The sequence below is a fragment of the Cyprinodon tularosa genome, unplaced genomic scaffold (genome assembly GCF_016077235.1).
Source record: "Cyprinodon tularosa strain WSP-4 unplaced genomic scaffold, ASM1607723v1 ctg21, whole genome shotgun sequence".
NCBI classification, from domain to species: domain Eukaryota; kingdom Metazoa; phylum Chordata; class Actinopteri; order Cyprinodontiformes; family Cyprinodontidae; genus Cyprinodon; species Cyprinodon tularosa.
The window spans coordinates 1-235,000 of NW_024038778.1; the positions used below are offsets into that span (position 1 = coordinate 1).

A 235,000-nucleotide genomic window follows, 5' to 3' on the forward strand; every position below is an offset into this window, starting at 1 on the left:
TCAGACCTTCAAAATGAAGCCAGAAACACAGAAAGAGGAGCTGATCAGGTTTATCTCCGTCTACATGATGGATCCAGTCACTGAGTACAATGGACAGGTACTAAATAAAACATACCCAGCCAGGTGCAGCACTGTGTGAAACTTCTACTGTAAAGGAACCACACTTTATGCTACATTTTAAAGAGACCTTCAACATTTCTCCAGGCTTTTTAATGGTGTGTCACTTCTTTTTTAGACTTTGGCTGAATTTTTTTCAGGTTCTGATCATAGGAGAACACTGTGCAGGGTGGGAGCTTTGAATGAAGAAAGTAAACAAATGTAAGACCTAGAACATATCATTCAGCTGATGAACAGTGCCTGGAAGTCAGGTCAGGAATAATAGAAAAAAATTTAAAATATCTACCAGATTATCAACTCCAGTGTCTCTTTGTAATAACAATCCATTGTCTCTGAAAAGCTGCCTGCAGGTCTAGTTTACCATTGTCCTCTGCTCAGCTCTCTTTAAGCAGGAGACATTTTCTCCATGGCTAAGGAATAAGTTCAAACAGCAAACCAGAAAACAGGCATAACTTTAAAAGCCAGCATGTTCTCTAATATTCAGTTGCTATATCCTAATAAAACAGAGGTGATTGGTTTTTAACCTAAACATCTTAAGAAAGAATTTGCCAATTAATTTCTCTGGATGGCATTAATGTGCCATTATTTACACAGTTACCTAAAGCCACTCTCCACCATCTGACGAAACATCTCTAAGGTATCATTCTCAGGATCAATTAGAACGACCTCTTCATGCATTTGTTACACAGGATAATCAAAATGCTGCTGTTGGTGACCCCACGTTTCCACACTTTTTTCTGCATTTAAAGTTATTACTCTGGATTTAAAAAAATTTAAAGGTTTCTCACTAACCCTAATCCTCCTTATTTTTTTAAATCATAATCAAATATAGTTAAGTCATGGCTTATAATTCAGAGCCCTTTGCTCGAAGACAACTTAAATGTGGAAGACGAGCACAGACTTTAGCTATCAGAAACCATTTGTATGGAATCAGCTTTCAGCCTAGTTTTAAAAATGTTGATGAGACCCTCTCTAAAGATACAGCTGATGCCCTATTAATGCTTATTTTTTTATTTTGAATCTATTCCATCTATTTATTTGATTTATTTATTTTGAATCTGGTTTTAGAATAGTTTATATTAATAGTAAACTATTAATAACTCATGTTTGCTTTTATTTGTTTACTTTGTTTAATTAATTCCGATTCAGTTTATTTACATAGCTCCAATTCACAACACATGACATCTCAAGGCATTTTACAGTTCACCAGATCATACAGTCAAATTGATTCAAAGTTTTCTATCTAAGGAAAACCTGTTGATTGCATCGACTCATTGACTTAAAGGCAATCCCTCACACTAAGCATGCTTGTAGCGACAGTGGAGAGGAAAAACTCCCTTTTAACAGGAAGAAACCTCCAGCAGAACCAGGCTCAGTGTGAGCGGCCATCTGCCGAGGCCGACTGGGGTTCAAGCAGACAGAAGCAGAGATACAAAAGGCAACTGTAAAAGGCAGCCCTTTCCAGGAAACACACAGCCAGGCAGACAAGCTCCAAGCCAGCTCCCATGTCAGAGGATGAAGAGAGCACATCCAGCCAGTCACAGTCGGAGAAACAGGTGTAGACTGAAAAACAGGCCAATATTGGATCAAAAAACAAAGGTGTGAAATGGCAGCAGTACAGCTGATATTTCTCTGCACGATGGTGTCACAGCCAAATAGGAAAATTAATGCATTAATGTATTAATATATTTTATAGTTTCTTTACAGAATTGCTTGTTGGTAATCCTGAAGTTAACTTATAGTTTATATTAAGCCCCAGATTTTCCACTTCTATTGTTAAAAGGTGGTAAATTGGATTTGATTTAAATAGGTTCTGTTATGGAGAGAAGACATTTTAAAAACCTGAGTACTGGCAGCACAAAAGCAGGGTAATTAAGTCTTTTTTTCATATTAACACAAGCTGTTAAATTTGGCTGAATGCTTTCATTTTTGGCCTCCATCTGAACACCAAATACATTTTTTAACACAATATTTTTTCATTGTCCCATCAAAGTTGTTTGATTAATATTACAGGACATTATTTTCCCAATGTTTTCTGAGTTGTTTCTGACTTGGACTTGCTAGGAATCATGTATGTTTTTCATCTTTCTCTCTTTCTGCAGACAGCCTCCCTGATCCTTGGTTCCCCTGTGTTGAACCACGCTCTCCTCTTTGTCAACAAAAGTTCTGAGGACTTTGTAGAGATTTTCTCTGCTTTCCACAGTGCTGCAGAGGAGTTCAGAATGAAGGTATAAACAAACAAACTCATTCATTTTTTCACTAATGGGGATATTCCTCCTCATTCATATCATCCAAATTTACCTTCAACATCACATTCATCCTCAACCATCACATCCAGCACCCTAATTATCAGCACTCTACCCACTTTCCTTTTTCCTCTACACAATAACTACTGTACGTCTAAGGAGACTAATCGGTCAAACTCTCAAAATTCACTGACAGCACAGACCTGACAAGGTTTCTGGGTACCACTATCCAGGACCTGAAGTGTGATATAGTCTCTCCTCTGCTTGTCTGTCACTAAAAAGGAGAGCAAATGAGGACAGGGACAGGCTGGAGACTTAAAGCTGTCGGAAACAAGGGAAAGAGCAGGTAGTTCTCCTTAAGGAGGTTAAAGGAGTTAAAGGCTTCTGCCGATATACTGTAGGACAAAGCGCAACAGGAGATCCCTCATGCCAACAGCAAATAGAAATAAGGTTACAAGAGCATTTCATTTCCATTCAGGATTAAAAAAATGTGCCAATTTTAGTTCATAGTAAAAGAAGATGGATGAAAACAAAAAACAAACATGCATTATTTTCCTCCCACAGTGTAATCACACACTACATTGGAGTGGTTTATTTGTTAAAGTTATCATAAAACTGTTTCAAGTTTCTGTTTTTAAAGTAACAAAATGTGGTTTACAGCTATAGATAGATATGTAAAAACGGTGGATCTTAAGCCAAAAAAAAACATTTTTGTTAGGGTTAATTCCTTGACATTTTGATGAAGTTGACAGTATTGACTTTTGTTTGCTGCTCTTTTAAAACATTGAATAATAATGTGCTGATCAGAATTTTGATGCAGATCCAGGTTAATGGTTTTTCTAAGGCCTAAAAATTGTCCTGCATGAAAATGAACAATGACAGGAAGGAACATTTTTTTTAGCACTGACAGAAATCCATTCTGATGATAATCCATAAGATTTTAAGAAAGAGTGTCTCTCAGAATTTTAATGATTAGGGATTAGTTTAAACCCTTTTTTAATTTTCAAAGACTGTTTATGTTTATTATAAGAATGGATTTTTAACAGACGTACACACTTAGAGTGACTGTTTTACGATTCATATCAGACCAATCAGTGGCAAATTTTCACAGTAAATTTCCAGATCTTAAGCTCCTGTTTTTGACTTTTCTAAAAGCAAACCTTTGATCTCAGACATGGAAAAACATCTGCTCCTGCTCTTTTCAGAAACTCTATATCTTCAACTATTCATCACCAAGTACCCATTTGATCTCCAAAGCCTTGAAGATATACCTTTATGTGTCTCTGCCCAGATTCTGTTTGTCCTGGTGAACGTGGATGAACATCGTAACGGCAGACTGATGGAGTACTTCCGTGTCCGGCATTTTGAAGCTCCTCATATCCGACTAGTGAACCTGACGGATCATGTGACCTACAATTTGCCGTCTGAGACCTTGGATGTGAAGGTCATAAAACAGTTCTGTCAGTCCTACCTTGAAGGCAAAGCCAAGGTAAACCATACACAGAAATGTTGGTCGATATACAGTTATTTCAGTCGGCTAAGTGCTTGTGTGGTTTAACAGCCCAAGTTGCAGAGTGAGCCTGTTCCTGAAGGATGGGATAAGGAGCCTGTTAAGGAGCTGGTGGGAATCAATCTGGAGAAAGTAGCATTCAACCCCAACAAGACTGTTTTTGTCCTATTCTGTAAGTTTACAATTTCCCAACCCTTATGTGAGAGTGTAAGCTCTATTCATTTTATTTCTATCTGAGGCCCCGTCCACACGAAGTCAAAACAAACACGAAACGCTGATATTTTCCAAAACGTTTGCCGTAAAGACGGAGACGTAAAATAAATGTGAGCGTCCACACGAATGCATGAAAACGCTGCAAAATGTATGCCAGGCCTGTAAGTGGCGCTTTCGTGCCAAAGCAAAAATAAGCGACGAAATGTTGGGCATGCGCACTAATATTTATACATGGTTGCCCTGCGGGTCCATTTTCGTGGTTAAGTCAAATTCAGGTGCTGAACTATGTCGTCGATATTGCTCTGTTCTTCCTGGAGATATTCCAGAAGAAGAAGATTCTGTTGTAAGCCCGACAGCAGGGTGAGTAGCATTAGCAGCAACGGCGCCATTGTTGTTGTGATACTGGTCGCGCATGCGTGTTTAGAGGCGACGCTATGACGCATGCGTGTAAAAAAAAATATGCGGTTAGAGCGTAAAGATGGAAAAGCGAAAACGGCGTTTCGAAATCTTCCCACTCTGAAGGCTGAATAAAAAAAAGATCGTTTACAGACCCCCGAAACGCCGGCTTCGTGTGGATGAGAGGCTGGTTTGGTGAAAAATTTGTGCGTTTAGGCCAGGGTTCGTCTTCGTGTGGACGGGGCCTGAGAGATTTGCTGCTTAAGCTCAGTTTAAATTAGTCCTACACAGGGCGGAAATTGGGGCCTAATGAAAGAGGCCCCAATTTCCCCGCCCCCCCAAAAAAACAAAAAGTATGCAAGCTTTAAAACTGCTATAAAGATGCACAGAAGGGTATCATAAACATTATTTAAACACAGCTGTACAGGTGCTGGTCATAAAATTAGAATATCATGAAAAAGTAGATTGATTTCAGTAATTCCATTTAAAAAGTGAAACTTGTATATTATATTCATACATTACATACAAACTCATATATTTCAGATGTTTATTTTGTTTAATTTTGATGATTACAAATGACAACAAATGAAAATCTCAAATTCATCATATCAGAAAATTAGAATATTACTGAAGACCAATAAAAACAAAGGATTTATAGAAATGTTGGCCAACTGAAAAGTATGAACATGAAAAGTATGAGCATGTACAGCACTCAGTATTTAGTTGGGCCTCCTTTGGCCTGTATTACTGCAGCAATGCGGCGTGGCATGGAGTCGATCAGTCTGTGGCACTGCTCAGGTGTTATGATAGCCCAGGTTGCTCTAATAGTGGCTTTTAGCTCTTCTGAATTGTTGGGTCTGGTGTATTGCATCTTCTTCTTCACAATACCCCATATATTTTCTATGGGGTTAAGGTCAGGAGAGTTTGCTGGCCAATTAAGAACAGGGATACCATGGTCCTTCAACCAGGTACTGGTAGCTTTGGCACTGTGTGCAGGTGCCAAGTCCTGTTGGAAAATGAAATCTGCATCTCCAAAAAGTTGGTCAGCTGCAGGAAGCATGAAGTGCTCTAAAACTTCCTGGTATGTGGCTGCGTTGACCCTGGACCTCAGAAAACACAATGGACCAACACCAGCAGATGACATGGCACCCCAAACCATCACTGACTGTGGAAACTTTACACTGGACTTCAAGCAACGTGGATGAAGTGCCTCTCTTCTTTTCCTCCAGACTCTGGGACCTTGATTTCCAAAGGAAATGCAAAATTTACTTTCATCAGAGAACATGACTTTGGACCACTCACCAGCAGTCCAGTCCTGTTTCTCTTTAGCCCAGGCAAGACGCTTCTGATGCTGTCTGTGGTTCAAGAGTGGCTTGACACAAGGAATGCGACAGCAGAAACCCATGTCTTTCATACGTCTGTGTGTGGTGGTTCTTGAAGCACTCACTCCAGCTGCAGTCCACTCTTTGTGAATCTCCCCCACATTTTTGAATGGGTTTTGTTTCACAATCCTCTCCAGGGTGCGGTTATCTCTCTTGCTTGTACACTTTTTTCGACCACATCTTTTCCTTCCCTTCGCCTCTCTATTAATGTGCTTGGACACTGAGCTCTGTGAACAGCCAGCCTCTTTAGCGATGACCTTTTGTGTCTTGCCCTCCTTGTGCAAGGTGTCGATGGTCGTCTTTTGGACAACTGTCAAGTCAGCAGTCTTCCCCATGATTGTGTAGCCTATAGAACTAGACTGAAAGACCATTTAAAGGCTTTTGCAGGTGGTTTGAGTTAATTAGCTGATTAGAGTGTGGTACCAGGGGCCATCAATTTTGAACCTTTTCACAATATTCTAATTTTCTGATATGATGAATTTGAGATTTTCATTTGTTGTCATTTGTAATCATCAAAATTAAACAAAATAAACATCTGAAATATATGAGTTTGTATGTAATGTATGAATATAATATACAAGTTTCACTTTTTAAATGGAATTACTGAAATCAATCTACTTTTTCATGATATTCTAATTTTATGACCAGCACCTGTATCTATGTACAAATGAAAAGAAAATAGGTTTTGGATTGTGAATATATAGTCCTATTAGGTTCCACTTTAACTTTATTAAAGGACAGATTATTTTTATACTGGCCCCGAAAATTTATATTTCATTCATGTATACCTGTAATTACAAAACATGTATTTTTGGTGTGGCTGCTTCAGGCTGCTCATGAGAATGATCAAGATTTATAGATGTCTTTTAATGGCTGTAATTGAATCTGAACATAAAAATCTAACTATACATTAACTATACGTTAACTTTACGTTTTATATTGACACAAATTTTAATAAAATATATTCATAAATTTTTTCACTGTTTACTGCTTAAAAATGAGGGAGAACACAAAGATAAGTTATTTTTCTGCTGGATTTTTTAAAATATTTTTATATGTTTGAAATATATATCTGTTCTTCTTCTTTTAGGGCTCCCCTCAGTCAAGGGCCCTTGGGAGCTTCCTAACTCCCCCCCGCTCACTGTTTTCACCAACTCTGAATGTTTATCTTAAATCCTAGATGTTCCATACAGTGAGAAGTCCCGCACTGTGTTTCCGCTGTGGGAGGAGCTAGCTCAGGTTCTCAAGAATCGCAAGGATGTAGTTGTTGCTCGCATCGATGCCTCGGCCAATGACATCAACGTGTCTCTGCAGGGGTCCTACCCATCACTTTGCCTGTTTCCTGCTCTTTACGCTGAGAGGGTATGAAGCATGCATGAATTTATGCTTTCTCAAATGCAAAAACGTTCATGTTTTTTTTAGCTGTTTAAATAATTTATAAAAGATAAATGTATACATTTGTTATTTCGAAGATGGTGATTTACCGTGGGAAAAGGGAGATAAAAGACTTGGTTAGGTTTCTTGATAAAGAGATGGAAAAGGCAAAGAAAGATAGAGTTAAGGTAAATCTACATCTTTTTTTTTTTAATATGAGAACTGTGAAGTTTCTGTGATAAAAATATATATTTTTTGTATTTTGCTTTTCCAGGAGGATGAGGACAGGAGGAAGTACATTGAGGCCATGAAAGAGGAGGAAGCAAAAAAACAAAAAAACCCCAAAGAGGAGCTTTGATAGAAAAGCCAAGACAACATTTGTATCCGAATGTGTCAGGTGGTTTAAGTATTTTTTTTCAATGGTATGGTTTATTTGACTGAAATAAAGTGCTGCCAAAGACTATTTTCTCTGTTTTAACATTTCCTTAGTTTTATCACCAAGAAACGTTCTTGTATACATTTTATTTATTTCACAGCTACCTATGAAAACATTTAGTCTTAGATAAGCTGTATTTAATCACATTTTTCATTCATCTCCACACCCAGGCATAATTACTGCTGGACCAGTAGAGTCCAGAAACCACTTATTTTGAACCTGTCCAACATGATGAAGTAACTATAAGACCTCAAAAACAACCCACCATGGCCCAATAGAAGGTAATGCAAGAGGGCCCGGCTGGTTTGGACCCCAGAAATTAGATTAGAAAACAATGATTAAAGGGAGCTAATGAACTCCTACCATGGTGTGGAAATAGTCATCTGATCCTGAAATTAAACAAGGGAGGTGACTGTAGATTTAAGTAAAAATTTTAATAAGTCTAAAGCTGTTAACATCACGGGAGCAGAATTGGAGGTGCTGGAGGAGTATAAATACCTTGTCGTTCACCTGGACAACTAACTAGACTGCAGACCCAACTGTGAAGCCTTCTACAAGAAAGGACAGAGTAGATTGTATTTCCTAAGGAAGCTTAGGTCCTTCAGCGTTTACAGCAAGATGCTGCATATCTGTGGTGGGAGATTGATCTGTTCTTCCATCATCTGCTGGGGTAACATCATCAGACCAAACACTAAAAAAAGAGTTACTAAAAACTGAATGAGAGGAATTTTAAATTAGATAAAAAGTTATGTGATTAAACCAAAGGGAAACCAAATCTTTCTGTAACTTTATGATAGCTTAGTTTCTTTAAAGAGTGTAGCTGTTGATTGGGGAGATGTTGGGCTGTAATGGATCTCCTGTAGTGGTCTGTATTGGAGCGGTTCAGGGGAAGAAACACTTCACTGAACACACAATCTGTCAGGATTTGGTAAGGTTTGAGGACCCCAATGCAGAGGCTGAGAGGCAGAGGTGAGTTATTGCCATGGGCGTAGGTTTGCATAGGGACCATAGGGACATGTCTCTACCAAAATTTTGGACCGACCTATTTTTCCCTAATAATAATTTGATGTGAACAACATGTTTATAATTTACTATATAGCGTTGTTGCAGCTGTGGCTTCTTTTCCTCTCGCAGCTCCTCTGCCTGGTAGCTGCAGCTGCCTGGTCTTTGTTGCAGCAGCACTTTTAACTGTGCATACCTTTTCAAAGCAGAAAAAATTCCTAATTCCACATTGGTCAGAGCCAGTGATGCTTTAAACATTAACAAACATCATCTAGTGTGTGCAGTGCCTATAAGATTTGTATTGATGTAGCAAGAAAAGCTGCTGTTCTCTTTAAACAAAACGTGCCCTGATGCTTACATTAAGCATAAAAAAAGAGAATATTTTTTCATAAGACCAATAACATCAGACCAATGAAACTGAAGACCAATGGTGTCCCTACCAAAGTTGAAATCAAACCTACGCCCTTGGTTATTGCAGTCTTTAATGAATCAAGACAGGTAACAGAGGCAGGAATCCAAAATCCAACTTAAAACGTAAAACTTAACCAGAACCATGGAGACATCAGGGGAAAAGAGCACATGGAGTCATGGAAAGGCGAGGAGAGACGAAGTAAGGCGATGAATCAGCACTGAGGAACTGCACAATGAGAGTATTAATGGGAGACTGAAACAAAGAAGGGACTAACGAGCTGATTGGGAGCAGGTGTGAAGAGAAGAGTCTAGAAAGGAGCTAGGGAAAAGGAGACCAACACAAGAGAGAAACAAATAAAAACCTAAAAATACAAAAATAAAATCAATATACCTAGAAAACATGGAGCAAAGTAAAACTGAATACTCAAAAGAAAACATAACAGAACCAAATTTTCTTAATTTTTAAAGCAATGTGTTTTTGGACAATCAGAGGCTCCAGAGCATTCCTCAGAACAGAGCCGGTTTTCTTCATTGGCTCCTTGTTCTGCTGGTGATGTACTCTCCACAGCAAACTCGTTCAAAATCAGTAGCGTCTGGCTGAAAAGTAACCACGATTATCGATAAACCAGTAAAACAAAAACACGGATTGGTTCAGATGTAGGAGCTGAAGTTGGTCCTGATGCTGCAGCTTCAGATGCTTCGGTGACGCGCTGTGACTTCATCCGGAGGCTGGAGGAGGGACCCCACCGCTCCGAGCTGCTCTCACCGACTCCTCTAGCTCTCTCAGCCGCTCTCAGGCAGCTGAACATCGGAGGGATGGAGGCAGCGGGCGCGTACGGCGCCAGGAAGGCCGGAAGCGTCCCTTTTGATCCGGTCGCCTTTTTCACACACCCTCGCACCATCCTCAGACTGCTGTCGTGGGTAAGCCTCTTCCTCTGCCATATGTCAAATGCGGCTCTGCGTGAATGGACGGGCCTGCCTGCAGCCCCCCTTTCTCTTTCTGCCTCACATTGTCTTGTTTTCCATTGAAGCGATGCAGCTGTGTTTGCACACAAAGCATAATAAGAAACCGAAATGATCTGTTTCTAATAGAAGCAAATAAGCTTTATGTGTTTAAAGCTTCGATCAGGATGAAAGCCCAGCTTCCTTTGTGATGCTGTGCAGCTGTGAGTCATCATGTGTCTGTTTTCCCTCATTATTAACATTTACACGGTTTATCGGAATAAGGTAAACTGAACTGCAATAAGGTAAATATGAAAAGGATAAAACAGCTGTAAAAACTAAACAGACATACTGAGGGGTTCTTTAACATGAATAATTAACCAATTTGCTTTAAATGCAATGCATAAATCCCCATTCTAAAGCTTCCGTCTATCAAAGTCAAGTCATTTTTATTGTTAAAATATCAGAATAAGCATTTCAGGCTGTTTATTTATGTATTTTTTTAAATAGATATTAGCAATATTTCCAACTGACAAACATAAGAATACAGCAAATCCACAAACTGGAGGAACCAGAGTGAATTGATGGTTTTATTAGACAAACACACAGACCAGTTACATTTTTAGTCATTATATAAACTAGTAAGTAACATTCTCTAATAATGACATATCTGCCCAAAAGTATTATTCTTTTACTGTGATGGCTTGTGGATTTCCAGCGGTGGCCCCATTAGCATGGCTCCTGATCAGTGGCGGTTCCAGAAAATTATAATAAGGGTGGTGAGGGGACAATGAGCACTGAGGGGTGGCCGAAAACTGATAAGTGGCAAAAACATCTTATGGTCAATCTATAGGCCTATAATCTATAGGCAATTGGAAAATGAACGCAACAACATCTATATTTTCCAAAAAAAATCACTGAAGACAGACTAGATTTTCATTAGGGTCCATGCTGATAAAACTATGCACATATTTGTACATTAGTGTGGTTTAAATAAATGTATGGTTCTACATAATATATGCATTAAATGAGTTGAACAATATTCTTTATTTTTAATTAAATATAAGACTCCTAAGTGACTATGGAGAAAGTATCTTTAGGGTTAAGGTCAATGGTAGGTCACCCTTCTCTTCTATCCATCTGAGCTATGGTGTGGGGCTGTGTGTACATAAATGAGTGCTACTCACTAGTTACTCACTATTAGTAGTGGGTATGCCTAAAAGAGGTGCCAAATAAATTCAGTGCATTTGGCAAATGTTATCATTACGGTGAAAAAATTTTAAGTTATTTATTTTGGTTTGCTTTCAGGCCATCAGTCTGCCTTTTAGTTGTGGTTAGCAACATTTGCTGACTTTATTTGCTATTTTGCTCATATTAAGTCCAACAATAAGCCATTTTGAGTCACTGAGAAAAATAAAGCTTCTATATTTATTTTAAATTATTTATTATTATTTATTAAAATTATTTCTGTGCTCACCTCTTTTTTACATTCCTCATTTTATCCACACTCCCAATCTTTGATCTTGATGATATTGACTTTGCGCCTCATTGTTAAATAGATACAAACAAAAATTTCTGTGCAAATCTTTCCTAAATTAGGTGACTTAATACTGCTTTGAAACTTTTGCACTGTCTAGTTAATAAATTAATAGAACAGATCACATTTTAGAGAAATGTAATAATAGGTTGAGGATACTCTACCTTTTTATATTATTGTTTGTGATAAATGGAAGGCCTTCGTCCATCAGTGTGAATTTAATCCCTGATGTTTTGTCTGTCTTCAGGTTTTCTCCATTGTGGTGTTTAGCTGCATTGTGAACGAGGGCTACATCAACATCGGTAGCGAGCGTTTGCTATGTGTCTTCAACAAAAACGCTGATGCCTGTAATTATGGCATGACAGTGGGCGTGGCCTGTTTCCTTGGCAGCATCTGTTTCCTGATTCTCGATGTTTACTTCCCTTCCATGAGTAACCTCAATGACCGAAAACGAGCCGTGCTGCTAGACCTCATCTTTTCTGGTAATAAAAAAAATCCAACTTTTGCACATGTTTTTTCCTCATTTGTACAAAGCGATAAAAAAGGGGGGAAGATAAAAACAATTAAAGATAGGCATGAAACACAATCTTATTTCTCTCCTCTAGGGGTGGCCAGCTTTCTGTGGTTTGTTGGATTCTGTTTTCTGGCCAATCAGTGGCAGGCCACATCTCCAGATGAGCTGCCATTGGCCCAGGGCTCAGATGCTGCCAGAGCCATCATCGCTTTCTGCTTCTTTTCGATCCTCAGCTGGGTTTGTACCTTTTTTTCACACACTACCATTAATCATCATCCTCATATGTATTTAAGAAGTCATGGATTATTTGGAATATTGGAATCTGCTGGACACGATCCCAATCCATTTCATTTTATGGGTTAAAACAGGCTTCTGTTTCAGACTCCTCTTCATCCTTTATGCTGCCTAATATTTGACACATTTTTACACAGTGCAGTTATAATTAGAGCTGAAGGCGCTACAGTTTCACTATAACTAAATAATTGAAGGAATGCTTAAAACTGCAAATTAAAATAAAAAATCCAGACATAAATTATTTATTATAAAAGTGTAGTGTATTTTACCATTTACTATATCACTATGATTGTTTATTCTAACATGTCATTGCTCTAAATTCTCTTACAGTATCAATGATAAATTTTTCTTTTTTTTTACAAAAAAAAAGTAGAGATTATGCAATTTAAACTGTAAAGCATCTGGTTTTAAAATCTAGAGATTTTCTCTTCATATCTATCTTTTCATGGTTTTTCTCTGTTTTAAATTTGGTTTAGCCACACATCCTTCAAAAAACAAAAACAAAAAACAAATACAGCTAAGTGTAAGTTGATTGTGAACTAAGTGGTCTCATTATTTCCTGTTCTTTTTTTTTTTACCACAGTGGGTGAAGCTTTTCTGATATTGCATTTAACAGCCCTGCTATCCCTGTAGGGTCGAGTCACATAAATCTTTCATATTCACACTTTTCACCAACAACTGTAATAGCTCCCAGCTAAATCAATATGCTGTGAGACGTTTTAACTTGTACAGTATCTCCCTCCACAAGGTGTACAGTGGGTTAGTGCACACCAACTCATTATTACTTGATAAGACAGTGCAGATGCTGGTGTATCCCACATCAGCTGGAGATCACCTCCTAGTGGTCCTACATAGTCAAAATCTAGCAAGTGCATTTTAAATATCCGGGAGTTAACATTGATAATAATTTCAGTAGCCAGTCACAAGTAAACAGTGATTATTTTATATTCTGTCACTCTGTCACTTATTCTGTGATTTTTATACATTTTTTAAGGTCCATATTTGTATTACCACTTTTGCAATAATCCTTTGCTGCTGTAACACCACAATTTCCCTAATTGGGGATGATAAAGGGATTTTCTATTCTATTCTATTTTATTACCATCAGATCCATCAGCCTCCTCATTTAGGTTGTTTGTACATATTAATATAAAGATAATTGAATTAATTTTAAACTATGGCATTGCATGCTGTTTTTGTACCTGTTAGACTAAAAGCTGACATTTGAACTTAGATTAAGACAGCACAAAAAGTTATGAGTTAGACGGCTCCTCTTAGTCCTCAAAGTGTTTAAACTCAGCTTCCTCAGATACTTAGATTAGGCTTAAATAGATTCGTTTTGCTGCTGAATATGTCAACTGAACTCATCAAAAAGGTACAGTGTTTCTCTGTGAGCTATATCCTAACCTTTATTGGTAAACTTCTTAATAAACACAGAGGATGAGATAAACTTGTACTTCTAATCATGACAAGAATTGGTGTTTTGACTTTGCTTTATGTATATGCTTACTTTGTGATGTCACAGAGTAGTGCATTGTGTTTGTTATTTTGAAGTTGTCCCTAAGGTTTCACAAGTTTTTTTTTTTTTTTTCACATTTCAGCTCCATCATAGCTGCATGGTGGAGCCTGTGGTGATCCATTTTCAAAATGTAGGTTAGAGTTAAATGAAGGAAAGATGAGTAACTAATTCAACAACCCAAATAAAAAAGGCTGTATTATTTCATGTTACTTTATTATTTTGACGATTTCTGCTTCCTAATTAAATGGGTTAGATTGAGATTTTCATGTTTTGACAAGACATCCATTTCCATCACAATTAGAATGGACTCCTTATTGTTGTGCCTCTTTTCTTAAGATTCATCTTTAGAAGTTTGAAATACACATTTTAGTTTCAGTTCAGTTTATTTATTCATATAGCACCAATTCACATAAAATGTCATCTCAAGGCACTTTACAGAGACAATTTAACCAGAACATAGCATCAAACTGAAAGGAAAACTAGTTTCTCTCCAGGATGGTGTCACAGCCAAATAGGAACAGACCAGATGAAGCTACTATGAGAAAAAGTAGAGAGAGCATAACGTTAAAGATTGAACTAACAAATTCTGTACAGTGGGAGAATAGAGATAGAATAAAGCAGAATGATGAAAAAGGGGTCCTTATGTCCTCCAGCTGTCTAAGCCTATAGCAGCATTACCATAGAGATAGCACTGGATAACCACTCTAACTATAAGCTTTATCAAAAAAAAAACATTTTTAAGGCTACCCTTAAAAGTGGGAGTAGGATAGTATATTCTTATTTGCTTGTGTTTATTAACAGTAGTTTGCACAAAAACAAATAGCAAATTCCACTTTTTAAGGACTTGCAAACATAACTTCACCATTGAAGTCTGCTGTCATCCCTCCGTGAGCACCAAACTCACATATTGAAAAAACTCTATAATGAAGAGAGATTTGGGGATTTATGAAAACTTTTTTCTTATTGACATCCATCCATCCATTTTCTTCCGCTTTATCTGGGGCTGGGTTGCGGATGAAGCAGCAGAAAGCAGAGATTTCCAGACATCCTGATCCACACACACCTCCTCCAGCTGCTCTGGAGGGACCCCGAGGTGACACCAGGCCAGTTCAGAGACATAGTCCCTCCAGCGTGTCCTGGGTCTTCCTCGAGGCCTTCTCCCAATAGGAAATGCCTGGAACACCTCCCAAGAGAGGCAACCAGGAGGCATTCTGTAAAAAATCCCCAAGCCACTTAGCTGGCTCCTTTCGACGTGGAGGAGCAATGACTGTACTCCGAGCTCCTCCCGGGTAGCTGAGCTCCTCACCCAATCTCGAAGGGTACACCCAGCCACTCTGCGAAGGAACATTTTGGCTGCTTGTATTCACGATCTTATCCTTTTGGTCATTACCCAGATCTCATGACCATAGGTGAGGGTGGGAACGTAGAACGAGTGATAAATCAAAGGCTTTGTCCCCCGACAATTGACAAGTTATTGACAAAGTAAGGAAGGAGAAAAGTGGAAAAGATAAATTAAGTGTTTTGGTTTTTGGCTTTAGAACCACCTTAAAAAGTAGTACACTTTTCTAGACTAAAGGTTGTCATCATTCTTAGGAGCATTTGATGGAACAATTGGAGGTTGAGTGATTGAATAGTACAATCAGGGCCTGTTATCTGCAGCTTCCACAATAATGAAACACTGTTTTGCTAAAATTGTGAGAGATGCAGAGCCATTTTCACCTCTACAATTATGTCTTCTATTGTTAAACCACCTTAAGCTAGTTTAGTTTAAGAAAAAAAATTGAAGGATACCTGTGAACGTGTAAATAAAGACTGATTGTCAATTCTTCTTCATGTGTGGGTTTCTAACAGGCTGTGTTGACACTAAGTGCGCTCCGACGCTACATGACCGGCAGCAAAACAAACTTATTCACCTGGCAGCACCTTGACCCTCCTCCAAGAAACGTCCGAGCCACTCCGTACCCCATCCCCAACGGCGGCACCATCGTAACCACCAACCCCTACCAAGCTCCACCCTTCACCGAAACCCTGGACCCCCAGAAACTCACACAGCAGAGACCTGTGGCTCCTGCTTTTTAGATACGGAAAGTGGGGAGGTGATCTGAATGAAACAACACATTAAGCTGGAAATGAGGACCACCAGCCCTACTGGTTTTAGCGCGTTTCCATCCCCTCCAGGGAGAGGTGGGATTCTGGGTCAAGTGATGTAACATCTATTCTCACCATGGCAACAGCTGGCTAAGCTTAATTAGTTCTAAACACTTGTTCTGTACACACACAAATATTGATGCTTGCGAGCGCAGATGTAGTCACTCACCACCTGAAACCACATGTACAGATTCACACAGAGAAACATCCTGGCTGCATGTTCGTAGGATGAAGTGCAGAAAAAGAGAATTAGATCAGTGATGATGCTTTACTTGCCTCACGAATGAACTTAGCGGGTGGGACGTAAAATCTTTGTCGCTCTTTAATAAACACAAGCCAATGGCTGAAATTATGACCAGGATATTGTGAAATTAACGAGGAAAGCAACAGAAAATGCAGGAAATGCTACCATTTCTTGGCAGAACTGCTTATTATAGTTTCAGTGTTAGAAATGAATGTGTTTGAATATTTTATTGTGATCTGTTGAACTGGTTAGAAAAGGAAATAAACTGTAGTCATCCACACCATGATCCAAACTGTGATTCTGCCTCTGTTCACATGGTTTTAAAATGTTCTCTCTCTCTTATTTTTGCTATATTTGATCTTAGGAACAGTTTTGAAAGTAATTTAATATTGTGAACGACATCTGAGGATGTGTCTGGCATATTAATCAACATCTGCTGGAAGCCCATAATTAGATAGAGATGAGCTGAATTCATTAGCAGTATTGAAGGCAGCTGCTGAATGTTGGTCGTATTTTTAGATTGTAGGGCACAAACGGGATAGAAATCAGCTTTTTCTGTCAGTTTTTGGGATGAAAAAGAATCAGAATGAAGAGTCATATGAAAGTTAGACAGGAAGTGGTTTTATTCCAGCTCTGTCCAATCATGTACATCTTGCTGAGTATCCTTTACTGCTATTATCCAGACATTCAGAAATGTAGAAATGCAGCTTTCTAATATCACTCCTGTATTTTTAATAAAATATAACCTCTAAAAACTGTAAGCATTGTTTCATCACTTGCATAAGCCCGTCTGTAGCTCCATCCAAGTCAGCTCCTGTGAAGCTCCGTCTCTTTCAACAAGGAAGAAAAAGGGGGTCAGGCTCAAAGTTCAGACAACAGGGGACCTGCTAACTCTGCAAAGCTGCAGGCACATATATTACACTTAACTGTGTCTGCACTACTTCTACCCTGAGAATACAAAGACATACAGAAGGAGAGTGAAACAAAAGGAGAGAATACAAATGGATGGGAGCTGGGAAGAAAAAAGGAGAGGTAGACACAACTAAAGCCCAGGTCACACTACATGGTTTTATCTGAACTGTTCCAAAAGTGAAATCCATTCTACAGGCTTTCATGAACTTGATCCATTTATGGCATTAAATTTACATAAAATCAAAAAGATATTAATGTTGTACAGATCTGCAGTCAGTGAAAAGCACTGTAGCTCAAAATGGAAGAGATAAATTAAGGGAAAAGACTATACTGAAAACCATAAGTTTATCTAAAACAATTTTCCTCTTAACACTTAAACATCAACAAATGTTCAGAGTTTAATCCTCAGATCTATGATTCAAACTTTCCTTTCACTAAAATTCTTGAACTATTTAATTCCTTTGAGTTTACATTTCAGTTGTGACAGATGTTTTTCTTAATTATAACATAATTATAAAATCTGTACGTTGAGTAGTTTGATGTTGATTAAAACTATTAAGTGCTTTGCAAAGGTATTTATATCGCTTAAACCCCTACACATGTTTCTGAATCTTCAAAACCAAAAACTTTAATATAATTTAATTTTGAATTTATTGTGACAGAGAGTCAGAGATAACAGTGACATAAAAATTACCTGACACATAAATCTATTAATCCAAACCTGAAAAGTGTGCCATATATTTTTTATTCTTTTATTTTACTTTGATACCCCTAAATAAATTCAAGTGCAAGAACAATTGAATAACATTAAAGGACAAACATTTTCCTTAAAGGTATTGTGGAAGATTTTCACTTTTTTTTTTTAAAAGACCCACCCACTCCACTTTTAATAAAATGCACATGCAAAACCCTGTACCCGCGCTCAAGAGGGAACACCTATTAAATGTGTGCAAGAGCATGCACAAGCCCTTTTCTCCTCGTGCAGGCTCTGTTTAAAAGTTGCTGTTCTTATCATTTATACGAACTTACTGTGTCCGAACGTCTGCCCTAACCCCTAAATCCCTCAATCACTATATAGAGCGGGGACTATATAGTGGACTTTAAAGTGAACTCCGTTAACTTACCGTTCAGACAGATGATCACTGCTTTTTGCTCCCCGTTAGTCACGTAACTCCTCAAATGGTGTTAAACAAAACCAAAGGAAGTCCTATGTTTGCAGTTAGCAATCAGTCAAAAAACCGATCGAGGGTGCTCTAGTCATGAAAAGCTTATTTTTTCATTTTCTGTAATAAATCAATTACATGGTGCAGAGTAAATATCACTGTGGACAAACTATTCCAACTGCAGAACATGGTGGTAAGAGAGTCATGCTGAGGGAGTGCTTCTCTTCAGCAGGGACTGGGAAACTGGTCAGAGCAGAAACTGAATAAAAGTAAATATTGGAAAACTCTGGAAAACTTGTGGCTAAGAGTTAAACCTGAGGTGGGTCGGTGCTGGGGGTTCATCATCTATGAGGACATGCAGCTATAGGGGCTTCTAAAATATATAGACTCAGGAGAGGTTTAATATGCCTCGCTTTTTAAATTTTAATCTAGTAGAACGGGTTAAAAAATGGATGTCTATTTAATTTTCCTCTGCAATTATGCAATAATTTATTTTTAACTATCACACAAAATCCCACTGAAATTCAAAGCAGCTTGATATTGTAAAATGAAAAAATGCAGAAACGTTCAGATCATTTAAATACTTTTGCAAGGCACTGTAAATAAGAACTTCAATCGCTGTGTTGTATTCTGACCTAGGCTTGTGGGGAAAAAGATGACTGATGGCAACAGGTGAAGAGCAAGCAAGAGGAGGGAATTTACCAGTCGAATAAATAGAGCCGGGACTTGGCGGCTGCTGTGTGTGAACTAAAGCTAAGACTATGATAGAAGAAAGGGAAACTTCTCTTTCATGTGTGCAAGACGCACAAAAGAGTCTTTAGGCATTCTCACTCATACACACATCATAAATTATTTTCACACCCAGTGGAAATCTGATAAGAGAACAGGGCCTCTGGTGGGACAGGAGACCCTTCTGTTTTAGATTGCAGCTCACATCCTTCTCATGCCTACTTCAGTACAATATTTGTCCCAGTTTGTTAGTCATCCACAGAGCTCCACTCCTGCTGGTTTGGAGAGACACTGGTTGCGTCAAACGACAGAGTCCGCCTCCTCAGGTCAACACTGCTGTCTATAAACTGAGTTGCTGTTGTGACTGGCTCCTCCCCCGGAGGCGGACTCATCCGCTGCTTCCTGTTCCTTCCCGACACAGGCGACGCTGAATGACTGATGCGATTCCGGTGCTCTACAGTACCTGGGGAGAGGTGTCCGCTTTTCTGTAAGGAGCCAGGAGGAGGCTGTGGGACTGAACTGTTTATAAGATTGACTTCATTATCAGCATCGTCCAGCTTGGGGGTGGGGTCTGAACCAGCGCCAGCGCCAGTGCCAGGGCAGGCCACTCTTGAGAAAAGAAGTGGAGATGAAAGGGTGGATTCAGTGCTGGTGATCTTCAAATTACATTGGTCCTGGGGGCTGACGGGTCTTTTTTCTGCATCTGTGTCTGGCTGAGAGCCGCAGATGGCCTGCTCAGGTACATGTTCATGGGTAGTAGCCTCGCTGTGGCTCCGGCTGTGGCTCCTACATGAGATGACCCTCTGGGGGTGAGCATATTTCAAAGTGTGTACGCTGGATGATCGCTGACGTGGTGGAGAGGATAAGGTCGTGGGCACAGTGAGACAGGTTTCTGCCAGGTTGTCAGCTGAACCGCTCTGATCCAGAGAGTCACAGCGCACGGCCTCCTGGATACAGAGAACATGCAAAAAACACGCATGCTAAGATATAATGAAATTACCTCACACTAGATTACCATACATGAAATATGACTCTTAGTAGATGCAAACCACCAGCAAGTTAACACTTGTAAAAGAAAAAAACTTTTAGAGCTATTTTATGTTTTCTTTTCACTAATAACACGAATACATTATCAGTTTAATGAACAAAATCTACATTTGCAAAAAAAGCAATGATGCAACAGATAACATCCACCCATTCAGCCTTCCACCCATCGATCCAACCCAACCAACAACCAACCAACCAACCAACAACCAACCAAGCCATCCATCCATCCAACCCATCGATCCAACCCAACCCAACCAACCAACCAACCAACCAACCAACCAACCAACCAACCAACCAACCAACCAAGCCATCCATCCATCCATCCATCCATCCATCCATCCATCCATCCATCCATCCATCCATCCATCCATCCATCCATCCATCCATCCATCCATCCATCAAACCATCCACACCAACCAAACCAACCAACTAAGCCATCCATCCATCCATCCATCCATCCATCCATCCATCCATCCATCCATCCATCCATCCATCCATCCATCCCACCCACCCACCCAACCAAGCCATCCATCCATCCATCCATCCATCCATCCATCCATCCATCCATCCATCCATCCATCCATCCAGTACTACTTTGTGCATCAGATATGGACTACATGTTATTCCGACTGTAAAAAGCCCAGGATGGGAACCAACAGACATTGGGGCTTGCCAATTATCATACTCATAATACCACGTTGTCCTTATCAGATGGAAATGGATACCTATAAATTAAAAACTGACATCTTTAAATGAAAATAAACTTGCCTCAATAATCCAACAGAATTACAAAAACACCAGCTTTGCCATAAATCTTTATAGGGACATACTGTATGCCCACATATATTGCATCGATTTTCTCCCCATACCTGACTACATGAATGCATAATGTATTTAAGGTAATTTGGAAACTAGTGTTTTCAACCTTCTGTCCTTAGGGTGCACCACCCTGCATGCTCAAGCTGTTTTTCTGCTTCAGTACTGAATTTTTAAATGTATGAATTGTTAACAAGCTTTTCAGTGTTGTCTTGACAAGCTGTTAAGGTAAATGATTCCTTCAAACCTAGTGTGTTTGAGAAGGGGAAGATTTTTTCCACTTCTCTCATATCTGCTATTCTCTGGTAGATTAAGGCCAAACTTGAAGCAGGGGACGAGAGACAGGCAGTTTCTGCAGTCTGACTGCAATCTCTTCAGAAACTGGACAGGGCTGTTACTAAGAGCATTTTATTTTAATCAAAGCTTAAAGCTGAGGTTGTTTTTAGAGGATTTATTTTCTTTTCCTACTAACATTTGTAACAAGACTCAGAAACTCATAATCAGTTCAAACATACAGCATAACCTGCTTTAACAGAGGCTTTAACTGAAATAAGCTTATAATATTGTCAGTGTAATTTAAATGCAAATGAAATTTAAAAGTCTCTGCGCATCGGTGAACAAATAAAATATGGGTTTAATAATAGATAACAGCATAAAATGACGCACCTGTCTTCTTAGCTGTCTGCCTGCAGAGCGGAAGGATGCTGGTCGCTTTAGGACCGAACTCTCTGGAACGTAGGTGGGACTGAGCTTGTTTCTGTCCAAACTCTCCTCAGGACTGAGCCAGCATGAACGTCTTCTCTCAGCATCTGTAGGACTCAGCCTGACAGATGGATATCTGTCTATACTGTGGCTGGACAGGAGCTTTGGCCGGTCTGTGTTGGGATCTGGGTTCAGCCTATATCCATCCATACTGCGAGTGGAGCTGAGTCTGTGTCTTTTTATTCTATGGGTAGGGCTGAATCTGTAGCCATCTATACTGTGAGCTGAGCTCAGTCTGTGCCTGTTTGTCCGGTAAGCTGAACTGAGCCTGTATCCCTCCATGCTGTCAGCTGGACTGAGTCTGTGTAGTGATTGCTTGTCAGTGGTCTGAGAGGTGCTGAGCCAGATTATGGGCTTGGAGCTACGTCCGGATCCTAGAGAGGCATGGCTGATTGCAGGAAGAGCTCCTGGAACCTGCAGCAGAGAGCTGCCTCCACTGGTACCCAGAGAAGACATGGAGCCTGTACAAAACCATACAATAATCAGACATAAAAATAGAGGTATGCAAAGACACAAGCTGTAGTAAAATCTGTTTTTTTATCTGAAAACTTTAACATACAGTAGAATGTTAATACTTCCTTGGGTTCATTTTTATATAACAGTCTCTCACAGTTTTATTCACCCCATTTAATTTTTTCATATTTTGTCAAAATACAATTACATAAATACTAAGATAATTAGTAAGAAACCAAAACACAAAATAGCATGTGAAGGAAAATTATGAGATTTACAGAAGTGTCAGTAGTCTGGAGAGATTTGAATTGTTCTCAGAGCCCCCGATGCTCTACAAAGCCAAAACAGTTAAACACAACTTTAGAAATTATGTTCTAAAAGTAATTCCTTTCCCCCTAACAGCTACTTTGTTTGGAGAAATTAATTGAACACCCATGTCTAGCTCTTATTTCAATGGGATCAGCAGTTTCAAATCAGGAACCAAGTTGGAAATGGACCAAAGATCCTCTTATTGATAGCACACTTAACCTTGTGGGCCACCGAGCCTACTAATCATATCTGGGAACATCAAATGCAAAGTGGACTCTGTGCCTCTGGAGTAGTCAAGGTTGAACATTCCCAGTAGTTCTGTGCTCACATTTTTACACTCAGTCATCCCCCATGTTTTATATCTACAGATACAAACCACCCTGCTAAAATGTCCTTGAAGGTTTGTCAGCAGCAAAGAGCACAATGATTTTTGCATGAAACCTCAAGCTTTAGATGAAGGCGCTAACTGGTCTTTAAAAGATATGGCAGCAATCATAAGACTTAATACATTATGAGCATGAAATTAATATTGATTAGTGATTATGGCTTTCATGGATTGGAATGATTTTACAAATGATTAGAATTATTACAGAAAAAATGTGGTGCACAGCTTTGAATTTATTGTTGCCTTTCTCTAATCTACACATTGTCAGTACACATGCAAGACAGAATATAGAGTAGAGAAAGACATGGAGCGGTTAAGAGGTTTGAGCTGACTGTGCAGTCCACTCCCAGGGATTCACTGCCTCCTTTTAAAATTCCTAATACTTTTAAATTACAAATTATATGCAGCACTTTGTGTCAGGTGTTGAGTGTTTTAAAGAAGTTCATAAATAAAGTTAGGATTGTGTAGTATTCCATACTTTTAGGCCCTTATTACTAAAAGGCATGTAGAATAATGACATAATCTACACAGAACATCAGCTAGGCCCAAAAAGCAACAAATCTTCTCTGGATATAAATACAGTTAAAAACAAATGAGAAACAAAGTCAATGTAATTGATATCTAATGGTGTGGAAATGCTTACAGATTTCAAAGGCTTTGAGACTCCAAACAACCACAGTAAGAGCTATTAATCAAAAATCAAGAAAGCATAGACCAGTGGGAAACCTTCCAGCAGTGCACATCCTACCAAAATTACTTCAAAAGTGCATAAAAGAAATAATTAAAAAAAAAGGCTAACAATTCCAATGATTATTTTACTTGAAAAATATTGATATAGAGGGATTATAATTTAGCGTAAGACCTCCTCAACACACCCAACGGTCTATTTTTCAGATGTGATCAACCAATAAATAGGTCTTATTAGCAGTTATCAATCCCATAGAAAACAATTTTTGTTTTTGGTTTGTTTAATGTGAGCAACAGGTGGATATTTTATATATATATATATATATATATATATCTATATATATATATATATATAGATATATCTATATATATATATATATATATATATATATATATATATATATATATATATATATATATATATATATATATAGATATAGATATATATATAGATATATATATCTATATATATATATATATATATATATCTATATATATATATATATATATCTATATATATATATATATCTATATATATATCTATATATATATACATATATATATATAGATATATATATATATATATATATATATATATATATATATATATATATATATATATATATATATATATATATATATATATATATATAGATGAAGAACTACTTAATTCATATTACAGATAAATATATTCATTAATTCTGCAAGCTAAAAGGGAATAACCATTTGGATTAGGATTTTAGGATTGGGATTCATTCGGTGCTAACAACCAGCTGAGACACAATGTAAAGTCATTCTACGGGACTGATCACCGCTAATAACTGTCATTTAATGGGATTATATATTTAGGATTTTTAAAATATTTTCTAAATCATAGTTTTTTTGTATGCGTGTTAATCGCTGGTAAATTCGCTCTATGATTAATCTCTACTATGGCACCAAACACATTTCTTTTTAGCACTGATACGCACCTGACGTGTGTTTTAAATTTTTAAATCTCAGAGTCAGTTTAGTACTATGTTTTACATTTGGTGCAGTTTTACTACAAGCATACCGGTAGCTTATTTGTTCATAAATGTCGTACACCTGGAAATATTTTTCATTTTTCCTTTTTAGTACATTTCTGGCCAGAACAGTATTTCGTACTGCTTTCTGTTTGGTGATCAACAGACAGAAACTTCAAAAGAACCACTCGAAGAATATTACTTCTGGAATAAGTAATAAAATATCAATTTAGTTGGAACAAAGAAGAATAATGTACTTCAAACCTACTTCAACTTATTTGTCATTAATCTTAAAAACCTCTTCGGGGCTTTAATAACAGTACCTCTAGTTGCACAGCATCACATCTCAGCTGTCAGCTCTTTATTGAAGCAATGATTTTTACAGAAGTCCAATTAGTGGCTTCAGGCCTCTGAAAGCTGTTCAATTCAAGCTGATGTAAAAACGTCAAATTACCTGAGTAGCTGTAGCCACAAACGGCCTCGAGGCCAATGGGGGTGTAAGAGGAGTATCTGAGAGGTGGGACATAGTTGTCGCTGGGGAGAGACAGCATGCGTCCCATCCTCCGCAGGTTTCCATGGGAACAGTCCTCGTTTTCCAGTTGCACCTGCCCAATCAGATCCAATCCTCTGTTACTGTTACTGTCACCCCTTCTCCCTTCACCAACTACTTTAAAGGAATGTGGGGGTTACCTGAACAGGTGGCTCCACGTTCATCTCTAGGTCTCCACCTACCGACATGCAGCTGAGACGGCGGGTCGCCTCCTCCCTCTCCCGTCTCTCTTCCATCTCCTTCTTCTCCTCCATCTCCTTCCTCTCCTCCATCTCCTCCAGCTGCGCCTCCTTGTTGCTTTCCTCCAGGTGCTTCATCAGAACGGCGACGACCACGTTGACCAGCACGAACTGTGCCGTGAGGACGAAAGTGACAAAGTAGACAGGGGAGATCAAGGGCAGGTAGCTGAGGCAGTGACGGTCATTCGGGCGGCAATCTCTCAGCGTGTCCTGAAAAAAGACAGAGAAAAGAGAAGATAATGAAGTAAATGGTTGTTCATTTTAATAAGTGAAGTTATATATTCAAAATGGGAACCATAGTTTCAAGAAACACAATGACATAGTTCAGAATTTATTTCTTTTAAGTGATGATTATGACTTACAGCTAATGAATAAAACAAAATAACATCCTAACATTGAAATATTAGATAATATCAAATTAAAGACTTTTGATACATGAATACCATCCTACCGAAAACGATGTCGTCCTCCTATACAGAACATATACTCAGTACTTGTTCAGGGTTTCTTTTGCAATAATTACTTCACCAGTGCAGAATGGCATGGAGGGGATAAGACTGTGGTGTTAATGAAGCCAACATTACTATGATGATCAGCTTGTCTGCATAGTTGGCTCAGATGACTCTTGTATTCTTCATGACAATACTCCATAGATTCTCTATTAAATCAGGTGGTTCTTTAAGCCAATCAAGCACAGTAATACCATGTTATTAAAGCAGTTTATTGCATTTGTCAAAGTGTGACTGTACCTAAAGTTGCTAAAAAAATCAAATTGGCATCTCCTAAAACCTTGTCAGCAGAGAGAAGTATTACATTGCAGATATAAATCAATTATTTAAGGCATCCTATTTCACTTGAGAGGCATCTGTATAAAAGATAAATGGATAAAGAGAAGCGTGTTGAAGGATAGTAATGTGCTTCTAGCTGGATCCAACAGGGGGAGATGTTTAACTGAATGTGATCTCCTGTGTGTGAGTCTGTCACAGAAGTCATCCAGGCTCTAATGTAAGCAGCTCCTATTCTGTCATAAAAACAGTGATGTGCTCTCTGCTTAATGCACTCTCTGCCTCACTTCCAGAATGCACACGATCACAAATATGCACTCTACATTTTATCCTAAGTCTTTAGAGAGGTAAAAACAGATCTAACCTTCATAATCCCATTCCAGTTGTCTCCGGTGGACACCCGGAAGAGCGTGAGGAAAGCCATGCCAAAGTTGTCGAAGGTGGCGTGCCGACTAAGACCCTCACAAGGGTTCTCGTCTGAACACTCTATAAGAGGATGAAAAAAAGCATTGGAGGCGATAAATGTTGGAAAGCAGAGAAAGGAAGGAAGAAGAAAATGAGTTGTTTGTAGACTGGAGCTCTGATTGTCATAATTAACGTTTGCAAGTCAACAGAAATTTGTTCTTGTTATGCAATCCACAGAAATCACACCAGTGTCAGCTGAAGCACACACTCATTAGCGATTCAACACTGGTTCTATGCACACACACACACAAACACACACGCACACACTAACCCAGTTTTCCAAAGAGCTCAACTCCCAGAGCTGCATAGATGAAGAACAGCAACATGAAGAGCAGACCCAGATTCCCCACCTATAGACGGACACATGACACGCACACACAGATATATAAGGTATATGATACACAGAAAGAGAGACATGAACAGCAAACATCAAGAGAAAGAGAGAGAGATGCGAACATGCAAACGGATATAAAAATAAAGCGCAAACGCAGAGACCGCTGAGCAGTTACTCAACTGATGTTTAGTACGTCTTTAAAAAGTAACAGGAGCAATCAAAGACACCTGAAGTAGAATCAGATTTCACCATAAGAAAACACAAGTGCAGAATCAGAGGCTGGATCCAGCTCTGATGAATTTCGAAGCTGCTTGTTTATTCTAACTCAAACCCGTCTTAACCCCTGATTTGCTGTGCAGTGGCAGTCGGACACCACAGCAAAGGACCGGGACTGATCAATCCCTCGCAGCAATAAGTTACTTCATAAGAAACTTTTGAGTGTGGGCAGGATGGAAGAGATCATCCATAAAGTGACACAAACTACAGAGTTTCACAGATGACTTGGAATACCTGCATAGAGGACTCCTGTATCTTAGGAGAGTGCTCCGTGGCTTCTCATTTGATTTCAGAGATTTTTGTTCTAAAAACAGCTTTCTGTTTGTCATTGTGTTCAAGGCAGTTCAACAGCTACAACTAAAAGATATTTTATGTCTACATGTATCTAATATTTTCCTTTTTCAAACTGCAGTTTATATTTTTCCTATATGATGGAGTCACCAACCATGGTTGGATCTATAAGTTGAAACCAAATAGAACAAATCCAGTCGTGGCAAAAACGTCTAACTCATGATTAAAATAAAAAAAAAGTTAAATACAATCCACTGGAAATTGTTTCCAAGTTTGAATACTTTTCGCTTTCCATCCAGGAAGTTTTTTCAATTTAAAATATCAGGAATAGCGTTGCGGTGTAGGTTTTATACAATAGCCCATCAAAACCTTGTTTTTGTTTTGAAAACATCATGATTAAAGTTTAGTGGAACCAACTTATGTAGGATAAGGATCTCAGTAATTCATTCTGTGTTGCTACATCACATGCCACGAAAATTGTCTGGAGGAGTTTTGGTTCTTATACATAGAGATTAAGGAGCTACTTCACTTCGTTGAGGTTCAGAGACAATTTTTTCTGCACAATTAGCTGTTTCATCCAGAGGTCGGGACTTTAACTCAGCGATAGCAGGAACTTGATTCCTTAATTTGTTGCTACAGAATGATTAGGTATACACGAAAGCCCATTATCATGGTGTTGACTGCAAGATATATCCATAAACAAAGCCCTAAGATAATCCTTTCACCTCCTTGCTTGCCAGTTGGCGAGAGGCGTTTCTGTGAGATCTAGTCAGGCATCTTTTCTTTTGTCCCCAGTGTTTAAAGCAAAGTCTTTTTAGGCTTTTCTACCACTTCTCTTTTTAGGGAAGCATATTGCCTATGGCGATCCTTTCGAGCACTGAACATATTTATCCAAGGTTCTTTTTATAAACCTAGACATTTAACGTCTGAAACAACTACTGATTCCTCTAGAGTCTGAGATTAATTTCTAGATTTTTGTTCTGTTTTTCTGATTAATGTAAAGCTTGACCTTGAGGAGATAGCAGTGAACCTTAAAATCTTTTTTGTTTGTTAATATGCTGGACCATATATTTCAAAGAGTTTGGAAGTAGCTTTATAACCTTTGCAGAAACAATTCCAGCTCTAAGGTTGTCCTTGAGCCTTGGCATTATGTTCATCTACATCTTTATACACCAGAGAAGCACACTAACAAAGATCCTCCTGTAATAGAAGAGTTCTGGCTTTTTGATGAACAGTAAATCAAATATATTTCATCACTAACCTCTAATAATACTTCTGATCTTGTATGCTGTGGATGCAGTAATGGCAAAACATTTTCTGTTGGCACTGTCTAGCTGGTACGTCATCTAGAACTAAAACTTTAGTCTAGTGACAGCCACAGTCAGGCACTGTTTAAGATGGCTTGTGCTGGTCTTTAAGGTGAGAAAAAGCTAAACATAAAACTGCACCTAAAATTACAGTTTGTCAACCAGGAAACATAATGATATAAATGAATGAAGGCTTGGCACTCCTGAAGAATTGTATTCACCTCATTCATCATCATACATAAAGTATTCTAAGCTGGTAACATATAGCAAGATAATTTGATAATCAGATTTTATTTCTTCACTTTATAAGTAATTTCATTGATTTGTGAAACAATTCAGTGCCAAATTTCTGTGCATTTTTAGGATCAGGAGCTGGATTAAAGGTTAAAAGATGTTTAATCAATTTAATCATCAAAGGGTGTAGGTTTTCTATTTAAGGAATACCATGCATCTTTTTGAATTGGTACATATAATGGTCTTACACTTGGCAAAAAAGAAAGATACAGTTAGGAGTCCAATAACTGTAGTTTTGCACAGGAACATCCTTACCCTTCACTGAGGAGCCCAGCCTATATAGATTACTACAGAAGAAAACCTAAATCAAACAGAAATTTTCTTTAAAAAACCAAACGGTAACTTTCAGTAACCAAGTGTTTTTCTATATATATATATATATATATATATATATGAAGTCGAGTAATGAAGCTTCATTATCTGTAAGGCATTTAGGGCCTTTAAAGTATTGGTGCCATAAATCTATACAACACATGAGTGACAACAATGTTGAACTGTTTCATCCTATTTTTTGGCGCCATTAAATTTCCTTAAAGGGGAACGACGTTTTTTTTTTAAATTGTGCCCTTGATTTTACGTTATTACATCATGTTCTACCCACCCATCTAAGTTTTGTATCATTTGGAACTGTTCTGAAGATATTCCTTTAGGTTATATCTAAGTAACGTCTTCCTATGGGCAAACAATATGAAGGCACAAACTAAACTGTTCATAATTTATTCTTTATAGTACGCCAGCATTCATGACATGTAGGCGATTCCCTGTCCCCCAGACATTTTTGGTTATATTTTTTATATTTATATGTTTTAAAAACAGTGTGTTGGACGAAATCTACGTGCGCCGGCTACCATTCCTTCATCCTGTCCGCTGAACTGCAGCTATTTTTACTCACATGCCTGAAAGATGTCTAATGCTACTACCACAGATGATCTCGCTCTCGAAATGGAATTGAACGATTCAGATTAGCTAGCCGAATGAATAGAAGGGGTAGAGCGTAGCCGCCTGTGGTCCGGGCTTCCTGTTACGACTCCACTCCGCTTTGTTTTATGAACAGTTTAGTTTGTGCCTTCAAGTCGCTGCCCATAGGAAGACGTTACTTGGATATAACCTAACGGAATATCTTCACAACAGCTCCAAATGATACAAAACTCATATGGGTGAGTAGAACATGATGTAATAATGTAAAATCAAGGGGCCTAAGTAAAAAAAACAGTGTTCCCCTTTAAGGTTTACATTTTTAAGACAAAATGGTTTTCGAAATTTCAGGAGAGTTATTTGGTCATTTGGGACTTTTTTCTGATCTTGAATATACGTGTATTATTCAGAATGTAGTAAGTCCCTCAGTATGGTCTAGGGGTTCAAGTTTGAAACCTAGTTGTGTCAGGAAGGGTATCCAGTAAAGTCTTAGACTGCCAAGTCTAAGTGTAAGTTAGAATGACTTGCTGTAATGTGCTGCGACCTCTGAATGAGGGAGCAGCAGAAAGGACCCATCATTTACGAGTGCTACCATCAGACTGAACAGCAAATAAGTAAATGCAATGGATTTTTTTTAAAGATAGTATAAACTAAAACATAATTATTATTGAATAAAAAAATCTAACTAAAATATATTATAAAGCAAAATAAACTTTACCGGGAATTAAGGAATTTATTAATTAATAAATGTGAAAATATAAAAAATAAACTTCATTATAGTGATATAAAAATGTTCCTGTTATATATATTTTTTATACATATATGCTTTTTAAACTCATGAAAGTTTTTTTTATCTTTTAGCATTTCTATAACTTGTTTGTGTTTTGACATCCTGCTTTTATGAAGAGAAAACGGTTGTCTTTTTTAATGAGAGGCTTTCAGACTGGCTCATATTTTTATCTCTTCGCAGCTACCTAGCAGTAAAACAAAGCTGTAGTAAATCTGCGTGCTGTGTAAACATAATCAACCTGGAGATTTAAATGCAACACGGATCAAGAATCAGCAATCAGCCTGTAGCCAATTTGCCTCAGGCTAATTGCTGCTTTTGCATAGTGGTTTGGTGGTTTTGCAGGTTTAATGCCAGTCGGTTGGAGAAATCTGCTGTTTGCAAACCATGCAGACAGGGGTCACTGACAAGTTGCTGCATATACCGGTATAATAATAAACAAGCAGCCTGCCTTTCATCAGCTCTGACCACCAGACAAATAGTTGAAAAGACTGCTTTAACTCCACAGCATCAGGCCGGCTTCTTACCTGAGGCAGAGCTTGCATCACGGTGTCCAACAGAGCTCTCATCCCTGTGGCCATCTTCAACAGCTTCAGCACTAAAACGTCACAACATGTCATCTCCTGTCAGCTACAATACATGTTACTCTGTGTGTATTTCTGCTCCAGTGTGTTACCTCTTGTTATTCTGAGGACCCTCATGATCCGTATAATTGTGGGATTGATGGGGAGGGAAGCACTCAGGTCTATTTCCTCCAGCGTGATTCCCATTATGGACAGCAACACGATAGCTAGGTCCAACTGGTTCCATCTAATAAAGAAAAAAGAAAAAAAGCTTTTTCTTTACATCTAAAACATTTAAAATATGGTTCAGTTTGAAAGTAAAAAGTAGTTGGTATGTTTCCCGCAGTAGATAATTATTTTGTATTAATCCAGAGTAGTTTTTTTCAGAAGCAAAACTGCTAGCTAGAGATATGATAATTGATGATTATCCTCGAAACTCAAATATTAGAAGATGAGGGACACTTTAAAAATAGATGTGTTCCAGTTTTCTGCTTTTTAACTGTTATCATCTCCTATTAATTCCCATATATATATATATATATATATATATAATTATGAGTGCTGAGTTTTATTCATTCGGCCTCAGAGCTCCAAGGCCATCAACATGTCTGAGAGAGAGGGGGTGTTATTAGGGAGTGTTTGGGATTTTCTTAACATTTCTTTAAACTGTCTGTCTATGTTTAGGGCAGAGATTTGTTTTCAGTCTGACACACCTTTGGTATTTCTATCACTGTAAGAAAGGAAGACAAACTCTGTCTAAATGAGAACAGGGATAAATATCATGCAATAAGGACTGTATGGTTTCTTGTTCTCCCATTGCAAAGATAAAATAAAATTCTGGCTGAACGAAATCCATCCATCTATTTAACTGGAATAAATAGTTCAAAATCTTTTTCCCACGACAGGTAGAAAATTGTTTGGCATTAATCCAGAGTAGTTCCTTTAAGAAACTAAAGCTAACTGCTAGACAGAGATATGATAATTTATGATTATCCTCGAAATTCAAATATCAGAAGATGGAGTGACACTTCCAAGGTAAATGCATTCCAGTTTTCCGCTTGTTGACCACTGCTTTTAGTGAGCTATAGCTACTGTTACAACCTCAACAAAAAACAGAAACACTGTTCTACGCTGTAATCAGTGAAAATACAAAGCAGTCGAACATATTGTGTAAGAAACAACGAAAGTCGAACGATTTGTTTAATGCTATGAGGCAAAATCAAATGTGTTAAAATTCCAGTGTTGGTGTTGAATGTTTAAAGTTAATTCACCACATTTTTAGTCTAATTTTGTCAGGGCTCCAGTCTGTGTGTATGTTTTTTGTGTTTGTCTCCCTTCCTCCAACAGGAGGCGCCTGGTTCTGGTCCGCCTCCTCAAACACCTGCTGATGGTTACCTTGTTAACGGAGTGCTCTTAAGCTGCTGACTGCCACTACCTCAACGCCAGAGTGTTTGCCATTTTTGGGTACTCTAGCCAAGCTGAGTTTTTGCTGAGTAAGACTGAGTTCTTGTCAACCTGAGTTTAAACTTTGTTTTTTGTCTTTGCCTCTCAGCAGTAAGTCATTCCGCAAACTGGATCTTTCGGACCTTCACTCCCTGGAGGGATCAACTGAGCCTCAAACTGAGCTGAGGATACAAACTGGAGGTTTGGACCCAGTTTCCCAGAGAGGACGATGAGTTTACACACTGAGCAAGGGAATCCTCTCCACTTCGACCCGTTCAAGTACCGCAGGCAATCTGAGTGGCAGTCAGTTTCTCCGTTCACCTACAACCGACCGTGTTCTGGATAAACTCTGTTCCGCCCTCCACCGAATCAGACTAACACTGGAAACCAGCACACAGATTGGAGTCAAAGATTCTACAACTTCTCTGGAAATGTGAGTCTACAACCAGATCCTCCTCTCCAAATCCAACGAATGAAATTTCCCACTGAGCCTGAACTAATTGCTGTGTCTTCCCCTCACCTTCCAGTTCCGGCTGAGCAGAGTTCAGAGCAACACTGTATGGTGCTTTATCTCTTCAATAAAACCTGTTAAACCTTTTCCCCTGGTCTCTCTGAATTGGTTTCTCTGCATGTGGGTCCGAGCTTTAGATAAAACCATGACAATTTAAAGGTATAGTGGAGGATTTTCGCCAATGTTTGAAAAGACCCGCCCTGTCCAAATGCACATGCACAACCCTGTACCTGCTACCGAGAGAAGATGCCTATTAAACACGTTTGAGAGCATGCACGTTCCCATCTCTCATCGTGCACGCTCTATTTAGAAGTTGCTGTTTGCATCACTCATACAAGCTTGCTTTCCAAAAGAAGATTTGAAATTTTTTCACTATGTCAGACTCAAGTAAAAATGGGACTAGCACGTAGGATGGCCTTATGTAAACATATCACCAGAATGATTGACAATTAGGAAGACCAATTATTTTGATGATCCACCCAGAAAAAGAACATCTTCCACTATACCTTCAAGAATGAGAGAGAGAGTTCCGCTATGAATGTACAATTTATATTTTAGTTTTAACAAATGACATTTTTGATCCATAAATGCAAGTTTCAATATACACATGTATTTTCAATATCTGGTCTCAAGGACCATAAATCGGCAGGTCAGATGTTTTAAATAAGTACAGCCCAGACAGAGACAACAAGCAGATTATCTACTGCTGGAACTACTATTTATAGCCTTTCACTCGAAGCTCACATCAGTAAGTCTGATCTATCCCTTTAAGGCCTTATGTTGATTAATATGAATACCTCTCTTTGAAAAATCGTCGCAGGCCAAAGGCGATGAGTTTCAGAATCGCCTCAATCACGAAAACCAGAGTGAAGACATAATTGCAATACTTCAGTATCTCTTCCAGGTACTGCAGGACACAAAGAGAAGACAAGACTTACAAAAAAAAGGAGGAAAGAAAAATCCCACTGTTCCTCACTGTACCTCCCTTCATTACTATGGTTCTGGGACAGGTAGCAGTAGGAGTTGCCATGGTTACCTTAGGCTGGTTGTAGTGCTCCATGCTCATGGTGAGAAGGTTTGTGAAGATGATGATGGTGATGAAGAGATCCAGGTAGTGGCTGGTGCACACTGTGTGTATAGATCGGCGCAGCGGGGAGTAGTCGGCGTAATATGGCTTCTCTAGGGCCCCTGTGAGACACACACACACACACACACACGCACACACATACACAGACAGTCATTAAAATGTTTCTAAAAGAAAAATATTATATGGGCTATGAAGTCACCGATGAAGCGGGTGCCAGGTGGCACTCCGCTGCGTGTGTGCTGACTAAAAGTGCCACCTCAGGAATTTAATCCTATCCATCATGGACACACACTCTCCGAGGCACCTCAAGGTGTCTTTGGGCAGAAAATCTTTGCTTATCTGCTGCTACTGAGTAAGAGGAAAGCACTACTAGAGATTACACTGCAGAGAAAGAGTGGACGGAGTGAGTCACCAATGTGGTAGTGTAAAAAACAGATAAATAAAAATGAATGTACGTGCATGTCCTGAGTGTAATAAATATAGAAATTAGTTTTTGCAGCAAATAAAGAAGTTTTGCAGCAGTGTGCGTGTTATTAGACATACACCATGTGGAAAAGACCATGCTGATATACATGTCTATTGCATATTTGATCTAGTTTCCTGTTTTTAATTAAATGAAGTCTTAAAGGTCAAATGTGTAGAAAATGATAAAGGTGAAAACAGGACCATCACAGGCTCCAATATCCTTTATGAAATGCCTAAAATGTAGAAGAGGCTTAGTGTTTCATGAATAAAAATTGCTTATGGACTTTTGTGCTCCATTCAGAGGCGAGAAATCGTATATTTTTCCCAGTATTATACAAAAGTGGATGGCTTGTCATCTGGTGATTAGAGAAGTTTTGTGAGCCTTGGAAAAATACACTGTCTAAACATGGGAAATGCCAAAGCACCTAGATTAAGGTTTAAGAAGCTTTTTGCTATTGGTTAGCAAAATAATCACAAGTTGAATTCCAAAAGTAAATTATTCTTGAAATAAGTATATTTGAAGAGGCAAGTAATATAGTTGGATAAAATTAGATGAAATGGTTTACGTTTAAATTAAGCAAAACAAAAACAAATAATAATAAATTTTCTTACTTCAAGTACATAATATCTTATTTTATTTAAAGGTCAAAAATGGTCATACCATTGACAGTTCATCTTATTTATCTGGTCAAATTAGGGGGAATCTCTTTTGTTCTAGCTGTAGGTTTGAAGACATTAAAGGAATAGTACACCCAAAACATGATTAGCCTTCATTTTCTACTCACCCCCATGCTGAACAACACTCTGGAGTACTTTTTTGATATCTCAAATGCATCTGGAGATCTGGGAGGCTTCTTGCTGTCTGCTGACATTCAAATAATGGAGGTCTATGGTGACCGAGACAGAAAGGTCCATAAAAGTCCATAAAAAACGTGTCAATATTCCTCCATACTGCTCGTCCAATGTATTCCAAGTGTCCTGAGTGGGTAGCATCCAGAATTTACTCGAAACGAAGTCATTTAGAATGTTTTTAGAGCATAAACAGTAGTGTATAGGATTTCCTGAAAGCGCGTTCACGACGCTACGGAAGCCGGCAGATCAAACCAGATGAAAGTGCGCATTCAGCGTCTGCTCTGCCGATAATGCAAGCGTAGAAGAAGAAATGTGCTGTTTACCTGTGCAAAGAAAGAAACAACGAAAGAAAAATATCTGAGGACTTCAGTGTTGAGGAAGAGCATGAGTTCTTTGCCGAGCTGAATGCGCTGGTTTGGTCTGCCGGCTTCCGTAGCGTCGTGAACGCGCGTGTGCGCGCTTTCAGAAAATCCTATACACTACTGTTTATGCTCTAAAAACATTCTAAATGACTTTGTTTCGAGTAAATTCTGGATGCTACCCACTCAGGACACTTGGAATACATTGGACGAGCAGTATGGAGGAATATTGACACGTTTTTTGTGGACTTTTATGGACCTTTCTGTCTCGGTCACCATCGACCTCCATTATTTGAATGTCAGCAGACAGCAAGAAGCCTCCCAGATCTCCAGATGCATTTGAGATATCAAAAAAGTACTCCAGAGTGTTGTTCAGCATGGGGGTGAGTAGAAAATGAAGGCTAATCATGTTTTGGGTGTACTATTCCTTTAAAGAAGAAAAATTAAAGATCTGGTTCTACAGGAGGACTGAATACAAACACTCACCCGTACCTTTCAGATTTTGAACATCATGTGCCACCTAAATATGTCTCACTTTTTAATTATAAATCTCTCTGAATCTTAACATAATATAATGTTCATTATTTCAACTTCGATTATTTTAATCTAAAATGTAAAAAAAAAAAAGTGAAAATAAGCTGAGCATCAACATACTTTAACCAATATTTATGGAAGAGCTTTTAAATGCAGGATGCTCTGGTGTCAGATGACCCTGATATTAAAGTTGACTCCTGCCAGTTATCGTTTCTGTGTCCATCCCCACCCACCACCATAATGCTCTCTCACTTCTCCTCCTTTTCTCCAGCCGCTTCTGTCTCTTCTCCTCCCTCAGCCTAGCTTCTTCCTCCTCCTGCTGCTGGCGACACTTGTGAAAGTTTTCCACCACCACGCCCACGAACATGTTGAGCACGAAAAAGCTGACAATGAGGAGGAAAGAGATGAAGAACAGCAGCATCCAAGGGTTGTTGTTTCTTTTGGGCTGCAAAAAAGGACATGGATAGTAAGAGAAGAAGGAAGAGAAGTTAGATAGGTGGGCAAAAGAACAAGCACAGTAAGAAGGAGAGGAGAAGGGGAGCGTAAGCAATGAGACAATGTAAGTTCTGACTCAGCAGTAAAACTGCCAGCACTGTCACAAATATTCATCCATCTCCTTCTTCCCCTTATAATAATTCTCATCTGAAATATTTCTCCTGTTCCTCAGTCAAACAGTCAGATTAAGCAGAACAAAAGACTAAAAACATTCACTGTCTAAAAGATCTGAATGCCTTTGCGACATTCACTGTTATGCTCACCTGCTGGTCCACCCCAACAGCGTCCAGGCCGTCATACATGATGCTCACCCAGCCGTCCTTACAGGACAGCACAAAGAGTGACATCAGAGCCTGCATGGGCGAGGCGAATTTAAATCAGTGCCATGCACGCTGACAATCAGTTTCTCACAAATAGGCGTCACAGCAAAAAGATGTGTGGGTGTGTGACAAACCTGTCCGAGGTTGTCAAAGTTGTATTTCCGCCGAATCCAGCGATAACCTGCCTGCAGACACTCGGTTTTCTTTGTGATGTTGCTGACATTTAGCCCGTCGCAGTAGAAAAATTTGCCTTTAAAAAGCTAGAGAGGTGAGAATGTAGAAAAATACATGAAACTCTGACCTCTACGTGTGAAAAAAGCAACAGAGCATGATGATGAGTTTCATTGGTCTGCAGTGAAAAACAGTGTCACATATTACAATGCTTCTCTCTGCACACTAGCTGCAGAGTTTGCTCTTTTTAGAAAATAATTAGCTGATGCTGTGTTCCTAGAAATAAAAGACTCCAAAATGTCAGCTTCAGCGCTTCAAGGCTTCATCTCTTCTGCAAAAGTTAAATGAGAATATTAGCGGGTATATTTGCAGTAGGCACAGAGCCTAATTCACAGCTCTTCGAAGCTTTTTACATTTTATCAAGTTACAACAACACATTTCAATGTATTTTAATGAGATTTTATGTGATAGAAAAAACAAAGTGGGGTTAATAATTTACTGAAAGAAAAAAAGGTGTGTGTAATTAAAAAAAATAAATCAAGAGAAAAAATATTGCACACACTTGTGTTCAGATCCATTTAATGTAATCCTTACTAAATTTATAGATTTGTCATGTAATCCCTGTATAATCCAGCAGCATGAAACCAGCAAACACCAGTAAAGTGAGGAATAAACCTGAAATGGTATTGTAAAGTTTTAAGATAAACCAGCGCTTCCGATGGACCACTTTTCACAAAGAGTCTTAAGACAAAAGTAGCTTTTAGTGATGTCATTTTAGGTCAAATATTTCTTTGTATTCTGTATTTTTCAGATAAAAGGTGTTCACAAAGTGGCCTTGTTTATAAGAGAGCGGAGGAATGTGAGAAGGCTTTTCAGCAAGCCTCACAGTTTCTCAGAGAAGATGGCAGAAACAGAGGGAGCTGTTTGGCTAATCATCAGTTTAAATGTGGAACTTATGAGCACATAAATTTCTCTAACAATCATACAATTAGTAATAGGGAGATAAGCGGAATCTTAGCATCCCTATCAGGGGCGGATTAAGAAATTTTGGCCCCCTGGGCCTGACATGGTCTTGGCCCCTCAACCCCCCGCGCGTGCGGGCGCACACACACGCACGCACTATGCAAGAAATACTGTACACTGTGAACAGACATGCACACTGTCCTGTACAGAAGAGTGCACATACTGCACACACACACTATTAGGTATACCACACAGACACTGACAAGCACAGGTTTCACACAGACACAGGGGGAGGGGATAAATGGCCTAAAAATAAACATTTTGGAAAATGATTATGCCCACTTCAGTGATGGTGCATTGGGTCATTTGAGAGATATTATGTATTGGAAGTTGGTAGCTATCATGAAATAAACCCCCCACCCCACCCAAAAAACTAAATCGGACATGATTTTTGCCCCCTTTTCCTCCCTTCTATCATTAAAAATAAAATAATATCTTAGGAAACACTTTGGCATAACGGCAGCTGTGCAGCAAATTGAGGCTCAAAGTCTGTATCTATTTGTGGTTAAGCTTGAGGAGAAGGAGAAAGGTAAAATGATAACATGCATCGGAGAGCACCACAAAGGCCAGTTCATGGTACAAGGGCTGCATACAGGTCAAGATAGCCCATTTCCAAGAATGCTATAGTGGCTGGACAGGCACTGGACATGTCCTGAACTCATGCTGCCCCATCTGAAGACTGTCCTGGCCAGGCAGAGGATGGATGAGGAGACCTTCCCAATGGACCCTGTCAGTGAACAGGCTAGTAACATTGATGGCACCCCTGTGCACAACATTGGGATGGAGAGACAATGTGGCAAGGTGGACTACAAACTGAAGAAGTTGGGCACACTGAACGCAGTCAATAGGTCAATAATTTTACAGAAGTGCCAGGAGCTTCAGAGGTTTCAAGGCAGCAGCACAAGCAAAAAGGGAGGTTGAACTCAACTGGAGTAAATTCATGAAGGCAAAATTCGAGAGTAGGGCAGATGAGAAACAAGAGATGGCTCAAAGAAAGGAGAGTAAGAGACTAGACATGCTGGACACACTCAAATCTTTTGATGGCCCCTTCACGATAGTGGGGAAGTTGAAAAGTTCCTTGTGGATGAAAGTCTGCACAAGAATGCAAAGCTGCAGAGAATGAAGCTTGAGGTTCAGTTTGCCAGAGAAAGCACCAAGCTTCTGCCTAAAGTCAATCCTATCTTCACAATCCAGGTGACACTTCCCAGAAATGGCGAAAGTGCAATTCTCCAAGTATTTTATGGTGGTGGTAAGTATTCATGAAAACAGGTAGCCTAACATTAGTGAATGGGTGAATTCTGGAAATAACCTAAAAATCTTACACAGTGCACCTTTAAGCAAGGGGTTTCTTTCGTGCTTTCAATTTTGCAAAATCATCCACCACATCATTGAAGTCCAACTCTCTTGTCAGCTCACTCTCAATTGCCATTAGAGATAACGCATTTAATCTTTTCTGAGTCATTCTTGTGCGCAGCTCATTTTTTACTCTTGACAAAAGAGAGAATGAGCGTTCTCCCTCACAGTTACTGACCGGTAGAGTGAGAAAAATCTGTAGCGCAATGTATGTATTAGGAAACGTAGGCTGTAGTCCAAAATGTATTATTGTTTTGAGCAGTCCTGAAGGGGTCCTCTCCTCATCAGTGTTGTTGAGCTGTATAAAAGATTTCAACTGTATAAGCTCCTGTCCAAGACTTTCATTGAGGTCAGATGGGTATGATTCAGTGAGAATCTTGGCCTTGTGAAGGACTGAAGCATTGGACTCTGTATCCAAAGAGAAAAGGACACTGAACAAATTGTTCAGATGTTTGTAGGCCTCCAGACGGTGATTAAGGCTTGAACTCAGTTGATCAATAGAGGCAATAAATGTCTCTATTTGAAACAGTTGCCTTCCCTCAAGCACAACATCTGGGGATGCTGATTCATCAGCAAACTTTTTACGTTTCCTCGTCCATTCAGCCCTGTAAGATGGGGTGCCACCCAACATGTTTAAGGCTTTCTGCTCAAAATGATCAAATAGATCTCTTTGGGAGAGAACAAAGGTGCGCAGAGATTCCAGCAATCTAACTGCTGTACCAAGGTCCATGTCTGCTTTTTGAAGTTGCAGACTTGTGGCCTGAAATCTGGACAGAACAGTGTCCCAAAAGCCTGCCATGAAGGCCATCTCAAGTGAATCCAGCTTCCGCACTAGACTGTCAGCTTCAGTTTGTGTGTCTCGTTTCTCTGTGTCATTAGTGGAAATAACCTGTAGTGCTGCTTTTATTTTACTGTAGTTCTGCCACAGTGCTTTGGTAGATTCTGCACGGCAACTCTAACGCGTGTTGGATAAAGCTTTAAGTGTGAGATCTATGTTGGAATTGCCAAATACCCTGTCCCATCGGTGTGTGGATGCAGTTGAGAAGTTGTAAATAGACTGAATCAAGTCAAAATACTTAGAGACTTCATTTCCACATCTGTCAATGCTGTTGACTCCCACCAAATTCAAAGAGTGAGCTGCACATGGAATATAGTGTATTAATGGGTTGCTTTTCTTTAAGTGAGCCTGCAACCCATTATACCTCCCTGACATGTTGCTGGCATTATCATAAGCCTGCCCCCTGCAATTTGACAGCTCTAACCCTAGATTTTCCAACACAGACATGACACAGTTAGCCAAACTTTCACCTGTATGGCTAGTAATGGGCTCAAAACCCACAAAGCGTTCAACAACACTGCCCTCTTTGCTAACAAAACGGAATATGAATGTCAATTGGTCCACATGAGATAAATCTGGGGTTGAATCCACAATGATAGAGTAGTATTTGCTTGCTTGCAGTTCATCTGCTATAGCCTGTTTGGTTTTTGCACCCATCAATTCAATGAATTCCTCACAAATGGTGGAGGACAGATATGAGGTATTACCTCGACCCATCTGCCCAAACTTTCTGATGTGATCCTTTAGAAAGGGATCAAATTCAGCCAGGACCTCCAGAATACCAAGGTAGTTCCCATTGAGAGGAGACCCTAACGAATCATTTTTACCCCTAAATGCAAGGCCCCTTTCTGCAAGGAATTTATGACTGCAACAACTCTTTGTAACACCTGCCTCCAATAGCTGCTCTCTGCCTGAAACTGTTTGAACAGGTCTGCATCAACTGTGGCACCTTTGGCGCGGTTCAAGACTGCTTGCATGCAGGTTATGTGCTCAGCACTTCGCTCATGTTCACCAAATCTTTCTGAGTGTTTCCAATCACAATAGCCTGTCACAAAAGAATGCGTTTTTGGGGAAAACAGTTTGCATGCAAAGCAGTAAACATTACCAGTAGAGGGAGAGTACATCAGCCACTCTCTTTGTACTCGTTGTCCATTGGGCAAGTGTGAAGTAAAATGTTCATTGTTTAGGCATCGGGTTTTGCCTCCTAGCCCACTGTTCCTCACAGAAGCTGGATAATGGCTGTGACGGTTGTGAAATGATTTTGCACCTCTTTGAATAAGAACTTCCTTCATTGACTCAGTGAGGGTCTCAGCCCATTTAGCGGGATCACTAGGTAGAGTTGTCACTGTAGATGGTGTTGAAGAAAGATTCAGCTCATTTTCTATGCTGTCCAGAGGTGCAGTGACCTCACATTCATCCGAGCAACTGGCTACTGCTGAATTGGTTGAATCATAAGCATCAGAAGCATTTGGTTCAGTGTCTACACTTGTAGTGGTCTCAGGATCTTGGGAGCTACATGCTAGCTCAGGTGCAGTGCTAATCTTAGCTGAATTTGCAGTAGCATTTATAGAATTGCTTTCAGCAGATGTCTTTGTACTGAAGAAGCTGGAGATATTTGGAACACTCTCAAGTAAAACTGATTCCTTTTTTTTCTTTTCTTGCTGAATTTTTTTTCTAGCTCCTCCACTTAAACGTTTATGATCCATATTTCCCTTCTTTCTTTGCACATTGGCTCTTTGCCTATCACAACAGATAAACCAACTATGTGTGTGTGTGTGTGTGTGTGTGTGAGTTTGTTTGTGTGTTTATGATCGGTGCTGCTTCCTTCAAGTGTGTGAGGTGATTTAGAAAACTAACAACCCAGCATCAACACTCCAAAGCAGAGAATAACAGCTTACTAGCATAGACAATTGAGAGCAGAGAATCAACTGATTCGTCTGATAGACAGCAGGAGAGCAGAGTGGTCAGTGATGATCGAATCAAGAAAATGTCTAAATGGCAAGGGAACAGACTGATTTGTACTGTGGAGAAAGAGAGAGAGAGCCAATTACAGTGGAATATATTCCAAAAGAGCCAAGTGACTAGCTGAAGGCAGGGACAAATGCCTTGGAGTGACCAACAAGAGTGCAAAGTACCAAATGGCAAAATGTGGGAAGACCAACAGGCAGATCTGCTTTTACCACTTATCTTCACAACCAAAAAGTCGCTAAATGATGTTTTTAGTCGCTAGCCAGGTATGGCCAAAAGACACGAAATCTAGCGGCAAAGTCGGTCAATCACACTGACAGTGAAACAAATATTTTGAAAAGATAATAATTGTACAACTTTGTGCACTTTTGTCTTCTATCTAAAAGGACACCAAAATGTTGCTATCTGCAGGCAGCTTGCTAGCTATGATGGCAGCAACGATGTCTGCCAGACAGGAGAGAGTGGTCAGTGACGATCGAATCGAGAAAATGACAAAATGGGTCAAAGACCAAAAAGTTATTAACTGACAGCAGTGACAAATGTCAGACTGTAAACTTTTTCGAAAGAAAAGGACAAAATGGGAAGATGCTGATAGTAACAGCAAAATGGAAAATATAAGAATTTCCAAGTAATGCTCAACTCAAGTGTGTGTGTGTGTGTGTGCTTGTGTGTGTGTGCGCGCGCGTTAAACTTCTTGTTGAATGATTTCAAATTATCTCTGAGTCTGAACTGAGGGAAAGGAAACCAAATTTTGAGCAGTCTCTCACGAGTTCAAAATACCAAATGAGGAGATTCTAAAAGAACAGACCTGGGAACAGACCTGTGATCCAAATTCGAGATAGAGTTTTTTGATAATGATAATTTGTCAGAGTAAAGTTGTGTAATCAAAATTTGAGAATGAGCTTTGTCAATCAATCAAGAATATTTGCATTAAGTTCTGTGATCAAAATTCAGAAACAACCTTTAATAATTGATAAAGAATATGTGAGTGAGGTTGTGTGATCCATCCAATTTGAGAATTAGCTTTGATAATAATGATTGAGAGCCTCTGGCCCTCTGTGGATCATGGCCACGGGGCCAATTTTGCCTGGCCCCTTGGGGCCTCTGTGGGTCGTGGCCGTGGGGCCAAGTTGGCCTGGCCCCTTGGGGCCTCTGACCCTCTATGGATCGGGGCCAAGTTGGCCTGACCCCTCGGGGCCTCTGGCCCTCTATGGATCATGGCCGCGGGGCCAAGTTGGCCTGACCCCTTAGGACCTCAGGCCCTCTGTGGGTCGCGGCCGCGGGGCCAAGTTGACCTTGCCCCTTGGGGCCTCTTACCCTCTATGGATCGTGGCCGCGGGGCCAAGTTGGCCTGACCCCTTAGGACCTCAGGCCCTCTGTGGGTCGTGGCCGCGGGGCCAAGTTGACCTGGCCCCTTGGGGCCTCTTACCCTCTATGGATCATGGCCCCTTGGGGCCTCTTACCCTCTATGGATCGTGGCCGTGGGGCCAAGTTGGCCTGGCCCCTTGGGGACTAAGATTATTATTTTTGCAAAAGTAGTTGTGCCTGGGTCGCGGCCGCGGGGCCAAGTTGGCCTGGCCCCTTGGGGCCTCTGGCCCCCTGGGCCTGGGCCCGGTAGGCCCGGTCATTAATCCACCTATGATCCCTATAGGGGGAAATCAATTAGATGTAGCAGTTGCACAAGGTGCTATTAAGGTAATGTTTTTTTTAAGACAAATCAATCATAGGATTAATAAAAATTTCAAAAGAAATGAAAAAAGATACTAAAAAATGTAATTAGTCAAATGTTCTTTATAAGATAAAGCACAATAATATATAGAAGGACCACCAGAGGTGAGAAGTATATTTGTGTTGTGTATAATGACTTCATTTCTCTGAATCAAATGTGTAGGAGCAGGAACACATTTAAAAGTCTCAGAAACAAGAACTATTGCAATCAAATGTTTACCGGTGGATTGTAAGCATTAAAAAAGGGAGTAACATGTAATAAGAGCAGATTTACCCATCAATTTGTACTTTTTTAAAACAATGTTCAAGAGTTGAATAAGTGAAGCTATCTATTAAATTTTAAATGTTTTGACAAATAAGACACAACAAAGGCTTTTTATGTCAGAATGCAGATCTGTAAAAAATATATAGACTAATTCCTCTAATATATTTTTCTTTCATGAGCTAGCCTTTCTTACACTATTCTTTTGCTCCCAAATTAGGGCATTAATGAAAAGAACGACATTAACCAACTGCTTTTGATAGAATCCATTTCAATCTGAAAAACTCACATGGAGATAAAAGACAATTGGTAGAAATTTATTGATAGAATTACTTTAGTCCTTGGCGCTCAGACCTCGGCAGGAAACATAGCGCTTAATTTTGATAGATATGCATGAACAGGAGTAAAGAATAGGGCTGTCCCCCTCGCCCAGGCCTGAAACTGGTGGTGGAGTGGAGATAGATGAATTTGGTCAGTCTGTAGACTGCTGGTTAGCGAGACGGTATGCTGAGCTTTATAGGGAGATCCAGTGGATTGCGTGAGCTGATGCTAGAGCTTCACTCAAGGACCTGGAAGATGGGAGTCCAGTTTGGACAACACAGGTTGAGAGAACCTGTCCATGATGAGCAAGCATGGACAGGCATAGACGTGGGTTGAAACAGTGTCATCTGAATAAAGCCACACAGTGCATCCGCCGCCTACGCACAGGAGCAGAAAATTGCGAATCGGAGGCCTTTAAATATGAACTTTTGAAGCCGATTGGCTTTCATGGAGATGTGTTTCAAAGCTTATTGGCTGTGCAGCAGGTGGATGTAGGAAAGTAATGAGTTTCATCAGTTGAACTTTCACCTAGGCTCCATTACCTGCGGCTGCTTTTCCATTTTTCCAAGTCAAATAATGTTAAACTCAGTTGTTCTTTTCACATAGAGTAACAAAGCAAATAATCTTTAATTACTTGTTTCTGATTAAATCTTTGAAAATAGTTTTATTCATATTACAACATATATGACAGAATAAATCTTGTAGGTGATCAGGTAAAGAATGAGGCCTATATTTGTACTTTTGTGTGTTTGGATGGATTTTTGGGTCAAATCTACAGCAGACTGGAAGACAAAGGAACGATTCAGTGTTATAGTGGCCGAATTACCTGATTGACGCACTGTGACGCACTAAGTCGACTGTCATAAATAAATGCTTGCAAATGTCTAAAAACTATGATTCTTTTTTTTTTTTAAAGAAAATCCTGTAATTGATAGCTAGACAGAAAATAATCATTGGGAGTTATGACTGCTATAGGAGTTTCTAAGAGCTAATAAAGGGGTCATAGAATGACTTTATAGGGTATTTGCAGCTGGTCCTTAAAGTCTCTAAATAGAGTGTGTCACATTGCTTTGGCTAAAAATGGCATTTTGTTGTTCTATGAGCCCTAATGCAAGCCTGGTTAAGAGGCCTAGAATGAAACGACAGGTTTCTTTCCTTTTATGGAATGCTCATGAATATTTAGATGAGCTGTGCGCTGATTGGTTGGTTTGCGACGAGCGAAGCTGCTGAGCAAAGACGCATCATAGCAATAAGCTCTTATTCAATGAAACATTGAAATTGTTGATATTGTAGGGTGACCAGATGTCGTTCTTTTCCGGGCATGTCCTACTTTTCATACCTAAAAAAAAATTTTCGGCAGGAATTTCAAAATCGTCCAGGATTTTTGTTGATTACCCACCCCAAAACATGCCTGAGGTCCGGTCCACTCAGCGGCCCAGCAGTCGACACTTCATTGGCCCCCACAACCCCACCTTCCCCCCTTGAGCCAGTGAACCAGTGGGGTGGTCTGTATGTCAATTTCGGGTGCGTGACAAAACTACAGGCCGAACCAAATAAGGCAACATCCCTGAGTTTATGTCAATTCGGTGCTTCGTTTGGATTCGCCCATTTCATGGTGGAAGTTTAGAATCGTGAGATTTGCAGAGAAAGGAGGTGTCGAAGGGATTTGAACTTCTCTGTACGTCCATTTCACCTACTGAACTATCGTTATTCATGGATGACAATGTCAGAATCATAATTCAATATACTTTAATAATCCCAGAGGAAAATTACAGAATGTAAACATGTAAACTCAGTTTTGCATTCTATGACCCCTTTAATGATCCAGTGTACTTTGGACTAGCTGTTCTCTAGGGGTAGCTCTTCACTTGTCATTTATTGGGGAACTTTCAATCATTTAAACTCAGACTTAATTGAGTTTAAGTGATTAGCAGATAGACGGGACAGAAAATGAATGATGAGCTAAAGCCCAAGAAAGCCAGAACACTCTTCTATGGTCAATATAAAAGTCTATGTGAAAGGAAGCTAAGAAAAGGATAAAACTTTAACATTATCCTATAAACATTTTCTGGTAAAAGAACTCAACATTAATAATACAAACAAAAAAGAACAAGTAGTATTCACTGAATTATTGATTTAAAAATCTTTAAGTTGGTTAAAATCTGCTTTAAAGAATCCATTCTCAGCACAATCCCTCAGTAGAGTCATTGTTTTTTTTTAATTACTTCAAGGGACTCTTTTGCATAATCTGCAACTCATTTGCATTTCCTCACAATTTTCTGCCTCACTTTTTATTACCTGAAACCTTTCTGGGCTTTGCCTCATTTGTTTTAAAACCCTTAAAGTAGTATCTTTCTTTCAGCAGAAAACACAGGCAAGTTTTGGGTAAAAAAAAAAGGTTACATTTGTGACTCTTAGAGATGATTTATGCATAACAGAGGATAGCTTACCTGCACTCCTAAAATCCCAAACACGATGAAAAATGCGCAGCAGATGAGAACAATATTTCCGATTGGTCTGAGAGATGTGATCAGGGTCTCTACAACCAGTTTTAGACCTGGAGCCCGACTTATCACCCTGAAAGAGACAAAGATGTGTACAGTGCTATGGGTAAGTATTGACCTACAATAGATTTTTTTTCTGCTTTCTTTTTGTGCATCACCCTGCAATTTTTTTTAGAAAATTAATAATGTCCAAATGAGTAACTGCAGTAGGCAAATTTGCCAATGATGTTTCAATTTAGTAGGGAAAAAACAAACAATGTATTGCAGTATATTGTATTGTGTGGCCCCCATTTGTTAAATCATGAGTTAAAGCAGTGTGATCAACCACATTTATTCAGTCTGATTTCTTTAGAAACACCCATACTGGCTGACTTGTCAAAATAAGGGATGACTTGCGTAAAAACCTATCAGACAACATGAAGTTTCGAAAAGCAACACACAACGCTCCAGACCAAAAGAAGAAAAGAAAAAAATTTGAATTTGAGATAATTAGGAAGTAATATCATTAGGACACCAACAAAGCATAGTAAGTAACTATCCACAATAGAAAATAAATAGAAAAGCATTTTCAGTGAGTGGCTACCCTACCAAGGGACAACTTGGAAGGTCAGAAAAAATATCCATAACAATATTTAATGTTCTAGTGTCCTTACTGGCATTATTTAAGGCCTGTGGTCATAAATCAACAACCCAAAAACAAAAGACTGAGGAACTAAAGGCATCCTGCCATGATCTTTAGGTGTTCTGCTTTAATCCTCACTTCTTTAGCTGTATGGTCTTTCTGCCATCCTTTGTGTGTTTGTTCTTTCCTTTATGTATTTGGTTTGGATTCCTTTGTTGGAACTCTTAATCTTTTGTTTTTGGTTGCTAACATTCCTTTGTCACTGTCCAAGTCCCATTTGTGTTTTTATTCTATTTACCAATAGTCTTCCCTCAGTAAGGTGCTTAGATGTTCTCACAACTCAATGTTTTACTGCAATTCGTACCATATTTATTTGTTTTGCACTGCTCTGAACCTTTCCACACCAATGCCTTTTGCACCATTTGGAACAAACTGGTTTTCTTTTTCTCTTACACTGTTTACATTCTGCTGCACTTTATAATGGATTGATTTCACTGTTGTACGGTGCTCATGTCACTGTTGTAAAGCTGTATGCATAGTTTTGTATGGTTTTGTTTTGTTTACAAGATGTGTATGCAAGATGACAATAAAGTTTGTCTTAGTCTATTTTGATTATTGAACCATATAATTGACATGAATTTCCCACAGTCATCTTTGCACCGAGATACACTCACCGGCCACTTTATTAGGTACACATGTCTAACTGCTTGTCAACACTTAATTTCTAAGCAGCCAATCACATGGCGGCAACTAAGTGCATTTAGGCCTGTAGACATGGTCAAGACAATCTCCTGCAGTTCTAACCGAGCATCAGCATGGGGAAGAAAGGTGATTTGAGTGACTTTGAATGTGGCATGATTGTTGGTGCCAGAAGGGCTGTTCTGAGTAATTCAGAAACTACTGATCTACTGGGATTTTCACGCACAACCATCTCTAGGGTTTACAGAGAATGGTCCGAAAAACAAAATACATCCGGTGGGCGGCAGTTCTGTGGGCGGAAATGCCTTGTTGATGCCAGAGGTCAGAGGAGAATGGCCAGACTGGTTCGAGCTGATAGAAGGGCAACAGTGACTCAAATAACCACCCGTTACAACCATGGTGGGCAGAAGAGCATCTCTGAAATCACAGTACGTCGAACTTTGAGGCAGATGGGCTACAGCAGCAGAAGACCACACCGGGTACCACTCCTTTCAACTAAGAACAGGAAACTGAGGCTACAATTTGCACAAGCTCATCGAAATTGGACAATAGAAGATTGGAAAAACATTGCCTGGTCTGATGAGTCTCGATTTCTGCTGCGACATTCGGATGGTAGGGTCAGAATTTGGCGTCTACAACATGAAAGCATGGATCCATCCTGCCTTGTGTCAACGGTTCAGGCTGGTGCTGGTGGTGTCATGGTGTGGGGAATATTTTCTTGGCACTCTTTGGGCCCCTTGGTACCAATTGAGCATCGTTGCAATGCCACAGCCTACCTGAGTATTGTTGCTGACCATGTCCATCCCTTTATGACCACAATGTACCCAACTTCTGATGGCTACTTTCAGCAGGATAATGCGCCATGTCATAAAGCTGGAATCATCTCAGACTGGTTTCTTGAACATGACAACGAGTTCACTGTACTCAAATGGCCTCCACAGTCACCAGATCTCAATCCAATAGAGCATCTTTGGGATGTGGTGGAACGGGAGATTCGCATCATGGATGTGCAGCCGACAAATCTGTGGCAACTGTGTGATGCCATCATGTCAATATGGACCAAACTCCCTGAGGAATGCTTCCTGCACCTTGTTGAATCTATGCCACGAAGAATTGAGGCAGTTCTGAAGGCAAAAGGGGGTCCAACCCGTTACTAGCACAGGGTACCTAATAATGTGGCCGGTGAGTTTAAGTACCAACACTAAATCCAGCTGACGAAAAACAAAAACATCTGCAAAAGCAAGATCTTGATGATTCCCAACACTTTTGGAAAAACATGCCTCAGACTTACGTGACATCAGTAGAACTTTTTGGAAGGTGTGTCACATTAATTGCGGGTTAAAATTAACACAGTCTATCCTCATACTGTTGGTTAAATACAGTGGTGGCATTCTAATGGGGCCACTTTGATGCTTCAGAACAACATGCTGTAAATGACAACACCATACACCCTTAAAAAGAATGCCAGGCCATCTGTTTTTCACCTTAGTGTTCAGATGTACTTGGGCTATAAAAACACAAAGAACCAGCTATCCCTGCACTTAATGGCTAAGAAAAAAACAGTGGCCTAGTCAAAGTAAGTAAATTAAATTTATATGCTTTGGTGCAATAAAAGACAATAATGGCCCTAAATTGGCATGTTTCTTTCTTAATATTTATTGAATCTTTAACAACTGTAAAATAATGCACACATTTGCAATTTTAGTAGGATGTGCTTCCATAACAGTCATTACAGCATGGCTAATTCAAAACAAACTGGCATGATGGTGTTGTTCAAAATTCCTCCTTACTCAGTTATCTCATGTTCTTGATGCCAATTTTTGCCGGAAGTCTGAGAGGCCAAAATAGATTAGTCACGAGTTAAAGAGAAGAAATACTTCAGTATACTGATACAGTGAAAACATACAAAATAGGTGGAAAAGTCCCATTCTCCTACCTTAGTGGCCGCAGGGTGCGAAGAAGGCGAAGGACTCGCAGCATGCCCAGGATTCGATTACCACCCGCTGATGCGATGGAGACCAAGATGTCCACCATGGACACAAACACTAACACGCCATCCAATATGTTCCAGCTGCTCTGCAGGTACACACCTTCTCCAAAGTACAGGCCCATTGCTACAACCTTATGACAAACACAGATCCAATTGAATTGCTTAAATAATAAAGAAATATGAGTAGAAACTGAGACAGAAGAGCTCCTCTGGTCCCCACCCAGGGGGAAAATTGCTTCTTTTTATGAGCAAGATTAGATAAAGCAGTTTGAGTGAAATGCTTGTGCAGTAAAAGGGTTCTGTTATGGTTACCTTGATCATCATCTCGCCCACAAAGATGACGGTAAAGATGTAATTGGACACGCTGAGAAACACTCGCTCCTGTCACAAACACACAAAGGCACATGTATGAGGGTGTTCACAAAGCAAGAAGCCCATTTGTTATTTCAAAGGTTATGTGTCCCAGTAGCTTTCGCTTTGATCCTGGACAGAAACGTGTTATATAATGAGCTGAAAAAAAGACCATAGCAGACGCATTGGAAACAAAAGCATACTAAAAAAAATACACATACTTTGATGGTTGGTCTCAGACTAACTTTGCATCAGCTACAAACAAGGAACCTCCTGTCTGTGCAGGCTGAAACTTCTTTTGTCTTTTCCCCCATTATCTTCAGCATGTGGTAAAGGTTTGTGTTTTTGAAAAACTGTGCAAATCTAAATTGTTCTCTTCAACAGCGAAAGTGGCTGCTTAAATTTCATTGTTGTTTCAAAAGCACAAGCTTGTTCCTGGTAGCAGTGTAATTCTGCGCCCTTTTGTTACTCAATGTGTGAAGGCTATACACAGCTTCAAAAAAACAACTGTTTCATAAACCAACCAGTCTTATCTCTTTTTTAAACCAAAAAATTTTCTTAGTTTATTGATAAAATGAATTTTATATAGAGGGATTATTGACCCTTTCTTTCATTTCAGCCTACTAAAAAAGAAGAAGAGATGTCTTTTGTATATATTCTAAATAATAATTTATAGAAAAAATTATAAAGAAGAAACATCACATTGAATATGAACACCTGACCTATCAATTATGAAGTAAGAAAAAAGCAAATAAAGTCTAATCATCTTAAAAGAAAAAGCAGATATAAAACAAGACAAACAAATTAAATAAACCCTGAGATAATTCAGGATTTAATAGTGCCCCACAGCCATGAGATAAATATATGAATAAGTGAGGATTCTGTACATGGACTCTACATGAATTTTGGATCAGTAAAACCCTGATGTTTTTTCGTAGGTTTTTTTTAGTGTACAGCAATATCCCAGGACTTTGCCAAAGTAGGAGGATCCAAGGATCCACTGGGTTCCCTTTGCAATCCTCCAAAAGACAAACCCTCCTCATCCTGCGGCCTATACAGTCCATCATAGGGGAGGCAACAATGAATGTCTGACCTTCTGACAGCAGGAAAGACTTAAACCAGAGACCAAGCTGAGACTGTGGATTAGAGAGGTGATGATCAGCATAACTTGGATTATTTAAATTCCCTTGCCTTTATCAGAATGGTGGAAAACAAAAAGGTGCCAAATCTGGCAGGAACATGAAAAGATGTTTTCAGCAGAGCAATCTAGCAATGTAAAAATTATTTCTTTTCATTATGTGTGATATGTTTTTTACTTTTTTAAAGCCTAACTGAAAGCTTAGTAAGAACTCTACAGCTAGCCAGCCTCTTTGAACCAGGTGCTAATATGTTTTAAGCATCTCTTATAAGCGTTGAGACCAGCTGTATTACAATAAGATTTTGAACACTAATATGACGTTGATGTTTACCAGTTTTCTGATCCACTAATTACACTTGTTTGCTAAAATATGACTGAATGGTCCATTAAAGTTTCTTCATTTAAGCATTAGCTACTTTCTTTATATTTCAGCTCATTTATTGACTCGTTCAGTTTGCTTCAATATTCATTAGATAGTGTTGCTAGTCTTCTTATACACATTAAAGGTACTATTAATGGTATTTTTGTAAGATTTGAAGCAAATTAAGATGCCAGCTTGTTAGTTACTGTTTAACCTGAAACCCTCTCTGACATATCCACTCATCAAACAATTAAGTGTGTCCCCCGGCCTTATCAAAGTTCCCCTCTATAATTCCCTTAGAAATAATCACATAACATTGAGAATTAATTATCTAAATGGGTATTATTCTGTTAGGCAAATCATAGTTAGATAGATGCTTAAAACATCAGCAAAATAATGTTTTATCTACCACTTTGATTTACATTGGGAAATGGTCTGAACACATTCCAGTCGTTCATTACTAGTTTTAATAAAGCAATAAGCCCAGAGAAGCCGTTTGAGGGATTTACGATGGCAGGGCACGATATAAGCCCTGTGACCCACGGATTCAAGGGTCTTATTGCTTTTACAAAACGATTACCTGCATAGTGCCCATGAAATAAAGGAAAAATAAACATACCCACAAACAACCAAAAAAAAAGGACAATATTTTTGTTTTATTGAAGCAATACAGCCGAGAACTATTTTCCCCACCACTCAGTTAACAGCATTGCTACCAAGCAACCAAGGTTTTCTGTCATCAAAGCTAAATGGGCTTGTTAATATTTCAGACTTGCACTAGTCATTGTTCAGTTTTCATGTGATCAGCCACAACCAACAACCAGCCGGTCATTATGAAGACTACCAGCTAAGCTGCTCATTTTTGGGGAATTTTCCCCTAAGTGGACATGCACCTTCTCCTGCGCTTGGTCCAAGTTTGTAAGAGAGTACCAGAGTGGGGACAAACTGGGGCCCTCCAGATTGGAGAAGCCTAAAAAGAAAACCGAGCAATAAAGGCAGGGAGAGATCCTACACTGCCTGGTTAGCCTTAGCTAGAAAGAGGATCAAAACAGGATGGCTGAAGATCGGAATAGTCTGCCGGAGCGCTGAAGGCGTAAGAGAGGCCACGGCTGACCTGAGGAAGACAGCTGTACATTGGAGAAGCCAATCAGGGACACAGAGCAGATAGATGCAGCAGCTGGCTGCGGCTAGCCTCTAGAACAGGGGTCACCAAACTTTCTAAGGCCGAGGGCTACTTATGGGTACTGAGTCATAGGAAGGCTTTGAACTGGAGGGGTCAGCGTTCATCTAAACTGCATACATATTGTTATTGTATCTTTAAATTTCTAATTTTCTTTTAGATGTTGTCATTTTAAAATCTTTATAAATGCTTAAATGCTCTATGATGAAATGCTCCATAAATGATCAACAAAGAAGAGCAACAAAATAAAACAAAATTTCAAACTGGTGAATTGTTTTGCTCTTAAATGACCCTAGGGAAACCCCATGTGGTCCTTGAGGGCCCCTTGTTGCCTGTGGGCGCCATGTTGATGACCCCTGCTCTAAAGGCTAACTGCTGCAGGCGAAAGGCCAGCTGATCAAGATTACAGCTGTGAAGGAGCAATGTTTTATTATGTCCAAAAAGGAATGTTTAAATCATTACAATTTCAACAACTAGCTGCGGTAAGAGCTATTTTTTTAAAATGAGACAAGATGTTTTAGTGTGACATCTGTAGTTACAATAACTGATTGTTTATAATTTACTGACTGTGTTAGTCCCGCCTTTGAAATTGGGCTCTACCCGCTCTTTTAAAACTATTATGCAGTATACCTGGCGTAAATTAGACTAGTTGGCCAGGGTAGGTGTCATCAGCTTCCAAATGGACAACTGTTCGGTTTGTCTCTAGCCTGATTATAAACTGACCTTAGTCCAATCCAAGAACAGAAAACATACTGTAGCATCTCCTTGGAATTACCAAGCCACCTTTGTAATAAACGTAGTTTTAAAATGATACCTGATCTATCGTCTGTTGCTTGGCAACACTACTTCCACCACGCTGTAGGTTCCCTTCAGCTTGTGGGACTCATTCTGCGATGCCATTCCAAAATTAGACATAGAGCATCTCAAAATCTGAACTGAATGAGCTGCTATTGACACTCACAATGGTTTTGCAGCTAATAACCACACAAATGCATAACAAATTGGCTGCATGAGGGAGAGCCATAGTATTTTCATTCATTTCTGGGTCCGTCCCTAATCCCGCCCTATTCATTTCTGTCCACTTCTGGCTTTGTTAGACACAGTTGACTTGCATGGAGTTTAAATTGAAAGGGAACCAAAATAACAAAAAATACGGTTTGCTTTTGGTTGAGCCCAAACAAGCAGACCACAGGAGTTTTTAGTGTGAATTATCCCTAAATGAGAGGTGTAAATAATGTTGTCCTATGTGATTTACCTAAGGTGTTATTTATGTTCCATATTAAAATATATACTAGCATCAATTAACTTAATTCTGGTAGGATTTCCTTTTAAAGTGTAACAATAGTAGTATCTTTGTAATTTTAAAATGTTTGTTTGTGTCTTTATTTTGTTAAAAAGGCATTTAGTTTACTTTGCCTTTGTAAAGGTATTAAATCATTTGGTTTTAGGATAAGTGAATTAAAAGTTTCATTTAAAAAAATATTGGAGCTAAATTTTATATTATATTATAATATTATAATTTGCTAAAAAGTCATTTAAGGTTTAAGCATTTATTTAAAAAAACAGCTCCGTGAATAAGATAAGTAGTTGAATATCTAGAAGATTCACCAACCATGTCTTTTCCTGATTTTTTTTTTTCTATCTCGATCATGCACATCCGGCTATTAACTACAATCAAATTACAAAGTTTAAACTTCAGATGATTGTTGCATCTACAAAATTAATTTTTACACTTTATTGTGTGGCTTAAATGAGTACTTTAATCTACTTACGTATGAATTCAAATGAAAATGAAAAAAACTCAACTTCCATTCGAAGGCCACTGACTTTCAAACTGTGAGGACATGATCTACTTTTCTTTTTGTAAGGGACAATGAAGTATGTCCTGCATTTAGAGGTACTGCAAATGAAGCCCTAAAGCTTTTTTCATTAGTTTTTTTTTTAGAGGATTTAACCTGCTTTGTACCCCAAGGGCTCTCGTCTTATGTGTAGTTCAGCTGAAAAGAAAAGGAGCATTGATAAGCCTTTTTTCTTAACTTCAAATATCTACTCATCCATTCATTTTCTTTAGCCACCTAATGCTGGGTCACAGAAGGACAGTTAGTGTCTATTCTAAAGGTCAGAGTAAGATATTTTGGGGATTAACCCGACTGGTCACCATTTCATAACAGAGGCAAGAAACAATGCCCTCAGTCACAGCTAAGGGCTTTTTTAGCATTTCTAACCTAATGTGCATGTAGATATGCAAATATAAATCACAGAAGCAAAAAATCCTTACAAATTAGTTTATATTTCTGATAATAATTCTCCCTAAATCTGGCCAAAGACATAATTGATATAATGATAAAATGGTTTGAAGCCCAAATAATGAAGTCAATATATAGCTGGAGATATCACAAAATTCTTATTAGATTCAAAACAAAACCAGAAGTTTCAAAATAAAACATTTTTAAAGTAGTTCATGTACTTTTATGTCTAAGCATCCTTGACATTTTCAAAACCAGCTAATGCAGAAGTTCCCAAGGGGATGGAGGGGTAGGGGGCTCTGTGTAATCACAGGCGACATGGTGGGAATGAACTAAATAAATAACCAGCTTTGAGAGGTAATTTAAAAATCAATTATTGATGGTAATATAAAATTCTGTTACAAACAAAATATTGATGATTGATGATTAAAAATAGCTTAAAAGGTTGTAAAACACATCCATATGCCCCACCAGTGCTGTCATATGCTAAAGCAAAAATGCATGTCTCCTTCCAGCTCGGCTGATTAACATGACAGCAGACAACTGTGCACAGCTGCATGGAGGAGGACAGGATGCAACGTGTGCAAAGATGTGAAACTGTTAATGCAGCACGTGAGACGTAGACGAGTACTACTGAAACTATATCAGTACCATTACATTAGTATTGATCGATGCTTGTACCAATGCTGAAATTGGTACAATCAATGTTTGAATTGATCCACATATCCCTAGAGTGCAGACATTACGTCACAAACTGGTAAAGGGAAGTATGTACAAATAGTGTGCGAGTCTAATGGAACCCTGGAGGATTCTCACTTTGATGTGTGAAGCTTTGAAGAATCATAATAATCCCAGGATAGTCCATAGTACATCATAGAACTGTGTGGGCAATGAGAGCTGATTAATATATCAAAAACCTGCCATCACACAGTCACTGCTTACGTAACTTAAAAAAGGAGCAGTGTAATTTGAGCCTATGTGTGAGGATGCATTTAACATTTGGCTTTGGTCCATAATACAAGTAGCCCTGAAAAGTCATCTGATCCTGGTATTTCCAGACATTTAAAGGTTTAACAAACAGTTTTGAGCAAGCATGCATAAAAATGCTACCAGACCCACTGTCATATTCATACCATCACCACGTTGTTTGACCAAAATATCTGCGGTTTTACTCCAGACAAAGCAAAAATAATTGATTTTTTTTTAAATGAGTCTTGGATTGATAAATTTGAAGTCTGCACAGGAAGCAAATTATATATAGGCTGAAATACATGTATACACCTCATGTAACACTTACATGAACTATCCCTTAAAAGGCTACACCACACATTTAATTAGCATGGAAAGAGTCTGGCATAATTCAGACTGGATATTAAACATAGTCCACACATTTTAGTAGTTGGTTTTGGAGCTATTCAAGAAACAGTATTATGCTGCATTAAACTGGGCTTTTCCAACTTGTGTGTCCAAAATTTATCTGGATCATCCCTAGAAGTCTCAAAGTTGGAGCAAAATGACCATCCCTGGGTTTCAGGATTGCATACGGCTGTTAACATTTAGTCAGATATGCATATAGCGATGTTGTTAAGATAAAGATGGAGATAAAAATGTTAAAATAAATTCCTTGTTTCCTCTACAATCTGCAATGTGTCATTACCAAAGCCATTTACTGTGGCCGGCTGCATAATGCCATAACAGTGTACTTAAAACTGGCTCAGTATTACTAAGTTTGAAGGTCTCTGCTTGAATTCTCCAAACAACATTCTTCCTAATTTGACTTAATATCTCACTGCTTTTCTTTTCTAACCTTTAAATAGTTTGTAAAAGCTCTTTTGCTTTCTCATGACGGCAACTATTTTGTTGAACTGTAAGCTGTTTGGAGTAGGTATTCCCTCAGACAAAATTGATGTAGAGCTAAGATAAGTCAACAGTTATTGAAATAGTCATCAAATGAGAAATCAAGAGGGCTAAAGGGGATGCAGTTTCCTTTTGTTCACTGTATATAGTTGCACCTATTTGTTTTAAATTGAATTTTTTCTAATAAAAAAAGATAATAAAAAAAAAGGGGATGCAGTTTGTAGCACTGTTGCCTTGCAGCAAGAAGGTTTCAGGTTTGATTCCCTGCCTGGGGTCTTTCTGCATGGAGTTTGCATGTTCTCCTTGTGCATGCATGAGCTCTCTCTGATTATTCTGGCTTTGTCCCACAGTCTGAAAACATAACCATTATGGATTGGCTTATCACAACATTGTTCTTAGTTGTGAATGTGTGTGCATGGATGTATGTGTCTGTGTTGCCCTGCGACAGACTTGCGACCTGTCCAGGGTGTGCCCGCCTGTCGCCCATAGACTGCCAGAGATAGCACTCAGCCTCACCTTGACTGTGATGGAATAAGTGGGAAAAGAAGGATGGATGGAAAAATCAAGGAGTTTCGAAAACCGGGCGTTTAAAGTGTGACCCTAAGGAAAAGTTCAGGAGGCCCTTCATTAGAATTTAAGAATGGCATGAATATGGTTTTGTCAGCTTGTGCTGCTAATGCAGAAACATGTTTATGAAATGTTAGATTGATATATTCACAATTATTATTTATTTGTTATAAACGGACAAATGTCTGCAAAAAATGTTTGTGTTTCCAATCTGCAATCATTTCCTACAGAAATCTGACAGCTTTGCTTGTATCATTAAAATGCTGAAAGTGTAGTTTACTGTTGAGCAAAATGGCAAACTTTTGTCTGTAAACACATTATATTCACACTCCTCAAGTGGCATAGTTTCAGCCAAAACTGGTTCTTTAAAATTTCTCCAGCTATACACTTCTAGCTATCCAATTATGAATCACTTAAGAACAAAGTTATCAATATATGTATCAATTACCAAAAAAAAAATTGTTGCAGCTCCACTTTGATGTTAAAGTTGCCTCACTGTCGACAGCAACAGAACTTTCCAGGTTATGATAAGCTTCATCTGGTTCTTGGGCTTATTCCCAAACAAGACAATGTTCCCAAAAACATCAACTCTGTTTTGCAATGTTTATATTAAGCGTGTTCTGAAAAAACTTTATAGACTATGCTTAAAAATATCTACTTGTTCTGATAAAAACTACGGTAGATTCCACCATGAAAAGGGGAAAATTCGAATGCATCTTTAAAAGCCGAAAATCAAGACTAAAATAATCTCCATGAACTACTGGTTTGAACTATAGAAGATTAGAAGTTAAGATCTATGAACAGTGTTGTTACTTTGAAATTAATCACATTTGTTTCTCTGCACATGTTTCCTACCATGCTCTTAGGATGAATATCAGGCCTTTCCAGTGCTATGGTGATGCAGTTCAGAAATATAAAAAGCAGGACGACGTGATCGAAAATCTTGTGACTGATGACCCTCTGACACCACATCCTGAACCTTAAGAGAGACACATTGAGAAAAAAAAAACAAAACTCATCAGTTACATGCTTTACATAAATCACAAGGATCACTCCTATCACAGCTTTGATCCAGACAAGGAGTATAGTCACACTTTCTTCACCTTTAATTGAAAAAATGTGAAAATTGCATTACTAATTGTTAGCTGCAAGATTCACATGCTCATTGTGAATTTTCACACATGCTGCAGCTTAAGACCACACAGTAGACTGTCAGGGGCATGTCTATTTTTGTGAGCATGGGGAGTATTTATTTTTTTATTTACTCATTATGTGGAGCAAACAGATACAGCGACCACTCTTCGTGTTCTCGGCACCACTGAGGCTCATATGGCTCCAGCATCTTTTTCAGCCTCTGACATAAACTCTGCAAAAAGCACACACATAGAACAATCAAATTAAACACAGAACAGCTGCCTGCTTTGATGCACCATTAGACTGAGAACCATTTATATGCTTTTTGCTATTTAATAGTTGACACGAAATAAATGTATTTTGTCGTGCAATGTTTATGCTCTAAATGAATGTTAATAACTAAAGTATGGTTCAATATTATTCTTTCACCTCTTCAATCTCTTCCTCTTCCTGATCTCTGGGGTAATGTGACGGGGCTTCATCGTAGCCGAGATCCGGAAGGTGAAAGGTTGTGCCATTGCAGTCCGGAGAGAAAAGCATGGGCACCTGTAGATGGTCCGACTGGTCCAAGGACTGCTCTCTGCTGCTTGGGATGGAGCATGCATGCATGTCGGACAGGAGGGACTCCATCTCCCCTGACTGGCTTCTCCGGTGCAGGCTGGGTGCACGGCTGATGCTCCAGCTGGAGCGACGGCTCTCTGGGCCGCTGTCCCACAGAGGCTGCAGGGACAGAAAAAATCTAAGTATATTTTTTTGAATGATCAGTACACTCAAAAGTAAATCTCTTTCTTAGGTTTTTCATTCTACTGAGATTTCCTGATTCTAAAGCCAAACTAGAAGATATATTAATCCCTAATGAGACATATTGGGCCTCATGCAACAATATTTTCGTAAGCTTGTTGTAAATTTCCCTTACTTATTCTCCTACCACAGGCTCCTACAAGTTCATCACATCAGATTCAACAAACATGCTTGACTTCAGTTAATGATCGTAAATAATCTTCGTAAACCTGATACAGTCAACCTGTGCATGAGTTCATGAGAAATGTAAATCTGCATTATTGCCACCCCAATGATGGCATGTAAGGGGTTGACTTCCCACCCTTGCAATTCACAAAAAGACATTGAGTAAAAGACAAGCAGTGGGGAATAAAAGCTTTAAATTATGTAGTAGAAGTATTACAGAAGAAAATCTGATCCGCGGGCGCTTAAACTGGCTCTGGGGACGTGGAATGTCACCTCACTGGCGGGGAAGGAGCCCGAGCTTGTGCGGGAGGTGGAGCGATACCAGCTAGAAATAGTTGGGCTCTCCTCTACGCACAGCCAGGGCTCTGGAACCCAGCTCCTTGAGAGAGGCTGGACTCTCTTCTACTCTGGAGTTACCCGCGAGGAGAGGCGGAGGGCGGGGGTGGGGCTGCTTGTCTCCCCCCAGCTCAGCCGTCTCGTGTTGGAGTTCACCCCGGTAGACGAGAGGTTCGCCTCCCTTCGCCTTCGGGTTGAAGGGAGGACTCTGACAGTTGTTTCGGCCTATGGGCCGAACGGCAGTACGGAGTACCAGGCCTTCTTAGCATCCCTGGGGAGGGTGTTAGAAAGCGCCCCTCCCGGGGATTCCATCATTCTGCTTGGAGACTTCAACGCCAGCTCTGAACCCGAGTGGTGACTCATTATTGGACTTCTGTGCAAGTCACGGATTGTCCATAATGAACACCATGTTCAGGCATAGGGATGTCCATCGGTGCACTTGGCACCAGGACACCCTAGGCCGAAGGTCGATGATCGACTTTGTAGTCGTATCTTCTGATCTTCGGCCGCATGTCTTGGACACTCGGGTGAAGAGAGGGGCGGAGCTGTCCACCGACCACCACCTGGTGGTGAGTTGGATACGCTGGAAGAGGAGGAAGCCTGAAAGACTCGGCAGGCCCAAACGTGTAGTGAGGGTCTGCTGGGAACGTCTGGTGGAGCCCTCGGTCAGAGACGTGTTCAACTCCCACCTCCGGGAGAGCTTCTCTCAGGTTCCGAGGGAGGTTGGAGACATGGAGTCCGAATGGGCTGTGTTCTCTGCCTCTATTGTCGATGCGGCTGCCCGTAGCTGTGGCCGTAAGGTTTGCGGTGCCTGTCGTGGTGGCAATCCCCGAACCCGGTGGTGGACACCGATAGTAAGGGATGCCGTCAAGCTGAAGAAGGAGTCCTATCAAGCCTGGCTGGCTTGTGGGACTCCTGAAGCAGCAAGCAGATACCGTGAGGCCAAGCGTGTCGCGGCCCGGGCGGTTGCAGAGGCAAAATCTCGGGCCTGGGAGGAGTTCGGAGAGGCCATGGAAAAAGACTATCGGTTGGCCTCAAAGCGATTCTGGCAAACCGTCCGGCGCCTCCGGAGGGGAAAGCAGTGCTTCACTAACACTGTTTTTAGTGAGTGTGGGGAGCTGCTGACCTTGAAGGAGGATATTGTCGGGCGGTGGAAGGAATACTTTGAGGATCTCCTCAACCCGACAGACATGCCTACCGTGGGGGAAGAAGAGACGAGGTGCTTGGGGCTGGGTTCGTCCATCACCCGGGCCGAAGTCACCGAGGTAGTCAAAAAACTCCACGGTGGCAAGGCTTCGGGGGTGGATGAGATCCGTCCTGTGTATCTCAGAGCTCTGGATGTTGTCGGGCTTTCATGGTTGACACGTCTCTTCAACATCGCGTGGAGGTCGGGGACAGTTCCCCTGGATTGGCAGACTGGGGTGGTGGTTCCCCTCCACAAGAAGGGGGACCGGAGGGTGTGTTCCAACTATCGGGGAATCACACTTCTCAGCCTCCCCGGAAAGGCCTATGCCAGGGTGCTGGAGAGGAGAGTCCGGCTGATTGTCGAACCTCGGCTGCAGGAGGAGCAGTGTGGTTTTCGTCCTGGCCGTGGAACGGTGGACCAGCTCTACACCCTCTGCAGGGTGCTTGAGGGTTCATGGGAGTTTGCCCAACCAGTCCACATGTGTTTTGTGGACTTGGAGAAGGCATTCGACCGTGTCCCTCGTGCTGCCCTGTGGGGGGTGCTCCAGGAGTATGGAGTCGGGGGCCCTTTATTAGGGGCCATCCGTTCTCTGTACAAGCGGAGCAGGAGTCTGGTTCGCATTGCCGGCATTAAGTCGGACCTGTTCCCGGTGCATGTTGGACTCCGACAGGGCTGCCCTCTGTCACCGGTCCTGTTCATAACTTTTATGGACAGGATTTCTAGGCGCAGCCAAGGACTGGAGGGGGTCTGGTTTGGGGAACAGCGGATCTCATCCCTGCTTTTTGCGGATGACGTAGTTCTGCTGGCTCCCTCCTGCCAAGACCTACAGCGTGCGCTGGGGCGGTTCGCAGCCGAGTGTGAAGCGGCTGGGATGGGAATCAGCTCCTCCAAATCCGAGGCCATGGTTCTCGACCGGAAAAAGGTGGCATGTCCCCTTCGGGTTGGAGGGGAGTCCTTGCCTCAAGTGGGGGAGTTCAAGTATCTTGGGGTCCTGTTCACGAGTGAGGGAAGAATGGAGCGGGAGATCGATAGACGGATCGGTGCGGCTGCTGCAATAATGCGGACGCTGCACCGGTCTGTCCTGGTGAAGAGAGAGCTGAGCGAAAAGGCAAAGCTCTCAATTTACCGGTCGGTCTACGTTCCTACCCTCACCTATGGTCATGAAATTTGGATCATGACCGAAAGAACGAGATCCCGGATACAAGCGGCTGAAATGAGCTTCCTCCGCAGGGTGGCTGGGCTCTCCCTTAGAGATAGGGTGAGGAGCTCGGTCATTCGGGAGAGGCTCAGTGTAGAGCCGGTTCTCCTCCACATCGAGAGGAGTCAGTTGAGGTGTCTCGGACATCTTCTTCGGATGCCCCCTGGACGCCTCCCTCGGGCGGTGTTCCAGGCATGTCCCACCGGGAGGAGGCCCAGGGGACGGCCCAGGACACGCTGGAGAGACTATGTCTCTCGGCTGGCCTGGGAGCGTCTAGGGCTTCCCCCAACAGAGCTGGAGGAGGTGTCTGCGGAGAGGGAAGTCTAGGAGTCTCTGCTTAGTCTGCTGCCCCCGCGACCCGGTTCCGGATAAAGCGGGAGACGACGACGAAGTATTACAGAAGAAAAATTAAATCAAAAATCAAGATGAGTTAGCCATCAACCAACAGGACACATCATTCTGCTAAATCTCCTTTTAATACACACGCACACCTGTACTGTAAATCTCTAGACCACGTCTCTCATCCCTTCTTCACACTCTCCATCTCTTTCATGCCCCGCATATACATAAAATTACTATTGTCTAAACTCTAATTTGACTAATTTAGACAGACCAAATCCAAAACATTACACATTTTATGTAATAAAAAATTCAACAATGGAGTGAAATGAACGTAAGTCTTATCGTGTTGCTAAACATTCGGTCAATTTTCTGTTCCAGATGTTATTTCAATTGTAGCTTGATTTCACATTGAGCTGACTGACTATTTTTTTTTCTTTTGACGACATGAACAAATTAAACCAGTGTCCCCTGGATACTGACATGCCATCTGCAGGTGTAGTGACCAGTAGTTCTGTCATCAGCAAAGGAAAATGTAATCTATAACTGCAGAGTTGCATAATATATAATGATGCAGCCTAATAAAATTGACAATTGCTTGTCAGTAACAACAAATTTGGTCATTTAGTGAAAAACTAGGTTAGAATAACAGCTGACTGATTGTGCAATACTCCTGAGTCAAGTCTGGAGCACTTGTAAAATTGGGTCATACCAGAAAGAAGAATAGAAATAGGAGAAAAACGGTTAATGCAACAGTTTCTCCTAAATCTCCTGCAAAAAATGATTTAGGAACAAATTTGTTTGTACAAACGCTTCTTGCATGAAGCCCATTTGCCCAAAATATCAGAACCATCTATAATTTCTTTTTAAAATCTTAACCTTTTGCAATAATTCAATTCTACTTTCCTCTGTTGTTGTTTGGGTTTCCCAAAGGTTGTTTTTTTCATCAACTACTATTCACCTAGAGTGAAAATTCAATGGGAAAACGCTTGATTTTTGACACCTTTATTCTCCTCCTTGTCTCTCTGGGCAGCCATCTTATATTTTGCCAAAAATCACAGGACATCAGCAAAAAATCTCTGGCGCAAAGTTATGCAGCATGGTACCTGGATGAAATGTTATGTCCTTAATCACACTATATGAAAAAAAACCAACAAGGCCTTGAATTAGAAGTACAGTTCCACACAAATGGATTATTGATGTTCTGAGGACGGATGAGCTACAAATGCTCGTTAGTTAGAATAAATGTAAAGATAGATATAGCAAGTAATCAGAACATGTAGTAGATAGGTTTTCTCTCATTAGCTGGGACGATTTGAAGATATGGTGTATGTTATGTATTTATATTATAAATACCATGGACATTGTGTATAATAGCTATGTGTTTTGTCATTTTGTCTTTCCAAAAGCTACAAGCAGCTGCAGAGGGGAATAGATTCTCACCATAACTTATGCAGAAGCTTGTTTCCCACAGTTTTTCTGTAAATATTTTCATACCTCTCCTGTCCTCAGTCTAAGCGACTAATAACTGTGGAAGCTAGAACAACTCACCAAAGGCAAAACACTCTGGCCCTTATTTTGATAAATTAATTAATAAACCAAAGTTTAATAAAATTTATAAACCAAAGTTGTTTTTTTTTTCAACAGCACAATATTTACAGAATATATCCAAATCAGATGAGGACTGGAGTTTTTGCTATTAAATTATAACATGGTTAAACCATGTTTGCCCCACATGAATATTCCAAGCCATTCCTTGCTAATCATGGCTTTACCTTCACATAAATCTCTAAAACAGCTAAATGTCTATGAAAAATGTAGAAACGTGTATGTGTATCTAAATAGACAAAAAGTTCATTTGGGTATATGTCAAACATAGATATCAGAGCTGTAAAGTACACAAATGCATGTGTGGCCTTTTTAAGCATGCACAGAGGCCCGTTTCACAAAGCAGTTTTAACAAACTAAGACTTAAATCCTCAACTCTGAATTGATCTAGCCTAAAGCTGGAAACTCTGGCTGTGCCTGAACGTCCGCCCTAACCCCTAAATCCCTCAATCACTATGTAAAGCAGCTATATAGTGGACTTTATAGTTAAAAGACAGACAGATGATCACTGCTGTCACAGTAAATCCCATGATGTTTTGTGCTCTCCCCACAAGGCATTCTGGGATATATCTGCTCGTCTAGTGACCATGGATGATCACTACTTTTCAAGGGGCATCATGGGAAATTTTGAGTCCACTACTTTTTCATCCACTAGACTTTCAGACACAGATTTAAAATGGCGTAACCACTATATAGTGCCCTATATAGTGATTAATAGGTGGATGTTCAGACACAGCTACTGAGATTTTGGTTTTAACAACAGCTGCTGTGAGTTAGTTTAATCAACTGAGTAAGTTCACTCCGAGTTGAGCACATGTGTTACAACTATGAAAAGACATTATCAGTGTTTCCAACCACTGGAAGAACTCTAAATACATTCTGTGCAGGACCTGTGCAGCATCTCATAGGTTTCCTCCTAAGTTTGACTCTGTCTTACATTACACAGTAAAAACTAAGTGGCTGTTTGCACCTGCTCCTGATGTTTCCATCCCATTAAACAGCCATTATTAGCGTTTATTAGTCCCATAGAATGGCTTGCCAGTAGGCTCAGTAGGTTAAATGAATCCTATTTCTAACCCTAAAGTAATCATTTTTTTCCCCCACAGAAAATCTATTTATGTGCAATCTGAAAATAATTTCAGTAGTTCTCCACGTATTGCATAAAAAACAAAATCAAATCTGCATGTTGCTTATATTAAACAAACCAAAAACAGAAAAGGCTTATATCCTGTAAACTTTTTTAATCCCCAAAATAAATCAGTGTGGCTGTAACATGTGGAATTAATTTGAAGTAATGCTTTAAAACGCAGTTAAAAAAAGATACATTGTAAATAAAGTAGATAAAAACTATAAAGTAGGTAAATTTTAAATAAAACTTATGCTTTTAGAACCAGCTGAAGTGGCTGTTGTCAAGGATAAACTGCATATTATCACCCATTAGAAACCTAGTAGAAGGTACAGCAGACACAGTCTGAAGCCATTCTGTGGGACTAATGTTTGACTGAGCATGTTTTCTATAATGCTTTTATCACACAGATCAATGTTGTCTCATTGTCACTGATATCAAGTGCTGTTCAATACCTGTTAAAGACGTCTGTGTAATGCTGCATCTGTTAGGACGGATAAGATTGTGGATGCATTTGATGGATTGTGAGCTGAAACAGTACCGATCATAAAGATAACTTTCTAAATATGAATAGTATGCAGTTAAGAACCATCTACCACTAAATGTTTAATTCTCTACGAATGAATGCCACTCATTCTTTAATCGGGTCCTTGTCTAAAGGATATGCTATGTGTTTGTTTTTAACACCTAAAGTGTCTAACGGACCTAGTAAAGTATTTTCTTTTTATTGCTTGCAAAGTATGAGAAAACTCTTCTGACTGAATCAGGAAATAAAATAATAGGATCAGCTTTAAGGAGGGCAGAGACAGAGAACATCGAGTTGTATGAGAAAAATCTGCTGACCAGGTTAGCTCTAGGGACAATGTCATGGTAACAAAAAAAAAAGGGGATGAGTAAATTCTCTTTGTGAAATGGAAAACTGAGAGTTTTGCTGATTTCAGGTTTAGAAAACTTAGAGTTTCTGCTGAACCTACTTTGTGAAACAGACCCCAGGTACCAAACTATATGTTGTGCAAAAGTCCACGCCACTAACGGTCAATTGTGCATCTTTAAAATATGGTATCAAAACAAATTCTGAGTTTAAACAAACAGTGTATAATTCCAGCTATCACTAAAGACATCTATTTAAGAAAAGTTCCTTATTCAGACACATTTCTATTAGAGAAAGGTGGAGGGACCAAAAAAAGAACTGTCAGCATTTTTGTACCCTTAACGCAATTATTTATCTCAAGCACCTTCAACAGGAAGGTCAAAAAGACTGTTGCTGGAGAAAACTTAGTTAAGGTCCAAATCATGCCTGTCTATAGTATGAAGCTAAATTAAAAAATTTATATTTTGTATGTCGATCCATTTTCTGACACGCTTAATCCCAAGTGGGGTCGCGAGGGGTGCTGGTGCCTATTTCCGAGATAATTCAGATTCAGAGATAAAACAGGACAAACAACCATTCTCACACACACACTCACACCTAAGGAGAATTTAGAGAAACCGTCATGTTTTTGGACTGTGGGAGGAAGCCGGAGTACCCGGAGAGAACCCACGCATCCTCAGGGACAACATGCAAACTCCATGCACCACTGAGCAGCCCCCCACATATTTTGTATGAAATTTGAAAAACACAATCGTCCATTCAAAATTAAAAATAAGTTTTCCACATTTTTTCCAGTTCAAATAAAATATGAATTTGATTCTGGAAGTATTTTTTAGAGAGTTCAGTGGCACAGTTGGTAGCACTGCCATTGCAGCAAAAAGGTTCCAGGTTCCATTCATGAAGCTTGCATGTTCTCCCTGCACATGTGAGGGTTCTCTCCGGGTACACCAGCTTCAACCCAGTCCACCAAAAACATGACTGTTTGGTTAATTGGCTTCTCTAAATTCTCTAAAAGTGTGTGAGTGAATGGTTGTTTGTCTCTGTGTTGCCCTGCGATGGATTGGCAACCTGTCCAGGGGGTACACCACCTCTCGCCCATAGACAGCTGGAGATATGCACCAATTCCTTCCTGTGGCCCATTTTCTAATGTTAGATTTTGTTTAGAATCTAAAAATAAAATTTGGAAAAAGCAACACATTTTTGTGAATTTTATTAACTTTTGATTGTCAATTGAGATTGTTAATATGATATATGTCCAGTTTTATACATATCTGAACAGACACAATGTAGGTAAAAGTTTCAGTATTTTCTTTTATTTAGTTAATTAACACTCAGTTAGCAGACAGGAAAACATGACTCAAACCAACTAAACTCTTTGTCATTTACTGTCATTACACAATCTCAGCCTTAGTGTTTGCTTGTTTGTTTTGTTTAGTTTTTTTTTACCAAAAAAGACAAAAGGTAGGAAAAAAAAACGTCACAAAACTTTTCATTTAATAGGAAATTATTTGATTTAATATGAAGGCTATGCGTTGGCAGGCTCTGTTAATTAAAACTTGTACTGAAGCTGTACATCGTGTTTTTGTCATCCTCTAAGTGTTTCATGGCTCAGTGAATCAACAGTTGGTGCTAGTTTAAGACCAACAGAAAAGCATTAGCTGTATTCAAAATATTTGCTGTGGCAAATGTTTTATGAGGGCAGATATTGCATCAAGCAGCTTCAGAACTCAATTAACAGCTGTTTTTGATAAGAAAGATTCGAATAATTTATTCAATTGAGTTCTTTTTTTCTGTTAGTGCTATCTGTTATCTATAAATGATAAAGACTTTCTGTTCTACAGCTTCAGTTAACCTGAGTTTATCTGTAGAACGTGACACATGAGACATGTCCAGCCTCACCAGTCCTCTGTGCTCCAAACTGTTCACATCCATGGAAACGCCGCTTGGCCTGCGGGACTGGTTGGAGTTTATGATAGGTGTGGCTGCCGTATGTGTGATGACTGGCAGCAGGGGAGGAGCGGGGTGAGGCATAGAAGCTTTGGGGTTCAGGACACCATTGGGGGTCAGCATCATGGCCTGGATCTTTAGCTCTGCGTTGACATAGAGGAGAAACAGAGAAAAGGATTAAAATTGCACTCAAAAATCCACTGCATATGACAAGTCTTTTAAATTAGTATTTGTTCACAGATCACACTTTCTTACTAAGAATTAAATGTATTTGCTGTGCTTATTCTAATTTTGTCATCTTTTTTTCCAGCTTTACTTTTTTATTATCATTACACTGTCAAGCACAGAGCAATGCAATCAGCTGTCTGCATCTAACCCATCCCCTTGGGGAGCAGTGGGCTGCCATTTTTGCGGCGCTAGGGAGCAGTGTGGGGTTAAGGGTCTTTGTTCAGGGATTTCAGAGTGGTAGTCTGTGGGAGTGGGGCTCCAACTCAGAAACTCAGGATTCCTGCTGTATGCCCTAACCACTAGACCACCACTCTCCTTTTCTGCAGACACATGCTTTGTACATGAGGCTCATGACATTAAATGGACATCATAATTTGGTGATTATATAAATAATCATAAAAATGTACAAAAAAATGAAATTTGGTTTTGTGTCTGCTAACTTAAAAATAACGAATGTAGTTGCTTTAGATTACAGTAGAGATGCCTGAATAAAGAATGTATCAAAGCATGTTGTAATAATCAGGGTTAAATCCATCCCTAAAAAATGATTTATTAAATGCAAAATATAATCTAATTCTTAGTAATACCATTACCAGGAAAAAGATTGTCTACAGTAAATGGTAGGTAATATAATAATGGTAAATTTAGGTTCTGACAAAACTTCAAAAGTGAATAGTAAAACCCATCTTTCACCTGCAGCGTACAGCTCTCTCAGCTTCTCCTCATCCTGACAGCTCAGTGACTGCCTCTCGTCATCAGCCTCAGATTTGTTGGCATCTCCCTGAAAAGCAGATGCACAGGGACACCCACCCTATCGTCACAATCTTAATCATCATCACCATCAATGTCATTTATTTGCACACACTGCTGAGTGTTTTAAGACATCAGAATGTTTGGAGGGAATGATTCAGAGACAAAAAGCCAGAGACAGACGGGGAGAAGAAGGGAATCTCCAGTGTTTGCTAGTTGAGTTATGTTCATTGCTCTGGCAGTGATCTCCTGTAGTCATGCCAATAAAGCTTTACTGAATTTAATTAAAATTCACGCCAGAAAGATTGAAGCAGACGGCTTTGGTAAAGGGTATCAATATGTGCGTGTGTGTGTGGGTCTGTGTGCATGATGGAGGGCAAGTGTTCTCTGATGGTAGAGATAAGAGATGGAAACTAAACAACAAAAGCTCACTAGCTGTGAACGACAAGAGATATCAAACAGTTTCCCACCCAGGAGACTATTGGGAGTGTGAGTGTGTGTCGGTGAGAAAGACGGATAGACATAGGGAGAGAGAGGAGAGAGAGATGAAAAAGCCAGAGGAGATTATTTTCCAGTAGGAAGCTTTGGTATCATCAACACAACAGAGTGCAATTAGGCTAATTTCCTCTAAGTAGCTCAAATAAAAGCTGCATGTTTGCCCTTACTTCAGCCTGAAAACCCTCAACTAAAATGGCAACAAGCAGGTTGAAGAGGACATAGTTTCCGAACGTCATGAGGGCCACGAAGTAGAGGGCAGCCAGCGGAGATGTGGAGGCCATCCCGTTGTAGAGCACAGCGTTCCAGTCTTCCTGGGTGAGGATCTGCAGATGAAAGCAGTCGTTTTAGAAGTCAAACCGTTAGGGTAATAAAAAAAAAAAAAAACACACAACACTGAATTACCTCAAACGGAGATTAATCAACAGTCAGAGGTTTTAACCTTATGTATACCCAAATGGAAAAGCAAATAACTTAAGAACTTGAAGCCCAAATTACATGTGTGATACGTTATTTAAAAGCTAACACCTTCTATTTTCTGAATATATACATGAAAATTGAGTGAGTAAAACCCCAAGCTGCATCGGTTAAAGAAGACTCAACGTTTTTTTTTTTTTTTATTCTCGCAAATAGGTCTTTTTTGAACAGCAGTTATAAAGACATGCTTGCTTGCTGTGAATGCTTTGTCATGGTACATTTTGACATGCTGCTATATCTGAGTTAATTGTGCTTTGGTGCTCCTTATGTCCATAAAATGGACTAGTTGGTTGAATTGCGGAGAATCTAAGCTTTCCAATGATGTCTAACATGTATTGGTAAACATTTTACTAGTGTAATTTTCATGAATTCTGAGTTATTATTTATAAACGCTTTAAAACGGGTCCACAGCGACCCGGTGGGTTTTGAAAGGTTAAGCATGAACATATTTCCTTTCTTTTTCTAATTTCAACAACAATGATTTCTCATAAGTGTTGGCATAATCTCCAGTGAGGAGCATCTTTTACTGCTGCTTCTCCCCTTTCTTATCGTTAAGTTTCTACCTGCCCACCAGGGGATTTTTTTTATATTTTGCTAAGGTGAAAATGAGTGTGGCTGCTTCCCAGCTGTGAGAGATGAAATTACAAAGAAGATAATTAGCAGATATAGCTTGAATGTTCTTTCAGTTAACTGTACAATTACATCTACAGTACATGCAGCACTTTAAAAAAGCATTTGCTAACTAACACGTTTCAAATTTGAGTTTTTTGTCGCATCCTTATTAATTCAGATGATCACAGAACATTTTAGTATCAGATAAACTAGAATAAACTAATTAGTAAAATATGTTTTCAAATTATGATTTACTTTTTTTATATGAAAAATATTATCCAAACTAATTTGGCCATGACTTGTCTGTGACAAACAACATGTTTTAAATTTGACTTCTTTACTACATCCAGGCCTGATTAGTGCCCAACCTGTAGAAAAATGATCAAACTTTATGTCTGACAATAGGACATATACAAGAAGATCCCAAAAAGCTATATGCAATGAATTGATTAATAAATTTCAACACCTGATGGGAAACAAAGATACACACAGCCTTTCCAAAGCTTTAGGAATCCATAGACAATATTTCCTAATAAAGTTATATCAATGTACAGTTTTTAAATGTTAGTGAACTGCTTTACAGCACTTTAAGATCAATGCTTGAAAGATGTTATATATAAAATATTGTGGATGTCCACAAACAGGCTATATAAATCTTGCCTAACAAAAGACGGAAAAAAGGATTTCTAAAGAAGGTATAAAAAATAACACAGAACACCACCTAAAGCATTACAGGCTCATATTGCATAAGTCACTACCGGTATCTGATTCAATAAAAAGTAATTGACTCAGCAAAAAAAGGCATAATTGGAATATCTCAAAGTCAAAACCTCCAGCTGATTAAAAAACAAAAACAAAAACAGACCTGTCTGACTTCTCCCAATAAAAAGAGAATGAATCACAAGACTTTCTGACATTGTCCTGAGCGATAAAGGTATATTTTTAAATGTGTATATAAATATATAGTGTAAGGCTAATATATCCCCGGCAAGAACAGATAAGGCTGTTCGCTCTCGATCTGCAGGCTTACTGGTGGTTCCCAGAATTTCTAAGAGTAGAATGGGAGGCAGATCTTTTAGGCTCCTCTCCTGTGGAACTAGGATTTATTACCAGTTTTAGTCCATGAGGTAGACACCCTGTCTACTTTTAAAGGCTGGTTTATACTTAGAAACCAGGTCGTCTGCGTGTGTGTCGCAGTTAACACAAATATGCCCCCCGCCCCTCCCGCAGACACTCTGGTGACCTCTCCAAAATTGTAGGTGAATGAAGACAGTGCTGCAGACAGGAGGCCTTTTGCGGTTTTCCACTTCCTCACCACCTCAGCCGCATCAAGACCAGCAGCTTGTTCGTGATTGTCCCTCTTGCCTTGTGACTTGGTATAACATAGGGCAGACCACGCTTTAAAATTGGGCATAAATCCAAAATATCTCCATCATACCTGTGACAAGCTCACTGTGACCTTGTGCTGTGGGATATTAACAAGCCCTTAAGGATAGGCTTACAGCTTTCCTTTTTGATAAAGCTTATAGTTAAAGTGTCTCAGGTTATCCTGAGCTATCTCTATAGAAATGCTGATATAGGCTTAGACTGTTGGAGGACATAGAGACCCCTTTTCATCATTCTACTTCACATCTCTATTCTTCCATTTGTTAGTTTAATCTCTAAAGTTATGCTCTCTCTGCTTTTTCCATAGTAGCTTCATCTGGTCTGTGCCTGTTTGGCTGTGACACCATCCTGGGGAGAAATATCAGCTGTGCTGCTGCCATCAACATTTTGTTTGTGGATGGCTTGGCCTGTTATTAAGTGTAGTCCTGTTTCTCTGACAGGCTGGATGTGCTCTCTTCATCATCTGACATAGGAGTTGGCTCGGAGCTTGTCTGCCTGGGTGTGTGTTTCCTGTATGCCTGTGGAGCTGGTTGTCGGTTGCCTTTTGTATCTCTGCTTCTTTCTGTATGTCTGCTTCAGTCTCCTTGAATCCCAGTGGGCCTCGGCAGATGGCCGCTCACTAAGCCTTGTTCTGTTGAAGGTTTCTTTCTGTTAAAAGAGAGTTTTCCTCTCTGTTGTACAAGCATGCTAGTGAGGGATTGCCTTCGAGTCAATGAAAATGGAATCAGCTGGTTTTCCTTACATAGAGAACGTTGAACCAATCTGACTGAATGAGCTGGTTGAATTGTCTCTGCAAAGTGCCTTGAGATGACATGTGTTGTGAATTGGCGCTATATAAATAAACTGAATTAAATTCTTCTACTTTAGATAGAAGGGACCAGTGGCAGATGGCTAATAGAGGGCGCTAGGGCGCTGCCCTGCCCCACACGGAATGACCCTGATTAAGACATAAACAATTTTTTTTTTTTTTTAGAATTACACTTTAAATTAAAATGTAAAATATTTCCAAATATATCTATATATATTTTTAGATATTTAAGATACATTTTTAATCTTTAATGACTAGTAAAGCATCATTCCATTTTTTGTCGGATTGGTGACGTATTTCCGCCCTATGGCGCAGAAATCTTTGCCCATTGACTCTCGTTAAAAGTTGTACATGTTTGGTAGCTCCTCCCCAATACAAAGGTATAGGAGAGATCGGGGAGCCGGAGAGCTGCACCCCGTGGTGACAGGAAGTGTATTTGCTCACCACCTCCCACCAAAGTGCAGATGTTTTGCGGGTGATTGACAGGTCGAGTCACGGGAGTTGGAGACGTATTGGAGAGAGAGAGAGAGAAAATTGGTGCAAGAAATGTCCTTTTACAGGACCTGGTTTAGCAAGAAAGCTTGGCTAGCAGCATATAGCTTTATTCTGCTTTACCTGCCGCCTTTTTCAAATGTCAGGATCTCACCCAGGATGGATAGAGACATGTAGGACTGAATTAAAGCACTTTTTAGAAAAGGCAAATAAGCTTTGTGCATACATCAACTAGTGATGCAACCTGGACACATCATCAGTGATGTTACCTGGTATCATAGAGTGTTTCGGGTCTTTCAAACATCATACACTCTCCTCCAGGCGACCCAGCCGGGGTTGATCAGACCCCAGCTTGTGTCCAGGTAGCGCTACCTCTGCTGCCTCTGTGGCCTCCTTGATGGCCCTTCGCTTGCTGGCCCCTGTGATGCCCAGCATGCTGTACACCCTGCAGAGGGACTGGCCAGCCAACGCTCTGCATCCCACCTCAATGGGCCCGCACCTTGCTCGCCACCCATTGAGCCGACGCTGCTCCATCAGATCGCTGTACTTAGCCCTCTTTCTCTTGTTGGCCTCCTCGATGCGGTCTTCTCAAGGGACTGTGAGCTCCAGAAGCACAACCTGCTTCGATGTTGCTGAGGTCAGCACCACGTCTGGCCTTAGTGATGTTGTGGCCACATTTTCTGGGAACTTCAGTTGTTTCCCCAAGTCTGCCATCAGCTCCCAGTCCTGTGCCATTGTGAGCAGGCCAGAGGAAGAGACCCTGGCAACAGCTGCTGGTCCTTCTCCAGCTCTGATGAAGGAGATAGTCTGCTTTGCTGGGCGGAGGCGCTAATTTGCATAGTTGCTCATAAATAAAGTCATTCTAAGAAAATAGATTTTATATGTTAAAAAAAAGGAAAAAGCTGACCAATAGCCTTTCCATTATTAAACTGGCACATTGTTTTGTAAAAAAGTAAATCTGTACATTAAATTCTGTTTTTATTTTATAAAGTGTTTCATAATGTTTTTTGTTGTTGGCATTCATATAAATATACTAGTGTGATAACTTAGTAGGCCTATATGTTTGGTTTTTGGTATACGTCTATTTTGAATTTATAGCTCCCCCCTGGAGAAAACTCCACCAGCCGCCACTGGAAGCTACAACAACCAAGGTGTCTTCGCCCAGGATATCTCACAAGAATTAAATAGTGAACTCCTACAAAGCTCTCATTTAGCAGCATGTGCATAAGAGAACGCCACATAAGAAAATAATTGTGCCCATAAAATTTTGTTCTTGCAGCCATGCGAGACAGAACATTTCTTGTGTAGTGTGTATTGCCCTTTCTTTTAGTTCATCTCCAAAACTACCAGTAGCACGCACAACGTGCTTGTTTAAATATGGTGGAACTGCCACAACATGCCCATTTACTACACACACAATTAATTTTTACCAACACAAATCAACACTCCAATTTGGAATCTTTAAAGATCGGCCCTATATCACTTTGTGCCTTGAGAAAGATCCAGAAACCAGAATCCCCTGGGGAGAGTCATCTGTCAGAGTGAGGTCGCACTTATTATCCAGAATCTGCACTCCAATTTTTATTTTTTTTTATTTTTTTTGTTTTATGTCCTATGACCTTTGCCAAAGGTTTGACTGTTACTACCATGGCAGAAGTCAAAGCATCAACTCCATCTTGATGCTCTTCAAAAGGCTGGTCAGATGACAGGCATCAAATAACCAACCACACCATTTGATTGTACCTTAAATCTCATTGTCAGTCGTTGCTCCTGTCCAGCTAAATGCCCAAAAGTTAGCTTAAGCCAACCACTACTGCCACTATGTTGCTGGGTAGTTCAAATGTGTCATAAAGTTAACTTCCACTCCTCTTGCTGCTTCTCCTTTCAGAAAGCATACAGAAGCAACCAAAATATATATTTTATTTAAGAGACTAGATATAAGTATGAGTAAGAAAACTCCTTTAGATTTCCAACTCTTCTCTCCGACTGATATCGACTGAAAAATTGTACTTTATCCTTAAAGATTATATAAAAAGATTTTTAAAACCAAAATTAACAAAAGTCCGTGGCATATTCTGCTTAGAAAGTGAATGCTATAAAACAATTGCAAAGATTATAAGTTATAGTCGTAACTTTTCATGTTTTTTAAAGAACGAACAGGAAAATATATCTATCAGAGCGGCTTTAATGGGAATCTTTTACCATACAGTACAGTTTATGTTATTCCAGTGAATATAAAATACTAAAACAGATCTTCATTAGATTGCAGAAATTAGTGTTTGTAGATTATACCACCCAATAGCTTGAAAACACCTGTTTTTGGAAACTCTTATGAAATAGATCACAGATAAGTGAAAATGGACACATTGATATCAGAAGTGTGAATATAGATTTTAAAATGTAATATAGGTTAATCCAGCTCTAATCTTCCTTTTTTTAATTTTCTTTTATGTCATTTTTTATTGGCAAACTTTTTTGCTTAGTTTTCAAAGAAATTAGGAGAATAAAGGCTTAAACAGGCTTTCTGGAAAAGAGATTTTCTTTTTTTCAATTTTACAAACATAAAATAAAGATTTGTAACAGGTGCAGAAGCTCAGTTATAAGTGTTGCAACAATTGATGTTTTTACTTATGTGACTGAAAAACAATTAAAAAACTTGAAAGGGGTCTGAACGCTCTCTGTGGCCAATGTGGTGGTGCTCCTTGAAATAGCATACAGTCAATGTGTTTGTTCTTTCTGGCTGCATGCAACAGATAGTGTTTGTCTTACCTGAAACACTGTAACAGTCGCCCAAAGCAGGGAATCAAAGTTTTTCCTGTCTGCCAAAGTTTCTCCACTTTCTTGACGCAGACCAAACTTGCACCCAAACAGATGCATCCCCAAAATGCTGCAAAACACAGACAAGGATAAGTTAATGTGTAAAGGTATGTTTTTGTTTTTTTAGAACATAGTCCTGATATAGGGCTACAGTTTACGTATGTTTATTTCTCAAAAGGAAAGCAGTGACAAAGCTATTGCTGGCCTTAATTCTCTGTACTCCATACATCTATTTTCCACCTAAAGCATCCATGTGTAGCTTTCTTTCTTTCCTGTTTGATGAAACTGAGAAAGCTATTGTCTCCAATAACTTTTTGCACTTTTTTATAAAAACAAATTGTTTCCCAGAAGATATGCATCTTACTGCAAACACTACATTACCTAAGATTCCCTTAGAAGTACAATCTGTTCTGTATGTTTTTGTAGGTGGCTTTACTATTGCGTCTCCAGTCGAGTTTGTTGTCTAGCTGAACATTGAGGTATTGATTCTGCTCCACCACCTCCTCTTCTTCTCCCATGGTGTTAATACAGTTCAACTTTCCATTTTTTTCTCAAATCTACAATCATCTTCCTTATTTTGTTGGACTCAACCTTTTGTCCATCTCTGATGCACCCAACAAATGGAGAGACATCTGACCATTTTCTGCAGGGGATATGACTTTATCTTGTACTGGATGTTAGAGGTGTAAAAGGAATGATGAGAGTACTGTCCCCTGTGGAGTACCTGCTTATGATTTCCTGGTTAGACATTTGACCGTTCAGTCTCTGTGGTCTGTTTGTCAGCTGGTCTTTTTATCCAGATGATTGTTAATGCCTTCCAATGAGCAGAGATGGCAAAAGTACTCACTTTCCGTACTTGAGTAAAAGTACAGGTACTTGTGTTAAAAAATACTCTGGTAAAAGTGGAAGTACTGATTAAACTTCTTTACTCAAGTACAAAGTACAGGCTTGTAAATTTACTTAAAGTATAAAAGTAAAAGTAGAAACCACTTTTTTCATGCCGTTGCCTACATTTTAAATGGATGTCTGCCAATAGGACTAGATCTCCGTTGTGTTTATTTTCAATCATCTCGTCGTCCATACTACTATGCTAATGCCACAGCCACCAAGCTGCAATGATTTGCCGCGAATGAATACCACCGATTCTGACGATTCATCTTGTAGTGGTGCGTCAACTGCAACGTAGATTCCCATCCAATTACATAGAATTTGGTATTGATGACGTGAAAAATAATAACGGTAACTCCATTGAAATGATTCAAAACTAAAGTAACGAGCCAATTTTTTAAAATGTAAGGAGTAGAAAGTACAGATATTTGTGTAAAAATGTAAGGAGTAGAAGTAAAAAGTCGCCATAAAAATAAGTAGTAAAGTAAAGTAAAAATATCAGAAAAATCTACTTGAGTACAGTAACGAAGTATTTGTACTTCGTTACTTCCCATCTCTGCCTCTGAGTATTCTGGAGTTTCTGAGAGCACACCAGGCTGAATTGTGTTAAATGCATCACAGAATTCACAGAACATGATCCTCACAGTGATGTCTGCCTGGTTTAAATAAAGAGGGTTTGTTGAAATTAGAGTATGATGGAATATTCAACTCCAACTTCACAACAATAAGCAAACAGTGTGTCCTGCTTGCTGTTTGTTCTGGTAGACCATAAGAGCTTCTGCAGCTTCCTATGACCATCTTCTTACCGTTCAACTACATGGAGGTTGCCTCGTAGAATGGGACTTTTACTCTGAGCAGAGAAAAACAAGATTGGGATCCGATTTCGCAAGAGTAGATCTTACCTTAGAGAGCTTTGAGTCCCTCACATTTGAATAAAACAAGTCAATTTTTTTCCTCTCTTGTACAGCATTTGACAGATTGGAAGCATAGCAGATATAGACGCATAATTAAAGTCACCAGTTATTGCCTCAAATGCTTTAGGCTCTTATGTCTGTAGATTAGCAGCACTGAAGCTGATGAAATAACATGTAGAGTCAGCAACAGTAAGACTCTCAGTGTAAATAATAGTACCAACTTACTACCTACAGTCAATAGCTACGCTGCAAGGAGGAAATTTAACAGTAGCAAGTTCTGGATCCAACCCTATGTTGTTCACAAGCAGTGCAAACCCACCGTCCTTGAGTTTTTCCAGCCTTTTTTTAAACCCCTGTCTCCTTGTATGACCAGGAAGCCAAGCAGGGAGACTTTGGAGTCTGGGATATGATGCATAATATTGCATTCCTGGTATGCTTGGCCCTTAATAGGGCTTGGGGTTCTTCTAACTTGCTGCTTAAAATTTCACATGGCCCATAATGATTGATGGAACAGATGGCTTGTAATTTTCTCCTCCTCTCTCTTCTCGTTGGTACTGCTCTCCTTTTCCAGTGCCTCCTTTTTAACTCAGCTGGGATTTAAGGAAGTAGTTGAAGTGTTATTTAGGCTTTAGAGATCTTAATGATTAGCTCCCTGGAGTAAAAATCAACTTGCTATGGTTGCAATGTTTATGCGTCGTAGCAAATGTCCAAAAATCAAACAACATTGGCAACAATTCTTTAAGCTGTACAGCATCTATCACCATGGAGGAAAAATCATCAGGAAAAAAAGATACTTTGATCCACAAAGAGAAGAATCTCACTAGAAAAAATCGTAATTTTTTCTTAAAATAAGTGCATTTGTTCTTGAATTGAGAAGGTAAGTGGTGGTGGGAGTGGCCGCCTAGTGGTTAGCGCATAGAGCTTGGAATCCTGAAGTTCTGAGTTCGAGCCCCACTTCCCACGGACTGGGTCCCTGACCTTTATTTCCCACACTGCTCCCCAGGCAGTGTTGTGCCTGAACGCGTTCATTGAACGAAAGTTCATGAACTCGTTCATATTTTGGGCGAACGTGAACTGAACGTACTGCATTACTGCCTGATGAACGTTATTGTGAACTCGTTCATTCTGGTGTCTGTGAACGGCACGCTCTCTCAGTTCAGCTCCGTTCAATAGGTTGCCAAATTTCTATAGAGACCTCCAGGCGAAACCCCGGCTAAATCAAACCGTAAACAGGCCTTAATATGTAGCGGGAAAAACACCCAATCTGGCAACACCAGCTACCAGTGTCGTAGCCTACAGCGGCGTGGGTCATCAAAACAAAATGCCGTGTGGAAGCCACAGCAGCGTGGAGGCGACACAGCAGCAGTATGATCACTTAAAATAGTTTTATGACCAGGTGGTCGGTGAGGATGATGGCAACAAGTTTGCCCGCCGGCTTTCAGTAAAAAAATCCGCACTTCAGTAACCTTAAATTCCTACCTCAGCCTGGTCCCTCAGTTTGTGTTAGTAAAATCTTCTTGAGCGGAGGTCTTCAACAGGGGATCCGCGACCCCTAGAGGGTCTACGGAGGTACTGCATGAGGGTCTGCATGGTTAGTTGATATTTTTATATTCCCCCCCTGCAATTTTCCCCCCCACTAATTGAAATGTCTTTAAATACTCATTAACATGAAATCAACACACTGTAGTAAACAGATAAATGGAGACAAAAGATGTCTTTCAGTCATCAATGCACACATTCAGCGACACACAGGAGCTCTTTCAAGCTGGGCACCGTTTCCTTCACAACAACCAGGAATCAGAAAAACTTTAATAATCCCAGGGAGAAATTAATTTCTTTACATTACTCCATCTGTAATAGAATGACTATAGGACACAATTTCATACAATATATATAGTTAGGGGGTCCCCGCTCCATCTCGCCATCAGTTTGGGGGTCCTTGGTCTGGAAAACATAGAAGACCCCTGTTCTTGAGGGTTTTACTATCCATGTAACTTGTTTGTTAAACCTGCCTGGTATAATTTTCCAGGATTCCAGTATTCCTTTTTAGTATGTATTGAAATGGAATTTCAAATGGAAAAAATTATAAAAAAAAAAAAAAAAACATTTGCACCTTAAAGACTACTTTCCTATTTTTCTTTTAATAATTACTCATAAAAAAGACCATTCAAGCAGCACATTTTTCCTGATGTTTTTGAGAATATACTGTAGGGGTGAAAGCTGCAGCTGCTACTAGTGTGAAGTGAATGGACAGCAACAAAGCGTTAAAGTAACAATGGGGAAATGCTGTCCCCTCAATGCTAATGTAAACCCTGGTTGGATAAGGATTCAAAACTGGATATGAAGATGAAATCTGACGCACAGTTTCAGAGTTACAACTGATAAAATAATTGCTGCCTGTGGTTCTACAGTAGGCTATGGTGTAATTGAGCAATATATGAAAAAAAAAAAAAGAACTATGAACTAGGTTTGGATTATCTGAGTGTGCAGCTGTTGCAGCTGTCCAGAGGAATTCCACCCGAAGTTAAGTTATTTTCTCTGTGATATCTCTAACTGACTACTTTAAAACATAGCACCTTCTGCTGCACTTTTCTACTGAGCACTTGTCAGTTTCACACTGTTTTATTTCTGATAGCAAGGAGTAGCTAGCCTAGGCTAGCGCTAGCTTAGCATTGCTATGGCTTCTCTCTCTCCCTCCCTTGACTCTTTTCCAACTCTTCCTTCTTCCTCTCCTCTCTCCTGCTCTCTGTTTCAGATGTTCAGTTATTCCTCTGCCTCCTTTAGTGATAATGGTATGTGTAATAAGTGTAGTATTTTTGTAGCTTTGGAGGCGAGGGTGTCAGAGTTAGAATCCAGGCTTCAGGCTGTTGAACATCCAGGAGTTAAAGTAGGCCCCCCACGTGGCTGTCCTCCAAAAGTGCCTGAGCAGCCAGGCGATTGGGTAACTGTACGCAGAAAGCGTAGTCGTGGATCTCTGCCCACTGGTCACCACCAGCCCGTTCACGTTTCTAACCGGTTTTCCCCACTCAGTGACACACCCACTGAGAAGCCCACTCTGGTGATTGGCAGCTCCATAGTCAGAAACGTGGCATTAGAGACACCAGGGACCATAGTCAAATGTTTGCCGGGGGCCAGAACGGGCGACATCAAATCCTACCTGAAACTACTGGCTAAGGATAAGGTTAAATACAGTAAGATTGTTATTCACGCTGGTGGTAATGACACCCGGTTACGCCGATCGGAGGTCACTAAAATTAGTGTTGCTTCGGTGTGTAAGTTTGCCAAAAAAATGTCGGACTCCGTAATTTTCTCTGGTCCCCTCCCTGATCTGACCAGTGATGACATGTTTAGCCGCATGTCGTCATTCAACCGCTGGTTGTCTAGGTGGTGTCCTGAAAACAACGTGGGCTACATTAATAATTGGCAATCCTTTTGGGGAAAGCCTGGTCTGATTCGGAGAGACGGCATTCATCCCACTTTGGATGGTGCAGCTCTTCTTTCTAGGAATCTGGCCACATTTATTAGTCCTCCAAAACCCTGACCACCCAGGGTGCAGACCAGGAAGCAGAGTTGTAGTTTAACACACATCTCTGCAGCTTCTCTACTGTTACCCACTCTTTACTCCATCCAGACAGTGTCTTGCCCACGACCAAAATCTAATAAATTAGCAAATATTCCTAAAGGAGTAAATCATGATAATCTAATTAAAATAAAAATAACTCCAATTGGGGAAAAAGTTAAAACAATTAAATGCGGTCTGTTTAACATAAGATCTCTTTCCTCTAAAAGTCTGCTAGTTAATGACTTGATTTGTGATAATCACATTGACTTGTGTTGCCTTACAGAAACCTGGCTGCAGCAAGAGGATTATGTGAGCATAAATGAGGCAACTCCTTCAAGCTATTTAAATTTTCACATACCCAGAAGTTCTGGGCGAGGAGGAGGAGTAGCAGCAATCTTCCAGTCTGACTTACTGATTACTCCCAAAACAGTTAATACCTACAACTCTTTTGAACATTTAACCCTTAATTTCCCTGATCCAAATTTCAAGGCAAGAAAACCTCTTCTTTTTGTAACTTTGTATCGTCCACCAGGTCCTTACTCTGAATTTTTAGATGAGTTTTCAGAGTTCCTTTCTGATTTGGTATTAAAAACTGACAGGGTCATCATAGTGGGAGATTTTAACATCCATGCTGACATTGAAGGCGATAGCTTAAGAGCAGCCTTTAATGCTATCTTAGACACTATTGGCTTTGTTCAAAATGTGAATAGTCCCACACATTCTCATCTTCATACTTTGGATCTTGTGCTGACATACGGCATAGAATGTGAAGAAATAACAGTATTTCCTCACAACCCTGTCCTCTCTGACCACTTTCTAATAACCTTCAGGATTACTTTAACAGAGTTCTCCTCCCCCAAAAGAAGGTTACATTTTAGTAGATCTTTATCAGATAGTGCAGTTATAAATTTTAACGAATCTGCTTCACTTTCTCTCTCCTCTTTGTCGCTGAGCAGTGCTGCAGAATGCAAAAGCATAGCTTATTCCCCTTCACAGGTTGATGATTTTGTTGATGGGGTTGCTAGTTCTCTGCGTGCTGCCTTAGACAATGCAGCTCCTTTGAAAATGAAAACCGTTAAAAATAGAAAGCTTGCTCCTTGGTTTAATGCAGAGCTGCGTACTTTGAAGCAAAATGCTAGGAAACTGGAGAGAAAATATCGCTCCACAGGCCTGCGGGAGTCCTTCCTAGTCTGGAAAAATGGTTTACTGCTGTATAAGAGGACCCTTTGTAAAGCAAGAGCAGCATACTTCTCCTCATTAATAGAGGAGAATAAGAATAATCCTAGATTTCTTTTTAATACAGTTGCCAAACTCACCCAGAGCCATAGCTCTGTTGAACCGTCCATTCCACCTGCTCTTAGCAGCAATGATTTTATGGGATTCTTTATAAATAAGATTGATCTTATTAAAAATAAGATCATAAGCACTCCTCTATCCGCGATTGTACCTGAGGTAGTCATGGAATCTGAACCGGGTTTAGACTGCTTTGATCCAGTTGAACTCTCTGAATTAGCAAAATTATTGTCTTCATCTAAGCCTTCAACTTGTATGTTAGATCCAGTTCCAACCAGGTTATTTAAGGAGGCATTCCCTTTGATCTCCTCCTCCATTTTAGATGTGATTAATTTATCTCTGTTTCAGGGATATGTACCTAAAGCTTTTAAGGTTGCTGTAATTAAACCTCTGCTTAAGAAACCGTCTCTTGACCCAGATGACTTGGTTAATTATAGACCTATATCCAATCTTCCTTTCTTATCCAAAATTCTTGAGAAAGTAGTTGCCAAGCAAGTTTGCGATCACTTACACCATAATGAACTTTTTGAAGAGTTTCAGTCTGGCTTTAGAGCTCATCATAGCACTGAAACAGCTCTGGTGAAAGTCACTAATGATATTCTCATGGCCTCAGATAATGGACTTGTATCTGTGCTCGTCCTGTTGGATCTTAGTGCTGCATTTGATACAGTTGACCATGATATTCTTTTAGAAAGACTTGAACATTTTGTTGGAATTAAAGGAACAGCATTAGACTGGTTTAAATCTTATCTATCTGATCGATTTCAGTTTGTTCATGTTAATGATAGATCTTCAACATGCTCAAAGGTTACCTGTGGAGTACCACAGGGATCAGTGCTAGGACCAATTCTATTTACTTTATACATGCTCCCAATTGGTAGAATTATTAGACAGCATGGGATTAATTTTCACTGTTATGCTGATGATACCCAGCTATATCTGTCTATAAATCCAGATGAAGCTAACCCATTACATAGATTACAGGCATGTCTTGAAGACATAAAAACCTGGATGACTCTTAACTTTCTGCTTCTGAATGCAGACAAAACAGAAGTTATAGTCTTTGGACCAGAGTCTTTGAAAAATAAGCTGATTAGTCAGTCACTTCATTTGGATGGGATTAAACTGATTTCAGATAATAAAGTAAAAAATCTTGGTGTTGTTTTTGATCAGGACCTGTCATTTAAATCCCATATCAAAGAGGTTTCTAGAATTTCCTTCTTTCATCTGAGGAACATTGCAAAAATTAGAAATCTCCTGTCCAGGGGTGATGCTGAGAAACTAGTCCATGCATTTGTTACTTCAAGGCTGGACTATTGTAATTCTTTACTATCAGGAAGTCCACAAACTGTAGTTAAGAGTCTTCAGCTGATCCAAAATGCTGCAGCCAGAGTTCTGATGAAAATTAAAAAGAGAGATCACATCTCTCCTATCCTGGCTTCTCTTCATTGGCTTCCTGTTAAATCAAGAATAGAATTTAAAATCCTCCTTCTCACATATAAAGCCTTAAATGGCCAAGCTCCATCTTATATCAGAGATCTGATTGTTCCTTATGTTCCTAACAGAGCACTTCGCTCTCAATCTGCAGGTTTACTAGTGGTTCCTAGAATTTCTAAAAGTAGAATGGGAGGCAGATCTTTTAGTTATCAGGCTCCTCTCCTGTGGAACCAACTACCAGTTTTAGTCCGTGAGGCAGACACCCTGTCTACTTTTAAGGCTAGGCTTAAAACTTTCCTTTTTGATAAAGCTTATAGTTAGAGTGGCTCAGGTTATCCTGAGCTATCTCTATAGTTATGCTGCTATAGGCTTAGACTGCTGGAGGACATAGGGACCCCCATTTCATCATTCTGCTTCATTCTCTTTCTATTCTCCTATTCTGCAGAATCTGTTAGTTCAATCTCTAACCTTCTGCTCTATCTGCTTTTCCTCAGAGTAGCTTTGCCTTGTCTGTTCCTGTTTGGCTGTGACGTCATCCTGGAAAGAAACATCAGCTGTGCTGTGACTGGGTGGATGTGCTTTCTTCGTCCTCTGACATGGGAGCTGGCTCGGAGCTCGTCTGCCTGGCTGTGTGTTTCCTGGACGGGGCCGCCTATTACAGCTGCTTTTGTGTCTCTGCTTCCGTCTTCTTGAACCCAGTCGGCCTCGGCAGATGGCCGCTCACACTGAGCCTGGTTCTGCTGGAGGTTTCTTCCTGTTTAAAGGGAGTTTTTCCTCTCCACTGTCGCTACAAGCATGCTTAGTGTGAGGGATTGTATTGAGTCAATGAGTCGATGCAATCAACTGGTTTTCCTTAGATGGAGAACTTTGTATCAATTTGACTTTATGATCTGGTTGAACTGTGAAGTGCCTTGAGATGACATGTGTTGTGAATTTGGCGCTATATAAATAAACTGAATTGAATTGAATTGAATAGTTCATTTTTTGGTTTTGAATTATGAACTATGAACTGAACTAGTTCATTTTAAAATGTGTGAACTGAACTTTGAACTAGTTCACGTAGAAAGAGAACTTTCCCAACACTGTCCCCAGGCCCTGCATAATGGCAGCCCACTGATCCCCAATGGGATAGGTTAAATGCAGAGAGTTAATTTCATTGCCTTGTACTTGTGACAGTATAATGAAAATATAATATGGGTGGGGGACACTTTGCCAATGGAACAAGATAATTTACATTTAAAATGAGAAAAAACAACTGCATCGCTTATTTCAAGTGCATATTATCTAATGATCTCATTTTAAGAGTAATAATAATCCTTCCATTGGGAAACTCATCTTATATACCTAATGAAATAAGGGTTAATACACATATGCTATCATCACATATGCTAAAATAAATTGAACAGAATTGTAACTGTGAATAAAATTTTGCATAGTTAAAACCAAGTGAGCTTTTCAATACCTGAATATGAAAATGAAGAGCATTAACAGCATGCAGAATGTGGCCACATTGTCCATGGTCTTCATGAGCACCACTAGCTGTCTTCTCAGAGCAGGAAGGAAGCGCACCAGCTTCAAAACTCTCAGCAAGCGAAATGTACGGAGCACTGACAGGCCTCCCTCAGCCTCACCCACAATCTCCCACACACTGCAATACATAATTTACAGAGATTAATATCTACCAGTGGCAAATTCACATTCAAAACGTCTCTTAATATAGAAGTTAATTACTTTCTATACCACATATGGTGACTGAAAAACTGAATTTATGGTCCACCAGTTACTAAAAGAAGTGAGAGAAGTGTGAAAGTAAACATGGGAAGGCTTCAAACACATATTCATAATTCAGCTTCTAGTGCTACATAACAGAGTGAACACAGGCCCTCTGGACATCATATGCAGCCATTTGGCTGAGGCACCCAAGTCAGCATCACTGTTAAAGTATCTGAGAAGCTGTGCAGTAACGATCAAAGGGATTTCCCATTAAAAAAGGAGAGGAATAAATGACAGGAATTTTTATTTAACTGAAAACATACACACCTGATAATGACAATGATGCTGTCAAAGCCGTTGTAAGGGTTCTTGATGTAGCCAAAGAGCCCAAGAGCCAGCATCTTCAGCAGCATCTCTAAACTGAAGAGGCTGGTGAACACCATGTTACTTATCTCCAAAACATCTGTAAGCTCCTGGGGCTAAAGGGAGGGAAATGAAGAGAGAGAAAGAAATAACAAAAGAAGAGAAACAGGCCATTATTTTACAGCAAAGGTGTTCATAAGGTTGCCATTGTTAGTTTGTATGGTTCAGTGTGTGCCAGTATTTAACAAATGTTTTCAGAAAAGTGCAGATATTTTATGCATTTCTATCACTTTGACTTAGAAATTAGACAGACTTTTCAGAAGTGGGTGCTGTACAAAAAAGAACAAACAAGGGAAGTAAAGTTTAATCCTTTTATCAAGTGAAGATCATTTTGTTTGGTGAGGTTTATTCTGACTGCACACAAAGTTCTTAGCATGGTACATTTAGACCATATTGTATGACTTGAACAGTGAGGCTTTCTGGGAAAATAAGTGACATAAAATAGAAGGAAACCATTAGGAATCGCTTTTTTTCTTATTTATTCGTCAATAGAGGTAAATATGTCATAACAAATCAACATAGCTTTTTAAAATAAGTGATTCCTCCTGAACTTTCCCATGTCTTGTTATATATAAACAACAACCTTCTCTTCATTTTAAATATATTCCATGTGCTAAGACCACACAAAGAATGGGAATGAAAATGTTTTTATTTTATTCTTTCTAAAATAAAATTTTTTAAAAGGTTACTTATTTTCTACTTTGGCTATTTGCCAAAGTTGATAAAAACTAATCTGAACAACATGACCGAACTGTTTCTTAAAATTTAAGATTGGATTCATATTTTACCCCCAGATTTGTGACACAGTCCCTGAGAAAAACTGACAGTTAACTAAGAGCTATGTTTGGCAAAGGACAGCAATTCAGTCCAAATAACAGAACTTTTGAGTTGCTCTTGCATAGACTAAGGAAGTTAAGTGACAGCCATGCTTTAATGTCATTGAAGCAATGCTGAAGTTACTGGATTGTGTTACTTTTTGCAAACGGGGAATATATCTGTTAGTCATCATCATAACAGTGAAATTCAATTCCATGATTCCCGAAAAACAGAGCCAAAGGGTGCAAAAAACATATTTTGCAAAGCACAATATAATTGAAAGATCCAACAAATACATTTTAGGATGGGATTCGTGACTCTAAAGTGAATTTCATTCCAGAAAAAACATGTAAATAGAAGATGTTGTTACCAGTTTAAGAAATACAAGAAACCCAACCATTTGATAAACTGGTACCCAAAGGAGTATCAAGAGTGAAGGTTGAGCACACCTCAATGTCTGCTGGAAAAATCTAAGGAAAGGACTTCCATCCTATGCAAGTTCAATCTGTTTGAAGTGCAAATGATGCAAGAGAAGATTGGAGAGCACTTTTACTCTTTTAACTTCCAGTACCAGACAAAAATTGTCAAACAATTTTTACACCCAAAGGTTTGTTAAAAGAAAAATGTTTAAATAAATTCTAAAGGATACTAATTGTTTTATTTTTATTTTATATACTCTAATAATCACAGAGGGAGATTACTTCTCTGCATTTAACCCATCCCCTTGAGGCGCAGTGGGCTGCCATTGTACGGCGCCCGGGGAGCAATGTTGGGTTAAGGGTCTTGCTCAGGGACCCAGAGTGGCAGTCTGTGGGGTGGGGGATCGACTCACAACCTCAGAATTCAAAGCCCTATGCCCTAACCACCGCCACTCCCCTGGTAACAATTAAATCATTATGCTTTAGTATTCCCTCTTGCAATTTAATCATCAACAACCCCTCTCAACTCTACCATGGATTGTAACTTACTTGTTTAGCATGCATTAAAATAAAAATAGCTTTTACTGAAGTAAAACAATTTCAAACTTGTTAAAATAACCTTTTAGTAATCCATTTTTAATTTAATATAAATTACACATTGTGTGTCAAATCTATTGGCACCACAATTTTTTTTTTTTTACCTTCACTGTAGTTTGCTTTATTCGTAACCCATTGGTCATCATTTATCTATGGCATTAATTTTACAAAACAAAATGAAAAAATCCCTAAAAAATGAATCCAAGAAACAACACTAAACGTGGGTTAAAAGATAACATGTTCAGTAAGGATTTGGCAGGTTTTTGGATGGTTACAACCCACAAACTTCTGCTGTTCAACTTAAGAAAGCTTTGTCCATACAAACGTGGCACCATTTAAGTGAAAATACTACTAGGTCATAATAGCAACAACTGTCTCCAGTGTGAATGTGGTTACTCGCACACATTTGATGTGACTGGAGTTCTAATATAGATAACCAATGCCTCTTATGGACTGCTCAAGACAAGTAAAAACATTTTTTATGTAAATATTTTCCTGTATCAATGTTCTGAAAGATAAATCAGGACAAACTAATTAATGCAAGGGGAGGAAAATCTTTATAAAAATATACACTTTTTCGTTGATCTTTTGTCCATTTATAAAATAATCCCCTTGGTTTATGAGGCCCTAAACAAAGAAGAAGAAAACATTTCCAATCACACAGAACAGGCATCTGTGTTTTTGGATATTTTATAAACAGGACCTGCTGCTGCTCTGACAGTAAAAATACATGAATAGAATGTATCACAGGCAAGGGTGTAGTGAACACAGCCTTTATGAATTATTTCTCACAGTTTATGCAAACCAACAATGCAGTGTTAACATGCAGCTGGGTTTCTGAGCATGCTCAGTTACATCCGATACACTGGCAATTGCATGATCATATAAAAATTTAGATGGGAGACTTTGAAATGATCATTTAAAAGTTTTTTTTTTAGTAATTTTGTGCACTGAGTTGTGTACACACATAGCTTTGATGGTCTGGACTTTAAGTAGCCTGTAATCATAGGAATGAGATATAACAAGCCAGTTCTTATCCGTAAATATTCGTCATGCAGGAAGTTATGGCCGTCAAGGTGTGTCATTTTACTTATGAAGCAGGTCAAATTAAATCTTTCCTCGTTTCCAAAACCTGCTGCTGTCATTCAGCCAATCATGTCTGCCCCCCTCCACCTGATTACTTCTTTCACCCCCACCCGCTCCAGCGACTTGCCTCTATTACCGCACAGCTTAGTGTCTCTTTCCTTTCCCAGGGTCACGCTTTAATTAACACTTGAGGTCTTATAAGTATCCCCATTTTCTCATATGTGCCAACACACACTCACAAACAGCCATGCCCACACACTACTGTTGTGATCCCATATGCTGGGTGCTGTAAGTGTTGATTGGAGGGGGAGTTTGTTGATTCTCTCACACACGACGATTAGCACGTCAATCACACCGGAGTCACATTCGGTCTGAAGGACATGTGCACCAAGCAGTGCTTGTCAACACAAACATGCTAGCAATCTAAACAGCTCACCTGTTCGTGGTACTCTATACCCATCGACAGAGTGTTAATGAGGATGGCAATCATGATTCCTCTGCTGAAGTATCTGCTGCCGACGATAAGTTCCAGCTTGTTTTTGAGTCTGAGCCAACAGCAGTGCCAGAGTCTTTTTTTTGGCTCAGATTGCTGTGGATCACCATGACAGACGCTGTCGCTGTGACACGGGCTGTCGCTGTTGCATGGGATTCCATGGTGCTGGTCCTCTAGCTGCTCATTTGGATGTTCGCTGAGTTGGTTGTAGTAGACACAGTAAGGACATACCAATGAATCTCCAGGGGCTTCACCTGGCAGAGGTAAAGAGGGACGCCCAGCAGACCCACCTGTGAACATATTAGGATGAAAGGGATACATGCGTTAAAAAATACAGGAAAGTGTACAAGTCATTCCCTTTTCAGATGGGGGAAACCACAGTCCCAGTATGTCCCGGTACTTTAATTTAGATGCAAAAAATATGGATTTTTAAAAAAAGGTCAGAATTTGGTTATAAAATGATATATGAGACATTGAAAACCTCAAGAAGGATTGATGAATTCGAACGAACAACCGAAAAGCCAAGCAAAGAGAGAGCATCTTCAACTTATTATGGCAGAAATAAATATACAAATATTATATAAGTATAATACAAATAGCATATAGACCATAATAGAATATTATATATATATATATATATATATATATATATATATATATATATATATATATATATATATAAATGATCACAATGTCCGGTTGGTTGGCAACAGCCATTATGTTTGTTTGTATCTGGAAGTCCCACAGGATCTTAGCTCCGTCATTCTCCACCACCTTGGGAGGTGGTTCCCATTTTGACCACGGGGTCTGCAGTTTCTATACTGTACAGATGTTTCTGTACACTATACCAGCCACTTGGTTATGGTTCCGAGTATTCCTTTCCTGACAGTATCTTACACCCTGCTGTGAGATGCTGGATTGTTTCTGGGGCCTCTTTGCATTGCCTCCACCTGGCATCTTGCCAGGTATGGTAGATGTGGACCTCTATTACTCTGGCGCTCAAGGTCTGCTCATGTGCTGCCATGATCAGAACCTCTATGCTCTCCTTTAACCCCTCAGCCTGTGTAGCCATTGGTAGGATTTGGTCATATCAATCATCCTGTCGATGCAAGCACAAAATATCCACACACACAAAGGACAAGATCCACATACGCACAGAACGATTCACGCTAGCACACCAGATCCACACATGCACAGAATGAGATCACAAAAAGTATTTCTGGTCCATAAACAATTATAATTACAAGAGTAGTCTTCAAAATTCATTGCATTTGTGTGTGGATTTTTGAGACTCCCCTGACATGCCGTGATACACAAATGCATTTTTTTAAACAGGGAACGGTCCATACTTTTGTATCCATGTCCAGATTAGTGCCTTGCCACAATTCTGTCTCTGAGCTCCTTGGGCAGTTCCTTTGACCTCATGATTCTCATTTGTTCTGACATGCACTGGAGCTGTAAGGTCTATAGACAGGTGTGTGTCTTTCCTGATCAAGTCCAATCAGTTTAATTAAACGCAGCTTGGCCCCTGCAAAGTAAAGCCATCCCAAAGAGGGTCAGAATAAATGGGCGGGAATAATTAAATATAAGGGTCACAGCAAAGGGTCTAAATACTCAGGTATTTGAGTATAGAATTACATTTTTTGTTTTGAATAAATTTTCAGTATATTCAAGATGTTTTGTTTTATCTGTCAGAAGAGGGTGCTGAGTGTATAATAACAAGAAATATAAACTTTTTTTTCTTGTATATGGCTACAATAAAACCAATAGTATTAAATCTAAAGGCATGGCAGTATCAGTATATAGAATATAACATTGCATTCTTTTTAAGTTGCTTTTGCTCACATAAACTTGTCTTTATAATGACTGGACTTCTGAAATAGCTGCTCTCCTTTTATGTTTCTATTCAAGGTTATTTTATCAATACACCTAGATGGATAATTTTCACAGTGATTTAAAACATCCAAACATTCATAAAAACAGCTCATCACAAGCAGAACCTATTTAAATTAAGGTAATAGTACTCAAACTGCTTCAGTACATTTAAATCAAATCAAAGCAGGATAGAGAAGAGGAGAAAAAGAAATAAAATTTTTAAAAAGTCAATGGGCAAAAACCATAAAACTAAAATTAACTAGATATAATCATATTAATTAAAATTAACGAAATGCATTAAGTGTACTAGTATGATTTCACCTGTACCTGTAAAAGATTGTTGGGGCACACCAGCTCACAACTTCTTTCATAAAGCCAGATACTATGGAACATTTTGACTGGGGTGTTCATTTAGGCTAAGTCTTGCAAAAACACACTAATTTCCATATTATATTTCAGATTTCACAACATATCTCTGTTTTCATGCTGTTAAAGCACATAGAAATAAAAAACTTTGTTAACTACAAAATAGACAGAAATAGAAATTTAAAGCTGCAGCTTTCCTCTGCTTTTTGCTTCTTCTTCCATCCATAAACAAAGACAAATTTAGTAGCCGAAAATAAGATACTTCAGTGTAGCTTTAAACCTTTTTGGCTTTTAGGCAATATATTTACATAGAAAGCAGGGGCGTCTCTAGGTTTAAGAGACAAGGGTGGCTCAGCCCCTAGAAGATATTTTTTCAGTGCACCTGCTAAGGCGTTGTCTAAGACAAGGGTGTAACTTTGTGTTGAAAGTTGGTGGGGACGGCTCATAAGGAAAGGGAGCTACCTGCGCGACGCCTTTTTTTTTTTGTTGGAAAGGATAAAGCCAAAAAAATGTGAATAACATTTATAAATTTAATGATTACAGTTGAAAACATAACTGTTACAATATTCACTTATATATTTTGTGCAAAAAATATCACATAAATCTAAACAGACAGTACAAATCAAAGAAATCAAATAAATATATCAATTTTGTAGAACATTTATTGACCGTCAATTTTAGGTCACTTTTTAAAATTAATTTACTTTTAAACTAAGACTCGGACAAGATCTTATGGGGCCTTAAGCAGAATATGATTAAGCACTTCCGTCTTTCTGTCAAGAACATCCACCAGCAGGGTATCAAGGGGGGGATTTACTATTAGGCAATACTAGGCAGTTGTCTAGGGCCCCAAATTTCTGGGGGCCCCATAAAACTCTGTTTACATGTATAGTTAATACAACTATTCCTTATTTGTGCACATTAATTATGTTTTTGATAAAAATCCTTTGGCTAAAATGCCATCAGAACGCTGATAAATAGAGAGGAAAAAGGGACAAGAAGAGAGGGACAAAACCTAGAACAAATAATGAATGTCTATTCTATTAACATTTCTCTATCTGGAGAATGGGTCTGTTTTATGGGTTTTCTTCTCAGGGGGCCCCCTGCCTGTCTTTGCCTAGGGCCCCAAATTTCCTAAATCAGCCCCTGAGGGTATCAATACTGATTTGATAGAATCTGGGAGAGCGGACTATGTTCAACCATCCATTTTCTTTAACCTTATCCCTCAGTGGGATCAGGAGGTGCTGGTGCATATCTCTAGCCACGTTCTGGGTGAGAGGTGGGATCACCCTGGACAGGTCACCAGTCTGTCGCAGTATGTTCAACCAGCTTAAAAGTAATCTGTAATCAGATTTATTATTTGCACTTTTACTAAGTGAACTTTCTAACTCCCTTAAATCTGAAATTCCAATGCCAAAATTGTTTAAATCTTTTATCTTTGGACCCCCTGCAGAGTGACGTCACACCTGAAAGATCCTATCCTTACCTTCCTGCTAGATTGCAAAAAGCAGCTTGCTCATGAGTTGTCATCATAACACGCTAAATCTTAAATGTACGTGTACATATAAAAGAAAAAGGGGCGCAGTGCTTGCTACTGAATGTCAACACTATCAAAGTCAGGAAAAAGTTTTAAGTGAAGCCGGGATTAAAACAGTATCTACAAGAAGCTTCAAATAAAAGGTGTTCTTTATGTTCAACCTAAACACTAACTCCGATAGACCATCAGTAGAGCAGGTGTTTAAATTAATCAATCACTGCTGCTAAAGCTTATAGCAGTGAAAGCTAATATACCACAGCCATCACTTAATAAACGCAAAATAAACAACCCTCTAAAAACGGAAAACTGTAATGGACTGAAAGTCCTGTTTTTTATGTGGGAAATTATTTGCGTGTGTTTTAGTATAATTCTGATATATTGGCGCTGTTGTCTGTTTCTATAGCAACGATACTGAATGTAGTGTAGCTTAGAGACCTGCATGGGTCGAGTTTTACCAACCCGCACCCGCCCGAACCCGTTAGGATGACGACCGAACCCGACCCGTCACCCGCGGATATCTTCAATTCAAATCCGAACCCGACCCGACGATATTTAACCCGCAACCCGACCCGTTAACCCATCATAGGCTATTCGGTGAGCAGCGGGGAGAACTTTTTTTATTTTCTTTCTGAGGAGCGGCATGAATGGGGTTTTAATCAGATATACACAGCACCATACGTGTACAAAATATTGGTGGGGACTGTCCCCCTACTGGTCAAGATTGGTGGGGACATGTCCACACCAGTCCTTAAGGAAGTTACGCCTATGATTGTTCAGATTAACTTGTCTTCTTTATGGCTTTTATTCGGTGCTTTACTGCATTTGTTTTGGGAAAATATGAGGAAAAAATAAATACAGAAAAAAAAAATATTTTTTTTTTAAATCGCAAAATAATTATAGGGTGGCTAATGCCAAAGAAAGGATGACTGAAGCCACCCTTAAATAGGTCTAACGACGCTTATGATAAAAAGGTAGGATTTTAAAGTTTAAAACAAGAAGAGACTTGTAGGCTTACTTTACATAATTTTATTTGTCCACCTCAATTATATAAAATCCCTAAATATTAAACTATTAGAGGCAATGACTTCTTTTGCAGGGTATTCTAGTACAGTTTAACAGGCATTGAATAGGATTTTGGCACCAATGAGGGGATTCCCAAAGAGCTTCTAGCAGAAAACTTGGCATAAGCATAAAATGATGAATCTCCCAAGTCCTCTGTCAGGTCTGTGATGGATTTTTTTTTTCCTGTTTGGAAAGACATACATTTCTGGCATCTCCATCTGCTTACAGTTCCTTTGGCCTGGCATTTCTGCCACAGACCTCCTCTTCTCAAGTCTTCTCAATGTATCAAGCACACACAGCACAATGAGCAATTGTGGTTGGGTGCAAGGTCTAGACAAGGGGACTCAAATGTTTTCCAGGCCAAGGACCTAACTGATGGCAAGATGGAGCGGGCACCCCCTAATTATATATATTGTATGAAATTGTGTTATATCAAACTGGTCCTATAGTCACTCTATTACAGCTGGAGTCATGTAACGAAAGTAATTTTACAATGAGATTATTAAAGTATTTCAGTTTCGGATTCCTCATTGATGTTACAGGTGTTGTGAATGAAACGGTGCCCAGCTTGAAAGAGCTCCTGTGTGTCGCTGAATGTGTGCATTGATGATTCTGCCTTCATGTACACTATATTGCCAAAAGTATTTGCTCACCCATCCAAATTATTGGAATCAGGTGTTCCAATCACTTCCATGGCCACAGGTGTATAAATTCAAGCACCTAGGCATGCAGACTGTTTTTACAAACATTTGTGAAAGAATGGGTCGCTCTCAGGAGCTCAGTGAATTCCAGCGTGGAACTGTGATAGGATGCCACCTGTGCAACAAATCCAGTCGTGAAATTTCCTCGCTCCTAAATATTCCACAGTCAACTGTCAGCTGTATTATAAGAAAATGGAAGTGTTTGGGAACGACAGCAACTCAGCCACGAAGTGGTAGGCCACGTAAACTGACGGAGCGGGGTCAGCGGATGCTGAAGCGCATAGTGCGAAGAGGTCGCCAACTTTCTGCAGAGTCAATCACTACAGACCTCCAAACTTCATGTGGCCTTCAGATTAGCTCAAGAACAGTGCGCAGAGAGCTTCATGGAATGGGTTTCCATGGTCGAGCAGCTGCATCCAAGCCATACATCACCAAGTGCAATGCAAAGCGTCGGATGCGGTGGTGTAAAGCACGCCGCCACTGGACTCTAGAGCAGTGGAGACGCGTTCTCTGGAGTGACGAATCGCGCTTCTCCATCTGGCAATCTGATGGACGGGTCTGGGTTTGGCGGTTGCCAGGAGAACGGTACTTGTCTGACTGCATTGTGCCAAGTGTAAAGTTTGGTGAAGGGGGGATTATGGTGTGGGGTTGTTTTTCAGGAGCTGGGCTTGGCCCCTTAGTTCCAAGGAAAGGAACTCTGAATGCTTCAGCATACCAAGACATTTTGGACAATTCCATGCTCCCAACTTTGTGGGAACAGTTTGGAGCTGGCCCCTTCCTCTTCCAACATGACTGTGCACCAGTGCACAAAGCAAGGTCCATAAAGACATGGATGACAGAGTCTGGTGTGGATGAACTTGACTGGCCTGCACAGAGTCCTGACCTCAACCCGATAGAACACCTTTGGGATGAATTAGAGCGGAGACTGAGAGCCAGGCCTTCTCGTCCAACATCAGTGTGCAACCTCACAAATGCGCTTCTGGAAGAATGGTCAAAAATTCCCATAAACACACTCCTAAACCTTGTGGACAGCCTTCCCAGAAGAGTTGAAGCTGTTCTAGCTGCAAAGGGTGGACCGACGTCATATTGAACCCTATGGATTAGGAACGGGATGTCACTTAAGCTCATATGTGAGTCAAGGCAGGTGAGCAAATACTTTTGGCAATATAGTGTATCTGTTTACTACAGTGTACTGAATTCATGTTATTGTGTATTTAAAAACATGTTAATTAGTGGAAAAAATGGCAGGGGGGAATATAAAAAAAAAGTCTAATCAACCAACACTTTCGTGACCCCAATGCAGTACCTCTCTGGTACCCCTGTCGAAGACCTCCGGTCTAGACCATAACACGAGGGAAAAGCAGCCAGAGGAAAACACCTAAAGAACATTAGACAGCCCAAGGAACTACTAATCAAAACAGCTTTAAAGATTAAAAAACGGCTCCTTGGGTAAAGAATATGATCGAATTAAAGGGGGTCAGAGCATGGTAAAAAGTCATATTTTCAAATGTTTCTCTCTTGGGCACATTTAGTAATTCAATGTATTTTTCCATCCAGCAAAGGCGTGAACCCTCTTTTATTTCAGGAAGACAATTACATGAAAAACCACTGTGGAGTTCAGGCATTTTGCACCAAGGGAGAGCTGTTTTATTAGAAAAGGGATATGCGTGCTCATGTGTGTTTGTGGGTCTTTGTAAACGTGTGTTTCTTGGAGGCCAAAGATTTCAAAATAATTCATTAAAAAGACTCTGGAGGAATGCTCTGATGACATAACAACCGTCTCAAATCTGGCACAAGGACTGTCAATGCAATTTCAACAAATTCATGTTTCACTTGAGGCAGACATGGGCAATCTAATAGACTCATAACATACATCTTAGGCTCCTCATTCAACAGGAGAACTACACTAAATGACCACTCTTCTCACAAAGAAAGGACTTATCTTCAATAGCACTTGTAGAGCATTAGATAATCTACTGAGTCATTTCTCCTCTCTTTCATTGATCTGGAACGTTCAAAGCAACACTTATTATTTATTGCTGAACTAGATAAAGCTTTGATGTGCATTTTCTCTATAACTTGCCTTCCATCAATGTCTGTTACAACAGTTAGCACTACTAGTGCTGTAAAACCATGTAACGTCCTATAACACATGAGGGAGGTTTGTGGGTGATTAAACAATGTCAGGCTAGGCATTTACATATTTTTAAAGAGTTTGCATAAATGTAAGATATAATAAAGTAACTCTTAATCATGATTGCAAAGGTATTATCTTTTAACTGTGCTTTATGCGGTTAGTAACTGCCCAACAAAAATTGTATAATACTAACAATGGCTGTTTCTCAATATGTGTACTTGTGTATTCTCATGTGCAAGTGAAATGTCAGCAGCCCTAGTAAAGATCACTTTCTGCTGTATTGTTCAGTGATATAAAAGAGTGAAACATTCCTTTAAGGGAGGAGAACTATGTTAAGTTAAGTTTGAAGGTTACCAGAAAGTGGTTAGAGAGGACAGGGTTGTAAAAAAAATACTGTATGTCTTCACAATCAGTGCAATAGTTTTGCACAAGGTCCAAAGTATGAATATATAAATGTGTGGGATTATGCACATTTTGAACAAAGCAAACAATGCTGCATCTAAAATAATCTCTTTCATTATTGGCATACATGTTAAAATCCCCCATTACAATTACCTTGTTAGTGTAAGGATCTGCTGAATGATACAAAGTTATAAACTGAAATGTTTTGTAGCTGTAACATTTGGTTGGGGTAAACTAAGAGTTAAATGTTAAAAAAACAAACAAATAAGATGACACAATTGTATTATCACAGATCAAGTCATTAACTAACAAAACTATTGAAGAGAGATATCTTATGTTAAATGAACCACATTTAATTTAATTGTAAAACTTTTTTCTCAATCAAAGTCATTTTGAAATTTTAATTTATTTGAGCTTGGCCGTGGGCAAGACTGTCTGAATGGGGTGATGGTTGGGTAAAAGTAGAAAAGACTTAAAGAGGTGTGTTAGACCACGATTCTGCTAACTTGTCTGCACCCGGGTCGCGAGGGGTGCTGGTGCTTATGTCCAGCTGTGTACGGGCGAGAGGCGGGGTAAACCCTGGACAGGTCGCCAGACCATCGCAGGGCAACACAGAAACAGAGGACAAAAACACACACTCACACCTAAGGAGGATTTAGAAAATCCAATAACCTAAAAGTCATGTTTTTGGACTATGGGAGGAAGCTGTTCATCCTCTTTATGTAAACATGTAATGTTGTTCATTATGATTAAAACCTAAAAACAGGAATAAATTGATGCACAAAAAATGCACAAAAAACAATTTCCTAGTATCTATTTATTTCTGTAGCATTTATTGAAAGCTGCAATAAAAAAAAAACATTATGCAACATCACATGTAAACTTTTTTTGCTTCAATATTAGTTACCTCCACCAAGGACGTTATGTTTGTTTTTCTGTCTGTTTTGAACATAACTAAAAAAGGTATGGAGGGATTTTGCTGAAATTTTCAGAGGAGGTGAATATTGTGACTGGAAACAAAGGTTTGTGTTAAAGTGATGATCCAGACTACCATATGGATCCAGGATTGTTTTAAAAGATTGTGTGAATACAGGTATTAACTTAAGGTGAAAGTTACATTACGTCAGGGGAATAACCTACTTGGTGGACTTTTTTTAGGCTGGAAATTATAATTGGCATATATTGAAAGTCAGTCCAAATCAGAACCTAAATATATTCCAGGACTATGGACTTGTACTCACAGTACCCCGCAGATTCATCGTACAGAAAAAATACATCCTTGCTGCTTTGAGAATAACTGGAAGAATATTTTTATAAACCAGGGGGTTAATGCATTCTACTTGCCCTCTCAATACATTGCAAAATTTTCTACCCCAAGGAGGCTGAGGATCTGTTTTAATATCCTTCAACATTGCTGGGTTTTCACAGAAATCAAGGGATCATGACCGTGAAAAAATTCATCTTTCAAGATCTCCAGGGACTTCACTGTGGTAAAGGCAGAGGAGATAAAGCAGTGTCCCAAACTAGCAGCTTCAGGCAGGTTTTAATTGAAAGAAAATTCAACAAGGACATTTCCTAAAGACACAAAGCTTTTATGTCAATGACATTACAGAAAGAACTTTTTTTTATTTTAAGTAAAACAAAATCTTTTTTCATCAAATAGTTTTTTTTTGTTCTTTTATCCTGATGAAATTTGGAGAGAGGTTGATTAAACATCAGTTCTGGAAGATGTTCTGATCCAATTGGCTTTAGTTAGCTCGTGATGGATGGTTACAGACAAAAAGATGGTTCAGTCTTAGTCCTCTCAGCGAAGTGCATGGCCCCTTTCCAAACACAGAGTGATTTCCCAGAAGGGTTTCTGTGACAAACCAAGCAGTACATCAGGCTTTCAGCATCACAACTCTAACAAGAGTAAAATTGAGATCACTCTGTTGAGGGTAAAATCTGATCAGCTTATTATCTCAAGTGAGCATTATGTTAGCTTTATGCATCATTGGAGAGGATGAGCTCTTTTTGGTAAGAGCGACTCTTAGATATTGTTTCTAATCAGGAGAAAAATGGGCATGCATCATTCCTTTAAGGTATATGTCTACAACAAATAGGCAAATGATAAACCCTTTTTCTCTTTTAAATTGCACAAGCCTGTCTGGTGAAACCACAACATTGTGTGCACATGCACACAGAATCTCAGAACCATAGAGGCATGAGTAGTCTCGGTTCTTTCATAAGTGTCTTAGGTGGGGTAGTGGAAGACTGAGTATTATTTAGAGAGACTGACTACTATTTCCAGCCCTAAATGGCTGCTTTTACAATACAGACTTACATAAAAGCTCTGCCAATTTGTGGAGACGAAATTGCCCCCAGTTTAGATAGATAAAGATTTTACCATGTCACTCCAGCTATTGAAAAAGAAGCCAGAACAGAATACATATAGCCTGACCCCTACTGTTACTAAAACAGTTGGCACTTCTTGATGACAGCAAACACTCACACACACTTACGAAACACTCACTGCATACTTCAGAAAAACAAAAGACAACTAGTTAAATGGTGAGCAACAGATGAGTTTCCCTCCTTTCAAATGCAGCCCTGGGTAAATTCCAATATCCAAAATCACCGCTATGCTTGCTATACAACTGTGTATAAATTGTGTTTTGCATTCTCCTGTACTATTATTTTTAAACCATTGATGACAGATGAGTGCTTTGTCACAGATCTTACCCTTGACTCTCATTCAAATATAGTATTTTCAGGTTGACAAGAAAGGCATACGTACTGAACATGTGGGCATTACAGCCTGAAAATATCTGAAAGTTATAGCTTAATGAGTCAACAATCCATCAGTTTGTTAAAACTGTTTGTTTATGTCAGCAGACACAATTGATGCCCTCTAAACCTTAAGAATGACATTAGACACACCTGATAGAGTTTGATATGGGTTGAATATTCGAAAAATATCATGTGGACCAGGGGTGAAACAATTAATTGGATTAATTATGATAAATTGTTTATTGAAATATCGTCAACTAATTTAGTGGTTTAATAATTTGTTAAATGGAGTATAGAGACTCTAAAACATACCTTTAAGATGAAAAACTTTTTTCTCCATCAATATATGCTCAATCCATAACTCCTCATGTGGAAAATTTTAAACATTTTTAAGCAAGCTTTCACTAACCGATTATTAATTGATTAATCGAAAAATTTATCCAGATTAATCGATTAGCAAAAATATCATTACTTACAGCCCTAATGTGGAAAACTCTCATGTATATTAAAAGTACCCTTTGAATGAGACAGCAGCATGTGTGTGGACTTCCTCCGTAAGGTGGTTGGACTCAGCCACAAAGATACGGAAAGAAGCTTGCTATTTGGTGGGAGCAGAAGTTAAGCCACTGTTCCTCTGCATTGAATCAATTGCTTTTTGCCCAACTCCACTACTTTTTGAACTTCAGCCAGCTTCTTTGTTCCCTGTCTTTCCTCCCTTGTTAGACTGATCAATTCAGGTGTGTTTGACCTCAGTAACCATGATGACACTGGCCAGACACACATGGATTAATCAGTCTCTCCAGTAAAGAAAGACAGTTCAGAAAACACAGCTGACGTAAGTTCAGGAAGTAGTGAGGTTGGGCATAAAGCCCATTGAGGTAGTTAAGGCATCTAATAAGGAGGTTTCCTGGGTCCCCCTTTTGGAGCATGAGTCACTAGGAGATGATGATACCTAGAATACCCAGAACACACTGTTAAAACAATATTTTTTGTCTGGCCTTTGGAGGCATTGAGATCTTACCAGTGTTAGATGATATCACAGAGGACAGGGGTGTACCTTGCTTTTTTTGGTAAATAAAAGATGAATAGACTTACACATTTTTACTTTAAGTTGTTTGGGAAAGTATTCTTATACTGTGAAAATATTGTAACGAGGGCTTATCACACAGTGATTTTCTAACCTTACACTGGGACAAGCCTACCTGGTTACCTGGAAAATGTAATCTATTTTGCAAGGAAGAAATAAAAAATCCACAAAAAAAGACTGAGACTTTAACTCGGGGCCTTCTGTCTATGGGACACCTGTGCTAACCATCTGATACCATGCAACCCGAATTCTAACAGAAACAAAACAATTGGCACAGAAAATATGAATCAGTGCCCATAAAGTAATAATAATAATGTTTGTTAAAATATATTTAAAATAAAAGAAAAATAAATGCACATAAAAGTTCAAGCACCACGAAGAACTTCGTGGTCTGGTGCCAGCAGAACCACCTTCTGGTTAATGCAGGGAAAACCAAGGAGCTAGTGGCAGACTTTGGCAGAAGCAGATCCACGTCCCTGACACCGGTGAACATCCAGGGAAAGGACATTGAGATATTGGACTCTAATAAGTAGCTAGGTGTTCATCTGAATAACAAACTGGACTGGACTCACAACACTAAGGCTCTGTATAAGAAAGGTCAGAACAGACTCTTCCTGCTGAGGAGACTGAGGTGTTTTTGAGTGTAGTGGGTGCTCCTAAAGACCTTCTATGACTCTGCTGTGGCATCAGCCATCTTCTATGGAGTTATCTTTTGGAGCAGCGGCTTATCTGTAGCTAAGAGAAAGCAACTGGATAAGCTGATCAGGAAGGCAAGCTCTGTGATTGGATGCCATCTGGACTCCAATCACAACAGAGGGAAACAAGAGGACCCTAACTAAATTAACATGTCTGTTGGATAACGTTTACCACTCCATGCTTGAAGCCTATTGCAAAAATGGAGAGCTCCTTCAGTGTCAGACTGTTGCACCCTTAATGCACCAGGAAACGTTATCACAGATCCTTCATCCCAGCAGCTGTAAGATCTATAACCATCACTGTTCCCAACAACCTCAATAAGTTGTTACCCTTGTTGTGCGATATGCCATGATCATGCTTTTTGGACATTTGGAACCAGTGTCCATATTTCACCTTGACATGATGACCAGAGGAGAGAACGCAAATTTGGTTAACAAGATGCTAGAAGACCTCTGCCCCCCCCCCCCCCCCCCCCCCCCCCTTTTCTAGTCACAGGAACTCCCAGAGAGGTGTGACCAACCACCTCCCTCTCTGTGAGGACAGGGAAAATCACAGAGAAAACCAGATTCCTTGTCTTTGCCTCCTCTCCCTTCCCCATGAAGCTGGGATCCACTTTGGCTGGTTCTCCACTACAGTGAGATGCGGGCCCAAGGTGACCCAGATCTCCAGAATCATCAAGGAAACTGACCTTTCAGAACCAAACTGCTGCAAAACAGACCCCATTTCTCCTGAGTTTCAGAACTTATAGAGCCAGACAGTATATCCAGGTATATAAAATATATCAAGATAAATCAGGATTAAGGTGCAAGTGTACATGTATTGCACACAATGAAAAAACAAAATAAAAATAAGAAATAAAAAATAAAAATATGTACAATCCGGATGGCTTATGTACAGGTGGATTTACTTTAACGCTAAAGTGTAGTAGGTGAGGAACAACGGTGAGGTAGTAGTATGACTATTCTATTCACATATATTGCACATTCAGCATATTGCACAGAATATTGCACAGACTGGACGAGAAAGCCTGCCTTGATGAGCCACTGAGACAAAGAGGACCCCTGCTGTGAGACTGAGACAAAGAAACCCCTGGCTGTTGCTGTCCTGACTGCTGAATTGCAGCTGGTTGAAACTCAAGCCTTCCAATGGACATGGACAAAAAGGTTTGCAGGTCTGGCATAATTAGGGACAGAACAAACAATATGTCTTTTGATGATCATCATCATTTCATGTGTTTACTGATGAGTAAAGACAATGCTAACAGGATTGATCGCATGCTATGCTATGCTACCCATTAATCCTGATTTTACACAGTTTCTACCTTAGTCAGTTAAATACCATGCTGCTGTCATTTTGCACATCTCTGATGTTTTTGCTATTTTCAAATTTCCATTACTGTAAGAATGTCCATAGCTGTATATTGGTTATATATTATCCAGGTATTTATATTGTTAAAACACTGTACAGGAGAGTATTTTATTTGTTTATATTTTTAACTCTTCACTAATGTTATTCTTATACACTTTTCTAAAGCCCATATTTGTGGGACCATTTTTTTAATAATATTTTTGCAGCTTTAAAACACCAGTTTCGCCATTGTGGGACAATAAAGGGATTTTCTATTCTAAGTTGTGTTAAATAAAATAGAAAAAAAAAAACACTTTCAAAAACTCACACAAATAATTAAACACTCAAGCCACTTACTGTGCTCCAGCACCAGCTGTGGCAGTCTGTTAATGGTCTCCATGGCAACCACCCTCTTCTGGTCCTGGTCCTTATCATCCAGGTGACTGAGGAGCGGTGATATGAAGGGATAATTGAACCCGTTTCCTCCATTACTGACGGCCAGCGCAGATTGAGGCTGATGCTGCTGCTGTGGATAGTGATGCTGCTGGTGGTGCAGATGATAAACTTGATGAAGGTGTAGTAAGTCATTGGGGGCGTGACCAGAGTGCCGGTTGGCAAGTCCGTTCATTTCCCCTGCTCCGCCCCCTCGAGCTGGCCCGCTTCCTTTCCGGCAGATGCATGTGCAGCGGAGATGCGAACGGGAGAGAGCAATCCAGCGGCAGAGCCGTCGCCATGCTTTACGACCCAAGTGGGCCAGATATCGGATGATCTCCTCGTAGCAGCTCCCGGGCTGACTGTCGCTTGCCAGCGTGGAAGCTGATTGGTGGAGCTGCCGGGCTCGCTCCTCTGATTTCATTAAGGCATGTTCTCTCTGCTTAGTTTCAGAAAACTGGGTGGCAATGACGACCAGGCACAGATTGATCATAAAGAAGGAACCCACCTACCAAACAGTGCAAACAACAGTTTCAGATAAGTTTAACATTTTGGGATAAATCTGTGGGTTTTTTTTTTTTGGAGTACTTACAATGATGAGAAAGATGAAGTAAATGAAGTTGTAGAATGAGTGTGCATCCATGACGTAGTACATGATATCTACCCAACCCTCCAGGGTAATAACCTGAATAAAATAATTCAAAAATAACCACAGTGGGAGGCAGTTAATGATAATAAGTATCAACTATTCAGTTCTGTAAATTAATTCTACAAATATTTTACCTGAAATATAGCAATCCATGCATATCCGATATTATCAAAGTTAATAGCTCCTTTATGCGGGTTTATTTCCCCAGCTCGGCACTCGTTGTAGTACTGGTACCAATTCACACACGACACTGGCCCATCTACAGTGAGTCCCGTCTCAGAATGGGCATCTTCCGCACTCAGAGAGCAGTAGGTCCGGCCCACACGACGACGAGGCACATCAGAGCACCGAAGCATCCCATTTTCCCTCTCCATTGAGCAGATGAACGGATGATCATCTGTGCCATCAGGTCGATAGTAACCATTCAGGAAGCTGATGTTGTACCTCCTTAAAAGATATAACATTACAGAGCAAAACTTTTAAACAAACAAAACTTGCTTCAGCTTTTGAATAATTTGAAACAGCTTTGATCATCTGTTTTCCAGGTTTAAAGAGTATCTATTGAAGTCTGTCTAGTGACTGTGGCAGCTGATATTATCCTGATATTCAAACAATTCATTCTATCTAACTTCTATATGAAAGGTCAGGAAATACAGAAAAAAGGGATAGAATATAGTCAAGTACTAAAACACATATCAGTGAAGTAATAGGGAAATATTCCATTGTTAACGACATTACTCATAAATACAATTCTGAGAAGTGAGTCATGCATTTTAACTAAGCTTGCCTAGGTCAACGCTTCATAGCCTTGTGCTGCATTTACAGCTCCCCGTTTTTTACTATACTGTAAGTCTCTTCTAGCTTTCTACACCCAGAAAAAAATGTATTGCTCGATTTTCTTTGCCCAGTTGCATTTGTGAACATCAACGTTCATGTCTTACTGTACCACAGCTCCTCAGTTTACATCACGCAGTAGCTCTAACTGTGTTTTGAGAGTTTTATCTTTCTGTGGAAGGTAAAAAACCCTGGTCTCTAGTCTATTACAGGTTTTAACATCTCTTTGGTTGTTTTTCCAGGATTGTCTTTTATTTAACTCTCTCCTCCTTTTCATCAATTCTGACCATTTTGACGGTCAGAGTAAAGAAAAAAAAGGCAACCCCACAGCATTATGGTGCCACTACTGTGTTTTATTGAGGGATGCTATGTTTACTGTTATGGCCATTGCTATTGTTATTCTACATATATTTGTTTTACATGTAGGTTAAACAGTAAGGTTTCGTTCCTATCTAAAAAAAAAGGATATTTTAATTAGTTTCTTGTTTGCTGTGACCTCTACATGGCTTGTTGCAAACTACAAGTGTGTTTCAGTATTAGCCACTTCTGTGTTTTTTTTCAATCTGTCATAAAAGCCAGATTTCCTGTATACATGACTAATAGTTTATTAGGCAGCAATCTGACAAATTATAAAAATGTAAAGCTGGTATGAATCATTTTGTCAGGCACTGTATTCTGAGATTAAATTAAACAGAAGGGGGCTGTATTTATTAATGGTGTGACTACTAAAGGAAATTGATTGCATTGGATTTTATTTGTTTGGTGGTAACAGAATAAATAAGTGTGGAAAACATGCAGACTACACTTTTTAGATTTGATTTATAAGACAATCTTTGGAAAGATGTCATTTTATTTTTACTTTACATTCATTACATATTTTCATTGTTTTATTCAGTAAACATGCGAATAGTGCAGAGTGGTTGTGACACGATAAAATGTAAATAAAATCAAGGGGTGTCAGTCACAGTGATCTTTGGATTTTTAAATCCTAGGATTCTATCAATATTTAGATGCTACTTTAATGCCTTTTTAACAAAATGATGTTCAATTTGTTTTTAGTTGTATCGGTTAAGAAATTAGATCTTTCAATTTTGGAATTGAACATTAAAAACGCTATTTGAAAAAAAATGATTTATTGATATCCGAATCATGTTTGGTTAATAAATAATTTCAACAGCTTATTGAATTCCAGGAAAGGAATTTGTTTTGACTAGAATAAACAGACGGTATGAAGCACACAGGGGTGGAGACTGAAGAAATGAGCATAAACACAGAGGGAGGGAAATATGGATGAAGGGAATGGAATTAAAAAAGGGAGGTTGCTGGGAAAAGATAGAGAAGCAATAAATCATTGGTGGAGAAAGGGGTTCACAAAGGAGTAATGCTTTGCCTCTTCTTATTAGGGAAGGTCATTTTGCGTTCATGAAAAAGCAAACACATCCAAATTGCAACACTAGCAATAAATGTAAGGAGAACAAAAAGCTTTGAGCAAAAAGGTAAAGGTCATTGTGCAAATATACAAGAAACAGTGCAACAGCACTATAGCTGCTATGTGTGAGAACAAACAGGGGAAAAGACTCTGTAGGGAAAGTTCTGATCAATTCAGCTCAAGGCTGTTGCTTCCGGGGTGAAGCATTGGAGATACACATGTAATGAGTTTCCTGTGTTTTATGTTCAATACTGTTCCTGATTTTAGAGTCAGAGTGAAATATTCAGCTAGGATGCATTAAAATATATTATTGCCTTTAAACATACATTAGGAAAATACTCGTGTGCATTTCTTTACCTTGATTTTTGATATTTTCATAAGTGATATCTCGTCACGCTGCTGTCTTGTGGTTTGTTCTTGTTAATTGCATCTATACCAGTGTCGATCATTGGGGTCCTCGCAGGTCATAAAATCAATCCTGTGCGTTTCTCCCTCTCAGCAGACAGCCAGGCAATAAACCGTTTTACTGCTTGCACATTTAATATCTTCACTGCACGCATGCAACATAAATGTTCATATCTCAGGTTTGCCAGTGTTTAACACCAGATATTTTCAGTTTCAACCACCTTAAGCACTGACGTTGGCAACAAGGCAATAGGCTCTTTCAAAAGAACAGCATATAACAGGTTTTTTTTCAAGCTGGAGGTCAACAACAATTAAACTGCAGTGGGCCTCATGTTTTATATCTCCTCAGTTACTCATCTTACTTCAGGACAGAACAATACAAGTTGGAACATGCTGAGTTATCAGTGCAATAGCACAGTTTTCATGTTGGAGGATTGCTAAAGGGCTATTTCATAGTTTTGAGTCAGTTGGCTCTGGATTTGATCAAGTTTCAAATATTTCAAAACATGAAATATTCAAATTGCTCAGACTCTTTTTACTCCTCATAAACAATTCAATTCCCGCGGTTTATTTTGGTAAAAGGAGTAATGTAGAACTAAACAAGCATGACAAATTGCAATATACAGATTATTTTAACTCTACAGTTATTGCAGAATTGTTAAAATTATGAATTCATCTTTTTGTAGACATCTCTCTTTCTGATGAACCTACTATTCCTTGTTCCGTGATCTTATGGTACTTCTACAGGTGCTGGTCATAAAATTAGAATATCATGAAAAAGTAGATTGATTTCAGTAATTCCATTTAAAAAGTGAAACTTGTATATTATATTCATACATTACATACAAACTCATATATTTCAGATGTTTATTTTGTTTAATTTTGATGATTACAAATGACAACAAATGAAAATCTCAAATTCATCATATCAGAAAATTAGAATATTGTGAAAAGGTTCAAAATTGATGGCCCCTGGTGCCACACTCTAATCAGCTAATTAACTCAAACCACCTGCAAAAGCCTTTAAATGGTCTTTCAGTCTAGTTCTATAGGCTACACAATCATGGGGAAGACTGCTGACTTGACAGTTGTCCAAAAGACGACCATCGACACCTTGCACAAGGAGGGCAAGACACAAAAGGTCATCGCTAAAGAGGCTGGCTGTTCACAGAGCTCAGTGTCCAAGCACATTAATAGAGAGGCGAAGGGAAGGAAAAGATGTGGTCGAAAAAAGTGTACAAGCAAGAGAGATAACCGCACCCTGGAGAGGATTGTGAAACAAAACCCCTTCAAAAATGTGGGGGAGATTCACAAAGAGTGGACTGCAGCTGGAGTGAGTGCTTCAAGAACCACCACACACAGACGTATGAAAGACATGGGTTTCTGCTGTCGCATTCCTTGTGTCAAGCCACTCTTGAACCACAGACAGCGTCAGAAGCGTCTAAAGAGAAACAGGACTGGACTGCTGGTGAGTGGTCCAAAGTCATGTTCTCTGATGAAAGTAAATTTTGCATTTCCTTTGGAAATCAAGGTCCCAGAGTCTGGAGGAAAAGAAGAGAGGCACTTCATCCACGTTGCTTGAAGTCCAGTGTAAAGTTTCCACAGTCAGTGATGGTTTGGGGTGCCATGTCATCTGCTGGTGTTGGTCCATTGTGTTTTCTGAGGTCCAGGGTCAACGCAGCCACATACCAGGAAGTTTTAGAGCACTTCATGCTTCCTGCAGCTGACCAACTTTTTGGAGATGCAGATTTCATTTTCCAACAGGACTTGGCACCTGCACACAGTGCCAAAGCTACCAGTACCTGGTTGAAGGACCATGGTATCCCTGTTCTTAATTGGCCAGCAAACTCTCCTGACCTTAACCCCATAGAAAATCTATGGGGTATTGTGAAGAAGAAGATGCAATACACCAGACCCAACAATTCAGAAGAGCTAAAAGCCACTATTAGAGCAACCTGGGCTATCATAACACCTGAGCAGTGCCACAGACTGATCGACTCCATGCCACGCCGCATTGCTGCAGTAATACAGGCCAAAGGAGGCCCAACTAAATACTGAGTGCTGTACATGCTCATACTTTTCATGTTCATACTTTTCAGTTGGCCAACATTTCTATAAATCCTTTGTTTTTATTGGTCTTCAGTAATATTCTAATTTTCTGATATGATGAATTTGAGATTTTCATTTGTTGTCATTTGTAATCATCAAAATTAAACAAAATAAACATCTGAAATATATGAGTTTGTATGTAATGTATGAATATAATATACAAGTTTCACTTTTTAAATGGAATTACTGAAATCAATCTACTTTTTCATGATATTCTAATTTTATGACCAGCACCTGTACTCCTAAACCCCAAAAGAGCACAAAGTGCCTGGATAGGTTTAATGCAAAGATAATTCAGGGTAAAAAGTGGTGACAATAAAAATAATACATCATAGGATTTATGTTGATAAACACTCCCCTTGCATTGTGACAATCCAATGAAATTAAGATTATGTAAGAATGGGCTTCAAAAATAAACTTGTTCTACCAAAAAAACCTCTTAACAGTTAGTTAATAGAAGCAGTTAGGAACTGCCACTGATTCCCCAAATTGAATGGCTGTTTTGTCTCCTTTTAGAGTCAAAATATGTGAAATGTACTGCATGGCCTCACTATTTGTTATATTTCTTAGAGTCAATTTGTGACATAAAGTTGTTCTTGAGGTGCAGAGACAGCAGAATTCCAGCAAAACAGCTCCGTGAGGGATTTTATAGGTCTCGTCAGATGAGGAGCAGGGAATTCAAATGCAAAAATGATGCTGAACTGATGCTATGTGAACTCAAGAGTGGTCCCACCATTGAGAGTAATGGCGTAAAGAAATCAGTCAGACAGTTATTAAACGTAGGCTGAAGGACGAACAATGAAAGCGTAATTCACATTATGAACAGCAACTGAGACTCAAACTCTGACTAAACAGAAACAGATACAGTTTTACCCCCATTAGCCTGATTTAGCCTTCCTACTGCTTTACACTGCTTTAAAAGTAGAAAACATCTATAGATTTACTGGCCAGGCAGAACTGATTAGAACACAAACAGGATCAAACTGTCAGTGGTATCAACTCTGAAATAATAGCATGGTGGAAGAGCCTTTCCTGCAATTTGCTGACAAAGAATTGAATGTAACGAGAAAGCACATTGATTGGTGTTACTTGTGCCTGGCTTTTCTACAAACTCACATTCTGAAATCGTCTCCCATGAAACAGCGGTTCCTCAGTAGCCCCGCCCACAGCTGAACACCCACGATGCCAAAGATGAAGAAAACAAAGAAGCAGAGCGCCAACACATTGCCCAACATTGGAAGCGTGTCCAGGAGGAGGGTCACCAGGATGCGCATACCTGAAAAAGACACAAAACATCAAAACCAGGACACAAGATTTAGATAACAAAACACATCAAATTGATTTCAAACTGGTTCCTGCAAAGCCTCTTCATTTAGATTGAAAATAGCGTAAGGTTACTACCCCTTCCCCACCTGTTTCCCTGTCAGTCAGCTGGGTACTATAGTCTACATAAAGGTACAGAATGCCACTCCATTTTCCTCTATTAAAGAATAAGCTTTCTTATTAGAATAAAATCCAAACCAGAATGTTATCAATTATCTCTAGAAAATGGGTAAATGTAAACAATATAAGAAATGTTATCTTTCCAATCATAATGTTAATACCTCTGCATAAAGCCAGGTTATATTGTTGAAACCTTGATAACTTCATGCAAAACACAAGCATAGATCTTTTCAAGTTCAGTAGAACCCAAAACACTAATAATTATTAATCCACTGTCCTACTTGTCGAACAAAATACTTCTTTGGCCCTTTGAGTTTACACACTCTCACATTTTACAAGATATGTGACTGAGCTGTGCGAAGGTCAATGGGTGCAGTAAAGAAAAAAATTAAGTTGGTTTGGAACGTTTATGAACTGGCCTGCAGAGAACGACACAAGCATCACAATTATTTAACTGACTTTGCTCACAGTGCTTTGATTTATTTGCCCATGCATCCATCACAACGAGGGCAGCAGTTGCTAACAGATACATCTCTTCTGTTTCCGGTTAAAGAAATTAAGTATTTTTTACAGCATAGTCACGTATTGCAAGGACGTTTGATGCATTTTTTTCCTTGGCTGACTTTCAGTAAAGGGCGATTTTACCTCAGATCAGCAGTGGAGAAGCAGCAGGTAGTTCCTTGCATGGTCTGGTAACAACACCTGAATGTTTTTATGAACTTAGGTCTGGCTACCAAGCTCTAATTCACAATTTTTTTACTCAGTGTCTTTCAAGAGTCTGCAACGTAAAGACATCAGAAGCAGACTGTTGGTATCTCTGCTACTGTTTTCCTGCCAAGCATATTCTGCCGCCATCTACTTTCCTTTCTTTTTTCTGGGCTTGTTGCCTTCAGTTGGGTCTTCAGCCAGTTAAACACGGACTGCAATCAGTTCAATAACTTGTCCAGCCAAAAACTGTTCTTGGTAGTTTGTTTTTGCTTAGTTTGTTAGTAAAAAAAAGTAGTTTGTGTATATTTAAGATACCAATAGAGGTACTATACTGAGCATGTGCACAGAGGGAAAAACAAAGAAGGGAGTGCTAACCAAAGTAGCACTTCCAAGAGAAATTTGAAAATAATGAAGACAAACAGTTCATCTTTTCTTCAATTGCAACCAGTTGTCCTGTACCTGCAGCTCAAAAACATCCCCATAGTATGATGCTGCCACCACTATGTTTGAATGTTAGAATAGAATAGGGCAGGTGATGCGCAGTGCCTGGTTTTCTCCACACATGCCACTTAGAATTAACGGCAAATTCAATCTTGGTCTCATCAGACCAGAGAATCTTCTTTCTCATAGTCTGGGAGTGCTTCAAATGTTTGTTTGTTTTTTTGGCAAACTCTATGTGGGCTGTCATATTTCTTGAACTGAGGAGAGGGTTCCGTCGGCCCACACTACCATAAAGGCCCGACTGGTCTCCACCAGTCGGGTTAGGGTTAGTTGAGAAACTTTCTCCCATCTCCATAATGCATCTCTGAAGCTCAGTCACATCGATCTTTGGATTCTTCTTTACCTCTCTCACCAAGGCTCCTCTCCCAAAATGTGTTGGTTTGGCTGGACTGCTAGGTCTAGGAAGAGTTCTGCTCGTCCCAAACTTCTTCCATTTAAGGATAATGGAGACCAATGTGCTTTTAGGAATCTTGAGAGCTTCAGAAATTCTTTTGTAACCTTGGCCAGATCTGTGCTTCAATTCTGTTTCTGAGCTCCTTGGGCAGTTCCTTCAACCTCATGATTCTCGTTTGCTCTGACATGCACTGTGAGCTGTAAGGTCTTATATAGGCAGGAGTGTGCCTTTGCTAATCAAGTCCAATCAGTTTAAATAAACACAGCTGAACTCCAATGAAGGGGCAGAACTCAAGGAGGATCTGAAGAAATTGACAGGATGTGAGTTAAATATGGCTACGTTCACACCGCAGCCTGAAGTGACCCAAATCCGATTTTTTTTTGCCCATATGCGCCCTGGATCTGATCTTTTCATGGCTGTCTGAACAACACAGATCCGATTTTTTCCAATGCGACCCAGGCCACTTGGCTATGTGGTCCTGAATCCAATACGAATCTGATCTTTTCAAATGTGTCCTGTGTCTAAATGGCCAGGTTGGATTCATCCGACCTGAACGTCATTAATACCCGACAAAGGTCACTATTCTGTGTCTTGCTACGCAGAAGCAGCAAGAAAAACAACAACCATGGCAGATGATGATGCAGAGAGCAGTATTTATGTTTATACAGGTGCTGGTCATAAAATTAGAATATCATGAAAAAGTAGATTGATTTCAGTAATTCCATTTAAAAAGTGAAACTTGTATATTATATTCATACATTACATACAAACTCATATATTTCAGATGTTTATTTGGTTTAATTTTGATGATTACAAATGACAACAAATGAAAATCTCAAATTCATCATATCAGAAAATTAGAATATTGTGAAAAGGTTCAAAATTGATGGCCCCTGGTGCCACACTCTAATCAGCTAATTAACTCAAACCACCTGCAAAAGCCTTTAAATGGTCTTTCAGTCTAGTTCTATAGGCTACACAATCATGGGGAAGACTGCTGACTTGACAGTTGTCCAAAAGACGACCATCGACACCTTGCACAAGGAGGGCAAGACACAAAAGGTCATCGCTAAAGAGGCTGGCTGTTCACAGAGCTCAGTGTCCAAGCACATTAATAGAGAGGCGAAGGGAAGGAAAAGATGCGGTCGAAAAAAGTGTACAAGCAAGAGAGATAACCGCACCCTGGAGAGGATTGTGAAACAAAACCCATTCAAAAATGTGGGGGAGATTCACAAAGAGTGGACTGCAGCTGGAGTGAGTGCTTCAAGAACCACCACACACAGACGTATGAAAGACATGGGTTTCTGCTGTCGCATTCCTTGTGTCAAGCCACTCTTGAACCACAGACAGCGTCAGAAGCGTCTTGCCTGGGCTAAAGAGAAACAGGACTGGACTGCTGGTGAGTGGTCCAAAGTCATGTTCTCTGATGAAAGTAAATTTTGCATTTCCTTTGGAAATCAAGGTCCCAGAGTCTGGAGGAAAAGAAGAGAGGCACTTCATCCACGTTGCTTGAAGTCCAGTGTAAAGTTTCCACAGTCAGTGATGGTTTGGGGTGCCATGTCATCTGCTGGTGTTGGTCCATTGTGTTTTCTGAGGTCCAGGGTCAACGCAGCCACATACCAGGAAGTTTTAGAGCACTTCATGCTTCCTGCAGCTGACCAACTTTTTGGAGATGCAGATTTCATTTTCCAACAGGACTTGGCACCTGCACACAGTGCCAAAGCTACCAGTACCTGGTTGAAGGACCATGGTATCCCTGTTCTTAATTGGCCAGCAAACTCTCCTGACCTTAACCCCATAGAAAATCTATGGGGTATTGTGAAGAAGAAGATGCAATACACCAGACCCAACAATTCAGAAGAGCTAAAAGCCACTATTAGAGCAACCTGGGCTATCATAACACCTGAGCAGTGCCACAGACTGATCGACTCCATGCCACGCCGCATTGCTGCAGTAATACAGGCCAAAGGAGGCCCAACTAAATACTGAGTGCTGTACATGCTCATACTTTTCATGTTCATACTTTTCAGTTGGCCAACATTTCTATAAATCCTTTGTTTTTATTGGTCTTCAGTAATATTCTAATTTTCTGATATGATGAATTTGAGATTTTTATTTGTTGTCATTTGTAATCATCAAAATTAAACCAAATAAACATCTGAAATATATGAGTTTGTATGTAATGTATGAATATAATATACAAGTTTCACTTTTTAAATGGAATTACTGAAATCAATCTACTTTTTCATGATATTCTAATTTTATGACCAGCACCTGTACATATTGAAAAGATTGTGTTTTTATGGTTGGAAAAGACCGCTAGATGCGCGCCGGCACTACCATCCATGTTTACTTCTGGAAAAAAGGAGCAAGCTGGCCTGTGACGTCATTGCGTCCTCTACTGCGCATGCGGGACACTTGCATTGTGTGACTGCAGTTCACGCGGGAGTTGCATATAATTGGAAATGTGAATGGCAACACAAAAAAATCAGATTTCACAAAAAAATCAGAATTGAGCTTCAAGGCCTGCAGTGTGAACGTAGCCTATGAGTGTCACAGAAAAGGGTCTGAAATTTTATTACAATTTTTCATTTTTCTGTTTTTCTTTTTTTTTTATAAATTTGCAAAAAATTCAAAATTTCATTTTTTTTCTGTCAAAATGGGGTGCTGAGTGTATATCAATGAGACATAAAAATAACTTTTTTGATTTTAGCAAATTCCTGCAATGAAACAAAGAGTGATCAATCTAAATGGGTCTCAATACTTTCCGTACCCACTGTATGTTCTGATAGGAGGCTCTGGTGAGGATTAATGGGAACTTAGATTTTCTGTAGATCAGTTTATTGGATTAAAACTGGTTGGTCTTCAACCATGCCGAGCTGAGGCACTATCAGGGTGGATGGTTGATATGTATAATTTTATTCTATGATGATCAAATAGTTTTTGGCCTTTTTCTTTTTTTTGTAGGCATATAATGGGACTATGTCTTTACAAGTAACAATTACAATTGTCTTTAAAAGTAACTCTATGACTTCTACGTCTGCTAGGCAAAAGTGATCTCCTATTAGATTCCAAGACAAAGTAGTTGACTTCAATTTTTTGACAGTGCAGTGTCACCAGTTAGTTGTTTCTAAGGCAAAAAATGGGAGTTATAGGCCTACCCCCCCTAGTGGCTAAAAGTTACAGTACTGCTTGATGAGAGGAGTAATTGCATTCTTCATTTAGGAAAGGTTCTTTGGCTTAAACTATTTCTTAATACAGATATGAAGAGCCAGAGCTACTTTTATACAACAAATCTGCCTGCGATAAGTCTAAAAACAGGTAGCTTTAGATAGTAAACGTTAATTTAGAACAATACCTGTTCCAGGCAACAATAGCTTGAACACATAACAGATTTAATGTTGAAACCAATGAAGCAAAAAGAGCCTCCTTAAATCTCCTTATCACAATTTTTCTTATCTGTGGATAAAGTGAAGACAAGCCTCAATTATATATTTTTCAATTTAGCATTTTTTTACTTTTCTTGTAAACTCTTTTTTTCAAAAAAAAAACTCCCAGGACCATTTTCTACCTTTGGTTATCACCCATGTGAAAGATGCTGTGACTGAGGGGGGTGGCTTATTGCAGCTACTTTAAAGGCCTTTCAATTCCTTTCAACTAGTGAAAATGGCCTTCAGAAAACATTTTCCTATCTCTTTTTTCTCCAGCACATCTTCTTCAAATACAAAAGAAAAACTTTGGTTACAAACAAGGTACTCTAAGTAGAGAATTGCTTTGCTTAGTTTGGACCTTGAAAGTTGAACAGAAAGTATTTATGAAGGAAAAGGAAAAGCACAGAAATCATGATTTGTAACCTTTAAAAAAAGGCCAAGGTCATGTTAATGTTGACTAGAGAGAAACTGTTTCCCTTTAACAGAAAAGGGAATAATTATACTGAACAAAGCATTGTTAATAATCCACATGCCAGAGAAACAAGGAGGAAACAAACTTACTGGGAACTCTGTTGATAGCTCGTAGAGGGCGGAGAACCCGAACAGTCCTGATAGCTGATAGGCTGACATTGTGTCCGTCCAGTGAGTACTCCAGCATTCTGCAGCGGATGGGATAAGCCACCAATGTTACTGGCATCTGGATCAGTCTGACCTTGGCAAACTCTAGGAGTCTATAGGGAATGCATTCTTTGGGATACAAGCCTTTTAAGTACAAGTCGCTGAGGTCTGTTTCCCTCTGAGGACGGAGTAATGACATTGTCATTCTATGAAGCTATCACACGCACACTCATACATCCCCAAACATGTACGTCTCAGCTCACACGAACACACGCTTGACATTTAACTGGCATTAAACAAGTGTCTAAGCTATACACAAAGCACATACGTACACACTTTTGGCTCACAGTTAATGTCAGATGAATGTGTGTGTGTGTGTCTGTGTCTGGAAGGCACTTACCCCACAATAACAATGAAGAAGTCCAATCTGTTCCATGTGTCACCTAGATAACCTTTCTGACCTATGACCCCGAGAGCAACCATCTTTACCACCATTTCCCCAGCAAAAAAAGCAAAGATACCGTCGTCCAGGGTCTAAACACACAAACAAATAAACACATGCACATAGAGGATTAGTGTAAAATGATTAGAGGAATAAAAGTCAGGGCTTTATAATATGTTTATAATATGTTTCTCATTTCAATGCATGTTAATGTGTGGGCTGCTGTTTAGGTTGGTGTATTTTACCTGCAGAAAGCTCGGGGTGTGGCCGCAAGGCTGAAACATCCCCAGAGTCACACAGTTCAGCAGGATGGCCAGAATGCTCACTCTCTCAAACCATGTGGTGCAGAGTTAAGGGTCATCACCATGGCAACATTTCAGCAGGCTAACATATTTGTTTATATTAACGCCAGACACATGAATGTGGGCAATACATTTTATCTAATAACAACTCATTTGAAACCAGTACTATCCAAAATTCAACTCTGCTTATTCTTAAACAGTCAACATAAAACCTATTGTGGGTTTTCTAAAACTTGGTATTTCTAGATAGTTGTCATGTCAAAACAGAGTTTTCCAAATTTCTCATTGGGTGTTTTCTAAGAGTTTAATTAGAAATGTAAATGTTAACTATGGATATAAAGAAAGAATGATTCATGTTAAAGGTATTTAATTCAAACAGCACTTATAGTAATTTGACCACTGACAGTTCTTAAAAAACGATACTTAAAAAGATTAAGTTCTTGCTGGGATGCATCTAAAAAGGATGGATGGATGGACGGATGGATGGACATTTGCTAAATATTTTCAATAGAATTTGTAAAGTTCATTTAACCTCTTACACCCTAAGGGGGTATAAATAAATTTCTGCCTGACAAAAACACACAAAAGTAAATAACTTATAGCCTCAAAGCTATTAGATTTAAGAAGAAACTTTTGGTACGTCTGTAAAGGTAAGATGTCATAGAATGGTTTTCTGGTGTCAGCACCATTGTAGCTTTGACCCTGCCTGAAATATTAGGGACAAAATACTAAATATTTTGCATTTTTTGAACCTCCCCAAAATTTTCTTTGAAATAAACATTGCAAAACACTACCAAAATATTATTTATAGCACAAAAAAGTAGTACAGACTTTCAAATCTAAATGTTGTGTAAAAATATACCAAATTTGGACTCAATCAGATGAATCAGATATTTTAGTGAGAAATTTCTTAGGCGGAGAGGCCAGTTTGGCACATTTATCCATAAATGTCACCAAACTGTGCCAAATATGTTTTTTACATCAATTCTGGGGGTTTGGTAAAATTACGAGGTCATGTAGCAGCTGGACCCGCCGGTGGGTCCATAGGGTTCAAGGGGTTAAACCTTTTGTTTCCCTTTAGTTTAAACCTTGCATTCTTTAGTAGGTTTGAAGTATTTGTGAGCAACTTGTTCATTCCAAAGCCAGTTTCCTGTTTGAACTGGATCACTGTTCTGTTGGAACCTAATATCCAACCATTGAGGAGGGAAACCATGTGAATCCATCCTAGTTTAGTCCTTAACTAGACAATTCACCTTTATTTCCCTGCAATATCAACAATTATGCAAATATGTAGAAAGACCTTTATTAAACTTTAAAATACTGCACTAGCATTCGGATGGTTTTAAGGTTCTACATATATAAACATCATCAGTTGGACTATAGCAAATTAAAACTACCTTACTAATTTAAAAATCAGCCACACTGTGGTTAGTTCTCAAGGGTCCTAAGGAGGTCTGCTGGGATACATCAAGACAACATTGCGTCCTACATTATATGATGGAGGATGAGAGTTACCAGACTGCTATGAGAATGCACAAGAAAAACTTTCCATGCTTTTAACACCTTTAAATGCCATACAACACACAGGGTCTTTGTACATAACTGGTAGGTGCTTCAGTCCCAGAGGAATAGGACTTTGATCTGAGGACCAGGGAGTACTACCCTAAATTGCCTATTTGCTCCATCTTGCTGGGATGCCAAGTGAAGTTGTTCAGGATACTGTCATACTAATGTGATACCTGTCAAGGGAAAGGCCCTCACATTGCATGTAGCAGGGATGAGGGAGGAGGAACAGGTGTAGAAAAGGGTGCAGCCAGGAAGTGTTTCACTGGATTTATAATGTTTTTTTAATAATTAAATTGTATTTAAAAACAAAAAAACTGCATGATGCCTACATTAAACAAAGTTACATTTAATACACACAGGAAACAATAAAATGTGTCTGAAAAGGTCAAATGAAGTTTTGGACGGTGGTTAAGGAGGACTGGCTAATCTGACCTAGTGACAAAAAGATTTCCACACATTCATTTTCTAGAGGGTAAAGCCTTTCTGTGACAAGCTCAAAATCTATGAATAATACAAAACGAAATGGATTTTTGTGTGCAAGATGCCCTGAGACTGAAGTATCTACACTGACTGCCAGCAAAGGTTAAAATCATTGACCATAATGGCATATTGCACTAAGCTGCACTTTACACACAAGATGCATTTATCTGCTTCTCTTTTGCTGCTGATGAAAATAATGATTGTGTTTGCATTAAAATTGCTCGTTGCAGTGTAGCAATTGCTTCACAGATTGTGAAAAAAGAACCTTGTGTAGGTAAGATGCCTGAGGAGGCTGTACTGTATGAGAAGGAATTTAAAATGTAATGAAAGTTTTTGAGGACCACAGAGAAATCTGAATCGGTGTTATGGTCTTTCCCCTTTTGGACTTCTTTTTTAGTTTTTTTTTTTATATATATATTCCAGCAATTTATGTAATTCCGTTTTGTTGGTCATTGGTTTATTGTCCATTCTGTGTTATATTTAAGCTGTGTTGCATTTTATTAGTTACTTTCTGTTGCCCCTTGTGCCTCTCTCCTTTCCCCTAGTTCCCTTCTAGTTACTTCTATCCACACCAGCCCCATTTCAGCTGATTAGCCCCTTCTTTGTTCTGTCCCCCATAAATACTCCTCCTCTTCAGTTACTTGGCTCCCCATGTGTGCCTTCCCCTGATGTCTCTTGGTTTTTGGTTTCCTGTATGTTGGTTCTTGGATTTTGTTTCTGTTGCCTTTTTCAATTAATCAGCAAAACAAATCTCCGCCTCCTCATCTCTTGGGTCACTCACTTGGGTCCTCAACCATTCCTCCACCCCACTTTGACAATCTGATGTAAATAATAGCAGGATTATGTTTAAAATGGACTGAGATCTATCTGCAGTTACTTATCACATAGACTGCTAGGTAATAAGAAACAGTGGAGTAAGCACTGGACGTAAAATCACCTTCTGCAATTACTATAGTACTGTTCAGAAATTAATCTAATCATGCTCAATAACAGAGAACATTTGCTTCTTTTCATTGTAGAGCTCTTCTATAGCCTGGTACATTTTCAAGGTAAAAAGCTGAGATAAAAGCTAATCGTAAAATTGGTTATATGTACTTGCCACAACAATTACTCCTCCACCAACCTCTACTACTTCCTTTCTGCATCATTTCCTTCAAACCTTGCTTACTTTCTTCCTTCTCTGACTAACTGTAACTACAGGCCAGGTCTGGAATGACCTGTTTCCCTCACATAACTTGATAAAGACGCCACAGAGGGTGGTGGGCTTAACTCCTCTCTAGGGATGGGTTTCCATTTAGGCAGTGTTGTTATAGCGAAATGTGCCCAAGGCAATGATTAAAGACCTTCTGCCCAGTTTATAGCTTTAGCCAATTGTATACTAGAGAGGCAGAGAAGGCTGAAGTTGGCAAGATGGGGCAGTTGGGTAAGAACAAGAGAGAGGGATACAATGGTCTGGTATCCAGCTGAAGCACAGAAGCAAGAGGATGCATAAAGCTAATGTTATTTGATGCTAGTTTCCTGTTGTCATTATATACACAATAATTTAAATGCATTTACATCGTCTAAAAGGTATGCTTAACTGGTAACTCAACTACCTAGTCAACCAGTGACCAGCATGCTCCTGACGTCATTTCTTTAGCACTTTGTTACAGGCAGAACTGCATCAACACAGATAGTAAAAATAGTAACGAGTCCACATTTAAGCTAGGATTGTAAATGTACAAAAGGAAAAATGTTTGTTATCAGACCACCTTGGATAATGTTGATGGATTCATCTATCTGCTGTAGTTGGAAAGTGAGGGGAAACACTGTGGAAATCTCCAGGGTTTTTTCTACTGAAAGGTCACAGTGTGCACAGTTGGGCTGTGGTCTGTCTGAGGTGTTAGTGCAAAAGGAGCAGAACAAGGAACCTATTCTGTGTTTAAATAATGTGCACAAAATGTCTGTAAGGAGGAAGACAATAGAGCAGTGATGAAAAAGACTTTGTAGACAAGGCTGCAAGGAGTCGCCTGCAATAGAAATAAAGACTGCTGCACAGCTTTTGTAAAGCCAGGAACAGGGTGTAGTAGAGGTGAAGAACTCCATGTTCCTTGCTCTATAGAGAGCAAGAGAGATATAGGACACCAAAGCTGTATATGAGATGGGGATGAGCAAACTTTAATTCCTAAGGACATTTCCTATTCTTTAACATCTGCAGCAAGTTACCATACTTACATTTTATCACTGCTGCACTTTGAGAAATTAAAATGTCTTGAGAGCTGTACTGAATGAAATTTCGTTTTGTATACACTGTCTAAGTCTAAGACATTAAACATTTTGTTGCCGCCAGAGTGCTTTTCACTACTGTTTTTTTTCCGTTGGGAATAGCCTTGGACTCAGCAAGAACAGCAGACTGAAAGCTGATAGGAAAGTCTCCATAATTGGCTAGAGGCGGGTCACTTAAAAGATGGTGCTGAGGACAAAGATGCTGAAAAAAACGGTGATCCATCACGGATAACTCTAACCACACACTCCAGAACACACTAGGAAAACAGCAGAGAATCGTTTTAAACAGTCTGCAATAAATTCACTACTGTAGTAACCAGTAAATGAAACCTCTTCACTTTCACACCCTCAAGCTTTATAGAAATCAACTCAGACGGCAATAGTAAGGCAATTTCTTCTCTGCAAAGTTCCTGCGCTTTCCATCCTGTTTATGTGAACAAACAACACAAAAGACTGTTCGTGTTTGTCACGTTTGTACAGATTTGTTCATGTTCTTTTATACTTTTGTATTACAATAAAGAACATATACAATTTTTTAAGGGGGCTTCTCATTGGAACAGTGTGTAGCACTGCTGTCTTGCAGCAAGAAGGTTGCATGGAGTTTGCATGTTCTCCCTGAGCATGCGTGGGTTCTCTCTGGGTACCCTGGCTTCCTCCCACAATCCAAAAATTGGGTTAATTGGCTTATCTAAATTCTCCTTAGGTGTGTGTGTGTGAATGGTTGTTTGTCTCTGTGATGGACTGGCGACCTGTGCAGGGTGGACCCTGCCTCTCACCCGTAGACAGCTGGAGATAAGCGTGACAGAAAATGGGTGGATGGATTTACCATTTTGGAAGTAATAATACCTATCTATTCATTTATTTTCAAACAAACATGAAGGGGAGATTTAAATTTTGAGACAGTCGAGTGTGGCTAAAATTGCACAGATGGATCTTTCTGCATGCATATCCACTGTACATCTGGCCCCAAGCCGTTGTGAGGGCAAAAGCATATAATTCACATAATTTTCCTACTCATCAAACCATTGTGTGACCCTTCGTGCCCTTTGTGGAATCATCTGCATATTTTATCTGTCTTGTTTTTTTTTCTTTTCTGTCAATTTTCAGAATTATAGAAAATGGTAATTTATGCAGTAACCCAGAGGAAGCTCCAGGAAAACTGCGTTAATAATATCAAATCCCTTATTGGCACTATAAACTGCATTACATTTCCTTTTTTTAGGACGACAGACATATATTGCTCTGAAAAAAAAAAAAAAACGTTTATAAGAATTAAAACTTTGGTTAAAATGTATTCCAATCCAATAAGAAGTTTACACACAGCTCTAAATAGCTAACATAAGGCAACTGTAATACATTTGAGGTAATAGATCATTCAGGTTTTCAGTACTGGCTTTTGTTATCACAGCCTTGTCTGATGTATGTTTAGGATCATGTATTTTTAGGACAACATCCAGATACATCATGATGATCCGGTGGTATTGTTTTCCTCCATTCAGTACTGCAAGGGATTTAAAAAACTATATTTTGAGAAATTTTGACAGCTAGCCAGCTGTTGCTAGAATTCAATTAAGTTTTACAGGAGAACTGTTGTCTTTCCTAAATGAAATCATTAAAATTGACTTTAGCAAGTGACAATGTTTTGGGTTAATTACGACCTCCTGAGTGAATTCTCAATGTACTCTTGAAGTAATATTGTTAGACTGGCTAGTAATGGAAAGGACTACTATGGTTCTGTGTTCTTAGATTATAGTTCTTACATGGGTGTTCACCAGAGTACAAAGCCTCAGAAATGAGTAGCAAACCTTTCTAGTTTTATGGATCATGGATCCTTTTTGTTATATGCTCTTGTAATTCATTTGCTCAAGAAGATATGTTGCTTTTAAGATCTGTTAGGTTACTTTGTGTTGTCAGACAGGTTCAATTATTTTAGGTTTTTTATGGATACAGCAATCACTATCATCTAACTTTTGTTTTTAAGAACACCAACTATTTTATGATTACTTATTAGTCAATACTTGGGGAAAAAAAGACATCAGAAGCTCTGAACTGATAAGCTTACTGCCCATCGTTATCTGATGTATAGTTCTTATGGTAAATGTAACGCTTTACTCAGAGAACATAGTTTCATATAAAACTTTATAAAATGTTGAATTCTTCCCAAAATCAAATGAATGAAAGAGGAAGCATTCTTTGAAGTCAGTTATTTGGTGGAGCACAGTGCGAGCCTCGCAAGTGAAAGGCAGTCAGGTTTGAGAGTGAAAAGAGTCTGAGTAGAAAGTTGAAAATGTATTGTGTTCGATTTCTATTGAACAAATACAGATGTGAGGACAGACTGAATGGATGACAGGAATGTATTCAAGAAGCAAGGACGCATGCATAACAAAGCCCGAAGCGAGCACACACGCAGACACACACCCACAGAGTCCCCTTCCCGGACACTTTGCTCCCTAAAGGGCAGAAAATATTAATGAGAGTACAATCCCCTACCACCCTTGAGACAGAGACTGACTGAGAGAGAGAAACTGGAGGAAAGATGGAAAAGAGGGAAGGAGCGAGGGTAATCCAGTGTCCTCCCTTTGCTTCGGTTGCCATGGGAACCCCCATCTCACCGTGGGAACTGACTCCGGAGTTTCACGATCTGCTCGCATCCTGTCTGGACTGGAACACAACACAATTAATGCACGCTCAAACCAAACACAGAACACAAACAGACAATAGAGAGGCCGAGGCGGCTTCCTCCATCTCTCTCTCTCTCTGATCTCCTCACAGCTGATGGGTTCCCTTTTTTAATGCCGCCTAGATCTGTACATGTCACAGCGGCTTCCATAAAGCGCACGTGGGCATGAACGCATGGTTGAGCTCAGACTCGAGAGGGGTCAAGGTGTAAGTGATGAATGAGAGGGGAGTTTTTTGACATCAACAATGAAAACACAAAGCCAACGTCCTTTCCCTGTTTTTAACTCCCTCAATTTCTTTTCCATTATCTCTTCTTACACCCAACCTTTGTCTCTATCATCTCTCATTTTCTTCTCTTTGGCCCAATTATTTTTTTCACTGTGCAGCGCTTTGCTCCTCCTGCTCCCCGTCTCTCTCTCTTCCTTTATATAGCGCTGCATAATTTCCTATCTTTATTCCGTATGACTTCCCAGCATATCTCCTTTCTCCATCCACACTCTTTTTCTCTCCAGAAAGCCTTCGCTCTGTACCCCCCTTGTCTTCTCCTAGCATCGCTGTATATTATCGCCCTTGGGTAGGGTTCTGATCACTATCAGAAACCTGAATCTCCCCCCAACAGATAAAATACAACTAGACTTAATAATTAACATGAGCAGCAAAAATGGAAAGGCGGAGAGAATGGGAGGCTGACTGACAGAGGTGTGAGCGGGATGAAGAAGAAAGAAGAAGAGGGAGGCATGGGGAATGAAGTGAACAAAAAGGGTCTAATACTTAAGGACAAAGGGATTTAAAAAAAAACTTTGGAAATAATCTTTAATTGTAAACAACTGTAAATGTTGTGTGGCCTTTGTCTTCTCTATTTTTCTCCTGGCTCTCCGCTGCCCCTGAACTCCATCTTCTTGAGTGCCAACACAGGTAATAAAGGTCAGGCAGACATTATAAATCAAATCAGATCACATCAACCTGATCTTTTTGGCATCCTCCCCTACCCTTGGCCAGGATACACATGCCAAGACCAGCATGTGGGACAGTTTTCATGTGAAACCTTCATTAATATAAAAGGACCATCCAAAGGGACAGAAAGGCCATCGAAAAGGAGAAGTTTGCAGAACGTGACGGACCAGTTAGAAGAGATGAGAGGCTTACACTGACACCACTTTAAACTCTATGGCAGGGACTTCAACGTTTTCCAGGCCAAGGTCCCCCAAACTGATGGCAAGATGGAGCGGGGAACCTCTAATTATATCTATTGTATGAAATTGAGTTATATCAAACTGGTCCTATACTCATTCTATTACATATGGAGTAATTCAACAAAAGTAATTTCGACCTGGGATTATTAAAGTATTTCTGATTCCTTGTTGATGGGACAGGTGTTGTGAAAGAAATGGTGCCCAGCTTGAAAGAGCTCCTGTGTGTGGCTAAATGTGTGCATTGATGACTGAAAGACAACTTCTGCCTCCATTTATCTGTTTACTACAGTGTGTTGAATTCAGGTTAATGTGTATTTAAAGACATTTCAATTAGTGGAAAAAAATTGCAGTAGGGAATATAAAAAAAAAGTCTAATCAACCAAAACTTTCACGACCCCCTAGGGGGCGTCGCGGACCCCCTGCTGAAGACCTCTGCTCTATGGTATCAAGGTCCTTGTGCGTACGGAGCCTCTCAAACTTCAAAACCACATTTTCACATTTTATTATATAAAAACATATCTTTTGTTTGTATTTCATTTGGAATGTATGTGATAGAACAACAAAGCAGAGCATAATTGATAGAAGACACAAGATACAAGACATGGATTCAGGTAAGGACTTTGACTAGGCCATTCTAATACATGAATGTGTTTGGTTCAAACCACAAAATTGTGTAGCTATGGCCTTTATCAATTTGACTTTATGATCTGGTTGAACTGTGAAGTGCCTTGAGATGACATGTGTTGTGAATTTGGCGCTATATAAATAAACTGAATTGAATTGAATTATCTTTATGCTGATGCAAATTAAGTGTCACAATGGGGATGCTGATGATTTGTTAAATTCACAACTAACCAGTGACCCCTAAGGGTAGGTGGTAGCCCTGGATTTATTTAGAGGTATTAGACTATATACCTCTTAGATATTGTGTAATAAATTGGAGTATTTCACTTCCATTACAAAAATATGTAGTAGTTTGTTTCTGATCTCTCACATAAAATCCAAAAAAAAATAATGAAAAAAGGGGAAAAAATGAATATAGAAAAGAAATAGAAAAGGTCTTTTTAGTTAGTTTTTTTTACTTCACAGAAACATATTACCAGCTCCTTGCCCTATTGTTGACATTGGAGTCTAGAAAACAAAGTATAATTCTATTGTGTTTTTCTTCATTGTTATTCCTAGATTATTTAAAAATCTCCCAGCAAAGCTGTAAAACACATTGAGAAACAAAAACTCTTTAACCACGGAACACTGCAGTTAATTTAGTGAGAAAAATGTTATGCTGGTGTTGCAGAAACAATTACAGCATCTCCATGCACTCTCGGTTAAATTGGGTGCATTAAATTCTACTCAACTAGACTGTTTTGGTGAGACTATGTGCATATTGTGCGTTAATCAAAGTGAAGACAGTTCTGCTGCATAGCTCACCTTATAAGGGAATCCTTTGCTGAGCTCACATAAAGTATGAGAAGCAGAGTGTTTGCATGTTTAAGCAACAGGCCTAACTTTATCTTTAATTCTGTGCCAAAGCTTAAGGTACACTCGATTCTTTATTTCTTATATTTAGTTTAATGTTCTTACAATATTTTAAAAGTGTCATTAGTTGTTAAGCAGGCTTTCTGGAAGCCTTTGAAAGTCTCCTCTCTAGAATTTGACTGTGTTTTCATTTAGTTACTGTGCAGTTCTTCACCTAATCCTGATGGCATAACAAATATCCTGTATAGCTACGCTTCTATTTTCTACCAATCCAAATAATTCAGTGTGGCTTTTTTTAAACACATTATATTTAGAGCAGTGGAAAACAAGCTCTCTTGTTTGTGCTAATACAACGCAAGTTAATCATTTTCATCATTGCTGACCGAAGTTGTTTAACAAACTAGACAAAGAACATCTTTGAAAATGTTAAGGTATTGGGCTGAAAGGAAAAAGTCCAGAAAAGGAGAAAAGATGATCAGGGCAAATCACAAATCTTTACAATGCAATAACCTTACATGGAAAGTTTGATCAATGCAGGATTAATCATGATGATGATTTTTGATTTTTCTATTAGGTTCTGTAAATGAACCTGGCTTAACCTCCTGTTAAAATGGAGTTTTCCTTTCCACTGTATCTGCATGCATGCTCTGAATAAGGGATTGCTGTATAATTATAGAATACAAGCCACTGTCCACTGTTGCTATATGCTCCTCCAGAAGTGAACAACCACAAGACCATGACTGCAGGCAATCTGCTGGGTTTCATTTGAAAGAAAACTATTTAGCTGTTCTTCTTGTATGAATTAACTTTATAAAGCAAATTGAGATGACATATATTTAGTTTTGTTGCTATTTAAATAAACTAAACTGAACTAAATTGAGCGGAACCGAACTTAATTAAATATATGCTGTAGTTATATGGGGTTCTAGTTGCTATAAACAACAAAATAAACAAATCACACCAGTCCATAACATTATTTTATTCCCTTGAAACCATTTTAACACTAGGGAGAAAATAGAATTGGTGTCAGAATTTGTTAAAGACATGATCATACATCTTGAATTTAGCTCCCAGACCATCAGCAAGAAACCTGATTAGAAAGTGACAGCTGTTGAAAGAGATAGAAAATGACGATCAATCACACTCAGTACTGGTCTCCATGCAAGATCTTGTCTCAGTCTGGTTTCATAGGGTGAATATGAGAAAGTTTAGGAATCAGAGGGACACAGGAGGAGCTTTCAAATGATCTACAGGACAGTTGGACCCCAGTTACAGAGAAAACCACCGATATTACAGGGCTGTAAAGAGCTTAATGCTAACAGGGTCCTGCTTTTTAAGCTCTAAGGGCAGGCGCCTGTTAGGCTGTCAATAAAAATCATACAGGTCACATGATATCAAACACTATCCCGATATTCAAGCACAGAGGCGAGAACATTATGCTTTGAGCTTAGATTTAATTAAAGTTACAGCGTGACAAATCCAAGTGGCAGCCTAGAGAAACATAAAGCATTCTGGGAATTTTTACCAAGCAGTTGGACAAACAGCTTCCTAAGATCTGTGTAACACTGTTGACTAGCAGCAGATAAGGTTTTCAAACTTAATGAGATGCAGAACAATCTAAAGTTGTAATGTGTGTTTTCAGATGAATTAAAACAACCCTAAACATACTGTGACGACCCCTACAGTCCACTGGTTTTCCTGTTTTCTTTTGCTTTGCTGAGAAAAAGGCACCAATCTGATTTACCTGATTGAGGTGTTAAAAGGCTCCTTTCCAGCCAGTTATGTCTTCCTTTGACATGACTGATCATTTAGTGTTCAGCCTTGTCGTTTCTTCCATGACTTTTGTGGAACTTTATTTATTTAGTCACCGGAGTAGAAGCTTGACAGTATTCAATTAATTATCAAGGCAAGCCTGACTAAATCAAGAGTTAACAAATCTTGTAAACTGCAGGCTTGGGGTCAGATTTCTGACACCATTGTTTCTGTTAGTTTAACTAGTGAACAGCAGTGGGAGTTGCTTCGACTGAAGGCTGAGATCGAACATAAGAGGCTGGATGAGAAGAAAGAGGCTGGAACGTGACGTGACACCAACTGTCTACAAGGAAATGAGAATCAGTAAAAACAAACGCATACACACTAAGAATAGTTTTAACGGCCCCACTGTGAAGCACGTTTCCTGAGGCATTACAGCATTTTGCCTGATCAGCTAACATGAAGGAAAACAGGCACATGTTTTCGCATCAAGTTCTTAAAGTGATTTCAAAGAAGGAACAGATAAATCTACATTGAGGGACATTATTGACAGGGAATAATAACAAACTGTTGTGTTAGCTGTGAGTGAAGTTGTGCCTTATGCTTTTTAGGGTTACAGGAGTTATTAAGTGAATATAATACATTTTGAAAATTGAACCTGAACCACATTCAAAGCTAAACACACACAATCAATGTTATTATGACAAAAAAAACTGATTTTTTTTTTTTTTACCTTTGTACAGACGACGACCAGTAGCTCCCGTTTATAACTGCTGTGTTTAGCTGCTTGTGCTGTTTGGCACTAGGCTTTGGTTCAACGTTTACATTTTCCAAGACTTCTTTTTAAGCCTTCAGAATTGAAATAACTGTGTTCCATTCTCCAAATAATTAGGGTAATATGTCTCTGAAATGTATGCCTCCTACTGACAACATTTAGCCTTTTACTAAATGTTTTGTAAACAAAATTCCAATTTCCGCCATGCCTCTCTGTGCAAAAGCTTGCAACTTTTTTGAAATGTGGTCCTGCAGGGGAGGACTGTTTCAATTTAGGATCGTTGATTGGTCAGCTGCTGACAAGCCTCTTGGGTTGATTGACAGGTGGGGTCACTGCAATTTGAAGGTTTGGGTGGTGGAAGCCATGCTTCTGGCTGGTGGACTTTCGTAGTGTTTTGATGTTGCCAGCAACCTGTGTTTAGTTCCTCAGTTTTGTGAGAAGGATCTGGATACATTTTCTGTATTTTTGATTGCATTGCTGAAAGTAGGGGATGGTCAGATATTGACCACTCTGCAGTCTCACACTGGGAACGATTTTTGGCCCTGGCATTTTTTCATCTATATGGGTATTTCATCTATACTGCATGCATCATTTAGGTAGTTAACTTTGTATTACTTCTGGAGCTCCTTAAAGGGGAACACTGTTTTTTGTTTTTTTTTACATTGGGCCCTTGATTTTACATTATTACATCATGTTCTAGTCATCCATATGAAATTTTTGTCATTTGGAGCCGTTCTGAAGATATTCCATTAGGTTATATCCAAGTTACATCTTCCTATGGGCAACGACTTGAAGACACAAACTAAACTGTTCATAATTTATCATTTATGGTACGCCAGCATTCATAACATGTAGGCGAATCACTGTACCCCAGACATCCGCGGTTATATTTTTTATACCTATATCTTTAAAAAATGAAGCGGCGCGTGTATGACGTCATCCGCACGCGCCGGCTACCATTCCTTCATCCTGTCAGCTGAACTGCTGCTAGTTTTACTCACATGCCTGAAAGATGTCTAGTGTTACTACCACAGATGATCTCGCTCTCGAAATGGAATTGAACGATTCAGATTAGCTAGCCGAATGAATAGAAGGGGTAGAGCGTAGCCGCCTGTGGCCCAGGCTGCCTGTCACAACTCCAGTCCAGCGCACGGATGACGTCATACACACTCCGCTTTGTTTAAAAATATATATAAATATAAAAATATAAGGGCGGATGTGTGGGGGACAGTGATTCGACTACATGTTATGAATGCTGGCGTACCATAAAGAATACATTATGAACAGATTGTGCCTTCAAGTCGTTGCCCATAGGAAGACGTTACTTGGATATGTATATAACGGAATATTTTCAGAACAGCTCCAAATGACACAAAACTCATATGGGTGAGCAGAACATACCATAAAATCAAGGGCCCAATGTAAAAAAAACGGTGTTCCCCTTTTAGTTATTCACTGTTACAGGTAGGTGCTGTGGTCGGAGAGTAAGTGTTGGGGCCGGTATGATTTAAGGAGGGTCGGCCCTCGCACACTGAAATTAGGACCGGCCCACTGGGCAAATGGCTGGTATCACAGATTACCAGCCCGAGTCTGCCATACTGTTATTACAGTGTTTGTTGGCTGGTAAAGCACAGGAGGCTTACTCTGCTCTGTCAGTGGCTGAAAGCAAGATTTGTAGCTCTATAAAGGAATCTGTTTTAACAACTTATGAGTTGGTGCCAAAATATTGCCAGCATAGGTTTGGAGCCTTGGAGAAAACTGGTAAGCAGACTGGTGTTAGGTTTGCCAGAGAGATGGATACTCATTTCAGAGGTAGCACTTTCTTTTACAGTACATCAACAACCATCTAATAACAAGGTAATAATATAGCAAAATACACTATATTACTAGGTAACGATAAAAAACTTTATGGAGAATTTTGGTAAGTGCTGTGCTTCAAATTTTAAGCAGACAAGGTAAAGTCAGACTTCTTAGATTTCAAACCACTATTACCAGGTAACTCAGTCATTTCACTGACAGCAATAAATTAATGTGTTACTATCTAGTAAAATGCAGTTTATTACTTGGCATATAACAGAAAACTAAACCTAGAACACAGCAATCCAATCTTCTTAAAGGTATAATGGAGTATGTTCTTTGTGCGGGTGGATCATCAAATAAAGTTGTCCACCTAATTGTCATTCATTCTGATGATATGCTTCTTCCTACGTACTCGTCCCCATTTTCACTTACCGGTGGTAAGTCTGACATAGTGGACAAATTGCAGATCTTCTTTTGGAAATCAAGTTTGTATGAGCGATGCAAACAGAGCATGCGTGAGGAGAAATGGGCTTGTGCATGCTCTCACAAGCATTTAATAGGCGTTCCCTCTCAAGAGCGGCTGCAGGTGGTTCATGTGCATTTTTTTCAAAAGTGGAGAGGGCAGGTCTTTTCAAAAATTTGCGTAAATCTTTCCTAAACCTTTAATTAAACTCTGATTTATATGTAAATTGAGTTCAGTTTTATAATGCTTTACTTACCTGATTACAAGTTACAATTTACTTTGTAAGCCGTTGGAAGGTGGTTGCCAAGAAATATAGTGTGACTTGCTATGTTATTACCATGTTATTACATAGCTATTGATGTACTGTAAAAGAAAGCATTACCATTTCAGTTGGTGGTTTTCTTCCTTGAAAGTTAGCAATATTAATCTCAGCAACTTGGTCGTTTAGAACAGTTTGAAGCCTTGTGTCCCTGGTGAAATTGCTGCGTTCAACCGTGAGCACAAGGTGAAGACACATTCACAAGCCACTACCACTACTGCTTACACATGGGGTATCACTTGAGTTGATTCTGGTAACTGGAGACCTCGAAATTGAAGTGGCCGGTCATGTGAGGTGAGAGGATGGAGTAAGTCGTGACCTGGGGGGCAGTGGGTCAGAACAGGTTTAGAGTGGTCAGGAACAATTTGACTCAAATGAGGCACACTACTTTTGCTAGGAGAGCAGAAATGGAAGAGTAGTTGTCCTAAATGTGGTAATGGTGGTGCCCAGTTTATATCTGCTCATTTTCTGCCTTTGGAGAAAACGTTAGCTCTATCTTTTTATCACTGGAGCAGGTGGAATGTGGAGTGAGGTGAAGTTTGGCAGGTTTTTCCCATACGTTTTGGATGCTTGTGTGTCAGTAGTATGGAGTGAGACGCTTCTGAATTGTATATTTTGAGATCTGAGTAGACTTTTTCCAAGCAAACTGGTTCTAGAGACTGTCTTGATGTCAGTAATGAGACTCATGGTGTTACCAGCAAAAATTAACTCTAATATGCAGGTTGGGCCCCCTGTATACATGTGCAAAGGAGTGGATGTTAATCTTCTCCACTAGTTGTCCTATCCTTTTTTATGCAAGGAAAAAGACGGAGGTCTCATCAGTCTAATTAATATACACCTATATAAATTGGCAGACCATTTTTCATTATCACATTTAGTAACAGCTAGTTTGAATCCTGTTAGGCCTCTTCTGTCTCCCTTTCTGTAAATGCCTCATTGTAGTGTTGTGACATTGAAAATTATCATCATGATCAAATGATTATTTCTTAAACTCTGACTCTTTGGATTTGGGGAAAATATTCTCTCTAAAGCAATTTGTCAAAGTTAAAGATAAAGGTCCTAAAACTTAAGTAGGAAACCACAAAGTGTCCCATGAAGCAAAGAAATGGCGTACTTGGACTTTCACTAGAAGCGAGATGATGTAGTTATTTTAGAAACTTTCTGTAATTTTTCCTGTCAACATGTTCATCCTACTAATAAGGATGAACTGTTGCATAAATTAAGCATGAAACATGCAGCAAATTCTAAATTAACCTCTTATGATCTATAATGAAACTATGAATTATTCATAAACAATGAGTAAAGCCACTTGATACGATTTCTAACCTCAATAACGTGGAAATCTTAGTAGAAAGGGGTGCTGATGATGTAGTGAAAATATATGAAGACGCGTGTTGAATAGAGAGGGTGTTGGTTTAATGCTCTGCCCAGCCTCACATCCTCACTTTGGCACCCATACACACAGATTTGATTAAATATAACCTAGTTAAGCTCAAAGTCCTCCGTGTACAGGGTGTGTGTGTGTGTGTTCGTGTGTGTGTGTGAATGTGACATGAAGTTGGGCAGGCAGAACAAGTCGTCAAGTCTTTTGACTCCACCCCCCTGAGACGGTGACAGCTGGTAACGATGGAAACACTGGCTGGAATCTCGTTAATTGCCTGGAATGACGGCTCACCCTACTTTGAGTAGGAACCACTAGGATTCATGGTTGTTTCCCAGTCACCCACTTACAGAGCCATTCTATCACGAGGCGCAGGATGGGTTTTTATTGGTGTTTGAAAGATGACATATCACATCATTCTGAGGGGAAAGCTACTTTGGTTTCCCTTACAGACCAGCTAAAAGCTTATCTTTTTAAATCTGCTTTTGGTTCATTTTTTTGTCCCAATCTTCTCCCTTTTTGTTGAAATACTGTGGTTTTTATCTTGAAGTGCTCTATATAAATACATTTCTAGTAACTTACACAAACTGTAGTACAAAAAACGATCTGAAAGGTCTGGTTAGCATTTATATTTCGCCTCATTATCTGTGCTACAACACAGTCCAATTATCTTCAAAAATAAAAGTAAAAAATAAAAATGTTTGCCACTGCCAGGAAGTGGGAACAGCAGACCTGTGGAAGGCAGGGCTCTGGTCAGTCTGTACCCAAAATAGGTGGGGGGAAACATTGCAAATCAACTTATTCACAGGACTCCCATCCTAAAACATGGCAGCAGCAGCATCATGATGTAGATACTGTATGCTTTCCTTCAACAGACAACTGATAAAGAACCCTTAACACGCAGGCAGTGTTTAGCAGCTGTAACTGCAGCAAAATTTATTTTTTAAAGCTGTGTCTTAGGGTTGACTGATTACAGCAGACAGTTTTTTTTCTGCTTCTCCAAAGTTGTGGAAGATCACAATTAAGAACTCTGAATATGGTGAATGCAGCATCACAAAAAATGAATGAAAAAAAAGTTGTATAGCTCTACCCAACATTGGAAGCTTTTTAGATCATACTCAAGTCAGCATGTGATCAAAACCAAGGTATATCCAAAGAAATGACTGACTCAGCTTATCTCACTCTTAAAGTTAAAAAAAGCAAATTTTTATGCCAAGCTTTAGAAGTTATGTCATGTTTGATGTAAATGTGAATCTGTGGAAACTGCTACTAACCCACCTAAATCCTTTGTGTGTGCACATGTAGAGGGTTTTTTCTTGTGTCATTTAAGGAGTGTGAGGAGTACTACATATACACATCAATACACCAAAACACAAGGAATTTACTGCAAAGTTAAAGATAGTATACCCTCTCAACAGGAAATGTTGGAAGTCAGTAAAGCACAAGTTCTTGCCAATTAATACCCCTATTGCATATATAGCAAGAAATGGTTCTACAACAAAGCCTTGGGGTATACCACTAAATCCTGTGGTATTTCACATATTTTATTTTTTACAGCCAAGACAGATTCTGGTTGGTATATATACTACTCTTCAATTGGTCAAGTGATCCCCATTAAAAAAAGGGCTGTTAACTATGACACTGAAGACCTGTAAGTGGTCTAAAATAGTTGATTCTCTAGAGTCTGTGGTCATCATGATGTCACCATAGACTTTAGATCAATTAAGTTTATTATTAGTATTTATCACAACCTTTGTGTTGAAATAATAAGAAATAATTTGGTCTGTCACAACCTTACAAATATTTTCCACGGTTGCAAGGTAAGTGGGTACCAGTGTGCTATGATGAGAAAAGAAACAGTACTTTGCAAACAGGGTACAACATGGCTGCGAGTGTGGAAAAAGAAGTGAGGAGGCAGGTGATTAATATGTAATGTCTGCCAAGAGGATGAAAAACAGCAAAAGGAGTAGGGAAGGAGAAATAGGACTTTAATCAGTGACGAACCACCCCATTCTAGGCCTTAGTTGCATTATTGCCTGTGTTGAAAAAACCCCAGCCATCATCGCACATAACTCACAGTAATATATAATCGCAGACAGAAAACGGTTTAAAGCAAAGAACTCTGTACAGCATGATAAAAGACTCCTCGCAGCAACTGGGTTGTTCAGACAAAAAGAACTGGGCAACATCTGAGGGAATTAAACCTACAAGCGGAAGTAACCGGGTCGACGGGGCAGAGCTACACTGTTTCCAGGCAACCAGGTGATTCCTCTGAAGGGGCTCTCCTGGGGAGATTCCCTTGTTTATGTGCGGACATTTACACCTCGCGTGTGTGGCTGTGTTTAACTGTATAATGGTGAAAATGTGTGCAAGTTACTGCTGACACAGTGCCAGTACAGTGATCTGGGATGCGACCATGGTAACAACTCGGCAGGATGCTGTGGAGATGTGTTCCTTGCTTTCATGACATGTTTTCTAGAGGGGTTGGCATAACTGGCATGAATATTCTATTAATTAGAGGGCTTTTTCTTATGCATTTGACATGTGGTACTTTTTTTCTCAAGAATAATAATACAGCACAGCACTATAGTTTTTTTTAACGAATTGGGTGCAAAAGTGGGCATTTTATGTGAATTTTCTTTAACTTATATAGATGTAAATATACACACAGGCTTACATATATAAATAAGCCTCCACTAATGTTTGCTTAAATCTCCCCTAACGCAGTGCATAAAAACTGCATGCTTTATGTAACCATCAAGAAGCTTCATGCATAATTCTAGTAGGATATTCCACCTCTTCTTGAAATGGCTTGTTTGTAATGGGGACCTGACCTTTTATGTATAAGTCCTACCTTTTAAAGTCATTTGAGGTTAAGGCCATTCCAGAAGTGGCATAGTTACCTTCCAAAATTATTAATGCATGTTGGAGATTTTAGTTGTGTTACAGCACTCATTTGTGATGGAACTTTCCACAATATGATCCAAATTATCATCAATGGATGAAAGGAAATTGTTAAAACCATCCACAGCTCAAAGTTAAATATCACAATGGACTGAGTTGATTCTGACCAAAATAAAAGCCCCTGCTTCAAACCGACAATTTCAAGCACTACTCTGTCAACCTCCTTAAATAATACTGTATACTAAATTATCTACATTTGTTCTCCCTCGAGGTAAACTGAAAAAAAAACCCATCATAGTTACAATGACTAGTAAAACAGCCATTTTACCAAGAATAAATCCTTTTTTCTTTGTGACAATACACCTGTATAAGTGAAAATAACTTTTCAGGTAATTCACTGAATCTGAGCTCTCAAGACATTTCTTTCAAATATGAATGGATTCCCCCATTGTCAATAAACCAAATATCCTCTGCAAACAGCCTGTAAAACTGCCACCCTGGGCTTAAATTCTGACATTTGGTTTCATGTACATGTGCATAGTGTCGATCATATTATGTCTTACACTGAGTTTTCTTGGCCTGGCACTCAGCAGAAAATTGACAGCAATGACAGTAGAGTTGCTCACCTCCACAGCCATCAAAGAAATGTTCAGTTCAGGACAAAATGGAAAGTCTCTCTGTGCAGCAGAACAAACTCAGTACAGAATGCCTCAAAGACAGAAATGTGTACAAAAAACTTTTACTGAGCATATTATTCTAGTGCTATAAAATTGGTAGAAAAGGTAATTAGAGTGTGCCTCTGTTATGCAGAAATTATAATTATTATCAGTGTTATACACACCTAATGGGAAGCTGAAACAAATTTTATTTAACTGTGTTCTTTTTCCAAAAAGCAAATAATAACGAGACCTAATCATGCAAAATCAACTTTTTTGAGCTTTTGACAATGTAATAGTCCTATTATTGCATCAAAATCATGCCCAAAGTGGTGTTTTGCTTGATTCATGCATTTCTGATTAGTCCTTATGAATTTTGTTCCCCATCCCTGTCCTGGAAGAACAAGCGGCTGAAACAGGTCTACATAGAACTGTCATTCCCACTGCCTGGGAAGCTCCTTGACTGCACTGCACCTGCCCAGTAAACAACACGCCCACTATCTCTGATCAGTAAGCGGAGATGTGGGGCAAAATGCCATGTTCTGTTCAAATTTGAAGCAAAATGTGTCTTCTAGAACCTTCTGCTCAGTGAAAGCTATTTTTCCTTCTTTAGCTGGTGTCTAAATCGTAAATATGTCTTTGTTCTTGTTTTTTTCAGCTACAAGAGGTCTCAGAGGTTGTTCAGCCCTCCTGAAAAAGAGCCTGATCACCAGAATTTGTGTGATATGGTGATGTTATGAAATGGCTGGAATCAAACTGGGAAAAGGCAGCTTTGCTCTGAAGGTAAGTGGCTTTCTTCTAGGTTCAAATTTCATAGCAAATAAATATTCTGAATAATTCCATTGTTTGTTCATCAATCAAATGGCACAAAACCTACACAAAACAAGAGACTCCAATGGCCAGTGAGAACGATGGGTGTGTCTTTGGTTTGCATCTTACTTGGAATAAGCCAAGCTACAACTACAGTGTGCTCTAGTGCTTGCCAACAGAATCCTGGCGCCTGGATGAGTGTCTAAAAACCAACAACAACAAAAACAAGGAAGAGTCTGGTTGCCTCTGGTGTAAGCCCATTTTGTGGGTGCTATGATCATTAAGCCATGGCACAGTATTATTCCAGAGTTCTCATTTGCTTGTGATGGATACGTTTTTGGAAACTGTACCACAACATCAAAGCAGAACCACCTGACTGTTTCTGACTTAAACAGTCAAAATCCTGAACTTCTGTTAAGATTATGCTACATATTTTCACATTTACATAGTTCAGGCATAACATTATGACAACAATCCAAACTCTGTGTCGGCTTCCCTTTTCTTGCCAAAATGCCTGAGTCTTTGAGGCATTGTGAAGTCCTGAAGGTGTGCTGGGGTATACGATACCCAGATGTGGGAGGTCAAAACTTAAATCGCTGTAAATTGGGAGGTGAAGCCTTTTGGAATGGACTTGTGAGTCCAGGGTAAAGGAAACTTTAACATTCTATTCGTGTAGCTGTGCACCAAACAGTTTCTAAACCAGTTTCCTTCGTGGCAGGGAAAATTATCCTGCTGCAAAAGGCCACAGCATTCAAGGAATAATGTCTCTATGAAAGTGAACATAGTGTGCAGCAGTGCTTAGGTAGTTGATACATGTCAAAGTGACATCAACAAGAGGCGCAGGACTTCTAAGCTAAACATTTCCAAAGGCATCACCACTGCTTGCCCTTAATCCCTTTTTGCACATTCTGAGCCTTTTGCTCTCTTAAGGTAAGCAGGTATCATTTATCAGTGAAACTTGGAATATGATAAGAAAACCAGGCCTCCTTCCATTGCTCTGTGATCCAGTTCTGCTGCTCACTTGCCCTCAGATGTTGCCTTCAGTTGTGGACATTTATCAGCTATGCCTCTGACAGCTTTGCAGCCCCCTCACACACACACATAACAAACTCTGGTAACTTTTGTCTTCTGAGATTGTTTGTATCATATCTAGCATTAGCTTGTTCAACAAAGATCGAAATGGTTTGTTTGCTGTTTGATTAAAACCACACAGAGAAGCCTTCATTCCCCAGGAAGCTGGATGAGCTTTGGACCTTGTCCAGAGTTGGTCCTCTTTGGACCTCATATAAAAACTAGTGACCAAAAAGTACTGCTTTTTTGTAATTAGCCCCATGTCATACTTGCTAAAAAAATTTTCTAGACGCAAAAAACCTCTAATTTGACAGAATGTTCACTTGTTGCTACATGATATCAGGACAACAAATTACATGCAAAAAATCAATCAACAATCACAATACATCCATCCATCCATTTTCACTCACGGTTATCCCAAGCAGGGTCACGAGGGGTGCTGGTGCCTATATCTAGCTGTCAATGGGGGAGAGGTGGGGCCGCAGGGCAACACTGAGACAAACATTCACACACACACCTAAGGAGAATTTAGAGAAGTCAGTTAACCTAAGAGTCATGTTTTTAGACTAGGTGAAGAAACCGGAGTACCCAGAGAGAACCAACACATGCTCAAGGAGAACATGCAAACTCCATGCAGAAAGATCCCCGGCCAGGAATTGAACCTGGAACCTACTTGCTGCAAGGCAGCAGTGCTACCCACTGACTGGTTAAAAGTGTTCTATCTAATTAAAACCAGCTTATTGCATTGACTCAAAGGCAATACCTCACACCAAGCGTGCTTTTAGCGACCCTGAGAAGGAAAGCTCCCTTTTAACAGAAAGAAACCTCCAGCAGAACCAGGTTAAGTGTAATGTTTCAGAATGGGAGAATAGAGATGGAATGAAGCAAAATGATGAAAATGGGTCCCCAGAAGTCTAAGCCTATAGCAACATAACTATAGAGATAGCCCAGGATAACCTGAGCCACCCTAACTATAAGCTTGTACTGTACAGTCAATGTCTCTCTGCTTTGGGGTTTTTTGTAAACATGTGACTCAGGTATTGCCCAGCCTATTTAGTTACAACATAGACTAACAAAAATAAATCCCAGAATATGTTATTTCAAAACTTGTAAAATGATACAAATTTTCAGAGTTTACACCTGAACAACCTCTTAAAACACGTTTTAATGTGAAAACATTGCACTACGCTAAATATAAAACTGACATGCAGATCATGACTGTGGAAACTTACTTTATGATGCTCCAAGACAGGGGACTCCCCAAACATTTTAGCCTCTGACCCCAAAAATAAGTACATATAGTTATTTCACTGTGTATCAATTTATTAATAAAGACTTAAGTAATTATATTCATCTTCAAATAAATTCCTTTTAAATATCTAAATATTTAACTCAACAATTTGAGATGGTTAATGGGCAATTAATCATTCACTTGGGCACTTTATAAATCAATTTTTTATTTAATATCAAATGATGTCTTAGGCAAATAAGTAAACATTACATTTATTTATTTCATCATGTATTTTTTTTATGGAAGAAAAACAGTCTCATTGGAATGTGCCTTTTTTTGTACACCATATTTTAAACACTGAATTTTTAACACTAAATTTTAGACACTGATTTTTTTATCTGGTGAAAATTTACTTGCAAAAAGTTTTCTTGCAAAAATTGAACCTGCACAAAATTCTACAACAATTGTGTTGACCTTTTTGTGAACTCAAGCCAAAGCATCTACGCTCGATGCAGTCTAGCAGCTTCTAGCCAATGAAATTAACTCATTTGGTCAGAAAAAAAAAAAAGGTTGCCGCGGGCCACTTCTTCCGGATCAAACCAAAAGCCTTGGCAGACAAGGGCGCCGCACTAGCTGTGATCGGCTTAGTTATTTCTCCCAGTCCGATCAGATGAAAAACTCTAATGGCTGTTTATTAGTAGCTACCTGACGTTTTGTAATCATATCTATTTATAAAGAAAAACTAATTCAGCTTCATTCAGCCGGGAACAAAGCTATGCCCAACTGTTGTGTCACGTGACCGAATGAGCTAATTTCATTGGCTAGAAGCTGCTCGACTGCATCAAGTGTAGATTGCTTTGGCTTGAGTTCACCAAAAAGTCAACACATTTGCAAGTGAATTTTTTGCAGGCCAATTTTGTGCAGGTGAATTTTTACCAGATAAAAATTTAGTGTAAGGATTTCAATGTGTAAAAAAATTCAGTGTTTAAAATTCGGTGTACAAAAAAGGCAATTCCGATGAGACTTCTGTTTTTCTTTCATATTTTTCCGTACATACACCGCAGGGATCACAGCACAATGATTGTAAAAAGTATCTTGTGACCCTATACTTTGTGTTTTATGACCCCCCTGAGTGGTCGAATCCTTCAACCCTTAAATGTGTCCATGGTTCAACACAACTGAATCAAGTAACTGGATGATGAAGTGGACTCGGGAGATATTGACTACATACGGAAGAGGTGAGTCAACCATTGGATTTAGGTGTGTTGGACCAAGGATGAATCTAAAACTTGAAGGATACCGGCACTCAGGAGCTGGAATAGCCAACCCCCTTTGCCCCTGCTGGTAAGAGAACAAAGTCCCTTAAACTTAATTTGGTTCTTCTGGAGGTATATTACATAAAGGGACTTTTCACCCTGCCATATAGGATAAGAAATATAATGGATTAATGTAAGTCAATGACGATGCAAATCGGCCACTTTTGATTGAATAATAAAACTTACTAAAATTAAATCTTACCACATAACATAGCAGACATAGCTGGATAACATTGTAATTGAACGTAATTGAATTTGAAATTGGCTAGGATTGTTTGCATTGGACTAATTGGATTACATGTCTATAAATATAAATTATATTTGTTTATTTTGTGTCTTGAGGTGACTTGAGGTGAACTTGAGGTGAACTTGTGAATTGGCACAATCAGAAAGAGCTAAATTGGGCCGAAATTGCCAAAAAAAAATGCATATTTATTTAGCAAAAGTGCAGTTTATTTACTGTATTCTTTTCTGCCTCTGTGAAGTTACGTTAATTGTTAGGAGGGCTTCTAACCCACGGAGTCTCCACGACCCACGCTAATGATGGCATTCGTTTCTTTTTCTATGTTACTCCTGGTGTACATTTTATTTATTCAGCAATTATCTATCCAAAAATTTATGGAGAACACAAACTGCTGACTGCTGCAACTACCCACAGAGATGCCATGACAAACACCTAAGATATAGACACACACACACCAACTCACATGGAGTCATAAGCTGTGGAAAATATTCAATTTGGACAGCCTCGACAAATTCCTGAGGTGGCGCTGACGTTTTATACACGCTTCAGAGTATTCCTGGCTGATCACACACAAACACACACACACCACACAGAGCTGATAACTGCGCCGAAACACTCTAACACCTTTAGGGTGGAACTGGATGGAGGAACTGAGAGACGGCGAGAAAGAAGGGGAGGGGAGACGATAAAGATGGAAGTAAGGTTTGGAAGGTGACGTGGGTCTTCTTCACTGTTTGTAACCCCTTCTGCCTTATAAATAGAGGCCAGTAACAATGCAACTGACAGGCAGCTGTAACCCTGCAGATTCATTAGGGCTTGTCACTATGGAAACCTGCAATTAGGACCAAAGTGCTAGCCATGTCTTTCTACAAGTAATGGGCCCAGGGAAATACCTGAGCTCTACCCAACAGACATCCATATGCAAACACACAAACATATGCACGGCGCTGACCTTCGTCCAACCTCTCCTGCGTTTTAAGGGAACATAAATATCGCTGTGCTTGTTACCTTGCACGTACAACAGTTCTGATACAGTACAGAGCAGAAACAGAGACGCAGGAGTTATAAAAAAAAGAATCGCAGTTGCAAACATGTAGTAAAGGATATGGGTGGCAGACAACACGAAGGCACCAGGAGCGGGGAGGGCTGGTTTGGGTCAGAGCCAACAGAACTACTGGTGCTAGGGTTGGGTACGGGAGCTCCTCCCTTTCCTTCTCCTCCCCTCCTTCTCCTTTGTTCTCCAACTCTTCTTCCTCAACTGACACTCGTACCTTCTCACCATCATCCTCCTCATCCTCTGCCTCCTGTGTGGGTCCTTCATGCTGCTCGTGCAGGTCTGGCTCCTGGGTGCCCGTCATGGCAGCGCCGTGAACAGCCGCAACCTATGAAAGGGGGCAAAGGAGCTCCATCAGACTGTTCCTCCCCCGCAGGCTTTATCCATCTGCTTTCTTGCCCCCATAACAAACTGGAACCAGTTGTCGACAGCCTCTGTGCTTCCCTTACATCCAGCAAGCTGTGATCCAGTCCAGGAAACATGAATCTACACAAATCTAAACAAAAGTGAACTAAATGATGTGGAGGAGGAGTGCAAACAGGATCAGAGATGACAACAGGAAGCACTCATGCCTCCTCATAATAATCCTGTACACTCTTGTGACAACACCAGGCCATTACTGCTAATGCTTCTAATCCAGACCAGCGCTGAACAATCCAGACGTAAAAAAGATCATCCGTCTCTGTCAACCTTCTTTTTTCTCTGTCAGTACAGTTTTTTTACAGCAAACTCCCCAGTCAAATCAACACTGTTGCATATGCCTCTAACACTTCAGTGTGAGTTTGTAAATGGGTCCACACCTGGTGCTGTTAACTTTAATTGTTTCTGAAAGTTGGTGCCTGGAGTCCACTTTAGTGTTAAATACTGTCTCGTTTTAGTTCCCAGATATTAAACCTGTCACAGGTTTATTTGTAGAAGCATAGCGTGGTCTATATAGATGCTGTAGTCATCAATGCAAAGTTCCTGCGACTGATTTGTGACCTTGAAACCTTTGCCGTATGTCTTCTCCCTCAATAGCACCAAAAACTGTAAGGTATCATTTAATTACTCTGGCTCTCCACAACTTCTAATGATAAAAGTTAATTTGGTTGCGTTTTCTTGAAAACACTTTTATTACTATTAAAAACTGAAAACTGCATGCTGTCTTTTTCAATAAAAACACTACAAACTAAAGGGTCTGAAATAGGTGAGCTGTTCTATGCCAATCCCAGCATGTTTGGTGCTTTTTCATTGAGTACAGCATTCAGTAAAGTGTTCCCAACAGTGCAAAGTGTTGAAAGAGCAGCAGCTCATGAAAGCATTTTGTTTTTGAAACATGATGTAGCAGATTCTCAGGTAGCTGAGAATCTGCTAGTTTACAGAATCATCATTTTCTACCTTATTTGCGGACATATTTGGGCACAAATTGTAATATTACATCATTTTAAGAGGAGGATTTTCACTGAAATCCTAATTGTAGTTATCACAGGTCCTTCTCCTAGCAGGTGTCCCCTTCAAACTAAATAAGTGTTTAAATCCCTTTTCTGCTTTGCATCGTTTTTTGTTCATTCTGTCATTTTTATGCATAAGCGAACAATTGTTTTTTCTATTAAACTACTCAGTTGCACATTTGTTTTGGCCTGATAATTCTATGTTTAAATATAAAGTGCACAGGCTCTCTTTTTTTCACATTCACTGCTATGTGGCCTTTCACTTTGCTGGTGGAACATATCAATTTCGAAGAAGGAATGTAAAGAAAATATTAATTCTATGGTAGCAACTTCTATATAAAGAAATCAGAGTTGAGCTATAAATCCGGAACCTTTCTCTACCCAGAGTTTAACTTTGTTCTAATTTATTTTACACCTAAACCACCAATGAGTTATTAGTGTTACAAATTTCTACAAATCACTGTTAATACATACTTAACTATACCTAAATGGGATTAATGGGAATAGATAAATACAAAGTACTTTTCAATTGAAAGTAAATAGATACATGGTTTTTAGACCTTTTGAGGATGAAATCTAAAAATTCTATGCATTTGTATACACCCTCCCTAATGCAGCTCTTCAGAACCACTTATCAACATATCGTTCTCAGTAAAACAGCTTGAGCTCATTTAAAATGGGTACAATTTTAAAATTCTGCCACAAATTACAAACTGGTTTGAAAACTAAACTTTTACTGGGCCAATCTCCCACATGAATATGTTTACCATGGTTTTCCAATTCCCTTGAAGACTTGAATTGAAGACCCCTAGGCTGTTCCTCTGTAGCTCTGGTTGGGGGGTAATGTACATTATCTAGCAGGACCTTACCCAGTCTCCAGATTGTTCCTGTCTCTAAAACATTTTTTTATATGACTAGTCTAACTCCATGAATGATGACACTTCCCCACAGTATGATGCTGCCACTATACTGTTTTATAGTGCCTACAGTGCCTACTTTTGAACGTTTACTGTGTCTACAATATGGTTAGTGGTCATAGCAAACAAGACTTTTTATGGCTTTCTTTTGACAACTACTTTTTTGCCAATCTATATAAAGTCCAGATTTTTCAGAACTCATGACTAACAAATGTCTATTTCCCACCTGAGTTAAAGAACTCTGTGGCTCCCCACAGTTACCATGGCTCTATTTCCTGCTTCTCTGATTAAATCTATCTTAAACATCCCTACTCCTGTACCATAACCCAACTTGAAACTTCTTCAAAAATCTATTCCTATGTTTGTTGGTCATTTTGATACTGTTTAAACAGTAATTTCTATTTATTCTGGAATTAAATCTACACATATTAACTATATTTGGTCACTTTTCACTGCACTAGATTTCAATGATATGGGTATTACAGTTAAAAGGCTAAAACAATTGCATGCCACCGTTTTTATTTTTTTTTTATTTTTTTGCAAATAGGTTCATTTTAGTTCTCTTTCACAGTTGCATGCGACTTTGTGTTGGTCTGACACATAAAACCCCAGTGAAAAACATTGAAGTGAAAAAGTAAAAAGCAGAAGGTTTTGCATTGCACTATATCCATTAATCTGCCTTTATGATAATGGCCATGATGATGATGAGAGTTATCATTTTTCACTGGCTGCTAATTTAAGATAAAATTAACTACAGTGACATTGATGAGCTACAGCAGCCTAAGGTTAATTTTTAGAGGAGCTACTGGAAATTCCTCAAAGCACTGATACAATCATGGAAATGTCAATTTGAATGATGTCAGTTTGAATTCCAGATTGGTATAATTTCCTTTTCATATTTCTTAAACTTCTAAATGTATTGGGTTGGAAAAGATGTAAGGTGGAGATGGGCAGCAATAATAATATTTATTTGCAACAAGAACACATTGTGCAAACAATGACTACATTTGGTCCACCAAATACTCCTTCCTTCACTTATTTAGGAGGAGGTGTTAAAGAAAAATGATTATTTTTTAGACTTTATTACAGTTAATCTTATGGCATGTGTAAACACTCTCACTTGAACATATTTCTTAATTTTGAACAAGGCTGTGTTAATGATTTAAAACTACTAATGGGTAAGTATTCAAAGCACAGGAGGCCTTAAAATGAGTATCTCCTGGGGGGTGAATAACAGTTAAGCCTGCAGGAGAGATTTCTGCTTGGTTTACAGAAGGTCAAAAGTCTTCCAGAATAAACAACCAGGGATGGTGAGGCCCCCCGCATTCCACAAGCTGTCTGTGAGAGCTTATCTTGTGTTTTATGACTTTAGGAATTCTAGATGCCAGGACAAGCTTTCCGCCTTTTCTTGTTAAAACAAAGAAGCAAATGACCCCAGATGTTTGCAGTAAATAAGGGGAAGCCCTAGCAGTGTCAGAGATGGCGTTTGGTTGGAGGACCGAGGGCCAGCCCCTTTTTGAATGGATTAGATACAAGAGGATAAAGCTTTCTAAATAGAAGAAAAAGATCAGATTTGCCCTTGCAACTCTCCAAAGATGTCTCTGTACTCTTTGCTTTCTTTCCTCCTATGTCAGGTAATGGAATGTATGTCTCTGTTGTTCTGCAGTTTCTGGTGTAGGTTTGTGCATTGTCTTATTTCTAAAGTGTATGCATTGTCTTATATTGGATTAAACTCTGTAATTCTGTGACGTCAACACGCAATGTTGGTTTTATTACCAAACGCAGCTCGCCGAGTGGACCTGGGGAAGGGAAGAATCAGAAGCCAATCTTTTTCCAAAGTTAACTATGTTAGAATATTTTCTTCCTTTACAATTGGGGGCTCGTGCCGGTTCTGGAGTCTCGGCGCGCGGCTGTTTGGTCCGTTTCGGCCCGACGCTTCGGTGTGGTAAGACAGTATTTGATTATTTTTTAGTTGTCTGAAGCGCCGTGTGGTCGGACCGGGGCTGATTTGCTGTGTGCGGCCTCACAGAATTCAGATGCTGCAGAGGTAGATAAAATCCCTTCTAAAAGAGTCAGTTGTTTAAGGATTTGAATAAATACACATTACAGGGAACTGTGGCTAGTTCAAAACAGAGCCTTTACGTTAACTCTGACTTAAGCTGGGTTTTAAAAAATGTATATTCTTTTTACCCTGAGGAGCAATGCCTGGGCCTCTAAAAAAGTATTTTGGAAATTTGTGTATTGGTTAGTTTTGGCTTGTATCAGCCGGAGATTTCGACTCATCTCCAGTGGACTTATAATTATTTGGGTTAATTGGATCGAGTTGTATCACTCATGGAAAAGGACTAATATCAGGTTAATTGGACCGAGTTGTATCACTCGTGGAAAATAAAGGACTAATAGCAGGTTGGATCACCTTTCTTTGGCACCCTTAAGCGGGTTGCTTATAGTATAAAGGACTAAAATAAATTATTTGATTTAATACGGGTTCAATCGCTCTCCCCAGCTGAAAAAGAAAAAACCTTTTGTCACTGGGCGGATTGAGTGATCGAATAAACTAAATTGAGGCTTATTTTCGCCTCGAGCTTGACCCAGCTCTGAAGTGTAGGACTGAGAAGTTGAAATGAGAATAAAAGGGATTTGTAAAATTGAAATTGGACAATTAAAAGATGCGTCATACATTCTTTTAGCCGGCTCCTGACGTTTTCTTTTCTTTTTTTTCTGTCTTTTCTTGACTGAACTACAACGTTGTCTGTGTTTCTGTGTTTTGTATGTTTCTTTGTGTTTGTGGCTGTGTGTCTGTCTTCCCCCGTTATACTGTAGCCTATGTCCCACCACGCGCTGCTGTCTATTCGTCTGTCTGTGTCTGAATTGTGCTGAGATTGTGCGGAAGTGATTTGTGTTTCAAGATTGTGTTCTGAAATATTGTTAAATATTTTTGCTGGATGTTGTATTACTAACTTTCTGTTAAAATGTGCTTCTGTGGGACAGCGGTGTCTCCGTTTTGGATGCAAGTTTTGTTTCACAGCGGGGGGACTGATTGACCCCCCTTATTTGCATTTTGGGAGTGCTTCAGTTCTGTGCTATTTCCAGCTCACGCTTTCAGGATTCTTGGATTTTGATGTGAATTGCTTTAGGACTGTGTTTTGTGTTGAAATGAAAAGTACAAAATAACAGATTTACAGATGTTTTTACTTTCTCAGCGGGTGAAATGTGTTGCATCAGTTCCAGGCTTGAGCACTGGAATGATCCAATTGTTTATTATAATACTGTAACATTGACAATCACTTAAATTTCTAGGTTTCCTGACAGGATGGAACACCCTCACTGATTGTAAGAGAACAAAAATGAGAACATATGGATGTTTTTCTGCGTAACAGTGTTTTCTACACTGTTAATGTGGGACATGTTGAAACGCTAATGAATGACTTTGTTTCTTGTAGGACGATCTTCGTGTGCAGCCCATTTCGCATATTACATGACCACATGAACGGTTTTTGGGTTTTCCTACAGGGGGTATAGGTAGCCATTTAATAACAGTGGGCTATCATGAAATACGGTTGTGTGTATAATTTGGAGTTTTTAAAAAGGTTCACTCAAAACTGAACAATATTAGAACTATTGGATAATAATGTCTTTTTATTATTTTTTTCAACCATGGTGTTATAATATTTGTGTTTAAGACTTTTACAGGATGAATTTTGGTTTGAAATCTGGGGTAACATCCTGCATCTTTCTTACAATGGGGTGTTGATGAGTCTGCTTGAGTGTGAATGAGAGTGAATGTGTAGGCTGATGGCCTTTGATGGGTTTTAGGATGCTCTATGTAAATATGACCTCAGTTTAGTGTGTAGCTGTGTGATATTTTTCTTATTTTAAACTATTTAGGTACACTGAAGGTTTTGTTTCATAAATATGTTTTTATTACTGCTTTAAGGGACAATTTTAAGGTAATGACGATTTCATATTTTGGTGTCACAATCTGGTTGAAGCTGAATCTTCTGCTTGTGCAGTGAAATTAATATGAAACGAGAATTCAGCCTTGGCTTAAAGCAGATAGATGTAGTTATTAGGAAATTGTGTTATCCACTTTGACTAACAACACTAACAAACTAACCTAAATTCTAACTAAATAAACTTGGTTTATATTTCATATGGGTGACTGATTGGACATGTTGAAATTTTAGCATAATGGGGGTAAGTTCTTCCATTTTTGTTTTTCCACCTCTAAATTGTTTTTCTTTTGGAAATAAGAAAACACAGGGGGATGTTATAAAGATAAGACATTACAGATGGAACTTTGAAATTTACATAATCTCCGTCTAGTTTGAATACTAGATGGAAGATTTGGAGAAATGGTGGAACATCTTATGATATTTTGGTTTTTCAGCAAATTATTATATAAAAGTGACATAGATTCCAAATTGTTTTCAAAATGGTAATTTTATTATATCAACAGGGGGAGAAGCAGAAGTAGACCCTAATTCCTGGTAAATTTTTGGATATGGTTAATGGTAAATTAGTTAATCAATAATTTTGATTTTTTCGATTCAACAATAGTGAATTATGGATTTCTTTAATGTAGAGTCATATGGCCTTCCTGCTTTACTACAATATGGTGTATGTGATATAGAAGCTTCTACTAAATTAGATTTGATCATCTCAAATTGAACGGTTTCAAATAACATCTATGCCATGTCTATTTACATTTAAAATTGTTGATAGATTTCTGAATCACTGCTGACTTTGATTATATACAGTTGGGTGTAAATTGTTAATTTTGAGGAAAATTTTGGTTAAAACTGCTATGAAATTCAGATAAAATGTAAAGGATTTCTGAAATTTTGAAATAGGACTTTGTCTTGAAGCGTGGGACAATGATAAGGATGTTTGGTATGTAGTAGAACAATATGCAATTCATAATTATTTGACCAAGGGCAATTCCATCACAACTTTTATAAGTATCAGTACTTGGACATTCTAGAGTTTGTTCTAATTCTTTAATGAGTTTGTGAGGTTGTGATTTTAGAATTTGTAGTTGATATTTGGCACAAGCAGAGTGAATGTCATCGAGGTATTGACGTTTATTGATTTTGAACAGTAAGTGTCATTATTTTCTTAATTCTGGCACATCCGATCGTGGACTATTTTAACAAATTTCTATCTATTCTTTTTGCAGTTCAGGATTTGGGGCAGTTGGCCGTTTGTGCTATAACAACAACAAATCTAGCGCCACACGGGAGGAGGCATCACAAGATAAATTTTATTTATAGTAGTGAAAGTAACAAAATGTGGCAAATATAAGTTTTGCTTTTTAATTACTTTGTATTATTTTTTCTCTGGCAGTTCTCCTTCCTTCTGACTTGATGGCAATCTTGGGGGAAGGGTCTTTTGAGCTCAGAGATCATGGGAAGATGTATTTGAAGGGATCTTCTTGATTACCGCATCAGGCCGCTGTTGTTGCTGAACAAAGACATGATGATGCTGAACTGTGCCCATCTTCTGCTGGACTGCTGTATGAAAGCCAAACGCTGTTGAGCGATTACGAAGGTCAGTGAAGGCGAACTGTTACCTGGCAACAGATGTCTCCTTTGACTGTTGCTTTTCATGCCTGGCTGAAAACAAAAGGGACTCAGGCGTTATCTGGGGGAGTCTTCTATGGCTGGAAATCAGCAGTGAGTCGGGACCACAAAGATCATAGACAAACCCGGACGGGGGCTTCAGTAGATGACTGGTCTGCTGGTTTCTATGTCCTGCTCTGTCGACCACGAAAGGCTGACCAAAGTTCATCAAAGCGGGACTGTATCCAGATGTTTCTGCACTGCTGGAATGACTGCTTCTCTAGACACGTTCTGATTCAGCAGATACAGAATTGGGGCATGGCAAGTCGCTCAGCGGTGGTCCTGTTGTGTGTTCTCATGTTTGATCCTGGATTCTCACCTCTGATCATGTGACCTGGGCGCCAAGGCCCACTCCTGGGGTTCCCTTCAGTCTGCAGGTTGGAGACGAAATGGGTGCCAACACAACTTGGTAGTGGTGAATAAGTTCTTTTCTTTAAATTTTTGTAGTGTGTGATGCCATTGTTCTCTTCTTATTTTAGATATAGCACTGAGGCGCCCTTTTTTCTTCACGTCCTGCAGCCCTGCAGTGTAATTCTAGGTGTTGAGGACAACCCCATCTCCTGGGGTCAGAGGTTTTACGATGCAGTTAGGGGTTGGTGTGCACCAACTGTTACGACACTGCATTCCTCCATGATTCACTCTGTTTGTCTCACAAAATGCTAGTGTGTCTTTTTCCCTTCCTGCCTGAAAAGAATGGGCAGGGACTAACTATTGCAATTACATTTTTTTTTAACTATAGCTGAATTGCATTGTGTGTTACGCTTCATCTACTAAGGAAGATGATCTAAATTTTTATTTGCATAGTACAGTGGCTACCATTCAGTAAAACTAAATTTAAATTTAAATGGAATTTGAAATTAAGGTGTTAAAGTGGATTGGGTGTCTATAGACTGACTTACTGAGCAAATGACACCAAGTTCTGTGTTGATTTCATAAATTTAATCAAACATTAAATTCTTTGCTTGAGGTGTGCAGATTGTAACAGCATCTGGGACACCGTGTTTGAATTGCATCCAACTGTGTTACATGAGGCTAAAGTTAGTGGTGATAGCGGATTTCATCTCAATGAGTTGTATAGGATTTTTATTGTATTCTATGACAGAACATTTGTTCTGTTATAGAAACAGGGGGACATGAATGGAATTGATCTGAAAGGCAAATTTTTAGTTTGGATCTCTGCATTTACTTTTCGGAAAAAGAGGTTATTGAAGTTAAATCAAAATACATTAAATGTTTTATGGTGTATTACCAGCATTAAAGATGAGCTAACTATTTGGATATGAAATAAGTAAAATGTATAAATTGAATATACTAAACAAAATATTGACTATCAAATAATTTACATAAAATAGTGTTTTTAAACTAAGGAAGGTGATCATTGGATTGTTGTATCTCTATTCATATGTTTTAAAATAAGTTGTTTAACTAAGACATCCAGGAAGGTCTAAACTAAAGATTTACATCATTTAATAAATTTAGCTGTATTGAATCTCTCTCCAAAACTGAAAAGGCATTGATAATTGATAAACAATATAAAAAGGGTAATACATTATTCAATTAAATATTTTATAAATAGGTTTTCAAATGAATAAATGGATCAAAGGTAAAAATGGTTGAAATTTTTGGGATTTAAAATATGATTGGAATAAAGTAGGTCATTTTTGATATTTAGTGACTCATGTAAAGCAGGCTGATCATTCTTTAAGGTTTTAAAAAATAGAAAATATGATGATTGAAATTAAATTGGTCTAAATTGGAAATTTACAAATTAACAGTTATGGAACTGCTTCTAAAATACAGTTAAGTTTTGGGTTTAACATGATAGGAAACTTTCATTTCTCATGTAGGCCTTATATAAAAAGAGGGTCAAAGGATTGATAAAATACAACTCCAAAGTAGCAGATTTATAATACAAAAGGAAGACAGTGAAGCTGTCATAAAGTGTAGGATCAATCATTAACCAATCAACAGGGTTCTCTCCATATGAGCTCCAGACAGGACGGATGTTTCCAGGACCTGCTACCCGCATTCCAGGATGGAAAGGTAAGCTTGCACATTTATCTCATAAAGATTTCTTCAATGAGTTACAGGTCCTGGCAGCAGAATTTACAAAATACCAGACGTCACAGGAACGTCCAGGCTCGGGATCAGTTCGGGGAATCGACTGGGTGCGCCTGATGGTCATCAAAAGAAAGTGGTCTGAACCTCGCTTCGCCAGACCATACCGAGTCGTGGAGAGTACATCTCAGGCTGTCCGTCTACAAGAGAGAAGGAGACACGTGGTTCCATTGGAGTCAGTGCACATCAGCTGAGGAGCCACGGCGCACGCTGCAGGGCATACAGGAGAATCTACAGTCTCAACCTGCGGTCGAGGAGTGTCTGAGGGCCATCACAGCGCGGAGGAGGATCTGCATTTCCGGGCAGAAGTCTGCCAAAACCACTTCATTTTCCTGAATTACAAGGCTTAAAAGGCCCAGACAGGCACAATAATCCTGTTCCGGTGTCCTTCCATTGAGAAAAGGAGATTGCACCCTCTCCTTAAACTCACTGTTAAATTGGCATAATACTCCAATTTTCAGTGAGCAACGGACACTCAGGTGGAAAACCTGAGGTTTACAACCGAGGAGGAACACGTGAAGGATCCAGCTACAAGATCATCATTAACTTATCTTCTCTTTATTGCGTGTTTTTGTTTTTTGCGAACTCTTCAAGAACATTCGTTTCTTTTTGCGCGTATTTTTTGATCGTTTCCTGACGAAGAATTCATATTCATTTTTGAAAGACTATCGAAGGAGCATAGAGACGAACTCTAACTTCTTATTATTGAATTGTGAAAAAAAAAAAAAAAAAACTATTTTGTAATTTTTATGTGTTTATGCTATTTTGTAATTTTTATGTGTTTATGATGTATTTCTTGATGTTGTTATTGTTTTTTATTGACAAATTGTAGTTTTTGTGGTGAATATTGTCTTTTAAGTCTGCTGAGCATTTTTTAGTAATTTTGAGATATCTTACTTTTATTTTTTATTTCATATTCTGGGCTGATATTCCTATTGTGTGTTTGCTTCTCTTTCAGATAACTGAGTTTTATGATTTTTCATATTTGATAAGTGAAATGTATTTTTAGTTTAGTTTTTACTGGTTAAAATTTTGTGGTTCATCAGGTGAGTATTAAATTGTTGGACAGCGCAAGATACATTTGATAAGTTTAGATTATGGAGTTCAGCTTTAGACACATGGCCTGGCAGGGGACCTAGGAGGTGCTGTTTAAAAAAGGGGACTGTTATAAAATTGGGCTAATGTTTTAGTTTTTTAGTATACTAAATAATTTTTTGGTTCCTCTATTAGAAGGCTTAATCATTTTATTTGTGAGGTCTGTATGTCTCAGACCTCAAAACGGGGACTGTTAAAGAAAAATTATTATTTTTTAGACTTTATTACAGTTAATCTTATGGCATGTGTAAACACTCTCACTTGAACATATTTCTTAATTTTGAACAAGGCTGTGTTAATGATTTAAAACTACTAATGGGTAAGTATTCAAAGCACAGGAGGCCTTAAAATGAGTATCTTCTGGGGGGTGAATAACAGTTAAGCCTGCAGGAGAGATTTCTGCTTGGTTTACAGAAGGTCAAAAGTCTTCCAGAATAAACAACCAGGGATGGTGAGGCCCCCCGCATTCCACAAGCTGTCTGTGAGAGCTTATCTTGTGTTTTATGACTTTAGGAATTCTAGATGCCAGGACAAGCTTTCCGCCTTTTCTTGTTAAAACAAAGAAGCAAATGACCCCAGATGTTTGCAGTAAATAAGGGGAAGCCCTAGCAGTGTCAGAGATGGCGTTTGGTTGGAGGACCGAGGGCCAGCCCCTTTTTGAATGGATTAGATACAAGAGGATAAAGCTTTCTAAATAGAAGAAAAAGATCAGATTTGCCCTTGCAACTCTCCAAAGATGTCTCTGTACTCTTTGCTTTCTTTCCTCCTATGTCAGGTAATGGAATGTATGTCTCTGTTGTTCTGCAGTTTCTGGTGTAGGTTTGTGCATTGTCTTATTTCTAAAGTGTATGCATTGTCTTATATTGGATTAAACTCTGTAATTCTGTGACGTCAACACGCAATGTTGGTTTTATTACCAAACGCAGCTCGCCGAGTGGACCTGGGGAAGGGAAGAATCAGAAGCCAATCTTTTTCCAAAGTTAACTAAGTTAGAATATTTTCTTCCTTTACAGAGGGCACTCAAAAAGTGCAATTTCCTTGTGAAGCTAGAACAAAAATCTGATTTTGTTTGGACAAATTGGCACAGGCAGCATTCTCTGGCATCTGTATAAAAAAGGCCTGCATAGCTGGCAAGTGAGCTGGAGGTTTAAAGAGGAGCCTTTCTGTGTGTACATGTTTGATGAAAATAATGAGATTGTATCCGCCACTACTCCTCTCTTTTTCACTCGATTCACTATGGAAACTTAGCTTGAACCATTTGGAGTCCAGAGCTGCACAGTTGAGAGCTTTTTTTGTTGTTATTTAACAGCGGCTATTGGGTAGACATCAATTAACCAGCAAATAAAACAGGGAAGTAATTTCTTCTACCTGAAAATGGGCTGACAGGCCCTGGAAATTATTTTTAAAACTCATTAAAAGCCTCCCTTGCTGACAGTCCAGCCATGATGGAATTAAATCACCCCTTGAATCTCAAAACAAGCAGTATACATAACACAGCACTGTATATCCTTGCATCAACAAAACCTATGAAACCTTATGAGCTGTTTTATGTGTAACGTGGATTCATTACGCATGCATTTATTGTCTTTATTCCTTAGCAGGAACTGAAGAGGCTCACGCTGAGAAAAAAAAGGATTATCTGCAATTAAAAAAGGAATAGAAAAGAAAAGCTTTTCATCCAAATGAATGTATTCCAGGGGACCAACATGCTAAAATGTATGATTCGACTGTGAAGACAAATGTAGCCAGCTTAGGTCAAAAATTAACTGTTATTCTAATTAAAACAAAATTTCATAAAACAATTCTTCATACTTCAATTATATTAGGCTAAATAAGATACACAATGTGATTCTCCTCATAATCAGGTACATTTGAATTTTAAAAATCTAATTTTGTGGAGAGCGCAAATGACAAAGAGCGACATCACATCTAGGAAATGTCTATTGTGCAAACCCATTCAGTGCTGATCACGGGACAGCGCAGCATTAAAAGTGCAAATAAAAGCAGCAGAAATGGTAAAAACTTTGCCAGTGCTTCCTACCGGTGGGCAGCGTCCATCCACCAGCCTCACTCACTCCGGGTTCGCCGTGCGCCCTGAGCGCCAGGAGCCCCGGTGCTCCATCAGAGAGCCGCTCAACGCTCCTCTGCTTCCTCCTCCCGCCCCTCTGCCACAATCCAAACTCAGCCCGTCAGCAGGATGACAAAAAAAGATCAACCAGAGAATGACGAATAGATTACATGGGCAGTAGACGCACACGTTTTACTTAAAGAAGTGTAATTAAACTCAGGGTTTCCCTCCCCGCGTGTGTGGACGCTCAGCGTTCAGGTGCAGGAGTTTAGGCGCACCGGGGAGGAGAGCTGCGTCAAGCCATTCAGACACAGGCAGAACAGAAACACATGGCCTTTACCTTCAAAATAAGACTATCTGGTCCAGGAAGTTTCATCCGACAATCCACGTTACTTTTAACTTTTAAAGAAGCCTTAAAGGTGCCGATGTTTCTTTTTTTGGAGTCTTTTTCGTCAGGGATACAAAACTGCGCAGCTGCTAATGGCCAGGTTTAAATTTGGCATCCAGCTTTCAGCTGTTATTTATCATGACTAAAATATTTAAATAGATCTGTCTCCCAAGATTTATAGAAATACAAAAAGTAGCCTAGACTTTTATTATGTAGACATACAGACTAAGGCAGGCTAAAACAATGAGCCCCATGTCCTACAGCATTACATTTTGCTTTACTGACTAAGGTCCCTGGTTTAAGCAGAAGTTTTTTGGTCCCTATTTTCAAAGCTTTGTGGAGAAATGTATTGTGGGATCTTGTGGGGATTTGTTGATTAATGTGTATACATTGGCGCACTTATATTAATGTTTGTTACACTGGGGGAAAAAATTTTGTAATTTTTTCTTAAAATAAGTGCATTGAGGAGGTTTGCCAATGGAACAAGACAATTTACATTTAAAATAGGGGAAAAAACTATTTCATTGTCTTATTTAAAGTGAATATTATCTAATTAACTTATTTTAAAGTAAAAATTCTCATTCCATTGGCAAATCAACTTATTTACCTACTCAAATTGAAGGTAATACAATAATTTAAGACATTTTGACTTATTTCTAGATTGTTTTTGCAGTGTAGCTAGAATTCACACCGGGAACAATTGAACTCTAGATATGTATTTTTTTCTTAAATGGTGGAGGTAAAAGAGACATTTTTCCAATGGAACAAGACAAATTAAACTTAAAATAAGAAAGCACAATTGTATTGTCTTATTTTAAGTGCATATTATGTAATTATCTTATTTTAAGAATGGAAATACTTATTCCATTGGCAAACTATGTCATTCATTTACATACTCAGATTAAGGATGAACACACTTAATTTAAGAAAATGTTACTTATTTCTAGATTGTTTTTCCAGTGTAGATATCATGTTTTCTGTGGTTACTATACAGGAACTACATGAGATCCATGTGGGCTATTTGGGAAAATTGATACATTTCAATATTGCCCTCTGGATTGTGAGAATAGGTTTGATATAAGTGGACCCCATCCATTTTCAAGTTTCAATACCTACTTATGAAAAAAATGAAAGAACACAGTAAATGTCACAAAATTGGTTGTTTAAAGGTTTCAAAGTGGCCTCCTTTTGAGTGTCCAATTTAATAATATGGTGATATTTATTATTTGGTGGTATTTGTCTATGATAATAATAACAAGGTTTTTCCCCTTTGAACTTTGTTAAGTTAATGTACATAAAAGCACAAAAAAAGACAATGGCTGTGTCTGAATGTCCTTGAAAAGTAGTGATCATCCATGATCATTAGATGAGCAGATATATCCTCGCAAAGCATTATGGGATTTGTTGTCACAGTAGCCTGCTGTCACCATAGGCTGTTGCTACCCGAGAGCACCGATTAATAACGAGGATGGTGCAGGCACCACGCGGTGGAGGCGGAGTCACGTTACCAATGAGGAGCAAAAAGTAGTGATTATCTTTGCAAACGGTAAGTTAAATGAGTTCACTATAGCGTTCACTATATAGTCCCCGCTCTATATAGTAACTAAGGGTTTTAGGGGTTAGGGTAGACGTTAGGACACAGCCAATGTCATTCCCAATTGTAATGTATCAAATGGTCACATTATGGTATGTAATGCATGAGACAAACAGGTGATCTATGAAGAAGGTTTATAAGCTTCTGCTCCTCTGTATCAAAAGGTATCAGCTTAGTTTATGGATGCCTACTGGAAAACCTCTTACTGGAGGTCTTTCATTTACTGGAGCTTCTTTAGATTACACCTGGCTTTAGACAGCCACAGAATGAGCCAGAGAGTGTTAATAACAAAATGGATGTTTTGAAATGGTTACCTAAAAAAGACAATATTGGAAAAGTGTAAGTCATTAGGTAGATGAATGAATAAAGCGTGATTGTTCAGAAGCTTTAAAACATTAGCTTATCTCGGAGAAAAAGTGAGGAATTCTGTCTGCTACAGTGTTTGAATTTCACTGTTGCTACTTTTCTGAAGTCAGTGTTTTTTTTCTTTCCCGACAGTCATGTGAATTTTACACTTTATGCCACAGGATCGGTAGTTAGTAATTCCTTGTCCTCTGAAACCTTTCAGAGCATGTAAGCAGATTTGAAGGTATTGTGCTAGTGCTTTCTGGGTTTTAGTGAGCTGACACCCCTGCTGAGTGTGAAGCCAGAGTATCATCTCACACATGACAGCCCTCTCTGCCCACACACCCACTCGCTTGTGCTGTCCAGGGTCGCTGACTGCTGAGATAACTGGCTGGGAGAGGCAGGATGAGGGATACAGGGAGAGCGGTGCACCATCAGGCGGAGCAGATCGAAGGGACAAGTCACATGCTCTGACTCGCTCTGTCAGTGTCAAGTTATGCAATATTAAGAATAAGCCTCTACAGTCTAAACTTTCAGAATAAAACATTTTTTGGCAAGGATCTGTGGACTGTGGAGACAAGGATTTTCCACTCTGAGAAGAACAATCTGACATCTGCCTCAGGGACTCCTGCGCCTCTTAATCTCCTCCTGATTGGCCCCAATGGGCTGCAGCTGTGCAGAATAACCTGGAAGAGAGCTGAGGCGCATCCCATAAAAGGCCTGTGGACGTGGCAAAAGCAATATAAAAACAATATGAAATAAATTGTTATTAAAGTAGTAATTGGTACAATTAGAGAAATAAAAAGGTTCACTTTGTTGTAAGTAAAACAGGATATACTGTTTAGCCTTTCAGACCGGATTTTTTTCTGCCATGAAAAACGAAATTATACATCAGATTTTATCCCCTTTCAATACGGAGATATTTTTATTTGCTTGCCTTTTTTGTTCTATTTTTATGTCTATCCAGTACATCCATTAGGGCTGTGCATTTCAACTACACATCTATATCACATTTATATCAAATACTTTTATACTGTTTAAATGAAGTATTTTCCAAATAACTCTCATGACTAGTACTTCAATTGTTTAAGAGAAATTTAAATAGACAGTCATGAGCATCATAAGATGTTTTAAAGCAAAACACTAAAGAGCTAAGGGTGGTTTTAAACTTTTGCAGGCACACTTTTTGTTAAAGCAGTCTGTTAATTCATGTAAAATAAAATAAACTGTAAAACCAGAGCTCAGTTATATGAAACATTTTTTGCAAAACATTCTCTCATCTTTAATATATTAATCTCTGTAAGGCATCACTGTGAGAATTAAACTTGTGTTGAAACTGAAGCCTGCGGATGAACAGGCAGAAGATCCTAAAATAGCACTTAAGTTACAGTACAGCTCTTTCTTTTTCTTCTGGCTCCAAGAGATTCCCAGATGGTCTTCTAGCTATACCTGAGTCCCACTTTGGGAGCAGAAGAGAGCCCACTTCAGGTCTCTGCAAACAGCTTAAAGGGAGCTATAGTCTTAAACACTCTTCTAATGACATAATATTCACACAAGCTTCCGAACCAACCTGAGGGATGTTTGCTTAGTGTTTAGAGTCAAACAGAGAGAAGCAGTAATGGCTCCGGTCATTTAAATGCTCATTAGAAGCAGGAAAACGAGTATGTCCTGACTTAACACTGACGAATGGGTCTGTCCCATAGATGACTGCTGGGTCAAAGACAAAAAAAAAACAATAATTCCTACAGGAAATGTTCTTGAAAATGCTGTTGTTGCACAATGAACAGATTTAACCTTAGAGTGTTGAGCAATTTAAGATTTCTCAGATCTAAACTTAAAGTTTAACAAATCTCTAAAGGGATAGGGAGTTTAGCTACAACGTTACATAAAATGAATAAAGAAACCTGGGGAGGAAACAGGGAGCAAACTGGGTAATATTAACTTAACCAAATGAATGATTATTCAACGGATGATCTCTGCCGGAGCATATTTTGCATGCCGTCACCTTTGTAGCACAGCTGATGCCTGTCTGAAGGAGTGGCATAAGGAGCTGGACAAGCAAATAACCTGCATGTCCACAGCAGAGCAGCTCACAGCGATAGATTTACAGTAATGTCATAATCTCTGTTTTGTCTTATGAAGATGCATCTAACGATTTCCTTTTACTTAATTGATTTAGGTCATCCAAAATATTTCTATCAGACAAAGGTTATCATTGTCTTCCTCATCTTTCATTCAGGACCAGGTCACAGGGTTAGCAATCGCCGCAGACACTCCCAGACTTCCCTCATCGCAGACACCTCCTCCAGCTCAGCTGAGATAAGCCTGAGGTGCTCCAGGGCCAGCCAAGATATATAGTCCCTCTAGCATGTCATGTGATAGTCCCCTGGGCTTCCTCCCGGTCAGACATCCCTGGATCCCCTCCTGAGGCACCCAAGGGGCATCTGACAAGGCTGCCACCTCAGCTTACTCCTCGCGATGTGAAGGAGAAGAGGCTCTACTCTGATAATGACAGAGTTCCTCACCCTATCTTGAAGGGAGAGCCCAGCCACCCTGCAGAGAAAGCTCATTTTAGATTCTTATATCTGGGATCTTGTTCTTTTAGTTATGATCCAGATGTCATGACCATAGATGAAATTAGGAACATGGTGTGTAAAATAGAGAACGCTGCCTTTTCGCTCATCTCTTTCTTCACCACAACAGACCAGTGCAGCGTCTGCATTATAGCAGCAGCCGCACCAATCCTTCTATCGATCTCCTGCTTCATTCTTCTCTCATCATGAACAGGACCCCTCCTTGTAACTGCCATCTTGCTGGAGGGGTTTAAGTGCATGGATTATCCCTAAGGATATGTTGTCTGGGGCTTAAATGCCCCTGGTAGGGTCTCCAAGGCAAACAGGATGTGGATGACATGACAGTTCAGTCTGAGAGCGGTTCACAAAGCACTTATGACGACTAAAGAATCAAGGTACCTGTCATTGCCCGGTATGGTAGTGCAGGTGTTTTGTTAGAACAGCTGTAAGATAGGCATACGCTTAGGTTTTTATCTAACCTAAATGAATTCTGGGTCACAACATAAACCAAAGCCAATGTTTTCTGTGATTTTAAACATGAAAGCAAAATGTAACCAAATTGAAATTCCCGCACACACGTTTTCTACTACTAAAGTAACTTATTTTAAATTAATATTGACTAATATGGTTTTAGCTATAGAGGCTCTCAACATCCCAGAAACTTCAATTACATCTGCTGGTTTCTACATCCGAGAAATAAAAGGGCTCTTATCTGATAAAGTTGACAGAACTGCAGCTTTCAAAATATTTTTTCATTCACTGTAGGAATAGAACAATCCAAAACAAACTTGTCCTGTGCTAAAAAAAAAAAAAAAAAAAGTGTCTGCCGCGTAAACCATATAACTGCAAAAAAAAAACCAAAAAAAACACATAAAAATTTTCAAATAAAAACATTATTAGACTAGTACAGCATTTCAGACAGACAGCATCACAATGACAGTAAAGCACGGTGGTGGCAGTATTATGATTTGGCTCTGCTTTGCTGCTTCAGGACGTGGAGAGCTTGGAAAAATTACAAATGATTCTCTCTTGGAAAAAAAACTTAAAGGAGAATTTCTGAATCTCGATGGCTAAAAATGAAAATAAAAGAGAAATTGAAATATTAGTGGTCTTGTTAAAAGGCTGGATATAAATGATATAGTCATTACCTGCTAGCCTGTTTACGACTTAAAAACAAACTAAAAAGTGGCTAATACTAAAATTGGTTTGATGATCTGAAACATTATAATATTGGAGCACTTTACTTGATGTTTTAGTAGTACTTCCTTTAGTACAAAATAGGATAATTTCATACAAGCATTTTCTCGTCCCAAACCTAAAGAGATTGCCTTAAGATGTTTCCAGGTGAATAGACTGAGCAGCAAACAGAACTCACTGGCTGTGGGTTGTTTCCAGTGTAATGGGTTTTCCTTTAACGTGCTCTCAGTCTGTGCTCTGCCTTGCAGTTGAGCTACTGCTGGAGCAGCAACTTTTAGAGTTTGTTCCACCACTGGATTATGCCTCACACTATCTCAAGAGACTGCAGACATACAGCACTTACAGAACAACCTCTCCCTGACTTGACTGGCCAGAGCTATAATAAATGCCTGAAATAATGATGAGCTAAATTTGAAGAAATTAGATACCAAGTAAATAGTTGTCTTAAAGCATGTTTCTTTTGAGGGCTGCTGCTGACACAGAGACTCTATAAGGGACACGGGCTTAATGAGATGATCATTATCATCCAGTTTAGCCACCAGTGGTTTTAATGGTGTCATCTCCTGGGTATCAGTATTTTATTGTGGAAGAGGAGGTAGATTTAAAATGAATCGCTGAGCCAGATCAGCTCCAGGATATGGTTCTCCCTTGCAGTGTGGAAACACCCTGCAACAGTTGACAGCAGACATGACAGAAACATCTGTTTTAACTCAATAGCACCAAATATCAAAGATAGATCTGAGTAGCACAGTTTAAAATATCTGGGACGCATTTTCCCACAAAAGGCAGCGGCTGCTAGCATCTAAGTGTTGCTGTCTGAGCGTATGGGTGCATGTGTTCACATGTGTGTGAGTTGTCATCAGTTGTTGGGTCTCCCTGGCTATTTTCCCACTCACCCTCTTGGTCGTTTCCCTTCTCCCTCTGGCCGTTTGTCTTAATCACCTTTAACTGGCTGTCTTTGTGTAACTCATGCAGGACTTTCTGGTCAGCAGAAACCTTTCATGCCTTTTTTTACTCGCCCTCTGTCGCTGTGTTGTGATCAGGTGCTCCTTTACATTAATAGCCTACTGAAATACACACACACACACCAATCACTCACGGTGTTAGCGGCTGAGGATGGGTATCTAGGCCAAACGTTATTATCAGTGTGCGGTGGGTGCCCGTTGGATGCGTTTCCATGGTGACCATTACACGACCTTATATATGGGGAAGTGTTATATCCCGTGCAATCATTGCAGCCTCCACACGGACACAGTGAGAATTGGATTACAGATCGATGACCCGGATCAATCATGGAGAATCCCATGACAACCACCTCTGGGCTCTTGCTGATTTAAAGCCCCTACTTGTAGACTTCACAGCCTCACACGTGCAGTGGTGCTGAGGCTTACTACAGCGTTCCCAGAACTCACTGGAGCATTTCATGGAGAGCTAAACAAGACAAAAAGACATATACATACACAACGCTTTGAAATGTACTAATACCTCTTCAACTCTAGTCCATATTTTGTAAACTGATAAACCTAAAGCTTTAATAATCATCAGATTTTCAATAATGTTGTGCCTTTGTTTTCAGCCCAATTGAATCAGTGCTTTGCTGAACCATCCTTTTCTGTGATTGCAGACTTAAAATAGCCCAGATTAGATGGTAAGCAACGTCTGTAAGGGTCAGTTTTCAGGTCTTGTCCAAGATTCTCTTTGTGGATCATTGTAGCACTTGAATTGGAGTCAATCTAAACTATTCAATTGTAGCTCTGATCATATGTTTAGTATCTGTGTCTTTGCATCCCACAGGCTTTCTACCAGGACTGCTTTGTATTTAGTTCCATCTGTCCTCCTATCAGCATTGACCAGCCTCCCTGTCTCTGCTGAAGAAAACCATCCCATAGCATAATGCTGCCCCCACCATGTTTTATTGCTGGGAAGGTGTGATCAGTCTAATATGCAGTCATAGTTTTTGGCTTCATAAATCTAAGCCAAAAAGTGACATTTGGTCTTGTTTGATCAGAGCTCTTTCTTCTGCATATTTAGTGTGTCTCCTGCAAGGTTTGTGGCAGAGTTTGTTTTCTTTTTCTTAAAGGCCCTGCATAGAACACAGACTTTTGTCCTTTATAACTAACTTAAGTATAACTTTTATGCCTGATGGTACGGTGGTCATCTCCTCTGATTAATGCTTTCCTTGCTAATCCTTTTGCTTTAGGTGGACAGCCATGTGGGCAAGTATTTTTATAATCTTTAGATGACAGATTGAAAAGACTTCTCTGAGGTGTTGAAATAATATTGTTTTCTAACTTTAATCCACTTCTCCACAGCTTTATCCTCCACCTATATACTTTTGTGGACTCAATATACTAATTAGATGATTTCTGAAGGTAATGCTTTAGACTGGATTTTATTTAGGGGAGAAAAGTAAAGGCGACTCAACATAAACTTTAAACACCTGATTTTGAAACTTAAAAAAAAAAGATAACTTTCCTTCTTTTTCTGTTGGGCTCACATAATGAAATATATTAAAGTTTGCAGTGGTGCAGCACTGTAAGCAATTTCAAGACGTTGCACATGCAACATTGTTTCTGTTTTAGCTGCCTGAAAATTCCCTTTACAGCACTGCGACAAAGGAAACAAAACCGAGCATCTCTTTAGCTTGCAGCCTTTGCATCCTTACTGATGAAATGTTTATTTGCATCATTGTAGATTACAGAGGACCTATTAAACATGTACTTGCAGGAAATAAAACTGAGGCTAATAATCAATTCACCGTGAAATACCAAACCAATTAAACCTCCGTCAGCCCTGAAAGCAACTCAGGTTCACTGAAGAAGCTTGCATACATCATAAGCATGAGTACTGCTTCACTTCTATTGTTTGATTCTGACCCTGCCTCATTTTCTAGGTTGGATTCATAATACAAATACGACTTTAACAAGAATAAAACATTTGAATAAGATTGAATATATTGTGGATTTTGTCATGATCTTGGTGCTGATGACTGTCTCATTTCATTAACTTGCTTCTCTCCACCTGGTTCTCATTACCGTTCATTTGATCCACCTTCTTCAGTCTCTAGGTAACCAGCCTTAAACCAGTCGTCAAGCCAGATCACTCAAGCCTTTGATAAGAGTTCTCTAGCGTATCTGAGTGTCTCTGATTGCCTGATCCTGACCAGTCCTGCCTTTGCACTCTTAGTCTGCCTGTCCCTGCTCTGAACTGTTTGCCTGACCTGTCTCCGGAGTCCTGCTGGATTCTGCCTGTTTACCGAACCTGAAACTAATTCCTGACACCGTTCTAGATTTATCTTAGGATGTCTGATCTTCTGGACCTGATTCCTGAGCACGTCTTTGACACCCGCTTTGGCTTCGCCTTCTTCTCCTGCCTTCCTTCGTCTGTTCGGTCCTGATCACCTGGCTGTCCTCTAACCCACAAGACTTCAGCGTCTGGGACTCTCTGGTTGGCAGCCGACCGGCTGAAAACAGCCTCATTCACTGGGCAGAGACTCAACTTTAAGAACAGGATAGTGACTCAAACGTTCATTAGTATCCTCTGTTAGATATACAGGTGCTGGTCATAAAATTAGAATATCATGAAAAAGTAGATTGATTTCAGTAATTCCATTTAAAAAGTGAAACTTGTATATTATATTCATACATTACATACAAACTCATATATTTCAGATGTTTATTTTGTTTAATTTTGATGATTACAAATGACAACAAATGAAAATCTCAAATTCATCATATCAGAAAATTAGAATATTGTGAAAAGGTTCAAAATTGATGGCCCCTGGTGCCACACTCTAATCAGCTAATTAACTCAAACCACCTGCAAAAGCCTTTAAATGGTCTTTCAGTCTAGTTCTATAGGCTACACAATCATGGGGAAGACTGCTGACTTGACAGTTGTCCAAAAGACGACCATCGACACCTTGCACAAGGAGGGCAAGACACAAAAGGTCATCGCTAAAGAGGCTGGCTGTTCACAGAGCTCAGTGTCCAAGCACATTAATAGAGAGGCGAAGGGAAAGAAAAGATGTGGTCGAAAAAAGTGTACAAGCAAGAGAGATAACTGCACCCTGGAGAGGATTGTGAAACAAAACCCATTCAAAAATGTGGGGGAGATTCACAAAGAGTGGACTGCAGTTGGAGTGAGTGCTTCAAGAACCACCACACACAGACGTATGAAAGACATGGGTTTCTGCTGTCGCATTCCTTGTGTCAAGCCACTCTTGAACCACAGACAGTGTCAGAAGCGTCTTGCCTGGGCTAAAGAGAAACAGGACTGGACTGCTGGTGAGTGGTCCAAAGTCATGTTCTCTGATGAAAGTAAATTTTGCATTTCCTTTGGAAATCAAGGTCCCAGAGTCTGGAGGAAAAGAAGAGAGGCACTTCATCCACGTTGCTTGAAGTCCAGTGTAAAGTTTCCACAGTCAGTGATGGTTTGGGGTGCCATGTCATCTGCTGGTGTTGGTCCATTGTGTTTTCTGAGGTCCAGGGTCAACGCAGCCACATACCAGGAAGTTTTAGAGCACTTCATGCTTCCTGCAGCTGACCAACTTTTTGGAGATGCAGATTTCATTTTCCAACAGGACTTGGCACCTGCACACAGTGCCAAAGCTACCAGTACCTGGTTGAAGGACCATGGTATCCCTGTTCTTAATTGGCCAGCAAACTCTCCTGACCTTAACCCCATAGAAAATCTATGGGGTATTGTGAAGAAGAAGATGCAATACACCAGACCCAACAATTCAGAAGAGCTAAAAGCCACTATTAGAGCAACCTGGGCTATCATAACACCTGAGCAGTGCCACAGACTGATCGACTCCATGCCACGCCGCATTGCTGCAGTAATACAGGCCAAAGGAGGCCCAACTAAATACTGAGTGCTGTACATGCTCATACTTTTCATGTTCATACTTTTCAGTTGGCCAACATTTCTATAAATCCTTTGTTTTTATTGGTCTTCAGTAATATTCTAATTTTCTGATATGATGAATTTGAGATTTTCATTTGTTGTCATTTGTAATCATCAAAATTAAACAAAATAAACATCTGAAATATATGAGTTTGTATGTAATGTATGAATATAATATACAAGTTTCACTTTTTAAATGGAATTACTGAAATCAATCTACTTTTTCATGATATTCTAATTTTATGACCAGCACCTGTACATGGTCACTAACCTGTGTTCTCCTTTGAAGAGGTTCCTACACTGTTCTCTACAGTTCCATCTTAGACATTTTATGAAACCTAACTGTCATTGCGTCGAAAAATGGGTCCTTTTATTCTGATCCTGACAGGATTTGTACTAATCTAACAGCAGGTTTACTCTAGACTTTACGTTTTCTAAACTTGAAATTTCCAACCTTTGCTAGATCAATTCTGACCTGAGGATTTTAGTTTGTTAAACATGCTGTGTAAAATGGGCCTATGATGTTTGATTTATACATACAAACCCAAATATACATACATAGCACTGCTTATATTTGGATCAAAGTCCCTTCAAAAGTTGCAGGGATACATCACATTTTTTGTCATAGCATTTAAAGGTATAATTCTGACTATATAAAATTGTTTGATGCATTTTCTCTCATAGCTTCAACATTTAGGTGTAGTTAATCAGGATTCACTGGGACCTGGGTAAGAGATTTTATGTCATACGTTATGTGCTGGAATGACATGGGAACCACTACAGTATGGCTAAAGCTTGTCTTGGAGGGGAAAGTGCTGAAACACCATTTTACCAATTATTACAATATGCAATATAGTCCCTTTTGCATCAAAAGTTAAACTTTGAAAGTACAATTAGATTGCAAATGTATTCATTATTTACTCTTTAAGAAACAATTATATGCCACCACCACCCCTTAAAAACTGTTTTTATTGTGGCAATGGTAACTAGACAACATTAAAATTGTCTTTCTTAGTTTTAGAATCAAATTAATTTGGCCATAATTGTGCACAAATAAGGAATTTGGTTACAGAGCTTACAGTGTATAGAGATCAGATACAGACATTTAGACGGTATATATGTCATTCTATTTTTTGTTTTTATTGTAATATGTAAACAAAGGGAAACAAAGGAGGCAGTAATAGAGCAAAGTTTTTCTGTTGTTTGACAGCAGTGTACCTGTCTTCTCAGATGATAATCTATGTATTGTGTTTATCAGAGAGACAGGTTTGGGAAACAAACTGGGTCTGATGGAGCTGGTTTTTGTAAATAGCTCTGTAGCATCTACCTGATCTGAGATAAAAGTCTATGCAGACATTTTATTTCGCATATTGATAGAATTCCCTTTATGAAAAAAAAATTATAAGAGAGAAAAGCGTCGTGGTCAGATCAGAAAGTGTTTGCTGTTTAATTGGTAGGTATTGTGGAGGATTTTTTTCAATTTCGATCGATGTTTCGATTGTTTCAACCCAAAAATGATCTCAAACAATGAAAATGAATAGTTTGAGGAAGAATTAAAAGGATGGTTATTGCCCTTTTGGACTGTTCTTAACTTCAGACCCTTTGAAAATGTTTGCATCAGTCTTGAGTCAGCTCCAGGCCAAGGAGCTATTAAATCAAATGAACTGTCAAGATTAGTGTTAAATTAGCCAACTTGAATAATGACAGAAGCTTCTTGATGGCTTAAAAAAAACTTGATGATTGATATGCAACTTGCAATGAGACATTTAACATATTGGTGGGATTCTCTGTGCGAAGTGGGATAGGAGGGGAAGTGCAAACTTTTAAATAAATCTAAACTTTTCATTAAAGGAAAAAATACAGAGGTTGGATATTCAATTACAAGGATGACTCCAAAGAAAATGTAAAGCCTAAAAGTGATTTAATTTATGTCTGTGATGAAAGAATATTGACCTCTGAGCAGAACTGTAAATCTCCTGATTGAAGTAAAGTGAGAGTCTTATCTTTCAGCTCAGTTTGACTTTTTACACAACAGGCTGCAGATGATGCCTTGATCCATTTTCACTCTGAACTCTTTGGATGGAGGTTTTCTCAAGATATAACTTATAATCTATTCTCGCTTTTAATGTTAGATAAATTAACATCATTGGAATTTTTTTTACAATAATAAAATAGCTTTCTGTCACATTGTCCCAGTTTCTTTTATTGATGCAGGAAAAAGAAAAAAAAGGGTTGCCAGACATTTTTAAACCTTAAAAAATGTCATAATAAAAATATCTGTTTATACAAGATCTATGATTTGGAATTGCTTTGAATCAGCCAAAGTGGATGGTTATCTAGCAGGAATAGTCTGTTTAAGATCATGCAAAGCTACATCAGGACTCAGGTTTATTATAGTGAAACCTTTAAAATCTGAATGTGATTGTTGGAGAGAACAATTCAGGGGTAGTGGTGGTTCCAGAAAACTTTCTTGGGGTGTTCAAGTTTTATTATTACATTATGGAAAATAATTAACTTGATCACAATATGCTAATACTTCGAGAAGGACCTGTAGTACCATTGAGAATAAAATCCTCTTTTTCAAGTGAGTCCTGGCCAAGAGGCAGCAACAGATTCAACACAAAAAAAATTACGTAGATCAGCAAACAATGGAAAACAGGTACATTTTACTGGATTAGGAATGATTAGTTTGGAAGTAAAACCCCTTTATGAGATCATCTCAGCTAATTTCACAGCTCTCTGAAGGAAGTTACCACAGCAGCAGCTGAGGGAACAAAAGCTTTCTTGCCCATTCAGTCAGAGCAAAAGTTAGGAATATTTCTCATTGTGCAGATACAGGTGAGTGAGTGACTTTGATTCATATGTTCTAGTTTTAGTTTTTAGGGAATGCTGTGTTGCTTTCCAAGATGTTTTAGCCCACTTCGTTTTATTAGACATGCTCAATTTAGTTTATCCTTTTCTTCTAAAGAGATTAAACATGCAAATCATTTCTCATTTAATGATATGGGCAATTATATGTTCATTATGGCATGTATAACAAACGAAAAATGTTTTTTGAAGGGAAATATTTCACGTAAAGAAGGAGAAAACGTTCTCGACTTAATATAAAAAATATTAATCGAATAGCAGTGCATCTGCTGAGTATCAGAAATATCTGAATCCCACATAGGTGCTTTGGATAAATTAAGCTGACGTGAGCTGTTACAATCTATGTTTTGAGTTTATATTTTATGGAGTATTATGGTTGAATGAATCCTATTATAAACAATTCTGACTCATCCTTTTTATTAGGCTGAGGAATCATGAAAAGCTATCAGAGAGAACCTTTTCAATCTCCTGTCTCTGCAGCTCGTCTCTCCGCACTCTGCATAAATACGTGCAAAACACAGGACAGCTCAGGTCCAACATCACAGGAGTTAGACGGTCAGCAGAGAAGCATCTTTTCAGACAATCACCAGAGAAGTGAAGTTGCTTAGCAACCTTTGGCCTTGATGATAGGAAATGATGTAAGCCTGAAAAAGACACCCAGAAGGAAAAATAAATAAATAAAATAAAACAGGCCAGCAGATAGCAGGTGCACACATGTACAAAGAGACATGCAGGATGAAAGGAATAATGAGTTTTTTTCAACGTTAAGCTAAGGGAGGGGTTAAAGTAAAATGTTAATCTTCTCTAATGGTCTCACTGATCTCTAGGTCCATTAATGGTGACCTTAAATATATAAACACACATGCTCGTACAAACTGCATATAACTGTGCATCGTACTGCTCCTGCTATTGGAGGTAAAGTGCATCTGATCCTCTAAGGTTCCCTTTTCTTTCTCCACCCAGGCCCCCCATTGAACCCGGATTCAGCCCTCCGCCTGTTTCCTGTGATCAGCAGTCACGCCATCCTTCACACAGGGTCCTCACACATAAACACACTCACACACACGCACATCACCCACACACCAACACACTAACAGACATGATGAGGCTTATTCCTGTCTGCTCTCAGAGGGAGGAGGTGACATGTGGAGCAATATTTTGGAGGTATATAGAAGATGATTTTCATAGGTAATCTCGCCTCCACCCAAAGTAATGCAATACTTATTGCGCCACCCAGTGTCCATTTGGTACCACTGCATCTTTCCCAGGCTGGAATGTTTGAATTTGTGATCTACAACATATAATATAGACTCACTAAGTTGTCTGCTCTCATGACCAGTTGATATGTGTCTATTTCCAGAACATTTCTGTTCAGAACAATACAACATCATTTCTAAAATTGGAATTGTTTTATTTATTATTATTTGTTCTTTTGATTCATTTATATTATTTGTTAATTTGATTTATTTATTTTATTTTTTTGTTACTATTATTGTCTGAAATAAATAAATATTCATTCATTCTTTCACAGTAAGAATAAGAGCAAGCCTGTAATTTACAAATATTTTTTCCAGTGTTTCAGAAATCCCTTTAAAGTAGTTCTCTAGATTTTCAGATGTTTTTTCAAAAGAAACACTTAACCATGAGCCATGTCAGACATTTAAAATCAGATATTTGAATCCATCCATTTCTTTCTCTCTTTGCTAAATAAAGGAATTTTGAGTTACTAGACTTTCTTTGAATAATTTTGTTCACAAACACAAAACTTAATTGGCCTAAATAGTTGGAGCCTAACCTATGCCTTTTAAGAACCTATTAAAGCTGAGATGGTGATGTCATGACTTTGTAGGGTTCTGATTGGTTAATTCACAGCATTTGAGTTAAATTGATGTCTTACACATAACCAACCCCATGTGACATTGTGGAAAGAGAAAAAACACATTATCCAAGATATGTGGAAGATAAAGGTGCATTACCAGTCTATTCTCTGGGACAATGTCCAATCAACCAATTAGATCCAAGTATAAACAGTCAGGGAATGTCCCGCAAACACAGTGTTAAGGAAAGGAAATGGGTGAATAGCAGGAAGGAAGGAAGGAAGGAAGGAAGGAAGGAAGGAAGGAAGGAAGGAAGGAAGGAAGGAAGGAAGGAAGGAAGGAAGGAAAAAATTTGGAAAAAGGAGGAAGTGAAAGGAAAAGGAAGAAATGAAGCTGACAGAATAATAAAAATATGTATATATATAAAAAGAAGGAATTTATTGTTTAAAAAACAGAGATGACATGAAATCTGTGGTGTTCAAAGTAAACACATTTGTCACTTACGGTAAGTAGAAGTGGTAAAAGTTGAAGTATCAACTTGACCTCTTTACTCAAGTAAAAGTGAAGTAAGTGAAAAAGTATGTGCTCCAAAAACTACTTAAAGTATAAAAGTATAAAGTAACCTTTAAAAAAAAAATCCAGATGCCACTATATGAATTAAAAGCTCAATTTTTTGACTATTTTGAAAAATTCTTTAAGATAGGGCAAAGAATGAGGGAGGTCTTGTTGGTCTCCATCTCCCGATACGCTCTCGCCTGCCTGTGACGACCTTTCAGACATTTCAACATCTTTTTCTGAATCCTACATTGTAGCATGGCATAGACAATTCACATTTGCAGTTTGAAGAACACCTGCTTGCTTCTGATTATTTCCTTTAGCTAACCAATGAGTGTTTGAGTTATAGGTCTCATCCAATTACACTAGTTTTCAATAGATGTGGATGGCGCCAAAGATCTGCATTGGATGGCGCACATGACGTGAAATAAATATTTATAAACATAAAACCAAAGCTAAGAGTAATGAGTAACGTTTGTTTTAAAAATGTAAGGGATAGAAAGTACAGATACTTGTGTGAAAATGTAATGAGTAGAAGTAGGAAGAAAAATACTTATGAATACATTACTTGACACCTCTGCATGAAATCAATCAAATGAGTAATTCATGGGGAGGAAGGTTATGGAAGGAAAGGAAGGACAGAATTTTATGAGAAAGTAGAGATACAAGGAAGGAAGGAAAACATTTCAACAATAGAAATAAAGTCTGGAAATGCAGTTTTATCACACTCTTACTTCTTTTCCCGATACTTTACACAATAGTTTTTACTGGAAAATATTTAAATCAGATACCAGACTTCTACAGGCTGTAAAGGAACACTGCACATAAGGCCTTTAATATGTGTGTAGAAACTGACATCCATGGTTGTACTTCATGTTTTCTTTTCTTATTCTCTGCCATCAGATTAAAGAGAAAGGGAAAATCTCACTGAATTCAGTTTTTACACAGAAATGAAGGGGAGAAAAACTAATAAAACGTTATAAAATATATTCATACTGAGATGGCTTTGTTGTGAAAGCCATTTCATTTTTGACCAATGCTATTAAGAACTGCAGTGGAAGGACAAAAGAAGCACCTGTGGCTCTGGGGCTGCAGGCTGGAGAGCCCTGGTCTCCTCCTTCGCTGCCGATTTACTGAAACCAAAAAAAAAATGATTATTCTGCTCTCCTCCTATTTATGTAAGACTGCAGGTGGCTCACTTGATTAAATTCACCACATAGAAACAGCAGCTTAGTGAAAACCGGAAGCTCTGACATTAAGTGGTCAGTGAAGCACATCTAGAGAAACATTTCTATAACTAACTGTTTGTTTTTTAAAGCATGATGGTTCTTAGATGAAACAAAATTTAAAGCATTTTTATATTTCTAGTTTACTTTATATATTTTTTTTTATCCTTCAAAATAGCTGAAATATTTCAGAGCACCAACAATATTTGGTCCACATGAACATACCCCTATTGACTTTACATTTACTCCCCAGTGGTGGGTGACAGTGGTGTCAGATACTGGATTTTGCCCTGCAGCTGGAGGCAAAGACATTTCACTCACCTTGCCTTCTAATGATTCCTGTGTACATCAGCCTTGTTTCTGTCAGGGCAGCCGTGGCTAAACTCTAGCTCACCATTATCACTGAATTACTGAATGTAATGCAAAAGTGCTTTTGGGTCTCCTGACTTGAGTGTAAATACAGGCCATTTCCCAATCCGAATGTTGAAACCAGTTCTCTGAAAGCCACAGATGTATAAAACCAAACACCTAGGCATGTATACTGCTTTATCGTAAACTTTTTTTAAAGATCAGTAAAATCCAGCCTGCGACTGTGATATCAATATCTTTATAATTTCTGTATTTATTCTCCCTAAATAATCCACTGTCAGCGATAAAACAAAGAGGAAACAATTGGTAACGACAGCAATGAAGCAGGAGGCCACAAACCAATGGACCTAGGCTGAATTAGACTGCTAAGGAGAGCTTTATAGAATAGATTTCCATGGTTGAGCTTCTGTATCCAGGCCATACATAAGCAGTGCATTGCTAAGCATCTATGCAGTGGTGTGAGGCCACGTCAAATCTGGACACTAGATGTTGTTGGGGTTGTTCCAGCAGGAGCTGTGTTTGACTCCTTAGCTCCAGTTAAATGGAAGTCTGAACACTTTAGTTGTCAAAGAAGTCTCATGGTGCTGCTGAGCTTCACTGGTCCGCACAGTCATGAATTCAGCGCTTTAAACACATTTAGGATGGATTAAAGTAAAGAGAGCCTGCAGGTCTCAGAAATAAGCTTCTTGGAAGAATGGTAAAAGACATTCCCATAAACAAGCTCCCCAACCCTGTACAGGAAGCTGTTACAGCTGCATAGGGAAAACCGACTGCATATTTAGCCATATGAATTAAGAACAGGATTTTTCTTAAGTTCATGTCGTTTAAGACGTTTAGAAATAAAGTGGACGTCTGTCACTATAGATTGAACAAAGCTCTTAAACTTGATCATCAAAATATCACCTTGGAGCAAACATATAAGCAGTGGTGTGGCACCAAGTTTCAGGGGAGAGGAGATAATAGGCATCTGCATCAAAAATTGTATACGAACATTATATTATTAAATTGTTACGAAGGGAACACTTTTACATTTTTACACTGCAGAGGTACAGGTTTAGATCAATGATAAGACTTTTTGCAAATTAATATACCAAAATGAAGGGGAGTTATTTCATACTTGTAGCTTTATATTTATATATATATTTATAAAATCACTAAAAATATGCAGCCTCCATGTCTAGTCTGACTGTAATGCAGGGAACCAGGGTTTAAATCCTGATTCCATCAGAAAGGGCTTCTGGTGTAAAGATGTGGAGTCTGAGAGCCAGTTGTAAGAGCCATTTATCCCATACTCCATCTAAATCAGTAATTTAGAGCCAGATATAGAACCTTTTGATAAAACACAACTTAACTAATAAATATCCTGTTCCTAGGGTTTTTATAGCATGTTATTTGTGGAAAACGCATAAATATACCCACGTTTCCAAGGAAAGGAAGTTTTAAAGACTTAACTGATTATTTTAATGTCATTCTTTTGATGATAAATTCAAGTTATATTTTTCGGAAAGTCTGCTAGATCTTCAAAGACTCCCCATTTACTATAAATATATTAGATCTGCAAATCCTCATCTCTATTTTGCTAACGGTTAAGTTTAGGATTGAGGTGTAAACAGCTTGGGTACAGGTTAAACTTGTATCTACGTATGCAAATGTCTTTTAAATGAAGATGAAACAACGATATCGAGTTCACAACTTTTTTATTAAAAAAAGAAACAGAACAATTCATAGAACAGGTATCATTTTCACACCAGCTTCATCCACATAAACATTCTCTGATGGCATCTGTACCTTAGGAACCATAAACCTTTCAAGACTGGTTCGTCATTAAATAAACACCATTGATTTACACAATCCAGTGTGGTCTAAACACACAGTTGTCTGCTTTCACTTTAAGAACACCAGAAATGTCAAACATTTTAGCTAAATAAACTTTACTTCCAAAGGACATCTTATCAGGTTATTCAGTTGTTGCAAATCCTTGTTTTTGGGGAAAGCAACTGTAGATTCAGATTGGATAAAAAAAAAAAAAAAAAATAGCACTTCCATAAACTAAAAAGCTGTTGTTTTTAGGGTTGAGAATTTGAATTTTCAAAAGTGCTAAAACATGCAAAACCCCAAGGTGACTCTTTTACAAAGAAAATAGATGTGAATAAGATAAATGATAGTTGAGCCTTGAAAAGCAGACAGAGAGGAAAAACAGAAATGTAAAGCAAATCTCTATGTACAAACTGATCAAAGCGAACGAAGCAGCGAATCTTCTACGAGATGCAACCATATCCCTGAGTACAGTGTGTGTTGTTCCTATGGATGACACTGATTGCTGTGTTTAGCAAGTCTGTTGTGGTCAGACACTGGTTGGTGAAAGCAGAGCTCCATGGCGTCTCTCCTGAGCGGCCAAAGAGGTCAGAGACTCCAGCAGCTTCCCTGGAGCTGCTTTTGGAGCTGAAGTCAGAAGCTCCTCCAGAAACACCTTCTAATTCATTCTCTTATAAAAGGAAATTAAACTTTTCCAGTTTAGGTATTGCAGGATTTTTGGCAAAGGTGTTAGCATGGAGCTTCCTCCTCTTGTTTTTCCTTTTCATCCTCCTCTTCCTCCACCTCTCTGTCTTTGCTCTTTTTGTGTTTCTTCTTCTTGTGTTTGCTCTTGTGTTGTTTGGGGTCTTTTTCTTTGTCCTGGCTGCTGTGTTTCTTTTGCTTCTTGCGCTTTTTTTGCTTCTTGTGTTTCTTCTTCTTCTTGTCAGTGGTGTTGGCTGAGCCGCTTCGGTTGCTCGGCGAGCGGCTGTGGGAGGGCTGGCTTAGAGTACGGGTCAGGCTGCCGCTGCGGCCTCGCTCCGGCTCGGAGCCCTCCCCCTCGCTGTAGTCTGGCACGAAAGCGGCCTCGTCGGTCTCGCGGGTCAGGTCGGAACACAGGCGCTGTCTCCTTGGCTCTGGGTTTCGACTCTCCTCACGTTCTCTGACTGCTTTTCCTTCTGGAGCCCTCTCCTCCTTCGCTCCACCTCTCCTCTCCTCCTCTTTAGCTGAAGGTCTTTTCTCCTCTCTTGTTACTCTGCTCTCCTCCCTCACAGATTTCGTTTTGCGTGGTTTGTCCGAGTCTTTTTGTGCCGTCCTGCCTCCCTTACTGTCCTCCTTCTGTGTCTTTATTTTCTTCTCCTCTTTGATTGATCCCTTCTTCTCCTCCTTTACAGCCTCATAGCCTTCATTTCTAACAGGTTTCGATGCATCATGATGTCCCTCACTTGCTCGGATTTTCTGGGCTGGCGGCGAAGGATCCTTGGTCGTCAGGGTGGGATTCTCCTGTCCTTCCTCTTCCTCGTCATCCTCTCTCTCCCACTTAGAGCGGGGAGGAGGCTGAATGAGCGGCTCGTCCTGAGCTGGGCTGGGCGGTGGGCTGAAACTCGGGCTCCGGTTGCGGCTTTTCAGAGGACTGGTCGGAGGCTGCTCAGCAGGTTTAGAGGACGCACTCTTCCTCTGGTCTTTGTTTGAGTCGGGCTTTTTCTCCTGCACTGACCTGTTGAAAAACATTTTAGGAAACGGCAGAACATTATTTGCTTTGAAAAACAAAACTCTTAAAAGCAATACTAAACAAATCTGATAAACATCTAACAGCTTGTTACATGTTTATATAATCCTCTAGCATCTAAATAAGCCACCAACTTTCTTGTTTTTCAGATGTATTACCATGCTTAAAAACAAAGTATATGAATGATAAAGTTAAAGAAACATTTTCTTTAACCCATTTAGGCCGGGAAAGCATTACCGCATTTCTACCATTCAAGCCGGGGGTGCTGTTGCGTCATTCTACCATTGACGCCGGGAGAGCATATAAGTCAAGCAAGAAGAAAGAAGTTTTTTTCAAGCAAACATGGAGGAGTTTGACAGAGAAGAGTTGTCGGAAGGCAGTGATTTTGAGGAGTGTGTCGGCTTTGATGACGGTATAGATGAAAATGATGACTTTGAACGCGCTGAACCAATCGAACTACCACCGCAATGCACGGAGTGTTTTCAACCGCACACCTGGAGTGAAAGTTGATTTGCCTGCAGACGCCACACCGCTGCAGGCATTTGAGCATATTTTTAATGAAGAACTTTGGATGCATCTAGTTACCGAGACGAATAGGTACAGTGACCAAACAAACCAAACTCCAACAAGAGCAAAGATGGCAAAGTGGTCACCCGTGACTGTGACGGAGATGAAGACATTTATTGGGCTGTGTATGTAAACCTCTCTTCAGGACGCAGTTCCCCCAAAATATGTCCCGGGACAGATTTGTGGCCATCTGGAGGTAGGTTGTATGCAATTTATAACACAGACATATGCATTAATATGCATAATAATACTGTTAATAAGTAATCATCAGATAGTTATTTATGTAATGTTTGTTCTTTATTTTGAAAACGTTTTATATTGCACATTCTCAATGAAGACATGATCACATATGGAAAAAATAAAAGGTTGAATTTTTTTTTTTTTGATTACTGCTTTTCCCATTTTTTTTTTGGAAGAATTTCAAAGATAAAATATATTTTGAGTTCTATCTGCTACAGAAGCTGAGATATCAATAATTTAGGCGTTGACACAGTTGCTGAATTTACAGAAAAACTTCAGGTTTTAGGGGTATTTTTTAAAATCGGCCATAGGTTTTTAAGGTGTTTTTTCCAGGCGTTTTAGGCCTAAATGGGTTACCTAACTAAACTTGCGATGCACTGATCCATTTTTAACTGATCTGATGCCAATGTGATGCAACTGTTGAATGAACCATAAATCTTGCCATGTGAGTTAAGGCTTTAGCCTTAAAATAAACATTGTAAAAGAAAGTAGTAAGAAATTAACACAAATGCAATTTCTATTGTTAATTTATAAATAAGCAGTAGAAAGAAAGAAATAGCAGTTCCATGCAAATTACACTGTATTGGATATCCAATATCAAATCAATATCCAATATCAAATCAACAACAAAACAATTGACCAATATCAGAGATGATAACTGATCCAAGTATTGGATCAGTGCATCTCTAAATGAAACTCAGCAGCCTTTACTCTGATACCCCAAAATAAAACAAAGTCCAACCAAATTACATATTTGTAACTTGATCTGTTCTGAAAACAGGTTTGTTAGAGAATAATGAAGATCAAGGTTATAAAAACAAATCATGGTGGCAGCATGTTACGGTCTATTCAACAGGGAAGTTGATCAGAGCTGATGAACATGGCTAAAATATGGGATAATGCTGGTATTAAACCTTCAATTGGCTGCAAACACGATCCTCTTGACATGGGAGGTTCAGCACAAAGTCTGAATTAGTAATTAGCCAACATTCATTCCAGTCCTCGTAGTGATGTTGCAATGATAAATTTGGGTTTTATTATGTGGACCCAGGTTTATCCTGACCATGCTCACGAATGTGGGAAATTCTCCAGAAAGGCTAGAGACATTGAAAAAAAAAAAACTTTCTTGGTAACACTGTCAAACAGACTCACCTGGAGGAGATTATGACCTGGCTTGAAACAGCCTTGCGACTGATCCTGGGTTTGCTTTTTACAGCCATCTCCTGCCCATCTTTGATTCCTGTAAGCCAGCAGGAAGGTTTTATGAACATTTTCATTTAAAAAAGATAACAAAACCAATCAGCTCTTAGAGCTGAACTTCATGGAGCTCTTAATTACCTTCTTTTTGAGTGGCAGCTGGTTTTTCTCCTGAGGGGGCACTCCTCTCCATTCTGTCTTTGGATCGACTCCTGGGAGAACAGGCAATATAATTACATTCAACAACAACTGTGTTCACAAAAGGATCCATGATATAATGTTTCTATCAAGCATGGGAATACACAACAGAATGACAATCAGCAGAGTGAGACGTTTATAATAACCTGTCAGATTGAGCAGCTCTCTCTGAGCCATCCGCTCTCTCCTTGGAGGACACACTTGGTTTCTCCTGATCTACCACCTCCCTGCTACTAGCAGATTTTTCTCCAATCGTCATTTTATCCACAGAGACAGAGCGACCTGCTGAGCTTCCGCTGCTGGGGTTTTTTCGCTCAGCCTTTACCACCTTATCCGCCTCTTCATCTCTGTCATCGGAAGTTTTTTGATTCCCTGACCCAGAGGGCCTTTCCCTCTCTCTGTTGAAGCCTGAATCCCTGTCTCTGTCCGAACCAGAGGGCCTATCCCGCTCTTTGACCTGCTCCCTATCAGAGCCACGGTGCCTATCACCAGCGCTGCTTGGCCGCTCCCTGGTAACTACTTTATCCACCGAGGTCGACGGCTCCTTCCTTCCACCTGCCTCTGATGTACTTTTGTGTCTGTCTCCCTCAGAGCCATGAGCAGCAGCTGATCGATCTGAGCCAGAGGAAGATTTCTCAGAGGTTTTGTCTGAAGGTGCCGTTTCACTGCTGCCTCTTCTGCCCAGATCTCTGTTTAGTTTGATCCTCCTCATAGGTTTCTGTTGGGAAAAAAACATTCCTTAATTTTCAGAAAAAAAGAAAAAAAAACAGCATCCATGATTGGAAACTAAAAATGACATTAAAATTGTCCCCCAAACAGTTAATGTATCATACCCAAAAATATCCAGGTTATATTCTAAAAATGACAGAAAAGATTTTACAAACAAAAGGCAACAAGTTTTTCTATTTTATTTAGCTGCTCTTTGATTTTAAGTGCACCTTCTTTTAATGTGCATCAGGCTATGCTTTGTCGAGGCGACAGAGGACAGTAAAGCTGCTGTTTTGTCCTGCAGTCCGTCTATAACAGGTTGTCCCAGATAAGGAAATGTTTGCAACCTTTTACAGAAACATTTAAATTGGCATAACACTACAGTTACAACCTTAAAATATATACCCCTTTCCCACTGCCTAAAAAACCTGTTTAAACTCTGGAACAATCAGTGGGAACAGCTCACAGCCAGCGACTAACCACGTCAAACGACCCGGGTTAAAATCTCCTTCAAACGCTATGCTCCGCTTAGCATACGGTGGGAGCATCAGAGCCTTGTCAACCCGCTAATTTATGTGATACATTTGAGCCCAACAAACATGCATCGCAACACCAGTCGCGTCTGATTTAACAAGCCAAAACAACTCTGTTTATATTCGATAAATATGGCACAGCACCGGTAAGAGGGATCTGGATGGACAGAAGAATCCAACAAAGAACACCAACTACGCACTGGCTCCCTTCAATGTTGCTCTCCATTGTTTACTTTCCTGATTCTCGTTGCACTGGTGATATCAATAATGCTAACCCAGTGTCACTGTGTCACTGGACAAGCAGCAGTAGAGGGACAGAGGACACACAGCCAGAGGAAGGGAGGGAGCCAAATGTTGACTGTTAGATGCATCCTCTTTCCAACACACCTGAGTCAAGTAAATGTCTCTCTATCAGGACTCTGCAGGACTACTGATATACTGAAAGTGAAATTCTTCAATTCAATTCAGGTGTGCTGGAGCAGGGAAGTTTCTAAAAGTTGCAAACAGCTCACCTGTCCCCCCCCCCGGTTCATCTAAAAACTGAAATATTTGTAATAAACTCACCTGAGCGTCCAGAAGAGGTCCTCGATCTGAATCTATTCGTCCCAGATCTCGAGTCCCTGGCAGGGGGAGCGGACTGGGCCTGTCAGAGGGAGGTGGCAGTCTGTGAAATGGGTTTGTATGGAGGTGTGAGTGGGAAATGCTGCCCCCTCCTTCCACTCTCCTCAGCTTCTCAGGGGGTCCGAGTAAAGGGCGACAGTCCTCTCCCATCCTCCTGCGACTGTCCCCTGGGGATGGAGGTCTTGGATGGACCAAAGTTCTGAGCAGAGAAGGGATACCAGCAGTCTTTGAGGGCTCTCTCCTGCTTTGTGAATCGTGGCTTGATCGGGGGCTTTCATGCAGAGAGTGGTGAGGTAAAGGCTGATTCTGGGAAGATGTAGGCGGAGTCTTCATGGCAGGCCTCACTGCAGAGCTTCTAGGCTTATCTTTCTTAGGTGCGGCTGAGTTGGAAGCATCATCTGGCTTGTTCTTGATAGTCTTCACCAGTTTGACAGCCGACGAGGTGGCTGAGGAGTCCTTCTTGGTGGTCGTCATTCCTTCTCCAGGCTTTTTCTTAATCTTCTCACTTTTTGTCTTTGCAATCTGTGGTTTTACCTTAGCTTTTACTTTCAGGCCCTTGTCCTTCTTGGTTTCATCGGCCTGGGTCTTGGATGTTGACTTGGCTGCCGGTTTAGCTGGTGTGGTTGCAGCTTTAGAAGATGTTGCTTTGGGCGTAGCAGCACCACTTGAAGGCGGAGGCCTCGAGGACATGGGGGGCATTTTAGTATTGGAAGATATGTCATCCATTGGCTCGTCTCTAACAGGAGTGGCATCACCTCTGTCCAGGTTCTGCTGGGACTGTTCCGGTTCTTCTCCAGACTTCTTCTTTTTGATTTTCTTCGGCTTTATGACTTTAGTGCTGGATTTGGCGATTGATGAAGATGAGGATGGAGGATTATGAGGGGGGCCACCTCGCTCCTCCTTCCCCCGCCTGCCTCTTCCCTGGGGTGAATAGTCTCTGGTGGATGCCGATACCTTCTCCCGTTCTCGGTCTCTGCTGCCATGACCTCGGTGATGCAGAGGGGGATGCTGATTGTCAAACTCTTTGTAGTACTTGTTGTACCAGTCTGTGTATTCCTTCTCCCACTGTCGATATCTTTCTCTCTCCCAACGATCATGACTCGCAGGACTATGTCCCTTTAGCTCATATGCCATCAACTCGCGAGGAGGGGGCTTTCTTCCACCAGGGCTGCGGTTCCGGTAGCCGCCAGGGGAGCGGGATCGCGATCGAGATCTGTAGGGTCTGGGAGCTTCGGCAGGATCCCAGCCTCCTCCTCGATAGGGCAGAGGAGAGCGTGGCGAGCCAGAACGGCGGTAGATGTAAGACCTGGAACGCGATCGGGACCTTGAACGTCCGTAGCTGCGCCCGTTACGTCTGGAATAAGGGGAACGGGGATAGGACCGGCCATGTGATCGAGAGCGGGATCGACTGGGAGAAAGAGAGTAAGACCTGGATCGGGTTCTAGATCTTGATCTAGAGCGAGAATACGGAGAGCGACTGAATGGTGAGCGGCTAAATGGAGAGCGGCTGAATGACCTGGACCTACAAAGAAATTAAGAGGAAAAAAAACTGTTTTAGAATGTTGATAGTTAAAAAAACAATACAAGCCGAACCAAAACCAAAAGCCTAGATTAGTAAAGACCAATTGGAGAAAAATTTCACTTTTAGGTTTCAGTTTTTTCATGACCTTGAAAGCTAACTCCTCCTCAGCCTTGCTAGTTTCAACTATTTTCCTTTGTGTGGAGACAAACCCACTCTAAGCATGTTACTTCAACTAAAGGGCTGGAGGGATTAAATGTAATGTCTTTTTAAAGTTACCTGTAATGTGACCAAAATTAAGTGCTTCTTCAATTTATAAAATTGTGTTTTTGAATAATTACAATTATACAACTATAACTGCTGTTAAAAAGCTTATATAATGAAGCTTACCTGGAATAAGATCGTCGTTGTCTCTTAGAGGCATTTCTGTATTTTATGAGTTCTAAATGGAAATCTTTAGTGAACTCATCCAATTTTGAAGTGACTCTGTAATTGATAAAAAAATAAATAAAAATTACTTGTACTGCTTTCATACAATAGGCTTAAATTTAACACCATAGCTTTCTCAATTAAAAGCATACTTGTCCTGTCGATGGTGCCTTTGTCTGTAGAAGTCTTCTTTCGAGAGTGGGGGCTGTGACAGGGATGGTGGTAATGGCATGAGAGGGGGCTGGGCACCAGGAGGGACCCAGGGGGGATTAAGCCCAGGTGGTCCAGGAGCATAGACAGGCTGAGGTTGGAAACTGATGGTAGGAGGAGGGATGAGACCAGGCCCTGAGCTGTACTGAGGAACATAGGGCTGCGGTACCGGTGGGTATAAGGCAGCTGGGTACACTTGAGGAATGGGTGCAGGGGGAGGAGCCGTTTGCATATGAGAGGAGGGATGCTCTCCTCTAGTCCTGTACCTGAGAAGAAAAATAAAATTAAGAGTTAGGTCTCCTATAGTTTAAAGAGACAGACTAACATGTGAAAAGGTCTTACCAGTGTCTGTTTCCACCTCTGTGAGACTGGTTGGATCTTGTTGGGTGGCCTAACAGAGAGGAGACTCAGTTCAGTGGCTGTTTGATATAATCTTTAGATATTAAAAAGTCTAATATTAAATAAAGAAAACAGCTACCTGATGGATGATTTTGTCTTGCAGGCGGCAGGTGGCCAATGACAGGTAAGCTATAGCTCTGTGGCAGAGGCATTAAAAACCAGTTACATTTCACAGGTTAATGTGTGCAGTTCTCAGATAGGTTTTTATCAAAATGTGATCTTAAATATACATATATTAATTGTCTTGAATTAATACTAATTGAATAAAAATCTCCTAGTAAATAATAGTTTTATAGTTCATTTTCAGTAACAATTTGATGTTTAATCATTAAGTCAGAAAACAAACCGCCATTCCAAGCTACTAAGTATTACCATTTTCTACCCAGGAATGCCTGCTGTTCATTGTGGCCTTTTGCGGCATAAAGCCAGACTTTGCTTTTCAAACGTCATTTAACTGCTCTTCTGTTATCTACTTGTAAAGCTTCAAGGTTACACAAAGGAGTTTATTTCCACCAGATTTTCTAACAACCCTTCCAGCATTTCATAAAACTGCAGCAGCCTTAAAACTATTGGTTTTTAAGGTTTTAGGTAGGGATCATGTTGGAATTAGAAGGGTTTCAGTCTTTAGAGAATCTCTGGGTAGTAGCATCAAACTTCAGAAACATCCTGACCAAGTCTTCATCATGATAGATTGAGCTAAAATCATCTCTCATTCCACCGATTGGGTGTCTTGACATTCAATATTTCTGAACCTAAAGCCTTTGAGATGAATAGTTTATTTATTTGTTTGGTAATGTAAGGAGGAAAAAAAAGTCTTGAGGAAAATGTGGCTTAATCACAACAAACGGTTGGCACTCAATTACAAGACTGCAACTTAAATGAGTTTTAATAGTAACTTCTAAAGATAAATCTATTCCATGAAAACACACCTCTGTATTGCAGTCTTTATTTAAAACTTTAAACTGTTATTGAATTTACTTCTAAAAGAGGGCAACAGCAAAACATTATGTAGTGTAACTTCAAAGCCTAACAGATTAACCCACCTGTGATTTTCTTTCAGGGGTTCCAGAAGAAGGTCGGTTCACAGTAGGTTCTGGATCAGTGTCCCTAATTGAAAAAAACAAAACAAAACAAAACAAAAAACAGAAAAATATTAAAAACTGTTGCATGTTTAAAACTCTTGTGGTTACAGACAAACGCACATCCTTGACTAAACCTACCCTGGTGGGGGTGGTTCGCCTCGCCTGTTTGAGACCACAGGTGAATGGCAGTCAGCAGCAGGGACTGGGGAGGCCTCCTTGTGTTCAGCAGCAGCAGCATGAGGAGGACTTGGAGTGGCAGGAGCTGTTGAGGCTTCAGGAGTAGATGGAGCAGTGGAGCTGGTGGAAACGTCAGGAGGTGCAGTTGTTGTGGTAGAAACGAGAGGAGGTGCAGTTGTGGCAGAAACGGGAGGAGGTGCAGTTGTTGTGGCAGAAACGGGAGGAGGTGAAGTTGTTGTGGTAGAAACGGGAGGAGGCGCAGATGTTGTGGTAGAAACGGGAGGAGGCGCAGATGTTGTGGTAGAAATGGGAGGAGTAGAAGCGGTGCTGGCAACAGGAGGAGGAGCAGAAACCAGAGGGGCAGCAGCAGACAGTTCAGCGAGTGGGACTTCTACTTTAGGAGGTACTGATGGTGCAGTTACTGAAGGGGGGTTAGCAGCATTGACCAGGAGGGGGTCCTGCTGTCTGGACTGCAAAGGCCTGACCAATTGTGGGCGAGGTGGAGGAGGAGCTGCATGTTGCAGCTGCTTCCGTCCATGTTTGGTGTATCCAGTCTCGTTCTTGAAGTTGTTCACAGCCTGAAATGATAAGTCAAGGTTTTACAGAATGTTTCAAAACAGTTTAAAGTACATCCACATAATGCCCTGAAAAGTTTTCAGCTAAATTCATTACCTGTCGGAGAAACTTGTTGGCAATGAGATTATCAGGTGAAACATCTGACTGTTTGCATGAGTAACAAATGTGCTCCTCTGAGTCCAGCAATGCAGTCCTGATACCTGAAAACAAGCAATAAACAATGAATTGTTAATGATCACCTTTCGTTAACCTGTTCAGCTGTGTTAGTAGTAGGTGAGGTAAACATCAAGACGTCATAACAGACTAATGGGAAGAATTAAGAACTATAAAATGAATTATGTGATTTTCACTGTCTCAAGTGAGATAAATAAGAGACTCTAGAATTATTAACTAATTGGTCTGTTGGACCAATTTAAGGTTCTACCTTTGGTTTGACTTTAATGACTTTCAAATCAAGCAGGGATTATCCATGCTCAGATCTCTCCAACCAATACACAAAACTAAAACTACAGACTCAAACCAACACTAGGACAAGCCTCAATGCAGCTTTTCTGGTTACTGGTACAATCCTTACTTAACAGAATAACTGATAAAGCTAATTCAAATTTGTTTATTTCAGAAATACAAGTATATAATAAAGACAGCATATATCTATTTAACATAAAACTGTCTGAAAAAGGGTGTATTGGCAGAAGCTTATAATGCCCACCCTCCAAAGCCAATTAACATTGGACTAGAAAGCAAAGAAAAAAGCTTAATAGATGGCTACTGTTTATAATACATACTAACGTATGATTTTAGGAAAAATTATTATTCTACAAAAATAGCTTTTTTTTTTTTTTTAGGAAAAAAGAAAAAAAAATGTAAGGCAGCCAATATCGTACTGCTTGTAATTGCATTCGCCTTTCATAATTTTTTATGGTATTATTCTTAAACATGTTTTTAAACCTCGTTAATGTTGTACAAACTTTTAGCTCCTGATCTAATTTGTTTCATACATCAACCCCAACAAAAGAAATACAATGTTTTTACATTTTTTCTTGTTTTTTGGTTTTCTGAAGATTTTATACCCTCTGAGATCATAAGCACTGTCCCTGATCAAAAACAGACCCTGAATATGTACTGGCAAAAAAATTTTTTTTACTTTGATATTCATAAATTGAGCGGCCTTAAAATAAACCAAATCTTTCAATTTTTATGTATTTAAATGTACAAAAAGTTGGTTTGTTTGCTCTCTATAAACTGCTTAATTTACATATAGCTCTATTTTGAATTATGAACAATGGGTTTAAATTAGATTAATAAAGCTACACATGTAGTGGGTGAAGTGCTGTTAGAACTTCATCTCTAATTCATATCGGTCCAGTTTTTATTGTAGAATAAAAAGGATTCTTTCTTTCAGAGTTAAACTAATCACATTACGGAGGCAGGGAGCAAGATCACACAAAATAATGACAGAATGCGACTATTCATAAACTACAGATCGGTGTAACACCAGTAGGACATATAGCTGATAAACGACTCACAATCATCGCAGTAACTGTTTCCACAACAGGGTATGACTACAGCATCAGTCATCAGGTCATTGCAGATCGGACAGAGGAGTTCATCTGGGATCGGGTCTGAATCATCTTCTGATGACGACTGATCATTGGGAACGAATGGAGGTCGTTCCTTTTTCCCTTGAGCGTAAGCCTCCCTATTGAGACATTTTTAAAATCCTTTTAAGGGTTTCATTTGTGGCAAAATATTGAGACAATGAGAAATAACTGATTTAGAATAAGTAAGGATGCACTTTGTGATCGGTATCTTTATTAATTTTTAAAACTAAATATGAAACATCAGCAATTCTAGGATTCCTATTCGAGATTTATGCATGCAGCTTCACTGGATCACATGCAGCCAACAAATGTACCAGACTACCAAAGGGGGGATGATGAACTAAAATTGTCATGTGTTTTAGAAAACGATAGGTGAACTGCTATTTGAAATGACTTCCTAGGATAGGAGGAAGAAAACTAACTACATCTAAAGAACACAAAATATCAGTATCAGTTATTGGCAAAAAATTCAAAATCATGCAACCCTAAAAATTTAAAAAATAAATCAATGCATGACATACGCGTCTATGGCAGGTATAGCATATTCTCCAGTGCTTGTCAACATTGCTCCTTTGGCACTTGGGTCAGCTTTCACCATGAAGCTCTGCGGTATACCCTTACTGATCCTGACTGGTTTGGGCCCCTCCACACTTTTATCCTGCATCTAACAAAAAAATGCAAAACAATAAACACTGCTGTTACAAGTTTGACAACACCTTGATTCTTGATAGAAAGTTGTGTGATAAAGAGTTGATATTACTTAATATGTTCAAAGCTTTTACTACCATTAGCAAGGGGCAATGCCGGATGTAGTGGCCAGACTTGTGACAACGATAGCAGGTATAATAAGGTGGTGGGGGTCCAACTGCTTTCTTGGAGTAGCTAAAGAAAAATTTCAACTTTAGTTAATCTCTACACACAAAAACAACTTTCAATCTAGATGAGCCTGGTTAAAAAAGAAAACCGTCCATTTACTGACTTGCTTGGATCATATTCATGGTTTGATTGAGTCATCATGGCTCTAATCTTGTCCTCCTCTGAAGCATTTGCATCAACCAGGTTTGGGGTCTAAAGTACATAATAACAACATGCAAATAATGAACCAGAAGGAAAATATAATTCTGTCCTAAAGTGACCACGCAAAAAAAAAAAAAAAAACAGTACCTTAGCCAGCTGAGCAACAGTCAAAGAAGGGGAAGAATCCGTCTGTGGGGGAATCAAAATTATACAGATTAAAAATGTTAACTCATCCACCCGACACATTCTGGAAGATGATAGCCCACAGTTCACCACATCTGTGTCCAGTCCACTCAAGTGTTCACAACAGAAGCATATTTTCAACACATCTAACAGGCATGGATCCAACTTGACAATTAGCTGCCCTAATAGATGGCTGATAAATATATTAATCTGTAAACACTTTATAATTCATTCGTAAGAGTTAATTAAGCATTAATTACAGGTAAGCAAGGAACAAAACACAGTTTCTTGTCAAACGTGATCCAAGCTGTTTAACATTTTCCTCTGGTGTTGCTTATATTCAACATTTCAGAGTAACTTTTATAACCTTGTGATCAAAATAAGCATTAGCAAACATATTTTAAGTGTCCATACTTCATAAAATACACTTATTAAAGTGTTGACAGACAAATGAACGCATCTGTACAGAATTTATTAGCCATCTATAGAGGGGAGATTAATTGTAAAGTGATACCTATACATCTAAGCAATCAAACCAGAACTTCCATAATAAAAACTCTGCAGCCAAATGCTCAATATGACCCAAAATATATATCTTTGAGTTTAAGTTTTATGAATCAAACACCCAAAAAGGTAAATGTTTACCAAAGTTTTCATAAATTATTTGCTTTAAATTTATAATAGCCAACCAGCTTTGTATGAATTATGACCGTCCTTCACCAGCAAGCAAGATTAAGATTCCTGTTTCCGCAGCATTAGCAAGTTTTAAAAATTATTCATGAAGCTGCTGATGTTTACAACCACCACAATCTACAAATTTTCTTTTTTAATTCAATTTAAAAGAAAATATGAAAAAAACTGTTTACCATGTATTTGATAAATTAAATTAAAATAAGACAAAATAGGGAAGTTTTATCTGCCAGTCTTTCCTAAAAAAAAAAAAGTCTGTCTACTACAATGAGGAAAATGTTAGTTACCTCAAATAGAATAAGTTCTAAATTTCAGAGAAAAACATAAAATCACAAAGTTCTACTATCAAAAAGGCTAAAAGCAAACAGACAAATAAAAACAGGGGTCAATAGGAGCAACAGCATTTAAAGAAAACCAATAAAATGAATAAAACTTTGCAGGATGCCTTGGAGGGAACACACAGGGATCTGGTGTAAGCGGTTCTGACACCGAACCACTAAACTTTATTGACAGGTTCTGCAGCTTACAGCACACACTACACCAGTCTGCTTCTCACTGCAGTAACCGCAGAAGACCTCCAGAAAATTCACAGGGCATTTGTCGCACTGAATACTTCTGAATAAATTGCGATTGTCTCACAACTTTACAAAATAATGGCCAGATTACAGCATCTTATCAAAAAGAGCTTCACCTTAACCCCCTTTAAACAAAAAAAAATCTCATCCTCGTCATTTATAAATATAGAAAGGGGAAAAAAAACGAAAAATGTTATAAAAATGATCTTAAAAGTAAAGAGGCTCAGCGGGGTAAAAGCTGAGGGTTTTATAGATTTTGAGGAGTATGTGCAGTCCATCCTTCATGCAGAACAGAATATATTCATGATGAAATTATACAAGACAAAACTGACAGAAGTGTTGGTGGAAAACATTTCAGCATATAACTTACACAACTTTAGTCTTTAAAGTGCATTCAAAATTAATAACAATTGATCTCAGAAACTTTAATTCCTTGGGCTTTTAAACCCAGTTAAAGTATTTTCACAGAAAACAACAATGACAAGAAATTATCAATACAAAAGTACCACATTTCTTTTTCTTCTTACAAATACCTTGAAACATTGGCCTTAAAGCAGGCTACAGAACCACTTCATTATGAAACACAGAAGAGTTCAAATATTTTAACTCTGGGAACAATTCAACAACCACTTCAATGCAGAGAAACAAAATGGTTAATTTGTTTCTTTAGCACTATTATTTTTTGCCGCTACGTACTTAAAAATGGTCATTTCCAAAAATAGAAATAAAGTGTTACTTTCAGAGAAACAAATTATTTAATCTGTGGTGACAAGCCCTGGACAAAAAGACATGGAATAAACAAGGTTGGCATCAAGAACAGCAAAATATTGTCAACACAAAGTGAACAGAATATTCATTCAACTGGATTTTGGCTGACAGAATGTTCTCAAGAGAGATGACTAAAGCCAGACAGAGTGGGACAGAGAGAGAGGTGAGGAGGAGGACAAAGTGTTGTTCTGGGTTTGTTTTACATACGGGTATAGAAGATCCAACCCCAGCTGTTTCAGAACGATCTCTGCAAAAACAAAAGGCGGAAACATCAGCTGATGACGTGTAATGCTTTGAACTGCAAATCACAAACCTTAAGAAAATAGCAAAAATAAAGAGGGTTTTTGGAAAACAAATACACTCACACAATGAACGTCCTGCCAGCAGGTTTCACTCCACCAATCGGAGTCCGGCGGACGATGACAGAAGAGTGTTTCGGGATGTGTGCCTCATCATCTGTGTACTCTTTGGAACACAAAAGCAATCAATAAAAACATAAATTCTTTAGACAGGCAGACAAATGGACATTTACCAGTATCAATAGCACGACAGAACTGGGAAACAAAAAAAATGTTCGTCCATCCGTCTGCCAAAACTGTGATGATACTGAAATGTTTTTCAATGTCCATTTTACACAATGGACCCATCTCAAATTGTATTTTTCAAAATGACACTGCATTAACAAAATCCATCTCCTGCCTATTCTATAAGTTATTTCAAGGTTGTTGATTAAAATTTTCTATTTTCTACCCATTTTTAACCAATCAAAACTGAACTGGACAAAAAATTGAGACCTGCAGGTAAAACTTCCTTGTATATATAAAGATACAAACTGATTTCTCCTCTACAAAAATAATGTAGTATGGAGGAATTGAGCAGCATTCATAAGCAGCTGTGGCCATGAACACTGGTCTGGTATCTCTACAAATACGAAGGAAATGAAGTTTGAAATATCTTAGAAAACAAATCAAATTCCTTTACCTCTATTTGTCTATATATTTGACAACTTCATCCTAAGCTCTTCAAATGATAAAATAGTGGATGTGGCAGCTTACATGGACATTATACCCATATTCCACAGGAAGTAGCGTGGAGCTATTTTGAGTTGATAAAAGGGCTGAAACAATTAATCAGATTGACCTATTTTTGAAATAATCGCCAACTAAATTAGTAATTGATCAAACATTAACTGGAATATACAGACTTTAAAACATACCGATGCTGATCTAGAAACCCACTTATAGGAAGAAATATACCAAATAGTAAAAATATGTATTAATATTGTACATTTAAGATCTTTAGTTCCTACTGTTTTAATTCTGTAAATAAAATAAAAACTTTTGTAATATCTGATTATTAATCGAAATAAGGAATGGAAATATCATGAAAGCTGTACAAAACGAAATTAATAAAATTGTCCAAGTCTACGATAATAGACAGATTAATCAATTAGCAAAATAATCATTAGTTGCAGCCCTGGAAATAAGATCAGAAAAAAATAAACACAGATAGGGTACAAAAAGTGCTTGTGGAAAAATTCTTTAAAGCAAGAGTTCAATATTTTAATGACTACTGGTTTCCTCCACTCTTGTGTTTCTCAACATGAAAGAATTTGTAAAATAGGCCACTTTCATGAAAGAAAAAAACAAAACAAAAAACATTTCAAATACAATAATATACATGTAAAACGTAGACCTGCTTTGAGACTTTTAATCAATTCTTAATCAGAAGCACAAATCACGATTTCTTTCTCCAACATGTTTTGCATGATAAATCTCTTAAGTTAACTAAGTAATGTGTTAACCACTTAAAAGTACCTTCTCGAGTCTGCGCATTGGTGATCTGCAGGTCGCAGTCTGTGGCCTTGAGCCGCTCCCGGGCCATTATCTGCTTCTTAAGCTCGCTAAGCGTAATATGCAGCCCATCGAAAGTGACTGTGTTATAGTCCAGTTTGGAAGAAAACTTATAATGAACACACGACATTTTTCACAGGTCTATTTATAACCTCAAGCACAGCTAAATGAAAAAAACAGATCTGTTATGTAATAAAAAAAAAACAGCGTCAACACTGAACACATGAGGCTAAATGTTTAATTTGTAACCCTTTCAGTTTGCTGAAACACTCTTGACAAAATAAATTGCTAAAATGAGGAAAGGCTCAGCTCGAAGAGGAAAACAGAGCCTTTTTCAAATAAGTGCCAAAGAAAAACGTATGAAGGATGAGGCCAAAGGGCCAACGAGAGGCACCGCGCGCCCCGCCAGTCCTTTAAAGTCCATTAAATCATTTCGTAATGCCAACAAATCCAAGATTGTTCATGCAGAACAGTGTATCTCTGTTATGCTGTTTTATAAATGAGACCAAGTCCTTGGTGAATTGTCCTTGAGGGAAAGCTCAAAGCGCCGTAAGCCGCTCAGGCAGCAGCAGCAGCGGCCCTTAGCTTTCCTGAGCCAAAGTCTTTTCTGGTGCAGTCCCTTTTTATTCGAAGACTAACGAATCCCGCAAAAAGTCTCGGCCGAAGAAAACAAAAGAAGAAGAAAAACTCCCGAAGAATAGTCTTTTCACGATACTATCCGATCCTGACATGTCTTTCTGAAGTCGTTGGTTGCGTATATTTGCAAACTAGCATGGTCCTCAACACATTGCAACACACCAACGGCCTAACAAAAGCAAACAGCTAGCAGCCGGGTCCGCAGCCTCGCGGTCTTCTCAATCCGTCCGTTACACGAATAAGGAGAAAATGGTTCACTTCGACGATAATTTCCTCGAGAAAAACAAAAAAATGGAATTATCAAGATTACTATTCACTTCTAATCCATAAAATCCATTTCATAGGTCAACGGTCCTCCAATCCTCGCTGTTTCATCAAAATGGCGTCAGACGGAACCGGAAGTAAGAAGCGTTCGGTTGTGGCGGAAATGAAATTGGATTTGAGAATGACGCCACACATTTCTGAAAAAATCGTTTATTTCCGTTCCTCTTTCTGAGAAAAATGTGTGCTTTAATCCAACAAATAATTACAAAAATACGGAAGCGCCTTTGGCTAAAAAAATAAGAAACTACAAGAAAGACTATTTATTTATTAATTAATTTATGTATCCACCTTACTTTTCTCTGTTTATATATATATATATATATATATATATATATATATATATATATATATATATATATATATATATATATATATATATATATATATATATATATAGATAGATAGATAGATAGATAGATAGATAGATAGATAGATAGATAGATAGATAGATAGATAGATAGATATACATATATTGAATATCTTTTTAAAATATCTTATGTGTTTCTTGTGTTTTTATTTGTGAAATGTTTTTATTTGTGAAATGTGAATGTGTGTGTGAAAGGTGTACTAGTACTGCACAAAAATTGCCCATACTGGGACAAATAAAAGCTACTGAACTGAACTGAATTTACATGTATATATTTATATTGTCATAAAAAAATCAAGCAAAAAGATCAAATATTACACTCTCATCAACAAAAAAGTTTTGATATTTTGTATGAAAAGGAGCTCAAGGAGCATTGATTGAGTCTGTAAAGCATTGGTTTGAAAAAAAGGACAACAGATATTTTTCTCATCCCAATAAATAATTTTGAAATTAGACAGTCTTCAATAAAAAAAATCAGAGGTTTTAACTAATTAACCTAATACTTTATCTTACTATGACTTCTTCTAAAAAGAAAAATATTTTTCATAAACCCATTATCCATTAAAGAAATTTACATTTAAATAAACCTTTTAAAACACAATGAACCACAGGGGTTTTATCTATGGTTTAGTAAACTGCTTTCTAACCATTGACCACCTTTTACACACCTTCTATTTGCATAAACTTATTTGCTCACATTGACTCATAAATTCTATTGGAATCAGGAATGTTTCTAGTATTAGGCACTATAGGAATAAGTAATAATAAGGATAGGAGAAACTATCTTCAGAGATAAATGGTAGAAAGTCTTTGAAAAAAATACTGTTATCCGAAAAAGACAATTATGTATGATTTTACAAATATTGACTCCCTGAAATCTGAAAGTTAAGATGCAAAACAACAACAACAAAAATTGCACATGTTTTTTCTGTTTTCTCTCTCGAGTGAAATGTCTTTAATAATGTGAGCTTCCTGATGTTTGTTGTTCCAGCGGTGTGGCCTTTGGTATAAGCCCTATGGGGTTTCTGTCACATTTCTTATTTTATTGATGTATTCTGAGTTTCTATTTTGATTTGTGAAAAATAAATAAATAAATATAAAAAATATATAGAAATAGGAATGTGAAGGGGTAGGAAAAAATAACTTTTACTTCTTCATACCCGTGTTAAGACAAAGACAGATAAAACAATTATATAGGTCATTAATCCTAATGTTTGCATTTTTTCCTGGTTTGTCTGAAATAAAGTTATTTATTGATTAATCCATTAAGTCTATGATAAGTGTATGTTGGCTGGCACCTTGCCTTACACTGATACCCACTAAAATGTACTTGATGTACATTGAATATAAAAACCTGGTCTTTGTATTTGCACAGGAAACTAAAATGGTAAAAAAAAAAAAAGTATGAATGGTAAAGAATTATCTTCAATTTTATAAACATTAACAATAACAGATTTTCTTAGATTTATTAGATTATTCATACTGGGAGTGTCAGTGGCTCTTCATCTCTCTTCCTCTTCATCTAAGGCAGGGATGTCAAACTGGTTCCAGAAAGGGCAGTGTGTCTGCAGGTTTTCTTTCCAACCAAGCAATAGAACACCAGACTCCAGTCATCCTATCAAGTGAGTCCAGTTTTAACATGATGACTTGATGAGATGACTGGAGTCTGGTGTGCTATTGCTTGGTTGGAAAGCAAACCTACAGCCACACAGCCCTTTCTGGAACCAGTTTGACACCCCTGATCTAAGAGCAGCTAGGGATACAGTGTAGATTATCACCACCAGCATGTGATTGATTGATGGAAATGTGAAGCATTTTGGATTCCTTGGAGTTCATAAAGCTCAATATAATTATAAGATATTTACTGTTTTTAATTCCATAAAATTATCTCATGCTTTTATAAAACATAATTTTCTACACCAGTCATTAAACTAATTCACTTTTTTTTAATCTTTTTTCCTTTGCCAGCTGTATACAGCCATACCAATTGCTCAGTTAAAATGATATATGAGGTAACTAATTCTTTTATCAAGGCTCTGCAGTTTCTCGTTCTTTTTCTTCTTGTAACACATTTTTATGATCTGAGACATAAAATAAAAAATCAATTTACTTGGCTTTACTCCAGCAAATACAACTGTTCTTATCAGTGAATTTGCTGATAATAATATTCTTATTTAGAAGCTGCTCTTAACTTTCTATAATCCTTCATTTTTATCATAATTTCTTAACTCCTGTGACTAAATTAACTGAAGATAAATCAATAATATGAATCCAATCACATCACCCCTAAATTCTACCCTAAGGTACAATAAATCTCTATCATATCTCACTCTAATAAAGATAGGAAAACTACACATGCCATCTTTTAGACTTACTTCAGAAAGGAAAAATATAATTCAAAAGCCAAAGATCAGCAAACAGAGATATAAACCATGGAGGTACCTATCTACTATTTAACTCATTATAAGTCAATCCTGCATTAGTTTTTTTTTTTAGAAAGGTTAGCAGTATAGTTTTTCAGAAATACATTATCTTGTAGAGATTCATAAAACAATGTAAAATGTATTGCAAACTCTACCAAGCTTGATGCTTTCTGCAAGGAATTACTTTAGGCTCAGCCAGTGTTATTTTTCTGCTGTTGAAAATAATGAAACGTGAACTCAAAGTGAGGTCAAACAGTGCAAAAGGTGCTCATTATGGTGTTGTCAGCTCTAATATTGCATTATTTTATTCTACACTGCCACTATGATTTTATCTGTGTCGGCCACTGCTGCTGCCATGGTAATCTGCCTCGTTTCATTGCCTGCCTGCTGTGAAGAAGATGTACACTTTGTCCTCTGAAGCGGCTTGTTCCGCCCCGCTGCGATCTGTAACACAGGTTATTCATTCACGCTAACACGCAAAGCTCTGATATTTCTCCGGTGCGTGACATCAATTATTTCTCAATAAATGCTTGTTTCTATGGTCATATTTGCTTGTGGTTGGGTCACATGTTTCCTTGTGACTTAAGCAAGGACAGATATTTGAATCTTTACTCTCAAACACAAAGACACACTTTCTGCAACAGAAAAACAACAACTGTTTACATTGATCCATATGGATATTTTTTGACACCCTGTGTATTTATAGGCTTTATTTTGATGTAAACAAGGACTCAGTTACAGTCAAAATGTCTGACACTTTGATTCCATGTATGCAGCGCTCACTTAGCTGAACACACTCAGACACAGTGAGAGAGGCAGAAAGTTGTGCTCTAATGCACATAAAGGGTTTTCGATTTTGAACATGTAGGACACAAAAAAAAGAGGACAGGAACAAGACCTAGTTATATAACTGTCAGGTGTGTGGATGTCTACATCCTTAGGGTACATTTAGCTTTGTTGGCGTCATCGCTGTTTTTCTATACTATTTAGAATGTAATTTTTTTGTTCAAGTAAATAACAGTGTTGATGAAATAGATGGAACAAAAAAGATAAGAGTTTGGTTTTGGAACATCTGCAAAAAACGTACAATTCACCGCGAGCAGGCCAGCTGACAGCTTTGCTAAGGCCCGGGACAACACAGTCTTTTTGCTGGCTCTGATGGGAATTATTCTTCTGCAATTCCATTCCTGGACATGTTCCTGACTCATCCTCAGTTTATTTTTAATATTTATTCATAAAATTCATCAAGCCTTTAGTGTGATCTTCACTTTTTCTCTTTTTTTCTGTGCGCCTGACTTCTGAAAACCTGACATTCTTAGTTTGCAGCGAAACAAAGTTTAAAAGTTGCAGCCCGTCGTTGTCCTGGTGAAACCATTTTTGGTTTCTGTTAACCAGAAGTAATACATTTGATTTACTTGTATTTGTTAAACAGCTCATCCTTTCCATTTCTGTACATAAAAGACACATAGCCACTGTTTTCTGCCTGTCTGTCATTAAATAAGACTAAACAATTCAATTTTATAGGTCAGTTAAACTTACCAGGGATTTTATGTTCTCTAAATGAATAAGTTTACAGCAATTTTAGTAGCGTCAGGTGAAAGAAGTTTAGAACTTTAGTTAGTCTATTTGGTAAGCTTTCCACATGCTTCCTAGAATAGTAAGATAGCAAGTAAACTTTATTTATGTAGCACCTCTCACAGTAAAAAAATGTACAAAGTGCTTTGCATAGTGCAAATAAAATCTATCTGTTTATCTACATCTTTATTTTCTCTCTCGCTCTCAATATATATATATATATATATATATATATATATATATATATATATATATATATATATATATATATATATATATAACTAGAACACAGTTTGCTGGGATAGTCCTCCTGGCAGAACTGGTTGAACCAAGTTAGGTTTGCAGGTTGCCTTATTCACTTAGACCTCTACAGTTCTTTCTATAAGACTGAGATCAGGACTCTGTGATGACAGTTTAACTGTAGTATAGCGTATGGGTCCCTTAACCCAGTCTTTATACCTAAAGTTGAAGGTTGGCTGAGGTCCTTTTAGAAGACTCTTTTGTATCCAAGCTTAAAGTTCCTGGTTGATGTCTTGAGTTGTTGTATCAGTATATCCAGATAATGTTGTTTTTTCTTCTTGATGCCATTTATGTTTTTTAAATGCACCAGTTCGTCCTGCAGCTAATTGCCCCCACATCATGATGGTTCCGACTCTGTATGTCACAGTTGGGATTGAGGTCTCAGAATTAAAAGCATCCCCAGTGTTTCATTAAATATAATGACGATCATTATGTTCACCAGAGTTAGGCTTTGTCCTTGAATGCATATGCAAACTGTTGCTTGCCTTCTCATGTTGCTTTTGGAACAACCTTTCAGGCCAAGTTGCTGGAGGGCTTCTTTCATGCTGGATAGTAAAACACCTTTCCAACATTTTTACAAGCTTTGTTTTATGTTCTGTTGGTGATGTTGTGCACATGTCACATCAAAACACTTTATCTCTGAGATACAGAACTTGTCTTTGTTTTAAAAGTTACTGTGTCAGAAATATAATTGGTTTTTAAACTTGTATATGTCCCGGAACAGTCGGTGATAGAAATGAATGGTGTACATTAGGAAACTGGAAGTTGTATCCAAGGATTAACCAGACTTTGAAGGTCTAACACTGTATTCCTGATGTCTTGACTGCTTGCTTTAATTTCTCATAACCTCATACATGTTTGAGCCATAGTAGTCTCTTAATGTAACTGAAGTGTTGTATATTAAACTAGAGGAAGCTTATAAAATACTGTCATCATCTGGGGTTTTTCAAAAAGTTTAATAGCATAACAATCTAAACGTATGTAAACCTTTAAAATCCACAAAAATAATAATTAAACCTTTGTCATTATTCTGGTATTTAGCAAAATAGGACAGAAAAATGAACATTTTGATTAAGGATGTCAGAAAGTAAGAAAATAGGGTGTTGTGTCCTTTTATGAAGTAAGTAAACATCTGTTTCTGTTGACTCTTGCTGTAATAAAGTAAAATGGTTCAGTCTGAATCTGAAATAATCAACCAACAGAAGAAAAGAAAAGTCTCCACTGTCCTTGAACCACGAGGAAGACTGTCTCCCCAGTTTGGCCCCTCTCAGACAGGTGTGGTTCTTCTATTGGACACACAGTTTCCCGGCAACATGTCTGTGTTGTGAGTTGCGGTTGCTAAATCCTCCTCAGCCATGTCAATCTTGCTTTCCTTCAGAGGTGAGTTTAAGGCGTACAAAAGAAACTCTGATCCCATCATAGTGGCGACTTTAGATTCATTGGGGACGCTGGGATCCTGGTGACGTACCGCTGATGTTTGGTAGCCATGTGTGGTTGAGTCTGCCATGCTGTGGTTGCTCCTGTAGCTGTAGCGTCGGCTGCGGTTCTGGTAGTAGCGGTTGCGGTAAGATAAGTTTCGGGAGATGGGTGGCTTCATAAGCGAGGGCCGGCCTTTGGTGCGAAGCTGCCTGTGCTTTTCTATAAACACATGCACTGCCAGGACACCCACCATCTCAGCCAGCACAAACGACAGTGCCCCGAAGTAAAATGACCAGCCATAGGAGTAACTCTTCTTGTTGTCGCTCTGACTGGGGTCTCCTGAGTTGGCTGATATGTACACAATGATGCCAATTATGTTACTAAGACCTGTACAAGAGAACAGAACAATGTGTTAAATGTTTTAGCAATACAATTCGGAAAAAGAAATCTCATTCACATTTACCGACCTTTACACTAATACAACTCAATAAAATTTGATGCAAAGAATTGCTTCAAGGGGGTCACCTAATATACAAACAGGGTCTATTTCTATTATCTGAAGGTCAGGGATGTGGACAAGCTTAAAGCAGGATTGCTGCAGGCGGATCATCTGTTTATATGATGAAGGAGGGACAACAACAATTATTTAATGTAAATATCCTGCTAAACATCTACTAGCGTTTAGCTGGTGCTAATCCTCTGAGGACTACAGTGTTTTCCTGTTTCCTGGTCTGGTTGATGAAGGTAAACTCTCCTCCCTGTGTGCCTTTGTGCTATTTACAGACACATAATAGACTAAATAAATGCTGGATTAATCCTGGTTTATTTTTTCTTGGAAAACTAAAAACGAAACACAACAAAATAATAATTAAAAACTTTTCGGACAGCAACCAGCTAGTCGGCATCATTAATGATGTTAATCCCCTCCGAAACTGAGGGAGAATAACTACTTAGTTGTATCCAGCAGATAGCTATCCTATTTTACCCAACAGGTTAATAATCTATCATTAATTTGAACTATTAATTTAAGAAACGTTTCTGAAAAAACCAAGAGTGGGAAAAACTGGGTCACGGTATCCGATGCCTTCTCCTTCTCTCCTCTTTCTCCTTCCTTTCCGTTCCTTTTTGAACCCCAGACTTTGGGGCGCTGCATTTTTAGTTGTTATCACACTGCTGTTTATTTACACATATTCTTGTTAGTTAGTTTCTTTCGTTATCACTATTTAAATGATGTGCATGTTGCATTTAAGCCCCGGTACGAGCAAACTGCCGGTGACAGACTGGGAGACCTGATGCAATGCAGGACCAAACAATTTATTGCAATTTCACAGTGGGTGGGGGGTGTCAATATATTTATGCTTTGTTTCACTGTTTACTGCTGAAAAATGGGAGAGAAAAGGAAAATTATTTATTTTACTGCTGAATTTAATTTTTATATTTGAAAAAAATAGCGGGAAAAATCTTTTCTTCTTCTTTTGGCCCCCTCAGTCAAGGGCCCTTAGAATTGTCCTAACTTTTCTCCCCAATACGGCGCCCCTGCGTCAGGGTCGTTGTTGGCCTGGCTATCCTCACTTCTCATCACCATGCAGGGGATCAAAACATCTGGCCTGTTTAGCCAAGCGAACAACAAACCTAACGATTCCTCTTTACAGATGCATGGACCAGTTTCGGGAATTTCAGGCCAACAGCGACCTCAATGACTCCCCATTACTAAGGGGTGGACCTGTTTTTAGTTAAATTTGCATGTTTTCAAACCATAACAAGGCTTTTGTTGTGCTACCCTATAAAGCCTGGAACTCAACGCTACTCCAGACATTTGGAATTGAGAAAACTTTCTGGATGGGAAGCGAAACGTCTTCCAACTTGGAAAACAAGTCCAGTGGTTTGTTTGTTGTTTTTTTTTTTCTTTTTGGGAATTAAAGCAGGATTTGGTTATGAAACAATAATTCTAACTTGGAACATCTACCAAAACATTCCTATTTATGAAAACTAACAGACGGAGAAAGGAGAGCTTTAGTCAGGGAAGCAGACAAAACACCCAAACCTAGAAGATCTCAGCTAAGGTGGAGTCTAATTTTCTACCTAATTTAAATTTTTTGGTGTCTTTCACTTCTATATTTTGGTACGGGTTTTTTTCCCCTATTTTTTGTATCTTCTAATTGTATATTTTGATAAATTAAGGTTAGTTTAGAGTTTATGTTACATTTTATACTTTATTCTCTTCTGCATCTCGTAATTTAGCTTTTCTTCTCTTTTTGCCCTCTGAATTTGAATTTCACTGAAGAATTCACCCAAAGCCATAGTTAAAGGCAGCCATTGTTAAAAGAAAGTCATGATGAGTTCGACTTAAATGTTTTCTGCAAGCCATACACAAATATAACCTTTTGCTCTGAATGCAAAACGGTATTTGTTGTGAAAAATCAACCACATCATCCCATTATGGAACATGATGGTGGCATCATTATGCTGTGGGAAAAATATTCTTAGGAGAGTTGCTAAGGGTCAATAGAGTTAAATACACAGCTGAAATAGAAATATAATTGTAACAGGTGGCAAAAAGCTTGAGACTTGGGTAGAGATTCATCTTCTGGCAGGACAACCATCCAACATGTTCTGAACTACAATAGAATGATTTGGATTGAATTATATTCATTTTTTACGATGGCCCAGCAAAAGCCCAGATCAAACTTGATCAAGAATCTGGAGCAAGACCTGAGCAAAGCATTAAATCAGTGATGATTCACTGATTTCAGTGATTTCAGACAAGCACCACAGGTTTATATTTTCAGATCCAGCATAATTTTCCCTTTGAAATGATACATTATCCTGACGTGGTCAAGCAAAATTGTAATTACTTTAAAGGGATTTCATTTAAGTAAGTTTAATCAAAAGGGGGTAAAATACATATTTAGCTAATTGTTTTGTTAAACAGAGCACCAAAACCAATAGAAGAACCTTAAAAGCAGCATAAAACATATTTTGTTTTTAAATTTAACATCCAGCCAAGATGGCAGTTCATTAGCCTTAGCCTGGATTTTATTTCTATACTTTTTTTTTTACTTAGTTTGCAATAAGCTAAGAAAAAAAAACAGTGTTTCCCTGTGTGGTATGTGTCTGACCTGCAGAGACAAACAGAATACCAGCGGTGAGAATGACATTGTAGCGGGACTTGTAGAACTCGCTTGCAGCGACACACAAACCCCCAAGAAAAAGTAGCCCCACACTGAGGATCGGGAAGAGGCTGGAGGCTCGGACTGCCCCTGAAGAGAGACGTTCAGGGGTATTGAAAGCATTGAGTCAGCCATTTAAAGGTAAGATGGCACTGTTAGACATGCTAATCTGCTACTTACTTAGTAAATACTCTGCAGCATCCTGCTCATAGTCTGCATCATCAGGGAAGTGATCAATATCTTTACAAACACCTTGAAATATTCCTGAAAGACAAAGAAAAAAATACTATTTGTAACAAATAGATTCTCATACATGGTGGCTTAAGCTAACAGTTTTCATGATCATAAGATGACCTCTTTTAATTTTTCTTATATTCAAAATTTACTGACACGCTTCTACTCTTTTCATCTAACACAGTTAAAGGAAGAAGAGGAAAGATGTGAGTGGAAAAGCTAACATCCACTCTGTCTTATCGTGGTGTGGATCAACATAGAAAGCAAAGCTCAGCTTAACACAAGCTTCCAGCTGTCACTGAGTCATGCTGTTCCTGTCAACATTTACACACACAGGAATATATTGACAAATCTGTCTCTAACTGCCATCTCGATCGATTAGAAGGTAAATTTGCCCTTCCTGGTAACCAGAACACAGTTAATGACAGTGGATATAATACAGCCGCAGAGAGAAGCTGAGATCCTGCACTGAACTTTTCATTTACAACCTCAAACATTTATGTATTTCATTGGGGATTTTTATTCATAAGCAACAAAGTGCATGTGTCATCATGTACTGTTTTAACCAAGAGGAAAATAGCCACCATTCAACTATTTAGGCATCACTAAAACTGGAGTTATAAAGCAGAGCTAGAACAAAACAAAAGCAAAAACATCACATATGACCATATAAAAAAATGCACAACAACATTATAACTCTAAATGTTTGAATGCAAAGTAAATTGATTTTGCAGCGAATTACACTAAACAACACATCAAGCATCCCTAAAGCATGATGCTGCAAAAACAAAGTGGAGATAGTAAATTTTAACACTGTAGAAGTTCAAAGTTCAGAGTTTGTTTCATCTGATTCTTCCACACTGTTTACTGTTTCCTCCATGGCTTCAACAATACCTTTCCTTTGACATGGTTTTCCTTAAATGGTTTGATGAATAATGGCTGTAAAGTAAAAAGATTCCCCCATTTGTTCTATAGATCTTAACAGCTCTAGAGCCACCTTGCTGCTCCTCTGTTTACTGTTCTCCTCTCCAGCGAGGCGGCTGCGTCTTCGCAGAGGTCAAAGTATTATTTTAGATTTGATACTCATGAGACCGCCAACTGAAAAGCTCTATCTGGCTGCTGTGTTTCTTTGTCTCCATGTTGCCAGTTGTTCACTAATGTCCTGTTACAAACTCTTGGGCCTTCACAGAAAAGCTGGATTTAAACAGAGAGTCACTTTTAACGATAGACGTATTATTAGAAATTAGAGGCTATTGGAAGTTGAACTTCAGAATTCTGTTTAGGGATATCAGAGTAGACGGGGTTAAAAAAATATATTCTACAATTTTTTTGACTTTGTGAAAGATGCATATTAATAATTTTACCTCTACATCAGCAATATGAATTAATCTCCAATATAAAATTAGAATACAACCAATTCATTATTATTATTATTATTAGGGGAAAATGTTCAAGGGGTGTGGATACCTTGAAAGGTAGTTTATGTCTTCCTACTCAACTTCTAGATTAGCTAGTGTATCTTTCAGTATCTGGTTTATAAATGACTTTTTTTGCCTGTTATTCATTCAAATAGTTTTTTTAACAGCAGCGTTTAAAGATGAAAATAATAACTAAGCTTATATGTAGGAAAGGTAGATATTTAACAATAAAGACAAGTAAAACCTTTAAAACATTTCATCTCAGCTACTGATTACTCTGCCTGTTTGTGGCTTTCATTGACTCATACTGACACACAAAAATACTCTCGCACACAATGTTGTAAAAAGCATTGACGTTCTTTACTAAAGAGTTGCCTCTCCATTAAACCACTTTGGAGCTGAGTGAGGGAGTAGCTGGACATTGCCTCAGAATAAAAGAGAGTGAGCATTTAATTTAGTCTGGAAGATTACTGGATCATTCAGTGGATGCTGGAGTATTGGAGGGGAAAGGCTGTTATCAAACATGAATAAATAATGAAAAATATTACTTCCATCAATTTTTGACCCACTATTAAATGTCTGTGCTGTTTTTTCTTCTGCAAGATGAATCCCGATAAATTATTCCATTCAATGAAAAATGAATAGATCAAAGATTGAATCTGGGATGCACTGCAGGGAAACACTTCAAATCATAAACTTCAAGTATGACTCATAATGCCTAAAAAAAATATTTTTTCCAAGGACATAAAGATTTGCAAACAAACAAGCGACCTTAAATCAATTTAAACATTTATTTGCACTTTGGAGAAAAAAAAGATTTTTATTACAGCTTTACTTCACAATGAAATGTGGCATCAGGCTTTATGCTGCACTTTTTTAATGGAGAAAATGTTTTATTGCTATTATTATAATTATTGTTGTTATTTTACAATGCTCTGGCCATAATAAGCTCTTACTTAACTAATCTTTTTTTCATTATTGCATTTTATTTATTTATTTTGCACATTTACAAGCATAAATATTGTTTTTCATTTAAAAACTCCTTTGGCCACATTTAAAGGAAGACGACGGCTCAGGTATTCCCATTCTTTGTGAACTAACAGAAGGTCTGACATACTGTAGGTTATAATAAAATGACTGTCACAAACACTTGCAGTTTAGAAAGCTTTTGTGTTAGAAAATTCTGCTACATGAAAAACCAAGCAGAGGTTGTGCATTGTGGTAGATGGGATCCTCTGCATGCAGCTCTCAGTAGATTAAAAACATTATCAGACTCCAATTGAATAAATATAAAATGATAACTATTGTCTGTTGGGTCTACAGTCTAAGCCTACATAAACCAGAATAATTACACCCCCTACATGTATTAAAATAATAACAAAAAAAGTTTAAATCACTTCCATCGTAGAAAAAATTGGGTTGACTTTACTTTAAAAATATGCAAACTTGTTGCCTAAAAAGAAAACTTTATAAATACATTTTTTGGAACTTTTTGTGCAAATTATACATACAGTCTACACAACTTTTTAATAGTCGTAATACTGATTAGCTCTTTTTGGGGAGCCAGCCTTTAGAGCTTAGTTGCTTGCATGGAGAAAACAATAATTTCCCAAGCTACCTTTCTTGTTTCTTATTATATTATTTGATGTAAATCATGCAAATTTTCATTTGCAGTTTAATAAGATTTATTATCCAGGACACTGAGACTCTGTATGTGAAAAAGCATTGATGCTTGAGCTTAACCCATTGTTCTACCTCTTAGAAAGTCATATATTCTATAACAGAGGAAGGAAACATCAACTGCCATTATTCTGCAGCTTCTGCATGATTCCCTGCACCAACACACCTGCATCAAAAGGATAAATTATTTTCTCGATTTGCAAGCAAGTTTGGCATAGGCCTGGTGATTAACCTTTTATTTTATTTTTTATTTTTTGCATGCAGAAACTGCAGGACAGTATTATTGGAGATCAACGTTATAAAACCCCTTTTCTATAGTATTACCGTAAATAGATCCTACTGAGATCGTCCAGTGAGATTACTTTAGTAATCTTAATGTTATTTGGCATGTGCACATTATAGACTTAATTTGGACTTTACTGTTGTAGATGCGTCTGTTGTTTACATCTTTTAACAGCTTTTTGTGTGTTTTTAATATTTTTCAGCAACAATCATTCAAATTAAACAATGTTAATAAAGTTTTTGCGCCTATATTGAGTCCTACCCTCGGTGCAGCAGGTCCTCCAAAGCCCAGAGTGGGTCAGGACCTCCTCGTTTTTATGGACGGTCTCGTTGTCGTTCAGGTTCTTGGAGCGGCACATCCCACGGGAGTAAAGCCAGTAGTCTGTGCCCACTGCGATGGTCATGAGGCTGAACGCGCAGAAAGCCCCCGCCGTGGTGAGAAGCATCATCATCCCCCTGTTACAAACCCTCATGGTGGCTTTTTTCCCCCCACTTCTTCAAACCGAGCAGCTTCACCTAAAGATGCACCATTTCAGGACTCAGAGGCCGATTAGAACTGGTGCCAAATGTCTCATCTGTGCGTAACTCCAGTTGGATGAAGGACGCACGGGTTTGGAAAGCGTTGCCATTTGCAGGCAGCGCAAAACTCATAAAGTTGGGTCCCCGGGTCTGATGGCAAAGAAGAGGAACAGAGGGGATGTTGCTCTTGCTGAAGCGAAATGGAAAGTTGATAGAGGAAAGTCTGTCCTCAAATAACAGAACCGAGTGATAACCCCGCCTGCCAATGAGGGGGTGTGTGTGGGTGGGTGGGTGTGCTGCTGGGTCACAAAGTCCAGATGAACTCTGCATCGTGGAGGACAGCACAGAAGAAGCAAATTAATACTGAAACAGTTTCTAAAGTTGTAAAATCAGTCCATCATATGCTGCAAACATGTTTAGATAGAAAAAGACAATTAGAAGAAGTTGGAAAATAAAAGAAAGAACATTCACACCTCTAGAAACTTTCCAAATTTTGTTTCATTATAGGGAATCCTAAAATTTGATGTCTATTATTGGGACCATAGATGCATTTTAAAAATACAGACCTAAAAAAAGTGTGATTTGCATTAGAATCCACAATTAAGGCAGCTTAAATAATTTCCTTGGGAAGTAGTAGGAGTAGAAGAGAGTATCGTCTACCATATGTATTTCTACCTTTGAAAAAACTGTTTTGTGAAGGCCTCCTAGGTTCCTTAGAGCAATGATTCTCAAAATTAGGGTCAAGGATAAATTTGGTCTTGAGATCCTCTACAGAAATCAAACTAAACAAAAAAACTGATCATGATGAAGCACAATTATGTTAAAGATATTAAAAACTCAATTAGAAATGGACAAAACCAAACACATAGGTTGTTGGTGCTGTTTTTATTTCTACTATACTTTTTTTGCTATGGTCAATAGTTTGTAGTTTTGTAGTTTGTGTTTTTTGTTGTTTACTTTTTGGAAATGCCAATACTTTGGGCCATGACACCATGGTGGTAACGTTTTTCGTGTCAGAAGGCAAAACGTTAAGGAACCTCTGCATAAGAGCACATTAGTGTACAAACTACATCATCAGGAACAAGTCATACACTAGAGAGGTCAGGGAGAAAGTTGTTGGGATGTTCAAAGCAGAATTTGGTTTTAAAGCAACATCTGAAGCTAACAGACTTATTTTTGTTAACTCAACAAATTCGTCCTTTATCAGGACAGTGTTAAAAAGAAAAAGAAAAGACATTAGATGCAGGTTGCATTGGGGACAGAGGAATGCTAAAAGTATCTGGAAGAATGTGCTCTAGCTAGTTTGCATCAACATGTGAACACGTGTCCAACATACAAGTGTGGAGGAAAGAAGAGCATTTAGGAATGCACCATCCCCGTGCTAAAGAACAGTGCTGGCAGTACTATAGTGTGGAGATGTTCTTCCTTTTTTTTTTTACAGTTTTTCTCAATTTGAACTGGAAGAGCTTCAGTTGTCCACCGTCTTATTAAAGGTGTGCCTTGGATTGATGCTTTTCTATAACAAAGGTAGAAGAGCTTGTCAGGTATGATGAGCAACTGGCTAAAACTAATTACCGGTAGCGAACTACGGCGGTTCAAAGAGAAACCTGATGAGAGGCTACGAAAAGACTTCACCTCAGGGTGGAGGTTTATCTTCCAGAAGGATGATCTAAACATAAAGCGAGATCTTCGACACAATGGTTTGAATTATATTTCTGTTTTAGAGTCCAAATGAAAAAACTGGCAAAAAAAAACTAGCACAAGTCCTACCAATACTTAGGAGCAAGATGAGAGGGGAAAAAAATCAACATTTTAGGAGAGTTATCCACTGTTTCTAATCCATTAGCCTGGTTTTCCCACTAAAATTTGATGTACAAATGCTGCTTTTAACAACAGGCGGTATTAATGAATATACTGGGAGGTTTTAATCAGATGTCGACTGGTCAGAATGGGAAACTTTTCCACTCACCTGTTTAAGACAGGGTTGGAAATGTCTGTATTTATACTATAGCTGGTTGCTTAAAGTCACACCAGAGAATCCCAACTTAGAATACATTTAAGGAGCCAACTCCAGCCAGTCTCTTTGTCAGCCAGTAATTTATTAGAAGAAATATGCTGATGAAAGAAGAGGAAGTCCTTTTATTATTATAATACAAAATAAATGTGTAACCTGCCTTTTATAGTTTGTTTCTCATGTCTGGTTTGATTAGTCAATGAGTTTGTAAACAGAAATAAAACGAAAGAAAATGTAATTTCATGAGGATTCCTTTTAATGCTTTTAATATTTGTCTCTTCAGATAAAGATGATTCATGCATCATATCTAAAGTGTCCTTTTATTTCTTCAGCTTGTCTTCTTTTCCTTTTGAGCTTCTGCCTTTTGCATAGTAAATCTCTCCTCTTCCCCATAGGTTTTTAATCTCATTTCACTACCTTTCACTGTAAGTATGCCAGTGGGGAATGAGAAGGAAGGAACAAATATAAAAAAATAAAGTGCATATGTAAAGCTAGAAGACAAAGAAGAGAGAGGGGATAACAGGATTGCAAAAAAAACTTGGAATCATTGTAAAAAACAAAAACAAAATGGACAGTGAAGAATAGTAGAGAAGTGTGAGATTACATGAAAAAAACACTCCTACTTCTATTTCTCCTTCATATTTACACATACATAGAAACAAGTCTTACAGAGGTATACGTCTAGTTTTGCAGTTAGTGTCGTATAAGTTCATTATCTCCATATAACCTTTGAAAAAACATAAATTCAGCATTTAGGAGTAGAAACTAAAGCAGGATTTTAGCCCAAAGAGACAACTTGGATCAATACATTCAGGACAACTCAGTGTCTTCACTTCAAATATGACAAAAAAATAAATAAAAATAGTATACAGTATCAACAGATATGGCATGCATAGAGGAGCTCCACCACAAGGACTGTCAAAGCTTGTACATCACTAACCCACTGCAATACAAAGAGAATCATGAGGACATGTGAAAAAGAGTAGTTTTTCTTTTTTGCATCAACTTGGAAGACGAGACATGCTTAAGACTAAGTACAGGACTAGCTTAGACATGAAGTTACAAGTCCTAGTTCTGAATCTTGCCCTTCTCTGAAAGGCTGCCTGCACAGACATGTTTGATTTATCAATGACTAAATGTTCATGACGTCATTCTCTGCAGCAGAGGAGAAGGAAATCAAGTAAACAAACACTTGCTTCATGATCGACAGAACACAAAGCTACACGTTTGCAGTAAATCTTGATCCGCTTATGGCAAAGGTCCTCTTAATGTTATCAACTGCTGCTGTTTCCTGGAGACACGGCAGCCACCACCCTGGTAGATCATCATCTCAGGCCTTTTCTGCTCTTCATGTTTTAGAAGAAAAGTCATCTATATGATTACAACTTACTGCCAGTGCTTCTGAGGATCGGTTTGAAAATATCAATGTTTTAATGACATGAGGTCGGCTTGACTTTCTGAAAAAGGTTAACAAATAAGGAGGGAAATGTACAGTACTGTGCAAAAGACTTTAATCAACCGGTATTTTTAATCACTTGCTTCTAAGGAGATGTGTTCTTATAAACCAATTTAATACGTTCATCAACCATCCTGTATGTTTTCTGAAGATGGTTTGAAGTTTTCTTCAGACTTTAGCATCCTTTTACCTCTTTGTTTCTAGCTTACCATACAGGAATTTTAGAAGAGCCTCCTTTGTAAAAAAAAAAAAAAAAAAAAAAAATCTGTTGCAAATGAGATTACTCTTAAATCAAAAGGGGATGAACCAGCGTTGTTTCAAAAATACCAGACTAAATATCTCTGGGTATTTTACAGTACTACAAGCCTTTTACAAAGGTGTTTTTGTCTTTCACTACAGCTTTGAAACACACTGTGGGTCAGGAGATAGAAAACTGTAAAAAGAAAGTAATTCCTCAAAAGTTATCAGCTTATACACTCACAACCTGAGGATGTTGCATCACTCAATTTTTTTTGTCAAATATTTCCACTTTTATGGTCTTTCAGCTGTTTTCTTGGGTGGCTGATTCAGTAGTTAAGCTGGTAAACTCTCGCTAACAGATTTCAGCTTTCTGGGCCACCATCCTGCTGCACAGTAAAACTGTCTGTGCTTCTATTGGATCTGTGACGTTTTGATAACAAAGACAAGTTTGCTATAACATTATATTGACTTTATGTGCTGTAAAAACACTTTGTTTTGCCCTTATCTTAGAAAACTATGGAAATCAATACTTTCAGTCAAATAAAGTTGAATTAATTCCCACCAGTTAAAAAGCTGATTACATGTCATCTTAGCAGCAGATGTTTTATTCATCATAAAGTTGTATTTTTTTTATTTTCATTGCTTTAGCTATATACTTGGAAACCTAAAAACACTGGTATCTTTTTTTTTTTTTCCTCGGTTTTATTTGCTGAATGTCTTTGATATAACAGACCGCTTGCAGCCTGAAATCCAAAGCTCCACTTGGTAAATAGGTCGCTAATTAAACGTCCGACTTTTCTTTGGCCTGTACCATGAAAAATACATTCTTCCAAGCTGATATAAATATCTACATTTGATGATTTGACAAAGTGTTTCATCAATCCTTAGTCGCAATTCATCTTATCAAAATCTACTAACTGGTTAGTCAATTATCAAAGCTTGGTTTTAAACTCATAAGGTGTGCTTTTTACTTCCATTACCAAGAAAGAAGTACATTTCTGCACACGGACCAGCTTAGAAAAATTTGGAGCAAGCTGCCCGCTTACTCTTGCAAATTTTTGTATTACAAATTTTTTAAAACATAATAATCGAAGGGCTTTAGTGAATTAGTCAACTACAAATGCAGCCTTTGTAACAAGCAGCTTTCATCCATCTTGAATGAAAATGTGTACCATCAACTCATGCACCTGCAGGAGGATTAGGTGCAAATATCTTTTCTGGCCCAAACTGCAAGTTTGCTTTCTTTAACACACAAGTGCTAATGATTCTCAATAGAGGTATTTAACATTTCATTCATTGCGTAAACATGTCAAAAGATGCCATCATGAACTTAATATAAGCGAAAAAAAAAAAAAGATGCTGAAGTCCAAAGAAAAGCCTTAAAAGCCCTTTAAAAAGTGTGTATTTGTGTATGTGTGTGTGTGTGTGTGGGGGGGGGGGGGACTTTATAAGATAATAAGGCAGTTTAGCTGTTTATTGTAAGTATCAGGGGCTGTTTAAAACTTTTACACAGTACTGTAGTTGGGCTGATTTTTTTGTTGTTTAGTTTTGAGCCTCGTCTATCCACAGGGATGTCCTCAGACTTGTATGACAAACTCAGGGTTGGTGTAGGAGAATCCCTGGAACTCGTTCTGGTCCAGATTCATGATGAAGAGCTTGTCCGTCGGTGTCAGCTCCACCGCCATCTTGGTGAACTCCTTGTCAAAGTTGCCGACATCTTTGCGAGATTTCTGGCACAAATAATTGAAATAGGTTAGAGACATGCAACTGTGGAATGGTAGATTGAGAAAAAGACATCAGAAAATGTAAGATTCAGAAAAAGCGGAAAGAGGTCTAACAAGAGGCTCTGCTGACAGCTACAAAAAGCACATAGATAAAAGGAAGGAAGGAGACATAATTTTACCACAAATTAAATACAGAGCAGGAACAGACGTGAACATTTATGCAGGAACAAAGATGTACAATCTGTCACATATAAATCCTTTAAATGACAACAAATATGCGTGACTGGGTGAACTATTTGCTCCGATTATAGGCAACCATATTATGTCACTCAGATGGGTTGCAAAAAGTTTGCAAAATGTGAGGGCAAGATTGTTAAAAGCTTTCAATGAAAGATGATGTGATTGACAGACAATAGCTAAAAATGTGTTGCACAATCAGGAGATCTTATTCCCACAATGTGTCCTGAATTGGGATTAAACATGTTGGTTAAAGCTTATTTGAGATGAGATACCAGTAGGGAAACACTAGAGTAGAATTTCAACTCTAGTACTTCACACTTTCTCCAATTTGATTAGTATTTGACATTTAATTGCAGACTAAACGTATTATTGTTTAAAATTCAGTCATAAGGGCTGGCAAAATTCTCCAATTTTAAGGTTGGTTAATAAAAGCAAATTAGCAATAATTTTATCCAATTTAATTTAGCCTTCTTAAAAAGCAAATAGTGGATATTTTATTAATTATTGAAGGATTTCAGAAGTAAAAAAAAAAAGAATGAGTTTGTGTTCTATTACAAGTTAGCACAAATTGCAGTAAAATATTTTTTATTTTATTTCCACATAATGCATTAAGTGCATTCATGGCTAAAAGTTTAACAGTAATGCAAATGTGTTTTTTTAAATAAAACTTTTACTTTTTTTATACCATAAAGTAAAATAAATAAATTAAAAACCTGAAGCCAGTCGGTCCGTATCTGTTTTTAAAACGCCTGACTGCCGTGTTAATCTAATCAGCAGCTGGATCACTATGAAAGAGACATGTGTGCTTAAAACCATTGTTTTCAAGTGTTACCAGTGGTAAAGAAATTATTGCAACTACCTTCACCTCATCTAAAATGATCTCATATCTGAAAATATTTAATAAGAATATATCTGGAGGACAAATTTTACCAAAGACATCAACAATGTCCTGTGGAAAGATTAATCTGCAGTGAGGAAATTTCTAACAAATTGGGAGGATATCCTACAGAGCAGGGCAGAACAAAAAGGACTTTTGGGAACCTGCCCTGAAACAAAAAAGACAGCAAAGAAGCCACCTCTATTAAAGTAAAGGTTTAAGCATAGTCTTTCTGTAGGTAATAAAATATGTTGCAGCTGAGGATTTTTCAACACTGATTGCTTGGGACCTCTAGAAAATAACTAGCCTAGATAGTGCAAGTTAAGAGCTACTGTGAATCCTGTGGAAATCATGTTTGGTAGAGTACATAGAGATAAGCCTCCAACAATTCACACACTATATCAATAGCCTTCACTGCAAAAAACTATCTAGAAATAAGTCAAAATTCTAAAATTAAGTGTATTTACGCTTAACTTGAGTAGGTAAATAAGATGATTTGCCAATGGAATGAGTATTTTTACTCTTAAAATAAGATAATTAGACAATATTGGTTGAAATAAGACAATGCAATAGTTTTTTTCTTATTTATAATGTAAATGTCTTGTTCCATTGGCAAAGTGTCTCACTTACCTCCTCAATTCAAGAACAAATGCACTTATTTTAAGAAAAAAGTATTTATCTAGATCTAGATTTTTTTCCCAGTGCGCTTCAGAACATGAGAGAAAATGTCTCCTTATCAAATTTTAGTAATAAGGGGACAAAACTCCTGAGAACCTAATCCCACTAAGTATTTCAGGAAAGTGATAAAAAAAAAGCTCCAGGAAGTAGAGAATGAACACTGAGGCATCATCTGTCATGATTGGGCTCCCCTGCTGATATGTACCGACAGAAAATTTCTACATTTATGAACGAGAAAAGTCAACAATGTTTACACGGCCTGCTAATTTAACAGTAAAATATTCCCTAAGAAGCTGATCAAATCTTCAGCTGCAACTGTTGAGTTCATTCATATCCAATCAGTTTGCTTTTGTTTTAAAGCAAAGTGCTAATTACTTTGGATCAGGTATAGGCTTCAGTTTTAAGATACACTATATTGCCAAAAGTATTTGCTCACCCATCCAAATTATTGGAATCAGGTGTTCCAATCACTTCCATGGCCACAGGTGTATAAATTCAAGCACCTAGGCATGCAGACTGTTTTTACAAACATTTGTGAAAGAATGGGTCGCTCTCAGGAGCTCAGTGAATTCCAGCGTGGAACTGTGATAGGATGCCACCTGTGCAACAAATCCAGTCGTGAAATTTCCTCGCTCCTAAATATTCCACAGTCAACTGTCAGCTGTATTATAAGAAAATGGAAGTGTTTGGGAACGACAGCAACTCAGCCACGAAGTGGTAGGCCACGTAAACTGACGGAGCGGGGTCAGCGGATGCTGACGCGCATAGTGCGAAGAGGTCGCCAACTTTCTGCAGAGTCAATCACTACAGACCTCCAAACTTCATGTGGCCTTCAGATTAGCTCAAGAACAGTGCGCAGAGAGCTTCATGGAATGGGTTTCCATGGTCGAGCAGCTGCATCCAAGCCATACATCACCAAGTGCAATGCAAAGCGTCGGATGCGGTGGTGTAAAGCACGCCGCCACTGGACTCTAGAGCAGTGGAGACGCGTTCTCTGGAGTGACGAATCGCGCTTCTCCATCTGGCAATCTGATGGACGGGTCTGGGTTTGGCGGTTGCCAGGAGAACGGTACTTGTCTGACTGCATTGTGCCAAGTGTAAAGTTTGGTGGAGGGGGGATTATGGTGTGGGGTTGTTTTTCAGGAGCTGGGCTTGGCCCCTTAGTTCCAGTGAAAGGAACTCTGAATGCTTCAGCATACCAAGACATTTTGGACAATTCCATGCTCCCAACTTTGTGGGAACAGTTTGGAGCTGGCCCCTTCCTCTTCCAACATGACTGTGCACCAGTGCACAAAGCAAGGTCCATAAAGACATGGATGACAGAGTCTGGTGTGGATGAACTTGACTGGCCTGCACAGAGTCCTGACCTCAACCCGATAGAACACCTTTGGGATGAATTAGAGCGGAGACTGAGAGCCAGGCCTTCTCGTCCAACATCAGTGTGCGACCTCACAAATGCGCTTCTGGAAGAATGGTCAAAAATTCCCATAAACACACTCCTAAACCTTGTGGACAGCCTTCCCAGAAGAGTTGAAGCTGTTCTGGCTGCAAAGGGTGGACCGACGTCATATTGAACCCTATGGATTAGGAACGGGATGTCACTTAAGCTCATATGTGAGTCAAGGCAGGTGAGCAAATACTTTTGGCAATATAGTGTATGAGGTCAGTGGTTTTCTACACGCTTCTGTTAACCTGTAAGTTATTGCAAGATAGGCTTGGCAAAAGACTATACTATGGGAAACGGGCTATAAAAAGCACAAAGAAAAGGTTACCTTCAATAAAAAAAACACACACACAAAGGCAATGCCAACAACCTCAAAAATACAAAGATGGAAAAGCCACCCAAATCACATCACCAGCACAGATGCAGAGAGAATGACACAAACGTCAAAAGCCAAAAAGAGGAAATGTTCCAGTATAGGGACGAGGATCGATACCAAACCAACGACAGCTGGAAAGGGTTTCAGACAGAGAAGGTGGAGCAGCGAGCCCCTCGGCAAGACGACACACGGATTATATACGTTTGATTTCCTACCTCCTTATGACTCATCACAGGGGTTCCAGCTGAAATGATGGCTAGCTCAAAACTTTTTCAGCCTATTGTTCAACATACATTTTTTATACAGGGTTAACAAGGACTGTTTAGAAATAATTGAATATTGTGAAAAAGTTCAGAATTTTTCATTGTTCATTTCGTAAAGAGGGAAAAAGGTATGCAAGTACTCTACACATTATTGAACTATTAAAAGCTTTTATTTGTTTTGATGATTATGGCTTATCAAACTTGACTATTTTGGAAAGATTTGGATTGGATTTAGTTTGAAGCTAAATTAATTCAGGAATTTGGTAGAGTCTACATGGACACTCTACCAAAGAAGACATGCTTCAGGCATGATAAATACTGTCTGAACAGAGCTAGTAGGAAGGAAGGAGGTAAGAAAAGGAACCTGCTTTTCTGCCGATATGGTTTCTTTATCATAGGAGCCTGATGTGTCCCTCACTGGCTCTAAGGAGCTATGAGGAATCCCACAATATTTTAGGTTAGAAGTGGCATACGTCCAGACCAACTCATGGAAAAGGACAAAAATAAACAGTGTGCTGTGTGTAACTCATGCAAATGCACACACCTTTATATGCTCTCGTTTGTTAAATGCATTCAATCCATTAGTCTAAGACATAGTTTTTTACAAAAGGCTTTAGTCCAAGTTTGACTTTCATCTAGATTTCCATTATGTAATGACATACAAGCTCCTTTCTGATCCTTTCCTCCTTACTGTTGACCCCATGAAAGGCAAATCAACAGCAACTAGATAATGTAAATGGTGAGTTTGGTTAGCTATCAAACTCGCCTGGCTTGAACCCTGTAGAGAATCCACTGTCAAGAGGAAGGTTTCGAACATGACAGTTGGTCTGAAATCCATTACATATCAGGCCAATTATATTCATTATAGCTCAGACCAGTTTTTATGTTCATATACTCACCTTTCTACAGATAGGGTATATTAAAAGTTTTTGAAACACTCAATTTCTGCTTACCATTGTATTTAAGCCACAATAATCACAATCGCAAGAAATAAAGGCTGGTAATATTTCTTTATATGTAGTCAATATGTGAATAATCCAAGCCAAGAAAACTGCAGAATTTACCATCATCTTGTTCACTTAACCAGGTGATTAGGTCTCAATCTGTATGGTGGGGCTTTAAAAGCAAATGGTTAAAAGTAAATGTACAGATTTTCTACTTTCTGTGCCTGGATTATCCACCAATTAATGCATTTACTGATTTCACTTTCTAAAATAAATGTTAAAAAAAATTATTTTTCATTATCTTCTGATTAATTGAGCTGTATCTTTAGCTGATGCTGAATAAATGTAGCTGTGGTGATATCTAAGATCTATAAAAAAATGTCAATACAGCACAAATGTCCTATTCTAAAGGCATCTTTTTGTTTTTTTGGACTCACATTTAATGAGAGGCATTTTTTTGTGGGACCTTCTTAATAACATTTTTTAAAGCTGTTAAAATGTTAAACAAAATATACAGAAAGAAATAAGTTTTTATTTTTGATTCTAGGGTAGTTTTGAAGGGTGATGGTAACGTAGCCATTTCTCAGTGGCAATTTTACAATTGACATTTGGTGAATAAGTCTTTTTCAACAGATCTTCAACAGTTTTTTTCCCCTCATATTACAAGCCTAAAAATCTGCACACAACTTAACATTTCAATAAGGAACTGAAGACACCTACCTTCACCGTGCTGCACCTGACATGTAGACAAAATACCTACTTTCTGTGATCAATGATGGGTGATGTGAGGCAGAGCACTAGTTGAAACGAAGGAGCTCTATTAGCAGTTAATCTGCACAGTGACAGCGACTGTTCTTCTTTTAGCTAATGTCTAGTCATTAAAATGTGGTTTTAGACTTTATTTATCCTTTCCAAAGAAGAGCCTAATTACCAGAAGTGGCATGTTACCATACTGAGGCAGCTTTAGGGTGAGATCATAAACGAGGCGGGATCACAGGCAAGTCCAGTTTTTTTTTTTTTTCTAGGGTTGGGAAAATTAGCCTCGTGAGACCATCCTGATCTCACAGGCTTTCAAGGTTTCACTCCCAGATCAGTCTGGAGACTCTCCGTTAAAGAAAATTTGGAGCCGTTCACCAAACGAACGTCCAATCAATGTTGGCTTTGAGGCGGGTTGAGGTGTGAGGCAACGAGAAGCGCGACAGTTCAGTCTAAAGAACATGGCGGCTTCAGCCGATGAAACTAGCGGTTAGCGTGGCTATCGAGCAAGTTTTATCGGAATTACAGAGTATTTCTCCACTGAAAGAAGAGCAAAACACTGCTCTGGAGGCTTTTCTCAGAGGAAAAGATGTTTTTGCTCTTCTCCCGACTGGTTTCGGCAAGAGTAGCCTGGCTTGTGGTTGTGTTTTCGTCGTCGCTCTGTTAGTACGTCATACGTTTCGTTGATCTGATTGGTTTATTTGGCCCATCTATCACCAACATAGGCCTACCAGCTAACCAGTATTTTCGCCCCTTCCCAAAATTACTTCAACGGAAGGTTTCCAGATGGATATGCGGAGCAAATCCATCTGGCGGTGTCAGGTTATGGTAAAATATCACCAGGAGTATAATCTGAATTTTCAAAACAAATGAATACTCTGTCGTACCAAAGGCAATATCTCATCATATATGGTCCTATAGTTGACTTTGCCAGGTTAACAAAAAGTATGACATAGAACTTTTAATTTAACATTGCTTCTTGGCAATGAATCTTAAACTGTTGTATAGTCTGTTTACTCCCTCTTAATTGTTGCCACACTTATAAGGGAAATACATTTGTGGGAATTCATGAGAATGTCGACTCTGCTGCCCTTCTCTTAAAATGTGGAAACATTTTAAAAGGAAAAAAAAACATAAAACAGGCTTTGCATAAGTTAAGACTGATCACCGAAAAGCATATATTAGGAAAAATAGAAAAATCGCTGGCCTAAGACAGATTAAATTCCTTCTTTTTTTTTTGTTGGAAAAGTCTACTTGAAACAGTTGCAATGACTTAGAATGATTGTCCAATAACAAATAATTATAAGTTGCAGTTATAACTTACTAATGATTCAATGATCTTCCAAATTTGACCTCATCTCGAGGGTACCAGCGTTCTGCATTCCAGACCTGACATTGTAAACTATCGACTTGATGTATCGCTCCAGGAAAAAAATCCAAGACACCAAAACAAAGCGTTGAACAAATGATCAAACATGTTGCAACAGTAAGAAGGCAGACACAGCAGGAGTAGTCTGGCAGGCACCAGTGAGTATATTATCAGTTTCCAGTCATACGGGGCAATTACACAATCTACAATAGCATCTCTCATCCAACAAAACTTATTCAAATAGTTCATATATCTCTCTCAATATATCTATATATATATTTCTCTGTTGTATCTCAACATTTTTCACAGTTACCATTATCACGATTAGTGCTTATGGTTCTCCTCTGCGAGAATCGTGATCTTTAAAAAGCAGGTTTCTCTGATGTTGCCTTCCTGCACTTGTTGTGAGATACAAGCTCAAAGAACAAGATTTGACACATTGTTACTACGTCATATCGTTACACAGTTACAAAAGTATAATACAACTCAGACGATTTATCTTATATATGAAACTTTCAAGGGACATTATAATGTTGGTAAACAGTTAGGAAAGGCTCTAATGCATATCATGATGATCATACCTGTATTGCAAAATGGCACTAGATGGCTGCTCTTTATCACAGCTGTTGGGAGCAGTTTTTTTCTCTACATCCTTTTGATTCTGAACCTTATTTTGGCACTTCTGGAAAATCTTGTTTCTGAAGGATAACAAACTAACAACTTTGCAAAAGTCTAAATATCTACGTCATGTGATCAATTCTGGGAAAAAAAAATGTTTACAAGAAAAGATATGCCCTCAGTGAATAAAAACACAGTGTGATAGGGATAAACTTGTTTCCAGGGAAAAAAGTAATAAACTTCCAGTGAAAACAGTGAAAGCAAAAACAAAAATCTGTAACTCTTGCTGCTTTTGTGCACAAGGATCATAAACCAGCAAAAATAATGCAGGCAAGTTCACCACAACATCCAACAGAAAGTGTAATAGTATTTGATCCTACAAAAAGTAAAGCCAACATTAGGAAACTAGTATTCAAACAATAATAGCAAAGCAATCGTCAGTTTTCACTTACACTGTATGAATTACCAGCATGTGATCATAGTACACTCATCAACATCGAAGAGGGGTCGTCCTAATCAATAGGCAGTTTACAGGGAGGGTGATACAGAGACATAGCACATTCAGGTCGGACTCTGGCATCCAGCAGTCTGCTTGATGTGAGGCATTCAGATGTAAGAAACATTTCCATACTGATGAAATACAGCTAGAAGGGCTGACACAAGAGCAGCAGATGCAACTTAACTACACTGGTCCCAGAACAGAGTTGCTACTGGAAAACATACTGGCCTGGTATCTTGAATCATGGATATATGATCATTTGGGTTTGTTGCTTTCAGTTGTGCATATGTCTGTATTTCTATCTGAATAATATTAAACCAATTGTCATTTGCAGGTTGCATTTTTTGCCTTCCTTCTAAAAGTTAAGGTCTTGTTGGATAAAGAGCTGGAGACTGAAGGTGATAAGCTTAGGTTAGAATGCAGATAAGAAGCTGCAGGTAAATGGACTTTCAGCTGCCTCTGGATCTACTGTGTTCTCAGACAGATGGAACTATTGAGTAGCGTTCAGCTAACCCTAACCCTACACCTAACCCAGCTGTACATTTTCTGAAAGCTTAAAAAGAAAAATATCAGTATTGGGGGAAAATAGATTATTATCACACTGCTTTTCCATGTTTCCACAACTAGCCGATACTTCAAAAGTGTTTAACCATAGCTGCACAGAGTCGTTGGCAGCTTTGCATGGATGTAAACAGGTGTTTAATAATAAAGTACAAACTATGCATAAAACCCTAAATGACGCTAGTATGTTAGAGTAACTTGTCTGATAAACATCCATTAAATCGCCTCAACTTTTCCTTAATAATAAAGTTTTCAGGACACGAATGACCCCTTTGGCTTTGAAAGTAGGTTACAAAACCTGCATTTACCAAATAGTTCACCATCAATCGAAGCGAAATTGGAAAACAATTAGTTTCACGAATATATATACAGACTAGCTATTTATTTGTTTTAGACAAAGTGTTTCATTAAAATGTTTAAATAATATACCTTTTTTTTTTAAACAGCAACTCTTAATGCTAATATAAGCAAAGAATTTTTGTTTTTAACCATGAATATGACATTTATGAGCCACAAAAGTGAAACCCAACAATGTAAACCTTTGTGCATGATGTGCTGCAATTATGTCCTAATAATAGTTGTTTCTGGTTCCCCAAACATTTCTGACATTCATGCTACAGTGAACTAAGCTTATACTGAATTGAATGCTATACTCAATTAAGCTAAATGTAAGACACTTGTAAGGCAAAAGGTAACAATGCTGTTTTCTATTGATGATATGAAATGGATGATGTGAATAACATGGGTTTTATAGACTGTAAAATTAGGCATGTTAGTGGTTTCCAGATGTCTCTGGATCATTAAGCTAACGGCTGCATCACTGATGAACCAGATTTTTGCATAATGTTGTTTTTCTCTCCCGTTTATAGTGCTGGTTTGTTTTATTTTCATTGTTAATGAAATTAAACACTTAATTCAACTGTATTGGATTATTACCATTTATAATATTAAATAATCACTGACAAATAGGAAGCATAGAACGTAGGCTATAGAAGAGGCAAGCTATTAACTTTCAGATGCTTCTGTAGTTATGGCAAGATGCTAAGCTAAGCTAAAGCACCTTCATCTCCATCTCTAACAAACCAATATGGTATTCTCTTCACAAACAAAACAAAAATAAACTTAATAATAAACATGTTCCCCAAATGCTCAAATATCTTTAAACCTTTCAGACCTGAGTTATAAAAAAATGTAAATATGTTACATCAGGTCTTCATGAATTAAAGTTTGCTGATATGACATCATAAGAATTCATTTTTGTTTGTTTGTTTCTTCTTAAGTTTGCTTGTGAAGTGTGGGCGGTTTCTAATAAAGCCAGGAGATATGTTACATGATCATTGAGTTGGGTGGTTGTACTCGGGGTTAATAAATGAGAATCCATGGAAATCTTCCTGGTCCAGGTTGGATATTAGCTCCTGATCTGCGGGAGTCAGCTCTGGGGGGTTGCGTGTGAAAAAGCGATCAAAGTTCTCTGCATCACGCCCACACTGCCGTGGAGAGGAGAGAGATAGAGGGATGGATTGAGTTTGATGAAGGGTGAGGTGAAGAAAACAGAGACAACAACAACAAAAAGAGAAAAAAGAGAAAAACTAAAACATGGCATCAACCAATCAAATCACCAACAGCCAAAACTGTGGAATTCCATTGGTCTATATGAAAGCAGTGAGCATACAGGTTCTTCATTGGTGACTACACTAACAAATCTTAGTTTTCCATTTGTCAGAGTAGTGACCAATGGTAAAGGATGGTTGTGCTCTGGTATTTGAGGATTTAACCAGACCTATAACTTACCTCACAGGTGGGATTAAGTATGCAACCTCCTTTGTTATTAGGGAAAATTTCTAATGCAAAAAGTAAGGACTGAAAACCATTATAAGTGCGCCGTGTGTAAGTGTGCAATATACTTACAGCTTTTGGTTTGAAAGGGGGCTGGACCTCCTTATTTTCCAGTTTTTCCCAGTCGATATAGCGGAAGAAGGCATGCTCCTTGATGTCCCTTTCTCCTTCTGGACCACAGCCCAGGCGCTTCGCAGGGTGTTTGGTCATCAGCTAAAAACATACATTTACAAATAAAGAGGTTTCTGCATGATAAATTATCCCAAAAATAAGTGGGATAAATGATAAGATCATCTGCAAAATGATGCTAAAATAATGTCAGTATTCCTTATTAAAGATTAATAAACTTTAATTTCTAAAGAAGGCTGGAACTGGAGGACAACTTGAAGTCAGTTTTTTTTTTAACTAAGAATTAGATTGTGAGAAAAAACTAAAAGAAAACCAAAATACATAAAATGGAAATAGAAGTCACACAACCAAAAAAATCTTTGATCGTCTTAAGTAAGTTGTTTTTTGTGCAGCTGTGGTGCTTTCTTACGGGTTTGTTTTCCTGTTATGTTGCATTTAATGTAAAACTTTGAACCATTTTTTGAAATGCCTGATTATCGACTTCACCAAAAGAGAAGTTTTTTGTATTGTTTTAGGCCATTAAACTTTCCAGTGACAGTGAAGACTGAGAAGCCCACTGGTTGCTGTTTTTCCAGCTCAGGAAACTGCATAGGTTGAATTTTCTGAAAGCTACAGGTTTGATGCATTGCCACTTTTAATTACAACTGGTTTACAATAAATGCATCATATTTGTCCGGGTTAAGTCATTTAACACAAACATAATAGACATCATGAATAGATTTATTGTCGGTTGTGACAGTCCTAATAAGATAATTAATGATTAAAGACTTTTGCACAATTTATTGCAATAGCCATGACTTATTTTAAATATTGGTGGAAGAGGATGCAGGCTTGCTTTGCTCTCTAAGCTGCAGCCACGTGAGCCCGCCCTGTCAAGTTAGCTATAAAGCCTCGACACCCCCATCTATCTTTCTCTTTTGCCCTGTGTCCATTGCACAGCCAGATTGGGGGGAATCACCTGAATGGCTGTCTCTGCAGGATGAGGGAACACATTGTCCAAAATCTGTTGAAGGTGAAGTAAACCCTGCAGCATACTGTCCAGAACCAGACAGCTGCAAAACAGACTAACTGCACATTTTCTCACTCTAATTTTATAAGAGCTATTTGTTAGACAATTCATCAGGCCCCACTAAGGACAAAACTAGCCTGCTGCCAGGCTTTCAAGCCATTGGCAGCCAGTAGCATCTAGAAACTCTTCCTCCTTTCTTAAAACTGAAATCAACAGAGGTATTAGGTCTGTCCAAAGACAGTGAAGGTGTCTGTTGCTAAACAATTTTTTTTTTTTTTATGATTTCTGATTATTTCATTTGTTTAGCTGTTTTCTAACAGCAACCCAGCAGAAACTGATAGTAACCACAGGCAAGTGGGAGCAGATCCTGATAGGTTTTGGTCTATCACAGCACTTTAAAACCACCCTCCTTGTGTCTGCTAGCATGAGGTCCATTGTCTTAATAAGCAAATCCTAGCCATCAGGGTTCCTACCCACTGTTATTATCTCAGAAACACTCAGTTCTGTACAAACTCTTTATGATAAACTTTGGTTATCAAACATAAAATCCATGTTGAACTGTAAAACCCTTGCATCATTTTTATAGATTATGGTTTTCAACCATTTCTATTTGCCTTTATCTTCTATGTTTATAAAGAATGTAATTAGTTTCACTAAGTGTTTTCAACTAAAATCTGCTATACCTGTAGTAGAAATATTTTTGTTCATACATTCCTATATGTGTAAGTTATTCTTTCCACCATGAGCAGAGATTTAAGCCCTATTTCATCTGTTTTCCTAACACAAAGCCAGATGGGTGTGTGTTCACAGAACAACACAAACGTCCTGAAATTATTTGATTAAATATTCAATAAAATAATGTCACAACAACAGCAATATATGTGCACTGAAGTGTGTCCTCACCCCCTTGCAGATAGCAACAGCTTCTTTCGACATGGATTTAGGGTAAGATACATGGTGCTCCATGATTGACTGGAACAGCTCGTCTTCATCCTCGCCATCAAACGGAGGCTGCAGAGGAACAAAAGCACAATTTTCAGTTGTTATTTCCAATATCATAGCTCAGAAAAAAAAAGTGAAAGTTTTTTAGCCGCTTCTATAAACAATGCAGCATCTAAAATGTCTATCACTAGACCACAATAAGGTGTTGGACACAGCTGATCATTATTGATGGAAATACGAGTAGGCTTCTTCACTATTATAGTCCTTTAGATCTTTATAGGAGCAGTCACATGTGGTGTTCTTTAAGGCTTCATTCTATTGCCAGTTCTGTTCGAAATCTAACATTTCCCAAAGAGAGATTAGGGGATACTTTAGCATTAAAGGTACGATGATGACACATAAACTTATATTTTTGCCAGCGCATGTCCATAGTATCCTACAGTCACTGAAAAACAAGAGTTTCACAAACCTGTCCAGCAAGCATTTCATAAAGCAGCACTCCAAAAGCCCACCAATCAACAGACTTCCCATAAGGCTGATAGGCTATGATCTGCAAAAAGGAGAAACATGGCTATCAAAACTTGGGAAAAAAACGATCAAAAGCATCCGTTTAAACTTCAGAAGAAAACATTAACTCACCTCTGGGGCAATGTAGTCTGGTGTCCCACAAAAAGTCTTCGTTGTTATGCCGTCAACCATGTTCTCTTTGCACATGCCAAAGTCGGCGATCTTTATGTGGCCTTCTGAGTCCAGCATCACATTGTCCAGCTTCAGATCCCTGCAGAGAATCACAAATACCCACTCCCAGTTATTACTTACACCTGTATATTTAGAAAAAAAATATATAAGGCTCAAAATAAGTGGAGAGGAGTGAATAACAGACTCACCGATACACAATGCCTTTGGAGTGAAGGAAGAAGAGACCAATTGCAATTTCTGCTGCATAGAACCTGAAACACAGAACACAACGTTAGACTTCATACAGTAAAGATGCAGCAACTCTTGGAAGATAATGCTCTGATATTTTCATGGTTTTTGGTTTAAAAATAAGGTATCCATATATACCTCAAAACATCTGTGAGATGTTTTGAGGTATATCTCGGCACAGGAAGAGTAACGTTGTAGATGACTACTATAATTTCTTGAGAAAGGCTTTGCTCAAAGGAGGCGATAGTTTGCTTTGTGTTAGAAATTTAAGTCCAAGAAAAAAAGAAGAGGAAATACTATGACTAAAAAATAAAAGAGGAACAAAACATTTGCATTGTTTGCATCCCCTTCCTTTTTTTCACCAGTTTTCTTTGTACACATGTAGGATTTTTTTTCTGTACTCATATTAACAAATTCTTCCATGTGGTTCCATTTGCTGGCAAAGTCAGAGTTGGTTTAGTACATCAGAACCAGAGAAAAGCCAGGCTGCCCATGTCAAAACACCAGAGCTAATTTTCTATCTTTATTGTTGTTGAAGCTAGCAGAGGACCACATAGTGTGATGGATGTATGGATGAAAGATATGGACCGTATAAATTGATAGATCGGATAAATTGACAGATTCATTGACTGGATGCTTGGTTCCTTAGGAAGAGAAGAGAAGGGGAAGTTTGGATGGCTGAATGGAAGCATGCCAATCTCTCTTCACATCTCCAGCCATTATCTGTGCTCAAACTTTTTCTTCCCTTATATGGTTCTTTAAATTTATTTCCTGCTGTTCAACAATCTGTAGCAATCTCAGCCAAAATGTTCCCTGCCAACAAACTGGTCTAACATGAGCCCTGATTGGACCGGTGTGCTTGGATCTAGGTACAGTTTAAAATTCCAGACTTATGCAAAGAATAGTCATGAGATTGTGATGGTGCTACAAACTGCACCACTGTGGCACCGTTGCCTTGCAGCAAGAAGGGTCCAGGTTCAATTCCGGCCCGGTGTCTTTCTGCACGGAGTTTGCATTTTCTCCCTTTGCATGCCTGGATTCTCTCTGGGTACCCCGGCTTCCTCCCACAGTCCAAAAACAGGACTGTTAGGTTAAATGGCATCTCTAAATTGCCCTGTTTGATTGTGTGTGTGTGTGTGTGTGTGTGTGTGTATGCATGGTTGTATGGCTCTGTTGAAGTTGTGTCTGCAGAGTCTGATCTTTTCCAGGCTGAGACTGTCAGAAAAATCCTCCTCAGAATCATTAAGTCTCTGTTTCAATATATACCAAGCTGTGTCTTTCAGACATCAAAAACTTCTCTTTAACATCAGGTAGAAAGTAAGACAAAATGTGGTTTTGCAGACTCAAACGTATCTGTGGTTCAATTAATACTCACACAGCATGAGGCTCCTTGAACTTGCCAACCTGTTGGATTTGGTACATCAGATCTCCTCCATTGATATATTCCATGACAAAATACAACCGATCCTACAGGGAAGTAAGTAAAGGTAGGTGATCTAACTAAAAGGAAAAAACAAACAAATAGTAGTTTCATATGAAGACTGGCCAGAAGATCTTTTTGCACAAACCCTACCATAGTTTGGAAGCATGAGTGCAGCTGAGTGAGGAACGGGGGTTTTCCAGACAGAGCCAGAACTCTTTTCTCCACCATGGTGCACTCTACATCGTCATCTTGGATCACCACATCCTTCTTTAGGATTTTGATGGCATACAACTCATCTGTACATTTCCTCTCCGCTAACATCACCTAAAGGGAATCCATGGAAATTAAACTCTGTTCTGGTTTACCATTAAAACAAAACACACATCTGACGAGAGGACTCACCTTTCCAAAGCTGCCTTTCCCAAGAACCATGATAAAGTTAAAGTCGGTGACCTTGACGCGGTCCTGATTGCCGTTACTGTCGTACTTGTAAACCGAAGATGAGGAAGAGTCCGTGGGTTTTCCTGGACCTATTTTTGCCCTCTTTAGAACAACAGAAATACAGCCCGCTTAAAACAAATAAGCAGAATCAAATTGAGCTTTTCTACTTGTCTAAATCTTACATCAAACTTTTGTCGGAGTGCATCATTGCAGTCTTCTCCATCTGGTTGGACAGGAACACTGAAGTATTCACCTTCCTCCTGGGACAGCAGCTTAAACCTGAAGTCCAACATCCACATCAGTATTAAGGGCTGCCTTTGTTATTCTTATATCCAACATAACAATACAATATTAGTATCAAAACCCCTGAAACTTTTCAGATCTTCTCACATTTTGTGTGTTCTGGGTTTCTATGGAAATTAGTTTTTAGCTTTTAATCAACAAAACATTTTTTTCCACAACTTCTTGAAAAGTAGCTGAGATAGTGAGATTGAGCAGACAGCATCTATGAAAGTGTTACCGCTGATTCTTATCTGAATTGAGGGCTGGGTTTTGACATGACCACTCTAAGACATTGTCCTTGTTTATGTGTGCAAATTTCTCTCCACACATGGAGTTCTACATATAGATTATTCGAGGGCAATATCGTCTGCATGGAGAACCTTTGCTCTATATCTGCAGTGTTCCCAGCATGTTTTGTGGCAACTTCATGTGGGCCTTTATTATTTATTATTTCCATTTAACATAATTGCACATCTAAATAAAGCCAACAGTAACTCTTCTTCACCATTTCTCCGACTGCTGTTGTTTTTTTATTTATATGTGGAGAAAATGTTTTTCTGTTTTAAAGACCTTTTAGTCATAAGACTAGGCCTAAACTGTCCTTTTAGTTAAAGGGGCTCAGTTTATCCTGGGCTATCTCTATAGTAATGCTGCTATAAGCTTAGACTGCTGGAAGACATAGGGAACCCTTTTCATCATTGTGCTTTATTCTATCTCTATTCTCCCATTCTAAAGTATTTGTTGGTTAAACCTCTAACTTTTTGTCCTCTCTGTTTTTTCTCTTCATAGTAGCTTCATCCGGTCTGTTTTTGTGAGGCTGTGACAACAACCATGGAAAGAAATATCAGCTATGCAGCTGCCATCAACATCTACAGTTATAGATGATAGTTTAGGACCTGTTTTAGTGCTTGGCTCCATTGTTTGCTTTCTTGATTTCTGTCACACTGCTAAAGTATCAAGACTAACCCAGAGTGATGGGCCTACCAGCGAGGGGTTGGACACAGGTGGGAAGGGAGCCAAATGCCGAGTGTTAGCGGGTCGAGCCATGTTGGGAAAAAAACCCATAGGGTTTACTTATTTATCTGGGCTGTCAGAAAAGGTAGACTCACAACCCAACCCAACACAACCCTTAATATTGTTATTCTTAACCTGTTTGTTGTTTGGCTGATGTAAACCCCTAGATTGAGTTTGATATGCACAGGTGGTTGGTGCGGACAGACATGTTTCATTTTCAATTAGGGCGAAATCCCTACAGAATCCCAAAGTGGACATTTTTAAGTAAAACACAATATCCTTCTGTACATAAGCACACTGTCTTATATATATGTAAATAGGAGCTCATCTATCCAATGACTTCATTCAAATCAGATTGTGGTTCTACCAAATCTGCCGAATCAATTAGTTAAACTTTTTCTAGATATTACAAATGGGCAAGCAAGGACTGACCCAAATCCTGCTCTTATGTTTCTTTTTCATTTGAGCCCGTATATAAAAACTGAACGCCTTTAATTCAACACTTTGATAAAAAATAATTGCCTGGTTTTTTTTTTCAAACAATTAAACGCTTATTTTACTGTTAAGCTGGCAAAAATGTAAATATATTTTGGTTTTTTATTCTTTTCAGTATACTTTGATGCAAAAATGCATTAGAGTTTATGGCTTTGGCCCATGTATCAAGAGTTTGGACATTCCTGGTCTATAAGATGCTGTTTGAACACCAACATCAGGCATACCTCTGAAACCTACAGAGGGCAGCTGGATTTATGAGACTAAATTACATGTATTAACACACATCAGGTATATTCTAAAGGGACGAGGTTCCAGCACATTTAATTAAGGGGTTTCACATTTTATGGGCTCGCTACAAAGTTTCCTAAGTAAATATATTATAAAAACATATGTCCTCATTTACACCTAGAAGCTACTTTTTGTTGGTCTAAAACATATAATCCCAATAATATGCACATATCTGCATTTGTAATGAGAAAGGAAAGTGGAAAAGTTAAAAGGGGTGTGAATACTTTTGGAATGCCTAGACTATCCTCACCATCCATCTACTCCTTGTTTCTGTAGCTCTGAGATGCCGAAGGACAGCGAACCCATGAAGTCGTTCCGGCTGGTCAAATCCCAGTCCCACACCTCCACTGAGAGACGGCGGTCCTTGTCTGTTTCTTTGAGTTTACTAAAAGATGACAGCAGAAAGTGGGACTTTACTTTAGAAACCAAAGGACAGGGGTTCTCTATATGTTACCCACAACTAAATGAAACTTTGAGGGCATAGTGACCCAGAAAAAAACAAACCCTACAGAAAATAGGACAGGCCTTTCTTTCAAGTGTGAACTTTGTGATTATGTAACTTGAAATAGCACCAACTTTGTCTTTTTCCAAATAAGGTCAGGAAAGGAGCAAGTTGATTTGAAATGACTGAACAAAGAGTAAAGAAGAAAAAAATTCTCACAAAACAAAGGATTCATTCCAGGTGGGGTTGAGGCAACATTTTATGGTCTTCGTCTTCTGCTTGCTCTCACTCTTGGGGTCTGGGATGAGCTTGAGTTTAACATATGGGTCTGAGAGGCCGTTTGGGTCCATAGGTACCAGGTTCCTGGCCTCTTTGACTGACGAGGGTTAAGGAGAGAAAAAAAGGTTAAATGGAAAAAGACGACATTTCATTTCTGCTCTGAATAAGTCCAAATCTGGTAACATTTAACACCTGTTTAGTTTCACTTCCATAATCAATCCACAGTGTTCTGGCAGAGGAAGCCAGCACGTGGCTGCACATCCCGCTGCAGATGTGGGTCAATCGTTGGATAATTGAACCACTAAATGGACTTTCCAGTTTCAGTCTTAGTTTGATGGAGCGTTTTGCTTGGAGAGTGCGTGTGTGAGTTTTGTCAAAGCCAACACTAAGAGATGAATGGACAGGGAGCACTCACTGGTGACGGCGAGAGAGTTGTCTGTAATCTGGGCGGAGATGTAGATGCGTCCTCTCCTTTCCGTGTGATCTGTTCCACACAGGCTCGGGACGTTGGCGACACATCGCTTGTGGATGTTCATCATACAGTCTGCGAAACAAAAAAAAAAAGACACACAGATAAGTATCTAATTTCCTTAAGATTATCACCTTTCTAGCTAATAAATGACCAGAAAAGGACATTTAGACTTTATTTTGTTGCACCCAAAAAATTACTTCAAATGAACTAATTTGTTCCTTCATGGATCATTTTGAACTTTGATACAGTAGGATTTATTTTATTGGGTTTGGTCCAGTTAAAGAAAGAAGCACAAATGAAGCTTTTTGTTATAAGAAGTTAGCTCCTGTCTTACAGTATAAAGGAAAAAAGACTTAAACACGACCCCTCATAATTAGATTGCTTACAAAGGAAAGCCTTTTCTACAATAAATAACATATTTCTAGGTATGCAGACTTTTAATTTCACCTCCTTAGAGAGAATTACAGCAGCAATTCCTTCTCTAAGATTACTGGGGAAACGCATCATGTAACTTCAGCTGGATTAAACAGACATAGATCCTGATAAAATCTAGATGATTGTAGGCACTGATTTGGAAAATCTTTTTTTTACTTTACAAACGTGTGCTAAGGGAATATATAGCTAGTTGGACAAAGTCTCACAGCAGCAGATGCTCAGACCCAGCACTCATGACTTCGCCCAAACTTAATTGTCACAGAGGGAGGGAAGCAGGGATGAGAGAGAAGATGGATGAAAATCTTAGATCTTCTAATACTGTACAGTCCTATTTAACCCCAAATATGTAGAAAAATAAATTAAATAATCAAGACAAATGTGCAGGAATAACGTCCAGATTCAGTTTAGGTTTGATGCAGATCTTGGACAACATCATCTATTGCTCTGTTAGCTCACCCTGCACATGAGACACATCTTTAATGCATAGTATGGAAGGGGTCTTTGAAAGACACACATATTTGTAAGTAAGTAGAAAAAAAAAGTCACTCACTGGCAAAACTAATAAGCACAAGCATTATTCTTCAAGGTAGATGTTTCTTAGCATATTATAAAAGAGTGGATTAAAAAACTAAATACATATCTGTAAATTGTACTGATACAAAACAAAACGCATTTTATCTTAATGAAAATGTTATTGGTTAAATTGAACAGAGCATTACAAACTGCAAAAGAAAAAAAAAATACTATATATGTCCAAATAAAAATGGAGCCTGCAGCTATACTCCATCTGTCCACTAGATGGCGGAACATTCTGAGCTTCCAGGCCAATCACAGAGCCCCAATCTCCCATCTATGGATGGGGAGCTGCTCTGCGGATATGTAAATCTCTTCCCCTGGGTTCTGAGGTTAAATTAAATCTCACATCTCTGAAAGAAAGAACAAAAAACATCATTCAATCAGGCCCCCAACATTGTATCCCACTTAGCAAAACTAAAGGGAGGTCTAAATGTACATCACTGTGAGGACCTGAAGAGGTCACCTCATTCAAAAAAGGTCATGTAAATGGAATAATAAATGATTGGTTTTTCTAATAGTTTCAATATTTTTTATGTAAAGGAAAGATAAATCTTAAAGCTGAACCAGAACAAGAAGATTTCTTTTTCAATTGGGTCCTTATTAAAGCTACAGTGTGTAATTTTCAGCGACATCTAACGTCCAGACTGCAGATCGCAGCAACATGAACATCTCCCCCCCACCGCTTCTCCCCCCCAACAGTACGGCGAGCGTTACGGGACAAAATGTCTTCCACGACGTCCGCATCACCTACCTTCTCAAGTGATGAGGTTTGTTTACATAGATAATTTTACAGATAGTATTTCATTAGTCTGTGTGTTCAGTACCGTCTCAGTTCTTCTCTCTCAACTTGCAGTAGTTACTTTCGAGCGTAATGGGCGATCTCGCAATCGCTAGTTTGTTGGCTCTGCGCTGCCGTAGCGCAAAGATGTCTGCCTCCATGGCTGCCCGCTCCTATGTAATTATAAATAACGAATTCTAAGGCAACGCAAATATTAAGGTTAAGAGGCTGAGCTCGTAGATGATGATAAATAACATAGTTATGTATAATATATTACATTTCTGACTGTATATCCCTGTAATTATTACACACTGTAGCTTTAACACATTCCAGACAATAATGGATGTAGCCACGGTTTCTATGTGGATACTTTACATTTATATTGACCCCTATAAAGCTGAACCTGTTATAAAATGTGTAAAAGAAGATGGTATAGTGCCTTTAATAGCACGCCCAGTCATTACACAGAGCATCCATGAAAGCAATGAGGAAATATTACTAATAATGGTCATGGTTAAATACAGCTCTTCAGAAAATGCACTTCCTGACTGTATCAGCAAAAAGTGGGCCACACCTATAGAAACCAGCCTGTGAGCAGGTGTTAATACAGGTAGACGTCCACCTTCTATATCATCAAAAATACCTTATAGACTATTAAGAAGCACATGGTGGAAGGTCAAAATCTGAATGAATAAAAACCTTCAGACGTCCTATTGGTAAATGTTGCAATGTCATGTTCAATTAAGCCACATTCCCATCTCAGCATCTCAGTCAGTGTAATTTGTTGAAGGTGTGATGGGTCCAAGCATATGAATTAGTGGAGCAGAGTGTTACAGTAAGGTCACTGAAATATTACAGCTCGCCATCTATTGTTATCAAACAGTGCTTTCTGACTGCAACTGCACACAATCGACAACTGTCATTCATCCAATATATCTAGTGG

At 38.8% G+C, this 235,000-nt stretch overlaps 6 protein-coding genes across 7 annotated transcripts in view; 2 read left to right on the plus strand and 4 right to left on the minus strand.

Annotated features, from left to right (window-relative positions):
- Positions 1 to 4: 4 nt before the first annotated feature.
- zgc:136472 (uncharacterized protein LOC678514 homolog) lies at positions 5 to 7,701 on the plus strand (the record flags this gene model as incomplete). The annotated part of the gene is made up of 7 exons (XM_038285261.1): positions 5 to 97; positions 2,220 to 2,345; positions 3,655 to 3,852; positions 3,925 to 4,045; positions 7,045 to 7,226; positions 7,337 to 7,426; positions 7,513 to 7,701. Coding segments are annotated over 7 exons (894 nt in total), but the record flags the coding sequence as incomplete, so codon positions are not given.
- A 1,976-nt stretch (positions 7,702 to 9,677) lies between these two features.
- LOC119783704 (synaptogyrin-3-like) lies at positions 9,678 to 17,043 on the plus strand. The gene is made up of 4 exons (XM_038285344.1): positions 9,678 to 10,008; positions 11,814 to 12,048; positions 12,172 to 12,317; positions 15,745 to 17,043. Exons 1-4 carry the CDS (start codon positions 9,904 to 9,906, stop codon positions 15,970 to 15,972), a joined length of 714 nt encoding a protein of 237 aa, XP_038141272.1. The 5' UTR covers positions 9,678 to 9,903; the 3' UTR covers positions 15,973 to 17,043.
- A 1,190-nt stretch (positions 17,044 to 18,233) lies between these two features.
- LOC119783708 (voltage-dependent T-type calcium channel subunit alpha-1G-like) lies at positions 18,234 to 157,648 on the minus strand. Its single transcript, XM_038285347.1, has 35 exons — positions 157,354 to 157,648; positions 144,185 to 144,459; positions 118,640 to 118,733; positions 118,353 to 118,486; positions 117,896 to 117,993; positions 111,974 to 112,133; positions 106,215 to 106,527; positions 106,024 to 106,116; positions 105,357 to 105,939; positions 90,964 to 91,310; positions 87,514 to 87,665; positions 86,936 to 87,121; positions 77,332 to 77,449; positions 70,958 to 71,113; positions 70,236 to 70,323; positions 69,267 to 69,457; positions 60,167 to 60,457; positions 59,869 to 59,969; positions 59,459 to 59,582; positions 51,216 to 51,284; positions 50,850 to 51,034; positions 47,539 to 47,665; positions 37,559 to 37,684; positions 37,368 to 37,457; positions 36,862 to 37,054; positions 34,349 to 34,500; positions 34,110 to 34,219; positions 31,472 to 31,605; positions 31,323 to 31,393; positions 26,863 to 26,941; positions 26,491 to 26,612; positions 25,243 to 25,551; positions 25,007 to 25,157; positions 21,619 to 22,175; positions 18,234 to 20,036 (listed from the first exon to the last, which is right to left on the minus strand). Exons 2-35 carry the CDS (start codon positions 144,433 to 144,435, stop codon positions 19,338 to 19,340), a joined length of 6,654 nt encoding a protein of 2,217 aa, XP_038141275.1. The 5' UTR covers positions 144,436 to 144,459; positions 157,354 to 157,648; the 3' UTR covers positions 18,234 to 19,337.
- A 19,252-nt stretch (positions 157,649 to 176,900) lies between these two features.
- On the minus strand, positions 176,901 to 194,927 carry LOC119783678 (E3 ubiquitin-protein ligase RBBP6-like). Its single transcript, XM_038285306.1, has 20 exons — positions 193,848 to 194,927; positions 192,396 to 192,495; positions 192,238 to 192,277; positions 189,962 to 190,003; positions 189,777 to 189,865; positions 189,583 to 189,679; positions 189,319 to 189,461; positions 188,723 to 188,895; positions 187,293 to 187,396; positions 186,582 to 187,198; positions 186,405 to 186,468; positions 185,441 to 185,498; positions 185,305 to 185,353; positions 184,905 to 185,228; positions 184,714 to 184,809; positions 182,748 to 184,326; positions 181,089 to 181,660; positions 180,886 to 180,956; positions 180,700 to 180,787; positions 176,901 to 178,728 (listed from the first exon to the last, which is right to left on the minus strand). The coding sequence occupies exons 1-20, from the start codon at positions 194,011 to 194,013 to the stop codon at positions 177,765 to 177,767; spliced, it is 5,436 nt and encodes a 1,811-aa protein (XP_038141234.1). The 5' UTR covers positions 194,014 to 194,927; the 3' UTR covers positions 176,901 to 177,764.
- A 4,586-nt stretch (positions 194,928 to 199,513) lies between these two features.
- LOC119783652 (voltage-dependent calcium channel gamma-3 subunit-like) lies at positions 199,514 to 208,456 on the minus strand. Its single transcript, XM_038285274.1, has 4 exons — positions 207,974 to 208,456; positions 204,278 to 204,361; positions 204,047 to 204,187; positions 199,514 to 201,314 (listed from the first exon to the last, which is right to left on the minus strand). The coding sequence occupies exons 1-4, from the start codon at positions 208,182 to 208,184 to the stop codon at positions 200,776 to 200,778; spliced, it is 975 nt and encodes a 324-aa protein (XP_038141202.1). The 5' UTR covers positions 208,185 to 208,456; the 3' UTR covers positions 199,514 to 200,775.
- A 2,023-nt stretch (positions 208,457 to 210,479) lies between these two features.
- Positions 210,480 to 235,000, minus strand: part of LOC119783658 (protein kinase C beta type-like) — a 68,297-nt gene continuing 43,776 nt past the window's right edge. The window contains exons 5-17 of one of the 2 annotated variants that reach the window (XM_038285282.1): positions 232,212 to 232,340; positions 231,737 to 231,893; positions 231,326 to 231,460; positions 229,179 to 229,275; positions 228,958 to 229,098; positions 228,706 to 228,879; positions 228,508 to 228,599; positions 227,093 to 227,155; positions 226,845 to 226,983; positions 226,675 to 226,755; positions 226,167 to 226,274; positions 224,198 to 224,338; positions 210,480 to 213,670 (exon numbers count right to left, since the gene is read on the minus strand). In XM_038285282.1, the coding sequence (XP_038141210.1) occupies positions 213,518 to 213,670; positions 224,198 to 224,338; positions 226,167 to 226,274; positions 226,675 to 226,755; positions 226,845 to 226,983; positions 227,093 to 227,155; positions 228,508 to 228,599; positions 228,706 to 228,879; positions 228,958 to 229,098; positions 229,179 to 229,275; positions 231,326 to 231,460; positions 231,737 to 231,893; positions 232,212 to 232,340 (1,610 nt within the window). In that variant the 3' untranslated portion in view covers positions 210,480 to 213,517. Of the gene's footprint in view, positions 213,671 to 223,203; positions 223,777 to 224,197; positions 224,339 to 226,166; positions 226,275 to 226,674; positions 226,756 to 226,844; positions 226,984 to 227,092; positions 227,156 to 228,507; positions 228,600 to 228,705; positions 228,880 to 228,957; positions 229,099 to 229,178; positions 229,276 to 231,325; positions 231,461 to 231,736; positions 231,894 to 232,211; positions 232,341 to 235,000 lie in introns of those variants that run through there. The other variant, XM_038285281.1, reaches the window with a different exon arrangement.

Excerpts from the sequence above, each read along its gene's own strand:
- LOC119783704 (XM_038285344.1), top strand. The coding sequence starts at position 9,904 with ATGGAGGCAGCGGGCGCGTACGGCGCCAGGAAGGCCGGAAGCGTCCCT. Across the intron at positions 12,049-12,171 it reads GCTAGACCTCATCTTTTCTG|GGGTGGCCAGCTTTCTGTGG; the intron begins GTAATAAAAAAA and ends TCTCTCCTCTAG. Across the intron at positions 12,318-15,744 it reads TCTTTTCGATCCTCAGCTGG|GCTGTGTTGACACTAAGTGC; the intron begins GTTTGTACCTTT and ends GGTTTCTAACAG.
- LOC119783708 (XM_038285347.1), bottom strand. The coding sequence starts at position 144,435 with ATGACGGGCACCCAGGAGCCAGACCTGCACGAGCAGCATGAAGGACCC. Across the intron at positions 59,583-59,868 it reads CTGTTTGCTCCACATAATGA|GTTCAGGATGTGGTGTCAGA; the intron begins GTAAATAAAAAA and ends GTCTCTCTTAAG. Across the intron at positions 34,501-36,861 it reads GCTGGAGAAAAGGAGGAGAA|GGGCCCTAGAGAAGCCATAT; the intron begins GTGAGAGAGCAT and ends TGTGTCTCACAG.
- LOC119783678 (XM_038285306.1), bottom strand. The coding sequence starts at position 194,013 with ATGTCGTGTGTTCATTATAAGTTTTCTTCCAAACTGGACTATAACACA. Across the intron at positions 192,496-193,847 it reads CAATGCGCAGACTCGAGAAG|AGTACACAGATGATGAGGCA; the intron begins GTACTTTTAAGT and ends TGTGTTCCAAAG. Across the intron at positions 187,199-187,292 it reads CCAACAAGTTTCTCCGACAG|GCTGTGAACAACTTCAAGAA; the intron begins GTAATGAATTTA and ends TTATCATTTCAG.
- LOC119783652 (XM_038285274.1), bottom strand. The coding sequence starts at position 208,184 with ATGAGGGTTTGTAACAGGGGGATGATGATGCTTCTCACCACGGCGGGG. Across the intron at positions 204,362-207,973 it reads GAGGACCTGCTGCACCGAGG|GAATATTTCAAGGTGTTTGT; the intron begins GTAGGACTCAAT and ends TTTGTCTTTCAG. Across the intron at positions 201,315-204,046 it reads TATTCTGTTTGTCTCTGCAG|GTCTTAGTAACATAATTGGC; the intron begins GTCAGACACATA and ends TCTCTTGTACAG.